This window comes from Magnolia sinica, chromosome 12 (assembly GCF_029962835.1).
Source record: "Magnolia sinica isolate HGM2019 chromosome 12, MsV1, whole genome shotgun sequence".
Lineage (NCBI taxonomy): Eukaryota > Viridiplantae > Streptophyta > Magnoliopsida > Magnoliales > Magnoliaceae > Magnolia > Magnolia sinica.
Genome location: NC_080584.1, coordinates 11,295,388 through 11,583,745, shown reverse-complemented (window position 1 = coordinate 11,583,745; position 288,358 = coordinate 11,295,388). Strand labels below are relative to the sequence as shown.

Genomic DNA, 288,358 nt, shown 5'->3' with positions numbered 1-288,358 from the left:
ATGGATTAAAATTTCCCTTCATCTATATGTTTGGGATTGCAAATTTACATGAATTCCATGTATGAATCTTGACCAGTCATCTTCTGTATCTTCTTTGCCTTGTGAAGATTTTATGCCTATTTGGATACTGCCTCAAATGATTTATTTATTTATTTATTTTTAATTACGATAATAACAAAGTGACCTTTTTAAGTTAAATTAACTTGATAAATATCTTTTTAAAAGTAACTTAACACCTTAAAATTACTTTAATTCATTGGATAGAAAAACTACTTCTTAACTTTATACTTTCTGCTTTGTCTCTCTTTCCATTTCTTTCTCATCTCTCCACATAGTGAATAATCCATATCGAAGGCAGGGCCGATATAATGGATGTCCATATTGAAGGTGGGCTCCACATGATGGTAGTGAGCATCGAAGGTGAACCCCATATAATGGACAATTAACATTGAAGGTGGATCCATATGATGAATGACCCACATCGAGGTGGAACTCAAATAATGGGTGGTCTACCAGCCCTAATGATGAATGGTCCACATCAAAGGCCAGCCCCATATGATGGACGACTCACATTAAAGGTGGGCCCTCACATGATGGACGGTCCACATCAAAGGTGGGCTCCATAGATGGGTAGTGGACATTGAAGTTGGGCCCTACATGATGGATGACCCTCATCAAGGTGTACCCCACATGACAGTCCACATCAAAGGCCGCCTCCTAATGATGAAGGGCCCGCATCCAAGGCAAGCCCCGTATGATGGACACACATTGAAGGTGGGCTCACATGAGAGATGGTCCACATCAAAAGTGGGCTCCACATGATGGGTGGTGGATATTAAAAGTTGGCCCCACATGATGGATGGCCCATATCTAGATGGGCCCCACATGAGGACAATCCATATAGAAGGTCAACCCCGAATGGGCCACTTCCAAGGTGAGCCCAGATGATGGCCAGCCCACATCAAATGTTTAACATGATGGATGGTCCACATCCAATGTCTAACATGGTGGATTGTCCACATACAAGGTGGGCCTTGCATGATAGATAGCTCGTACCAAAAGTAAGCCTCGCATGGTGGATGATCCACATTGTAAGTAGCCCTACATGATGTATGGTTCACATTGAAGACAGGGCCAATGTGAGCCCAACATAATGAATAGTCTACATCAAAGGTTGGCCCCATGTTAGACAATATTTATTAAAGGTTGCCCAAACAAATTTGATGGATAAGTATTCATATAATGTTGTTACTTTTTGACTGATAAATATGTTGTTTATCAAACATACTTATTTGTCAAAGAAAAAGTAGAAACCAGGATAAGTTAGTGGAAGTATAAGTAACTTATGTAAAGTAACTTACCACAAATAGAACAGGAAAATGGTAACTGGTTTTCAAAAAAACTTTTATTTTTCTTTCAAATGTATGAAATGTAAATTTTCCTTGAAAATTAATTTCATTTCAAGGTTTTCCATACCCCCATGGCCCCATACACCAAGTTTCATGTGGTCATTTCCGCTTTATTAGGTTGTGTTTGCTAGGACACCCAAGTTGATACTGGTTAAGTATGCTGAGGAGATCACATCTAACGGAGGTGAAATTTGGGAAAATTAACAGTTTCTGATTGATCAGGAAATGAAACCTCTTCAACTTGTGGAGCTGATTCTTCCCGCCCCTTTCCCAAGGTACTCTAAAACTACTTGTGGTTAGTATTGCACAATTCAAATCAACCGTCCATTCAAGTGCGGTCTCCAAGCTTCTGTTATGGTAATGCAGGGATGCACAAGTGGGTTGGATTGTAAACATCCGGTTGATATACGTGGGTCCAACTGGCATAGGAATTTACAATCAATTAATACTAATATAAATGCAGGGGAGAAAGAAAAAGGGTCCCGGCTAGGGTGGACCCCACCATGGTGTTGGCCCATGATAAAAATAAATAAATAAATATTTCAGCATCATCTTTGATTGAGGTGGACCACACAATTAGAAACAGTATATGTTTTAAAGCTCACCCTCCAAAATATTTCCCCTGGTGCAACCCACATGAATTACTAATGAGCTTGATTTTTAGGCTCCAATACTATATTTTAGTGTGGCATCCAATGGTGAGAGTAGATTCAAGATGATAATCACAGTGGGGCCTGTAAATATATATCAAGGATAGACCTTTCTCTCCCAATTATTGTGGCCTACTTAAATTATAAATTAATATGATTTTTTGTATAAAGGCTTCAAATGAGATTATGCATCTAATGGTCGGTGTGGATCTCACATATACATCACGCTAGACCATGTCAAAATCAAGCAACAACTTGCGTAAAACTTGCTGGAAAAAAAATGAGAATGTATACCGTCTAACTAGCTTGAGTATTGGTTAAGGTCAACTAGAGAAAAACACTCCTCTTTTAGCAGTTGATTGTCCACTTTTAGCATATCACTGGAGCATGGTCTGACTGATGAAATGTTAACCTTCTACAGTTTTTGGGGCGATAGAGAAGACTTCTATGGGCGATAGAGAAGGGACCTCTATGCCCCTTCAGGCCACTTCTGTAAGAAGAGGGGAATGGACAGAGGTCCGATCTAGGAAAACTATTCCCAAACTCTTTACCCTCTTCACAACAAATTTCTCCCTCGATACCTCCCCGGAGGACCTCCACAGGATCTTCAGTCGATATGGAAGAATCAAATGTCTTTAGGGCATGGAATTTCTCTCTGCGTAGACCAAGGGGATTCGCATTCGTCCACTTCAGGTTCGAATAGGAAGCTGCAATAGCTCTGGAAGCCCTCAATGGCAATATGGTGGACAGAAGAACCCTCAGAGTTGAACGAGCCAGAGAGCGCTTGGGTGGAAATGAGACCCCCATTCAGCAGGGACATCTTCATCCTCGCCTGCCAACTACAGAAGCCGCGGACAAAATGCCCTATTTGGAAGCGGTTAGGAACAGGGGTCTCGGGTGCATTCCAACTGTTCGACAAAATGCACTGACGGCTCCATCGGTTGACGGTGCCACCAAACGCCTTCCACATGTTTGTCAATATGCTCCAGCCCACGGACCATCGGTTATGGCCAACGGTAGTCCTCCTCATGCTCGACGAGAGTTAGCAAAGCTCATCAGGATCAGGGCTAACGATAGGGAGGTCTCGGAAAAATCTCAACGGTTGAAGCTCGTGCTGGTGGGGCTGGCTGAATCATCTGATATTCCGCTCATTTGACTGATTCAAGGTATAAACCTTTCCAGGTACGCATTGTCAGCCATCGATATCTCCCGCCTGAACGGGATCATTTCCTGGTTGTTTTTAAATCTAGGATGGAGCTAATTTCCTTCATCTCGGATGCCTCTCTCAAACGAGGGTATCTGGATTCGTCTTTATGGCATCCCAGCCCAAGCCTAGTTGGAATCGGTATTCAAAGCTCTAGGTAATACCTTTGGGAGGGTTATTGAAATTGACAGATGTTCCTTGCTTAGTTTGGTCCAAGTTACGGCAAGAGTCAAGGTTGCTGTCAGGTCGAGATCAAACATTCATAGTGCTAGGCTATTGGAGGTTACCGGGAAGACATTCCAAGTGTGGCCATTTTCGGAGCTAACAAACACATTAAGTAGCACAGACGCAATTCAAGATTCATCCACCCACCCCTACAAAGGTGACACAAGACAGTGGGTAGAGCAGGCATTCTATCATCTGAAACCTCCTCCCAAAATAGCCAAAAGACCCAGGGACCCCTCCCTACTGAGTCTTCCTCATCCCTCAAGGAAGGTGGCCAATCTGCAGCTACTCTACATCACTCTTCCTCGATAGCAATTCAACCTTGATTCTCTTGTTACTCCTCCTCAACTCTATGAAGAACTGCCCATTGTTGTTCCTCATCCTCCTGCTCACACAGCAGACCCTGATTGCAACATTGTCCTATGTAGCCATTTCCATGCTGCAGACAACCAAGGTCATAACCTAGCTACCCTGCCCTTAGTCCCAAATCCTACCAAGCCCAGCAGGTCCACCCCAATTCCCACCCACCCTCTAATCCTCCCCTCAGCATCACCCCTCCAACAACCACCAGCTGATTTGGTCAACTGTACCCCATCAAAACCTGTTGCCTCTCAGCAACTCACCAATAAGCTCAACTTTCCCACCTCCCCAAGGCCCTCCAGGAAGGGCCTCTCGGAAGGCCATAGTCCACTGTGTATCGGGGATTTTTTCGAGGAGGAATCAGACAATTCCCAAGTAGCCACCTAGAACTCCTATGCAAATCCATCAAAGACTAGAAGACAGTTCAGGGAAGGTGGGCATATAGCAATTGATTTATCCCCATACTTCATCCCACCTGCCACTTCTCCTTTTCCTAAGGTACCGGCTTCAACTGAGCCGCGCTTGAAGTTCCGGCAACCTTTGCACCATATCCGACGTTTGCGCGTAATTCTAAGTTGAGACCTGTATGTCGAAGTCAGCTCGAACCGAATCTTGTATCATAGCGATCGCGTCGTCGCCGCGGTTCCAATGCCATGACTTGCGCACCGAACTGATACCCAGACCAGGAGATGTGGACCTGCGTTCATTCCGAAGAAACGCCGTGCGTTGCAAATCTCGAGGGAATCTCTACGATATGTCCCATCAATCAATGTCAAGTACAACCATACCACTTTTACAAATTTTCAACCCAACCCATCACCCATCACACCTCACCCATCCATATCATCTCTCTCTCTCTCTCTCTCTCTCTCTCTCTCTCTCTCTCTCATTTCTCAAATCTCCCAAGCAACTCAAGCCTCACACGTCCAACCCCTCTCTCCCAAACCACAAGTGTGGTCTTCCTCCTCATCTTCCATCTACACCCTCTCATCTCGCATCCACACCATCAATCTCCCATCAACCTCCATCAAAAGGCAAGCTAGGGAGCATTAGAGTCTAAGGGACCAAGAAGAAGGAAGATAAGGTGAGTGATTTACCGTTACTTTCAATTTTAGGGCCCACTTGTTGGTGGGACCCATTTGGATGTATGTGATTTAATCAAGAGGGGCCCATAGTGGCGAGGTCCCTTTATCTCACCGTATATCTCTCTCTCTCTCTCTCTCTCTCTCTCTCTCTCTCTCTCTCTCTCTCTCTCTCTCTTTCTTTGTGATGGTGTGGATCCCACCAACATGTGTTATATCTACCCGTCCATCTACATTAGACGGTGTGGCCCACCCTATTGCAGGTGATGATCCACACCATCCACTGTTTGGATGGGCCCAATACATCATTCCTTCTATATGTTATATTTTATATAATATATATATATATATAATATATAATATAATATGTATTATATATATATATATAATATAAGATATATATTATATGTATATGTATATATGTTGGTGGGCCACGTCCACGTGGGACCCACCGCAATGATGTGTTTATGGAAGTCGTCCAGTGGAAACTGACATGGGAGTGTACTACCAAGCTAGCCAAAGAGAAGGGAGAGGTGGGCCATTCATGCAGGCCCCACCTTGATGTATATATACAATCCAAGTCGACCATCCTCTTCCTCAGGTCATTTTAGGCGTTGAACCGAAAAATGAGGTTGATCTGGTTTCCTGGCGGGCCATGGTATAGGAAAAATGCTCCAGGATCAACAGAAGGAGCTTATGGGCAAATCTTGCTATTCAGGGAGCGGGAACTACCTCCCCGTGGGCAGTCTGTGGTGATTTTAATGATGTCCTATCCCCATCGGAGAGGCTTGGGGCTGCCTCATTCGTTGTTCAAAACTCGTTGGAGTTTGCAGAAGGGCTGAATAATGCGAGGCTGCAGGACGCCCAATTTACGGGAAATCGTTTTACCTAGTGCAAAAGCCAAAGAGGCCAATCTTGGGTTTGGGCGAGACTGGACAGAACCTGCTATAACAATAGGTGGTTCCAGACCTTCCCGGCCTTGCAAGTGAATCACTTTCCAAGAAGAAACACCGATCATGCTCCTTTGAACCATTTAGGTTCCAGAGAATGTGGACTGTGAACGAGTCCTTCAAGGAAATAGTCAGCATCTCTTGGACCTCCAACCTTGCTGGAAACTCGATGCAATCGCTACTTAGTAAGTTGAAAAATGTTAAATACGCGCCGAAAACCTGGAACAGGGAGGTCTTTGGGAACCTTTTCCTAAACCTCAAAAAAGTTGAAGAAGACTTGTGCGTAGCTAAATGTGAAGCTCAAGGAGCTGCAGATCCCTGCCTTACTCAAGCGTTGTAGTTAGCCAGGGAGAAGGTGACGCAGGTCGAGCTCTGTGAAGAGATTTTCTGGAAGCAAAAATTGAGAACCCACTAGCTTAAGGAAGGTAACATAAAATTCTTCTACACCACAACCACTGCCAAAGCCAGGAGATCAGCGATTAGAGAAATCAAGCAGAAAGGGGGTGTGTCCCTGACAAATTGTGGTGAGATAAAAAAACGCAGTAATCGAGTTCTTTCAAAACCTCTTACAGGAGGCTCCAGTAGTCCGAGCTGGGGATCTCCTTAGCTCAATCCCCTAGGCATTACCATGGAAGATAACAAATTCCTGCTGATGCACCCCTCGCTAGACAAGGTCCACGAAGCAATCAAAGCCCTCCCACCGGATGGGGCGCCAAGTCCAGATGGCTTCTCAGGTGCATTCTTCCAAGAGTGCTGGGAAATGTTGGGCCAGGACATCTTAGGGGCAGCAAAATTCTTCTTTGATGGTGGAAGTCTCCCAAGGAGTCTCACCACGACTCTCCTATGCCTTATTCCCAAGATAAGCTCACCCAAAACCTTTTCTGATTTTAGACCAATTAATCTATGCAATTACCTGTATAAAATATTTTCAAAAATCATAGCTATGAGATTGGGAAGGATTCTTCCAAACATTATCCCTCTTGAACAAGGTGCTTTTGTGCAGGACATGTCTGTTGCAGAGAGTTGCAGGCTTGCCCAGGAGATCTTTCGTGACATTGATAGAAAAACGAGAGGAGGAAACTTACCGCTGAAGCTAGATATGGAGAAAGCATATGATAGGCTCAATTGGGATTTCCTGAAGAAGGTTCTCTCTAAATTCGGTTTTGACTCAAATTGGATCGCCCTAGTGGAGAGGTGTTGGTCCAGTTCTTGGTTCTCAATTCTAATCAATGGTGAGTCTGCAGGTTTCTTCAAGTCTTCTAGGGGCCTCCGCCAAGGAGATCTTGGCAGTTGAAGTGCTCAGTAGGGGCTTCACCCATCTCATGGCGAGTGGCTTTTGTCAACCCTTCAAAACTCACAGGAATTGCCTGCTTGTCTCCCATCTCCTCTTTGGAGATGATACGATCCTATTTGCAAATAGCAGCAAAGGATCCTCGAGGAAAATTTATAAATTCCTCAAGGACTATGAGATGGCTTCGGGTAAGAAAATAAACAAGGAGGAGCTTTTTCATCCCCGCCTCGAAGCAGTCTGAGTCTCGTAGTAGAACAGCCACTAATATCCTCGATTTTCGAAAAGTAACGGCGCCATTCACGTACCTAGGTAATCCTATTTTCCAAGGTTGGCCTAAAAGAGTGTATTTCCAGAATTTGATCAACAACATTCAAAATAGGATCGCCAATTGGAAGAGCAGGATTCTCTCCCAGGCAGGCAGATTGACACTGATCAACCATGTCCTATTGAGCGTTCCCATTCACACTCTGGCAGCAGTGCACATCCCAGCAAACGTTCTTTCAGATCTGAAGAGATCCTTTTCTGTTTTCTTCTGGGGGTGGGAAAGTGAAAAAAGAAGATGCCATTGGACTAGTTGGATGAAAATGTGTCTCCCCAAATCAGAAGGTGGGCTAGGGATAAGAAACCTTAAGTCAGTTATGCGGGCTTTTAGGACGCAGCTGGCATGGTCGATCAGATTCAATGGAACAATCAGTGTATGGTGCAACTTCATGAAGGCCAAGTATCCTACCGAAGCCCACTCGACAGATGGATTTAACAACGCTTCTTCGGCTTCTCCTTTCTGGAAACAAATCTGCTCAGTTATTCCAGCTATGACAGAGAGCACCCAGCTACTGGGTAAAGGCGATATCAGCTTCTGGGACAAGAACTAGTCGAGCTTGGGCCCTCTGCAAAGCTGGAGACTAGGCATTCTGCACACAAATATGCATGCTCTTAAGGTCCAGGACATGATCAGTCTGATGGGATGGAAATTTCCTACGGAAGCTAGAAATCTGCTGCCACAACACGTGTTGGACCACGTCTCTGATGAAGGAATTTGCACCTCTTCAAGTAAGGACAAGTGCACATGGCAGGGTTCCCATAGTGGTGATATGTCGGTGGGACTGGCTTGACAATCCATCAGACCAAGGGGGGAAGAAAATTCATGGTCAAATGGGTCTAGCATACTAATCTCCTGCCAAAGGTAGTGTTGCTATCATGGAAGATTTTCCACAAAGCTATCCCTATGGATGGCTGCTTCCAGCCAAAAGGAATCCAACTAGCTTTTAGATGTACCTGTTGCTTCCCTCCTCTCATCCCGAATGTGGAGACCATCGACCACGTCTTCTCCCTCGGTGGTACGGTCAATCAGGTTTGGAATTTCTTCAGCTCAGCTCTCAACATGCGTAGCGCCCCTCCCTCCTCAACCACAAACAGATTTTCTCAATGGTGGGCATACTCGTCGGCTTTCAATTCTATCTCACTGTTTAAAGGTCTCATCCCCCCTTTCATTTTCTGGGAGCTGTGGATGGCGAGGAACAACGCCAAGTTCGAGAATGCCAGCTCGCATGCATAAAGGATCATTTCCCAAGTCAGAAACTGGATCCACTTGTTACACCCCTACCTGTTGCGGGCCAAATCGATAAACCTACCCGTTCTCCTTACGCTCAATCTTCTTGGAATAGAAGCTATCCCTCCTAAGCTTCCTAAGCCTTCTGTTGTGAAATGGGCTAGACCCCATATGGGCGGGATCAAGGTGAATGTCAATGGTTCATCCAGAGGAAACCCGGGCCAATCAGGGTGAGGTGGCATGGGTAGATCATGCAGTGGGGATTTCCTCTTTGCCTTCATCTTTGGGTATGGATTTGGTTTAAGCACGAGGGTAGATATGAGGGCAGTTCTAGATGGTCTAATCCAAGCAGCCCATTTCGATTTTCTGAGAGTGGAGATCACTAGCGACCTAAGCTCAGTTATCGCAGCCCTGTCTAAAAAAACTGCAGATTCTTGGACCTTGTGGTATTGGAGAAAGAGAAATGAATACCTCAGTAGGACGATGGAAATCAGATTCAGCCATATCCCAAGGGAAGCAAACGCTGTGGCGGATGGCCTAGCTCCTCTAGGTAGCTTGAATCAAACTAACTCTATTTTCGACTCCAATCTTGCTCTCCCTTCGCTTTCCAGGGGCCAGCTATTCCTAGACAGAATGGGCTTAGGCTACCTCCGAGAAGACTAACCCTTCCTTTCCTTTGTTTTGTTCGCGTTTTCAGCCGCAAATAAGTGATCGGCTGGTGGACATCCATCCGACGGTTAAAATGAAATGCTAACAAAAAAATTTCTATAACCAAAAAAAAAGAAAGTCAACTATAGATAACTTCTAAACTTTCATATAATCGATTGAACCTATTATTGTCATCACCTTATGCATATTATGTGGCCTATTTGATGTGTAGATAGGCTGAAGATTACACTACGAGATCCTTGTGGTGGGGCCAACTTTCGAAGGGCTGGATGTTACATGCAGGTAATTTGGAAGTTATCATATAGGTGCACATAGCTTGTGGTCCAGCAGGTGGACCAAAAAACTACTCTTTGGTAATAAATAGTTGTTCCCAGAACCCGCATAAGAATGATGTGCAAACTTTGATTTTTGGTCGGGTCCACTGTGATGTCTATGTGATGTCTATGTGAGATTCGTACTGACCATTAGATTTATAATCCCATTTTAAGTCTAAATGCAAAAAAATCTTGTTGACCTACAATTCAAGTGGACCACAACAATGGATATGATTGGGAGAGAGATTTCCACCCTTGATTTTTATACAGGTTGCACTGTAATTATTATATCAAATCCAGTCCAACCATTTTATGACATATTATAAAAGAGTCTTAGAGCCTAAAAATCATCCTCATTAGCAATTTAGGTGGGCTGCACAAAGGGAAATGATTTATAGGTTGACCTTTGACTCTTAAACAATTTTTAATTATGTAGACCATCTCAATCATAGATGAGGTTGATTTTTTACTTCCCGTGTAACAAGGAGTAACATACATGATGGTCATGGAGGATTTCACTAAACACCACCATGGGGTCTAACCAACCCAGGAACTCTTCCATCTCTCCCATTGCATTTATTAAAAGCAGCAATTAACATGAGTTTTTATGCTAGTTGGACCTGAGGTATGGACCAACCAAGTGGACTTGAGTCTCTCTCTCTCTCTCTCTCTCTCTCTCTCTCTCTCTCTCTCTCTATATATATATATATATATATATATATATATATATATATATATATATGGGAAAAGGTACTATAAGCTCGTGCTCGCAAGACCATCCCATGAGGTTGAGCTGTGTGGGCTCCACCGTGATGCGTTTCGAACATCTACCCCATCAGTTAGATGCACCATTCCATCATGGGCCTAGGTCTCAAAATCAAGTCAATCTGTGACTTGTGTGGGCCACACCACATACAGAAGTGGGGAGGGGCCGTGCACCATTAAAACATTCATAATCATTTTTTTGGGCCCACCGAGATGTGGTTTGAAAATCCAGCCCATCCATTATGTGTGTCCCACTTGGATGAGGGTTCATACCAAAATTCAGCAGGTGGACCCCACCAAATGCTTTTATATGTTTTAACGGTGTCTTCACATGATTTTAGATGGTATGGCTCACCTGAGTTCCATATACGGCTGATTTTTGGCATATCCCATAATTTAGAGGGGACCCATCAAATGCACAGTGTTGATGGTTGACACGTATCATGGTGGGGCCCACACATCTCGACCTCATGGGAGCTTATCGTGAGGTCGAGCGCATAGTACCTTTTCCCTGTATATATATATATATATATATATATATATATATATATATATAGAGGAAATGGTATCGGAGTAACGGAGTTCCGTATACATTGATTTTTGGAATATCCTATAATTTAAAGGGAACCCATCAAATGCACGGTGTTGATGGTTGACACACATCATGGTGGAGCCCACACAGCTCGACCTTTGGGGAGCTTATCCTTAGGTCAAGCGCATAGTACCTTTTCATATATATATATATATATATATATATATATATATATATATATATATATATATATATATATATATAGAGGAAAAGGTACTATGAGCTCTAGCTAATGGGAACTTCCCGTAAGGTCGAGCTGTGTGGGCCCATCGTGATGCATGTCGAACATCTACCCCATCAGTCAAATGCACCATTCCATGATGGGCCTTGGGCTTAAAAATCAAGTCAATCCATTACTTGTGTGGACTGCACCACATGCAAAAGTTGAGACGGGTTACCCTCCTATTAAAACATTCAAAATCATTTGTTGGGCCCACCGAGATGTGGTTCACAAATCCAGCCCATCCATTATGTCTGTCCCACTTGGATGAGGGGTCAGACCAAGTTTCAGATGCATCCAAATTTCAGGTAGGCCCCACGAAGTGCTTTTATGTGTTTTAGGCATGTCTTCACATGATTTTAGATGGAATGGTCCACCTGAGTTCCGTATACGGATGATTTTTAGGATATCCCATAATTTAAAGGAGACCCGTCAAATGCACAGATTTGATGTTCGACACAAATTATGGAGGGGCCCACACAGCTTGACCTCATGGGAAGTTCCCATGGGGTCGACCGTCCCATGAGGTCGACGCAAAGAACCATTTCCATATATATATATATATATCACACCATACCTTTTATAAAAATACTTTTCATAAAATTTAATTGCTGGGGCCAATTATTCCAAAACACGACTTTTTTCCCAAATTTCACCTCCCTTCTGGATGGAACCAGAGCTAAGGTTTTCCCTAAACCTAGTTTTATTGTTCCATTCTTTCTCTTCTTGTTTACTTAATGATAGAGTTAGGGATTGAAATTCAACTCGATTGTATATCCGAACAAGCCTAAGGCTATAAGTTCAATACAAATGAGTCAGACAACATACATGTTACGAAGCGTTTCACTTTTTTGGGATGGCAGTGTACCAGATAAGCTGTTGTTTCCAAGAAACCTGAAAATCGCAATGATCAGATACATACATCAAAAAGACTTCTGTAAAGAAAAATGAATTAAGGAAAGGCTGTTTAATTCTTACAGGTCAACAAGGGCACTCATATTGAAGAGAGAATCTGGAATTGGGCCACTTAAATTGTTGAAGCTTAAATCCCTACAAAAGCAAACAACTTAATATGTTAGAATAAAATAAAATTGATATGGAATTACTAAGAAGCCGAGTCAGAGATCGACAGCATGTGACAGGTCCTTTGTATGGCCTACTAGATGAATGGTCCGGATTATACTGTGGGGAGGCATAACACGTCAGCCCAAATGTGAGAAGCAACAAATGTCAAATAGTGCTAGCAAAATTTGTATCTCTCTGATGTTTCAAAAACTGGAAAAGTTGACTCAAATGGGAAAGTCCATTGGGTCAGCTTGAGTCCAAGCCTTGCCCAAAAAGTTGAAAGTAGAAACTAATAACCATTAAAAAAATATATATTATAAAATTCACAAACTAACGAATAATTAGTAAATAAGTTTCTCATTGATTTGACTTTACTCAGAACTCAATCCAGTTGAGTTGACTCAATGAGTTTTTTAATGCTAAATTTGCCTATGTTTAACACCCCCAGTCTGTTTTTTATACCAAGACGTATGCTGAAGTTGATCATGAAAGTTGGCCCGGATGGGTGGCTCGCAGGATCTCATAGTCTGCACAATATAGGACCTTCGTAAAAGTCGAAGATCGAAGATCAACTATGCACGTCCAATGGTCCACCTTACCACTATGGGAGTGGAGAGGTCTTATTACCCCTTTAATTATATGGTCAAAATGACCTTTGAATATGATTAATGATTTGGATCATATAAGGGATGGGCCGGATGGACAAAATCTGTGATATATAATTTCTCCATTTCTATTAAAACTATAGAATACCATTTATGAATGATCTCATCCCTATTTAAAAGGAAAGGCTAAGGACTTTGGATGAGATTAGAAGTTATTCAGTCTCATACAATCTCACTTTTTCCCGATCTCAAATTCAAAGTCAATTTTAAACCTTGGAGTTTGAAATTCAACTTTAAACCATGGAGAGATAAAAAATGATAAAAGGAGGAAAACTTACATGGGACCCACCAACTAGAGGTTGCCCACAAGTGGGCCCCACAAGCCTATGTCCAACATATTTCACTCAATCATGTTGTGGGATGAGCACAATATAGATTATCCATCTTTCTCATCTCATAACAACTAAAATAAAAATCACGGCCAAAGAAATCAGAGGCATAGGATCAAGTGGATCACTATTATTTTCTTATAGGTATCTAAGTGTTAAGTGACCACCTAATTAGCTATCAATAACCCAAGTTTTGCAATGCTTGTCCTACTCCGTATGACCACACATGATAGAGTTGACTCTCAGTTTGGAGTATTCAGCTAACATACATACTTACCCAATTTATCGAGTTATTCTAAAAACATGATTTTTTACAAACATAAATTTAAATTAGTTTAAAATAATACTATATAATATATATACTTCTAAAATAATATTGTTTATAAAAAACTGTCAAAAACTTGATAATGTTGAGGAATAAGTCTTTAAGTGGGCATTAATATTTCTAGAAACTTGGGTGGCATTTAGCATGTTTACAAACAAGAGCTTTTTTTTTTTCTTTAAAAAAAAAAGATTTTAGGCTATTTGGTAAAAGTCTAATTATGGGGTTTATTTGTTTAGAAAGTAATATATAAGCTCCAATTTTATAGTTGAGGAGGGGTTACTTTTTGGAATAGAAGCAAGTAGACATTTTTTGCTAATTTTTGGACAAGTTTGTATTTAAACTTTTTAAGTAATTCCCATCTTGCCCTCTTATCTTCTCTTTATAATCTCTTTGAGTTTGGCCCTACATGATGGATATGGACATTAAATGTGGGACCACATGATAGAAGGTTGACATTAAAGGTGGGCCCACATGATGAATTGTCCACAGCAAAGGTTGGACCTTTAAAAATAATTTTTAAAAAAAATTTTGGAGCATTTCATTCATATATTCACAGAAGAACAAGAGGACATTCGGGCCCCTTTAGGATAAAAGAGTCTGACAGGGACCTATCGTAAAGGACAAAACACAACGATCATGAACAAAAGGACGAACCTCAATAAAGAAAATTGAGGTCCGACTGACATCCGGACTGAGCTAGCTAGTACTAATCCTATCTGGGGCCATCCGAACGGTGCCAAGGCCAACATTGTCGAGGAAAATGCTGCCCCAACCCGACGGGGGAGGAGGGAGAAGTCCCTGATGAAAGAGGACTCCTATAAGTTGCTGTCCAGGCGGGCCATCCCGTCAGCAGGGTCGTTACCCTCAAAGGTTGGACTTATATGATGGATGATGGACATCAAAGGTGGGTCACACATGATGGATGGCTCAGATCGAAATGTTACCTAGCCTGATGGACTATCCACATCAAGTGGGCCCCACATGATAGATGATCCACAATAAAGGCGGGACCCACATGATGGATGCTAGACATCAAAGGTGGGCCCATCATGATGAATGACCCATATTGAAGGTGGAGCCCCACATGAAGTATGGTCTACATCAAGTTGACCCACATAATGAATGGTTCACGTTAAAGGTGGGCCCCACATGTTGGATGCCCTATATCAAAGTGTGGCCTAGCATGATGGAACATCCACATGAAGTGGGCCCCATTGGATAGATGGTACAGATCAAAGGTGGGACCCACATGATGGATGATGATCATTGAAGGTGGACCCACATGATATACAACCCATATTGAAGGTGAGGCCCTGCACAATGAATGGTCCATATCAAGGTGAGCCCACATAATGATGGAGTGGGCTTCACATGATGTATGGCCCACGTTGTTACCTAATGGATGGTATACATCTAAGATCTTACATGATGAATGACCCATATCCAAAGTGGGTCACATGATGGATGATCCACATAGAAGGTGCGCCCCACTTGATGAATGGTGGATATCAAAAGTGGGCCCCATATGATGGACAATCCATTTCAAAGGTAGGGTCCACACTATGGACACATCAAATGTGGACTCCACATGATGGGTGATGGGTAGTGAACATTGAGGGGGCGCATATAAAGGACAATTAGCATTGATGGTGGGGGCCCAAATGATGATGGCCTACATTAAGGTGTGCCCTTAATGATGAATGATCTACATCCAAGACGGGCCTTGTATGATGGAAGACTCACTTTGAATGTTTAGTTCACACGATGGATGGTCCACATCAAAGGTGGGCTCCATGTGATGGATGATCCACATCCGATATCCAAAATAGTGGATGGCTCAAATGTCTTAAAACATGAATATTGTATATAATCATTCAGTCTTTTTCCATTTGGAGCACGGTTCATATATGGTGAGATCCACCAAAACAACCGTTTGGATTGCTCTTATAATAGAGCTTTCATAATCTTCAAAAATGATATCAACTACTCTAAAAAAGCTATTATTTAAATGTTTTACGAAATGTGCTTATTTCAAATAATAGCTTTTCTGGTTTTAAAAGAGTGATTTTAACAAACAAAAAGAGCTTATTAAAGTAGATCTTATTGAAAAAAAAAAAAAAACTCTTATTGAATTAGAGTAGAGATACCAAATGATCCCTTGGTGTAGCTATCATGGGATTTTCCCCATACAGATGTATAATTTAGAATTAATTAAGCCACTTTCGTAACGTAACCAAGTATGACTAATCAAGAGCCCTTTATTATTATATACTAAAGTAGTGACATTCAATCTCATCATCCTAAACACAAAAGGAGAGTGGCTAAGGGCACGAGTCACCTACAGGTCTAGTTACTCACATGTTACAATGATTAGATCGAAATAAAGCAATATGTATATAAAAGGTCCATGCACGTAGCTATAATATATGACATAAAGTCGATAATACTAAGCATATGTTAGGTCTATAATACGTAAGTCATCTTACGTGATATATGACTTATCTTATAACCTCATGATGTGACTGCTATTCAGGCCATAACATTAATCGCATAAAGAGAGTGAATTGATTACATTATTCAACTTAATTAATCTCATCCTTAATATTTTAAGATTGAAGGAATATACAACGCACTCATATCTCCATCCCCTATTCTTCACAATAAAGGGCGGTTCACACTTCAACGTATGAACATCACCCCGATTGCACTTTTCTTGTACATTTAGGATTGGTCAACCCATGAGAGTGGGTGACGACCTATCAACAAAGGTAAAGATCCAATATGAACTAAGGACAAATGTTGATAATTTACACACCTAGTTAATAGAAGTGCTTAATACTAAATAAAAAGAATGTATTATTCATTAATAAAGGATAATGAGTACAAGTTACAATCATATCACACAAGCTATTCTTAATCCCATTAGCCTAATGTAAACCTAGAATAGATCTTAGTTATAGGTTTCATCATAGGATCAGTTAACTTCTCTTTTGTAGGAATATAGCTGAGGGTGACCTTTTTATCTCTCACTTGATCATGGACGTAAGGATATTTAATCTCCATGTGCTTGGATTTCTATTAGTGTTTGGGGTCACTTTCCAAGTCAATGACAGATGTGTTGCCTATCTTCAATGATGTAGGCTCACGAATGGATGGTACAATAGTTAGACCTTGTAAAATTTGCAAACCATATGCACTTTTGAACTGCAACACAACATGTAATGTTTTTAGACTCTATAAATGAAAGGGTAGTGGGTGTTTGTTTCTTACTCGACTAAGATATAGATCTTCCTTAGAGAAAGAAGACATGTCTTGAAGTAGATTTTCGCTCATCGGTGTCATTACCCCAAGTGACATCTGAATAACCATCGAGTTTGAGATTTGTGCCTTCATAATACAGCATTAGATCATTGGTTCCTACAGATAGTAGAATATGTATTTGACAGCTTGCCAAGAGACCGTCCCAAATTAGTCTTCGATGCCATCAAGAAACTAGAATAAAAAGATCATAATCTTCTAAATGGATCTGAATTACCTACTCGATGTCATCGAGGGGATCTTCGATTCCATCAAAGAACTCTCAAACATTGCTCGATGAGATTGAGCACCACTCAAAAAATTATTATTTTAGAATATGGTTTCACAGCAGCTTTGCACATCTTATAACATTACTTATCATATTTGAATTAAGCTTTTAAGGCTAAGGGATGATTAACAAGGTTTACCTATAGGGTTAGGATCATCTAGAGGTTTAAGGTTTATTTTGGATCAAGGGTTAGGGTCACCAAGGTATCTCATATATATGTTCTTTATGACTTGATGCTCATGTCATCTTGTGTCTTCGGTCTTCAATTTCTAAGGGCTCAACCGACTATATGACACATAAAGTCATGTGATTAACAAACAAGGTGCACAAATCAGTGCAATATTAATACTCGAGACTTCTTAAGTGGAGGGGCGGTCCCTCCTAACCATAAGGGATTTTGTGAAGGAATCCGAGGAGATAAGAGAGACATATGCATCGATTGTAAAGGGGGAAGAAGTGGATCCCACAAATATTCTTGAGGAGATGAAACTACCATTATAGGAATTCAATGCAATCATGCATGATGAACTTCCCGATAGGTTATACCCTGTGTGGTATATACAACATCATATTGGCCTTGTCCCAGAAGCAACTCTACCCAACCACCCTCATTATCGAATTATTCCGAAAATTGAGAGATCTTACAAGGGCAAGTCAAGGAACTGATTTGTATGGGTCTAATGAAAGAGGGCATGAGCCCATTTGCTGTCCCAACCCAATTGACGCCGAAAAAGTTACTAGAGTCTAATGCCAAGGAAGTGGTTGATAAACACCGATGCCGAAGGTGTTTGAAGTGGGTGATAATATAGTAGTTCACTTATTCACGGACAGATTTCAGCTAGGACATATAAAAAGTAATAAATAAATAAATAAAAATGAAGATCAGTGCTTATGTTTTTTATCCTCCCAACAGCATGGAGATGTCATGGAATTTCATTATAGCTGACTAATATGTATATCATGAGCCAATTATCTATTGAATAACTCAAGGACAAGTTCTTTCCAAGTGGAGGGGACAAATTTAGGACGTGGCACAGAGACATTCCTAGTATGACCGGATGAAAAGAAGGCCAAATGGAAGCAGAAGTAATCCGTCAAATCTGAGCCCAATTCTACATAGGGTATGATATAACTGGGCCCCAGGCACATCTGGTTTCAAGAAATTCAATCTGAATAGGAAGAAATTTTTGTTTGAAATGTGATCCATAAATCAGCCATAACTTTCGATCCGGGTATTATTATGGGAGGCATGACCTATCAATCTTTATTGTAATAGGCTATTTAGGGTCAACCGACCGCGTCTGTCCATTTCGTGAGAAAACGGACACTTCCAGTTCAAAAATGAATTTTAGGAAAAAATTATTATTTTTAGTATTTTCGAATTTTATCATATTTTATTATTTTTGGAGTTTTAGATTTCTATCTTTTCATAAAAAATTAATTATAATTATGCCAAGAATGCTCTAGTAAAGTTTATTTAGGACCTTTTGTTTTTAGAAGAAATTTTTTTTTTATTTCTAGTAATTTCTATTTTAGCTGAAATAAGACTTTTATTAGGGTTAGAATTTTACTATTTTTGTTAATTATGAATTAGGGTTTTATTTTTCTTTATTAGTGGTGTAATTGAAAGCTAGTAAATAATACACATTATTCAATAAAATATTTGACTTTTCTTTTATTATTTTCTATAAATTTAAGAACTATCTTGTGGATTCAAGGTTTTGATTATTTGAGAAAGACGGTAATCTTTCTCATTACTTCTTCACACCCTTCTCTACTTCGGTGAGGTTGGATGTGGCTAGAAGTTATTCAATCTTATCCAATATTACCTTATTCTAATATCAAATTCAAAGTTAAATTTAAAGCTCGGAGTTTAAAATTCAACTTTAAACTGTTAAGAGAAATTAGAAAAATAATAATAATAATAATAAGAGGAAAACTTGCATGGGACCAACCCACTTGTGGTTACCCACAAGTGGGCCCCATACGCCCATGCCCAACAAATCAAATATCCATGAACTTCATGCCCGTATGGCATGCATCATACACTAGAGCAGGCATCTCATCCGCTCTACTATTGATGGGCCACTAACCCAAAATTTCTATTATTGGTCTTATCCTAACCATCTATAAAATGAACCCTTTTCTCATTAAATGTCAGGAGTTACTTAGGATCATCCAAGCAATGTGTTTTTTGGACTAGGACAATTCACTGCCGAATGAACAGTTTTGATCTCATTCACTTATGCCCCATGTAAACCAGTGACTTGAAGGCACCAGGGTCCACTCATATACACACACACACACACACACACACACACACACACATACTGCAAATGTATGAACTCATTAAACATAAGAAATTATAATTTGAACCAAACATAATTAGAAAAACTCACATATGCTGCAACGATTGATGTTTTCCAATGGTGGACGGGATAGTACCAAAAATCATATTGTTTCTTAGGACTCTGTAGAGAAAGCATAAAAGTAATATGAGTATGTCATTTTAACTTTCTAGGCATGGATGAAAAAAGAAAAATATAATCTAACAGATTAGTATTACTACACATGCTGAGATCATATGGCCTTACAAGATGCGTAAAGATGTCATATTCTCAATAAAATTCAACGAGGAGCTCCCATTAGACACATCACTGATCCTCCTGTACGAGTACACGGTTAGTTGAGGCCATGTTTGGAGAGAAAAAAAAAATAAATCACGATTTTGAAGAGTTTTACTTTAAAAATCAAATGATATTCGCCTGGATACAAAAGAGCTACTTCCTACACAACATAGGAGACCCCATTTTGTGATTTTTGGAAATTTTACTTGGGGTGTGTTTGGTTTCACCAAATATCATGAAATTTCACAATGTTTAGTGCAACCAAACACACCCTTAGTGCACAAATTCCAATATCAGAAATTAGTAATATGAAGGAAGACTATTGAAGATTAAAACAAGTTAATGAACACCAACACTCACAACTCGGTCAGTTTGGTCAGATTAGAAAAACTGGATGGTATGGGACCCTCGAAAGCATTGCCTTGCATTATCCTGCATCAACATTTTCAGTCTTACAAATACTCTTTAAAGAAGTATGCCATGGCATATCAAGAAAATGAGATCTGCTAAGTGCACTCGCTGTGCTACTCGATCACATAGTAGGTCCCACTTGCTGGTTATTAAAAAAAAAAAGGCTAGTGTCCACATTTAACTTACACGTGTGGCCCACTAGATGACCGATCATTGACCGTGGTGGAAATTTCTATCCACATTCAGAACAGGATGTGGCACCAAACCTACTTTGAGTGTGGATAGAATTCCTGTCCACCACCAATGGATGTTGGGAGACTTTGTTATGCAATCCCATGCGTACCAAATGAGAAAGATAGGAGTTATTATCAGTATAGAACTCGTAAGTACTAGCTTACAAATAATTGAGAGCCCGACTCCCATTGAAATCAGGTATTTTTCCTGTGAAGTTGTTATCAGATGCCCACCTGAAATTCAATCATATTTTCCACCGCAAATGCGGATATTATTAAATCAAGGGATAAGAAAAGATAGACATGGCATACAAGTAACAAAAATTGAGCCATCCGAAATCATGGGCCCCACAGTAGATGGGTCATAATCCAAAAATCAGATCAATTGAATGATCCTGAGCTCTAGATAATAGGCATTAGGATCTGTTGTATTCAGACCATTGCGAATTTTTCCATTTTAATGCCCATTGGATTGCACACCATAAGTTGTACAAGTGTTAGTTCAAGAGAAATCTAAGGTGGGGCCTACGATTTTGATGGTTTCCGTGCGGCTTATAATCACGAGCTCTTACAAGGTATTCACGTTAATCAAGTTGGCAAATGTTGAAGGAATCTCGCCGCTTAGCCCACAGCTATCAATGGATCTGTGAAAAGCAAGTATAGATAATGAATCCAGTATTACAATTTCTCCTGCTATTTTCAGTTGGAGGAATGCTCACACCATTTCAACGGACCAAAAGTAGCTGACCACTGAGTTACATTTTTCAAATGGTCAAAGCAGTTAAAATGGCTGAAAGGGTACTTTGAACAGCCATGTAATTAATGTAAACAAAGCGTCCAGGGAAGGGAATTTTACTCATTCCAACAACCACTTAAGGCTAACATTTTGCTGCTACCATACCACCGTAAAGCAGTTTTGTTCAGCTGCATCAATGCTTCCTAACTCCATTTTTTATTATTTTTCTTTTAAAAAAAAATTCATGAGGAAAGTTTAAAAATAAAGAGTCCAACTGGTTACAGTCCACTTAGCAAATAAATTCCAATATTTGATGTGTGTGTGACATCCATCCTTGTCCTATAAGTTGGCCTAATTATTGGGATTACGTTTTGTGAAGATCACCACATCCTCTCATCGAGTGAACCACACTTGTATTTTATTACTTATCAATTGTAAATATTGTTGTTATGGTGTGGTCCACTTAATGAGTGGATGGGTTTGAATTTTGTACAAGGCTATTCTCATGGTGGAGCCAACCTATAACCTATAAGAAGGTTGTATGTAATTCACTGGGTGGACAGTAACTTATGATTCAGCTGGTCCGGCAAAAAGCTTCTCAGAAAGAAAACTTAGAGAAAAGAAAGGCAAAAAAATATTTACATATTAATCTCTATAAATTGGGTGGCAAATTTGAAATTCCAAATGCATCATATGATATTTTTGAAGAAGAATAATTAAATATAATAATAATAAGAAGAAGAAGAAGAAGAAGAGAAGTTACAGTATTTGCAGACTTGTCAAATTCCCCAGCTCAGGTGGGAGCGAACCAGTGAAGTTGTTTGAGGCTATATTCCTGAAAATAAAAATAAATAAATAAAAATAATTAATTAATCATTTCATAACCAAAAGCATCCTGTTTTGGCCTGAAATCACTACAATAACCTACATCAATTTTCTGTCATTTGAGAACTGAACACGCAGATGGAAGTATGCTAACTTGTGGTGCAACCAAACCTTTCCTGCCAACGTGTTGTTTGTGCAGAACAGCCGTACAATGCTAATGTCAGGTCCTATGATGAAGGGGAGCGGTTTAGGTGCGGCCGGGCCCCACCCAAGATGATGAGGTCCTTACCATGGGGCGCACATTGATGTATGTATTCTACATCCATGCCATCCATCAGTTTGCCGGATCATTTCATGGCATGAGCCTAAAAATAAAGTAGATCCAATTCTGATCAGGTGGACAATACTATAGGAAATGGTGATGATTGACCATTAATGGGCAGCATAAGTTTTGGATCAGTAGGTTTATGTTACCTTATCAACAGGTTGGATGGAAAATAAACATTATGGAAACAAACAGTATAGTGGCCCTAGGAAATTACTTAATGGTAGGGCCTTCAATCACCACAGTTTCAAGTATGGTCTGCTTGAGATTTGGATCTTCTTCATTTTTGGGCTCATGACCTAAAATGATCCGGTAATCCGGTAAAACGGATGGATGGTGTGGATATAGATTACACACATCAAGGTGGGCCCTATGGTAAGGGCCGCACTGTCTTGGGTGATGATGATCATCTAGCTCAAACAATCAGATGGGTCCGTCATTAGGTTGGCCATGCCTAAGATGTTGAGTCACCGTCGCTTATCCACTCATTCCAACGGTGCAGCCCACCTGTTGGCAGGTCTGGCCTGATTTCTGTGTGCCAGGTATCTTCATGGTGGAGCCTACCATTTTGAACAGTGTCGATTCCCCACAGAAGTGGCATGTTGGCGGGAAAGATGTGGCTTCATGACAATATGTGCTGCACCACCTGAACGATTCACACCGTTCATCTAGACACTCCCACCGTAGATGGCCCATCTGGAAAAAAAAAAAAAATCTGTCCTCGCCCTTTCATATCAGCAATGATGATCCCCAACCAATGAAATTCTTTTCATACTGAGCTTATACTATGAAAACTTCTAGATGAACGACCTGGATCTTCATGTGCGGAGGAGAAAGGAGGTACAGCTGTGGAGAGAGTTTGAGAGCAATGGCCATGCGCCCAGCTACTCTACAACATAACTTACAGGCAGCTCAATCCAAACCGTCCAAACAGTGGGACCCACCGATGAAGGATACATCCCTCTAAGCAGATTGATTAAACCATCCTGACCTTTGATCAATTTGTATTTTCATTTCAAACTGTTGACTATTTTTCATCTCAATCTCAACCACCTACTAGTGTTCATCAATCAATCAGTCAATGAGAATCATCTGTCCAATGTGGGTTTTCGGTGACCCATATAAAGCAGGCCCATGATGCTTCACGTACATTTATGCCACATGTCCCATAGTGGTGTGTATGCATATGATCATCACGATGCCTGAGGAAGATAGTCAGAAAGTCCTTGTAGTGTCTCAAAGTACAGACGAATGGTTATGAACTTCCAATCACTGATGGTGATCTGGTATATGGCACAGATTCCACATACTATAAATTTAAATAGTTATGTGGACTACTATACTTATTTTCTAGCATGGATAAATGGGAGGAGATTCAGTAAACCCAGAGGATGAAAATTTCATCTCCCGACGAGAGATCATAGTGATGGGATGAATCCTAACCGTTGCCGTATAAGAGTTCTATGCAGTTCTCGGAAGCGGATTGCGTGCAGAGTAAACGACTTATAGCATAGTGAGTAAACTCTGTGCGGCCCACTATGGATGTATGTGTCTTATCCATGCAATTCATCCGTATTTTCAGATCATTTTAAGACATCAATCCAAGCTCGAAGTACATCCAAAGTTCTATTGGACCACACCAGATGAAACGGTGGGGATAATGACTTCCACCGTGGAAACCTTCTTTGGGCCTACAGTGATGTTTATTTTTCATCCAAACTTTTCACGAGGTCACAGAGACACGGATGAAGATAAAAAAAACAAATATCGGCTTGATTTTAAATTTATATGGCTCCCGAGAAGTTTTCAATGGTAGGTGTTCAATTCACACTGTTTGTTGAGGTGTTGGTTCACTTGAGCTATTTTTTTTCTTTTTTTTTTTGGGTTAACTTGTTAGTACATACCCATGTCAGTACACACTTGAGCTTTGGATATGTTTAAATTTTACAATCTTTCCCTGAACTTAGATGATAAAATGGATGGACGGCGTGGATAAGACATATACATAATGGTGGGCCCCACAGAGTTTACTCAGTATACTATCTGCCCCTACGGTTCTCTCTTTAAAGTACACGTATCTAACATGTGGTGATCAGTACTGTTGATCCTATAAGCCAAAATTCAGACTGATTGGATAATGGTTAAACGTGACTGCTAACCACTCCTTTTGTAGGCCACTTATTAGACAGCTAAGACAGTCCACTCCCTCAAATATGGGATGGTCCAATAAGACAATGGTTCCGATCACAACATCTTTGCCACGTGCTACATACTGGCATTCCCCTTTAAAACAATGGTGCACAAAATTTACTAAAATCTGATCAATGATTTGTGCACCACATCCTTACATGGTTAGGATCATCCTATCATTGTAATTTTTCGTCTATGGTAAATTCATGGTGCCTTAAGACGAATGAGTGGTTCAGATCATCACACACTTCATTGTGAAGGATATCATGTGAGGGTTTGGTTGCAAATATAATCTACCATGTGGGCATGATCCTAGTCGTTCATGTGAGAGTCCCATGCTATAGTTTGAGTATCTGAGAGTTGCTATTTAACAAATACAACTATCCAATCATATGATCAAATCGATTGTAGGCCCATAGTGGGACCCACCAAACGAAAGGTTGACTATCCTCATACCTTGCTGGACTTGCCCAACCATAATTTTGAACATGATCCACAGGTGTATAGAGCCATGTCCATCTCTCTATATACAAGCACAGTTTTGAACATGGTACAGGTGCACAGATCCGACCTTTCTATAAGGTGGACCTCACTGATTAGATCTTCTGGATCAAAAATCATGTAGGTTTACTCCTCAAGTGGGCCAGTGTACAAATCAAACTTCTAGCTAAATCAATTTTTATCCAGCCATCCATTTGTTGTGTATCCTCCCCAACTGGAAAAGGCTTGATCAGCGGATGGAAAGCTCCGATCCTACACATATGCCATTGTGGGACATGTGATTGCATATAGACGGATGAGATTTGTATTCTTCATTTGTCGTGCCCTTGAGATCAGTTGTGACAATCCAAATGCTGATCAGATAATCCTAACCGTCCAACTGGAGGCCACCAATGGACGGTTAGATAAAAACTGGTCAGTTTTCCAAGTTCTACGGTTGTAAAATTACCTCTCACCGACTTCAGATGTAATGCTTTATAAGATACAACTAATTGCACCAGATACAAACCACTGTAAGAGTTAACTGCCACATTGGAAGTGGTATGACTCTTTTGCATACCACATGGTACTCACGTGGAGCTATCCAGACCATCCAAATTGTGAGAAAACTGTGGATGGAGTATATAACTAAAATTCAGCTGATAAAGTACTCCTAGTCATCCAAGTGATGGCCATCGGATGAAAGGGTAAAAGCAAATTAACGAGTGCTCCAAATTCAAATGGAAAAGTCAGATGGATCCTATTAAACTCTTGATTTAATTTTCTTTTTCCCTTGTGTACGTGCTTCATCCATGAATGTTTCAGAAATTTGGATGGTCTGGATTCTCCTACAACCATGCCACGTGGACAGTTAACGAGTGATAAGTAATAGCAACAGCAGATGTTTCGTTGTGGGAGAAGTTTCGATACTTACAGGTATAACGCAAGTTCATTAAATTGCCGATAGAAGCTGGCAAGGGACCCTAATTTTGTGACAAATACCTGCAACAGATACAGAAACACTTGGTGAGGTGTGAGTGAAGGTAGGACTTAAGAGGCCTATGGTTAACAAGTTTATCCTGAGTTTGCATGTAATAGACTGAACCCGATGTAAGGTCAGACCTGGCCCCATCACCAGATGTTAACAACAATGAATTTTGACCCCTACTCACCAAATTACTAACTGGGCCTAATCTTTTAAACACGTGCTGAGTCCAAACTCACTTGCACTCTGGCTGTGGATAGATGAATCAGATGAGTTAAATGGGACTTGTCTAAGTTAATTTGGACTCAGTCCGAACCATCCAGTTCAACACCATGAGTCACCCCTGATTGGTGTGAGTCAGGCAGAATCATTACAGACACAGGTGAGTCGTGACTCAACTCGAGAGTAGACAAGTTGGCATGGTGCTCCGGCTCAACTAAAGTGTTTACATGTGGCATGCATCGAGGCTTTGAAGAGCCATTTAAATGTAAACAAAGCATCCAGAAAGGGAATTTTACTCATTCCAACAACCACTTAAGGCTAACATCTTGCTGCTACCATACCACCGTAAAACAGTTTTCGTCAGCTGCATCGAGACTTTCTGACTCTTTTTTTATGAGGAGAGGTTAAAAATAAAGAGTCCAACTAGTTACAGTCCACTTAGCAAATAAATTCCAATCTTTGATGTGTGTGTGACATCCATCCCTGTCCTATAAGTTGGCCTAATTATTGGGATTAGGTTTTGCAAAGATCACCACATCCTTTCATCGAGTGGACCACACTTGTACTTTATTACTTATCGATGAAAAATATTGTTGTAACGGTGCGGGCTACCTAATTTGTGAATGGGGCTGATTTTGTACCTGCAGGTTAGTCGGGTGGTGGAGCCAACCTATAAGAATGTTGGATATAATTCTTTGGTTGGACAGTATACTTACGATTCAACTGGTTCGACTTAAAAGCATCTCGTAAAGAAAACTTAAAGAAAAGAAATGAGTAAATAAATTTTGCATATTAATCGCTACAATTTGAGTGGCAAATTTGAAAATCCGAATGCAATATATGAGATTTCCCGTGAAGAATAATTAAATATAATAATAATAATAATAATAAGAGAAGTTACAGTTTTTGCAAACTTGTCATATTCCCTAGCTTAGGTGGGAGCGAGTTAGAGAAGTTGTTGGAGCTTATATCCATGAAAATATATATATATATATATATATATATATATATATATATATATATATATATATATATATATATATATATATATATATATATATATATATATATATATTAATTAGCTTTGATTTCATAACCAAAAGCATCCTGTTTTGGCCTGAAATCACTACAATAACCTACATCAATTTTCTGTCATTTGAGAACTGAACACGCAGATGGAAGTATGCTAACTTGTGGTGCAACCAAACCTTTCCTGCCAACGTGTGAACTAACTCCACCGTCCGCTTGTGTGTGGCCTACCTGAGTTTTGGATCTGTCTCATTTTTTACCTTATATCCTCTCATGGTTAGGCCGAAATGATGGACGGAGTAGATTTATACCACTGTTAGTGGGACCCACTATATTTAAAATAATAATAATAATAATAATAAATTTATCTTCCGCACGTATCCGTCGCCTAACCCACCTTCTCCATTCTTCCTTCCTTTTCGTATGGTAATGGGCACCAAACCCTCTCATGAAACAAAACTACCTACACTCCCCATTCTTTCGCCTCGTTCCTCACACCATTAAAAAGGAAGGAAAAATATAAACAAAGATTCAATCATATCGAAAAGGGAGAGAGAAAACCCGATAGATCAAGACAGAGAGGGAGAGAGAGAGAGAGAGAGAGATTAAAGTGGAGCCAGATCATCAGACTTTTAAGGTAGGTGATCTTATTTTGAGGTTTATCATTTTCAGTTAATTATTATGTTTATTTAATTCAAAATTTTGATAGGAATATTATTGTCAGTTGATTATTATGTAGGGAATCCTACTTATTTATGAATTTCTATTTTATAATCTTCTGAAAAGATGAATAAAAAATAATTTATATATATATATATATATATATATATATATATATATATATATATAAATAAAATAAAATAAATTTACAGAATAAAATAAATAATTTATCTAAGTTTATATTTTAATTTATTAATTCTTAAATTTTTTTTGTTAAGATTAAAAATTAAATATAAATTATTCCTAAATTTTTAAAAATTAATTGATATGAAATTAAATTATTAAAAATAAATTAAATTCAAATTAATTTATGTATTTATTTAAATTAGTAAATTTGAATTAATTTTTTAAATATTTTTAATTAATGAATATGTTAGTTATTAAATTTAATTGTTGAATTAATCCGAATTTTATATATATATATATATATATATATATATATATATATATATATATTTATATATATATATATATATATATATTCAAGTTAAAAAGTAAAACAAAAATTTTAATTCTAATAATTTATAATACTTAGAATTAATTATAATAATAATAATAAAATAATTTAAAATTTGAATGTAAAAAAATAATAATAATAATAGTATCCAAAGTTCAAATTAATAACTTCTTTTAACTTATTAAATTTAGATACAAAAATAAATAATAATAAAATTTTGAATTTAGATTTAAAATGATTAGATTAAAAATTTTAAGATAGATTAACTTAAATTATTAAATAATAATTTAATTACATTACTACTGTGATATTATAGAAATCAGTGTAATATTTTTGTTTCTGTAAAGATTAAAATTCAAATTTTAATTCTAAAATTTTAAAGAGTTAATTAAATTAAATTAAAATGAACTTAAGTTTAAATTTTTTTAAAAAATTTTGGAATTGAAACTAAAATTTCTTATACATTATTTCACAGAAATTCCTAAATTAAATAATAGTAAAATAATATTTTATTTAAGTATTTGAATTATTAAAGTTTCAACAAAAATTAAATCTAGAATAATTAATTAGAATTATATTGTTGATATTTGATTGTAAAATAATTATTCATCTTACATATATGTCTACCATTCATTGAGCATCAATTTTAATATGTTGGATGGAATGTAAGTAAGTAGGACAATCGTGTCCCTTGGGTGAAAGACCCTAAATTAGCAAGTAGGGCAATCGTGTCCCTTAGGTGAGAGACCCTAAAGCTAGCAAGTAGGGCAATTGTGTCCCTTGGATGAAAGACCCTAGAATCCACTGGATCCTTTGGAATCTCCTTTGTGTACGGCGTATGAGTATAATTGTGTGCGTAGACATACGTCAAAGGTACAACTGGAGCAGTAGTCTGACCAGCTAACATATAAATGGATCTATCACCATGAGATACCAGTGTGTGGGCATTAATGCAACGTGATCATCCACTTGGGTACGGTGTTGTAAGAAATGATATAAATGTTATGAGTATTCATAGAAATATCACATGCATCGCATTTTCACAATTCTGTTGTTAAATTTCATTTTCTGTATTCTATTTCCTTCATTATTATGAAATTGATATTATCTGAACATGTTAAATTTTGGGTAAGAAATGACCCTACTGGTCTGTTATGCTCATCCTACTAAAAAAAATGCATAGGTGCAAAGCTGGAATACTACGAACAGGCAGGCCTCTACTATTAGCTTTATTTTCTAGAAAATTAGGTTTAGTTTTAATTCAATTATATATATATATATATATATATATATATATATATATATATATATATATATATATATATATATATATTTAGTTTATGTTCAAATTTCGATGTAAAAAGGGAAAACTATCAAAAGAGTTGAATTTAATAAACATTTCAGCTGTATTTTCTTTTAGATGATGGTGAATATTTATTGAATTTGATTGAATCAACTGGATTGTAATAAATGTCATTATATTATAACTCACAAACCTTGGGGTTCGAGTCCCGAAGACCTTATTCGGGTACTCGAATTTCGAGGTGTGACAGTTTGGTATCAAAGCCAGGTTAGATTAAAAATTGTGGACTTAGGGTTGTCTTTAGAATTAGTGACCCAAACATAAATCCCTTTGCTTTTATGATAGAAAAAATAGAAATATAAATTTACGAATCATTGCATTATGTTGACATCATATATAATCTTATTTAGACTTGACATTGAACTAATAACCCAAATCTGGACCGTAAAGAATTTTTAGAGTTTTTTTTTTTTTGGCATACAACGGTAAATTGGACAGCAATAGTAAGCAGAAAACACTTAACTTACAAAAGTCATAACTAATTAATTAAAACTCCTTTTAAGTTGATTCAGACTCCCAGTCGTGGATTAACAAGTGTAGTTTCAGTAAAAAATAATTTAAAAATATAAATATAGGTTTATCCTTTACCAATATTAAGTTATGTGTATATTAGTTAGAAATCATTTGTTTCTCGACAGACCTAATTATCCAAATTTTAGAATTTTCTGTAGACTTTTTATTAGGCTGAAATTTTATAGAATTATAGTAGACTCATATATGTATCCTCATAAAAAATTTTAGATCAATCTGACACTCATAAATATTAAAAACATTAGTGAGAATAGTATCCTAAGAATCTGAATTTTTTGCACTACAACCTTGATACATATCATTGTCTGAACTCTCTTAATCTTCAGGTGTTAGTCTTTTAGATCATCAAATTTTTCTTGAAATCTAATAAAATTTTCATGCTCCTAGAGACCTTAAATAGTGTGTACTCTATTAATGATACTTAGAATTCAATTTAGTTACTACAACCCACCTTGGTTGTTATACACTAAGCTTACATATTTAATTAATTGTAGATTATGGCGGATCAAAACATTGATGTCGGAGCCATATCAGGAGCTCCTGGTCTCGATACCACTGAAAACGAGTCACTCATGTATGAAATTATTAGGGTCATAGGTGATCTTACGGCTCTTGTGGACTATCAGATAAGATAAACTCAAGCGTAAGGTCAAACCCAAACTATTCACGTAGCTAACGAAGGGATAAGAACTTTATTGGAAAAGTTCAAAAGACAGAGGCCGCCTGTATTTTAGGGTGGGCCTAACTTATCTGAGGCTGAGGTGTGAAAGAAACAGATTGATAAGATATTCACGGTTATGATGTTGAATGAATACCAAAAAGCAGAATTGGCTATTTACATGCTAGAAGGAGAGACAGATCATTGGTGGGACTCAGTCATTAGGATGAACCCAAGAATTGAAGCCTAGACCTGGGCCCAGTTTTGTGAAAAGTTTGATGATAAATACTTTCTTTTGTATGTGAAAAATCAAAAGGCAGGAGAATTCATGAAATTGGAGTAGGGTGATATGACAGTGTGCCAGTATGATGGTAAGTTCACGGAGCTATCATGATTTGTAACTTTTCTGGTGTCCGATGAAACCCGTAAGGCACAAAATTTTGAGGAAGGTCTGAGAGCCTCTATTCATAGCCGATTAGCCCCTTTCGTATAGAAGATCAATGCTGAAGTGTTGGAGCGTGCCTTAGCTATGGAGAAAGACATCAACGAATATTGGAATAACCGTGATGAAAGGAAGGATGTAGAGAGCAGTACTAGAACTACTACATATATATCTCCAACCCAACAAGATGCAGCTAAGAGACAACAACATCGACATTAATGGCTAGACCGACGACAACACTTCCTGCACCACGATTTTTGAAATTTTGCTAAAATTGTGGACTCGAGGGCCACACTTCTCGTTTTTGTTCCAGACCACAGCACAGTCAATATCCACAAAGGTCAGGACCTTCGCATCAGTCTTTCAGGCCTCCCTAGTATCAAGCGTCGTCCTCTATGTCACAGCAATCTCTACTACATCCTTTCGCCTCACAGCCATCCTCGAGACCACCTCAGCCATATCCACAGAGGTCGTTATAGTCATACCCAAGGCCACCATAGCAAGGACCTTCATCGGTATATCAGAAACCACCTCAGCACCCACCACCATAGGTTAGACCTCAGCAATGCCAGCAGTCGAGGTAGGGAGTTCAGGCACCACGACCACAAGCTCAAGGCCAAGTCTATGCCCTAGTACGGTCAAGAGACGATAGAGTGCAGCCGTACGAGAACTTGGCGCAACAATATGAGGGCTCAATTCAAAGTTATGATGTTCCAACACAATCTGAGGATGAAGTGACCCAAAATTATGATGATGCGACACCCCTATATGAGGATCCAGCATCGTCAACAGATGACATTATTCAGCCTGACATTGAGACTACCAACGATGTAGTCGAAGGTACTATCGTCATTTATTCATCCTTAGCTAGTGCGTTATTTGACTCTGGAGCATCGCATTCATTTATTTCTCACTGCCTCTTATGCTCGCTTAGGTTATTACCTACTTCATTAGATAAAAAGTTAATAGTAGCAAACCCCCTTGGTAATTCAGTTGACCTAAGTCAGATTTGTAAATCCTATCCAATCATGATCGAGAACGTAAATTTACCAGCTAATTTTATAGTTATGCTAATGCGAGAATACGATATTATATTAGGGATAGATTGGTTATCTCTATATCGGGCTAAAATCGATTGTTTTAGGAAGATAGTCATATTGAATGTCGTTGGGCGAGCACCATTACAATTCCATGGAATGCGAAGGAGAGGAGCATCAGTTAGTTTGTCAGCCATCTCGAAAGTTAAACTCTAAGGAGTAGAACAAATTTCGATTGTTAATGAATTTTCAGAAGTATTTCAAGATATCACTGGATTACCTCCAAAGAGAGATGTTGATTTCACAATCAATCTGGTATCTGTGACTGCACCAATCTTTAAAGCACCATACCGTATGACACTTGTTGAATTGAGAGAATTAAGGGAGCAATTTTAGCAGCTCCAAGACCAAGGCTTCATTAGGGCTAGTACATTGCCATGGGATACACCAGTATTATTTGTAAGAAAGAAGGATGCGTCTTTGAAGCTATGCATCGATTAAGGCGACTATCAAGAACAAGTACCCGTTGCCGAGCATATATGATTTATTCAATTAGTTGAAGGGAGGGAAATACTTTTCAAAGATAGTCCTACGGTCTGGATATCATCAGTTGAGGATTAGAGATGAAGATGTATCCAAGACTGCCTTTAGGACTCAGTACGACCATTATGAATTTCTAGTGATGCCCTTTGTCTTAACAAGCGCTCTGCTTGGTATTTATGGACCTCATGAGCGGGGTCTTGAAGCGATTATTTTGGACCGATTCGTGATAGTGTTCATAGATGATATTTTAAGTTACTGCAAGATCACGAGGATGCATCACGGGGCACCTTCGAATAGCTCTTGAGCTACGAGACAATCGGGTTGTATGCAGCTTGAAAATGTGACTTTTGAAGAATGAAGTAAAGTTTTTAGGGCATGTGGTATCGAAAAGGAGTGTCGGTAGACCCATGCGAAAGTGACGATGTTAAATTGGGGCATTGTAATGGCAATGAAAGTGAGTTTATACTGGGCCCAGAGGTTCTTTGTCGCCCTCATACTCTGTATCGTTAATTTTCATCGAGGGTCCACCGCACCTGATCGCGAATGAAGAATCTGTAGATCAATGGAACAGTGGGACATTGATCAGTGCATAGCATATTTGAAGGATCACAGGGATCATCGCCTCATCGGATGATCAATGTTAGATCATGATCTGCAGCGATCTTTTCAATGAAGGTGGAAGATCCAATGCAGAAAATGAAATTATGATCTCGTTAAACTGAAACTTAATATGGTTACGTACCACTACACATGATTTCTAACGTGGACCCAATAATGGGTGGGCCTTAACCCAATAGCACCACCATTTAGATTATCCTAATCATTTGATTAAAAAAAGACACATTGATAAAGATGTCCTCTATTCAAGCAATTAAGATCATCCATCTGCTGTTATTTTGAGGCCAATGACCATATATGGTGAGTAACACGTGATGATCTATATAGTGGGTCCAACCTGATACATGGCTTGGATGCCATACACATGTGCTTGTTTTGCATGACCACGGTAGGACAGGAATCTAAAAATCATGCAGATCCAAAACACGTGGGCCATACCACACAAAACATTGGGGATTGAACGCCTGGGGTTACAGAGGTTTGTATCAGGATGATATTTGTGCCTCTAGTTTATCTCAGTTGTAAAAACCTAATGAACAGTTTGGATGGAAGGTTTCAGCAGTGGACATTTCCGTTCCCACTGTTTCATTTGGTGTGACCCACCTGAGTTTTGAATCTGTCTGATTTTTAAAATCCAGTGCTATTATGATCTTTGAAAACAGATAGAGGGAGTGGATATTTTACAGACATCTCTGTGGGCCCCACACAGCCATGTAACAGGCATATCTCTGTGCCCGGGGGTGACGGCCATTCCGCTTCCAGACCACATGCATCTAATGAAACAATAAGAACAGGAAGCTCCCACATTTTATAGGACAGCCATCTCATGCCGTGAGGGCTACTGTACTGTGTACGTGTGGCAAATGTTGATGAGATCTGAACCGTTTGTTCGGCTGTTGCGGTAGTGAATGGGGGATAGCCCAAACATATCACATTGATTGGATGATATAAAATAACGAACTTCTTGATGAACAAATATGGACAGAAAAAAGAGTCAACAGGATTGTGATCCATCATTCTCAATGAGAAAATTTTCATTGATCAGACAGCCAGATTTCCCAATCAAAGACATTTCTGGTTGATCGTCAATCAATGATAGATGGTGCCTATAACCATACACACATGCGCCATATGTATAGTACAGATAATGGGTGGAGGATAACTCCAATGCACGGCATAGGGCCATTACCCATTTTATTATTATGTATATAGAAAATAAAAATAAAAAAGATTATCTATTCCTAGAAATGGAAAGGATGGCCTACGGTATTGAGAGTTTTGATAGCATGAAGAGCTTCGCTGAAGACAATTCAAGCTCAAATCCCTGAAAGCACAAGAAAAATGCCAGTTAAATAACGGCCATTATATGATGGAACAACGGCCGTTGATTACAGAGGATGCCTAATTTGTTTAACAAAAAAGCCAAAATGCAACATAGATAAAATCAATGTGGGAAAAGGCAATATTCAGGTGGTCGCGTATATAATGTTGTGAACTATATAAATATTGAAGTGAACTAATTCTTTTATTGTCTTGACTCGTTTAAAAAAATGACATTGATAATCACCTGCTGTTAGAACTATCAACTACGAAATTATTAGCCACCAAATTCCTGTACACAAGGAGCACGGTGTCAATATCGTCAATAATTTTGATAATAAGTATTCTTATGATGCACATGTGAAAATGTATGTCCTAATCAGGATCATTGATCCAGTGGGCCATGCACAAAAGTTACATCAATTGGAGAGCTCTAACTATCCAACTGTTCAACATTTTTCCTACCATGTGCCTTGTGAGTGATCATCCCTTTTGAGACCACAATCGGTCGCTTTATCTTTTGGGGGCCCACCAAATCATTAGTCCTGATTGGTGTACACACGTTCCAAACGTACCCTAGAGATGTTTTCAAATATTTCAGACATCAAAACTTTAAAACCATGTCTATATCATGACAAGAAAGAAAGAAGGTTACGACTTCCATCCTAGTCTTGGAAATGTCACGCAGTCTGCATTTAACAGTGTAAAACATGGTTTTTACATGTTCAAAAGTGGTGGTGAAAGGAGGAAGGCTTGTGCTTCCTCATACATACAAGTTTGGGCCTCCGTCCAAAACCCAACGTGGAAAGCTTCCTGATAATTGATTGTATGATAAATCTCTGCAAATTATAAAAAGGAATATCAAAGATTATCCAAACATTGAATGTAAGATATCATTTATGATTTATGAGATAAACAGTCACTAAGCTATAGGATTGTGAATTTTCGGCATACAAAACTTGTTTGATTTTGATTGCAAAAAGTTTTTGATGACACTAGACCTCCCACAACACGCATTGAAACAAAATAAATCTTGTTGATGTTCAAAATTCAAATGGGTTTCTCTATGAAAACATGAAAAATCAAGACATGGATATAAAAAAATAAACTAGAATCCTCAGAATGAAAAATCATGGATTAAAATTTCCCTTCATCGATATGTTTGGGATTGCAGTTTTGCATGAATTCATGTATGAATCTTGACCAGCCATCTTTTGTATCTTCTTTGCCTTGCGAAGATTTTAGGCCTATTTGGATACTACCTCATATGATTTATTTATTTATTTATTTTTAATTACGATAATAACAAAGTTACCTTTTTATGTTAAATTACCTTGGTAAATATCTTTTTAAAAGTAACTTAGGACCTTAAAATTACTTTAATTCATTGGATAGAAATTAAAATTACTTCTTAACTTTATACTTTCTGCTTTGTCTCTCCTTCCTTTTCTTTCTCATCTCTCCACATGGTGAATAATCCATATCGAAGGCAGGGCTGACATAATGGATGTCCATATTAAAGGTGGGCTCCACATGATGGTAGTGGGCATCGAAGGTGAACCCCATATAATGAACAATTAACGTTGAAGGTGGACCCATATGATGAATGACCCACATCGTGGTGGAACTCAAATAATGGGTGGTCTACCAGCCCTAATGATGAATGGTCCACATCAAAGGACAGCCCCATATGATGGATAACTCACATTAAAGGTGGGCCCTCACACGATGGACGGTCCACATCAAAGGTGGGCTCCATAGATGGGTAGTGGACATTGAAGTTGGGCCCTACATGATGGATGACCCTCATCAAGGTGCACCCCACATAATAGACAGTCCACATCAAAGGCCGCCTCCTAATGATGAAGGGCCCGCATCCAGGGCAAGCCCCGTATGATGGACACACATTGAATGTGGGCTCACATGAGGGATGGTCCACATCAAAAGTGGGCTCCACATGATGGGTGGTGGATATTAAAAGTTGGCCCCACATGATGGATGGCCCATACCTAGATGGACCTCACATGAGGACAATCCATATAGAAGGTCAACCCCTAATGATGAATGGGCCACTTCTAAGGCGAGCCCGGATGATGGCCAGCCCACATCCAATGTTTAACATGATGGATGGTCCACATCCAATGTCTAACATGGTGGATTGCCCACATACAAGGTGGGCCTTGAATGTTAGATAGCTCACACCAAAAGTAAGTCTCGCATGGTGGATGATCCACATTGTAAGTAGCCCTACATGATGGATGGTTCACATTGAAGACAAGGCCAATGTGAGCCCAACATAATGAATAGTCTACATCAAAGGATGGCCCCATGTTAGACAATATTTATTAAAGGTTGATCAAACAAATTTGAGTGATAAGTATTCATATAATGTTGTTACTTTTTGGCTGATAAATATGTTGTTTATCAAACATATGTGTCAAAGAAAAAGTAGAAACCAGGATAAGTTAGTGGAAGTATAAGTAACTTATGTAAAGTAACTTACCACAAATAGAACATGAAAATGGTAACTGGTTTTCAAAAAAACTTTTATTTTTCTTTCAAATGTATGAAATGTAAATTTTCCTTGAAAATTAATTTCATTTCAAGGTTTTCCATACCCCCATGGCCCCATACACCAAGTTTCATGTGGTCATTTCCACTGTATTAGGTTGTGTTTGCTAGGACACCCAAGTTGATACTGGTTAAGTATGCTGACGAGATCACATCTAACGGAGGTGAAATTTGGGAAATTTAACAGTTTCTGATTGACCAGGAAATGAAACCTCTTCAACTTGCGGAGGTGATTCTTCCCACCCCTTTACCAAGGTACTCTAAAAGTACTCGTGGTTAGTTTTGCACAATTCCAATCAACAGTCCATTCAAGTGCGGTCTCCAAGCTTCTGTTGTGGTAGGGATGCACAAGTGGGTTGGATCGTAAACATTCTGTTGATATACGTGGGTCCAACTAGCATAGGAATTTACAATCAATTAATACTAACATAAATGCAGGGGAGAAAGAAAAAGGGTCCCGGCTAGGGTGGACCCCACCATGGTGTTGGCCCATGATAAAAAAAATTCAGCATCATCTTTGATTGAGGGGAACCACACAATTAGAAACAGTATATGTTTCAAAGCTCACCCTCCAAAATATTTCCCCTAGTGCAACCCACATGAATTACTAATGAGCTTGATTTTTAGGCTCCAATACTATATTTTAGTGTGGCATCCAATGGTGAGAGTAGATTCAAGATGATAATCACAGTGGGGCCTGTAAATATATATCAAGGATAGACCTTTCTCTCCCAATTATTGTGGCCTACTTAAATTATAAATTAATATGATTTTTTGTATAAAGGCTTCAAATGAGATTATGCATCTAATGGTCGGTGTGGATCTCACATACACATCACGCTAGACCATGTCAAAATCAAGCAACAACTTGCGTAAAACTTGCTGGAAAAAAAATGAGAATGTATACCGTCTAACTAGCTTGAGTATTGGTTAAGGTCAACAAGAGAAAAACACTCCTCTTTTAGCGGTTGATTGTCCTCTTTCAGCATATCACTGGAGTATGGTCTGACTGATGAAATGTTAACCTTCTACGGTTTTGGGGGCGATAGAGAAGGGACCTCTATGCCCCTTCAGGCCACTTCTGGAAGAAGAGGGGAATGGACAGAGGTCCAATCTAGGAAAACTATTCCCAAACTCTTTACCCTCTTCACAACAAATTTCTCCCTCGATACCTCCCCGGAGGACCTCCACAGGATCTTCAGTCGATATGGAAGAATCAAATGTCTTTAGGCCATGGAATTTCTCTCTGCGTAGACCAAGGGGATTCGCATTCGTCCACTTCAGGTTCGAATAGAAAGCTGCAATAGCTCTGGAAGCCCTCAATGGCAATATGGTGGACAGAAGAACCCTCACAGAAGAACCCTCAACAGGGATCATTTCCTAGTTGTTTTTAAATCTGGGATGGAGCTAATTTCCTTCATCTCAGATGCCTCTCTCCACACTAGGATGGGTCTGGCAAGGGTCAAACCTTGGTCTCGACAAGAGTTAGCAAAGCTCATCAGGATCAGGGCTAACGACAGGGAGGTCCCGGAAAAATCTCAACGGTTGAAGCTCGTGCTGGTGGGGCAGGCTGAATCATCTGATATTCCGCTCATTCGACTGATTCAAGGTATAAACCTTTCCAGGTACGCATTGTCAGCCATCGATATCTCCCGCCTGAACGGGATCATTTCCTGGTTGTTTTTAAATCTAGGATGGAGCTAATTTCCTTCATCTCGGATGCCTCTCTCCACACTAGGATGGGTCTGGCAAGGGTCAAACCTTGGTCTCCAAATTTTGGCCTGGCAAACGAGGGTATCTGGATTCATCTTTATGGCATCCCAGCCCACGCCTAGCTAGAATCGATATTCAAAGCTCTAGGTAATACCTTTGGGAGGGTTATTGAAATTGACAAATGTTCCTTGCTTGGTCTGGTCCAAGTAACAGCAAGTGTCAAGGTTGCTATCAGGTCGGGATCAGACATTCATAGTGCTGGGCTATTAGAGGTTACTTGGAAGACATTCCAGGTGTGGCCATTTCCGAAGCTAACAAACACATTAAGTAGCACAGACGCAATTCAAGATTCATCCAACCACCCCTACAAAGGCGACACAAGACAGTGGGTAGAGAAAGCATTCTATCATCCGAAACCTCCTCCCAAGATAGCCAAAAGACCCATGTACCCCTCCCTGCTGAGTCTTCCTCATCCCTCAAGGAAGGTGGCCAATCTGCAGCTACTCTACATCACTCATCCTTGGTAGCGACTCAACTTTAATTCTCCTGTTGCTCCTCCTCAACTCTATGAAGAACTGTCCATTGTTGTTCCTCATCCTCCTGCTCACACAGCAGACCCTGATTACAGCATTGTCCTATGTAGCCATTTCCATGCTGCAGACAACCAAGGTCATAACCCAACTACCTTGCCCTTAGTCCCAAATCCTACCCAGCCTAGCAGCTCCACCCCAAGTCCTACCCACCCTCTAATCCTCCCCTCAGCATCACCCCTCCAACAACCACCAGCTGATCGTGGTCCACGTGGTACTAAATCTATCTTATTTTTTTGATCTCAAGCCTTAAAATGAGCTTTCAAAATGGTTGGACAGTTTAGATGCAACACATGCATAATGGTGGGTCCCACAAACGGTATGGATGAAGCAGGTGGGACCCACAGACTTGGTGACGCCACTACAACAGCTATGTAGCTGGAGTGAGGTACACCAGCTGTCCCACCTCCCACACATGGGGATGGAGTGGTAAAACACTTACATCAGTGGGCCCCATGTGGGGCCCAGCATAACGTTTATCTGCCATCCAATCTATTAATATGGTCATGCAGACACAGATGAAGAGGAAAAATTTCATAATGATCCAAAACTTCTGTGACCCTAGAAGGGTTTCAATGGCAGACGCTCAATCCCCACTGCTTTTTGCTGTGTGGTCCACTTGATAGGCAGATCTGCCTCATTTTGTCTCAAGCCTTAAGGCTAGCTTGCCAACTGGATGGACGCTTTGGATGTAACCCATACATCACGGGTGGGGTCCACTGGCCATCCAGTAGCCCAACAATATGGCTGGACGGCTTAGATAAAACACATACGTCATAGAGGGTCCCACTGTCCAATGGGGTGGACGGTGTGGGTAAAACACATACACTATAGTGGGTCTCACCGTCCAATGGTGTGGATGGTGTGGATAAAACACATACACGGTGGTGGGTCCCAGCACTGGGACCCATGGTCCCTGGCCCCTTTCACGCCCAGCATAGTAGGACGCTGGCGTCCTCTGGACAGCAGCAGCCCTGTTGCACATCTGCCTCATTTTATTTATTTATTTTTATTTCATGGTTTTCTCGAGGATTTTCATAGGTGGGGCCTGCATCTAGAGAATCCACCCCATCCACTGGCTCCTATGGCTCAAGAGAAGCCAAACAAGCCCCACATTCGATGTGTTTTGGTGTATAGAAACATCAGGGTGGATTTTAATAGTAAAAACACCGTTTTCTATGTTATGGCCCGCCAGATAGTCGGATTGGCCTTATTTTTCGGTTCAACTTTTAAAATGAGTTGAGGAATAGGATGGACGGTGTGGAGTTGATCCTTGCATCAAGGTGGGGCTTGTAGGAGTGGCCCACCCAAAAAGCTTAAATTAAATATTTATTTTCTTTTTGTTAGTACATCCACTGTTTGTTCACACTTCACAATGTTGTTATCAAGGTGGGTCCCACATGGACGTGGCCCACTTAGATCAATATGATATTTGTGTTTTTCCCATCTCCTTTAAGGTAGGGCCCACATGACTTGGATGGTGTAGATCCAACACGTCCATCAAGTGCGTCCCACGAAGGTGGACGACAAGGATGAATTGCATACATCAAGGGGCCAAAATCAAGAGAAAAGGGCGAGAGAAAGAGAGAGATCGAGTGATGGAGGGACCCCGGCACTATGGGCTCTCCTTTCCGTACATCACAACATAAATCAAGTGGGTCCCATTACATGTGGGCCCACCGATCAAAATTAATGACGGAGAACCTTTCTCCAGCAAAATGAAAGGTCTAGATGACCTCTTTCAAACTTAGAAAGTAAATAAATAGTATGGTGGGCCCCTGGTCCACGTGACCCTATCAACAGGTTGTATGGAAAATAAACATTACAGTGGGCTCAAGTTGAGTGGAAAATAAACATTACAGTGGGCTCAAGTTGAGTGGAAAATAAACATTTCAATGGGCCCAGGTTGGGCCCTAGGTCTGAGTTACCTTGTTAGTGGGATGGATGGAAAATAAACATTATGGTAGGCCCACTTGGGACCCACTTAAGTATGTATTGTAATCCACACCCTCCATTAGGGTGGGCCTCACCATGATGCATGTGTTTCATCCAAACCGTCCAATCATTTGGAAAATATTTTTATGCCATGTGATAAGGCCCATCTTGGTATGTTTGTGGGCCGTCCATTGAGGCCCACCTTGATACATACAAGGCCCACCTTGATTTGTATAAGGCCCATATTATGAGGCCCATTGTGATGTATGCAAGACCCATGTTGATGCATTTGTGGCCCGTCATTGAGGCCCACCTTGATATATGTATACGAGACCTATGCATGAGGCCCATTTGATGTATTAGAGGCCCAATGGGATGTACATGAGGCCCATACCATGATTTATGTGTTGACTTTTAGAGTCTGCCTTGGAAGCAATGATGGTTTAATGTCCACAGAAGGTTAATGTTGGTTAAATGTCCGCATTACGACGAGTCTCCCCAAGGCTCATTAATGCCCATACCTATAAAGATATAGTCCGAGGCCCATATTCGTTTTGAAGAGGGACCCATTACCACATAACATACTTAAGATAGATTCATGATTCATGATCATACGCATCATATGTATGCCTGAGAGAGAGAGTGAGATCAGAAACCCCGGTAGATCGCTTATGGGCTCCCGGATAGGCGAGATGGAAACTCCACATGAGAGAGAGAGAGAGAGGATTTTCGATTTACTTACTGTTTCGTAGGGTGATTCATGCACTTGCATTTGTATGATCATGATTATTATATGTCCTATCAACATTAGGGTCATAGCCTCCATGGCTGGATTGGATACGAAAATGTTTGGTTCTAGCATGGGCGTCATAGATGTCCTCGGGTGAAAATCCCTAAACCCGATGGTACTAGAGAATGACTCCAACGTCGAGACCGAGTGATATATGAGCGCACGAGGCTAAATACCGAGCCTTAGTCCGCTCTCACCGTGTCGTGGTCAACTCTAATGGTGGAGATGTGGCCTTACTCGGAGGGTATGAAGGGGGCAATACTAAGGAGTTGGACTTGGAGAATGAGTCCGCATCGAGAGATAGGTGTTGGGTGATGGGGAGTGAGGGGAGTTTCTTACGCTCACTTGAGTGATGGGTGGAGAGAGAGAGAGAGAGAGAGAGAGAGAGAGAGAGTTTGGAGTGTATTGAACCCCAATGATTATCCAGAGTGATATGATACGTGGACTAATTGAGGATTGACATGCTTGAATTGCATCTCGATCGCATGGTGTAATGCGCGATGGCATTCATATCTCGATAGCCTGCACGCGATCACATTCATGTACTCATCACCATGACCCGCATTACTCTGATCTTTGAGCACGCTTATATTGCGACACACTTACACCACCCTCTAAGCTTCTATCAGCTTATGCATCGCGCTCAATCGGCGGATACAGTGCGAAGGTTGCCCAAATTTGACCGGAAGGACCGAAGCTATTTTTGCAAAATGGTATCTGCCAGATATATTTTTCTCGCATCTCAAAAGTTTTTTATCATAGTAGATTTTGTGGTGGTGTTCTTGTGGTTATTGTTCGTGGGTTATGCTTTTGGTTATGCTCATTATGAATCAGACTGATGATTATAAATCCTCCTTATAGTATCTCAAGATCGGAACTTGGTGAATGGGTGCCGGGAGCCTAGAATGGGGTTCTAGGGAGGTTGTCGGTGCCGAATTCGGCGATCTAAAATTTTGTGAGCCCAGTTTCTGAGTTCGGGGTGTGACACCACCTGCCACTTCCCCTTTTCCTGAGGTACCGGCTTCAACTGAGCCACGCTTGAAGTCCCCTATGATGCTGCCCCTCTCCCCACAACAACACCAGTCCCCCCACAACCCATCCTAACTCCAAAACCCCTGTCTCAGATCAGAAGAGGAGCCCATTCCTTCCATTCTGAGTGGGGCTCATCTCTCCCCTGATCAAGACACCCCTGCAGAAGTTCTCTCAACCCATGTGCCTATTCAGTTATAGAAAAAAGCCATCTCACCTAAGGAACTTCCATCTTTGGGTGCAGTAGAACCGACTCGGAATCAGTCCCTGCTCAGAAATATTCAGACAGTGAAGCGCAAAGGGTCTCAGAAAAGGGTGAACAGTGCTAACTGGTATGGGAGATTAAGGAGGCTGAAGTGTTGCGGAGAATGGGTAGGCTAATCCTCCCATGGATAGCATTGTCATCTGGAATGTGTGCGGAGTGGGAAATGCTCCCACCATCCGCACTCTCAAGAGCATTATGAGGCAATATCACCCAGTAATCATTGCCATCTTGGAACTGCGAGATGAAAAGCATATCTGTATCAGTCTTAAACTGGGATTTCACACCTCTTGCTCAAACGCGGATCAGGGAAGCAAGATATGGGTTTTCTCGGCCCCTCTGCTTTCTACTGAAGTTCTCGGATCCTCTAACCAGATGTTATCCCTGGCAGCGGGGCTTTAGGGCAATGCAGATAAGGTAGTGCTTACATTCGTCTATGCAAAATGCTCCAGGATCAACAGAAGGAGCTTATGGGCAAATCTTGCTATTCAGGGAGCGGGAACTACCTCCCCGTGGGCAGTCTGCGGTGATTTTAATGATGTCCTATCCCCATCAGAGAGGCTTGGGGCTGCCTCATTCATTGTTCAAAACTCGTTGGAGTTTGCAGAAGGGCTGAATAATGAGAGCTATAGGACACCCAATTTATGGGAAATTGTTTTACCTAGTGCAACAGCCAAAGAGGCCAATCTCAGGCTTGGGTGAGACTGGACAGAACCTGTTGTAACAATAGGTGGTTCCAGACCTTCCCGACCTTCCAAGTGAATCACCTTCCAAGAAGAAACTCCGATCATGCTCCTTTGAACCATTTAGGTTCCAGAGAATGTGGACTATGAACGAGTCCTTCAAGGAAGTAGTCAGCATCTCTTGGAGCTCCAACCTTGCTGGAAACCTGATGCAATCGCTGCTTAGTAAGTTGAAAAATGTTAAATACGCGCTGGAAACCTGGAATAGGGAGGTCTTTGGGAACCTTTTCCTAAACCTCAAAAATGCTAAAGAAGACTTGCGCGTAGCTGAATGTGGAGCTCAAGGAGCTGCAGATCCCTGCCTTACTCAAGCGTTGCAGTTAGCCAGGGAGAAGGTGACATAGCTTGAGCTCTGTGAAGAGATTTTATAGAAGTAAAAATTGAGAACCCACTGGCTTAAGGAAGGTAACACAAAATTCTTCCACGCCACAACTACAGCCAAAGCCAGGAGATCAACGATCAGAGAAATCAAGCAGAAAGGGGGTGTGTCCTTGACAGATTGTGGTGAGATATAAAAAAAACGCAGCAATCGAGTTCTTTCAAAACCTCTTACAGGAGGCTCCGGTAGACCGGGCTGGGGATCTCCTTAGGTCAATCCCCTAGGCAGTTACCATGGAAGATAACTAATTCCTGCTGATGCACCCCTTGCTAGACAAGGTCCACGAAGCGATCAAAGCCCTCCCACTGATGGGGCGCCGGGTCCAAATGGCTTCTCAGGTGCATTCTTCCAAGAGTGCTGGGAAATGTTGGGCCAGGACATCTTAGGGGCAGCAAAATTCTTCTTTGATGGTGGAAGTCTCCTAAGGAGTCTCACCACGACTCTCCTATGCCTTATTCCTAAGATAAGCTCACCCAAAACCTGTTCTGATTTTAGACCAATTAATTTATGCAATTGCCTGTATAAAATATTTTCAAAAATCATAGCTACAAGATTGGGAAGGATTCTTCCAAGCATTATCCCTCTCGAACAAGGTGCTTTTGTGCAGGACATGTCTGTTGTGGAGAGTTGCACGCTTGCCCAGGAGATCTTTCGTGACATTGATAGAAAACGAGAGGAGGAAACTTACTGTTGAAGCTAGATATGGAGAAAGCATATGATAGGCTTAATTAGGATTTCCTGAAGAAGGTTCTCTCCAAATTCGGTTTTGACTCAAATTGGATCGCCCTAGTGGAGAGGTGTTGGTGTAGTTCTTGGTTCTCAATCCTAATCAATGGTGAGTCTGCGGGTTACTTCAAGTCTTCTAGGGGCCTTCGCCAAGGTGATCTTGGCAGCTGAATTGCTCAGTAGGGGCTTCACCCATCTCATGGCAAGTGGCTTTTGTCAGCCCTTCAAAACTCACAGGAATTGCCTGCTTGTCTCCTATCTCCTCTTTGCAGATGATACGATCCTATTTGCAAATAGCAGCAGAGGATCCCTGAGGAAAATTTATAAATTCCTCAAGGACTATGAGATGGCTTCAGGTAAGAAAATAAACAAGGAGAACAGCTTTTTCATCCCCCTTCGAAGTAGTTTGAGTCCCATAGTAGAACAACCACTAATATCCTCGATTTTCGAAAAACAACGGCGCCATTCATGTACCTGGGTAATCCTATTTTCCAAGGTTGGCCTAAAAGAGTGTATTTTTAGAATTTGATCAACAACATTCAAAACAGGATTGCCAATTGGAAGAGCAGGATTCTCTCCCAGGCAGGCAGATTGACATTGATCAACCACGTCCTATTGAGCGTTCCTATTCACACTCTGGCAGCAGTGCACATCCCAGCAAACGTTCTTTCAGATCTGAAGAGATCCTTTTCTGTTTTCTTCTGGTGGTGGGAAGGTGAAAAAAGAAGATGCCATTGGACTAGTTGGATGAAAATGTCTCTCCCCAAATCAGAAGGTGGGCTAGGGATAAGAAACTTTAAGTCAGTTATGCGGGCTTTTAGGACGAAGTTGGCATGGTCGATCAGATTCAACGGAACAATCAGTGTATGGTGCAACTTCATGAAGGCCAAGTATCCTATGGACGTCCACTCGATAGAAGGATTTAACAGCGCTTCTTCGGCTTCTCCTTTCTAGAAACAAATCTGCCCAGTTATTCCAGCTATGACAGAGAACACCCAGCTACTGGGTAAAGGCGATATCAGCTTCTGGGACAGGAACTGGTCGAGCTTGGGCCCTCTGCAAAGCTGGAGACTAGGCACTCTGCACACAAATATGCAAGCTCTTAAGGTCCAAGACATGATCACTCCGATGGGATGGAAATTTCCTATGGAAGCTAGAAATCTGCTGCTTCAACATGCGTTGGACCACGTCTTTGATGAAGGAATCTGCACCTCTTCAGGTGAGGACAAGTGCATATGGCAGGGTTCCCATAGTGGTGATATGTGGATGGGGCTGGCTTAACAATCCAGCAGACCAAGGGGGGAAGAAAAATCGTGGCCAAATGGGTCTAGCATACTAATCTCCTGCCGAAGGTGTCGTTGCTATCATGGAAGATTTTCCACAAAGCTATCCCTGTGGATGGCTGCCTCTAGCCAAAAGGAATCCAACTAGCTTTTAGATGTACCTGTTGCTTCCCTCCTCTCATCCTGAATGTGGAGACCATCAACCACGTCTTCTCCCTCGATGGTACGGCCAATCAGGTCTGGAATTTCTTCAGCTCAGCTCTCAACGTGCGCAGCGCCCCTCCCTCCTCAACCACAAACAGATTTTCTCAATGGTGGGCGTACTCGTCGGCTTTCAATTCTATCTCACTGTTTTAAGGTCTCATCCCCCCTTTCATTTTCTGGGAGCTATGGATGGCGAGGAACAACGCCAAGTTCGAGAATGCCAGCTCGCATGCGTTAAGGATCATTTCCAAAGTCAGAAACTGGATCCACCTGTTACACCCCTACCTGCCACGACCCAAATCGATAAACCTACCTATTCTCCTTACGCTCAATCTTCTTGGAATAGAAGCTATCCCTCCTAAGCTGCCTAAGGCTTCGGTTGTGAAATGGGCTAGACCCCATATGGGCTGGATCAAGGTGAATGTCGATGGTTCGTCCAGAGGAATCCTGGGCCAATCAAGGGGAGGTGGCATGGGTAGATCATGCAGTGGGGATTTCCTCTTCGCCTTCATCTTTGGGTATGGATTTGGTTCAAGCACGAGGGTAGAAATGAGGGCAGTTCTGGATGGTCTAATCCAAGCAGCCCATTTCAGTTTTCTGAGAGTGGAGATCACTAGTGACTCAAGCTCAGTTATCGCAGCCCTGTCCAAAAAAACTGCAGATTCTTGGACCTGCTGGTACTGGAGAAAGAGAATCGAATACCTCAGTAGGATGATGGAAATCAGATTCAGCCATACCCCATGGGAAGCAAACGCTGTGGCGGATGGCCTAGCTCGTCTAGGCAGCCTGAATCAAACTAACTCTATTTTCAACTCCAATTTTTCTCTCCCTTCGCTCTCCAGGGGCCAGCTATTCCTAGACAGAGTGGGCTTAGGCTACCTCCGAGAAGACTAACCCTTCCTTTCCTTTGTTTTGTTCTTTTGTGTTTTCGTATACGATAGGGGGGTTGCCTGTTTTTGTTGTAGGCCCTGCCTGAAATGGCGCTACTGTACAGCTTTGTGCTACTCTGATGATGAATGAAATGCTAACAAAAAAATTTCTATAACCAAAAAAAAAGAAAGTCAACTATAGATAACTTCTAAGCTTTCATATAATCGATTGAACCTATCATTGTCATCAGCTTATGTATATGATGTGGCATATTTGATGTGTAGATAGGCTGAAGATTACACTACGAGATCCTTGTGGTGGGGCCAATTTTCGAAGGGCTAGATGTTACATGCAGGTAATTTGGAAGTTATCATATAGGTGCACATAGCTTGTGGTCCAGCAGGTGGACCAAAAAACTACTCTTTGGTAATAAATAGTTGTTCCTAGAACCCGCATAAGAATGATGCGCAAACTTTGATTTTTGGTCGGGTCCACTGTGATGTCTATGTGAGATTCGTACCGACCATTAGATTTATAATCCCATTTTAAGTCTAAATGCAAAAAAATCTTGTTGACCTACAATTCAAGTGGACCACAACAATGGATATGATTGGGAGAGAGACTTCCACCCTTGATTGTTATACAGGTTGCACTGTAATTATTATATCAAATCCAGTCCAACCATTTTATGACATATTATAAAAGAGTCTTGGAGCCTAAAAATCATCCTCATTAGCAATTTAGGTGGGCTGCACAAAGGGAAATGATTTATAGGTTGACCTTTGACTCTTATACAAATTTTAATTATGTAGACCATCTCAATCATAGATGAGGTTGATTTTTTACTTCCTCTGTAACATGGAGTAACACACATGGCGGTCACGGAGGATTTCACTAAACACCACCATGGGGTCTAACCAACCCAGGAACTCTTCCTTCTCTCCCATTGCATTTATTAAAAGCAGCAATTAACATGAGTTCTCATGCTAGTTGGACCTGAGGTATGGACCAACCAAGTGGACTTGAGTCTCTCTCTCTCTCTCTCTCTCTCTCTCTCTCTCTATATATATATATATATATATATATATATATATATATATATGGGAAAAGGTACTATGCGCTCGACCTCACGAGTCTGTCCCATGAGGTCGGAGCTGTGTGGGCCCCACCGTGATGCATTTCAAACATCTACCCCATCAATCAAATGCACCGTTCCATCGTGGGCCTAGGTCTCAAAAATCAAGTCAATCTGTGACTTGTGTGGGCCACACCACATACAGAAGTGGAGAGGGGCCGTGCACTATTAAAACATTCATAATCATTTTTTGGGCCCACCGAGATGTGTTTGAAAATCTAGCCCATCCATTATGTTTGTCCCACTTGGATGAGGGTTCAGACCAAGTTTCAGCAGCATTCAAAACTCAGGTGGGCCCAACCAAGTGCTTTTATATGTTTTAACGGTGTCTTCACATGATTTTAGATGGTATGGCCCACCTGAGTTCTGTATACGGCTGATTTTTGGGATATCCCATAATTTAAAGGGGACCCATCAAATGCACGGTGTTGATGGTCGACACGCATCACAGTGGGGCCCACACAGCTCAACCTCACGGGAGCTTATCGTGAGGTCGGGCGCGTAGTACCTTTTCCCTATATATATATATATATATGAAATGGTTTTATGCCCTCAACCTCATGGGAACTTCCCATAAGGTCGAGCTGTGTGGGCCCATCGTGATGCATGTCGAACATCTACCCCATCAGTCAGATGCACCATTCCATGATGGGCCTTAGGCTTAAAAATCAAGTCAATCCATTACTTGTGTGGACTACACCACATGCAAAAGTTGAGAGGGGCTACCCTCCTATTAAAACATTCATAATCATTTGTTGGGCCCACCGAGATGTGGTTCACAAATCCAGCCCATCCATTATGTCTGTCCCACTTGGATGAGGGGTCAGACCAAGTTTCAGATGCATCCAAATTTCAGGTAGGCCCCACCAAGTGCTTTTATGTGTTTTAGGCATGTCTTCACATGATTTTAGATGGTATGGCCCACCTGAGTTCCGTATACGGATGATTTTTGGGATATCCCATAATTTAAAGGAGACCCATCAAATGCGCAGATTTGATGTTCGACACAAATTATGGTGGGACCCACACAGCTTGACCTCATGGGAAGTTCCCATGGGGTCGACCGTCCCATAAGGTCGACGCATAGAACCATTTCCATATATATATCACACCATACCTTTTATAAAAACACTTTTCATAAAATTTAATTGCTGGGGCCAATTATTCCAAAACACGACTTTTTTCCCAAATTTCACTTCCCTTCTGGATGGAACCAGAGCTAGGGTTTGCACTAAACCTAGTTTTATTGTTCCATTCTTTCTCTTTTCTTTTGCCTAATAATAGAGTTAGGGATTGAAATTCAACTCGATTGTGTATCCGAACAAGCCTAAGGCTATAAGATCAGTACAAATGAGTCAGACAACATACATGTTACGAAGTGTTTCACTTTTTTGGGATGGCAGTGTACCGGATAAGCTGTTGTTTCCAAGAAACCTGAAAATCGCAATGATCAGATACATACATCAAAAAGACTTCTGTAAAGAAAAATGGATTGAGGAAAGGCTGTTTAATTCTCACAGGACAACAAGGGCACTCATATTGAAGAGAGAATCTGGAATTGGGCCACTTAAATTGTTGAAGCTTAAATCCCTACAAAAGCAAACAACTTAATATGTTAGAATAAAATCAAAATTGATATGGAATTACTAAGAAGCCGAGTCAGAGATCGACAGCATGTGACAGGTCCTTTATATGGCCTACTAGATGAATGGTCCTGATCATACTGTGGGGAGGCATAACACGTCAGCCCAAATGTGAAAAGCAACAAATGTCAAATAGTACTAGCAAAATTTGTATCTCTCTGATGTTTCAAAAACCGGGAAAGTTGACTCAAATGGGAAAGTCCATTGGGTCAGCTTGAGTCGAAGCCTTGCCCAAAAAGTTGAAAGTAGAAACTAATAACCATTAAAAAAAATATATTATAAAATTCACAAACTAACGAAAATAAGGAAACCCATTTGAGTTTTATAATTAGTAAATAAGTTCCTCATTGATTTGACTTTACTCAGAACTCAATCCAGTTGAGTTGACTCAATGAGTTTTTTAATGCTAAATTTGCCTATGTTTAACACCCCCAGTCTGTTTTTTATACCAAGACGTGTGCTGAAGTTGATCAAGAAAGTTGGCCCGGATGGGTGGCACGTAAGATCTCATAGTCTGCACAATATAGGACCTTCGTAAAAGTCGAAGATCAACTATGCACGTCCAATGGTCCACCTAACCACTATGGGAGTAGAGAGGTCTTATTACCCCTTTAATTCTACGGTCAAAATGACCTTTGAATATGATTAATGATTTGGATCATATAAGGGATGGGCCGGATGGACAAAATCTGTGATATATTATTTCTCCATTTCTATTAAAACTATAGAATACCATTTATGAATTATTTAAAAGGAAGGGTTAAGGACTTTGGATGAGATTAGAAGTTATTCAGTCTCATCCAATCTCACTTTATCCCGATCTCAAATTCAAAGTTAATTTTAAACCTTGGAGTTTGAAATTCAACTTTAAACTACAAAGAGATAAAAAATGATAAAAGGAGGAAACTTACATGGGACCCACCAACTAGAGGTTGCCCACAAGTGGGCCCCACGAGCCTATGTCCAACATATTTCACTCAATCACATTGTGGGATGAGCACAATATAGATTATCCATCTATCTCATCTCATAACAACCAAAATAAAAATCACGGCAAAAGAAATCAAAGGCATAAGATCAAGTGGATCACCATTATTTTCTTACAGGTTTCTAAGTATTAAGTGACCACCTAATTAGCTATCAATAACCCAAGCTTTGCAATGCTTGTCTTACTCCGCATGACCACACATGATAGAGTTGACTCCTAGTTTGGAGTACTCAGCCAACATACACACTTACCCAATTTATCGAGTTATTCTAAAAACATGATTTTTTACAAACATAAATTTAAATGAGTTTAAAATAATACTATATAATAGATATACTTCTAAAATAATATTATTTATAAAAAACTGTCAAAAACTTGATAATGTCGAGGAATAAGTCTTTAAGTGGGCATTAATATTTCTAGAAACTTAGGTGGCGTTTAGCATGTTTACAAACAAGAGCTTATCGGTTTTTTTTTTTTTCAATAAGATTTTAGGCTATTTGGTAAAAGTCTAATTATGGGGTTTATTTGTTTAGAAAGTAATATATAAGCTCCAATTTTATAGTTGAGGAGGGGTTACTTTTTGGAATAGAAGCAAGTAGACATTTTTTGCTAATTTTTGGACAAGTTTGTATTTAAACCTTTTAAGTAATTCCCATCTTGCCCTCTTATCTTCTCTTTATAATCGCTTTGAGTTTGGCCCTGCATGATGGATATGGACATTAAATGTGGGACCACATGATAGAAGGTTGACATTAAAGGTGGGCCCACATGATGAATTGTCCACAGCAAAGGTTGGACCTTTAAAAATAATAAAAAAAAAAATTTGGAGCATTTCATTCATATATTCACAGAAGAACAAGAGGACATTCGGGCCCCTTTAGGATAAAAGAGTCTGACAGGGACCTATCGTAAAGGACGAAACACAAGGATCATGAACAAAAGGACGAACCTCAATAAAGAAAATTGAGGTCCGACTGACATCCGGACTGAGCTAGCTAGTACTAATCCTATCTGGGGCCATCCGAACGGTGCCAAGGCCAACATTGTCGAGGAAAATGCTGCCCCAACCCGACGGGGGAGGAGGGAGAAGTCCCTGATGAAAGAGGACTCCTATAAGTTGCTACCCAGGCGGGCCATCCCGTCAGCAGGGTCGTTACCCTCAAAGGTTGGACTTATATGATGGATGATGGACATCAAAGGTGGGTCACACATGATGGATGGCTCAGATCGAAATGTTACCTAGCCTGATGGACTATCCACATCAAGTGGGCCCCACATGATAGATGATCCACAATAAAGGCGGGACCCACATGATGGATGCTAGACATCAAAGGTGGGCCCATCATGATGAACGACCCATATTGAAGGTGGAGCCCCACATGAAGTATGGTCTACATCAAGTTGACCCACATAATGAAGAAATTGTTATTAAAAAAAAAAAAAAGAAGTTGACCCACATAATGAATGGTTCACATTAAAGGTGGGCCCCACATTTTGGATGTCCTATATCAAAGTGTGGCCTAGCATGATGGAACATCCACATGAGGTGGGCCCCATTTGATAGATGGTACAGATCAAAGGTGGGACCCACATGATGGATGATGATCATTGAAGGTGGACCCACATGATGAACAACCCATATTGAAGGTGAGGCCCCGCACAACGAATGGTCCATATCAAGGTGAGCCCACATAATGATGGAGTGGGCTTCACATGATGGATGGCCCACGTTGTTACCTAATGGACGGTATACATCTAAGATCTTGCATGATGAATGACCCATATCCAAAGTGGGTCACATGATCGATGATCCCCATAGAAGGTGCGCCCCACATGATGAATGATGGATATCAAAAGCAGGCCCCATATGATGGATAATCCATTTCAAAGGCAGGGCCCACACTATGGACACATCAAATGTGGACTCTACATGATGGGTGATGGGTAGTGAACATTGAGGGGGCCCATATAAAGGACAATTAGCATTGATGGTGGGGCCCAAATGATGATGGCCTACATCAAGGTGTGCCCTTAATGATGAATGGTCCACATCCAAGACAAGCCTTGTATGATGGAAGACTCGCGTTGAATGTTTAGTTCACACGATGGATGGTCCACATCAAGGGTGGGCTCGATATGATGGATGATCCACATCCGATATCCAACATAGTGGATGGCTCAAATGTCTTAAAACATGAATATTGTATGTAATCATTCAGTCTTTTTCCATTTGGAGCATGGTCCATATATGGTGAGATCCACCAAAACAACTGTCTGGATTGCTCTTATAATAGAGCTTTCATAATCTTAAAAATGATATCAACTACTCTAAAAAAGCTATTATTTAAATGTTTTACCAAACATGCTTATTTCAAATAATAGCTTTTTTGGTTTTAAAAGAGTGATTTTAGCAAACAAAAAGAGCTTATTAAAGTAGCTTTTATTGAAAAAAAAAAAAAAAAAAATCTTATTGAATTAGAGTAGAGATACCAAATGATCCCTTGGTGTAGCTATCATGAGATTTTTCCCATACAGATGTATAATTTAGAATTAATCAAGCCACTTTCATAGCTTAACCAAGTATGACCAATCAAGAGCCCTTTATTATTATATACTAAAGTAGTGACATTCAATCTCATCATCCTAAACACAAAAGGTGAGTGGCTAAGGGCACGAGTCACCTATGGGTCTGTTTACTCACATGTTACAATGATTAGATCGAATTAAAACAATCTGCAGGTAAAAGGTCCATGCACGTTGCTACAATCCATGATGTAAAGTCGACAATACTAAGCATATGTTAGGTCTATAATATGCAAATCATCTTATGTGAGATATGACTTATCTCATAACCTTATGACCCAACTCCTATTCAGGCCATAACATTAACAGCATGAAGAGAACTAAAGCATTTATGTTATTCAACTTGAGTCTTATCTTCAATCTTTTAAGATTGCAGGCGGATACGCCGCACTCATATCTCCATCCCCTATTCTTCACAATAGAGGGCGGTTCATGCTTCAACGTATGACCATCACCCCGATTGCACCTCTCTTGTACATTTAGGATTGATCAACCCATGAGAATGGGTGATGGCCTGTCAACAAAGGTTGAGATCCAATAAGAACTCAAGACAAATGTTGATAATTTACACACCTAGTCAACAAAAGTGTTTAATACTAAATAAAAAGAATGTATTATTCATTAATGAAGGATAATGAGTACAAGTTACAATCATATCACACAAGCTCTTCTTAATCCCATCAGCCTAATGTAAACCTAGAATAGATCTTAGTTATAGGTTTCATCATAGGATCAGTTAACTTCTCCTTTGTAGGAATATAGCTGAGGGTGACCTTTTTATCTCTCACTTGATCATGGACGTAAGAATATTTAATCTCAATATGCTTGAACTTCTATTAGTGTTTGGGGTCATTTTCCAAGTCAATGACAGATGTGTTGCCTATCTTCAATGATGTAGGCTCATGAATGGATGGTACAATAGTTAGACCTTGTAAAATTTGCGAACCATATGCACTTTTGAACTGCAACACAACATGTAATGTTTTTGGACTCTATAAATGAAAGGGTAGTGGGTGTTTGTTTCTTATTCGACTAAGATATAGCTCTCCCTCAGAGAAAGAAGACATATCTTGAAGTAGACTTTCGCTCATCGGTGTCATTACCCCAAGCGACATCTGAATAACCATTGAGTTCGAGATTTGTGCCTTCATAACATAGCATTAGATCATTGGTTCCTCACAGATAGTAGAATATGTATTTGACAGCTTGCCAAGAGACCGTCCCAAGTTAGTCTTCGATGCCATCAAGAAACTAGAATAAAAAGATCATAATCTTCTAAATGGATCTGAGTTACCTACTTGATGTCATCGAGGGGATCTTCAATTCCATCAAAGAACTCTCAAACATTGCTCGATGAGATCGAGCACCACTCAAAAAATTATTGTTTTGGACATATGGTTTCACAGTAGCTTTGCACATCTTATAACATTACTTATCATGTCTCAATTAAGCTTTTAAGGTTAAGGGATGATCAACAAGGTTTACCTATAGGGTTAGGATCATCTAGAGGTTCAAGGTTTATTTTGGGTCAAGGGTTAGGGTCACCAAGGTATCTCATAAACATGTTCTTTGCGACTTGATGCTCATGTCATCTTGTGTCTTCGGTCTTCAACTTCTAAGGGCTCAACTGACTATATGACACATGAACTCATGTGATTAACAAACAAGGTGTACAAATCGGTGCAATAATACTCGAGACTTCTAAAGTGGAGGGGCGGTCCCTCCTAACCATAAGGGATTTTGTTAAGGAATCCGAGGAGATAAGAGAGACATATGCATCGATTGAAAAGGGGAAAGAAGTGGATCCCATGAATATTCTTGAGGAGATGAAACTACCATTACAGGAATTCAATGCAATCATGCATGATGAACTTCCCGATAGGTTATACCCCGTGTGGTATATACAACATCATATTGGCCTTATCCCAAAAGCAACTCTACTCTACCCAATCACCCTCATTATCGAATTATTCCGAAAATTGAGATATCTTACAAGGGCAAGTCGAGGAACTGATTTGTATGGGTCTAATGAAAGAGGGCATGAGCCCATTTGCTGTCCCAACCCAATTGAAGCCTAAAAAGTTACTAGAGTCTAATGCCAAGGAAGTGGTTGATAAACACCGATGCCAAAGGTGTTTGAAGTGGGTGATAATATAGTAGTTCACTTATTCAAGTACAGATTTCAGCTAGGACATATAAAAAGTAATAAATAAATAAATAAAAATGAAGATCAGTGCTTATGTTTTTTATCCTCCCAACAACATGGAGATGTCATGGAATTTCATTATAGCTGACTAATATGTGTATCATGAGCCAATTATCTATTGGATAACTCAAGGACAAGTTCTTTCCAAGTGGAGGGGACTAATTTAGGACGTGACACAGAGACATTCCTAGCATGACTGGATGAAAAGAAGGCCAAATGGAGGCAGAAGTAATCCGTCAAATCTTAGCCCAATTCTACATAGGGCATGATATAACTGGGCCCCAGGCACATCTGGTTTAAAGAAATTCAATCTGAATAGGAAGAAATTTTTGTTTGAAATGTGATCCATAAATCGGCCATAACTTTCGATCCGGGTATTATTATGGGAGGCACGACCTATCAATCTTTATTGTAATAGGCCATTTAGGGTCAACCGACCGCGTCTGTCCATTACGTGAGAAAATGGACACTTCCAGTTCAAAAATGAATTTTAGGAAAAAATTATTATTTTTAGTATTTTCGATTTTTATCGTATTTTATTATTTTTGGAGTTTTAGATTTCTATCTTTTCATAAAAATTTAATTCTAATCATGCCAAGAATGCTCTTCTAAAGTTTATTTAGGACCTTTTGTTTTTAGAAGGAAAAAAAAATATTATTTCTAGTAATTTCTATTTTAGCTGAAATAAGACTTTTATTAGGGTTAGAATTTTACTATTTTTGTTAATTATGAATTAGGGTTTTATTTTTCTTTATTAGTGGTGTAATTGAAAGCTAGTAAATAATACACATTATTCAATAAAATATTTGACTTTTCTTTTATTATTTTCTATAAATTCAAGAACTATCTTATGGATTCAAGGTTTTGATTATTTGAGAAAGACGGTAATCTTTCTCATTACCTCTTCACACCCTTCTCTACTTCGGTGAGGTTGGATGTGGCTAGAAGTTATTCAATCTTATCCAATATTACCTTATTCTAATATCAAATTCAAAGTTAAATTTAAAGCTCGGAGTTTAAAATTCAACTTTAAACTGTTAAGAGAAATTAGAAAATAATAATAATAAGAGGAAAACTTGCATGGGACCCACCCACTTGTGGTTACCCACAAGTGGGCCCCATAGGCCCATGTCCAGCAAATCAAATATCCATGAACTTCATGCCCGTATGGCATGCATCATACACTAGAGCAGGCATCTCATCCGCTCTACTATTGATGGGCCACTAACCCAAAATTTCTATTATTGGTCTTATCCTAACCATCTATAAAATGAACCCTTTTCTCACTAAATGTCAGGAGTTACTTAGGATCATCCAAGCAATGTGTTTTTTGGACTAGGACAATTCACTGCCGAATGAACAGTTTTGATCTCATTCACTTATGCCCCATGTAAACCAGTGACTTGAAGGCACCAGGGTCCACTCATATATATATATATATATATATATATATATATATATATATATATATATATATATATATATATACACTGCAAATGTATAAACTCATTAAACATAAGAAATTATAATTTGAACCAAACATAATTAGAAAAACTCACATATGCTGCAATGATTGATGTTTTCCAATGGTGGACGGGATAGTACCAAAAATCATATTGTTTCTTAGGACTCTGTAGAGAAAGCATAAAAGTAATATGAGTATGTCATTTTAACTTTCTAGGCATGGATGAAAAAAGAAAAATATGATCTAACAGATTAGTATTACTACACATGCTGAGATCATATGGCCTTACAAGATGCGTAAAGATGTCATATTCTCAATAAAATTCAACGAGGAGCTCCCATTAGACACATCACAGATCCTCCTGTACGAGTACACGGTTAGTTGAGGCCATGTTTGGAGGAAAAAAAAAAATTCACGATTTTGAAGAGTTTTACTTTAAAAATCAAATGATATTCGCCTGGATAGAAAAGAGCTAGCTACTTCCTTCCTACACAACATAGGAGACCCCACTTCGTGATTTTTGGAAATTCTACTTGGGGTGTGTTTGGTTTCACCAAATATCATGAAATTTCACAATGTTTAGTGCAACCAAACACACCCTTAGCGCACAAATTCCAATATCAGAAATTAGTAATACGAATGAAGACTATTGAAGATTAAAACAAGTTAATGAACACTGACACTGACAAATAGTTCACTTTAAAAATCAAGATATGCACATACGGATATAAAAGAGCTATGTCCTTTTTTCCTACACAACAGGAGACCCATTTTGCAAATTTTGAAAATTCTACCTGGGCTGTGTTTAGTTGCACCAAATATCATGAAATTATTTCATGATATTTGGTGCAACCAAACACACCCTGGAGCACAAATTCCAATATCGGAAATTAGTAATGTAAAGGGAGAAAAATAAAATATTAAAACAAGTTAATGAACACCAACACTCACAAATATACCATTGAGGTCAAATTAGAAAAACTCGATGGTATGGGACCCTCGAAAGCATTGCCTCGCATACTCCTGCATCAACATTTTCAGCATTACAAATACTCTTTAAAGAAGTATAGCATGGCGCGTATCAAGAAAATGAGATCTGCTAAGTGCACTCACTATGCTACTCACATAGTAGGTCCCACTTGCAGGTAAAAAAAAAGGCCAGTTGTCCACATTTAACGTACACATGTGTCCCACTAGATGACCGATCATTGAACATGGTGCAAATTCCTATCCACATTCAGAACAGCATGTGGCACCAAACCTACATTGAGTGTGGATAGAATTCCTGTCCACCCACCAATGGATGGTGGGAGACTTTGTTACGCAATCCCATGCGTACCAAATGAGAAAGATAGGAGTTATTATCAGTATAGAACTCGTAAGTACTAGCTTACAAATAAGTGAGAGCCCAACTCCCAATGAAATCAGGTATTTTTCCTGTGAAGTTGTTATCAGATGCCCACCTGAAATTCAATCATATTTTCCACCGCAAATGCGGATATTATTAAATCAAGGGATAAGAAAAGATAGACATGGCATACAAGTAACAAAAATTGAGCCATCCGAAATCATGGGCCCCACAGTAGATGGGTCATAATCCAAAAATCAGATCAATCGAATGATCCTGAGCTCTGGATAATAGGCATTAGGATCTGTTGTATTCAGACCATTGCGAATTTTTCCATTTTAATGCCCATCGGATTGCACACCATAAGTTGTACTAGTGTTAGTTCAAGAGAAATCAAAGGTAGGGCCTGCGATTTTGATGGCTTCCATGTGGCTTATAATCACGAGCTCTTACAAGATATTCACGTTAATCAAGTTGGCAAATGTTGAAGGAATCTCGCCGCTTAGCCCACAGCTACCAATGGATCTGTGAAAAGCAAGTATAGATAATGAATCCAGTATTACAATTTCTCCTGCTATTTTCAGTTGGAGGAATGCTCACACCATTTCAACGGACCAAAAGTAGCTGACCACTGAGTTACATTTTTCAAATGGTCAAAGCAGTTAAAATGGCTGAAAGGGTACTTTGAACAGCCATGTAATTAATGTAAACAAAGCGTCCAGGGAAGGGAATTTTACTCATTCCAACAACCACTCAAGGCTAACATTTTGCTGCTACCATACCACCGTAAAACAGTTTTGTTCAGCTGCGTCAATGCTTCCTAACTCTTCTCTTCTCTTTTTTTTTCTTTTTTTTTTTTTTTTTTCTTTTTTTCTTTTTTTTTTGTTAATTTCATGAGGAAAGGTTAAAAATAAAGAGTCCAACTGGTTACAGTCCACTTAGCAAATAAATTCCAATATTTGATGTGTGTGTGACATCCATCCTTGTCCTATAAGTTGGCCTAATTATTGGGATTACGTTTTGTGAAGATCACCACATCCTCTCATCGAGTGAACCACACTTGTATTTTATTACTTATCAATTGTAAATATTGTTGTTATGGTGTGGTCCACTTAATGAGTAGATGGGTTTGAATTTTGTACAAGGCTATTCTCATGGTGGAGCCAACCTATAAGAAGGTTGTATGTAATTCACTGGGTGGACAGTAACTTATGATTCAGCTGGTCCGGCAAAAAGCTTCTCAGAAAGAAAACTTAGAGAAAAGAAAGGCAAAAAAATATTTACATATTAATCTCTATAAATTGGGTGGTAAATTTGAAATTCCAAATGCATCATATGATATTTCTGCAGAAGAATAATTAAATATAATAATAATAATAATAATAATAGGAGAAGTTACAGTGTTAGCAGACTTGTCAAATTCCCCAGCTCAGGTGGGAGCGAACCAGTGAAGTTGTTTTCGGCTATATTCCTGAAAATAAAAATAAATAAATAAAAATAATTAATTAATCATTTCATAACCAAAAGCATCCTGTTTTGGCCTGAAATCACTACAATAACCTACATCAATTTTCTGTCATTTGAGAACTGAACACGCAGATGGAAATATGCTAACTTGTGGTGCAACCAAACCTTTCCTGCCAACGTGTTGTTTGTGCAGAACAGCCGTACAATGCTAATGTCAGGTCCTATGATGAAGGGGAGCGGTTTAGGTGCGGCCGGGCCCCACCCAAGATGATGAAGTCCTTACCATGGGGCCCACATTGATGTATGTATTCTACATCCATGCCATCCATCAGTTTGCCGGATCATTTCATGGCATGAGCCTAAAAATAAAGCAGATCCAATTCTGATCAGGTGGACAATACTATAGGAAATGGTGATGATTGACCATTAATGGGCAGCATAAGTTTTGGATCAGCAGGTTTATGTTACCTTATCAACAGGTTGGATGGAAAATAAACATTATGTAAACAAACAGTATAGTGGCCCTAGGAAATTACTTAATGGTAGGGCCTTCAATCACCACAGTTTCAACTATGGTCCGCTTGAGATTTGGATCTTCTTCATTTTTGGTCTCATGACCTAAAATGATCCAGGAATCTGGTAAAACGGATGGATGGTGTGGATATAGATTACACACATCAAGGTGGGCCCTATGGTAAGGGCCGCACTGTCTTGGGTGATGATGATCATCTAGCTCAAACAATCAGATGGGTCCGTCATTAGGTTGGCCATGCCTAGATGTTGAGTCACCGTCGCTTATCCACTCATTCCAACGGTGCAGCCCACCTGTTGACAGGTCTGGCCTGATTTCTGTGTGCCAGGTATCTTCATGGTGGAGCCTACCATTTTGAACAGTGTCGATTCCCCACAGAAGTGGCATGTTGGCGGGAAAGATATGGCTTCATGACAATATGTGCTGCACCACCTGAACGATTTAGACCGTTCATCTAGACACTCCCACCGTAGATGGCCCATCTAGAAAAAAAAAAAAAAAATCTTTCCTCGCCCTTTCATATCAGCAATGATGATCCCCAACCAATGAAATTCTTTTCATAATGAGCTTATACTATGAAAACTTCTAGATGAACGGCCTGGATCTTCATGTGCTGAGGAGAAAGGAGGTACCGCTGGGGAGAGAATTTGAGAGCAATGGCCATGCGCCCAGCTACTCTACAACATAACTTACGGGCAGCTCAATCCAAACCGTCCAAACAGTGGGACCCACCGATGAAGGATACATCCCTCTAAGTAGATTGATTAAACCATCCTGACCTTTGATCAATTTGTATTTTCATTTCAAACTGTTGACTATTTTTCATCTCAATCTCAACCATCTACTAGTGTTCATCAATCAATCAGCCAATGAGAATCATCTGTCCAATGGGGGTTTTCGGTGACCCATATAAAGCAGGCCCATGATGCTTGACGTACATTTATGCCACATGTCCCATAGTGGTGTGTATGCATATGATCATCACGATGCCTGAGGAAGATAGTCAGAAAGTCCTTGTAGTGTCTCAAGTGCAGACGAATGGTTATGAACTTCCAATCACTGATGGTGATCTGGTATATGGCACAGATTCCACATACTATAAATTTAAATAGTTATGTGGACTACTATACTTATTTTCTAGCATGGATAAATGGGAAGAGATTCAGTAAACCCAGAGGATGAAAACACACAAGGGCGGCACCATCTTGGGTGAGGCCGGGGCCACAACTAATCCACCCCATGATGATGATCATCTAGATCAAACAATCAGATGGGTCTGGCTCAAAAATCTTGTAGGTTTACTCCTCCAGTGGACCAGTGTACAAAACAAACTTCTAGCTAAAGTAACTTCTATCCAGCCATCCATTTGTTGTGTGTCCGCCCCAACCGGAAAAAGCCTGATCAGCGGATGGAAAGCTCTGATCCTATACGTATGCCATTGTGGGACATATGTTTGCATGTGGACGGATGAGATTTGTATTCTTCATTTGTTGTGCCATCGAGATCAGTTGTGACAGTCCAAATGCTGATCAGATAATCCTAACCTTCCAACAGGAGGCCACCAACGGACGGTTAGAAAGAAACTGGTCAGTTTTCCAAGTTCAACGGTTGGAAAATTACCTCTCACCGACTTCAGAGGTCCATAATTAATGGTTGACCAGTTCCTAGCCACCAATTGGAGGCATTGGTTGTACTTTTATTTATAACCGTCTATTCCCATCCCCAAAAGTCCTTTAAATCGGTGGTTATGATCATACAGACTGCTATGGTCTTTTTAGGCAAGGCACATTTCATGCCAGAGCCAACAAATCAACCACTGGATTTATCACCATGTATGAATATGTAAAAGCTTTATAAGATACAACAGATTGCACCGGATACAAACCACTGTAGCAGTTAACCGCCCCTTTGAAAGTGGTGATGACTCCTTAGGATAACATGTCGTACTCATGTGGAGCTATCCAGACCATTCAAAATGTGGGAAAACTATGGATGGAGTATATATCTAAAATCCGGATGATAAAGTAATCCTAGCCACCCAAGTGATGGTCATTGGGTGAACGATTAAAATTAAATTAACGAGTGTTCCAAATTCAAAGGGAAAGTCAGATGGATCTTATCAAACACTTGGTGTAATTTTTTTTTCCCTTGTGTATGCTGCATCCATGAATGTTTCAGATATTTGGATGGTCTGGGTCGCCCTACGACCATGCCATGTGGACGGTTAACAAGTGATAAGCAATAGCAACAGCAGATACTGTGGGAGTGTGCGTGTGTGTGCGTGTTACAACCAAAAAAAAAAAAGAAGAATACTGTGGGAGAAATTTCAATACTTACAGGTAGCTCAGGTGCTTTAAATTGCCGATAGATGCTGGCAAGGGACCCGTCATGTAATTTTCTGAGACATCCCTGCAATATATACGGAAAACACTTGTTAACGGATGGAAAATTAGATCTCACCGACTTCAAGGTGTCAACAATGTTACAGTTAAGTGGTGGTGGCTCATTCACATACCGTGTGGCACTCATGTGCAGCTATCCACACCATCCAAATTGTGAGGAAACTGTGGATGGAGCATATATCTAAAATCCAGCCGATAAAGTAATCCTAACCATCCAATTGACGGTCACCGGATGAACAGTTGAAAGTAAATTAACAAGTGTTCCAAATTTAAAGGAAAAGTCAGATGACTCATATCAAGCTCTTGTGTATGCTACTTCAACGAATGTTTCATAGATTTGGATGGTCTGGATTACCCTACAACCATGCCATGTGGACTGTTAACGAATGATAAATAACAGCAACACGCTGTGGTAAAATTTTAGATACTTACAAGTACAGCATGCTGGTTATGTTGCCGATGAATGCTGGAAAGGGACCCGTTATGGAATTAGTTGACACATTCCTGCAATATATACAGAAAACACTAGGTGGTGACGTGTGACACGTGTACAAGATAAAGCCGCCGCTCATCAGGTGGGGCCCACCACATGAGTTGATCCATTGCATTTCTTAGCCAGGTAACAAAATGTGGCCCAATTGAATGAACGTAGGACTCAGTAGAACTATGGTTAATAAGTTTAGCCTGGGTTTGCATGTAATAGATTCAAGGGTCAGGCCTGGCCCAAACATTGCAAAATCCGGGCTGAAGCCAACTCAAGGCCTGGCCCATTGACAGCCCGGCCTGACCCGGCCAGATATTAAGAACAATACGCTTGACCCTTACCCAGCCCATTTACTAACCAGGCCCAATCTTTCAAACACGTGCTGAGTCCCGACTCACTTGCACACCCGCTACGGATAGATGAATCAAATGAATTAAATGCGACTTGTCTGAGTTATTTGGACTCAGTCCAACCCATCCAGTTCGACACCATGACTCCGCCCGGACTGAGGCGAGTCAGGCTGATTCACTTCCAACTCAGGTGACTCACAACTAAACTCAAAAGCAGATGAGTTGGAATGGTAGCCTGGCCCACTATTGATTTCATACCATTTTTCACATGTACCACATAGGTATCAGAACCCATGATTTAGTGTTGAAACCCCCAGGTCTATCACTAACTCGAATAAACTCGAAACTCGAGCTCAATTCGACTCGAATATATATATATATATATATATATATATATATATATATATATATATATATATATATATATATATATATATATATATAGGGAAAAGGTACTATGCGCTTGAGCTGATGGGAACGTCCCATGAGGTCGAGCTGTGTGGGCCCCACCGTGATGTGTTTCGAACATCTACCCCATCAGTCAGATGCACCATTCCATCGTGGGCTTAGGTCTCAAAAATCAAGTCAATCCGTGACTTGTGTGGGCCACACCACATATAGAAGTGGGGAGGGGCCGTGCACCATTAAAACATTCATAATCATTTTTTGGGCCCACCGAGATGTGGTTTGCAAATCCAGCCCATCCATTATGTGTGTCCCACTTGGATGAGGGTTCAGACCAAGTTTCAGCAACATTCAAAACTCAGGTGGGCCCCACCAAGTGCTTTTATATGTTTTTGGCATGTCTTCACATGATTTTAGATGGTATGGCCCACCTGAGTTCCGTATACGGCTGATTTTTGGGATATCCCATAATTTAAAGAAAACCCATCAAATGCAAGGTGTTGATGGTCGACACGCATCACGGTGGGGCCCACATAGCTTGACCTCAAGGGAGCCTATCGTGAGGTCGAGCGCATAGTACCTTTTCCCATATATATATATATATATATATATATATATATATATATATATATATATATATATATATATATATATATATAACACTCACCTGCGAACCGGTTCGTACGGACTACATACGAACTTTTTTGAGAACTCATCATATCTGATGAGTCTCGAAAATCTGAACGGTCCACATGAAGCAGAACCTCATGAAACCGCCTGGTACCGATTTTTACTTTGAACCAAAACTTCGGTGGGCCATGAAAAATGCAAATAGTTTCTTCCCTTGATTTGAATTTCTCTTTACTATGGCCCACCAGAATCTTAGATCAGGGCAAAAATTTACCCCCTAAGGTTTCATGGGATTCCGCATTATGGATCATTTGGATTAGACACCCATGACATGTGTGCAAAGGTGTGCACATGTGTAGGTGCGTAGGTGAGCATGCCTCATATAGCATAACGCTCACCTGCAAACCAGTTTGTACATACTACATACGAACTTTTTTGAGAACTCATCATATCTGATGAGTCTTGAAAATCTGAATGGTTCACATGAAGCAAAACCTCATTAAACCCCCTGTACCTCATGAAACAGAGCCTCTCTCTCTCTCTCTCTCTCTCTCTCTCTCTCTCTCTCTCTATATATATATATATATATATATATATAAACAGTACTCTTTTCATCACTTTCTTACATTTTTTTTTCTTATCCAACCAACCGTGCCTAAGCTCCTGTCTCTCTCTTTCCGCGGTAATGTACATCTATCTAAATCTAATTTTGGATTTTATTTTTTTAATAATTGTTTGAAAATATAAAAATTATAAATTTCAAAATTGATATTTAAGATTTTGAATATTTGATTTGAGGTTAGGGTTGGAACTGCATTGGGCCGGGTTGGGTCAGGAGCAAGTTTACCTGGACTCGATTTACTAACTCATCTCAAGCTCGCCTCAAAAGGTTTGTCAAACAATACAAACTCTAATAGTAAACTTAAGGGAGAGCTCAAATTCAAAGAGAGTGCGGATGAGTTAAGTCAAGCTTGGCCACCTCAACTCAATCGGTTGATTGTACAACCCTGGCTATGAATAAGGAATATCCATGCTCAGGTACTCAGAGTGAGTACATGTGGCAAGCATTAACTCAAAATAAAAATTGTTTTTGGTCTAGCCCACCTAATGAATCAATGGGAATGATTTTCGTACAAGGCTATCCTCCAGCCAACCTCTTGGTAAGGTTGGATGTTATAAGATCATGATGAGATGAAAATAATTCATTGGGTAGACAAGGGTAGACAATAGCTTATTGTCTAACTGGTAGGACTTAAACCTTCTCAAAAAGAAAAAGAAGAAAATAAAAATTGATGCCTATTAATAACTATGATGTTGGTTGGAAAATTAAAAACGAACCATTGAAGTTATTGTCGCTTATATCCCTGTAAATAAATAATTAATTATGTTTTGTTATTTATCAATGGCTAAAAACTGTCGTTATTTATCAAGTTGGAGCAATCCAGAGTAGTTATTTGGCTTATAGCAAGCCCTAAAAGTTAATAATTATTTTTTTAATCCTAAGAATAATTGGAAACACTTCAATAACCTTCGTCATTTTTCTATCATCTGAGAAGTGAAGGTGCAGCTGGAAATAAGCTTACTTGTGGTGCAGCGAAACCTTTCCTGTCAACATGCCACTTGCGTAGAAAATCCGTACCATGCCAATGTTAGGTCCCATGATGAAGATCATCTAGCGTCGAAAATTATGCAGGTCCGATCATTAAATTGGCCATGCCTGGATGTTGAGTTAGACAGTCCGTTATCTACTCATTCCAACAGTGCGACCCACCTAGTGAAAGGTTTGGCCTGATTTTCGTGCTAGGTGTATCTACGGTGTAGCCTATAAGTTTGAATGGTTTGGATTCCCCACAGAAATGGCATGCCCCACTGATTAGCTTTGAATATGGCATAGGTGCTCAGATCTGAGCTTTCCATAAGGGGGGCCTCACTGATTAGATCTTCTAGTTCAAAGTGAGCCACGGTGTACAAAACAAACTTGTAGCTAAAGCATTTTTTCCAGCCATCCATTTGTTGCGAAACTACTCCAACGGTGAAAAGGCCTGATTTTCAGACTAGAAGATCTTCACAATGTGATCAGCGGACAAAAATGCATGCCCCAATCCTACACGTATGTCACTGTGGGACATGCGATTGCATATAGACGGATGAGATTTGTATTGTTCATTTGACGTACCCTAGAGATCAATCGTGATATTCCAAATGATGCTGATCAGATAATCCTAGCCATCCAACTGGAGGCTACAAATTGACGGTTAGAAAGAAATTGGTCCGATTTCCATATTCAACTGTTGCACAATTAGATATGATTTCCCCCTTGGTGAGTTTTGGTGTATGAGCCATCCAGAAGGGGTCCATGGTTAGGACGGTCTGCAGATGATTTATTTATAAAAGACACGTTGCATTGGGTGAATCCTAGCCACCAATTGAAGGCATTGGTGGACTTTTATTTATTACTGTTCATTACCATCCTCAAAAGTCCTTGAAATCGATGGCTAAGATTATCCTGACAGGTGCAGTACTTTTTGGGGCGGCAAATTCCCTGCCAGGCTCAACAGATCAACCATCGGACTTATCGGACTTATCACCGCGTATGAAAGTGAAAATCTTTATAAGATACAACTGGTTGCACCAGATACAAACTATCCGCCATTAGGAAAGTGGTGGTGGCACTCGTGTGCAGCTATCCAGACCATCCAAATTGTGGGGAAACTTTGAATGGGAGAGCTGATCAAATGGGAGCATATATCTAGAATAGAGCTGATTGGTGGTCCGGATCACCTAACAAAATCAGCAGATATTTTGGTGCCAGAGAAATTGGATACTTACAGGTAGTGCAGGTGCCTAAAATTGCCGATAAATGATGGCAGGGAACCCTCTATGTAATTGTTTGACAGATCCCTGCAATACATGAAAAACACTTGGTGAAGCATGACACGTGTACAAGACGAAAGCCATTCATCAGGTGGGGGGCCAATTTGTAGATTCCCTAGATAAACTAACAGAGCTTTTTTACATGTGTGGGCCACCCCAGGAGTAGATCCATTGAATTTCTGGGCCAATAATATAGTGGGCCTGATTGAGTGAGCTTAGGACCCAGGAAGGCGATGGTTAAGAATTTTAGCCTGGGTTTGCATGTAATAGGCTGGCCTAACCGGAACAGTTAAGAATCCGGGCCTAAGCCAACCCAAGACCCACCCCGTAACAACCTTGGCTCAACCCTTTTAGGTATTAAGAGCAATGAGCTTAACCCTAACTGGTCCAAATACTAACCAGGCCCAATCTTTTAAACGAATCAGATGAGATAATGCGTCTCATCTGAGTTGATTTGGATTCAGTCCGACCCATCCAGCTCCACACCATGACTCACCCCTCAGTGGCTTGAGTCAGGCTTACTCACTCCATACTTGATTGAGTGGCGCGAGTCAGGCCTATTCACTCCATTTTTTGAATGAGTCACGGCTCGACTTGAGACCAGATGGCACAGTAGTCCGGTCCAATACTTTACTCCGCGACATTGTGATCACCCATACTCAGGCACCCAGAATGTGTACATGTGGCATGTAATAACTCAAAGAAAACGCCCTAAAACAAAGACCCAGTGAAGATAACTTATTCTTTAAAGTTGGATTGATTGAATGATCATAACCTTTGATTAATGAATACTTTTCCTTAGAATTCAGGCCATTGAATGACTTTCATTTCAGCTCTGCATCAAATATCCACCAAGCGGCCAGTCAAGAAGCTTAAAAAGCCTAGGTCAGAATCTGGGCGTGATTGACTAAAAGGCTGAGCCCACTATCAGGCCTGCCGGAATAGTTCAGAATCTGGGCCCAAGTCAACCCAAGACCCACCCGTGAACATCCCTGGCTCAACCCTTTCAGATATTAAGAGCAATGTGATTAACCCTACCCAGTCCAATAACCAACCAGGCTCAATCTTTAAATGAATCAGATGAGATAAATGGGTCTCGTTTGATTTGGATTCGGTCCGAACCATCCAGTTCCACACCATGAGTCGCCCTCACTAGCGCGAGTCAGGCCTATTCACTCAATACTTGGGAGAGTCGCGATTGGAGTCGTGGCTGGATGGCACAGTCGTCCAGTCCGATACTTCACCCTCCGACACTGTGACCACCCATACTCAGGCACCTAGAATGTGTATACTTGGAATGTATTAACTCAATGAAAACGGCCCAGAAATAAATACCCAGTTGACGATAATTTCACTTCCAAAATTGGATTAATTGAATGATCATAACCTTTGATTAATGAATACTTTTCTATGAAATTCAGACCATTGAATGGCTTTCATTTCAGCACTACATCAGATATCCACCAAGCGGCCACTCAAGAAGCTAAATAAGCCTAATGTTTTAATCCAAAATGTATTTAAACTGGGTCCCAACATTTGGGCGGTTGATCTTAATTACTCGTACCCCAGTTTTACAAGAATCTTAATGCCTGAGTTTAAACTACAGCGTTCTGCCAAAGCATGAAACCGTTTCTCATACTAGTACTCCAGTAATGACGGCGGGAAAAGAGGTGAGGATCCGTACAATTTTGTCAGCAATGTCAGGTTTGAGAGCTCTTCTGGAATTGCCCCTTGCACCCCCAGATCGTACGCTTTTCTGAAATCAAGAAGGGCAAATATAAGTAGGGGCCCGAGGAATGCCTGAATTGGTAGTCCCTTACCCTTACTGTACACATGGCATATATCCTCAATGATCCAAGCCATTCATCCGGTGGTTCCGTCTATAGATGAACCATCAAATCGATCAGGAAATCCTAAACAAGCAAAGCCCACCATATGATCCACTTGAGTGTGTACGTACATTTCGATTATGTGGCAGGTGCCTCCACCGTTGGATTGGCAATCACATTTGATCCCAAGGTCGCTGATTGTTGATGAATTAACGGCAGTCCCACTACATGGGTCTCCACTTATGTTCCAGTCATCAGAAGTAACAGAAAGACCCCAATGTTGGAAAATGGCATTAAGAGCTCTCGCTATCCATGCACATGAAGAAAAAAAAAAATTTATAATAAGCCCACGGAAGCCATCAAACGGCTTTTGAGAAGATGAAAATTTGGAGGAGTTAGAAACGACCATATGTTCAAAAACTATAGGGCCCACCTGTGATGTGCATGTGGAATAGAGAAAGTGTATCCGGTGCAACTCCTCGTGGGCACTACACCTCCCAAGAATCATCCACAACAAAAACTCAGGTGGGATATGGGAGGGGGAATGCACCATCACCCCTAAAACATACCTATTCACTTGTTGTAGCCCATATAAATTTAAGAATAGGTTGGTGCCCGTATTATCCCTTCATCTTAGTAGGATCCACATGATGACTGGGTTGGATGACATATAAACAGCATCCTCCACCCCACATTCCATTTGGCAGGCATCCCCATCATCCTCCACTTTTCCCCTTTGTTGTCGCTCACCTGAGTCATGGATCAGGGGCTGAATTTTGTGAGTAAGCCTACAGTTGGGGGCTGCATATAATGGACTGGTTGGATGGAACTCGCACATAATAGTGGTCCTACAATCTGGAACTTATGTGGTGACGAATATTCCACAGCATGATATCATTTCCGGAGCACAATTAAATTCTAATCAGGTTCACATGCTCTAATGTGGTTTTTTTTTTGTCCCATCAATGGCGGGCCTTCATATGTACGGTGTGTATATTTTCCCTGCTGGTACGGTTGCTGATGAGCAAGGGAAGCGGATTGCGTTCTGAGTAACTACTGCAAAAACTCTGTGGGGTCCATGTCTGTGCGGGAAACGGATTGGCCACTCCCCTGCCATCAGCCAATGGCTGGTGGGTGGTGTTCCGTGGGCCCCATCATGATGTATGTGTTTCATCCATGTCGTCCATCTATTTTTATAGATCATTTTATCGTATGAGACAAAAAATGAGGTATATCCCAGTCTTAAGTGGACCACCTTACAGGAAATAGCGTTGAATGAACGTCGACCATTAAAAACTTTTTGGGGGCCATAAAAGTTTTGTATCAAGCTGATCTTTGTTTTTTCTCTTCATCTGGGTATCTATGAACTAATCAACAGATTGGATGTCAAATAAACATTACAGTGGGCTTTAAGAGGATTTTAATGGTGGATATCCAATCATTATTGTTTTCCTGTCTTGTGGTCCACCTGAGATTTATATACCTCTCATTTTTTTGGATTAAGCCCTAAAATGATCTATAAAAATAGATGAACGGAATGGAAGAAACACATACTTCATGGTGGGGCCCACAGAGCACCGACCACTAGCCACCTGGCAGATGGCAGGTGGAGTAGCCAATCCATTTCCGTCTGTGTGATATTATGAACAGGTGAGATGACAAATAAACATTACCGTGGGCCCGAGCAAGCTTTCAACGGTCTTAACCATTAATCCCAGTTTTACCCGTGGTGTGGTCTACTTGAGCTTTGGATATGCTTCGATTTTAGGCTCAACCCTAAAATGATATTTTTTTAAAAAAAATACTAATGGACGGCGTCGATAAACCACGTACATGCATGGTGGGCCCAAATGAGTTTACTCAGTATCATAAGATCTTACGTGGCTAACGTGGGGTGTGTGTAATGACATGGGTGTAACAAGCTAACCAAAAAAAAAAAAAAAAAACTCAGTCCGCAGTCCGATTTCATGAGAAAGACCTCATAGTAGCTCCTGCTCAACAGCACGTGCATGATTCTGTAACTGCTGAGCCGTGGTTGGATGATCAAGACGGTCCATCAAGTATCATGAACAGTGGATGGGAGATGTCCTAAAAATCTTTAAAATTGTAAGATCCAAACCCTTCTATTGATTGTCTTCAAGCCAAAATATTTGGAAGTTAAAAAAGCAAGAAAATAAATAATTCAAACCCTCCCCATTAACAAGTGAAATGTACACATACAACTAGGGGTGTACATCGGGCCGAACCAAGTCGAACTGGGCTCAACCCGGCCCGGCCAGATCACCATGCCAACGTGTCCAGCCCGAACCCAGCCCAGTCAGCAATCGGGTGAGTTCGGGCAGTTTCGGACCCACGATTTGGACGACCTTGATTTTTTGAGTCTTATCCATCTACTCCATGGGAAGAGCTTTGGTAGGTAACTTAAACGGCCTTAATTTTTGGGAAGGGCTTTTGTTATAGATTTTTGGGACTTTGCTCCATCTACAAAGGGACCTATGATTGGACGGCCTGGATTGCTGTAAATAGTTAGGATAACTAGGTAAGAATTTATGATACACACACACACACACACACACACACACACACATACGCCGAGTCGGGCCAAGTCGAGTCGGGTTTTGGGCCGAGTTGCCCCAAACTGGAACCTATCCGAACTCGGCCCGAACTCAATTTCGGGCCGAAGAAAATGGCCGGTCCTGATCCGAACTCAGTTCCAGGTCGAGCCGAGTCGAGCTTTTTCGGGCTGAGTCGAGCAAGTTAATCGGGCTAGCCCGGTTCGTGTACAACTGTACATACAACGTTTAACATACATCATTTTTAACGAGGTATGGGAAATCTTTGCTGTGAAAATGGTGGGTCATGCAAAGTAACTGAAGCAAAATCCACTCATCAGGTAGGTCACACTTGTTCATTGGGTCAGACTACTTGCTTTCCACTGATTCCGATGGTGTAGCCTGCATGATGAATGGGCCATCCTTCTTTTAGCCTCTAAAGATTTCACGATGTCTCCCACCATTTGCACGGCTTAGATGTGACAAACAAATGACACATTAGCAGAAAAGGAAGCATTGTATTATAAAGTTTACAACCAATGGTTGTATGCGAAATGTCTCGAGAAACAAAACGCAATGGTTGCTCTCTTAAATGGTAACCTTCTTCGGCCTCTCATTGGGGCAAATTAAGATGGCCCCAACTTATAAAAAATATGGGACATGAATTTCTGTTGTAGGAAGCGGGTGCACCAAAATGCTCCATGGGTCTACTTGGTTGCGTGTGTGGCATCCACTCCATCCATCATTTGTACAGCTCATGTTTGGAAGTCAGCCGAAATAAGACCGATCCAAAACCTAAGTAGGCCACACCACAAGAAAAGGTGGGGATGAAGATGCCTACCACTGAAACCTTTCAAGGCCACCATAAGTCTTTTATCAGGCTGATTTTTAGTTTTTCCCTTCATCCCGGTGGGAATCACATAAGAAATGGATCTAATTGAATATAAACATCAAGCGGGAGGTTTCAATGATCTATTGCTTGAGTTTTGGGTTGGCTTGGCTTTTTAGGCTCATGTCCTAACACGGATAGGCTCATGTCGTGAGCCAATAGGTTATAAGACCAGAGAAAATCGAGTTAGATGGTTTGGCAACGTTCAATAGAGACAAGTGTTCTAACGGTTGGGTCCAGCTTTATGGCTTAGTGGTAGATCATGTGTTTAAATACTGAGATTATGTGATTGAGTGCATGTGGTGTGGGTGTGTGTAAGTGCCCCGGGTGTGGGTATATGTAAAAAAAAAAAAAAAGGTACTACAGAGGTTAAGAGTGAGTTAATTTAAGTTAAAGTTTCTAAAAGAACAAAAGAAAGCCAGCCCAAAAAAACATGAGTTCAAACGGTAAGAAAAGACTTAACGATCTATAATTTAACTGAATATACAATCCTTGATAGAGTGAAATGCTGGAACTCCCTTGAAACAGTTTGAATTGTGTAGATTTTCTCAAAAGATGAGTTGCTCCCGTCATGATCCTACTTTTGAAAGCAACCCGTTTCGGTTTCCCAGAGAAACAAAAGTGCAGAATCTTCGATCACAAAGGTGTTGGGAGAGCTAACCTAGTCATGACTACCATATCTATCATTTTAACTTTTTTTTTAAAATAAACAATTTCTATGAAAATGTAAACATCATTAAACTAATTTTGTAATTACTGATTAATGTTTATACCAAATTTGACTACAGTAGTTGTATTTGGTTCATCAGTGAAGGAAATTAGCGATTGCATGTTTCTTAGCACTTGCATATTCTAGAACGTATTTCTTTTTTAAAGCAACCCATATTTCTTTAACAGAGTCATAAGAAGCATATACATCATATAATTCGTTAGAATAAGAGTTTAAAATATAATTTTTGTAATCATTTTTATCTACTATTTCAGTTTAATTTGCTAGATCTATAGTAAATGATTCGAACAATATGTATGAAATTTAAAGGGTGGTCAATGTGAACATAAGCTTCTGTTTCTACCGTTTAAAGTGTTGTTCAACGAATAATTTGATTTTGACTAATTCAGTGGAAGCATTAACTGTTATGGTATCCATAGTATATTTAATTCAAAAAATTCGATTTCAAAATTGTTGAAATATTTGGTTGAATCAAATAAACTATTTAAAATTGAAAACCAAAAAGAAAATAAAATTATGATAGAAGACTTATAGAGTTGAGTCGAAGCATGACGTGAGTCACTCGGCTTGAAATCAAATTTGCTCCTTTTGGACAACGTCTCAATTGTAACGAGTTTCCAAAGCAATCGACCTCCAAGATATAACGACTATAACCCGGTCCCGATGGTGCAGGCTCAAACCACTTGTAGTTTAACCCTGAAAGTGCTAAGTTAACTTAGTGAGGAACTCAGGAACTAACATTTATAAATTTTATTTATTTATTTTTTTTAAAAGTTCTTACAAGATTAAAGAAATTTTTGTGATTTTGAACACAGAATGGAAGTACTTATATAGACTTCGAAGTGGTGCATTAAGTACCCTTTCAATAAGATTGGTCCGTTGGATTTAAACCCAATAGGTGTGACCAATCGACTGGCCGCATATCTCTGGTTCAAAACGAAAAGATGCAAATACGAGTATATGCTCACACAGATAAAGTTTCGTGAGTACCCACACACACGCATGCACACACCCACAGCGTAACCCGACCCATCACATATGCGTATAATCTTGGACTCTGTTCGGCTCGGCACGCGCGCGTATGTGGTCAATGACATAGATTATAAATATTGGCATAGTCTCCTACAAGACCAAAATTCACATGACCCCTGAATAGGGACCAAGTCCTGAGGCAAAAAGCCTATCTCATATACAAGAAAACTTTTTAAGTAAATATGACGTGGACTAAATTACTCAAAAGCAAGAGAAATTTTAAATATAGTGGGAAACCAAAACATTTGATTTTTTTTTTAATATATATATAAATTTTGAAACAAAATGCAATAGATTTATCCGTGCAAAGTATTTTTTTTTTTTTTTTTTAAATTATAATCTAAACTGTTTAGATAATTGGAACATGACTAAGATTCAAAGCCTATTGTCCCGAGTAATCGTATCCCAATAGTGTGGGTTGTGGTGGAGGTGTGGTGTAGCAGACCTCTTTCCAACTCCACGAGTTTCCTAGGGTCGCCACGCATGTAAAATGCAGTTGAGGTTGATGTGCATGCACTAGCATGTTCCAGTGTAGATTTTAAGATCCAAGCCGTAAATAACGTGGGCCCCATCATGTAATTTCCCTGGTGAAGAAGTTAGGCTGTTTCCTAAAAACTAGGCTTAAGTTTTTTAGCCATATATTTTTTTAGTAAAGTGTAGTCAACTTGAACAACTGAATAGCATGAGATTCGCGCCAGACCGTCCAAATAGTAATCCTATTCCATGGATGGCTAGGATAGCATGTCCACGTGCCACTTTGGCTCATGTGGTTGCGTGTAGGTGAGATTCCTTGAACATGCGCGTGGATCATTGATCCTCTCGTCCCGTTCTTAAAACATCGAGATCAGCTATGGTCATGCAGGTGGGCTACAGTCCAATTGAACAGCTCCATTGCACCAGGTCAGCATTACAGACTCGGAAGATATGCAGTCCACAGCTTTATTTTGGACTCGAGTAGGTCACACGATTTGTTTGATTAAGATAAGAAAGTAAATTTTAAAAGCCGAATCACGCTCAGATACGTGATAATTGACCATTTTTAAGTTTTGGTATCTCATTCACCGTCCGTACAAAGTGTCCATATTCTCCCATCTGGACCATTCAAATCTTGGGTCCTAGTTCAATATAAAATTGATCGAAATTAGAGTTGATTTAACCAACTTTATCATTTTGTTTTTCTAGTTGAATTTGGACCGTTGATGTTTTATTCCCATTCATTCATTTGATTTCCACCAATTGGATCATTGGGACAGTTCAAGTAATTATTGCAATCCAAACCTATGATGCATCCAAACGCAGCCTAAGCATCTTTCCCCGTACCATGGATGTGATCACTTGCAATTTTGTGGACACCTAAACATGCCAAAGGCCTGTACGTTTGTATATACCATATGGACTGGATTTGATATGCAAATCCAATGGCCCCACCATGATGTATGTGTTTTATTCATGTAAAATAAAATCCAAGGTTTTGACCAATTTCAAACAATGGAAACCGATGGTGGAAAAGCAGTCGAGGTGAAAGGTAAAAGTTATAAGGACAGATATCGGTAGAGAATTTACTTCAACTGAATTTAATCAATATTGTAAAGATAAAGGAATCATAAGGCACAACACAATGCTCTACACACCCGAGGAAAACGGTGTGGATGAGTGGATGAATCGGACTCTCTTCGAAAAAGCATGATGCATGATTTCTAATGTTGGGTTGGGCAAGGACCTACGGAATGAGGCTGTTAACACTGCTTGTTACTTGGTGAATTGGTCCCCTTCTACGGCGATTGATTGTAAAATTCCATAAGAAGTATGAGTGGTCAAGAGGAACACTACTCAGGATTGTGTGTATTTGGTTATGAAGCTTACTCTCATGTATTGTCAGTTGAGAGAGATAAACAAGACTAAAGAGCCGACAAGTACATTTTTGTTGGTTATGGTGGTGGTGTGAAAGGCTATAGGCTATATGACCAGGTCAAATAGAAGATCATCAGACATTAAATTCGATAAATGGTCCTTATTCCGTAAGAATGAACAGAATGAATAATAAGAACCAGAAAGTTGGTTATAGACGTTTAGGTTAACATAAATGTTACTCATGGAGAGACATACGCAGGCAAAGCTATAGGAACAGTTGGAGCAGCCACCTGTGAGAAGGAATCCACCGCGAGATTGTAGGTTACCGGCGAGATATATGGATAATTCAAATATCGCATATGCCCTCATTACAGATGAGGGGGACACATCTACTCTTTAGGAGGCTCTTGAAAAGCCTGATGCAGAAAATTAGAAAGCAGCGATAGATGATGAGATAGACTCCCTGTACAAGAATAAAATGTGAGAGCTAGTAGAGCTTAGAGTTGGTCGCAAAGCGATTGGGTTCAGGTGGATCTTCAAGAAGAAACATGATTGATACAAAGCAAGGTTGGTAACTAAAGGTTATGCTTAGAGAGAAGAAATTGACTTCACAGAGATATTTACGCTACTTGTGAAGTAAGTATCTATCAGATTCGTGTTGACGTTAATTACCCAATATGATCTCAAGCTAGAACAAATGGATATAAAGACTGCATTTTTGTACGACAAATTGGAAGATTAGATCTACATGAAGTAACCGGAGGGCTACGAAGTACAAGGGGCAGAGAACAGGGTTTGCATGTTAAAGAGGATGTTGTATGTCCTAAAACAGTTGCCTAAGCATTGGTATAAAAAGTTTGATTCTTTCATGGTGAGTCAGAAGTTTACGATGAGTAAATATGATCACTGTGTCTATTACAAGACACTGAGTGATGGCCAGTTCATCATCCTAATATTGTATGTTGATCGCTAACATATCTGAAATCAATTTACTGAATATTCAGTTATCAAGGACATTTGAGATGAAAGGTCTGGAGGCTGCAAAGAAGATTCTCGGCATTGATACATATAAAGACAGGAAGAGTAGCAGGCTTTGGTTATCTCATGAAGAATACCTTAAAAAGGTATTCACCAAGTATGGGATGTATAAGGCAAAGCCGGTTAACATTCCCCACACGGCTCACTTCAAGCTATCTTCATAGTAATTATTTGTCACTTTTTACTGTGGTTTTTTCCCATAAGGGTTTTTATTCGTTAAAATATGTGTGTTTGCATTGTGCTTGATTGGTTCGATTGGATTAATTCACTTGATTCACTTGTGTTCTTTCGTGGTCCCCCAACAACATCACTATGGGTCTCGCCTAGCTCCAGTCATAGTAGTTCCTGTCTAACACTTTCTTAGGCAATTTGCATCCCACCCTGTTCCATTTCTAAGCCATGTAATATAGTGGGCCCTGTTCAGTGAGCTTAAGACTTAGGAGGGTCATGGTTAATTACTTTAGCCTGGGTTGCTTGTAGTAGACCAAGCTCGACCTAGGGCTATCAGTGGTTTGGGCATAGGCTTTGCAAGCCCAAACAATTCAAAATATGGGACGACACCAACCTAACGCCAAGCACATTAATAGTGCTAGCCCGACCTGACCAGATATTAAGAACAATGAGCTTGACCCCTACCTAGCTCAATTACTTACTAAGGCCAATCTTTTTAACACTTGGGAAGTCTCGACCTGACTTGCACTCTGGCCCATGAATAAATGAATCAGATGAGTTAAACACGACTCATCTGAGTTGATTTGGACTCAGTCTGACCCAATCAGATGAGTCACCCCTGTCTGGGGTGAGGCGAGCCAATTCACTCCTGGCTCTGGTGAGTTGCGACTCAACTCGAGAGTAGATAAGTTAGCATGGTAGTCCAGTGAAATACTTATTGGATGCCTTGCTGTAGTGCGACTTTCCATACTCAAATAGCTAGAACGTGTATACGTGGTATGCATTAACTCAAATTAAACCGTCCAAAACATGAGACTAGCTCATTGTAGATAATTTATCCTTAAAATTTTGATTGATTGAATTATCACAACCTTTGATTAATGGATATTATCCTTTGATTTCAGACCATTGAATGACTTTCATTTAAACTCCAAATATCCACTAAGAGGTAACTAAATAAGTTGAATTAGTGTAGGTTATGATCCACTACATTTGGATATGTTTGATCTTAGTTACTTATACTCCGGTTTTACAATTTTTGGGTGCATGAGTATTAACTATCGTCAGCGTATAAAAGCCTTTCTCATATTGGTACGACAACAACAACGGGAGATGATTGCATGTGTCCCTCTGTGCCTGAGGCTGTGTGGAGCCCATGGAGATGTCCGTGACAAATTCATTCTATCCATTTGTTTTGCAGGACTAAAATAAGACAAGTGCCTAAAACTTGGGTAGATCCTGAACTCGTGTACACTATACTGGTCATAATTAGTGGAAATAACGATTCAATCCTAATCACCATAAACTGTTGGTTATTAGGTGTAAGTGCTAAAATGATTAAAGCACACTTTTAGTTGTCAAATTTCGTATAGTCAAAACAACCTATCAAGCTCAACAAGAATCAAGAGAAAATCAAGCTCAACTAGAATCTAGAAAAGATCAAGCTCAACAAGAATCAAGAAAAGATCAAGCTCAAATTCAAGCTAAAGATCAATTGATATTCCAGTATAAGATTAAGCTCATAAGTCAAGATGAAGTCAGTGATCAAGTTCGAGACAAAGAAGTCAGATATTTCACATATCTTAGGTAGTATAAAACCCTAAAAAAGGCCTTAGGATTAGGTACTTTTAAAAATCATTTAAAATGGGCTTTTACACTTGTATTTACTTGGAATTCCACCAGCCTCAATTCTGGTTTGACTAGTCTGTGTTTTCTCAGCCAATCCTAATTTAAGTTGAAGAAAAATTGATTTTTGGTTGCAAATTCGACCGGTCGAATTTTTGGTTCGACTAGTAGAAAGCTGATCTTCGACCAGCCCAAGCAAATTCGGCTTGAAGTCTAGAGACAACAAATCTTTGGATTTTTCAGATCTTCAACTAGTTGAAGACCATATTAGACTAGTTGAATGGAGCTCTTCGACTAGTAGAACAGGTCCTCGGATGTAACACTCGTACTTTTAATACTCGGGTGTTACCCACTAACTTAACTTATGGAACTGCCATCTTCATTTTAGTTTAAATTTGAAGGTTAGAAATAATCTTCACCCATGGATCAAGTCATCCATTTGTTGATGTTCAAGATGGACCGTCACATCATCAGATCCATTGTCCATCAAGCCCGCAATACTGAACCTGGGAATCAATCGATTGGTGACAACCATCAAACCATCATAATTTGAAAACAATCATTGAAATTCCTTTACATTGAACCAGGAACCTGGGAAACCCTGATGTTTGGGTTCCAATCTGAATATTGAAGTCAAAAATATGTCATTGGATTTAAGATCAGTCATTAGACTAGGACCTCACATCATTCAATGAGGGGTGTAATAATCAAAATCACCCATTAGACTTGTTTAAATACTCCAAAGGATTCATGGACCATTGACAATCCGTTCTAAAACAATCCAGCCATTCAAACGAGCATTCGTTCACCAAATTGAGATGTAGAATCAGGTAGTCATAGAAATAATTATTAAAATTTTCACCAAATGGAGCTACAAACCTTTGCAACCACTTACGGTCATTTTCGAATATAATCGGACCGTCAAATTACTAAAAATCCATGATTAAATACTAAAATTATAGCAATATGGGCCACTTGAGCCTTGGATCTGTTTCATATTTGGCCAGATGTCTCAATAAGGCCAGCAGAAACTGATTAACGATGTGGATCTCACTGATCATCAATGTGGGCCCCATACCCACGGTGTGCGTGCACGACTGTAGTCCAAGTCAACAAGACGTTGAACCAACGAAAATCCGAAAAGAGGATTTTCCTCTTCCTCTCTTTCTTTAGTTTTCCCGCAAACAACAGCATTTGAAAAAATGTCTTTCGGCGTTTCGATTGTGGACCACCATCTAAGATCAAATCTTAGATTTGTACCGTCCATCAAGCGCGACTCTCAGATCCAACCAAAACCCAGCTCCTCCCACACATCGCGCACGTGTACATGTACACGATCACTAGCATAGATTAGTTATGTGCGGTTGTTTTCCAAAAATAGAAAGCTTCGTTTCTTCTTCTTTTTACCAGGTTAGCAATCTGAACGAAGAAAAGTCCTTCAATCTCAGCCCTTCAACTCCTGCAATTCCAGCCATCAAAGGCTTGCTCGCTTTTAGGTTTTCCCTAGTGAAGGAAGAGACGTGTGCGAAGGGAATCTTCCTGTTTTGACGTTGGCACCATCTTGATTGCCCAATAACTTCTAGAAGCTTTCCGAAGTATCCTAGCAGTCCATTCTAGGACAACCGACAAGAGCACCTCACTAGAATTGCAGTTCTCAGGAGAAACTCATGGGTACATGAGTTAACAACCGCGGTTGAGAATCTTGAAACCCACTGGGTTTTTGCCAAGTTCCTCCAAAAAGTGGGTCCCACAATGATAATTGGACTCATCCAAACAATGTGGATCATTGGGTGGGGCCCTAGGATGAAAATCGCCATGGTTGGCTACTTCTTCTTCTCCAACTGGCTGTGGAACCCATCATCTTCTAGTTGCCCCCATCCCCTGATCTGGGTCATTTATCTAATGACTCATCATCTCAAACGTCCATCCTAATAACTAGATCACATCCATGCAAGTTATTTTAATTTGAATCATCAGATTGCTAGTGCCACGTTTAGATTTAAAACTGACTCGACTAACTAATCTAGTGATTAGTTAGCATTCGAAAAGTCTAGAACGAGGTTAGAGATACCTATAAAAGCCAACCCATTTAGGGCAACCTTTTCTAGAGAAGGAAAGCCAAAAAGAGAAAAGGGAAAAGCACCATTTCTACCTCCCATATTAGTTAAGTCAATTCGAGTCTTTGAGAGTCTGACTGAGTTTTGCTAAGTCCATTACTGGATGTCTTCCAGCAGAAAGAAAGGAGAAGGAATGAGAAGTAGAAGAAGAAGAAAGAGAAGATGGGAGACTGAGGAGAGAGAGAGAGAGAGAGAGAGAGAGAGAGAGAGAGAGAGAGAGAGAGAGATCAAGAGAGAAAGTGCGAGGACGCTAGAGATCGGTGTTGAGACTCAAATATTACATAATTTTCCTCATTTATATCTTGGTTTTATGAACATGAATCAGCTTAATATTCTATATTACTCATATAGGTGTGCAATGTGAATTTAAGTGCTTAGATTGAAAAATAATTTTAAAAGCATGGATTTGATGCTCAAGAATCACCAAGGCAAGGGATGGATCTTAGGAGGAATTCACATGCCAATGATCCAAGAAAACTAAGTGAGAAATGAAGAGAATCGAAGATTTAAAGTGAAGAATCCAGAATCGTTCTGAAAAAGTGTATTCTGAAACTTTGAAGTCTATTTTTGGAAACTGCGCAGCATAAAATCTATTTTAAATAAACTGTGCAGTGAGAAGCCTATTTTTTTTGGAAATTGTGTATATTTGAGGTGGTTTCTAGAGTTTTTCAACTTTGTACGAAAATTGAAGTTCCCTACTTATAAATAGGGATTTCTAGGGCATTCCTAAGCATCATTCAAAACATTCAAGAGCATATTCTAAGAATTTTAAAGAGTTTTATAGTTTTAATTTATTTTTCTTTACAAGTTTTTAGATATTTATTCTTTCTTGTTGCTTTTTTTCTTTATTCTAATTATATTTTTCTAAGTTCCTTCTAACCCAAGTTAGAAGGGAAGCACATGGGTTTAATAATTCTTTAAGTTATGATAATTAATTGTTTTAATGATGAAAAGAATAGTGTATGCATGTTATCTATTGTTTAGGTTTTATTTTTTATCCTCTTGTGAGATCCATATGTTTCCATCATATGAGATCCACATTGATGGATAGGCTTACCCTAGATCAATCAGATTTCCTAGATAGAAGAGGTTCTCAACCTGTCATATTCCTTTGATTTTCATTATCTCATTGATGTTGAATTTTTAAAATCACTGGCGCTTGAGAATATATATCAATGGTGCAAATCCATGATTTTCTGATATTTTATATCATTTATTTAAAATATTTAAACTGTTTTATTTTCCGATTAGGATGACCATAGTGCTCAGATCCTAGTTATGTTATCCAAATCATCATGATTTTGAAACATTAACCTATGTGTGGAACTTTGAAGCTTGAGTGTTGTTTTAATTCATTTGAATTACATCCATTCAAAAATCCTAAAATCAAATCATCATATTAGTTTTTATTACTTAGTTTGTTTTACATTTGATTTTCTCCTTCTCGCAATTCATCTCCATGTGGGATCGACCCTGTATTCACAGGATATTACTTACGAACCTCTGCACTTGGAGGCAAGCAATCCGTAGTACGCCATTCTCAGCTCCTAACGTCCATACGCCAGATTCCGATCCTAGGATCCTACAAGGAGGATTATTTATTTATTTTTTTTGTACCTTTATCTCGTAATAAACATAACCACAAGATTACCCAATTCACAAAGGCAACATCATCATCACATATCCACTAATATAATCATTTGAGTACAATGCTGAAAGGGAAATACATAAATCGAAAATCAAGCTTCAGAAGACCGCTGCACGCTCCAAGCTCAACACTGCTGCAACCTAACATTACCTGCACGCATCTATTGTGCATAAGCTTATAGAAAGCTTAGAGGGTGGTGTAAGTGTGTGCACAAGGTAAGTGCCAAGTATTTAACGCAATGACATGATCATACAGTGTCGAAATAGGCACAAGGTCATGAATCATACGTTATCAGAGTAAGCAAAAATACTGATAAGTCCATGAGTCAAACAATATCAGAATACACAATACAGATCAACTATACAAATGAGGAACAATATCAAAATACGCAATACAGATCAACTATATAAATGAGGAACAATATCAGAATATGCAATACATATCAACTATACAAATGAGGAGTCATAAAGAGTCAAATATCAAATGCCGTATCTAAACCATATAAATGTAAAAATATGGGTAACCCAAATGTCATATGCCGCGAATGTAATGTAATATGCGGTGCGAATGGAATCATCATGCTGGAGTGTGAAGTCGGGATGATAGTACGTAATATCGTAGGCTATAGGGTCCATCACAAGGGACTTCTATCCAAACCAATCTCATACCTAAATTTGGATAGTCAGACTCAATGTGGTAAACGACTGATCTCAGGTTAGTCGCACGCCCCAACCGAAATCCAAGCCATTGTGAAGGTATATGTAATAAATAGTTGCGCACCACCAGCCCGATTGGATAGTGAATGAATGAATGAATGAGCATATAACTCCTACTTAATAAGTCCACATATAAGTATTGTTCATCTCTGGGATCATCACCAGGGTTTAGTACACTCCAAATGGCACTGCCCCTCTCCCAGCAGCACAGTCCAAGTGAGTGTAAGAAACCTTACTATCCGCCTGGCCAATAGTCTGTCAATACTTATCCAGCACATCAATAACGGACCCATTTACGAGCTGGTCAAACTCAGCCTAGCTATGCTCCCTACCCTTGGGCGGGTAAGGTCACACCCCCACCAAACCGACCACGACACAGTGGGAGATGCGGCCTCCTGGTATTTGGCACTCGGGCGCTCATGTATCTACTCGGTCTCGACGTTGGGGCATCATCTGGTACCAAGAGGGTTTAAGAATTTTCACCTAGGGTCATCTATGGCAGCCCGATGCTAGAACAAATTTTTGGTGTCCCGTCTAGCCATTCACGATATGCCTGTGGAGGCTGCGACCCTGATGTCGCTAGGGCGTACAATAATCATAATGCAAGATACGTGAGTCATACAATCCAGTCATGCATCAATCCTACGCAGACCGTGCGCTCGTGTGAGATAACCTCCACCTATCAGGGGGTCTCATAACAACATGCTAAATGACATATGCAATGATCAACCACATCTCATAACAAACATGCAGATGATGTGTATGGGCATGTATCATTATGCTATGCTGTCACATACTCATAATCAATATCAATAATTGGCATCGATAATCAACCTTGACAATGTGTACATTTAACCAACACTGCCCCCAAGGAATGACCCACATAGAGCCTAACATATAGTGGACTCATGACCTCACACAAGGATTAAATATACAACACCATGGGCCTCACTCAAGAGCTTAATACATATCACAATGAGCCTCTCTCATGGGCCTAATATACATCATAACGGGCCTCATCGCCTAGCCCTTAAATGCACCACAATGGGCCTCATCACATAGGCCTCATATATATCCCATTGGGTCTTAAACACGGGCTGAATATACATCACAACGGGCCTCAAACACGAGCCGCATATATATCACATTGGGCCTCAAACACGGATCAAAAGCACACCATAATGGGCCTCAAATACGGGCCGCATATACATCACATTGGGCCTCATCAATCGGCCTCGATATCCGGTCCTCGACAATCGTAATCAGCCTCGATAATTGACCTCGACAATCGTCCTCATCAATCGGAATCGGCCTCAATAATCGGAATTAGAATCGAAATCGGCCTCGACAATCGGAATCGGAATCGATCTCAACAATCGGCCTCGACAATCGGAATCGACCTATACAATCGGCCTTGACAAATCAGAATCAGCCTATACAATCGGCCTTGACAAATCGAAATCGGTCTCGATACTGGGCCTCGACAATCGGAATCGGCCTCGATACTCGACCTCGACAATCGGAATCGGCCTATACAATCGGCCTTGACAAATCGAAATCGGTATCGATACTTGGCCTTGACAATCGGAATCAGCCTCGATACTCGGCCTCGACAATCGGAATCAGCCTACACAATTGGCCTCGACAAATCGAAATCGGCCTCGACAATCCGAATCAGACTCGATACTCGACCTTGACAATCGGAATCGAAATTGTCTCAACAATTGGCCTTGATAATCGGAATCGGCCTCGACAATCGGAATCAGCCTCAATACTCAACCTCGACAATCGGCCTATACAACCGGCTTCGACAAATCGAAATCGTCCTTGATACTCGACCTCGATAATCGGAATCGTCCTATACAATCAGCCTCGATAAATCGGAATCGGCATCGACAATCGGAATCGGCTTATACAATCGACCTCGACAAATTGAAATCAGCCTATACAATCGGCCTCGACAAATCGGAATCGGCCTCGATACTTGGCCTCGACAATCGGAATCGACGTTGACAAATCAGAATCGATCTCGACGCAAGATGGGGTCCATAAATGGACGACCGATGATGGATCAAGCAATATAAATGGGGCCCATTCGTTTGGGTTAACCCATTAGAGGATGATGAGAATGGGCCTAACCAGGCCTAAGGAAAGGTCACAATGTGGACATTTAACCATCATTGCCCATCAATGTGGCCATTTAACCAACATTGCTCCCAAACAGTGGCCTATATAGAGTCAAACATATAGTGGGCCCATGGCCTCACACAAGGGCCACATATACATCACATCGGGCCTCGACACATGGGCCAGGTATACATCATATTGGGTAATATATAACTCAATGGGCCATGTCAAAAAGGGCCATAAATACACAACAGGTAGGCCCTGCACATGGGCTTAACATACATAACATGCGAACCTTGCACATGGGCCTCAAATACATAACAGGTGGGTCCTGCACATGGGCCATTAATACATCTCAATGGGCCATGACCCATGGGCCTCGGATATATCCCAATGAGCCTTACTTATGGGCTTCATGTACATCAAAGTGGGTTGCATGACATGGACAACTCGGATCAAACAAGTACATCACGCGGGGGTCACATGAATGTACGGTGGGAGCTTGGATTACATCTAAAATCATTTCAATAGTGGCAGGTGCAACATGTGTATCATTGTACACTATCATAGGGGTACATAGCTCACTACTGTGACCAGCACTGTCCAAACATTGTCCATGTACATCAACATTGTCCGAACATTGTCCAGCACCGTCCAAACATTACCAGCACTGTCCAAACACTCTAGATGGTGTTGATAATAATACACATATCAAGGTGGTCCACCGTCCAAATGCTGGACGCATGAACAAAGCACATACATCATATCAAGGCCCCACCGTCCCTTGCTGGACGGTGGTGGATAGCGCGCACATAATAGGTTCGTCCTGTACCAATGGACAGTGTAGGTATAACACCTACCTCATGTGGAACCCACTGAACTGCTAACATTAAACAACAATTAAGTGGCTGGTGGGGCCACTAATAGATGGTTTTACATGGCCCCATGTCCAAATGGATGGTAGGGATAAGACACGTACATCATGGTGGCTCCCATGCGCTGGGCTGCAGCACGTCAGCAAGAGGGTCCCGCACAGATGGACCACGTGGATATAAAACATACATCATAGTAGTCCCACATGTAGCGTATGGATCTAAAACATACATCAAGGGGGGGTCCCACCATCCAGTAGACTGGACAGTGCGGATCAAACCCACACATCATGGTAGCCCACCCAACACATGTCAGATGGACGGTGTGGATTACACATGCATCTGTTTGTCCCCACCGTGTTGGGTCCCCACTGTTTTGTGTGGTATGGCCGACATGAGTTTGAGATCTACTTGATTTTTAGAATCTTATTCTATTATATCCTTTTCAAAACAGGTGGGCAGAGTGGATTTTATTTCTGTGGCTCACACGGCCCCGGGTCAGACGTAATCTGCTCCCGTGCACATGAGCTGCTCCTGTACACGCGGGTACGTAGCAAAGCTCATGACCTCCACGTGATCCGCGCACATGAACTGCTTCCGTACACGCGTGCACAGGACCTGCTCCCGCACACAGCCCGGGGTCAGACGTAATCTGCTCCCGTACACGCGGTTGCGTAGCAAAGCTCACATCACCTATAGCAAAATAGCTACACGCACCTTCTACCTTGCGTGCGTTCGTAGACGGCCCAATGCACTAAAATTGGATTTTTTTTTTTTTTTAACACACGCACACACGCCCCTACACACTCACGCTAGTGGAATTTTACTACCTATGAGTACTCGAACCCTTGACTGAGAGATGAAACTCCTCGGCTCAAGCAAGAGTAAGGACCCAATGCAGTCAAATGGGATACATCGCGACTTTATCAGTTGAGTTGAATCAGGGTCCTTTTCAAATGTTAGAAACGGTTTATATGATGGACCATAATGCAGATTCAGGTTAACCAAAGGGCAGGCCAGGACTGAAATATTAAAACTGTTTGGTTATTTAAAAGTTAAGTGATGGTCCACGTTTGAAAGGAAAGACCCAATGATCAAAGGACTAATCTATGAGCTTTTGATATTTATGTATCACTCATCCAAGGTGAGATCCATAATATTAACGGCTTTGATTATTAAAAGAGGACCCGGATCCAAATGCTAAAGTCACTGTGTATTCTACAGTAACATATTGTGATGTACTTTAGCAAACCTCAACGTGCATATGCATATCCTAAGACCGTTTTTATGGACCAAATTCATTTACAACAATGGGATCTGCAGGGTACCAATATACATATAGGAAAATCCAATCCATCCATCAGGTGAGATCCATTATTGGAACTGCACGTACTCGGATCGATGGAAAATTGATAATTGCGACACCAATGGAATCAATGTAAAATCAGTCCTAAAACCTATAGTTTCGTGAGGTGTGACTTGTCTGAGAATTCCATCAGCATTACTTCCATACCTCATGATTTAAAATTAATTGACAATTTCGATGAATGATGAAAGATACTCAATATAGTGGCCTCGAACACAATCCTATGGTTGAAATTCCATCCACATTATTCTCCTGAGATGTGGCCCAACTGACATGTGGTTCTCTAGAGACAGTAATTGAGGATAAAATTTGATAGACAGAGTGCATGTTGCATATACAACGAAGTGGGCCTAAGAAGCTTGGGTGTTGTACAAGCTGTGTAAAACGAGTGTGCAGTCTAACAGGTGATTTTGGTTTCCTCGTCATGGCCGTCGACCGGATGGATAGTTTGGTTTCCCGAGCAATTGTGGCAATGACTGTGTCTCGGTTGACATAAATTGACTATACCTGCTAATTTTTCTCCTTACGAGGTGTCCTATACTAGACTGTCGTGTCACAGTCACTTTCTTTTGCTGTCCTGTGTAAGTCATCCAAGCGTGGTTGTACAGTCACACCTCATTACATCAACCACATGGGTCTCGTACAAGCTGTGTTAAACGAGAGAGACTGTCCTGTCTAAGTCATCAAAGCCTGATTTTACTGTCAAAGCCTGATTTTACTGTCACACTTCATTACATCAATCACATGGGTGTTGTACAAGCGGTGTAAAACGAGGTGATTCTGGTCTCATCGTCATTACTATGGACAGAAGAGGAGATCCTCGCACCAGGCCCATGCGATGGGCAAGTACATGTAGAATCCCCAGCATCCACACGATAGACCTACCTGTTGAATGGCTTAGATCTTGTACCCGTCTCAGTTTTCCACACTTGGGAGTCTGATTGGTCAAAAAAATTGCACCGTGTACTGCATACGCACCGTGTACTGCACGCAAAGAAAGTGGCATTTGCTTTATCGCGGTCGACACAAATTGACTAGGCCAGATATTTTTTTCTCGTGGAGGAGGTATCCTATGCTAGACTGTCGTATCTAAGTCATCAAACACTCACCTTCATACACGTGTCATACAGGTGCAAGGTTATTGGGAAAGGAGTATCCACGGAAAATCCAACTGGTCAGATGATCCTAGCTGCCGATCATAGACCCACGTTGCCCCGTCCTAGGACCTCCACTTAGCTGCCCACTTGTAATGCTGAGGTATATTTGTAGGGTTGTCAATTGTACTGGCCAGTGTAATGGACCCAAACCTGCTAAGCAGGTGCAGATCTCCTTTTGGACCCGTTAGCAACTTGGTTCGGGTCTTACATTTTTTATCTGAGTTGAGTTAGGTCAACTTAGTTTTTATAATACTAAAATATGCATTAAATATATATTGACTATTTTAACAATGAAGTAAAAAAGCCTCTTTACATACCATGCATGTGTCAAAGTGGCACCTGTGTGATCTAATCCTTCCACCTAGTCGTATTTACTATATGAATGTTTTTATTTGCCTCAAATCCAACTCACAGCATGGATCCAAAACTTAATAGATATCAATTCTTCAAAAGACATGGTGTTCATGCTCTTCTTTTTTCTTTTTCTTTTTTTACATTCCACTCACATTTCACATATACATCTGCACTCGCACCTTAGTGATTTTCCATGGTAATGGGTACTCAAACTCATGACCTCATGTTCAAATATATATATATAGGCTACCACTGCACATCAGCATGAGTAAAGACCCAAGGCTCATGAGGGCCCAAACTTGGTTAACCCAAGCACATGTGCTACAGACCTTGGCAAGACTTGGGTAGGAGTATTATAGAACCTAACCCGTTGAGAGCCCTAGATATTTTGTTTTAGAGGAGCAAATTACTTGGGGTTTTTTTTTTTTTGGTAAACTCAAGAGCATTAAAATTTAAAATTGTCTTAATGTTTCCTAGTGGAAATAAGGATTTTTGGTGACACATTGAGTTTTGACGGGGAGTAAGAAGAGTTTTAAATTGTGTTGACGAGCACTATGATTTTTCTTGATAAATACCATAATTTGGTGGGTCACAGCATCTCCATCACATATATTGCCTTTAACCGACCATGACTTGACGATCACTGCAAAGACAGCTCCAGCTGTTGGTTAGTGGAAAAATAGGCTATTTTCATTATTCCTATTGGAAAATGTCATCTCATTGATTTGGATTCTCCATGATTATCCCACCTTTGATTGCTCATTTCTGTGGAAAAAACGGAAGCGGATTGGCTGGTGGACCACACACCAGCTATATAGATGGTGTATTGACGTCAGCAAGTTCCGTGGGTCCATCACGAGGTATGTGTTATATCCAAACCGTCCATCTATTTTGCGAGCTGATATAACGCTCAATCGGACCACACTGCAAAAAGCAGTGGAATATTGAACGTCTACCATTGAAACCCTTTCAGGGGTCACAAAAGTTTCAGATCAATATGAAATTTGTTTTTCCTCTTCATTCATGTATTTGTGACCTTATTAACAGATATGATGGAAAATAAACGTTTTGGTGGGCCCTACGAATTTTTTAACAGTGAAAATCATTATCCTCGCTGCTATTTTTGGTGTGGTCCATTGGAGATTTGGATATGATTCATTTTTTATCTAATGCTCTAAAATGATTTCAAAAAATGGATGAAGAGTGTGGATATAATAAATACATCATTGTGGGGCCTTGCACCTTTAATTTCCTTTGAACCGTTCGTACAACTCAGAGCTCGAGGAGCGTCTCGTCTTCGCACGACACTTATCCACACCAGCTCTATAGCCAGCCAATCGGCTCCGGGAAAAAACTACCCTATCCACCTCTAATCAATGTCCTTGAAAATGGACAATCCATATAGCTTACACCAACCGGGACCATCCTGTGGGGCTCATCGACCTCAAAAGTCAAGTCATGGGATGATCCTAACCAATCTATTATCAATCGTTGTGAAAATGAGCAGTCCATATTGATTATACTAAAAACAGATCTAGCCATTGATTCGGATCATTCATGACATTGGTCTTGTTGGAACGTCCAAACCAAATGGACGGTTACATTAAAATTTTTACTTTCCACATGTGGCTGGTGGATTTCCAAACGTTGGAAACTGTTAGAATAAATGTAGTTAACGACGGCATATTAAGTATTTTACATAAGTGGCAGTGACTATGTAAGGAGGTGTTGTGCTCCACGTTCAATATGGAAAAAAACAAAAAGTAAAAACCAAGCTTGAAAGCTTTTTCAATACAGAGAGCTTTTCTGTGTGTTTTTATTCCCGTCTTGTACAAGTGTTTGAATCATCTCTCAAGGCTTCGTAAAGCTAACAGGTCTGCCTTTGATTACCCTTTGCTTGTAAAATCACTCCTGATCTAATGATCCCAACCATCTTACCGATTAATACACAGGAATGGATGTTCCTATTTATTATTGTATAAAAGGTCTGATCAGCAATCTAGACCATAAATCATGTGGGCTACGGCTCTATTGAAAATTCATATCAATTTTTTTTTTTTTTTTTTTTGATAGAGGATATTAGCCATCCTATCAAAAGCTAGAAATTTGGGGACTATTTATTATATAGAATATGGTCCTATTTATCAACCATCATGTTGGTCCATCCTACTTTAAAATTACTTTGGTCAGATGATGCTAACCATCTAACCAATGGCTTGAAAAATGGACGATCCATGTTGGTTTAGACCTTACATTATATAGGATTCACCTTTGATTTCCCTTTTAAAACTCACTCTTATTGCATGATTAAAACCATCTAATCAATGGGAAAATATTAGAGAAAGGGATTCCAAAGGAATAACAAAACACAGTTAATGAGACAAAACTAGAAATGTTTTTCTGTGAGACTTGGGAATTCTAAGCCAAGACAACCTTACCTCATCAACTAAGCAGCCTCAAGGGACTTCCTATCAATGGCTAGGACACTACGTGAAAAATGGAAAAAAATGACGGATTTAGAGACGGTTCTAAACCGTCTCTAAAATTGCTTGGTTTAAAGACGCTTTAGAGACTGCCGTAAACCGCGTCTAAAATTTTAGACGGCCCCTAACCGTCTTTAATATTGTCTTAAAAATTTGAACGTCCACAAATCATTTAAGACGGTCGTTGACCGTCTTATATGGGTCATTTGAGACGGTCATTAGCCGTCCTCATTAGAGACGGTCCTTGACCGTCTTATATGCGGTCATCTGAGATGGTCATTCGCCATCTATATTAGAGACAGTCGTTGGCCGTCTTTTACTGACAATCTGAGACTGTCAAAGACCGTCTCTATTAGAGACGGTCCTTAGCCGTCTTACAACCCTGTCAAAGACTGTCTCTATTAGAGACGGTCAAGGACTGTCTCTATTAGAGACGGCCCTAAGCTGTCTCTATTAGGGACTGTCAAAGACTGTCTCTATTAGAGATGGTCTTAAACCGTCTTATAGCCCTGTCAAAGGCCGTCTCTAATGCTCAAGTCAAAAATGAAAAAGCTCAAAAAAATTATAAATTTCGAAAAAAAAAAAATATTTAAGAAGCTTAGAAAAATAATTAACAATGTTTAAGAAAAATTTAAATTTTGAAAAAAAATTGTAATTTTATAAAAATCTAGATTTTTTTTAAAAAAATTAAGAACTTTGAATAATGTTGATAATTTTGAAAAAAAAAATTTCGATAAAAAAATGATATTTTGAAAAAGAAAATTTAAAAAATTAAACAAAATTGTGAAAAAATTGATAATATGTAAAAAATATATTTTTTAAAAAAGAAAACTAGATTTTGTATTTTGACAACAAAAATTGAAAAGCTATATAACAACAGTGAGATTAAAAAAAATGATATTAGGAAAAGAAAATTAAAAAAATTAAACAAAATTGTGAAAAAATTGACAAAACTAGATTTTGATGATGTAAAAAAATATATTTTTTAAAAAAGAAAACTAAATTTTGTATTTTGACAAGAAAAATTGAAAAGTTAGATAACAAAAGTGAGATTTTGATGATGTGTTGTATATCCTTACCGCCCATACATTTCTCCAACCCATTTTTAGGCCGGGTATAAAAAATTGTGTAGATTTAAATCTTAAGTGGACCACACCATTGAAAACAATGATAATATAGTACCTCGCCATTAAAAATTATAAAGAGCCCATCATAAGGTTTTAGTAATGTTTATTTGCAATCCAACTTGTTGACAATGTAAAGGAGATCTAGGTGAAGGAAAACTACAAAGATTAAATTGATCCAAAACTTTTGTAGCCTTCAAAAGGTTTTTAATGGTTATTTATCATTGTTTTGATTGATATGGCACACCTGAGATTATTGAGTTCTTGTGATTTGAAATCATATCCTAAAATATGATGGAAAAATATATGGACGATGTCAATATACATAAAATATATTAAGGTGGGCCCTACATGGTTAGAGTAACACCCATGAAGGAGTTACCTAAATAGTGAAATAGTACTATAAGGTCACCTCATGGGAACTTCCCATGAGGTTAATCTGTGTGGGCCCCACCATGATGTGTGTAGAACATCAACACCATGCATTTGATGTGTCCCCTTTAAGTCCAAAAATCAGTCATATACGAGACTTGGGTGGGCCATGGCATCTAAAACTATGTGAAGACATCCCTAAAACATATAAAAGTATTTGGTGGGGCCCACATGAGTTTTGGATGTGTATGAAACTTGGTCTGATTCCTCATCCAAGCGGGACACACATAATGAATGGGCTGGATCTATGAACCACATCTAGGTGGGCCTAATAAATGATTATGAATGTTTTAATGGGAGGGTAACTCTCTCAACTATAGTATGTGGTGTGGCCCACCCAAGTCATGGATTGACTTTATTTTTAAGCTTGTGGCCTACCATGGAATGGTGCATCTGATTGACGGGGCATATCCAAAGTTCAAGTGGACCCACCATAGAAAAGATTGGGACAGTGACACCCATTATTGAAACCTTCTTAGGGTCGGCCGCGATGTTTATTTGAGATCCAATCTGTTTATAAGTTAATACAGACATGGATGCGGTTGAAACTTGGTCTGATCCTTCATCCAAGTGGGACACACATAATGAGTGGGTTGGATATGTGAATCACATTTAGGCAGGCTCAATATATGATTATAAATGTTTTAAGGAAACCCTTCTCTACTACATTTGGGTTACTCGTTACCCTTACCAGAGTAAACTCTGTGGAGTCCACTGTTATTTATTTATTCTATCCACTCCATTCATCCATGTTAACAGATAATTTGAGGTCTAAAGAACAAAAAGGAATCATATCCAAAGCTTAAGCGAACCACACCACAAGAAATAGTGTGATTGAACCTCTACCATTTAAAATTTCTTGGAGGCCATAGAAGTTTTGGATCAAGCTGATGTTTGTGTTTTTTATTCATTCATATATTTTTGATATTATGAACAACCTTTAACCATTTTTGGACAATCCGATCAGTCTAGATTGAAGAGTAATAACTTCAGATGTTTAAATCAAAATTCACTCAAATTGTTGATCAATCTTATTTGCCCAATATCTTTCTCATATGTAACATGATTGGGGCGAGTAACTAGTCAATTTAAGGGTAATGATTAGTAAGATAGAGTGAATGGACCAGACATGTAAAATGGGTTAAATATTCTAGACAAATTTGTGACCCAACTTATTGACACCATGAGACTAAGAATTAATGTTAGTAAGTTTTGTGGGGCCTATCATGATGTGTGTCGAACATCAACACCGTGCATTTGATAGAAATTTTGGATAAGCTAATGTTTGTGTTTTTGCTTCATTCATATCTTTTAGATATTATGAACATGTTGGATGGAAAATAAACATTATTGTGGGCCTAAGGAAGGTATCAACGGTGGAAATCATTACTCCACACTGTTTTGTGTGGCATGGTCCACTTGAATTTTGAATTTACCAAAAATTTGGGATCAACACACACCGTTCATCCATTTTTCGAGATCATTTTATAGAATTATCTAAAAAATGAATTATATCCAAAGATTAAATGGACCACACCACAAATAATGGGAATAGATTGGCTACTCCCCCTAGACCATTCAATGGCTGGTGGTTAGTGTTGTGTGGGCCCCACCATAATGTATGGCCCCACAAACCATTTTAAAATTTTTTTTTTTATAGTTTTGAACCAATTAGATTTCAAATAAACATTATGATGGGTCTTAGGATAGTTTCAACGGTGGGAATCACCCTCCCATTGTTTTTTGTGGTGGGGTCTACTACTGATTCTTATCGGTCTCATTCTTTTGCTCCTGACTTAAAATGGTATCTCAAAATGGATGGATGATGTGGATATAACAAATACATTATAGGTTTTTATATTATATATATATATATATATATATATATATATATATATAGAAAATGTTCTATACGTCGAGCTCATGGGAACTCTCCATGAGGTCGAGTTGGGTGGGCCCCACCATGACGTGTGTCAAAAATCAATACCATGCATTTGATGGGTCCCCTTTAAATTATAAGATATCCCATAAATTAGCCGTATACAGAACTTTGATGGGCCATATCATCTAAAATCATGTGAAGACATGCCTAAAATATATAAAAGCACTTGGTGGGGCCCCACCTTAAATTTGGATGGGTCTAAAACTTGGTATGACTCCTCATCCAAGTGGCAACACGTAATGGATGGGCTAGATTTTTAATGGTGGTTGTCCAATTACTATTGTTTTCGCATTGTGTTGTCAACCCAAGTTTTAGTTCATGCTCATTTTTTAGGATCGATGATAAAATTATGTTGAGAAATGGATGGACGGCATGGATGAAACAAATCGATCATGGTGGGGCCACAAAGCCATACTAGATCCAAAGCTTGACCTCACGTTTTCATTTTTTTGTTTTTCTTTGTGAGTTTTGTATTTTATATAAAATAGTGGTGACTTGTTTATAACAACAGTGGCTAAGCTATAGAGTTATCCAGACCATCCAAAAAATCGGTATAGTTGTAAATGGTAAATATTTGTATATTTTTATTATATAATACAATCTTAACCATCCAGAAATTGGTCCCATACATGTACGGCCGTTAATAAACTTTGTGTTATTATCTAGTAGAAAACTCATACGGATTTTAAAATTCTATGTTATTTGGAAGAGGATTTTCATATCTATCCCAAATCGATCGAGCGCCCCTTCTCCCTCCTTTCCTCTTTTCCGTCTTTCATCTTCCATTGAGCGCCCACATTCAAACGGCCCCATCGATCGCTTTTTCCGACACCAGATCGGCATTCTCCGGCACCAGTGCTCAGCTCCCATGTCTGATCTCAAGCCCAAGATCGAGATCTCGTTCGCGGGAACGTTCGCCAGCAATGCTTTCGCCGCCTATGTTGCAGAGGTATCGATCCTTTTCTTTTCCCTATTCTATTTGATTTCGAAGTTAGATTGAGTGGAATTTGGTTGTATTTACTTGATCTTGTTGTTTTGATCTTGATCTTGTATTTTTGGCCTTTTTTTTTCTTTTTTTTTTTTACATTTTTACTGTAAATTTTCGGTGATTCATTTTAGTTTGATTGAACAGATGTTCTTGTTTGATCTGGTTCTTTTGACCTTGAATTTATAAATTTTTATAAAATTTCTTGCATTTTTTGCTCATCTAGTCGAATCTAATCAGTTTGGATTTTCTTTTTTCTTTTTTCCTGTTTTGCTGGATCTTTGGTTGACTTGTAATAGTTTGATATTTTTAATTGTAGAACTTTCGATCTTCATGCTACATTTGCCTAAATTTTCAGCATTTTCGTGTTACATTTGCTGTTTAATTAGCGAATTTTGAAATGCATAAATTTTCTAGTTTTCTTTTTCTATTTCTTTTTGCCTTTGATAGACAGCAGAGAGGGCAATGGCTTGCATTTGATAGACAGTAGAGGGGGCATGGATTTATGGAGGCTTGCATTTAGGAAATCCACGGATTTGACAATCCCTGCAAACGATAAATAGGGGAGATTTGAAATCCATGGATTTCACAAATCCCTGCCAAAAATCCCTCGCCCCAAACAGCCCCCAAGTAATCAAAGTAGAAAAAATAGTGAACACGTTGATTAAGTGATGACACATGGAAAAAAAAGAAAAGAAAAAAGAAAAGAAAAAGAGACTGACATCAAAGAGATCTCAAACCCGAATCAATAATGCTAGTTCAGAAACATCCTCAGTGCATGAGTCACTGAGACTAGACAGCCTTGTCTATCTCCAAATGTACATAGTGGAAAGAAGTAATCAAGAGGTGTTGCAAGAATCCATACTTCCTCTTATATTTTCATAAATCTTCCTGTTTTTAGATACCTTTCAAGACGCCGTCTGGTGTGTATCATCTTTAAGGCCTAGCTGTCCTTTATAATATGGTTTTGAAGGGTGTGCTCTTTGGTGAGCACGGGTGTGACTTGTGAGGATCAACTATGGAAAGGTTGAGTCAGGGGTCCTCCAAACTCTGATTTCTTAGGACGGTTATGGCAAGGATTAGTTACAATTCACAACTATAGCTGTGGAAAATGATTTCCGCAACAAAATTTACATGCATGATTAGCCCAGCTTGTATGTACCTGTATCTTGGTTGCATTCTGAACATTTCACTAGTCAAAAGATTCTTCTCCAGTGTTCTTGAACAGATGCTGACAGAAGGGGAGAGAGATCTTAGTCCAACTTTAGAAGGGCATGGAGCAGAACCCTCATAGAAGCATTGCAGTAATGTTGCTGATCCTTAGCTAAACCTTGATCAACCATGGTTCTGTATTTCATATGATAAATATTTTTTAGAGGTTTTTGCATATACAACCCTTCCTTTTAGCAATAGAAGACAAAGCTCCCTCTAGTTTTCATATTTGTAATAACACCATTCCTTTTTGTCATTTATAAACAAATCCCCAAATTGTGACTGTTTTAAGATGATAGCATAACTAGTGTTAGCTAAGCTACCAAATTAAGTTTTTGCCCCTTCTGATTTGGAAAACGTTAGTTACTCTACTATGTTGTTAAGGTGATATTCATGATGTCAAAAACTGCACAAGTGGCATGGTCACAACTTAAAACTGTTTATATCGCTGATCCTATTTTAGCAGTAACTTAAACTAATAATTACAATAGTTTGATTATTAATCAGCTGATTGATCTTCATTTTTTTGGATGATCAATGAAAGGAAGTGGGTGGTCATGTGCAGTTCCCTCCGTTTCTTTGGGCCATGCTTCTTAAGCTAATAAATATTTCATTCATTATTTCAGAGTATTGCAGTGGCCTTCATGTTTCAGTCCCCTCCGCTTCTTTGGGCCATGCTTCTTAAGTTCCCGTTCGGAAGTGCATATTCAGTTGATGTAAGAGCATTTAATCTTTCCTTTTATTTTACCATGATTTAGAAAGGAATTATAGATAGTGAATGTCATTTGCAGTTCATAAGATGGAAACAAAGGGTAACCATGCCTTGGTTATTTTACTAACATCTTTAAAATTTGACCAAAAAAAGAGTAGTAAATGAATGTGCATGTATCAGCCGTCATCTCTAAATAATTTTTATAGATGCAGAGGCGAATTAAATGTTTTGAGAGAGCAGCTGAAAGGTGTCACACGGATTCACTATCCAGTATAGTTGCATCATGTTCTTGGGGTAAACATGTCGCCGTTGGCACAGGAACACCTTTCCAAATTATGTGGAGCAAGAAAGAAGTTAGTTTTCTTCCCTTTACCATTGTTGTTTGATTGTTAATCCTGTTTGGAGTTCTTTCCCTATTGAGAAGTCTTCAGATGAAGTGCTTTATCCAAGCCTGGATGCCACACATGTATGAAGTGCTTATTAGATGTTGTGAAATATAATGCCAAGAATTAGTATTTCATGTCCCATAATGTGTTTTATTTTGTTCTTTCTATGAAATTGGCTTCTTTTTTCTAAACATGTACCTATTGCATGCATTTTGTTAGTAATTGGCATCCACCCATACATGGTGTCTTTCTTTTTCTTTTTCTTTTTTTTTTTTAATGCTGTTCTATGATTGGACTGGTTCCTTCTTTCCTGGCAGGCATTCTGATATCAATCTGGTCGAGTTGGGAAAGGAAGCAATGAATGAAGATGATAGAGTTATCTTGTTTTCAGCAACAAATCTTACTGGGAAGTTTGACATTATGGGTTTAGAACAAGAAGACATGATTCCATTGTTCATAATTAGTAACAACAAACAGCAAGTCAACAAACCTTATACGTGGTAAGAGTTTCCTGATGCTAATGGATTCTTGCTTGGAAGGCCACATCTCAAATGATGATGGAACTGAGTTGGTGCAATTGGCTTCTTGTTGCTTGCAATATGAACCTCGTGAGAGGCCAAATGCAAAGACGCTTGTGACTGCTCTTACTTCTCTTATCATGCAACACTTTCACGGGTACTTGCTCATATTTACTTCTTTTTTTTTGGGATTTCACTGGTACATGATAGCACAACAACATTACTAGTTTGTGTATGAAGCATTACTTTCCATCTGCTGAATTTTACTTTATTGGCCCCTTGAGTACGAATCTCTCAAGTCTAGGAACTACACCAACCATCTGGTGGAAAGTAATCTTGTTGGAAAGTTGGTTCATCCAAATGAACCTGAAGTTTGACATTGAGGTATACAAATGCAAATACATGCAAATACATGTAGATAGGTAGAAGAGATTGATACAGTCATGTAGATAGCTTCTGTGTGGTTGTATTGAGAACATGACTGACATAAATAAATCGAAGGATGCAATTTGGGGGTGTAAACCAGCCACCATCACCAAATTGTGTTAAAGGCGCGACCATATCAAAACCTTTGTGGGAAATGCTTCTTGTGGGAAAATCCAAACCTGTTGTAGCCTTTTCTAGGGAAAATCGGAACTGTTTAACCAGCAACAACCACATTTTTTAGTTTCTAATATACCCTTGACTTCATTTGAAATTTCTTTCAAAACCCATTGAGTATTGAAAGTTTTCAGCCCTAGGAAGCTAATTGTGGGGACAAAAATGTCCAAAAGCTACTCAAGCTGGGTCACACTTTTTAGAACTTTTAGCTTAAAATTCAAGTGTTTCCTTCCTCAAGTTTTTAGAACTTTTAGCTTAAATCTCTAGTATTCCCATCGTGAAGCAGGAGAAACCATCAATTACAATATCTGCAATGAACAGTATATTGAAACAAAACCATGTTTCTTCTTATAGCCAATGCTATAGTTTTTAGAAGCAATGATTTATCATAACAAATTGTGAAAAGAATAGAAATTTGTGGAAAAGCTCTCCCTTGACTTTTTGTAGCTAAAAATACATGAATTAACTAAAATATATGATGTCTAGTTGCCTATGTATACGATGTGTATATGTAAGCGTCTTTGATGTGCATGTGGATGAATGATGGCATTCTTTTTCTTAGTTAAGAATATGCATTGATTGTGTATTTGAATTTTTTAAAATGCACCAACCAGAAACGATTTGAGACGACGTTCAATGATACTTTGTTAAATATGAAATTTATGACCTTTAGTAACTTGGTTAATTAAAAAGAACTACATAGTGCCTTGATCTCAATTTGACTTTTTGGGTATGTAGGCAGCCGTTTGTAATGTACTAGAATATCGGTGCAGCCGTTTGCATTTTTCTCTGTCATACAGGTTGTGGCTATTAAAGATATAATATCACCTCCTTATAGGGAAATATTTAATGATGTGTACAGGTAAATTCATTTTTTCTTATTCCTTATATTGTTTCCCAGTTATATTTGTGTTGGTTTCAGAGTACAGGTAGCAATAGAAAGTGTTGGTCGATTGTGGCTTATGGACAAAGGGATGAGTAACCAACAATACGAATATGGAAGGCCTTCCCCAGGTATCCAAATGCTTTTAGATATAATTATATTATTTTTAAATGTATTAAATCGAAATTGATGGAACAGACACGGATGTGCGTCGGAGCTATCCGGATGTTGAGCGGGGGTCCCTGGAAGGTGGGAACCGCTGTTATGACCATGATGAAGCTGTCCATTTCCTATGGACAGCATTGGAGTGGCCTGACCATTTGGACAGGCTATGTTTATGTATTAACTCGAAATTGATGGAGCAGATCCGGATGTGTGTCGGAGCTATCCGAAAATGGTCAGGCTATGTTTATGTATTAACTCGAAATTGATGGAGCAGACCCGGATGTGCGTCGGAGCTATCCGGAAGAGCGGGGTTCTCTGGAAAGAGGGAACCGCTATTATGACCATGATGAAGCTGTCCATTTTTTATGGACAGCATTGGAAGGGCCTGGCAATTTACGTCGGATGGCCGTGTTTATATCTGTATTTGCAGGGACCATACCCTTAACCAAAACCAAAACCTATGACCTAAAACCTTAACCTATAACCTAAACCTCAACCTTAACCTAAACCTATAGCCTAAACTCAAATCCCTAAATCTTAACCTATAACCTAACCTATACCTATACTTATAACCTAAAACTATTCCCAAATCCCAAAACCTATAACCTAAACCTAAGCTTTCCCTAAACCTATAAGCTAAACTCAATTCCCTAAAGCTAAACCTACACCAAATCCTAATCTCAATTCCCTAACCTAAACCTAAACATAAACTTGAAAACTCAAACTTAAACCCAATTCCGAACCTGAACCCGATTTCCTAAACCTAAACCATAACCCATTCTCAAATCCAAAAACCTATAACCTAAACCTAAACCAAAAGCAAAACTTATAACCTAAACCCGAACTCATTCTCAAATCCCAAAACCTATAACCTAAACCAAAACCAAAACCTATAACCTAAACTCGAACCCATTCTCAAATCCCAAAACCTATAACCTAAACATAAACTTTAACCTAAACCTATAACTTATAACCAAAACCTATAACCTAAACCCGAACCCATTCTTAAATTCCAAAACCTATAACCTAAACCTAAACCTAAACCTTAACCTAAACCTATAACCTATAACATAAATCAAAACCTAAGCCTAAACCTATAACCTAAACCTATAACCTATAACCTAAATCAAAACCACCTTTCCCTAAACCTTAACCTAAACCTATAACCTATAACCTAAATCAAAACCAAAACCAAACCTAAACCTAAACCTAAACCTAGAACCTATAACCTAAACCTAAACCTAAAACCTAATGTATTCTCAAATCCCTAAACCTAAACCTACACCTAATCCTAATCTAAACTCCTTAACCTAAACCTAAACCTAAACTTGATAACCCAAACCTAAACCCGATCCTGAACCCAAACCCGATTTCCTAAACCTAAACCTTAACCTATTCTCAATTCTCTAAACCTATAGCTTATAACCTAAGACGAAACCAAAACCTATACCTATAACCTATAACCTAAACATAAACTTAAAACCTAAATGTATTCTCAAATCCTTAAACCTAAATCTAAACCTTAACCTAAACCTTAACCTAAACCTATAACCTATAGCCTTAACATAAACCTGTAACCTATAACCTAAACATAAACCGAAAACCTAAAGGTATTCTCAAATCCCTAAACCTAAACCTACACCTAATCCTAATCTCAACTCCCTCACCTAAACCTACACCTAATCCTAATCTCAACTCCCTCACCTAAACCTACACCTAATCCTAATCTCAACTCCCTCACCTAAACCTAAATCTAAACTTGAAAACCAAAACCTAAACCCGATCCCGAACCCGAACCCGATTTCCTAAACCTAAACCTTAATCTATTCTCAATTCCCTAAACCAATTGCTTATAACCTAAACCGAAAGCTAAACTTATACCTTAACCTAAACCTAAACCTATAACCTATAACCTAAATCAAAACCACCTTTCCCTAAACCTTAACATAAACCTAAAACCTATAACCTAAATCAAAACCAAAACCAAACCTAAACCTATAACCTATAACCTAAACCTAAACCTAAAACGTAATGTATTCTCAAATCCCCAAACCTAAACCTACACCTAATCCTAATCTAAACTACCTAACCTAAACCTAAACCTAAACTTGATAACCCAAACCTAAACCCGATCCTGAACCTAAACCCGATTTCCTAAACCTAAACCTTAACCTATTCTCAATTCCCTAAACCTATAGCTTATAACCTAAACTTAAACCTAAACTAAACCTTAACCTAAACCTTAACCTAAACCTATAACCTAAAACCTAAACATAAACATAAAATCTAAATGTATTCTCAAATCTTTAAACCTAAATGTAAACCTTAATCTAAACCTAAACCTTAACCTATAACCTATAGCCTTAACCTAAACCTGTAACCTATAACCTAAACCTAAACCTAAAACCTAAATGTATTCTCAAATCCCTAAACCTAAACCTACACCTAATCCTAATCTCAACTCCCTCACCTAAACCTAAACCTAAACTTGAAAACCAAAACCTAAACCCGATCCCGAACCCGAACCCGAACCCGATTTTCTAAACCTAAACCTTAACCTATTCTCAATTCCCTAAACCAATTGCTTATAACATAAACCGAAAGCTAAACTTATACCTTAACCTAAACCTATAACCTATAACCTAAATCAAAACCACCTTTCCCTAAACCTTAACCTAAACCTATAACCTATTATAACCTAAATCAAAACCAAAACCAAACCTAAACATATAACCTATAACCTAAACCTAAACCTAAAACCTAATGTATTCTCAAATCCCCAAACCTAAACCTACACCTAATCCTAATCTAAACTCCCTAACCTAAACCTAAACCTAAACTTGATAACCCAAACCTAAACCCGATCCTGAACCCAAATCCGATTTCCTAAACCTAAACCTTAACCTATTCTCAATTCTCTAAACCTATAGCTTATAACCTAAGCCGAAACCAAAATCTATACCTTAACCTAAACCTAAACCTAAACCTAAACCTATAACCTATAACCTAAACATTAACCTAAAACCTAAATGTATTCTCAAATCCTTAAACCTAAATCTAAACCTTAACCTAAACCTATAACTTATAGCCTTAACCTAAACCTGTAACCTATAACCTAAACCTAAATCTAAAACCTAAATGTATTCTCAAATCCCTAAACCTAAACCTACACCTAATCCTAATCTCAACTCCCTCACCTAAACCTAAACCTAAACTTGAAAACCAAAACCTAAACCCGATCCCGAACCCGAACCCGATTTCCTAAACCTAAACCTTAACCTATTCTCAATTCCCTAAACCAATTGCTTATAACCTAAACCGAAAGCTAAACTTATACCTTAACCTAAACCTATAACCTATAACCTAAATCAAAACCACCTTTCCCTAAACCTTAACCTAAACCTATAACCTATTATAACCTAAATCAAAACCAAAACCAAACCTAAACCTATAACCTATAACCTAAACCTAAACCTAAAACCTAATGTATTCTCAAATCCCCAAACCTAAACCTACACCTAATCCTAATCTAAACTCCCTAACCTAAACCTAAACCTAAACTTGATAACATAAACCTAAACCCGATCCTGAACCCAAACCCGATTTCCTAAACCTAAACCTTAACCTATTCCCAATTCTCTAAACTTATAGCTTATAACCTAAACCGAAACCAAAATCTATACCTTAACATAAACCTAAACCTAAACCTATAACCTATAACCTAAACATAAACCTAAAACCTAAATGTATTTTCAAATCCTTAAACCTAAATCTAAACCTTAACCTAAACCTATAACCTATAGCCCTAACCTAAACCTGTAACCTATAACCTAAACCTAAACCTAAAACCTAAATGTATTCTCAAATCCCTAAACCTAAACCTACACCTAATCCTAATCTCAACTCCCTCACCTAAACCTAAACCTAAACTTGAAAACCAAAACCTAAACTCGATCCCGAACCCGAACCCGAACCCGATTTCCTAAACCTAAACCTTAACCTATTCTCAATTTTCTAAACCAATTGCTTATAACCTAAACTGAAAGCTAAACTTATACCTTAACCTAAACCTAAACCTATAACCTATAACCTAAATCAAAACCACCTTTCCGTAAATCTTAACCTAAACCTATAACCTATAACCTAAATCAAAACCAAAACCAAACCTAAACCTAAACCTAAACCTAAACCTACAACCTATAACTTAAACCTAAACCTAAAACCTAATGTATTCTCAAATCCCCAAACCTAAACCTACACCTAATCCTAATCTAAACTCCCTAACCTAAACTTAAACCTAAACTTGATAACCTAAACCTAAACCCGATCCTAAACCCAAACCCGATTTCTTAAACCTAAACCTTAACCTATTCTCAATTCCCTAAACCTATAGCTTATAACCTAAACTTAAACCTAAACCTAAACCTTAACCTAAACCTTAACCTAAACTTATAACCTATAGCATAAACCTAAACCTAAACCTAAACCTGTAACCTACAACTTAGACCTAAACCTAAAACCTAAATGTATTCTCAAATCCTTAAACCTAAATCTAAACTAAAACCTATAGCCTATAGCCTTAACCTAAACCTATAACCTATAACCTAAACATAAACCTAAAACCTAAATGTATTCTCAAATCCCTAAACCTAAACGTACACCTAATCCTAATCTCAACTCCCTAACCTAAACCTAAACCTAAACTTGAAAACTCAAACCTAAACTCGATCCCGAACCCGAACCCGAACCCGATTTCCTAAACCTAAACCTTAACCTATTCTCAATTCCCTAAACCTATAGCTTATAACCTAAACCTTAACCTAAACCTTAACATAAACCTATAACCTATAGCATAAACCTAAACCTAAACCTAAACCTAAAACCTAAATGCATTCTCAAATCCTTAAACCTTAACCTAAACATATAACCTATACCCTTAACCTAAACCTATAATATATAACCTAAACATAAACCTAAAGCCTAAATATATTCTCAAATCTCTAAACCTAAACCTACACCTAATCCTAATCGCAACTCCCTAACCTAAACCTAAACCTAAATTGAAAACCAAAACTTAAACCCGATCTTGAATTCGAATCCGATTTCCTAAACCTAAACCTTAACCTATTCTCAATTCCTTAAACCAATTGCTTATAACATAAACCGAAACCTAAACTTATACCTTAACCTAAACCTATAACCTATAACCTAAACATAAACCTAAAACCTAAATGTATTTTCAAATCCCTAAACCTAAACCTACACCTAATCCTAATCTCAACTCCCTAACCTAAACCTAAACCTAAACTTGAAAACTCAAACCTAAACCCGAACCCGAACCCGAACCCGAACCCGATTTCCTAAACCTATAACCATAACCTAAACTTAAACCTAAACCTTAACCTAAACCTATAACCTATAGCATAAGCCTAAACCTAAACCTAAACCTGTAACCTATAACCTAAACCTAAAACCAAAACCTAAATGTATAATCAAATCCTTAAACCTTAACCTAAACCTTAACCCAAAGCTATAACCTATAGCCTTAACCTAAACCTGTAACCTATAACCTAAATGTATTCTCAAATCTTTAAACCTAAACCTACACCTAATCCTAATCTCAACTCCCTAACTTAAACCTAAACCTAAACTTGAAAACTCAAACCTAAACCCGATCCTGAACCCGATTTCCTCAACCTAAACCTTAGCCTATTCTCAATTCCCTAACCCCATTGCTTATAACCTAAACCTATACCTTAACCTAAACCTATAACCTATAACCTAAACATAAACCTAAAACCTAAATGTATTCTCAAATCCCTAAACCTAAACCTACACCTAATCCTAATCTCAACTCCCTAACTTAAACCTAAACCTAAATTTGAAAACTCAAACCTAAACCCGATCCCGAACCCAAACCCGATTTCCTAAACCTAAACCTTAATGTATTTTCAAATCCCTGAACCTAAACATACACCTAATCCTAATCTCAATTCCCTAACCTAAACATAAACCTAAACTTGAAAACCAAAACCTAAACCCGATCCCGAACCCGAACCCGATTTCCTAAACCTAAACCTTAACCTATTCTCAATTTCCTAAACCTAAACCTTAACCTAAACCTAAAACCTAAATGTATTCTCGAATCCCTAAACCTAAACCTACACCTAATCCTAATCTCAACTCCCTAACCTAAACCTAAGCCTAAACTTGAAAACCCAAACCTAAACCCGATTTTCTAAACCTAAACCTTAACCTATTCTCAATTCCTTAGACCTTTATCTTGTAACCTAAACCTAAGTCAAAAGCTATACCTAAACCTGTAACCTATAACTTAAACCTAAACTTAAAACCTATTGCTTATAAGCTAAACCTAAACCTAAACCTAAACCTTAACCTAAACCTACACTTAATCTTAATTTCAACTCCCTAATTCAAACCTAAACCCGATCCCGAACCCGAACCCGATTTCCTAAACCTAAACGTTAACCTATAACCTAACATAAACCTAAGCCTATTACCTGCACTTATAACCTAAACCTATAACCTAAACATAAGCCTAAAACCTAAACCTAAACCAAAAATCGAAATGTATTTTCAAATCCTTGAACCTAAACCTAAACTTAAACCCGATCCCGAACTCGGACCCGATTTCCTAAACCTAAACCTTAACCTTAACCTATTCTCAATTCCCTAAAGCTATAACCTATATACAACCTATAACTAAAACCTAAACCTTAACCTAAACCTATAACCTAAGCCTAAACCTTATCCTAAACCTAAACCAAAACCTATAACCTAAACCTTAACTTATAACCTATAACCTATAACCTAAACCAAAACCTATAACCTAAACCTTAACTTATAACCTATAACCTATAACCTAAACTTATAACCTATAACCTAAAACCTAATCCTAATCCTAAACCTAAACCTAAAACCTAACACCTAAAACCTAAACCTAAACCTATTTTAATGATCAGTTTTATTTTTAAAAAATACTCACTTTTTTGGAAGAAGTTTATGCAATTCTTCATGATTCTGAATTATAATGTTTTGTTGGTTTATTTTTTTTTTCCAGGTAAAAGACAAAAAGAAATTGTTGCTGATTTTTTTTTTTTTTTTTAATTTATAATGTTAAACTTATATGTATTTATGTGTGGATGAATGTAATGTGGATAAGACTGCTTGTGTTTGGATGGATGTAGTTTATGTTTGGATGAATGTAGTTTATGTTGGATTTACGTAGTTTGGGTTTAGATGGATGTAGTTTATATTGGATTTACGTAGTTTAGGTTTAGATGAATGTGAATGTGAATATGATGAAATATATTATATAACAGGTGTATATTAGGAAGAATATGATGATGTAACAGGTATATATTGACCCTCTTATAAGGGACGGTCCATGACAGTCCTTTTTAAGAACGGTCCATGACCGTCCTTTTAAAGGACGGTTTATGGCCGTCCTTTTAAAGGATGGTCTGCGGTCCGACGGCCCATAAGAGATGGACGATGACAGTCCTTTTTAAGGACGGTCATGGACCGTCCTTAAAAAGGACGGTCTATGGCCGTCCTTTAAAGGCTCATCAGAGACGGTCTATGACAGTCCTTTTTAAGGACGGTCCATGACTGTCCTTTTAAAGGACGGTCGATGGCCGTCCTTTAAAGGCTCATAAGAGACTGTCCAAGACCGTCCTTTTTAAGGACGGTTTACAACCGTCCTTTTTTAGGACGGTCTATGACCGTCCTTTTTTTGTAAAAAAAAATGACGGTTTTCGACCGTCCTTTAAGTAATACAACACGTCAAAATTTGACGGCCCTTGCGACGGTCCATGACCGTCCTTTTTGGTCATTTGAGACGGTTTTGGACCGTCTTTTTTTCGCAGTTTTGGCGTAGTGGGAATGCCCAAACAAGTGATTCTTATTTTTCGGGTATGCCATGTCCATAGTAGGCCTAATAGATAAGCGGCTTACTTCTCATAAATGAGTCTCTATGCCTTTATATCACCTTTTGGCCCATCTAAAATACTATTCATCATCTTTCCTTGACTCTTCCATACATCCACATCCAATCTACCACTCATTTATATAGCTTCCCCTCCTCAGGGATGGCAATGGTCCAAGCTAGGACCTGACCGACTTACTTCTCATAGTATTCACACCCACATCCAACCTACTTCTCATTAAGATATTTCCCCCCTTGTCTCCTACCCAGCCCCTATCCCTCGCACCCTATCCTTAATCAAGCTAAAAATGCAAAGTTAGGAAAAAAAATCAAATTAATCTACTTATTGATTTATTTTTTTTGTAAAACACAATGAAACATAAAATGTTTTGAAAAACCTAACTATTAATTTTAACAAGATTTCTATCAAGATTAGTCCATGTTTCTTAAAAGAAGGAAAAAAATTACTTTCTAATCATATTGAAGATTTGTTGATCGTTATTATTGTTGATCTTCTAACACTGAGTTTCTCCCATATCTATCTTAAATAAAGAGATATGAAATCTTCCATCTATATCTTGATAGAAGCTAAATCAGACCAGAACCGTCTATATGACAGACCTTAGATAGGCAATATGGATAATGCAGACTTGAGGGCATGTGGATGTGGCCCACCTTCTCTTCCTTCCTCATCCTTTTTACTCTAGGAAGCAGGGGACGTGTGAATGTCAAGCTCCTTTTTTTGCTTTTTTCTTTTTTGGGTTAGCTTGTTAGTACACACACTCCATGTTAGCCACCCCTGCTAGGGATCGATACCAAGACCTCAAGTGTTGAAACAAGGTATCTCTACTCAGTCTGCCAATTGAGCTATGGATCTGGGTGTATGTCAAGCTCCCTAAAGCCTCCCTTTGAGATCAGTTGATAGGATCTTATACGATAGACTGATCTTATACAATATACTAAGGTTTAAGGAGAAACACACCATATGATACTTCACCACCTACAAACATCTAAGTACCCATGTGAAGGATGTTGAGAATTTTAGCCTGCGGAATCACACAGATATAGATCTAGGATAGCAATTCAATGGCACCAAGCACATACAAGAGAACACACAGATTTAACGTGGAAAACCCTTGCAGGAAAAAACCACGGCACAAAGTGACAGAATTCTACTATGAAAGCATCAATTACAAAGAGAGAGGACTTACCCAATTCGAGCAACCTCGAATCTCACCCTTACTACACCCTTTGATAACCCTAGAACCCTTTAAAATACCTTTAAGAAGCCTTAGAATCACTTTAAATAGCCCTAGGGACCCCTATTTATCGTTTAGGAAACTTCCCTTTCACATCATTGCGAAACCGCATCAGATTTTCACAGTCCGCACAAGATCCGGACTCGAATCTGCGTAACCTCGACTGGTCGAGCAGAGTCCTCGACTGGTCGAGGGACCCCCTCGACCGGTCGAGCCATCCCCTTGACTGGTCGAGCAGCCCGGACACCAAAAAACATGTGCTCACTGGACTTTGAGTCGAGTAGCTCTCTCAACCAGTCAGCCAGTCCCTCGACCGATTGAGCATACAAAAAAAATAGATTTAAGGTATCTATGAACAATCTCCACCATGCCTTCAATCTTTAACCGTGTAGCTCTCTGACCTCTTCTCTTATCTCTGCATCAAATCATAGCTTCTCGTGCACACTATCCTTCTTTTTCGCCATCGCCGAGCCTAGAGAAGTTGCACAGAACTTGAACTTCTCTACAGGAACAACCTTAGTGAGCATGTCTACCGGATATAAATCCACATGCCCAACCACCTTTGATCCTGTCTTCCTAAAAGTAAAGACGTAGTCTTCTTACCATCTCACCACTATCCAATATTGCTTGTCGGGGTACTTGCTCACAACACTGATAGCCTGTGAAATAACCGGTCTAATTCAGACCATGGCATACACTGTCAATTGTATTCGAATAAGGCTCATGAGATATCCGGCTTTTCCTCATCTGTTTTGGAACATGTCCTGAGGAAAACTTGAGGAGAGACGCGTACGGAACGCTCTCCGGCTTTACCTAGCCCATCACATCCATGATCAATACCTACACACAAGGTATTCCTCCTGTGATTACCAAAGCTTACTCCTCCTTTAGTCTCAATGCCGAGAACCATCTATGCAGCCCCCAATCCTTCATCCCGAATGTCCCACTTAACCGAGTCTTCAATACATTGATTTCAGACATGTCATAATTGGCGATCTACATATCATCAATTCTTGACTCACTAATGTAGAGCAGGTCGCGGACAGTTTCATGGCCAAGATGGATCAGAAAAGGCCTGGTCGACGACAGAAGTGATCCGGACCATCGGACCTTAGATCGGGCGTATCTCGCAATCCGGAATGAGTTAGCTGACGTAAAATATATGATTTTGGGGTAGAACGAGCTACTTTAGCCAACCAACCCCGCTATGCCGGGTTGCGCAGCCCGAAATTGTGAAAAACCCCTTGATTGACGGTCGTTTCCCTGTTTTAATTTCGTTTTTACTATAAATAGTAAGTTTTAGTTTGATTATAACTCTTCATCCGTCGGGCTTTAGGAGTTGCGCCCAACGTGAAAAGAGCTTAGAATAATTAGGGGAACGGTTTGGTGAAGCCAAATAGGACACCTCCTATTTTTGGCCGAAAACCTTGCACACTAGTAGACATCACGACCGTCTATAAATAGTAAGTTTACTATTTATAGTAAGTCGCGGATTCTAGGAGTTTGAGTTGTAGTTTGATTATGATTTCTTTCTCATTGCTTGATACCCTTATTTAAAGGGTTGTGAACTCATTTTTAATTATTTATTAATCAATTTTGAATTTATTAGAATTTATTTCTATTTTCTGCTTTCTTTCCTCGTGGATTCGAGAAGTCTCTGTGAGGAGTCCAGAGAAGTTTCGTGGATTCGGAATAGTTACCCTCTTGAGGAAGGCGGTGCTCGACCTCACGTCCTCCCTGCGTCACTCACCATGAAGGAATCAAACCACTGCCTAGGCGACATATCGAACTACGACCTCCTACAAAGTCTTTTCTCAACCCCTTTAACTTCGAACCGCTCTTGTTGCTTCATGTAGATCTGCTCTTCTAATTTCCCTTGTAGAAGTGCAAACTCCACATTCATCCTTCCAATTCAAGATCACATTGGCCAACCAACGCTAATCACGGATCTAATAGACACCTGCTATACCATTGGCGAGAATATTTCTAAGAAGTCAATCCCTTCTCTTTAAGTATAAGCCTTCGCTACCAACCTCGCCTTGTATCTATGTTGTATCCTTCTGAAGATCCACCCGCATCCAGCCGCTCTCTGGCCCACTGGAAGCTCCATCCACTCCCATATGTCGGTCTAGTACAACGAATCCATCACATCGCCCATAGTTACCTCTCACTTCTCAGCACCAGGCTCACTTAGAGCCATCTGAATAGAAGATGAATCCCCTGCGATATTGGAGTCGTCCATGTATCTTGCCGATATCCCGCGATCATGCCGTGTGATTCTTCTCACAGGTGGCTACTCCATCTGCTTTGTATCCCTGTTCACGCGTCTCAGCCTTCCTGCCCTGCCCACTCATGGGGCCATGTCCAACATGCCACACACGCACATAGGTGAAATCCGCTACATCCACTGCAGCTCCACCTTTTGAAGTGCTCCTTATCAACCTGTACAATTTACCAAGTTGTTGCGCTTTCATGATTACCCGTGCCCCTTTAGATACCTTAAGAGCACCATCAATACTTGTGTACTTGCATCATTTTACCTCAAGTACACCAAGAGAAATCAGATTCTGCTTCAAATCAGGAACGCGCATGACATCAGTCAAGGCACGCTCCGCCACATCAAACATCTTGATATACACCGAACCAACAGCCATGACATTACAAGCAATGCCATTGCCCATAAATACATGTCCACCATTGCACTCCCTATATCTGGTGAACCAACTCCGATGAGAAGTCATGTGAAAAGATGCCCCTCCACTCATCCTTACGATCATCGTATGGCCACCTAATCATAGACACCGACAAAACATTACCATCACATCCACTCGATCCATCAGACATGGCAGCATTGGCCTCCCTATATGAAGCCTTAGAATCTTCTCCTTCAATTTAGGATTTTCACAATCCTTCTTCACATGTCTTTCCTTCCCACAGTTCCAGTACTTTACCTTTCCTTTACCCTTGCCCTTGGATTTGGACCTAAAACCTTTACCTTATTCAAAATTCCTACCACTTGTAAGTAGTGCCTTAGAAGATATCCCCATGTCGATGTTAAACTTTCTCATAGCCTTCCCTTGAAGGGTCGAGATAACGGTGTCGACACTCAAGGTTTTATTCGTTGAGCACATTGTGTCCTTGAATAACTCATAAAATGCCGGAAGAGAATTCAACAACATACATACTTGTTCTTCATCTTTCATCACTTCCTCCATATCGAGCAATTTACAAACTAATTTATTAAAGTTGTTGATGTGAGCCTCCAGATCTCCACCCTCTGCCATCTAGAAGTTATACTACTGCCACTTTAAGTGCAGGCGATTTTCAGAGGATTTTTTCGCATAGACATCCTCTAACTTCGCCCATAACTTAGTCGCAGTTTTCTCCCTCATGACGTTGTACAGAACCTCATCTGTGAGACATAAACGGATCGATGATAAGGCCTTCTTATCAAGAGTATTCCAATTATCATCAGTCATAATAGACTTTTGCTCCTCAAGAGCACCATCTTCGCCTTGCTCGATTAAGTAACTCATTACCTTGATTTTCCATAACTCAAAATTATTTTTTCCTGAATACTTCTCAATCTCATACCTGGTGCTTCCCATTATTACTAATCTTGTAAATTCAGATCTGTGCCCCAACGATTGCTCTGATACCAGTACTTGTTGGGAATTTTGGCATGCGGAATCACACAGATCTAGATCTAGGATAGCAATTCAATAACACCAAGCACATACAAGAGAACGCACAAATTTAGTATGAAAAACCTTTGCAGGAAAAAACCACGGCATAAAGCAACAGAATTCCACTATAAAAACATCAATTATAAAGAGAGAGGACTTACCTAATTTGAACAACCTCGAATCTCACCCTTGTTATACCCTTCGATAACCCTAGAACCCTTTATAATACCTTTAGGAAGCCTTATAATAACTTAGAATAGCCCGAGAGACCCCTATTTATAGTTTAGGAAATTTCCATTTCGCACCCTTGTGAAACCGCCTCAGATTTCCACAGTCCACACAAGATTCGGACTCGAATCTGTGTAACCTCAAGTGGTCGAGCCGAGTCCTCGACTGGTCGAGCCATCCCCTCGACTGGTTGAGTGGCCCGGACACCAAAAAATATGTGTTCACTGAACTTTAAGTCGAGCAGTGCTCGACTAGTTGAGCATACAAAAAAAATAGATTTAAGGCATCTATCAACAATGGATATCTATTTACCTTCTTAATCTATGCACCCCAACCGCCAAATCCCTCCACTATCTGTAATCACCATCCCTAAGCAATTTCCATGCCACCCAATGTATAAATCGAATTATATCTTGACTATTAAATGTCCAAGCATGATTTGAAATATATCAACAGTTAAAAATAAATGTTAACTATTGGCGAACCACAACTAGCTAAATAGAAACCTCATGTTAAAATTGTAACACCAAAATCACTATGGGTTTACTCACTTTTTATTATCCCATATGACCCATGTTTCACATTCTAACAAGGCCCAAGTGTCAGTGGACCCTTGGATGGGTATTTTTGACATTTTTTTCTTTTAAAAGAGTGTCTTTTAGAGTAACTTATGTTAGGTTAAGAGAGAGTTACAATTTTTTATTATTTTTTGGTGTTTTAAGAGCCTCCAAGGAGAGAGCTAGGATTTTTTTATGTAAGTTCTCTCCATCCTTATAATATTCTCTGAACAGTAGATTGATCATCTCTTTGTTCCATGGTTTTTTTTTCCGCAAGGGTTTTCCACGTAAAAATAGTGTGTTCTCCTTATGGTTTCTTGGATTTTTTTTTTTTTTCATTTTCTCTTATTTATTTCAATCTGGATTAAGATGCTTCCATAGGGCCAGTTCACAAACAAGTGGTATTGGAGTGAGGTTGGTTTGTTAGTTTGGATTTGAGATACAACATCAAGGGGATCAAATGTGAAGTTTAGACCGAGAAATTCATGGGTAAAAGAAAAACTTTAAACTATGGAGATTGAAAATGAAAGCACTCCTATATTAGCAAGGGATGCAATATGCACTCATTCGAAAAGCGCATCGTCTTGAATCTATGAAAGGAGAAGATTGGGATGAACTGGATCAAAAGGAAATTAGTACAATTTAATTGTGTTTGGCCAATGAAATCATTTACGATGTCATAGATGAGACGACTACTAAAGGTTTATAGGCAAAGTTGGAGAGTATTTACATGAAGAAATCTTTCACCAATCGTCTATTTCTAAAGAGATAGTTTTATACTCTAAAAATGGCGAAAGGTTTGGATCTATCTAAACATATTAACAAGTTTAACAAAAATGATTTGAAAGTTGACAAGCATTGAGGTGAAGATCGAGGAAGAAGATAAACTCCTATTTTTGTTGACATCTCTTCCCAAGTCATTCGAGTATCTGGTTAATATTCTTTACCGTAGTAAGAATACTTTAGGCATCGAGGCCATTACTGAAGCTCTTCAATCAAAGCAGTTGCAACGACAAAGTGGCGGTGAAGGTACCTCTATGGATGAGTTATTTGCTCAAGGAAGGTTATTTGAGTGAGATAAGGGGAAACCATGATCTACATCCAACTCAAGAGGCAAAACAAAGTTGAAATGTTGGAATTATCAAGGGATGGGACATTTAAAAAAGGATTGTCAGTGCCTGAACGATTAGAAGTCAAATGATTCACCTAAGGAAGATAATTCAATTGAATCCGATGGAGGCTCAGATGGTTGTCATGTATCGTCAATAACCAAGATCGAGAATTTCTATCAAGAATGGATCTTGGATACTAGGGAATTGTACCATATGTGTCCTCATCAGAGTTGGTTTACCCCATATAGCAAGTATAATGGTGTGCTAGTTCTTATAGGTAATGATCATGCCTAGAAGATTATTGAAATTAGTTTGGTTCGCATCAGAATATTTGATGAGGTGGAGCATACTCTAGCCGATGTGAGGCACGTTCCAGACTTGAAGAAGAATATGATCTCTTTAGGAAATCTAGATACAATTGGTTGCAAGTTCATCGGTTATGATGATGTCTTGAAGATTTCAAATGGAGCTCTTACAATAATAAAGGCACAGTAGAGCGGTAATCTTTACCAGTTGATCAAAAATACTAGATGTAGTGGAGTTATAGTGTCCGTAGTAGATTTCACATTAGCATAGTTATGGCATGTGTGCATTGGCCACATGAACGAGCGAGATATGAAGGTACTTCTCGATCGTAAGTTAATTCATATTTTTAAAAGTTTTGATTTCGATATATGTGAGCATTACATATATGGAAAATAGTCGAGGCTACATTTTAGAATCGAGAAACATGTCAGTAAATGGTAGCTTAATTACATGTATTCTGATATGTGGGGCTATCGCCCGTTATTTCTGGAGGTAGATCATGTTACTTTGTCATATTTATAAATAACTTCTCTAGGAAGGTTTGGATTTATATTTTAAAACATAAATCTAATATGTTTGCCACTTTCAATATATAGAAAGTGATGATTGAAAAACATATAGGGCGGAAAGTGAAAGTTTTTAAGATAAATAACAGTGAAAAATTTACTTCAAGAGAATTTGATCAGTATTACGAGAATAAGAGAATAATTAGGCACAACACAGTGAGTCATACACGAGATCAGAGTAGTTTGGTAGAACATATGAACCAGACTCTGCTGGAAAGGGCTCAGATTATGTTGAGAAATTATGCATTAAGTAAAGAGCTTTTCACTGAGGTTGTTTTTACAGCTTGCTATTTGGTGAATAAGTTTCCCTCTACAACTATTGATTATAAAATTTATTAAGAAGTATGGAGTAGTCAAATAATTGATTACTTGGGTTTGAGGATTTTTTATTGTAATGTCTATCTTCATGTATTGTCTATTGAGAGAGATAAGCTACACCAAAGAAAAAAAAATTACACCTTTATTGGCTATGGTGATAGGGTGAAATGTTACAAATTATTATATTGTGCTTGATAGAAGATCATTATTAGTCGAGACATCAAATTTTATGAGGGTTCTTTGTTTCAGAAAGATGAGCGAAAGGAAATAAAAAATTCAGTTATTTTTAAAAATGAACATCTTGCAGGCTCAGTTATCCAGGATGTTTGAAATAAAAGATTTAGGGGCCGCAAAGAGGATTCTTAGTATTAATATACACATGGATAGGTAGAGGAACATGCTATGGTTGTCTCAGGAGGAGTATCTTGAGAAGGTTCTAGTCAAGTTTGGACTGAAAAAGGCAAAATTGGTTCTCGCTCCACATGCTACTCACTTTTGATTTTCTTTATAATTATGTCCTACATCAGATAAAGAAAAGCGGTATATGTCTCGTGTACCCTATTCGAGTGCAATTGGCGGTCTTATATATGTCATGGTCTATACGAGACTGGATATTTCACATGCAGTTGATGTTATGAGTAAATTCATTTCGAACCTCGGCAAGCAATATTGGAAAGTGATGAAATTGTTATTTCGGTATATATGTATAACATCTTGAATTTTTACAGCCAGAATTTATACTCGTGCCCGAGAAAAACTGAGTGTTAATAATTGAATGAATTAGATGCTTTAAAAAATCACACTATATTTTTTTCATTTAGATCACATCCAATTACATTCATAATTCACAAGAAGAAAATCGAATGTATTTATTATTTCATCAGAGTAAAAGAATTCAACAACTTATCAAATGCCCTCTCAATGGGAGCTTATTACATTATCGAGTTTGTAATAGAATATAAAACTAAATCATAAAACTTTCTTATTCTTTCAGTATAATCTTCCATAGGGAGATGGTCCTCTAGGTCTTCGATTTGTGCATCACCTGCATCATCTGTATGGTTGGAGAGGGTCAACGCTCTACTCATAGTAATGGTTGTCTTTTAAGATTAACAATAATTCAAGAGATTCATAAAAGTAATGTAAAGGTTCTGATACGTCCCGTACTCCACCACTACGATTGGTATCAGTATGCACAACAATTATATATATGAATGCATGTCTAGAAAAGTGTGCGGCTTATCATACATAGTGATCATCACAATGTGATATACAATTTATAGAAAACCTAATTCACCCTGCATCCTATTAGTACGGAGATTTGTCGGTGTGTCTAATGCTACCGTGGATTTACATGAACACCTCAAGGCGGCACAACATATGAGTCAGATGAATTACATGACACGATTTGTTCATGGAGTGAATATTTACAACATCCAATCCCAGAAGTGATGTAACACGCATCGTGAATTACTTACATCGATTGGTGCACCACTACCCAAACCTATGGAATTACGTGTCGACCAAGAGGGTCATTACCCTGTGTAATTGAGTATGTTTTGAATATTACGATGAGATCTAGAATTAAATTTTTAAAAATTTAGAACTTGATTGGCTAAGGAAAACATTGGATAAGTTCTATTAATGAATTGATTGGTAGAAAGTTTGAATATCAATTGAGTCTGGCTTACAAATTACACTTAACTCATTTTCTGTGAAGAGAACTTGAATTCTTAATTTTAGCATGTGTATTACTAAAAAGTGTTAGGAACCAAGTCTAGAGATCCTAATCTACCTTAAAAACAATGAAAAGAAGAAGATACCCACCTAAAAACAGTGAGATCGACAAAAAAAAGTTATATAACAAGTGTTTCAATGAAAAGACTGGAAAGATGTGAAAGTCGTCAATATAAAATCGAAAATATGAAAAATAAGTGAAAATGAAATAAGTCCGGAATCAGTACTTGTGTTAACCTGTTTGCTTTGAAGTAATAAACATGGCTAACATTATGAACCAAAAGTTATCTTCTATGAAAACATGAGTTGAGATCCACTGAACACACTAGGAACTTGATGTTTGAATCTATTCTATTGATTAGTTGATATAGGATGAAATAGTTCATTTGTTCACTCGTAAGATTAAGCTTTGGGTTGTCAAATTTTCATTCTTTCATCTTTGAATTTTATTCATTCAAACATGATTGCACAGAAGATTGTTTTTTGAAAAAGGTTTGAAATTTAAAAGTTTGAAAGATTGCTTCACGAATGTTTTTCGCGGGACTAGCAAAATGTTAGTTGGGGGTTGTGTTGAGTGAGAAATAATGTATAAATTCTCCCTGTTGTAACTTGGTTTTATGAGAATTAATATTCTTAATTGAACCTATTACGTGTATTCTCTATTGCAAAGTGATTTCAAGAGCTTAAGGTGAAACAAATGCTAAAAGCATGGATTTGATGCTTAAGAATTACCAAAGAAAAGAATGGATCTTTGGTGGCTAAGATTGAAGATTTCAAGAGTCCAAGATCCAAGAAAATCAAATGAAGAAGGAAGAAAATCGAGATTGTAAAGTGCGAAAATCAGGAACTGCTGAAATTGATAGTTTGATGACATTAAACACAACTTCGATGCCATTGAAGTAAGTATTCAATGCCATCAAATGAGGCTCGATCACATCAGAATTTCAGAGAAAAATCAGGTTTAGTTGCTGGACCATTGAGTGATCTCAATTCCATCGAAGCTCAATTAATTATCAGGAAATATGGGAGAAACTCGCTAGATTGTTTTGGATGATTTTCGATTCCAGCAAACACATGTTCAATGACATCGAAGGTCGAAAAATTTCATTAAAGGACTTGTGCAAGCGGTTATTGTCAGTTTTCGAATCCGAATTGAACTTAAAGGCAGAGCTTCGATGACATTGAAGTCTCATCGATGGTGCCATTAAAGCTACGTAATTTGAAGTCCGTTTTTGTAAAGCTTATAAATAGTGGTTCTTTAAGTTCTTTTAAGCACAAATTAGGCTAGGAAGAGTAAAGCAAATAGTGGTGCTTCTTACAAGGAATTCTTCTTTCTTTTCTAGTTAGTTTTTCATGTTTTTCTTTCAGTGTTTTAGCTTGATCATGTCTTTCATTGGCTAATCTCTTAGCTAGACCTAAGAGGTGAAGCTTGTAGTATATTTTAACGTCTTTCTTATTTTGATTCAAGTTTTATGATCGTTATGTTAGATATTTCATAGTTTATGGTTTGAATAAAACAGTATTTTTGGATTACTTTGATATATCGTCGACTTCGGGCATGGTGGATGCTTGGGAACTTTATGAATGTTTTCTCTTCTATTATATGATTATTTGATCTGTAGAATTCTCTAATCTACCATTGACTACAGGTGCGGTAAATGCTTTGAACTCTCTACAATCAATTCAATAAGACAATTATATGAAAAATTGTTGCTATGAATGTCTAGAATTAGTTTTAAACCTGTTGATGATGCTTTAACCGCTCTATCATCCAACTAGATATATTGGGACTTCGATTCCAATTGAATTATTGATTGAATTAAGTAAGGTTGCATTAAGATGACTACAAGTGGATCCTTTGTGCTCTAGTTTTCATTATTTTGATAGTTTCAATTCACAACAACTTCTCTTTCAATTTACAGAATTAGTTTAGTTTCTGACTCTAAATCTAAAATAACTCAGGAAATCACACGCATTCAGTCCCTGTGGGTTCGACCTTGGTCTCACCGAGATTATTACTACTTTGCAACCCTGCACTTGGCGTACAAGCAAACAATGTCTAAGCTTTAGTCTCTTGTTGCACTTTCCACTACTAAAGTTGAACACATGAGAGTAACAGATGCATTCAAGGAAGCTGTTTGGTTAAAAGGGATGATAAATGAGTTAGGGGTTCAATAGGAAGTTGTGCCTAGGCATTGTGACAGCAAGAGCATAATTAATTTAGCAAAAAACTCGGTATATCACTCCCTGACTAAACACGTTAATGTTAGTCATCACTTTATCCGGCAGATGCTAGAAGAATGAGATATTACTCTAGAGAAGATTCACACTAATGAGAATTCAACGGATTGCTAACGAATGTCATTCCTATAAAAAAGTTCAAGTTTTTCTCGACTTCTTTGGGCTTGGCAAGAAAGGAATAGAGATGGAGTGTGCACAAAGCGATGGTGGTGATTCTTAAAAGAATATTGGCAAGGCAAGGAAGTCATTTTGCTATCAAGGTGGAGATTGTTAAAATTGTGATACCAAAATTACTATGAGTTTATTCACTTTTATAAGCCCATATGACCCATGTTTCATATGCTAACAAGGCTCAAGTGTTAGTGGATCCTTGGAGGGATATTTTTGACATTTTTCTCTTAAAATGGTGTCTTTTTAGGTAAGTTATGTTAAGGTTAAGATAGAGTTATGATTTTTTATTTCTATTTTTTGTTATTTTTTAGTGTTTTGAGAGCCTCTAAAGAGAGAGTGCTAGGGTTTTTTGTTGTAAGTTATCTCCATCCCTATAATCTTCTCTGAATAGTAGATTAATCATCGCTTCGTGCCATGATTTTTTTCCTGCAAGGGTTTTCTAAGTAAAAATAGTGTGTTCCCTGTATGGCTACTTATTTTATTTTATTTTTTTTCATTTTCTCTTGTTCGTTTTGATACAGATTAAGGTGCTTACATATGGTTGGTTCTCCAACACCTTAGAAGTGTTGACTAACCTTTAAATACTTGATCGATAGTACAAACCTTATAAGATCAATCACATATTCATGTCCTACATCGACTAAATCAATTGCATGTTGGATTGTATGTATTGCAATGACCCTAACGAAGACACCCGACTACACCCACTTTCAGTAGTGACAATCTAATAGTCTTATAAGGAAAGTCAAAACATGATCAATCAGATCTCTCCATCCACAGATCCTCAAGTCATATGAGGATTTGATGAAGCTTGTGCAACCAAAGCCTATTTAAGTTTGAGCATGATAAGTTTCTCAACCTTGATATTTACAAGTGATCTTTGCCAGTGCAAGTTACAAAAGCCCTATCCAAAGAACCATCCATGGCAGACTTACTCACGTGGGGATAGGAAAGAATGCAAACTAACACTAAGTTAGCCTTGATGTGTTAGTTTGAAGTTAGATCAGTTTGGGATATTCTAAGGCCGACGGGAACCAAGAATTCATGGGCCAGATGGGTTGGGACCCCTTGATCCCACTGAAAATCTCTCTTTTTCTTGGAAGATTATCCTTAGAGTGGTCCCGGTGGATGATAGAACCCAAGCTAAAGGTGTTCAGCTAGCATCCAGATGCGTCTGCTGCCCCCTCCCCTTCAGCCCAACTCTGAATCTATAGATCATCTCTTCTCGCCTGACTTTGCAAGTAGGAAGGTTTGGTGCCATTTCTAGTCGTTCTTTAGGGTCATCGGCGTTGCTCAACTCTCAACAATGGAAAGGACCACCTTGTGGTGGGCCTCCCACTCCTCTTTCGACCGCCTCCGTATCATGCGTGTCTTCCTCTCCTCTTTCATCTTCTGAGAGATCTGGCTGGAAAGTGTAAGTGCTATAGTTTATATCCCTGCCTGTTGTCAAATTTATGGTGACAAAATCACTGTTATGTTATATATAACTTGCATAAGTGAAGCTCTCTCAAGGATCAACATTCATGAAGAAGCAAAGCTCACAAGACAAGACTCAAGCTGAAGAGTACAAGGCAGTTGGTAAAGAACTCAAGACCCTTTCAAGAGCTACATCAAGATTTCAAGATTGATCTACATCAAGACTTCAAGGCTCATTCTTCAAGGTCACTAGTTCCGAATGTTTCAATGTCCTTTAGGTTGACCTTAGAAGTAGGTCATTTCGAATACATAAACCGAATGTTTATTTTATAAGAGTTTGGTCTGTTCTTCGACTAGTCCTAGGCCTTCTTCGACTAGTCCTAGAGTTGCTTCGACCAGTCTAAGAAATTCCTCAATCAGTCGTGAGTTTGTTACAAATTCCGGATGAAATCTGTTAGGCTTCAACTAGTCTAGGAATCTGTTCGACCAGTCGTAGGAACAGTGTCGACTGCATCTACGACCAGTCGAAAATCTTCGACTCGAAATCCAGCGAAGCTTTTCAGGACCTACGACCAGTCAAAGGAGACCTACGACCAGTCGTAGGAGACCTTCGACCAGTCGTAGAACGGTCAAAGCATATCCCGCTGGATTTTTCAAATATCTGTTATTGCTTCGACTAGTCGAAGAGCTCTCTAGACCAGTCGAAGACCCGATCTTCTCACTTATAAATAGTGCACGAATCTCAGAAGAAATCATCGAATTAATTAATCCTTTCAAGCCAATCTTCATCGAACTTCTGAGAGATAATTCTGTGCTCCATCTAAGCTAAGTGTGCTTATTTAATATTCTCTTTCCTTAGCTTTATTTAATTGATTTTGTTTCTGCTATTCCAATCTGATTTGATAAGAGGAATTGTTATTCCCTTTCTTTGGAATCAAGATCAATTAAGGCAAGCCCTATTTGGTTTAATTTAAAATCTATTAGAACTAGAACCATTGTAATTGAGTACTGGACATTGAACTTGGACATTCAATCATCTACTCTGATTTGGTTCTACCAGACTGCTATAACGAAGGAGATAATCAAGTATTTTACATTTAATTATAAATTCCTTTCTGTTTTTGTAAGACCCGTATTCTAGCCCGTACCGTCCCGTAGGCTTCCGTGGTCCTCCCGGTAGAATTTCGGGGACTCGCAATCTTTTATTGGCAGTTGCGCGCGACCCTGAGTGGTATCCCGTATTCCAAAGTCAGCTTGACCCGAGACCTATACCCTTACAACTGCGCAGTCGCTGCGATTCCGACGCCGCGTCTCGCTCGCCGAGGTGATACTCAGGCCAGGAAATGTGGGCCCGCGTTCGGTTCGAGAAAACACTGCGCGTCGTAATTTCTAAGAGAATCTCTAGCCTAAATGTCACATCAATCATTAATCAAGTCTAAGTACACAACCTTACTTAGCCCTTTTCACCAACAAGGCGTGGCACCCATTTCTTTTTCACCCAAAAGTCAACATGCACCATCCCTCTCTCCCATCACCCATCTCTTTCTCACTCCTCTCTCTCTCATTCTCTCTCTCATTTTCCCAAGCATGGAACCATCCATGGCATTCCATGGGAGAGAAACTAGTGTGGCCCCCTTCCTACCACTCAATCCAACCCTTGGATCATCATCTCAACTGTCGAAATTGTTCCCTTGGGGTTCTAGATTGCATAGGCAGAAGAAGGAATAGAGAAGATCAAAGGTGGGTGCTCATTTCTTTCTCCTTCTCATTTTTTTGTGATGTGTGGCCCACTTGGATGAACCCCACCTTGAGGTATGTTTTATCCAAACCGTACAAGTCATGTGGACTTTATCTTATAGTGGTGGAAACACATAAATATCAAGTTGATTTAATTATGGTGGGCCACATTCATGTGGGACCCACCCTGGTGACACGTGGGCCACCTACACGTGGGACCCACATGATGATTGTGTTATATTCAGACTGTCCAACGTCCAGGGGACGCTGGACAGGGAGTGCTAACGTGGTGTGCGTGTACTGACATGGTGGTGTACTAACAAGCAAAGAGAGGAAGAAGAATAGTGTTTTAAGGTGGGCCGCTCATGCAGGCCCCACCTTGATGTATGTATAAAATCCATGCCGTCCATTTCACTTCTCAGCCCATTTTAGGCGTTGAGCCAAAACATGAGGCTGATCTGACAATCAAGCGGGCCATATCATAGGAAATAGTGGTATTACCATTGAAACTCACTTTGACCCTCCTATTCGCCAAAACACATTGCATATTGGTATCATTTGGTCGATCATGGGCCGTACAATACAATGGATGGGTCGAATCGATCTAAAGTGGGCCCTACCCCAGAAATCTATAAAATTCCTTATTTAAAAAAAAAATTAGGCAGCAGCTGCTGCTGCCGCCCACGCACCAGCGTCCTGCGCTGGCGGGCGTACAAACGGACTGGGCCTCATGGCCCAGCTGTGGGCCCCACCGTGACGTGTTTCGAACATCAACACCGTGCATTGGGTGGGCCCTTGTGGCAGTGACACCCCTGTCAAAAATCAACCGTATACGGAACTCAGGTGGGCCATACCATCTAAAATCATGTGATAACATGCCTAAAAATATAAAATCATCTGGTGGGGGCCTTCTTGAGTTTTGGATGTGATTGAAACTTAGTTTGGACCCCTAATTATATGGGACACCTATAATGGACGGAGTGGATCTGATTAATGTGGGTCCCACCTAGTATAAAAAAAGAAAAAAAAATAATAACAATAAATATGCTTTGACGTCCAGAGGAGTCTGGACGTCCAGCGTGAAATAGGGAGGGCCCCCTTGGCCCTAATTGTGGATCCTACCATGATGTATGTTCTACATCCATGCCGTTCATTTAATAGGTCCCCTTTTATGATGCGTTGGTTCCAAAAATTGGTCATAAAAAGTTCTCGGATGGCCCACACCATCACCTTTCATGCAGTGGTGTACCAAGCCACATGGAATCAACTGCTGGGGTCCACATGCAGCTTGGATCCACCTGAAACTCGGTTTGGACCCTTAAATTGGTGGGACACACACAATGAGTGGGTTGGATTTGTGAACTACATCACGGTGGACCCCAAGGACCACATAACCATACCAAAAAAATTTGGTGGACAAATAAATATTACAGTGGGCCAAAGGCCCACGTGACCTTATAAACTGGTTGTATGGTAAGTAAACATTGCAGTGGGCCCCTGGCCCATGCGACTTTATCAACAGATTGGATGCAAGTAAACATTCCAGTGGGTCCCATAATCGTGTGACCCTATCATCAGGTTGGGAGAAAAATAAATGCTGTAGTGGGCCCCATGTCTGTATGACCTTATCAACAAGCTGGATGCAAATAAATATTACAGTGGGCCCTAGGCCCATGTGACCCTATGACTAGTTTGGATAATAATAATAATAATAATAATAATAATAATAAACATCATGTTGGCCCCAGTTTGGATGGACAGTATGTTGGGCCCTAGGTTGGGTGGAAAGTAAACATTTTGGTGGGTCTTGCTTAAGACCCATTTATGTATGTGTTGTGTCCACAATTGTGGACCTCCATCATGGAATATGTGACTTATCTATACCTTCCATCCCTATGGGACCCACCATGATGCATGTGTTTCATCCAACCATCCAACCATTTTTGGAAAATGATTTTTAGGTTTGGGACGAAAATAAGACAGATTTATTTATCAAGTAGACCATAGTGCACGGTGAGGATTGAACTACTATCTTTGAAATCTTTGAGATCTTATGATTAGATTGAATGAGAAATAAATGTCATGGCGGGCCTTGGAAATTTTAGTAGTGGAAATCATTATCACCATTTATATTTGAGTGTGGCTCATTTGATATACACGTGGCCATGTGGTGTGGCCCACTTACCATATTTATGGCCCATTATTAAGGCCCACCTTGTTATATACGAGGTCCCTGTGATGCGGCCCATTAGATGTATTTGGGGCTCATGGGTTGAGGCCCAATATGATGTATATAAGGACCTTTTCAATGTGTGATTCCGCCATGATAAATGCATTGTATACCCGCACCGTCTACCCGTCTTGATGGTGCAGGGCCCGCTTGCTGCATGTGCTGGGCCTGCCTACACTGTACAGGTCCACCATGCTGTGTGTACTTCACCCACACCATCCACTTGTGCGGCCTACCTAGATGTTTGTATTTTGTATCCACCCTGTCCATAATGTTGGGATAGTACTGGACAATGTTTGGTTGGCGCCGATTTACATGGATATGTTTGTACCAGTGCTAATCATCATACGTGGGCCATGGGTGTAGTGATACACATATTATACCTACAACTATTGAAATAATTTTTGGTGCGGCCCATATAAAGAGGCCCACCTTGATGTATTAGTGCGGCCCATTGCGACATATTTCTGGCCGTATGTCGTGGCCTATTGTGATATGTTTCCGACCCATTTATTGAGGCCCGACTAGAATTGCATGAGGCCCATTGTGCGGCCCAATGATGCGACCCACCATGATGTGTATATTAGGCCCAATGGTAAGGCCCAATGTATCAACCCACCGTGATGTGTAGGCCCACGTGCTATATGTGCAAGGCCCACCTGTGATGACTGTTTGAGGCCCACTTGTTGGATATTTGGGCCCACCTTATGTTTGACTCTATGTGGACCACTCCTTGGGAGCAATGTTGGTTAAATGTCCACATTGCTGGGCAGTGATGGTTAGATGTCCACATTGTGACCCTTCCTTAGGCCTTATCAGGCCCATTCTCATCATTCTCTTAGTGGGTTAACCCAAATAAGTGGGCCCCATTTACCATGGACGGATGGCTCCATGCTACCAGATTTGATATAACCATGGCCGAGGGCTGATCTTTATATTATGATTGATCAAATGTTCATCTATGGACCCAGTCTTGTCTAGGTGACCGGTCGTCAGTGTTGATTATCGATGCTGATTGTCGGTGCTAATTATCAATGTAGATTATCGGTGTCGATTTGTCGAGGTCGATTGTATTGGCCGGTTCCGATTGTCAAGGCCGATTCTGAGTATCGAATTCGATTGCCAAGGCCGATTGTCGAGACCTACATGATGTATATGTGACCCGTAGTTGAGGGCCATTGTGATATGTATTAAGCCTATGATGCATGGTCTATTTAATGTATTCAAGACCCATGTGTAGGGCCCACATATCCTGTGTTTGAGGCCCATGGGCAAGGCCCATTGTGATGTATTCATGGCCCATGGGCAAGGCCCATTGTGATATGTATTAGACCCATGAGCAGGGTCCACCTGTTGTGTATATGTGGCCCTTGAGTAAGACCCATTGTGTTGTATATTAGGCCCTTGTGTGAGGCCGTGGGCCCATTATATGTTTGACTCTATGTAGGCCATTCCTTGGGGGCAATGTTGGTTAAATATCCACATGGTCGAGGTCGATTATCGATGCTGGTTGTGGATACCGGTTATGAGTATGTGTCAGCATAGCATCATGATACATGCCCATGCGCATCATCTGCATGCTTGTTATGAGAGGTGGTTGATCATTACATATGTCATTGAGCATGTTGTTATGAGACTCCCTGATAGGTGGAGGTTATTTCACATGAGCGCACGGTATGTGCAGGATTGATGCATGACTAGATTGTATGACTGATGCATCTTGCATTATAATTATTGTATGCCCTAACAACATCAGTGCCATAGCCTCCACAGGCATATCGTGGATGGCCAGATGGGACACCAAAAATTTGTTCTAGCATATGGGCGCTATAGATATTCCTAGGTAAAAATTCATAAACCTTCGTGACCAGGAAACGCTCCAACGTCTAAACCGAGTGGATTACATGAGCACTCGAGTGCCGAATACCAGGAGGCCACGTCTCCCACTGTGTCGTGGTCGGTTGGGAAGGGGTGTGGCCTTACTCGCCCGAGGGTAGGGGGCAATACTAGGTTGAGTTTGACCAGCTCGTGAATGGGTCCGCTATCGACATGCCGGATAGGTATTGGCAGACTATTGGCAAGGCGGATAGTGAGGTTTCTTATGCTCACTTGGACTGTGCGGCTGGGAGAGCGGCAGTGCCATTTGGAGTGTACAAAACCCCGGTAATGATGCTAGAGATGAACTGTACTGATATGTGGATTTAGTGAGTAGGAGTTGCATACTCATTCATGCATTCATTCATTCACTATCCACTCGGGTTGGTGGTGCGCAACTATTTGTTCGAGTGCTTTCGCAATGGCCAGGATTTCGGTTGGGGCGCGTGACTAACCTGAGATCAGGAGTTTATCACATTGAGTCTAACTATCCAAATTTAGGTATGGGACTGGTTTGGATAGAAGTCCCTCGTGATGGACCCCATAGTCTGCGATACTACGTACCATCATCCCGACTTCACACTCCAGTATGGTCATTCCATTCGCACCGCATATTGCAGAACATTCGCGGCATATGGCATTTTGGACTATTGTGTCTCTGCATTTATATGGTTTAGGTACGGCTGATGCTATTTGTGTTACTCATTAGGAATGTATATTGTATTGTATCCTCTGCATCTGATATTTAGCTATCTATGATTCCTCATTTGCATAGTAGTTCTATATTGCATATTTTGTCATTGATTGACTAATGGACTTGTCCGTATTTTTGCTTACTCTGTTATCGTATGATCTTGTCAATATTCCTGCTTACTCTGATAATTCATGATCTTATCAACATTTCTGCTTATTCCGATATTGTATGATTTATGGATTACCGGTATTTCTGGTCTTATATGATGATGTCATTATGTTGAATACTTGGCACTTACCTTGTACGCACTTACACCACTCTCTAAGCTTTCTATAAGCTTATGCACGATAGATGCGTGTAGGTGATGTTAGGTTGTAGCAATGTTGAGCTTGGAGCGTGCGGCGGCCTTCCGGAGCTTGGTTTTTAATTATGTATTTCCTTTCAGTACTGTACCCAAATGATTATATTAGTGGATATGTGATGATGATGTTGCCTTTGTGAATTGGGTAATCTTGTGGTTATGCTTATTACGGGTTAAATGTATATACAAAAAAAAAAAATCCTCCTTGTAGGCCCCAGGATCGGAAGCTGACGTATGAACGCTAGGAGCCGAGAATGGAGTACTACGGAGGCTGTCAGCACCGGATTCGGCAATCGGAATTCCTGTGAATCCGATTTTAGGGTTTGGGGCGTGACAGTTTTGGTTTCTTTCAAGATTTGCCAGAAAAATCTTGTTGTATTGGTTTTCTGAGGAGAGCCAGAAAAACTCAGAAGTGGGGTTTTTTAATTGTGTAAGCCAACAGACAAAGACACAATTGTAAAGGTTTTGGGTGAACCTGGGAAAACCTATTTTGTTAGTGAATGCTAATATCCCCTGTGTGAGGATATTAGGAGTGGAGTAGCATTTTGTGAGGCTGTTGTTTAACAGTTGGTGAACACACAGGTGAACCACTATAAACCCTTGTGTTGTGGTTAATTGATTTATTCTTCTGATCTTTAATTATTCTTTTGTGGGATGTATGTATGGTGGTGAATGTTGTAATCATTTAATTCAAGCATTATGAGAATTTTGTAATAGTTTTGAATTTATTTTCAGCTATTCCTTTATCAGCTTGATTTTCAATTTCATTTGAAAGTTGTTCCAGCAAGGTTGCCCTGCCATTTTTATGGTGTATGGCTGTCCCTAGAAAAATACATTTTTTATTACAATTTATTTCAATTCAGTTTGTATTTATTTTTGTATTCCTCTTCGGTTTGAGATTTGATACAAAGATCTTTCTAGAAATAAGGTTGTCCTACCATAAACCCTGGTTTTTGGTGTAAGGTTGTCCTTAAAACAACGTTTGTATCAACCTCTGAAGATCTGAATTTTGAGGATATTTTACTTTCCTGCACTGTGATTTACTTTGGCTATCATATTCTTTTTAATTCCGCTGTTATAAGTTTTATTTGGCATTGTCCTATTCACCCCCCTTCTAGGACATATAGCTTGGCTTTTTCAATGTGGGACCCACCATTTAGATGGACGGTGTTCTTGGATTTAATTCCTGAGCTAACGATTTAAGCTATTTAAGATGTCAAATTTTGATAGCCTTTCAGTCACTAGGCCTCCACCTTTTGATGGCTCCAACTATGCCCATTGGAAAGCCAGAATGAGGATCTTCCTCAAATCAATGGATGAAAATGTGTGGCAAGCTATAGTGACTGAATGGAATCCTCCTATCATGGAAGTTACTGGGGTTGATGGTTCAAAATCAATAAAAGTCACACAATATTACCAATAGACCACTCTTCAGAAAAATGAGAGTAGTGCAAATGCTAAAGCACTAAATGCAATTACTTACGCACTATCACCGGATGAGTTCAAAAGAATCATTTCCTGTGATACTGCAAAGCAAGCTTGTGATATATTAGAAATGACTCATGAGGGTACTACAATTGTCAAAAAATCTAAAGTCCAACTCCTCACAACCAGATTTGAAGAAATTCATATGGAGGAAAATGAAATGTTTATGGACTTTTACACTAGATTGAATGACATTGTAAACTCAATGTGGGGTCTTGGCGATAAAATCCCAGAAAGTAAAGTGTGTGCAAAAATATTACGCTCACTTCCTGAACGGTTCAATTCTAAAGTAACCGCGATCCAGGAACTTCGTGATACGGATAATATGAGGGTAGAAGAACTAGTTGGTTCACTACAAACCTACGAGTTAAACTTTAAAGCTCCTAAAGGTAAATCTATCGTACTAAAATCTTCTAAATGTAATTCAGAAGAAAATTCTGATTCAAAAGATGATATGACTCTTTTAGGTAAGAAATTTTACAAGATTTTCAAAAGCAAGAAAATGGTTGATTTTCAAAAATTAATGATAAAAAGAAGTTTAGACCCAAATTTCGAAAATCTTTGAAAGATAGTCAATGTTACAACTGTCAAGATTATGGGCACTTAGCAAATAAATGTCCTAAAAGGGACAAACCCAAGAAGAAGGGTATGTTGGCTACATAGGATGAATCATCTGATTCTGAAGGTTCTTCTGAATCAGAAGATTCTGAAACTGAGTCGGGCAATGAGGTTAAAGCTCTTATGATTCTAGCCAAATTCACATTTTCAGATAATGACTCAACAAGTGAAGAAAATCTGAGTAGTGAATGTGAAAATGAAGATGATCTTCAAGACGCTTACAATGCCCTATATAAGGAAAGTTGTAAAATTGCTGTCAAACTTAAACTTCAAAAAGAAAAGTTTTCTAAACTCAAAAATTGTTTTGAATCACTTGTCTTAGAAAAATCACAAATTTCAGATTGTTTTGAAAAATCAAAATGCGATTTGGAATTCAAAAACTCCCTAATTATTGATTTAAAATCTGAAATTGAGAAACTTAAAACTGAAGTATCTTCTCTTCTGAGTCTAAAGGACACATGGAAATATGCCTAAGGTGATCCAAAGTTAGAGAAACTTTTATCCGGATCAAGAAAATGTGGTGATCGATCCGGGTTGGGCTATGATAAAAATTTACCTCCTAAACAAAAGTATACTCCTCCTATGTTTGTTAAAGGAGAGTCCTCAAACTCAAAAGGGAAAAGTACTTATCAAGATTTTTTTAGAAATTCGAAAACTTTTCAAAAACCTAGAAGCAGCCATGTCAACTTTAATCAGAAACGAAATCCACTAGCTGAAAAGATAGTTGATTTACTCAAGGAGCTCTTAAAATCTAATTCTATAGGTCATTCCTACAAATATACACAAAAGAAGACCAACTATGTTCCTAAACCCAAAACAGTTATGAAATGGGTTCCTAAAGTTACCTGCTTGGTTGCTCACACTGCTTTCAAAGCAACAAGTCATTCAGAGTGGTACCTAGACAGTGGATGCTCCAGGCATATGACAGGTGACAAAGCTTTATTCACGGATCTGAAAGATATGACTGATGGTTCAGTCACATTTGGTGATGGTAGCAACTACAAGATTATAGGCCAAGGTACGGTTCAACTTTTTAATCTTCCTGTGTTTAAAAATGTTTTATATGTTGAATGTTTAAAACATAACTTGCTTAGTATATCTCAAATATGTGATAATAACCATAGTGTTCGGTTTTCTAATCAAAGCTGTGAGATACTAAACAATAAGGGTTTTGTAATATTAACTGGACGTAGAACGTCTGAAAATTGCTATATTATTAGTGAATCCAGCTCATCTAATTAAACATGTTACATGGTCCATACAGACGAGACTGATTTATGGCACAAACGTCTTGGACATGTACATTATCAAAATTTATATAGATTGAACAAACGAGAACTTGTAAGAGGTTTATCCAAACTTCAGAAATTAAATAAAATATGTGGTGAGTGCCAGATAGGCAAACAAATAAGGAACTCGCACAAAAAGGTGAATTCAAATACCACATCAAGACCACTCGAACTTTTCCATATGGATCTGATAGGACCTACCAGAACGGAAAGTCGTGGTGGTAAAAAGTATATCCTGGTAATAGTTGATGACTTTACCAGATTCACTTGGGTAGTCTTCTTAAGGGATAAATCTGAAACCCTTGAAGAAGTAAGAAAGTTTTTAAAAGGATTCAAACTGAAAAATCTTCTCAAATCAGTAAAATTCGTAGTGATCATGGATCTGAATTTGACAATAGCAATTTTGAGAAGTTCTGTACCGACCAAGGAATATTACATGAATTCTCTGCTCCCAAAACTCCACAACAAAATGGAATTGTAGAAAGAAAGAATAGGGTGCTTCAAGAAATAGCTAATGTCATGTTGAATAGTAAGAAGCTCTCTAAAAATCTTTGGGCTGAAGCAGTCAACATAGCTTGCTATATTATTAACCGAGTCTACACTAGCAAAGATAATAATAAAACGGCTTACGAATTGTGGTTCAATAAAAAACCTACTGTTAAATACTTTCGAGTTTTTGGCAGCAAGTGCTATATTTTACGTGATCGTGAAAATTTGGAAAAATTCGATACGAAGAGTGATGAAGGGATTTTTCTAGGATATTCCTTAAACAGTCGAGCTTATAGGGTCCTGAACAAAAGGATTGGTGTGATTCAAGAATCCATTAATGTTATCATTAATGATCATTTAAACACACCAATTTCTAATTCAGATAATGATGGACTAATCATTGATAAACCCGATACTTCATCGAATCAGACTGATTCTGAGTTGAGGACTGTTAAAGATCATCCAACCACACAAATTCTTGGAAACTATCTCACCGGTGTTCGCACCCGTAGACAACTCGAGGATATATGTAATTATGTATGTTTTACATCCCAAATTGAACCATCTAACGTAAAAGAAGCTCTGGCTGATGAGAACTGGATTGTTGCGATGCAAGATGAACTCAACCAATTCGTAAGAAATGATGTTTGGTATCTCGTACCAAGACCTAAAGATAAACACATCATTGGAACAAAATGGATTTTCGAAAATAAGTCTGACGAATGTGGAAATATAATTAGAAACAAGGCTAGACTGGTGGTACAAGGTTATACTCAAATTGAAGGGATTGATTTCGATGAAACCTTTGCACCAGTAGCACGTCTTGAATCTATCAGACTATTTATATCCATTGCATGTTTTAAAAAGATAAAGATCTATCAAATGGATGTGAAAAGTGCTTTTCTAAATGACGATTTACATGAAGAAGTCTATGTTGAACAGCCAATGGGTTTTGAAGATTCTAAAAATATTGATTATGTATATCTGCTTAAAAAAGCACTTTATGGATTAAAACAAGCACCTAGGGTATGGTATGAAAAATTAACAAAATTTCTTTTAAGTCATAATTTTCAAATGGGATCTGATAATAAAACTCTGTTTGTTAAAAAACATAATGATCATATCTTAATGGTACAGATTTATGTTGATGATATCATTTATGGATCAACTTGTACTGACTTGACTACTGAGTTTGCAGATTTGATGAAATCACAGTTCGAAATGAGCATGGTTGGGGAATTGACTTATTTTCTTGGATTGCAAGTAAAGCAACAACCTGAAGGAATATTCATTTCTCAATCTAAGTATGCCTTGAATCTAATCAAGAGATTTGGATTTGAGAATGGCAAGAATTTCGATACTCCTATGAGTACTACTCTGAAACTATCAAAAGACTCTAATGGTAAAAATGTTGACTCAAAACTTTATCGGAGTATGATTGGTAGTTTGTTATATTTAACTGCTAGTAGACCTGATATTTCTCTAAGTGTTCGTATTTGCGTAAGATATCAATCTGATCCAAAAGAATCTCACTTGATTGCTATCAAGCGAATTATTAGATATGTCGCAAGTACTGTAAATCTCGGTCTTTGGTATCCTCATAAAACCAATGTCCAATTAGCTGGGTACTCGGATGCTGACTGGGCTGGTAATCTAGATGATAGAAAATCAACCAGTGGTGGTTGTTTTTTCATTGGAAATTGTCTGGTTTCCTGGTTTAGTAAGAAACAAAATTCTATATCACGCTGAGTATATCGCAGCCGGTAATGCATGTACACAGCTTGTTTGGATGCAAGGAATGCTAAGTGATTATGGAATTAAACAGGATTCTATGTTATTACATTGTGATAATTTCAGTGCGATAAATATTTCAAAAAATCCTATTCAGCATTCTCGTACTAAGCATATTGACATTAGATTTCATTATATAAGGGAATTAGTAGAAGAAAAAGTTATATCTCTAGAATATATTCCTACTGAAGATCAACGAGCTGATATTTTCACAAAACCTCTTGATAAAAGCAAGTTCAAAAAGATGAAATTTGATCTTGGCATGTGCATTTTAAGATGATTATTTATGCCTACTTGTATTATAGTGTATATATTTGCTAGATTGAATTTCAATTTTTGTTTAAATTGCAAGAAATATGAATTTTTTTGGGGCTTTCTTCGACCTGTCGTGAGTGTACTCGACCCGTCGACCTACGACCGGTCGTAGATACCCACGACCAGTCGTAGAACTCGGGTTTCACTTAAATTGGGGATTTTTTACTTTCTTCCTCATTTCATCTTTCTTCTCCTTGGAGCTGAGCTTCGACTTGTCGAACCCATTCTTCAAGTTCTTCAAGGTTAGTGTTCCAAATCCCGTTTTTCTTGCAGATTTGTGTCTAGATTGTTTCCTTTTCTCTCTTGAAGCTTTCTATTTTGAAAATCATTGAGATTTGGGGTTTGGATTTTAAAAAATCTGTTTTGAATAAACTCACTTCTCAATCCTTTGCAACTTCTTAATTTCTTGAAATCCTTGTTGCAAATGGCTTCTAGAGGTAGAAAAACTACTTCCTGTGGTCCTTCTTCCTCCAGATTATCCGCTATCTCTAAACGTCATCTTCTTGTTCCCAATGATGATCCATCATATGTTAGGGACATTCGATTACGTAATGTTATTGTTGAACATCCTGTTGATGTTAATCATATTGCACCTTTTGACATCCTTCCTATGCTTGAAGCTGTAGGTTGGGTTAACTTATTGTATTGGGGTGGGCCTGCATACCGGTCTATTGCCCAATCAATGTTTACATGTATTAGTGCTTTCTCATAGGATAATTTAACTTTTTAAATTTCTACTAGAGAAGGGCCTTTTGACGTTGATCGTCATTTAATTTCAGCCCTTATGGAAATTCCTGTGAATGATGAGGGTATTCCTATCCATAACTTAACTGATAAACCCTCAATGTCTGAAAAACGCATGCTCACTAGAGACTTGTGCAATATGGATGTTCAATGGACTCAAAAAGGGAATGCGCTTCCCGCAAGGTATTTGTCACCCAAATACAGAATTCTCCACAGAATCTTTGTGTCTAATCTATATCCTCGTTCGGGTAATAAATCTGACTTGACTTCGTTTATGGTTCATGTTATCCATGCTATTTCCAATGGTACTCAGATTTGTTTATCATCCTTAATCTGTCATTTCATTCTTCAGTTTCGACTCCATCCTGGTCATAGTGACATTCCTTTTGCCTATTTAATGACTGTATTGGCTACTCATATGTTAGTCGATATGCCTGCTGATGAGGTACCAATCCATCATCTGATTTTCAACAATACTAATATTAATAAGATGAAGTTGAATCTGCTTCCTGAACAAGGTGGTGGTGGTGGTGGTGGTCATGAAGAAGCTGGTGATAACATTAATATGGATGACATTTTTGAGGAACTGGATTCTGACTCAGTAAATGATCCAGATTTTGAACCATCTAATGTTGATGCTCGTCTGAAAGCATTAGAGGGTAAAGTTGAGAATATAAATGTAAAGTTGGAAAACATGTCTGTTGCTTATGATTTACAATTCAAGTACATGCACAAATATCTTAGGCGCTTGAACAAAGGCATGCACCAACTTGATCCCTCTATTCCTGCTCCGTCATTAAGTTCTAGTTCTGAGTAGTTTTTATAAGACTTCTAGTCTGTAATAACTTTATAACTTAGCACTTGGTTGATTTTGAGTTGGATTCTATTTATGTTCTATGCTGGATATTTATTCTATGTGATGCTATGCTGAGTATCTCTATCACTCTTTTGCTATACTCTCTTACCTCCTCATGTTTACTCTTATGAATTCCTTTATTTAGTTCTCATTTGTCATATTGTGACAAAAAGGGGGAGAATAGTTTGTTCTTAATGTGATTGTGAGAGGAGTAGCATTGGTTATGTTACTTAGGGGGAGTCCAGGGGAGTATATGTTTGATCTTGTTGAATGAAACTGGTTGAATGTTGAATATTGAATATTGAATATTGATTTGCAGGTATTAACCAGTTGTTTTACTTTTGTTTATCTTAGTTATGTGTTTTGTCACTAATTTGACAAAGGGGGAGATTGTAAGTGTTATAGTTTATATCCCTGCCTGTTGTCAAATTTGTGGTGACAAAATCACTGTTATGTTATATATAACTTGCATAAGTGAAGCTCTCTCAAGGATCAATATTCATGAACAAGCAAAGCTCACAAGACAAGACTCAAGCTGAAGAGTACAAGGCAGTTGGTAAAGAACTCAAGACCCTTTTAAGAGCTACATCAAGATTTCAAGATTGATCTACATCAAGACTTCAAGGCTCATTCTTCAAGGTCACTAGTTCCGAATGTTTCAATGTCCTTTACTTCATGGTTGAGGTTTGACTGACCATAGGTTGACCTTAGAAGTAGGTCATTTCGGATACATAAACCGAATGTTTATTTTACATGAGTTTGGTCTGTTCTTCGACTAGTCCTGCCTTCTTCGACTAGTCCTAGAGTTGCTTCGACCAGTCTAAGAAATTCCTCGATCAGTCGTGAGTTTGTTACAAATTCTGGATGAAATCTGTTAGGCTTCGACTAGTCCAGGAATCTATTCGACCAGTCGTAGGAACAGTGTTGATTGCATTTACGACCAGTCGAAAATCTTCGACTCGAAATCCAGCAAAGCTTTTCAGGACCTACGACCAGTCGAAGGAGACCTACGACCAGTCGTAGGTGACCTACGACCAGTCGTAGGAGACCTTCGACCAGTCGTAGAACGGTCAAAGCATATCCCGCCGAATTTTTCAAATATCTGTTATTGCTTCGACTAGTCGAAGAGCTCTCTAGACCAGTCGAAGACCCGATCTTCTCACTTATAAATAGTGCACGAATCTCAGAAGAAATCATCGAATTAATTAATCCTTTCAAGCCAATCTTCGTCGAACTTCTGAGAGATAATTCTGTGCTCCATCTAAGCTAAGTGTGCTTATTTAATATTCTCTTTCCTTAGCTTTATTTAATTGATTTTGTTTCTGCTATTCCAATCTGATTTGATAAGAGGAATTGTTATTCCCTTTCTTTGGAATCAAGATCAATTAAGGCAAGCCCTATTTGGTTTAATTTAAAATCTATTAGAACTAGAACCATTGAAATTGAATACTGGACATTGAACTTGGACATTCAATCATCTACTCTGATTTGGTTCTGTCGGGCTGCTACAACGAAGGAGATAATCAGGTATTTTACATTTAATTGTAAATTCCTTTCTGTTTTAGTTTCTTTCAAGATTTGCCAGAAAAATCTTGTTGTATTGGTTTTTTGAGGAGAGCCAGGAAAACTCAGAAGTGGGGTTTTTTAATTGTGTAAGCCCACAGACAAAGACACAATTGTAAAGGTTTTGGGTGAACCTAGGAAAACCTATTTTGTTAGTGAACGCTAATATCCCCTGTGTGAGGATATTAGGAGTGGAGTAGTATTTTGTGTGGCTGTTGTTTAACAGTTGGTGAACACACAGGCGAACCAATATAAACCCTTGTGTTGTGGTTGATTGATTTATTCTTCTGATCTTTAATTATTCTTTTGTGGGATGTATGTATGGTGGTGAATGTTGTAATCATTTAATTCAAGCATTATGAGAATTTTGTAATAGTTTTGAATTTATTTTCAGCTATTCCTTTATCAGCTTGATTTTCAATTTCATTTGAAAGTTGTTCCAGCAAGGTTGCCCTGCCATTTTTATGGTGTATGGCTGTCCCTAGAAAAATACATTTTTTATTACAATTTATTTCAATTCAGTTTGTATTTATTTTTGTATTCCTCTTCCGTTTGAGATTTGATACAAAGATCTTTCTAGAAATAAGGTTGTCCTACCATAAACCCTGGTTTTTGGTGTAAGGTTGTCCTTAGAACAACGTTTGTATCAACCTCTCAAGATCTGATTTGAGGATATTTTACTTTCCTGCATTAAGATTTGTGGTGGGCCTCCCACTCCTCTTCCGACCGCCTCCGTATCATGCGTGTCCTCCTCTCCTCTTTCATCTTCTGAGAGATCTGGCTGGAAAGGAATAGAGTGCTCTTTGACAACTCCTTGTTTTGTGCATCAAGGGTTATTGCCCAGGTTCACCGCTGGATTCGTCCCTACGCCTCCTAAAAGTCCTCAATAGGCGTTCGATTTCCTTTCTCTCGTAGCTTCGCATTGTCAGCCCGGTGACAACTCCTAAAAACCTTTCGTGTAGTGAAATGGATTAGGCCCAAGAGGGGTTGGATTAATATCAACGTTGATAGATCCGCTCTAGGGAACCCAGGGCCATCGGGGGGGGGGTGTTGGGAGATGTTGTGGGTAATTTTTTTTTTTTTGGTTTTTCCTCAGGCTACGACATAGGCGGGATTGGCAGGATTAGGAAAATCGTCAATGTGAACTATCTTCATGTTCTCAAGGAAGGTAATGGCCTGGAGAATGGGATGGCCCGCATGGGGTCGGAGCTCTAAGGTTCCATTTTCGCCAGAAAAGTTGCTGATCTGCCTCCTACGGTTAGGGGTCTTTTGTTCCTTGACAGGGTTGGACTAGGCATTATTAGGCAGGCCCACTCGAGTAGTCCAGTGGGGCTGGATGGGGGTATACATGTACATAGCTTACAACAGGCTTTCCAGGGTTTTTCTACCTGATCTAGCCCGAAAGGAGGGTGTGTTGTACAGGTCTTTTTGATTAATATATCACTCTTAAAAATAAATAATAAAAAAAAAAGGCTACAGCATAGGCTCAAACTCTCGGGGAGAGTTTCGTGTTATCTGGGAGGGTCTAGCGAAGTATGCTGATTTGGGTTATTCCAAGGTGGAGGTAGCGAGCGACTCCAATTCCATTGTGGGGATCCTCTCGAAGAACTCAAATCTTGCGTGTTCCATGTGTTGCTGGTATGCGAGGGTTAGGGCGATGCGGGATGTGTTAGACATTTCCTTCGCCCATACCCCCAGGGAAGCGAATGCAGTAGCAGACGATCTGGCTATGAGAGGTAGCGCAACCCAAGCAAGTTCCTTTTTCAATACTCAGGCCTCTCTCCCTAGTATTACTAGGGGCCTTCTGTTTTTGGATAGGGTAGGCTTGGGTTACTTGAGGGAGGCTTAGTTTTTCCTTCTCTGGTATATGATAGCCATGGCATCAACCTTTTTGTGATGCCCTGCCCGACGGCGTTGCAAATCCCAATTTTTGAGTTATATATAGTGCTTCTTTAAAAATAAAAAAATAATAATAATAATTTTTTTTAAAAAAAGAAGCTAGCCCTGATGTGCAAAGATTGTCTATCCTAACACCAAGCCAGTCCCCTCACATGAAATAACAATCTAATCATATGATATGTATGTTCAAAAATCCATATAGTCATGGCTAAGACAATGAGATTCATTGACTATAACTCTCCCTTGGCTACTAAGCCGTTGCACCCAATCTCAAGTACCCAAGATCATATCCTCTTAAACCCACGTACACATGTTCAATAAGAATTAACTTAGAAAATTTATCATGTCATTAATAATGTCTAATAACATTGACTTCCCAAAACATAACCCCAACACTCATTAAGTGGGCCATGAACCTACACTAACTCAAACCATCAGTTGTCCATTGAAAACAACAGGGTAGCTTAAAATAAAATATTTTTTTTTAAAAAAAAGACCTTTACAATCTTAGCTACATGGTTTTATGTTGTGACCCACATTTTACATGGCTATAATTTTGCTCGAATGGACAAACTACTTTTTGAGTCAATGGTCTGGGCCAGCCCTTAAGTGAGTTTAGTGGTCCAGGTTCCAGCTTACAAGGCCAACCCCTGGAGTACTCAAAAACACCTACTACAGTTATTCGTGGAGTACTCAAAAACCTTAGAATAGACTCAGTCTAGCTTTCCAAGTCAACTCAGCCCAATTGCACTTTTATGCAACTTAGACGCCTCTTGATGAAGCAGGTTTTTCAATTCAATTAGATCCTCCACAGTTGAGTCAAGTCCACTCCGCTGAGTTCGATTAACTTTCAAAAATCACTATCCAAATAGTCATTTAATTTGGATAGAGTATCATTTGCTCATGTAACACTATTTTTATCTTCATTATTTTCTGCGTTGTAATCCATCTACATTGGGTAGAAAGTTTGTATGGTATGCTTCTGGCTTTTTGTTGATACAAGTGGGCCCATAGACCGGTCATTCGAACCGTTGATTTGACAAAGCCCACCATGGTCTGCCAATGCAATTAAAAGGCTAAGCATTCCATGGCTCAGATCTTTCAATCTGGGCTATGCTTTGGTACATGGGCCATCCACAGTGAAACCCATCATACCAACAGTCCGGATCATCCTTGAAGTCCAACCTGACCCGTTTCCAGCCCTGTATTCATGTATTTTTATGCATGGAGAGCTTGGAAAACAATCATCACTGCCCTTTGTTGACGATCTCACTAAGCATTGGATGAATGGAAGGCAGCGTGGGGACTGCAGGAAGTACCGTGCTCGCACAGGATGACTTGCGTCCTGTTTAAAGTAGAAATGAAACGTGAATGGAAAATGGCCCATGTTGCACGAATTCTCTAGAAGCACAAAGAGCACATGTTGGATTTGTTCAGATTAAAACATGAATACACAATCCTTATAGATTTTTAGTTCACTTGCATTTTTCCACTATATATATATATATATATATATATATATATATATATATATATATATATATATATATATATATATATATATATAATAAAATCCCACCTTTGAACTGCAATGTTTTGTGGAGATTATAACTGAGTAATGATTTGATGGGCCAAGTATAAGGGAAACTTTCCATGCGCAAAATTTTGTTTGGACACGTGGCATCCAGATCACCTATCTGGACCGTCCATTAGGTCTAGGTTGCGATCAGATGATCCAAACCATCCAGTTAATAGCATACAGAATGGATGTCCAAGATTGTTCATAAAAGATAGGCCTAGTCACGGATGTATAGAGCCATCTGATTGCTGTCATTTTTTCACAGTACACAATAAGAGAGGACTGGACCTAATGGTCGGTTCAAGTAGGTAATGTGAATGCCAAAAAGTCCACCGCAACTATTCCTTTGAGAAGTTTACATGCACTTAGCCCACTAAATCATAACAGGAGATTTAAATATCTATATTGATGCAAGTATCACACCCTTCATATAGGGAAACACGTAGACCTTTTTGCATGAGAAATATCACACGTATCACTATTTAAGAGAAGAACAGGGAAAATGATGGAATTTTTCAATAAAACTTGGGGATATATTGAAAGAGGCATGAGTACACACTCCAAAGATCACCGAACAAGTATACATTTCCTTTATATCAATGTGATGCAATTATATCGAAAATGAATTCATATAACTCGTAAGTCATACACCACAAGTATGAAAACAGGATCCTCTTAACAAATTTGGGAGAAAATAGATTTTGTGGGGAATTTTACATTTTTTTTAAAAAAAATTCTGGAAGGTGAATGTATCACAAGGCATTGCCTGTACATATCACAATGTATTGCAATGTATCACATGTATCAACAATAGAGGGGAATTTTTTAGAGGGTTTTTGGCATACATTGCAATATTTTGTGTGACTCGGAGGAGTTTTATAATTGTGTTGTATAACATATCAGCCAGAAGATAACGATCTTACCGGCTGAAATTGACTAACCATATCTCTATAACATTATGTATAAGACTCTCAATTACCCTTGTTTAAGCCAATAGAACCAAATATTGTGTGAAAAAAGTATCAATTTTCCAAAACTCATTGACCATACTGCGGAAACCGTGAATCCTAGATCGATGGGATAGTTGTGTCCATGTGGTTTTTAGACTGGAAAAGAGTCCATCTTTTAACTGTGATTCGATTCAGACCAGATGGCCATATCCATTTTTGTTTCACATGAGTGATGGTGAGTCTTTTAGGGCCCATTTGGATACTAAATAAGTATTATTTTTAGCTTACGTAAGTTAATAAATTATTATTCTTAAATATATTATTTTAATTATTAAACTTAAATAAGTAGATTTTTAGAAGAAAAAAAAGACTTATTTTTGTAAGCTATTTGTTATTGTTTTTCAACAACTTCAAAAGTAATTTATTTCCTTCATCTTCATTGGTGACCCAGTAACTTTAGAAATTATTTAAGGGAATATGTTTTTTGCGGCCATGAAACCCTTCCAAGTTATCAGTGACCCAATTACTTTAGAAATCATCCAATGTAGATGATCTAGTGGGCTCCACTTAATGATGGTACATATAGGTGGCCCCATATGATAGACAATCCATATCAACGGTCTGCCACTAATGATGAATGGCTCACATTCAAGGCGAGCCTCGTATGATTGGTAACCCACATTATGGAAACCCACATTAAAGGTAGGCTCCACATGATAGGCAATTAATAATTGTGGGCCCCACATGATGGATGATCTACATCAAGGCAGGCCCCACGTGATGGACAGTCCACATCAAAGGTCAGCCTAATGAGTGGCCCATATCCAAGGAGCGTCCCGCATGATGGACGATCCACATCGGAGGTGGGTGCACATGATAGATGGTGCACATCAAAACTAAGCTCCACATGATGGGTAGTGGATATTGAAGATGGACCCCACATGATGGACGATAACATTGATGGTGGGCCCCACATGATAGATGACTAACATTAAAGGTAAGGCCTACCTAATGAACTGTGCACATTAAAGGTCGGCCCTAATGATGAATAGCCCACATCAAAGGTAGGGCCCACACAATGAACAATTCACATCAAAGGTTGGCCTCACATGATGGAAGGTTGATGTGAGAGGGTCCAAACAGACTTTCAGGATAATTACTTATGACGTTGGAAACCAAATATACTTTTCTACTTTTTGGATGATAAGTATGTTGTCTACCAAACATATTTATCAGCTGATTAAGTAAAAACCAAAATAAACTACTTACGTCATAAGTAGCTTATTTAAAGTAACTTACGATTCAAACACCCCCTCATGTCATTCAAATCAGATATGGCGACCGTATTAAATTCTTATTCAATAGGAGACAAAACAAAACAAGATTATAAACATTGGCCTTACAAGGATCAAGGCATCTCTTCCCAGCGATGTTTTCAAAGTAGCCCTCAAATTGTAGTTAAGTTCTTTGAAGCCCAACTTGAAAATAACAGAGTCACAATTTGGAGTCCGGCCTTCAAGATGACTGCCACGGCCCTGTTTGGTAAATGCCTAAAAATGAATTCATCTCATTTCAGTTGACCCCCATCAAGTTAACCGTAATTATGATTTCTGATGCATAATTGTGGTATCTAAAATGAGACGAATTCATTTTTATAGGCATCTACCAAACAGTGCCCAAGGAAATCAAATTTGGTTATTCGCACTTTTAGTGCTAATGATTCAAATTCAATTCGGTAGTGCATCCAAATGCACCCTAAAAATCTCGTATGAAAAAGTGCTTGATGAACGATCTGGTTGTCTAGATACTTGTAAACCAAATGTTGCTCATCTCCCTCAATGCAGCATTAAAATACCCTCATGCCCAATGAATAAACTGGCGTGTCATGTATTCTTAAAACAAATCACAATAACCCCATGTTTGGATGCACGAGTGAATCCAATTGCAAAGAGTCAGTTTAACCAAGAGGAATTGGCAAAAATTAGTTATCATTCCTAGGATCCAAACAGAGAAAGTGAGCAATTATATGATACCCAAGATGAGGATATACAGTGTCTTTAAGACTTGAGTTTGAGCAAAGTGCAACCCATGGCTTAGTAATCTCCACCATGGATATGTGACTCACAAAAATCGCTGAGAGAATGGGCAGTAGAGAAGAAATACAGCAGCAGTCCACATTAAAATGACATGAGGCAAAAGATTGAATGCTACAATCTTCCCGACGGAAATTATTGGGGAATCACTCGTCCAAATTGGAGCCCATGAGATCAACACTCTTGATCACTGTCACACGGGTCCCACTGTACAAACGGCTCAAGGATACTGTCCTTGGCTTCCTCTGAGGAAGTCCCTGAAATTGCAGTTGCGTTTCTCAGCGTGCAAACTAGAAACCAACATACTGTATTTTGGAGCCCAGCCCTCAATGTGAATGCTACGAAAACTACAATCTGGCTAATTGCACTTTATTAGACTAATAATTGTAATTCAATTTGGTAGTCATCCAAACATCCCAAGTGATTTTGGCATGTCTGAGTTAAACCCTTTGCTAATCTTCGTCCTTGCCCAACCTTCTTTCTTTTTTTCTTTTTTTAAAAGATGACGCACTTTTATTAGGGCTATAGGCCAATAGAAGAAAAGGAAAAAGGCCAAAGCAAACAAACAACGGAAAGGAAAAAAAAAAAAAAAAAAACCAACCATCCAGAAAACCCAGCGCCAGGAAAACAAGTAACTCCTGGCGCCCAGTCACTAATATACATAAAAACCTAATTAAGAACCCCAACTGCTGAACCGCTCTGATTCTGGAAGCAACTCCAACCTTTTCCTTCTTCGTATTAAAATATAGACGGCGAAAATGGTTACAAGGATCATTACTCCAACAGCAACTAATATCCCAACAAGCAATCCAGTCCTGTTCTTTGTTGAAGTGCCTGTTGGTGGAAGATTACTAACTCTCGGTATAAAATCTGAAGAAAAAAATAAATAAAACAAAGAAAAACAAACAAACAATCAAAGAAACAGAAGTCAGTGTCAAACTATTTTGGGAACTTCAAAGGTTCCCTTGGATGCTCAGTTGAGCTAAAGTAGCAATACCTCGACTGAACATAGAAGAATTAACAAAAATGGAGGCGCCGACATTTTAATTCATAATTACAATCAAACCCCAATTGCAATTCCACGTGTTTGAAGTTGGACACGAAATGATCAGAATCGGTTTTTATGGGCTAGCCCCACTCTGATAATTTCCACTTCATGGAATTCAAATGTGTTGAAATGAAGACTAAAAGATAATTGTAAACATTCAGTAGAACTTCATTCACCTGGAGTAACACTAACGCCCGAAATGGATGGTCCATAGGAACCACTATTAGGAGGAATGCAGCATGTTCCCTTTCCAGCCCAAAAGAGATGAACTTCGAGATAGTTCTCAGATACATGAACCTCGAAATCTCTCTGAACAGCACGAAAGGCTAACCCACCTGCATCCTTTTTTATATTGAAGTCTGTGTGTACAAGATTTACCTGGAGAGCTAATGAACAGTGCTTAAAAACCAATGGAGATTAAAGGCACCATTAATTCATATAGTCATATAACCATTTTGGATTTTGCATTTAGACAGTAGGGGCATTTGTCGCTCAATACCTAACTTGTGGCAGATGCAACAGAGGATCTGTAAATATCAATCTAGTAAGTCCTGTCAATGGATAACCTGCTGTTGACAATCTATCCAGAAAGAAAATGGATTCAATGGCAAAAACGGGTGGGTGGGATCACCTATTCGATGAGTTATTAAACCAAGGTTCTTAACTCGATAGTTAGATTGCTCGGATCCAACTCCGTACCTGCCATATGTCAGGTAATAGGCAATGGAACCCAGATTGTGCTTACAAATGCTGTGAAAACATCACAACGTTTGAAATTTGAACGCTTCCAAGGTGTATGGAACCCCTTCGTAATTTTGTAGATGACTAATATCATGATTTTTCTATCCAAATTCACAACATCATTGATTTTTATCGCCACATGTCAGCTACTATGCAGTGGACACCCCTTCCAAATCCAGCATAACAATCAGGCTGCCCTTACAATTTCTGTGAAAATATCACAATGCCAGAAATTTGAATGTTTTCAAGGTGAAAGGATATCCAATGTGGAGAGAGAGAGAGAGAGAGAGAGAGAGAGAGAGAGAGAGTAAACGGGTGGAGGACGATTAAGCACTCTAATCCTCTTTTCCTCTCTCTCATCTCTCTTACCATGAATCTCATCAATAACTAAAGTTCAATCTTTCAACATGATGTTTGTTAGCCGCGTACTTATATTAGTCCACTTTGTGATCTCACATCGGTTCTTTTAGAATATATGCTTTATAGACTTTCAATTTACTCAAATACTATTAATTGTGACATAGAACCATCAGTAATCAATCAAAAGTGCTGATTACCTATTTAAAATTGCAAGAATACAAAGAGAAAGGATAGTTCTGTGATTTTTGTTTAATAACCTGTGTATTATAGGTAGGCTATGGTCAACCATCCAGCCCTTAAGGGTACATATATGATCGTTTTCTTTCTTTAACTCTGTTTTATAGCTTGTAACTAGGGGTGTACCTAGCTCGGTTAGCTCACTCGACTCGACTAAAAAAAGCTCGATTCGACTCGGTTCGAAGCTGAGTTCGAGCCGAGTCAAGCTGATTTTTTGAGCTCGAAAATGAGTTCGAGCCGAGTTCGAGTAGGCCCCAGCTCAACTCGACTCGGATCGAATCCAGCTTATTTATTGGATTTCCACTCGAGGCTTGTTGTCCACTTGATAGGGCCGAGTCTTTCCTGGCAGGTTAGGATGCAAACCCCGTCCCTTGAATCAAAGATGTTGTGGGGTGGGCCCTACGGTGAATGTTTCTCATACCAAAAACTGGCAGCATGTTTATTAGGTGGGCCATGCCTGACAAAGGCATGCACTATGGGGAGTTATTTGGGATGCGGTTTGGCTAGGTAGTGGTCGGTTCTATTCTTAAAATAATTTCAAGAAATCTCTAACTAGGCACTTTTTTTTCTTCCTCTTCTTCTTCTTCTTTTTTTTTTTTTTTTCATTTTGAAGTTCCAAAATCAAGGCTATTCAGTGGGCTTTTGAAGTTGCACTTTAGGTGTTTGTGTAAATGCCTCAATGGCGAACTCGGCTCGAACTCAGCCCGGCTGCTGACCAAACCGAGCCAAGCTGGCTAGTCAAGCTCGAGGATCGAGCCGAGCCGAGCCAAGCTGGCTAGTCAAGCTCGAGGATCGAGTCGAGCCGAGCCGAGTTCGAGCTGAGGTCAGCCAGTGTTCGAGCCGAGTCGAGCTAAGGCTAACTCGACTCGGTTTGACTTGATGTACACCCCAACTTGTAACTTGTTTCCTTTTGAGATAAAAAAATCATTAAGATTCTTCTCGGTTTTCATGGTATCAGATCCTCTTCAATAGAGTTGTACATGAGTCGAGTCGAGCCGAGCCAAGTATCGCCCTACTCGGCTCGCAATGCCTGGGTCCTACTTGTACTCGGCTCTGCTTGGCCATCAAACATGGATTCCCTGCTCGTGCTCTATTTATCCGAGTACGAGTAGAAATCGAGTCGAGTTGAGTCTAAGTTTTCAAGGCGAGTTCGAGTCCGAGTCTTGAAGAGAGAGGGAAGAAGAGGGACGGGTGCTAGGAGAGGGAGGAGAGAGAGAGAGAGAGAGAGAGAGAGAGAGAGAGAGAGAGAGAGAGATTTTTTCGAACGGGCGCTAGGAGGGAAGAAGGAAAGGGGGTTTCGGTGGGCTGCTTGAAAACGACTGAAAAACGACTGACGAGTAGGGTTTTCTTTTTTTGGACGGGTTATATATACGGGCACACAAGTCGAGTACACGAGTCGAGTACCGCCCAGCTCGTACTCTACTCGAAATCAAAACGAGTCTTTAAAAACCACTCGTACTCGGCTCAAACTCATGACGAGTCGAGTCAAGTAGAGTAATTCCGAGTCGAGTCGAGCGAGTAACCGAGCATACTCTGCTCATGTACAGCTCTACTCTTTAATCTATGGTTCCTCTTTCAAATTGAAGGTCAAATGGATCTGAGCAATTGTAGGATTTTCTTTTTCCATTTCTGCTTGTCATCTTTTTCTTTTGGCATATTATTGGCAAACTCTCGATGCTTTATGTTAAGAGATCGAACAAGCCATACTTTATGTTAAGAGGGAACAAGCCATACGTTTAAGCACGGTATTCAATAATGGTAATGGTGCCCATAACGACCATAAGCTGTACCAGCCAACCTTATGGCTGTTACGATACGGACCATAATGGCCATTACAGCCCTAAAAAGGTCAAAATTCTTTTTACAGGAAGGAAATGTATGGGCCTGTTACAGGACCGTAACAACCATTACAGGCCACTTGTGGGCCTTTTTTCCCTGAACGTGTTACGACCCCATATTGCATGATGAGTCACACCGTTACCGTTACCATTACATAATGGCCATAATGACCATTACATAACTGTTTTTTAATACCATATGTTCAAGCAAAACCCTATATTGGTGCTTTCAAATTTTGGGTGCAATGGCCAATCAGCAGTTTTCAAGAAAATGGCAAAGAAGAAGGTAAGAAAAAACTTCATGAACTTTGGAATACATGAAAATTTCAACAGAATACCTGGACATAAATATCGAAAACTCACCTTCCAATGCTATGCCAAACACGTCCGTTGGGGAACTCTCTCGCTGCAAATTGCAAGTGTACAGTGTAGTTCCCGTTCTCGAGCCCCAAACCATAGTATCTTAGTGATCCTGGTGATACCCTTGCTGACTGGAGCAGCTCTGTGTCTGAAGTACTTGTGATCGGGGTTAATGTGTTTCTAGTATATTCTATGTTGTTGCCTTCAATAAATCTTCCGACGTTGCTCACAGCCCATCTGTTCGTGTCAACCACGTAATAGGATGCTGTGGTGAGAGTTTCATTCTCCCTTTCGAACTTGGTGCCACTGGAAGTTGTTGTTTCTGGACCGCCGCAGTTTATTGCAAAGGAAGAATCTGTATAGCATGTAAATTTGTTAAGAAGAGAAGAACTTAGAGAAGAAAATGTCGAGAGAGAAGACGTATTTCTACTTCATTGATTTCAATGAGGAAAAATTACAAAAAGAGTGCTACTTTTATAAGTATATTCAGGAAAGGGACTGAAATCCCATCTATTAATATAAATTAATACCTTTTGGCAAATATTTCATAAAGGTCCCAAATTCGGATGCTAGTGAAAATTCTGTTTGAAGTAGAGAAAACTTACCTCAACCTAACCCATTAGCCACTTCTACTTGCAGCAGCACTGCAAGCAGCCCCCTTCAGGTTATCTGGAGTACAGTTGGTCTGTACATTTTAGCAGCTAGACAAGTATCATCTTTTGGCTTTCCCTGCAATACAGATAAGCCATAGCCACTGCTTTTGCTATTTGCTAGGTAAGTAGCCTCTTCGGTGCTTCTCTAGAATACAACTAGCCGCTAATTTTTTGTTAGAATTTTTTTTAATGCATTGGAATTCAAAAGTTCTTCAAAAGCTCAAATCATGATATTAAACCTATGGATCCCTGTTTTGATTATCTCAAGTTTCTATAATGACAAAACACAAACTAGAAATGAAATATCTACATGCAGAAACTATAGGGCAGGCCAAACACAAGATGAAGAGGAGGATAACCACAGATCAGTCCCGGAGTAGGGTCGGGCCAAACACAAGAGCTATGCACAGGGTGGCTCCCACACGTGCCACATATGTGATGCGAAGGAGGAAGGGAGATATATTCTCTCTCTCACCTTTCTTTTTTTCTCTCTCAAGGTTGCACCCTTAGTGATGGGGACATCACACGCACACGCGCACGCACAACGCCCCCTACGCACGTACGCCGGAAGGACCCCACCATCGATCTAGATCGACGACGACGTCCAGGGAGGGCCTCCTAGTTAAGAGACGAAGTTTTGATTCAAAAGAGTGGGCCCGACAATCAAGAAAAGCCCACCATGGGATCTCATGATCGTAGCCCACTAGTCAGATTGATTTTATATTTTAGGTTTTGCTTATTAATATTATTTAGAACATCATGGACGCTTTGATTTCTTTGATTAGTTTTCGTTTTAGTTTACTTCATCACCAAATTATACGTTACACATATAGCGTGAGTTTTGAGATATAGGGTTTTCTTATAAATAGGCACCCCTTGTAGCTTTTTTTGATTCATTGAAGATTAATAAAAATTCTACGTTTTCTTACTCTCTAAGTTGTGAAGCCTAATTGGGAGCGAAGCCCTCCCTTCATCAAAGAGGTTAACTACCGTGGTGTGAAGCCACATCTATCCCGATTCGCCCCCATCCATCATCATTTCTACTACCCATCTTCTACCATCCCTTCTTCTCATCTCACCCCATTATCTACACTTTGAATCAATCGTCTATTGCAGCAATTCTCTTCCCTACAACAAAATTTCAGAATCTGGCCTTATAGGAGGGCTGAAACTTCGGCGGAACACTACGCACAAACCGTACATCGGATCGAGCTAAGATTTGGGAGTTTTGGAGTCCATCCCTGGCCGACCAGGGCCAAGGTCGCTTTTTTCTGAATAGTGGGACCCACACACGTGCTGCCAAGATCACACGCACGTGCGTCTGGGCCATTGTTGTTGTCCACGTGTGCGGTACTTCTCCAGTTCGTCTCTCTCCTCTCTTTCACTCCGCTTTCACCCAAAATCCCTAAACCTAACCCTAAATTACTCAAATCTCTACTTTTATGCCCCTTTTCTTACCCTAGGGTTCCCCGAATTGGAATTTTTGAATCCCTTGGATTATGGACTGATTACTATGCATGTGTGGATGATTATTTCTTATCTTTGAGTATCGTTTGGTTCATAATTTTTATTGATCCAGCCCTATCATGTGTAGGCCTGGACCCGCATAGATTCCCCTTAATTGAATGTTTGGACTTTCATATGAGATATGAAATTTGTATAATTGTTTCTGAACTAACATGATCTTAAGCATGAACTCTCGCATATCATATTCAATTTTCATGTCCTGCATTACTTAGGGGGCTTGGGCGTCCAAAGGCCCTTTCTTCTATATTTGCTCTCACTCCGAGACAGGATCTATTTATAAAAAACTAGCTATTAGGAAAAACAACGGTTATGATACTCCACCACCTTACAAACTTCAGTAATGACCTAATTCATCAAAAGTTCATGATCTTGTCCTAACCAGGCACTCCAACCGACCAAATCCCTTAACTTACCGTGGACACCATCCTCAGCCAATATCCCATGTCGGCCTAAAGTATAGATCATCAGATCTTAACAATTGGATGTTCACCAAGCTTAGTTTAAAACAAATCAACAGTCAAAACTAAAACTTAACGGTTGAAAATCTCCAATTAACCAATAGAAAACTTTTAATGTGCTAGTAAGCCTTTAAAACACTTGAGGAATAATCCAAACCATAAGATCAGCACATAAGTAATGTCCCAGGTAACCAAGCTGATCCTTTGTTGATTTGTGCAAGCTTCAATGGACCTTGATGTATGCCCCCAACTATCCCCACTTTTAATGGCAATGAGATGACTTCGTTAAGTGAGCCAAAGCACATGTAATCAAGACCTCTCAGCCCACACCTCCTCAGGTCTAAGGATTAATTGAAGCTTCGTGCATCCGCAAGTCGATCTAATCTAAGAATAATGTGTCTCCAGATCTACAGACTTGTCATTAGCCCTGCCAATGTAAGTACTTAATATGTCCAAACCAGGAGCCTGTACCCATGGCACACTCACACCCCTATGTGGGGTCAAGCCAAGGCACACCGACTCGTTGTCGTGCCCAATAGTGGAGACCTTCCATCCTGACTCATTGTTAATCCCCTCACACAGGATGAATAAGATAAGAATACCACATTTTGTCTAACGGCCTGCTAATTGGTCATGGTTAAATAGGATATTGAGTTCCATGGCCAACAACTCTCCCCCAATCTCAGGTTCCCATGGATGACTAAAGGAATCCCTCGCTTTAACCCATTCATGTAATATGATTTCTATGTTCCACACACATTAATGAGGCTAATAAATGAATGCATCACATAATAAACCGAGGTATAAAGAGTATAACACTAGTTTTTCGAGGCATAACCCTAACAGTGTTTTCTGCAGTAAGGAGTCAGATATTTCATTTATAACCTGATGGGGACATCATGTGCACACACGCCGCCCCCTACGCATGTACGCCAGAAGGAGGACCCCACCGTCGATCTGGATAGATGACGACGTCCGGGGAGGGCCTCCTAGTTAGGAGACGAAGTTTTGATTCCAAAGAGTGGGCCCGACAATCAAGAAAAGCCCACCATAGGATCTCATGATCGTAGCCCACTAGTCAGATTGATTTCTAGTTTTGCTTATTAATGTTATTTAGAACATCATGGACGCTTTAGATTTTTTAATTAGTTTTTGTTTTAGTTTACTTCATCGCCAAGTAATAGGTTGCACACATGGCGTGAGTTTTGGAGTATAGGATTTTCTTATAAATAGGCACCCCTTGTGGCTTTTTTTTATTCATTGAAGATTAATAAAAATTCTGCATTTTTTCACTCTTTGAATTGTAAAGCCTAATTGGGTGCGAAGTCCTCCCTTCATCAAAGAGTTAACTACCGTGGTGCGAAGCCACATCTATCTCGATTTGCCCCCATCCATCGCCATCTCTACTACTCATCTTCAATCATCCCTTCTTCTCATCTCACCCCATCATCTACACTTCGAATCAATTGTCGATTGCAGCAATTCTCTTCCACACAGCAGAATTTCAGAATCTGGCCCTACAGGAGGGCTAAAACTTCGGCGAAGCACCACGCACAAACCGTACATTGAATCGAGCTGAAATTTAGGAATTTTGGATTCCATCCCTGGCCGACCAGGGCCAAGGTCGCCTTTTTCTGAATAGTGGATCCCACACACGTGCGGCTGGGATTACACGCACGTGCGTCTAGGCCATTGTTGTTGTCCACGCGTGTCGTACTTCTCTGGTTCATCTCTCTCCTCTCTTTCACTCTTCTTTCATCCAAAATCTCTAAACCTAACCCTAAATTACTCAAATCTCCAATTTTATGCCCCTTTTCTTACCCTAGGGTTCCCTAAATTGAAATTTCTAAATCCCTTGGATTAGGGACTAATTACTATGTATGTGTGGATGATTATTTCTTATCTTTCAGTATCGTTTGGTTTATAATTTTTATTGATCCAGCCCTATCATGTGTAGGCCTAGACCCGCATAGATTCCCCTTAATTGAATGTTTGGACTTTCATGTGGGATATGGAATTTGTGTAATTGTTTCTGAACTAACGTGATCTTAAGCTTGAAATCTCACATATCATATTTAATTTTCATGTCTTGCATCATAACCCCTTACAAGTCATAATGGGTTAGAGTAAGGGCATTTTTATCCACTTCAAACAGAGCTTCCACTGGTGTCCAAATTCGAGGCCTTCATGAAATTATTTTTGAATAGTATAATCTTATAATCCCTACTATATATAACATCAGTAGCTAGGGACAATTTTAGCAAGAAATCAGTCTATGGGGAGTCATGAAGTTGGGTTTCAGTAGGACATTGGAAGGGATTTCTAACATTGGAAAAGGGTATTTGGGTAATTTGGATGTCTCTTTATCTTCAATGGGATTTCCAACATAGGAATGTGTATTTACTATTTAGATAATTTGGATGTCTCCGCGAATTCAGCCAGGGGTATTTCTACCACTTTAATTGAGTTCATAAGATGATGATGATGATGATGATGATGGATGTGTGAAGCCGAAATGTGGATGTTGAGATGGGCGAGTGGTCAAACAACTAGAATTAGAAATGAATGCATCTAAGGGAATTTATGAATAGCATCAATATGTGATAAGATGAGGGGAAGTAAACTTTTAGATGGTTTGGTCATGCGCAACAAAGACCAAGAACTATGCCGATTAGAAATAATGAGTTGGTACAAGTTAAAGGCTCTAAAAGGGCAAGGGGGAGGCCTAAAAGGGCGTGGGTGGAGTTAGTGAAAACAGATTGGTCTAACTGAAGTTACGGCCCCTAATAGAGTGGAATGGCGGAAAAGAATTCATGTAGCCAACCCCAATTAGTTGGGATAAGGTTTAGATGATGACAATGACGATGATGTTACCCTTGTGTGTGTGTGTGTGGCCTGCTGTTGAGGGTCAAATATTGCATATTAGACCCCAGTTATTACTTGGATCTACAAACATAATACTGTTTAATGGCTGATTTAATCGTGTTTGTAATGCAGAGTGTGTTTAAGAACCTGGACTGAAAAAGGGTGGTAAATGCATGGATTTGACGCTCCAGAAGCACCAAGGCAAGGAACGGACTCTAGAAGACCAAGAGCGACGAAATTATACACTAAGGGTCCGCGAAAATCGAGAAACTGAAGCTTAAGTGGCCCAAAAGACGTCCAAAATGCAAGATGATATGGTAGGGCAATATCTAGAGGTCTTCATGGCTCGAGGACCAAAAACTAACCGTACACGTCAAATTTCAGCCATTGGATCCTCGTGAAAGTAGCTGAACTAACAGATCAGTCCATAAAATCCTGATTTGGGGCCCACCCGCTGTCCAGATACGCTTTAACTTTGGCCCCCATGGTTCAAATGAAATGGAGAACAAGATGAATGGTGTGGATTTCTCATAATCATTATATAGTATATATACTACACTTTTTGCACTAAGAGTACATGACAACACAGGGAAGTGAACTCTGTTTACGTTGAACTCCGTTTCTGTCATGAAACAGAGACTGAGGATGATCTCAGTGGGCCATCATCATGGTCCAAATGCTCAATCCGAGCCGTCCATCATGCAGAGGGGCTCGATTTAGCCAAACCCATGTTGACTTTATGCACTCATGCATGCACACTTGTTGGTTTCAATGGTCACAAATGGACTGCCCTACAACTATTGCAGCTGATTTCTTCCGTGGGTCACGCCAAATCTGATCCAAAATCCATCCCTCGTACCAAAATTTTGTCACGAATCTAATGGACGGTTTGGATTTCTCAAGCGACAAGGTAAGTGGGCCCCACTAGTAGCTCAGCGCAAGTCCTGCGCAGGCAGAGAGTCCAAACAGCGCCCGGACGCTGCCGCTCTCCGTGGCCCCTTGTGTGATGTCAATCACGACCGGATCAATGATCCAGACCGTTCAAATGATAGAGTAGGAGATCCTGAACCACACCAAGAAGTCCGATTCCGATTTTGGACGATCAGTCGTCCAAAATCTCAAGCTAAACGGAAGTACTTTTCTGCGAAATTCTCGGCTGCGTCAGCTGTGTCTGCGTAAACGAATTTGTTTCCGTTTCGAATACAACAACCTCGCTCCTCCGTCCCTAGCAAGGGATAAAAGGAAGAAAAGAGAGAGCTTTGAGGGGACGTGAGCAAGAGTTTGGCAGGGAAGCTTGAAAACAAGGCGGGCGCATGTGAAGAAAGGAAAGAAGAAACGTGAGAAACGAGAAGGAAGAAAAAAAAGGAAAAAGGGAGAGCTCAGTTGAAAGGTGCTCGGTTTTTTTCTGCTGCTGCTGTAACCAGGGAACGTGGAGTGCACGGCTGGGAAGAGTTTTGGGTTTTGTTTTCTTGAGGAAAGGAGCTGGACGGGGGAGCTGATCCGATTTTTTTTTTTCTTCTTCTTCTTCTTCTTCTTTCTTTTAATTAGAATTTAGCCCATATCCTGTGTGGCTAAACCTCTTAGCTAGGGCTAAGAGGTGAAGCCTGTAGCGAGATGGGAGAGTCTATTCTATGCAAGTAGATTAAATTTCTGAACTTAATTTGATTTAGTTGGTTATTATAAGGAATATTTTTATTAGTCTTTAATGGTCTGTTGTGACAGAAATTACAATGGGTTTGCAATGGCTTTGAATATTTCTTTCCTCTTTTTATATTTATGAAGTCAGGAAGCCCTGTTGTTCATCATTGTCCCATGGGCATGGTAGGATGACAGTACCTTCCTGATCTTCATACATTGTTGATTGGTTGGAAATTAGTTTAATTCTATTGTTTACTTTGTCTCCTGGGCATGGTTTAGTGATGGAATCCATTCTAATTCATACACCTTTCATCTCTTGAAAACCAAATCAAGTAAGTTCAGTTTGAATTCCATAATCCTTGATGCAGGCATAAGATCTCCCTGATCTCTACAAGTGGATCCTCTGAATCCCTAGTTCCCTTCCTCTGAATTCCTTAAACTTTTAGATAATTATTCCACAATTATTTCTTAAATCCTATTTGGTTTAGATCACATCTTAGTCTAGTACTAGTTCTACTTGGTTTCAGATAACGTACAGGTATCAGTCCCTGTGGATTCGACCTCGGTCTTACCGAGTTTATTACTACATTACAACCCTATACTTGGGGAGTGAACAAGTTTTTGGCGCCGTTGGTTACGTTTTTTTGAAATTAATTAGTTTTAGAATTGGGTTAGGATTAGGATTTTACTAACTTTAGGTTAAAGGTTTTTATTTTATTTTATTTTATTTTTAGAACCTAACCTATTTTCCTGATTTTGTAGGATCCTTACATAAGTTCTAAATTGGTAATTCCTTCCTAATCTCTCTACTCTTTCTACCTTTTAGAATTAGGGTTTAAATTTTGAAATTTTTTTAATTCTAGTATTTTTTCTATTTTTAGGAAGCAGTTTATTTTTAGAAACTAGGGTAGTTATTTCCCTTTCTAGAAAAATCCTCTAATTTTCGAAACTTTTCTCTTTTGTTTTTCACTTTCTATTTTTAACTCTTTTTAAATCTAATTTATTTTTTCATTTATTTTTAGGATTTTTGTTTAGAAACTAAGCTTCTTATTTTGTAGGCCTTTAAGATAGAAATTTCTAATTTGGTAAGCTCTTTCCCTACTTCCTATCTTTCAGTTCTCTTTTAATAATCTACTTTCTAGTTTAGATCGTTCCTAATTTATTTTAGAAATCTCCACTTTCTTTTAAGAATTCCTTCTTTTAGAAACTAATTTACTGCTATTTTTCTTTTTAGAATCTAACTTATTTTTGTTTTATTTTGCAGGTCCTTAACTTAAGTAATTCCTTTCCAACTCTCCCTCTCTTTCTTTCTAGATTTTCTTTTCTTAGGATTAGGTTTTTAATTGAGGGCTGCGAGTGTTTTCATGCCCAAGTGGGCCCGTGACAACACTCGACGTCTCTTGACTGAAGGAGGATTGGTTGAGGGGTTGACTATCCATCGCAGGACTAGACACCGCTCGAAATCCCCTGAGTTAAGTGAAGTTATGGCTAAAGACCAACCTCCTCTACTTCCACCAAGGGTGGAGGATACCCAAGATGAAAATGAGGTGCAACAGGCACCCCCGCCTCGTACTCTACGAGATTATCTACAACCGGCGGGAGTGAGTACGCCCTCATGCATGATTTTTCCTGAAAACACAGGACAAATGGACATCAAGCCAGGAGTTATCCAACTCCTTCCCAAATTCCATGGACTTGAATCTGAAAGTCCATATTTACATTTGAAAGAGTTCAATGAGATAATAGCTACATTATGTTTTCCTAATGTATCCGAGGATCAGACTGAAACTCTTTCCTTTTTCCTTAAAAGAGAAAGCTAAGACGTGGTTACATTCACTGCGTCGTAGATCCATTGGCACATGGAACGACATGCAGAGGGAATTCATAAAAAAGTTCTTCCCACATCATAAAACGATTACCCTCAGAAAAGCAATCATGAACTTTGCCCAAAAGGAAGATGAAACATTCTTCCAATGTTGGGAAAGGTTCAAAGATTTGGTCAGTTCATGCCCACAACACGGATTTGAAACGTGGCGCATTACAAATTTTTTCTATGATGGACTGACATCTTCCATGCGCCAAATGGTCGAGACAATGTGTAATGGAGAGTTCATTAATAAAGATGTCGACGAGGTATGGGACTACCTCAACAGTTTGGCTGAAAAAACACAATCTTGGGACTATTACCCAAAGTCGAACACTACGTCTAGGCCGACTCAATTAAAGGAGAAAGGTGGATTATATCTCTTGAAAGAAGAGGATGATCTCAAGTGTAAAGTGACTACGCTCATAAGGAAAGTTGAGGCCATGGAAGGAAAGAAGGATAAGGTCAATGAAATTGTGTGCGGCATCTGTGATTGCAACATTCACACAACTGAAAACTGTCCTACAATACCTGCCTTTCGAGGAGTGTTGAATGAACAAGCCAATGCCGTAAATAACTATCAAAGACCTTTTACTGGACCTAACTCCAACACATACAATCCTGGCTGGAAAAATCATCCAAACTTTAGTTGGAGGAATGGACAAACGGCGACTCCTCCAGGTTTCTTCAATCAAAATCCAAATCAAGTGAAACCTCAAGAGGAACCGGTTCAAAATCCCATACAAGAGCTGGCTCAGGCAATGCGGGGAATCACAGATTTTATGCAAAAGATAGATTCTCGTATGACGGTTATAGAAAAGGGGATGCTTCCTACACAACCTCTCCCCAATCCTAAACCGCAGTACAAGAATAATGATCCCAGCTCTTCAAATCAGATGGGGCATGCTAAATCCATCACCACTCTTAGGAGTGGGAAAATCATTGATAAAACTCTTCCGGTTAGGCCCGAAAAGCCTCAAGAACCAGAAAAGGACAACAATGATGGATCCAGTGATGCCCCATAAAAAGTAGAACCGGAACTTCTAGAGAAGCCAGTTGCTCCATTCCCTCAACGGTTGGTTTCACCAAAACCTCTTTCAACTCTCAGGATATCCTAGAGGTGTTGAAACAGCTGAAAGTCAACATTCCTCTACTTGATGTCGTTAAACAGATACCTTCATATGCCAAATTCCTGAAAGACTTATGCACGACCAAAAGACGGAAAATTATTCAAAAGAAAATCTTCTTGACTGAGAAAGTGAGTGCCATACTAAAGCAAGACGTGCCACAGAAATTCAAGGATCCCGGTAGCCCAACCATATCATGTGTAATCGGGAACCATCGAATTGATCACGCACTTCTTGACTTAGGAGCGAGCGTCAATCTGATTCCCTACTCGGTATACAAACAGTTAGGTTTGGGTGAATTAAAACCCACCATAACCACACTACAACTTGCTATCGCTCTGTTCGTGTACCAAGAGGGATAATTGAGGATGTGTTAGTCCAGGTCGATAGATTTTACTACCCTGTAGATTTTATCATCCTGGACACCGAACCCATCAATAACATGAGCACTCAGATTCCCATCATTCTTGGTCGCCCATTCCTCGCCACGTCAAATGCAATTATCAATTGTGGGAATGGTATCATGACTATGTCTTTTGGAAATTTGACATTGGAGTCAAACATTTTTTTCAATAACGGCAGCAACTCAGAGGATGATGATGATTTCCACGACATTAACATGATTGACTCTTTCGTGGAAGATACGACACCGCTGACCTTATCCTCCGACCATCTGGAGACGTGCCTGGCCCACTCCCATGATTTTGATGATGACATGATTAGGGAGACGTGCGCCTTGCTTGATACTGCACCGGTACTTGAAGTTAACCGGTGGAGGCCACAATTTGAAGAATTACCACGAACCGATGTAGTGCCTCTACCGGCTAACCTCAAGCCGCCGAAGCTTGACCTAAAACCTTTGCCCTCTGATTTGAAATATGCCTATTTAGGTCAAGATGAGACATACCCGGTGGTGATCTCTGCCCACCTAGAGAAAGAACAGGAGAGTATGCTTATATCTACTCTCATTGAGCATAAAGGAGCCCTGGGATGGACGATAGCGGACCTCAAAGGAATCGATCCCTCGATTTGTACTCACCACATATATCTTGAGGATAATGCAAAAACTGCTCGGCAACCACAACGTAGACTAAATCTAAACATGAAGGAAGTGGTTAAGGCCGAGGTTCTTAAACTATTGGATGTGGGTATTATATACCCTATATCTGATAGTCAATGGGTGAGTCCAACTCAAGTGGTTCCTAAGAAGTCCGGAATCACCATCGTAGCCAATGCTAATAATGAACTCGTGCCAACTAGAGTCACTACTGGTTGGAGAATGTGCATTGACTACAGGAAGTTGAATACCGTCACGAGGAAAGACCACTTTCCTTTACCATTCATTGATCAGATCCTGGAAAGGTTAGCTGGTCATTCCTATTACAGTTTCCTTGACGGGTATTCGGGCTACAACCAGATAGAGATAGCCCCTGAAGACCAGAAAAAGACCACATTCACATGTTCCTATGGCACCTTTGCCTATCGAAGGATGCCATTCGGACTATGTAATGCCCCTGCCACCTTTCAGCGATGTATGCTTAGTATCTTTTCTGATATGGTGGGGCAATATCTAGAGGTCTTCATGGACAATTTCTCCGTTTACGGTCCATCTTTCAGCAAGTGCTTGGAAAGTCTTAAATGTGTGCTGAAAAGATGTGAAGAAAAGAACTTGGTACTTAATTGGGAGAAGTGCTATTTCATGGTTCAGAAGGGAATTGTCCTTGGGCATATCATCTCGTCCAAGGGAATCGAGGTAGATAAGGCAAAAATCAATCATATCTCTAACCTACCTCCACCCAAGAACATCAGAGACGTGCGATCCTTCTTAGGACACGCAGGATTTTACAGGCGATTCATAAAGGACTTTAGTCTTCTTTCTCGTCCTTTATGTAATCTTCTTCAAAAGGATGTTCCGTACGAGTGGACTGAGCAGTGCCAGGAAGCTTTCACCAAGCTTAAGGGCACGTTAACCACTGCACCTATCATGCAGCCACCCGACTGGAGCCTTCCTTTTGAGCTTATGTGCGACGCTTCTGATTATGCTCTTGGGGCGGTCCTAGGCCAGAGAAAAGATAAGAAGCCCTACGTCATTCATTACGCGAGTAGGACTCTAAATCCTGCCCAGGTGAACTACTCGACTACGGAAAAGGAACTCTTAGCTGTAGTGTTCGCCTTGGACAAATTTAGGTCCTACTTGATCGGATCCAAGATCATTATCTATACAGATCATGCGGCACTGAAGTATCTTCTCTCTAAGAATGATTCTAAGCCCCGCTTGATACGATGGATCCTTCTACTCCAAGAATTTGATTTGGAAATTAAAGATAAAAAGGAGTAGAGAACGTAGTGGCCGATCACCTTTCTCGCCTTAATACCTCTGATTCCCTTGAGGCGACCCATATCAATGATATGTTCCCGGACGAAACTGTTTCGAGTCTCCCATTCACCTTGGTTCGATATTGCTAATTATCTTGCTACAGTTTTACACCGACACAGTGGACCGCGCAAGATAAGAAGAAATTTTTCACCGAGGTGCGCAACTTTTCTGGGATGATCCTTACTTATTTAAATATTACCTGGACCAAATTCTAAGGAGATGTGTACGGCGAAATATTGCCCCATCTCCTTCTGTCACTCAGAGGCCTGTGGTGGTCACTTTTCTGCTAAAAAGACCACGGCCAAGATCCTGCAGTGTGGCTTTTATTGGCCCACTATGTTTAGGGACACTCATGAGTTTTGCAAAGCTTGTGAGCGTTGTTAGAAATTGGGAGCATGGTCCCGTCGAAATATGATGCCTTTGAATCCCATTCTTATCATTGAAGCATTTGATTGCTGGGGCATCGATTTCATAGGACCATTCCCCCAATCGTTTGGAAATCTGTATATTTTGCTCGCCGTGGATTATGTCACTAAATGGGTCGAAGCGATTCCGTGTCGAAAGAATGACCATCGCACGGTCATTAAATTCCTAAAAGAAAACATTCTTTCTCGATTCGGAACGCCTCGAGCCATCATTAGTGATGGGGGCTCACACTTTTGTAATAGACCATTCGAGAGCTTAATGAAGAAATACGGTATCTCCCATAAGGTGAGCACCCCATACCATCCACAAACAAGTGGACAAGCTGAGATTTCAAATAGGGAGATCAAACACATTTTGGAGCAAACGGTTAACCCAGATCATAAGGATTGGTCAATCCGATTGACCGATGCCTTATGGGCATACCGTACTGCCTTTAAAACCTCTATTGGAATGTCTCCCTTTAAACTTGTCTATGGGAAAGCTTGTCACTTGCCTGTGGAGTTGGAACATAAAGCGTACTGGGCGATCAAAAATCTTAATTTCAATCTGGACAACGCTAGCTCACTACGCAATCTTCAATTGAATGAACTTGAAGAAATCCGGAAAGATTTGTACGATAATTCGAGGATTTACAAGGACAAGATGAAAGCATTTCATGACCAACACATTTTGCGAAAATCATTCACGCCTGGTCAGAAGGTCCTTTTGTACAATTCTCGATTACATCTCTTTCCGGGTAAGCTTCGATCTCGTTGGATCGGTCCTTATATTGTTGTCACTGTTTTTCCGCATGGGGCCGTTGAGATAAGAGATCCCGACAATGGCAAGGAGTTTAAAGTCAATGGACATCGATTGAAACCATTTGTCGAGAAATTTGATTCAGAGGACATGTCCATGCCTCTGACTGATCCTGTTTACCAGGATTAATCTCCTAGTCTGATGGAGGTATAGGTAAGTTTCCTGTTTTCTTAGGACTAGGATTCATGGTCCATTCTTGTCTAGTTGAAGACGTTAAACTTAGCGCTCCTAGGACGCAACCCAAATTTTCATTCCATTTCACTTTTCTCATTCATTAGTTCAATGTTTGTGGGTAGCATTGCCGCAAACCCTCACGAGACTACAACTCGTCCACTAGGGGTAACCTAGGGGTTTAAAGGCTTGTTGCATGCGCTAAATGCAATCGAGAGCACCTGCGAAAGTGGTATAGGTAGGATTTTATTTTTGTTAGTTTTGTGTTACTTTCTCTCTCGTGCTGACCGGATTCCATGCTGCGATCTCTTGGAAAGTCTCTCACGATTCATCATCCAGGTACTATCTTCCCTTCACTTTTTCTTTACTTTTGTTGTCCTATGCGCATTCCATATTCATATCCTTTACATTGAGGACAATGTAGCTTTTAGGTTGGGGGTGGGAGATTAGGTTACTTAATCAGTATTTTCTTGAGCAAAAATTGTGAAAATTTTTTAAAATTTTTCTGGACTTTCTGGTGAATTCAAAGTGATTTGACGACCATCTTTGATTTAGAATTACAGGATATGAAATGTTGGTGATTTACTGCTCTTGGATTCAGTTGCTTGTTAGATTTCACAGTTAAGTTTAATTATTAATCCATGATTAGAAGTTGTAAACATTGATTGAGTCATGATTTCACATGTCACATCTCGCTTACACATTAAGATTTCAGTTTGAAACTGAAGGGTTAATTTGGTGATCAGTAAGCATAGAAGGAACCAACTTGAACAATTGCCCGTCATGATCAATTAAAAGGAAAAGATACCGTTGAAAAAGGTTAGGCAAAGAATCTTCACTATAGGTTTGCTCCCTATAAGTGAGGACTTAATCCCCTTCTTGGTTTTTTAGTCTTAAAAAAAAAAAAAAAAAAGAGCTGAAAGAATGAAAAGATGATCTTTGAGGCAAGCTTTGGTTATTATGAATTCTCTTATTGGTTACCAACGATATCCTGAAATAAAGAATTGAATATTAATGTTGAAAGTTAGGATTACACTTTACACCTGTGGAACTCAATGTTTAGGATTATTCTAATTAAGGGACTAATACTTTGAATTTGGTTTATCGTGAGCTTGATTTCAGGAGAAAGTAATGCCAACATTCATGAATCTTAGTATTTTTTAATTCGAGTATCTGAATTGTGTTTCATAAATCTCTTGGGTTTGTAGAAATTGTCCTGTAATTCTCAATTTATTTTTTCGCATACCTTGCTCGGGACTAGCAAGATGCTGGTTGGGGGTTGTGTTGAGGGTTAAATATTGCATATTAGACCCCAGTTATTACTTGGATTTACAAACATAATACCGTTTAATGGCTGATTTAATCGTGTTTGTAATGCAGAGTGTGTTTAAGAACCTGGACTGAAAAAGGGTGGTAAATGTATGGATTTGACGCTCCAGAAGCACCAAGGCAAGGAACGGACTCTAGAAGACCAAGAGCGATGGAATTATATACTAAGGGTCCGCGAAAATCGAGAAACTGAAGCTTAAGTGGCCCAAAAGACGTCCAAAATGCAAGATCACGGGGTTCTCGCCATCCGATCAGCTCAAAACTTTATACATGGCTCGAGGACCAAAAACTAACCGTACACGTCAAATTTCAGCTATTGGATCCTCGTGAAAGTAGCTGAACTAACAGATCAGTCCATAAAATCCTGATTTGGGGCCCACCCGCTGTCCAGATACGCTTTAACTTTGGCCCCCACGGTTCAAATGAAATGGAGAACAAGATGAATGGTGTGGATTTCTCATAATCATTATACAGTGTATATACTACACTTTTTGCACTAAGAGTGCATGGCAACACAGGGAAGTGAACTCTGTTTACGTGAACTCCCTTTCTATCATGAAACAGAGACTGAGGATGATCTCAGTGGGCCATCATCATGGTCCAAATGCTCAATCCGAGCCGTCCATCATGTAGAGGGGCTCGATTTAGCCAAACCCATGTTGACTTTATGTACTCATGTATGTACACTTGTTGGTTTCAATGGTCACAAATGGACTGCCCTACAACTATTGCAGCTGATTTCTTTCGTGGGTCACGCCGAATCTGATCCAAAATCCATCCCTCTTACCAAAATTTTGTCACGAATCTAATGGATGGTTTGGATTTCTCAAGCGACAAGGTAAGTGGGCCCCACTAGTAGCTCAGCGCAAGTCCTGCGCAGGCAGAGAGTCCAAACAGCGCCCGGACGCTGCCGCTCTCCGTGGCCCCTTTTGTGATGTCAATCACGACCGGATCAATGATCCAGACCGTTCAAATGATAGAGTAGGAGATCCTGAACCCCACCAAGAAGTCCGATTCCGATTTTGGACGATCAGTCGTCCAAAATCTCAAGCTAAACGGAAGTACTTTTCTGCGAAATTCTCGGCTGCGTCAGCTGTGTCTGCGTAAACGAATTTGTTTCCGTTTCGAATACAACAACCTCGCTCCTCCGTCCCTAGCAAGGGATAAAAGGAAGAAAAGAGAGAGCTTTGAGGGGACAGTGGGGCAGGGACGTGAGCAAGAGTTTGGCAGGGAAGCTTGAAAACAAGGCGGGCGCATGTGAAGAAAGGAAAGAAGAAACGTGAGAAACGAGAAGGAAGAAAAAGAAGGAAAAAGGGAGAGCTCGGTTGAAAGGTGCTCGGTTTTTTTCTGCTGCTGCTGTAACCAGGGAACGTGGAGTGCACGGCTGGGAAGAGTTTTGGGTTTTGTTTTCTTGAGGAAAGGAGCTGGACGTGGGAGCTGATCCGATTTTTTATTTTATTTTTTCTTCTTCTTCTTCTTCTTTCTTTTAATTAGAATTTAGCCCATATCATGTGTGGCTAAACCTCTTAGCTAGGGCTAAGAGGTGAAGCCTGTAGCGAGATGGGAGAGTCTATTCTATGCAAGTAGATTAAATTTCTGAACTTAATTTGATTTAGTTGGTTATTATAAGGAATATTTTTATTAGTCTTTAATGATCTGTTGTGACAGAAATTACAATGGGTTTGCAATGGCTTTGAATATTTCTTTCCTCTTTTTATATTTATGAAGTCAGGAAGCCCTGTTGTTCATCATTGTCCCATAGGCATGGTAGGATGACAGTACCTTCCTGATCTTCATACATTGTTAATTGGTTGGAAATTAGTTTAATTCTATTGTTTACTATGTCTCCTGGGCATGGTTTAGTGATGGAATCCATTCTAATTCATACACCTTTCATCTCTTGAAAACCAAATCAAGTAAGTTCAGTTTGAATTCCATAATCCTTGATGCAGGCATAAGATCTCCCTTATCTCTACAAGTGGATCCTCTGAATCCCTAGTTCCCTTCCTCTGAATTCCTTAAACTTTTAGATAATTATTCCACAATTATTTCTTAAATCCTATTTGGTTTAGATCATATCTTAGTCTTATACTAGTTCTACTTGGTTTCAGATAACGTACAGGTATCAGTCCCTGTGGATTCGACCTCGGTCTTACCGAGTTTATTACTACATCACAACCCTATACTTGGGGAGTGAACACCTGCACCCTTGCTCTTGGAACTCTCTCTCCTATCTATCTCTCCACGTGCGTTGCATCTGCCATACCCGCTAGTTTCATTATGCACAGATTTTCCGATCCCTTTGTTTTATTTTATTTTTTGATGAATAAAAGATTCTTTACTGGAAAGCAAAAACAAAAGTACAATTACAACAACATTGGCAGCCAACACCGACATTTTTGGTACCATCTGTGGCTTATAAGGTTGTATTTGGTTGGTTGCACCAAATTTCATGATATTTGGTGCAATCCAAATGCACCCTCAGAGAAGCACATTTTTGTAATTTTCCATTTCAATGAGACAGAATGCATGAATTTACATTAGGACTAAAAAGCAACCATACAACGGCAACCAAAAGAATAAGAAAAGGCAGAACAGTACACAAGCCAAAAGAACAACATCGCTAGTCTAACAAGCTGAACAATGATTCTTCAGATCATGATCACATGGTGCAGCCAACCAAGAACATACTAAAAAAAAAGGTACCTCTGGTAGGTGGTCGTCATCACAATCTGATCATACATATTCATCTATAAAAAGATAAGGAGAAGAACAAAGATGGCTTACAGCGCGGAGAACCCCGATTACATGGGAAATTTCGCTGAAGACAATTCAACCCTCGAGGCAAAATACTGAATGCAAAAAAATCATGCATTGAGAAGCCGTTAACAAATAAGGAATTCTATTATGATGTTGGTAGTATAAAAACAGTAGGAAGTTCCCTCTTACACATTGCAAATGTGTACTCTGATAGGGAATGCTGATCTAGTGGGCGGACGGACCATAGGCATACGTGCTAGTGATTAGATGGCTCTCATTTAGGTGGACCATTTCTCTGTTTTAGGCAAACCATTCCCTTTTAATGCCATTGCATAGATGCCTATCACAGTCCAATCCCCCTTTTGGGATATGGGCCATCCGCATGGTATCCCACAATTTTTTTATTTTTTATTTTTATGACGTCGGGGCATACCCGCCCCATTTTAAGGCGAGACTATTCCTTACGGATGCACGCAATCACCAGCAAACCACGTGCATTGAGTAATCCCAAGGAGGGGAATCGAACTCTCATTTGTGGGGAGCACATCCATGACACTTGCCAATCGTCCATCCGCATGGTGTCCCACAAAATAAATATCCTGAAACATACACTAGTGTCATCATACTCATATCATGATGTCCACATGATCTATCAGTAGTCATCTCAACAAATAGAATAATGATGATCTCAAGTGTGCCCCATGGAAGACACCACAATATAGATCCAACCGATGCACGTGAAGCAGGTATCTATGTGCAGTTATAGTTTCGCAAAGGCTTTTATAAGATAAAGAGGCTGGCCCTGATCTGTCATGTTGGAGGATCTTTTCTTTGGCAAATTCATTACGGGCATACGTAACCCCTTGGACAGATGATACGAACCGTTCACCTGATAGGCATTGCCGCAGATGGACTTCGGGTAAATAACATATTAGTTGGACAGTCCTATACATCTGATTAATGCCTCCATATAAGGAGATAAAAACAAAATTGTCCTATGGTCCATAATCAGCAAGGAAAACTCATGCAGCCAGTAGCTGTCCCATCACTCTCTTGTGCATGGCCCACTAGATGGATGGTTTAGATTATTTGACTCTATCCAGGCATCATAGACACCCCATGTAAACCAAGGCAATGGAACCTCAAGTGCAACAAAACAATAACTCCTCAAAGATTAGAAAGAAAAAATTTAAGGAATTCTGTAAAACCTGCTGTTAGAATCATCAATGACAAAGTTGTTGGCCACCAAGTTCCTGCACAGAACAGACCAGACCAGGAGCCCCTAATCAGTACCACTATTACAGGCAGTTAGGTACCCAAATCTTTGTTAAGCCTCACACATGCCTCTCCACACACGCATAAACACCGAAATCTGACCCGTGCATCAGGCAGGCCGGATCATGTTGATCATCGCATGGTACAAATATCAGGCCAAATCATCAGATGGGCCAAACATGTACAGCACTGGTGGACAGCTTTAAAATAATTGTGGGTCCCCTTTCAATGTACATGTATGGCTCAGCTGATGACTGTATCAGTCTGATTGTAGGGCTTGGTCATCCACTTGGTGGAGCTTGGATCAGACATGGCTTGTATCTCCTGATCATACGAACATGTATACAGTTGCCTATGGGCTCAGTGGAATACTGGGTACCCAATAAAGTGATAAGGCATCCACACAATTATTATGAAACAGATGGTCAAATTTATAGGCAGTTTGGTTGAACTGCTGGCAAAGGACCAAAAGTCATTAATTGAATGTTTTGTGCTAGCAATAAAAAGTTTGAATACAATCCCAGCCATGTTTATATATTGCCACGATGGATTAGGAAGACACAGTTATCACACAATACCAAGCATGAGGGGAGGAGGATCTATACTGTCCATCTAGTTGGGTCCTTTCCATAGATGCCCACTATTAAACCACTATGAACAAACAATCCTAGACATTGGTTTCTCCAATTGAATCCACTTTTGTTTTAATCATCTACTCAAAGACCACCATTTTTATTGGATTGGCTAGTCCTTTTCAATGTAATTTTCAACCAAGGGCTACCAGTATGGATAGGACCCACCACCCCCACGTGACATGTATTGTGCAATGATGATCCCTCTTGACCAAATGTGCCGAAGGCAAAACATCTCTACAATCTAAGAAGAAAGAAAAGAGTACGATGCTAAATTAGTCCTTGTAGATGAAAATGGATTGCAATGAAACTAGAGAAATGAAGATTAGAAGGATGAGACGTACAGTTGTAAACCTTGTTGGCTAGCCCAAGAGGGAAAGCTTCCTGATAATTCGTTGTATGATAAATCTCTGCAGCCACAATGGATTAGAGGGTGTAGAGAAGGATGGAGTGGATAGCAAATGGTATCCTTGTTGTTAGAGAAGAAAATAAATTAATGCACTTATGAAGAATGAATGAAATCTAAGAAGAGAGGAATTTTATGATCCTACACAAAGAATACTTGCATTTTCAGTTTGTAGAAGTATGGCGATGTTTCAACAATAAAGATTCCAGAGAAGTGGTCTATCGGGCACCACCATCGATCGACCATTTCATAAAAGTATCCTGAATCGAAACCAGAACATTTCAATTTGTGTCCTGCAAATAGACTGCTACAAAGACAAATACAACAGTTTTACACATTCAACTCAAATAAGGGAAAAGATTGGGTGCTAGGATCTTCCAATCTGGGTCAATCCATGATGGGCCCAATGGAAAAAATGGGCTGGATCACTGAAAAATGGACCCCCAACATACAAACTGAAAAACGGAGTATAATGTGCAAATCTTGGATTGAGGTTCCTACAATTCCTCATATACTGAAACTGAATAAAATTGCTGTCAAGTTAATAAACATAATCAAGACCCAAAGCAATTTCCTAAAAGAGTAAAAATAATCAAGTCCGTCAAGTTAATAAAATGAATCAGAGAAACATGAGACATCAGGCGGGCCACACATGTAAAATTCTTGACCCACTTCTTCACCAGACCGGCCGGATTTTTTTATCTGCGAGACATACATGGTGAGGCCCACCTGCCATCTGTGGGAGGACAATAGTAGCTGCACCAGGGCCCACCAGCTGGATCATACATACATATTAAGGAGTGCTGAACTTTTCTGAGCAGGCAGTGTATCAGATAACCTGTTGTTTCCAAGAAATCTTCCCATTGAGAAGACAACAAACAATAGATTATATCAAATAAAATTAAGGACTATATGTTAGGGCCAAATGATCCAGTGCTGTAAATATCTGTAAGTTATAGTGGTCCTAGATGCATCAGGCCACTTGATAAGTCCAACAAATCACTTCGAACTGTCCATTAGATCTGGCACACATGTTATGGACGACCATGCAAATATTGCACCGATCGGATAATTCTATGCATATGATCAATAGCATATAAAAAGAACAGTCAACATTGTTTATGTCAAAATAGATCCAACCAACAATTTGGGACATCCATTAGTTGGGGACCATCACGGATCACTTACTTTTCTTTCTAAAGCATCATTTTTGTCAGGCAATCCTAAAGAGTAGGTCAACTTATGGATGGATTGAACCATCTGATTGGTGTGATTTTTTTCACGGTAGCTTATGAAAATTGGGTTCCCAACCCAATGAATACTCCGGATTTATTGACAGACTGCCCAAATGTCCCAATGCAACTAGGAGCACTATAACTTGTCGTGCTTTGAGAGCATCGGATCATTTCTCTATTTTAGGATCTTCAATAGTCAATGCACGTTTGTTCTTACAAGTGAGAGAACTCAAAGTGAAGAGAGAGGCTGGAATTTCGCCACTCAAATTGTTGAAGCTCAAATCTCTACCAGTATACAAAAAATAAGAATGGTGAAAATAACAAAGGTGAGATGTGATATGTGAAGCATCAATATATAATCCTCAGGCCACGACTGTATGAATGGGGCCAATGTTTGAACTTTCAACGGTCCAGAATGCTGATCTGATGGGTTCAACTCCAAATGGTGGATGTGTTAAAGAACTCTTAAATTGAAATATCATAGCCATATAATCTGTCCCTTTCCGCCTACTTTGCAGTATTTCGTTCAAAAATAAAAATAAAAATTTGCATTTGTTGGCAGCTGATTAAGGGATTATCATTGTCTGATCCGGGAGAATTTTGATTGAAGCATTGGCCCCACCTACAGAAGAGGATCTTATAACTCCTCAGTCAACAAATGGAATATAATAGTGTCGCCACAAAATACACGTAATAGGAATGACTTACAGCTGCATCAATGCTTGGTACTCTCCAATGTTGGATGGAATAATACCGGAAATCATATTATTTCTCAAGATTCGGTAGAAAACATGAAAAACGCTTGTGCAACATCATTCCAACTCTCATAAAAAATGAAGAGAATAATAAATTATTATTTTAAAAAAAAAAAAAACAAGTATTGATACATTTATCAGGACCATGTGATCTTACAAGATGCTTAAATCCTTCATATCCTTAATAAAAGCTAATGAAGAGCCCCCATTGGAAACTTCACTTATTCGCCTGTATGATTATACTGTAAAGTCAGCAAAATAACAGAGGTAATGGCCCAAAAACATTTTAAGAATTAGAATCACCAAGGAGTATAAACGCTCACAAATCTTGCATTGAGGTCAAATTAGATAAACTAGAAGGTATTGGACCCTCAAAAGAGTTCCCCCAAAGCCACCTGCATGAAGAACTAACTGCAGAGTTAGAAGTGTTAGAAAGAAATAAATGTTGTATATTTTACTTTCAGTGCTTCCTCAGGGCACCATACTGTTTTCTTAATAAAATAGTTACGGATGTTATTAGCTCCCTAACTATCAACTTTCCCCAAATTCCCTTCTCATGCTCTTCTCCAATAACATGGCATCAAAGCCAGGATTTCTCTAACCCTAGTTTTGCTACCTTCCTTCCTCCATCATGAACATTTATTGAACATTATCATCTTATTTGGTTCATCATCTTATATGATTGGCTGCCCACCAGACATCAGCCTTTCTCTTTCAACGGTCTCTTGAAACCAGAGATGGTAGAGGCTCACATTTACATGACTAACACGCTAGCATGAATCCACCCAGTGTTCACCCCAGTCCAACTATTACACGCTTGCCTCAATGAGCAACGTAGCAAGGTAGGGTCATGGAAGGGTAGTTGTCAAGCAAACCTCAAAGCATGAAGGCATACAATTATTCCGCCTTCAGACCAAAAGAGTTGCTTGCAAAAAACAATAGGAGCTCACCAATACATGTTTACCAAACACCACTCACATGTCAACACACGCACGCACAACACTTCACTTTAGCCTAATTATTGTGCGTCATCTAAGAAGTGAAATTTTCAAAAAGTTCAAGATCTCTAGCGTGCAATGCCAGACGAGCTTGCCAGGCACGATTCAAATGTTAATAATATGACAAAAATCTAGCATGCAATGCCAGATGAGCTTGCTAGGTGTGATTCAAATGTTAATAATATGACCCAAAAAAAAAATTCAAGATAATGGGTATGAATTCTTGATATAAAGAGTTGACTAACTAACACCCTCTTTTGCTGCAATAACAGAAACATCACTGGCCTCTCCACCTACATGGACCAACGTAATGTTTATCCTAAAAGAGATGTCCTGAATTCATTAAAGAAAAATGATAGTTTCCTAGGTTTGGATCCATTAAAGGATGTCCTTAAAAAATGATTACATGGCATATCAAGGAACATATCATATTTTAATTGTCACAGCCATTCGCTGATAACAAAGATAAGTTTTGGGGAATTCCTTAGTGTTTTTTCTTCTCTACATTGCTTTACCTTAATAAGGTTTATATAGAGATGTACAATGATATACATGGAAAGTAAATCAAATTAGAGGAAGAGATTTGATTCTCTTCTCTGTTGTTAGAAACTACAGCTATCTACAACTATCATTCGCTCCACAAAGAATACAAACACGGCATTTTATTTTATTTTACTGGAGCTTTACTCATACTCCTTTGTATCAGTCATTATTATGTTATCATCATGGAGGTTTAGTTCCAGATTAGTAATCTGTTGATAGTGACCAAAGACTCCTATCTATGTAAAGGTGTTTAGGTCCTCTAGCTAAAAATGTTAGTCGGTCAACATGTAGCATCTTATGCACCTGGGAGCTCTACTTTCATGGTGTGATGTAGGCCTTCTTCAATAAAAGCACAAAAAGTGGTGAAGATAAAAGAAAATCTCATAATCCTATCTTACAAACTTGTAAGCTTTGTCAATTTCCCAATGAAGTGAGGTATCTTGCCCGTGAACTGATTGTTGGATGCCCGCCTGAAACCCAAGAACTTCCATGTAAATTCTGGTGTAATATACTTTTATGAATGGAAAGAATGGTATAATCACAATTGCTTACCAGATCTCCAAGTTTTGTAGGTTGGCAAACGTGGAAGGAATTTCAACGCTCACTCCAGAACTATTGATGTAACTGTAAAAGTGAAAACAGATCATAGATTCGACTGTAAGATTTCTCCCAGAGATTTCTCTTCATTCTTTTTGAAAACTTTGAAAACTATATATGGGCCATCTAGTGCCAACACTTAGTGTGTTGGAAAAAGATTGCAATGTTCAATTGGTGCCCAAAAGATCGTGTACCACAGAATTGGAAGGAATGAATAAGTTGAGGGAGAATTAGTGTGGTGGTTCGTGTCCTCCCTCCCTTTATTTAGTTACATGGATAAGATCTAAGAGAGACGAGGGACATTAAAAAGAGATCACAAACAATAAAAGATAAACACTAAATACAGTACACTACAGGAGCACCAAACTGTTTGGTGCCACAGAATAGCTGCAGGAGTGACATATACAGGTACACTTCTAACACTTTTTTTTTACATACACTTCTAACACTCACCCTCAAGCTGATGTATATCTAAGACGCTTGCCCGGCTAGCCCAGCTAACTCAAATATCCCTAGAACCCTTCATGAAGACATTGACTAATTGATCTTCTGATTGGATGAACAGCATGGTTAATAATTTCCCCATCACTTTTTCCCTAACTAAGTGATTATCAGGTTCTGTTTGTTTAGCCCGTTCATGAAAGACAGGGTTTTTGGCAAGGCATATGGCAACTTGTATGTCATAGTGGAGAGGAATGGGTATGCTAGACTCCAATCCCATTTCTTGAAGAAGAGATTGGAGTCATGTGATCCACTGCTCTATACTCAACTTCAGTAAATCGCCTAGCAACCACTCTGCTTCTTGCTTTTCAATGTCACAGGTTTCCTCTATAAAGGAGCAGTATCCACTAGCCAACCTCCTGTCATTGGACGAAATTACCCAATCAACATCGCAATGGTCACTAACATTCAAATTGCCATGGTTGGAATCAATGTTTTTCGTATCGTTATCACGTGTAATGTATCGCACGCTTGGGATATGGATACATATTGATTATCACACGTGATATATCAGTTGTATCACGTAATGTATCGTTGTTGTTGAGAAACATGGGGAAACATTGGAAAATTGGTCGAATTGATGAAACTACAAAGATTGTTAAAAAAAACATCAATACACACTTTGACATCAAAACATCATAAAAAACAAGTGCACATAATAGGTTTCCTATATGGGGTCCTAATATATGTGCTATTTGATTGAACTGATGCAAGTATATTCAAAGTCTATTCATATAATTTACAAAGGTAAGAATACATGTATAGAAACACAAGCAATACATTCTAAATAATGCATGTGGTTGTGGCTCAGACCCATATAGAGCTACATGGTGGCTCAAAATCATCATCTCCATCTCGACGAAGATGGGCATAGTATTGTTACTCACAAACCAACAATACTATGTCCAGGTCATAGTATAATGATACTAGTGAAGATACCTTCTAACATAACGCAACTACTCATTCTCTTCGGTTTGAGAAATTTCAGAAAATTTTTTAATTTTCCCCAATTTTTTTTGCAAATCGGCCCATCTTTCCCAAAAATCCCAAAATTAGAGTGTACGTGGTAGATGATTTCATCAAACGCTCCTAAATACTCTCAAACGCACTACGTGAAAAATGAAAAAAAAGGACGGATTTAGAGACGGTTCTGGACCGTCTCTAAAATTGCTTGGTTTAAAGACGCTTTAGAGACGGCTGTAAACCGTCTCTAAAATTTTAGACAGCCCCTGACCGTCCCTAATTTTGTCCTAAAAATTTGAACGTCAACAAATCATTTGAGACGGTCGTTGACTGTCTTATATGGGTCATCTGAGACGGTCATTGGCCGTCCGCATTAGAGACGGTTTTTGACCGTCTTATATGCAATCATACGAGACGGTCATTAACCGTCTCCATTAGAGACGGTCATTAGCTGTCTTTTACTTCCAATCTAGGACTGTCAAAGACCGTCTCTATTAGAGACGGTCCTTAGCCGTCTTATAGCCCTGGCAAAGGCCATCTCTATTAGAGACGGTTAAGGACCGTCTCTATTAGAGACGGCCATAGACCATCTCTATTAGAGACTGTCAAGGACCGTCTCTAATACTCAATTATGCTACTCAATATAACCATGAATTTCGAAAAACAAAAAGTTAAGAAGCTTAGAAAAATAATTAACAATGTTTAAAAAAATTTTAAATTTTTAAAAAAAAAAAAAAACCTGTTGATAATTTTGAAAAAAAAAAAGATTTCGATAAAAAAATGATATTTTAAAAAAGAAAATTTAAAAAATTAAACAAAATTGTGAAAATTTTAACAAATTGATAAAAAATATATTTTTTTTAAAAAAGAAAAATAAATTGTATTTTGACAAGAAAAATTGAAAAGTTATATAATAAAAGTGAGATTAAAAAAATGATATTTTAAAAAAGAAAATTTAAGAAATTAAACAAAATTGTGAAAAAATTGACAAATTGTAAAAAAAATATATTTTTTTAAAAAAAAGAAAACTAGATTTTGTATTTTGACAAGAAAAATTGAAAAGTTAGATAACCAAAGTGAGATTTCAATAAAAAAAATGATATTTTGAAAAAGAAAATTTAAAAAAATAAACAAAATTGTGAAAAAATTGTCAAATTGTAAAAAAATATATTTTTAAAAAAAGAAAACTAGATTTTGTATTTTGACAAGAAAAATTGAAAAGTTATAAAACAAAAGTGAGATTTTGATGATGTGTTGTATATCCTTACCGCCCATACGTTTCTCCAACCCATTTTTTGGCCCGGTATAAAAAATTGTGTAGATTTAAATCTTAAGTGAACCACACCATTGGAAAGAATGATAATATAATACCTCGCCATTAAAAATTATAAAGAGCCCATTGTAAGGTTTTAGTAATGTTTATTTGCAATCCAACTTATTGATAATGTAAAGAAGATCTAAATGAAGGTAAACCACAAAGATTAAATTGATCCAAAATTTTTGTGGCCTTTAAAAGGTTTTTAATGGTTATTCATCATATTATTTTGAGTAGTATGGTCCACCTAAGATTATTTAGTTCTTATGATTTAAACTCACATCCTAAAATATGATGGAAAAATATATGGATGGTGTCGATATACAGAAAATATATCAAGGTGGGCCCTACACAGTTAGAGTAACACCCATGAAGGGGTTACCTAAAATAGTGAATTGGTACTATAAGGTCGCCTCATGGGGACTTCCCATGAGGTTAATCTGTGTGCGCCCCACCATGATGTGTGTAGAACATCAACACCATGCATTTGATATGTCCCCTTTAAGTCCAAAAATCAGTCATATACGAAACTCAGGTGGGCCATAGCATCTAAAACTATGTGAAGACATCCCTAAAATATATATAAAGCATTTGGTGGGGCCCACATGAGTTTTGGATGTGTATGAAACTTGGTCTGACTCCTCATCAAGTGGGACACACATAATGAATGGGTTGGATCTGTGAACCACATCTAGGTGGGCCCAATAAATGATTATGAATGTTTTAAAGGGAGGGTAACCCTCTCAACTATAGTATGTGGTGTGGCCCACCCAAGTCATGGATTGACTTTATTTTTAAGCTCGTGGCCTACCATGGAATGGTGCATCTGATTGATGGGATAGATCCAAAGTTCAAGTGGAGTCACCATAGAAAAGAGTGGGATAGTGACACCCACTATTGAAACCTTCTTAGGGCCCACCGCGATGTTTATTTGAGATCCAATCTGTTTATAAGTTAATACAAACATAGACGCGGTTGAAACTTGGTCTGATATCCCTCATCCAAGAGGGACACACATAATGAGTGGGTTGGATATGTGAATCACATTCAAGCAGGCCCAATATATGATTATAAATGTTTTAAGGAAACCCTTCTCTACTACATTTAGGTGAGTTACTTATTACTTTTACTAGAGTAAACTTTGTGGGGTCCACTGTTATTTATTTATTTTATCCACTCCATTCATCCATGTTAACAGATAATTTAAGGTCTAAAAAACAAAAAGGAAGCATATCCAAAACTCAAGTGGACCACACCACAGGAAATAACTAGTGTGATTGAACCTCTACCATTTAAAATTTCTTGGAGGCCATAGAAGTTTTGGATCAAGCTGATGTTTGTGTTTTCTATTCATTCATATATTTATGATATTATGAACAAACTTTAACCATTTTTGGACAATCTGATCAGTCCAGATTGAAAAGTAAATAACTTCAGATGTTTAAATCAAAATTCACTCCAATTGTTGATCAATCTTGTTTGCCCAATATCTCTCTCATATGTAGCATGATCGGGGCAAGTAACTATTCAATTTGATGGTTATCAGTAAAATAGAGTGAATGGACCAGACATGTAAAATGGGTCAAATATTCTGGTCAAAATTGTGACCCAACTTATTGACCTCGTGAGAACCTGTTATTTATTTATTTTATCCACTCTGTTAATCTATGTTAACGGATAATTTTAGGGAGTGATCCGAAAAATGAAGAAAATTAAAATCTCAAGTGGACCACAACACAGGAAACAGTTTGATTGAACATCTACCATTGAAAATTTTTTGGAGGCCAAAGAAGTTTTGGATCAAGCTGATGTTTGTGCTTTCTCTTCATCCATGTATTTGTGATCATATTAACTGGTTGGATGACAAATAAAAATTACTTTAGACCCTAGGAAGGTTTCAACAATGGAAATCACTATTCCATATTGTTTCCTATGTAATGGTCCAATTGAGCTTTGGATCTACTTCAATTTTGGGATCAACCCTAAAATAAGCATTAAAAAGGTAATATTTTATATATAATTAAAAGGTAATATTTAAATGATTTAAAATATTATATGAAAAAGAATATTGAAAAATTTAGAAATTTTTGTTTGAGAAAAATTTTTAGAACAAAATGATGCTTTCGAAGAAAAAAATCAAAAATTTTGAAATTTTTAAGAAAAATTAAAATATGAGAATTTTTTTGAGATTTTGAAAATAAAAATTCAAAATTTGTATTTTAATTTTTTTTTGAAATATTTTATAATAAAAATGATATTTTGTTAAAAGAGTAAAAAAATATACATTTTGAACTTTTTTTTATTTTTAAATGGAAATTAAAATTTATCCGTGAAAAATAAAATTACTAAATTATTAGGGACATCTACTAATTGAACTTTTAATCAACTCTTTTTGGACAATTTAATTAGTTCAGATTGAAGAGTAAATAACTTTAGATCCAATCCATTCATTATGTGTGTCCCACTTGTATGAGGGGTTAGACTAAGTTTCAGCCGCATCCAAAACTCATTTGGGCCCCACCAAGTGTTTTTATATTTTTTAGAATATCTTCACATAGTTTTAGATGATATGGCCCACATGATTTTCGTTTACGGATGATGGGGTCCACTCGAACTTTGAATCTACCTTATACTTCGGCTCAATCACAAGAAGTTTTTAATGTTGGATATTCAATCACCATTGTTCTCATGCAGTGTGGACCACCTGAGATTTATATCCCTTTAATTTTTGAAATGCTCCAAGCACTAGTGTTTTCTCATCATGTGATCCATCCAAGATTTATTTCAGGATTATTTTTTGGGATTGATGACAAAATGATGTATAGAAATGGATGGACGGTGTGGATGTATCAAATCGATCATGGTGGGGCCCATAGAGCTATACAAAGTCCAAAGCTGTATTTAACGTTTTTGGTTTCTGGTTTTCACTATGAGTTCTGTATTTAATTTAAAATAGTGGTGACTTGTTTAAAATAATATTGGCTAAGATATAAAGTTATCCAGACCATCTAAATAATCAGTCTAGTTGTAAATGGTAAATATTTATACATTTTATTATATAATACAATTTAACCATCTAGAAACCGGTCCCATGCATGTACGACCGTTAATAGATTTTGTGATATTATTTAGTGGAAAACTCACACCATACGGATTTGAAAATATTATCTTATTTGAAAGAGGATTCCCAAATCCATCGGGCGCCTCTTTTCCCTCTATTCCTCTTTTCCCTGGTTCATCTTCCATCGGCAAATCCTCCATTGAGCGTCATTCAAACGGCCCCTTAGATTTCCTCTCTCGAAATCAATCGGGCGCCTCTTTTCCCTCTATTTCTCTTTTCCCTACTTCATCTTCCATCAACAAATCCTCTATTGAGCGTCATTCAAATGGCCGCTTAGATTTCCTCTCTCTCTCTCTCTCTCTCTCTCTCTCTCTCTCTCTCTCTCTCTCTCTCTCTCTCTCCGGCATCACTAGGTCAATCATCCCTGGCTGCCCTCAGTCCTTCCAATCCTTCCACCAATCAGAGCAACGTGAAGGAGGGCCTGATCTTCGGGCTCTAGCACACGAATGGTCGGGCGCACCTGATGAATGGTCTGGCTTTACTCTAATTATCTTTATTAATTTTTCCATTTTTCCTGTTATTCGTTAATTTCTTTTTATTTTTTAATTTTCTGATGATGATTTAGAACTACTGTTTGAACATTGATGATTTAGAACTACTGTCTGAGCTTCCATCTTCGTTTAGAGCGAAGTTGTGTTAATTTGTTGTTTTTAATGGAAATGGGTAATGCAAGCCACCAAGGTTAGATGTATGCAGGTATATGTATGCGGGTATTTGCCTCTTATCTTGCTGATAGCTGTATTCTCATCCTCAATCATCTATCTGCTGGCCACCAGTTGAAGGCTCAAGTTATCCTTATGTGGAGGATTTTTGGTTCATGGGCCACCATCCATATAGTGTTGTCATTTGTATCATTGAACCAAGGGCCCAACTCAACAACCCAAAAAACTAAGAAAATTGTATTTCTCTTGGGATAAGGTGTGACTTGACCAAACATGCCATGTGTCAGATTGGTTTTATGTTTGCATTGTGCTGCTCATTCATGTTGAGGTCCAGTTTAGTACACGTGTGCAAGATCTTGACCATTTGTGGGGATATCCCCTCCGATCGTGTTTCATGGCCTGAAAATCAAGATGGTCCAATCTTTAGGTGAGTTGAAAAGGTGTGATTAATGCTCTTTTGACAATTATCAATTAGTCTTGCCAACATCTCCAAAGTAGCATACACAGAGATTCCTTGCCTAAACGCACCTTTACAGACATATATTTGATTTTGCTTTGCTGGAATATTTAATCAGTGCATAACATGGAGAGAGGAAGTAGTTATGTTTGATTAATTGTTCAATTTTCCCTTTCCCAGGCTCTTGTAAAGTTAGGCTATTGCCTTGTTTTTGGATGCCATGTTATATACTTTATATTTTAACCATGATCTATATATCACGTTACTATTTTCTCAAGATTTTCCAAATCCCTTCTCCACCACATTACTCTGCTTGAAGATGTCTTCCTTGAAAAGCACAAGATTCCAAGTTCACAACAAGTTCTCAATAGATCAAAACATCTGATTTTTTTTTTTCTATAAATGCAAATGAACTTTCTTGTACCAAATTATGCTTTCAGCTATGTTGGTTGGCTGGGTCCTTACTCATGCCTCAGTGGTAGACTCACAAGAGTCTCAACATGAGGTCGTGGGTTCGAGTACCCACTGTGGTGAAATCCCACTGTGGTGTAAGCACGTGGGTGTGTGTGGGGTGTGTGCATGTGTAAAAATAAGGAAAAAAAAAAAAAGAAGAAGCTATTTTGGTTAGCTTTACCAAGCATCATTCAAACTATAAATTATCTGTTACCTACTCGATGCCATGCTTCAGTCTTTTGCTTACTGCATATGGATATTCTAGGCACGGATTCGGGTTTTGGCCCTTATTGCAAAGCTCTTCTCAATTTCTAGCTTTGTGGCATCAGCAATTTATCACTCTAATCTCCGTGGGTTGTTGGAAGCAGAATTTAACGACACAATGATATGCTTATGACTTTGAGTGCTTTAGAGCTCTTGTATGAGGTAATGAGTTAAAGATTCGGTTTGTTTACTTCTTTTTTTCCAGCACATACTATTGACATGATTGTCTACTAAACTCATTTTGTTACCATTACTGGTTATTATGGACAACAAATTGACAATACTATTATTGTCATTTATTATTAATATAGATATTGCAACTCCTGCTATCTTTATTATTGAGCTAAGACGATGATTTACATGTCCTCTTTTTTTTTGTCTATTTGTCAATGCTATGCAGCTTGATTGCTGATGATTTCAAAATCAGTAGAGATGTATCTTATGCTTTATATTTGACCAACTTCCCCTTAGGTTCAAATTCATGTGCATGATTGTAGTTATGGTCTTAGGTGTTGACCATTGACTTAGAAATTGTTTTATTTGCAGTCTTGAAAAAGTTCTGTTTCTGGAGTAGGTTTCTTTCTCAACATTTTAACTCATCTCCTCCAATTTGGGAGGACGTTCTGTTTCTGGTGTTGCTCTCCAGTTCACATGTATATTTCTTTGTGGAAAGGATGGAAGCATCCTTATCCTGAAGAATTCTTGCTGTTTTGGTTGTTGTTGTCTTTTGTCATATTTCTAATATCTATAACTTAATAATCTTTGATTGTATAGTAGGACATCTTGTTGGTGGAGTGTTTTTATAATTGTGCTTGTTATTGATAGAGTTGAAAATGGTTCCTTTTATTGTCTGATTCTGTCGTTTTCATGATAATCATTTGTCTAGATATATGATCATTTATGTAGATATAAATTGATCGTTTGTGTTTGAAGTTCTTGACAAATGGTACCTGGTGACAGCCTTTGTTGATGGATGGCTGAAAATGTTCTTGTCCCTTGAGCTTGATCTTGACAGATTTGCATTCATTAAAAGGATTCGAGTTACGTAACTTGAATTTATTTCTAAGGATTCTCTTGGCTGCAGACGTTCCGATAAGTTGAAATAAGCAGATCTACTGTCTTAAGCTTTTCTTTTTAACGATTATGGTGTGACCCTCTGGTTTGCTTGTCTTTATTATTCATTTGAATGTAGATATGGTGTCATTCTAAAAAAACAGACAGGCATTCCTACTATATGTATGTTTCCTGTCTCCATTTTCTAAAATTAGTCTCAAAAGGAATCGTACCAGACATGATTCCTACAACCTGTTATGGGATTCCTATTGTATGTATGATTCCTATAAGATGGAATGTTGCTTGTGTGAAATTTTTAAAAGAATCATAGTATATGTATGATTCATATGTTCTCTTTGCTAATGTAAACAGAGAATTACAGTCCATGGCTGTTGTGGAGACCTTAATTTTGATATAGATATATATATATATATATATATATATATATATATATATATATATATATATATATATATATAGGTCTGAAAAGGGGAATTACATGGAATGTCTTGCTTATTTTAAAAGAATCTAATTATATGTATGATTCTACATTTCGTAAAACTAGTCGTAAGATCGTTCTCTTTGCTATGTAAACAGAGGATTATAGAGATTGTTGGCATTGTTCTTTCATTTGACCCGAAGCCTATCCAGGTAAATTTATTTTTGGATGCCACCTATCTTCTTCCTTTTTTTTTTCATTGTTTTACAACATCTTGTGGTTCTCTTTGTATTTTGATTACAATACTTTCTTATGGGTATTCCTTCCACTTCATTCAATCCAAGACATGTTCTAAATACCAATGTCTGGAAAACGCATATTCATTTTTCATTTTGCTTATTGTGATTTGTGTAGGGAGTTGCTAACCGTGGTGCTTCCATTCGAGTCGGTCGAGACACAGAAAAAGCTGGCAAAGGTGAGGGTTCTTTTAAGCTTTAATCATCATCTCCTTTGCTGTTTTCCAAATTCCGCAATTTGGGTATGTTTTCCAAATTCCGCCATTTTGGATGATTGATTAGTTTCTCTTGAACTGTTTTTTCTATTTCTTAATTGGATAATCTTTACCATCCCATATCAGCTGTTGGATGGCTGATCAGTTTCTCTTGAACACTAAAAGTATGTGAGATATCAAAGCCTTTTTATAACTCAATACAATACACATTATCATCGACTTTTTTCAACACCTAACAAAGGCCAACTTTCTTTGGGTTCAACTTATTACAAGTGCCGGTTGAAAATCATTTTTCACGCAAGTCCACCATAACCAAATCACTTTTAGCAAACACCGTGGAACACCTATGTATGTTGGCATCCTCTTTATATTTTTTATATCATTTTAGTACTCAGCTTGTTATAGACATTGTTAATTTCTTCTTCCATTGCACCCGATTGGACATCAGATGAATGCTTCTAACCATGCATATTTGAGCATTTTACTACCATTGCAATAGCTCACATTGCAGAACTCGACATTTCAAATAGAAATAAGTCAGTACTTTATGACTTGTCATTACTCATCAAAGTTACCAGTTATACATTTTGTATCATAAACAAGTGCATCACATTACATCTTCATCTTATTTTCTGTAGTATAGACTGAAAGATTTGTGTAAAGTTTTTCTAGCCAAGTAGCTGACTTATTTTATTCGAACCTGCAATATCTTCTCAAGGAGCCAAGTGTATGGACTGATGTGCTCCAAGAAGCTGAAAAGAATGTGGTCGAATTGACAAAAGCTATGGTATGGCTAGACGCTTGCGTTTATGGCTAATGAAGATAAATGGTGTAATTTATTTTATATTTTCAGTTTCTTTACTAATTCTATTCAATCATGACTCGGATGTGCGTCGGAGCTATTCGGATGTTGAGAGGGGGTCCCTGGAAGGTGGGAACCGCTGTTATGACCATGATGAAGCTTTCCATTTCCTATGGACAGCATTGGAGGGGCTTTTCGATCAAATACATGCCGTGTTTATGTATTTGATCGAAATTAATAGAGCAGACCCGGATGTGCGTCGGAGCTATTCGGAAGAGCGGGGTTCCCTGGAAAGAGGGAACCGCTATTATGACCATGATGAAGCTGTCCATTTTTTATGAACAGCATTGGAAGGGCCCGGATGGCCGTGTTTATATTTGTATTTGCAGGGACCATACCCTTAACCTAAACCAAAACCTATGACCTAAAACCTTAACCTATAACCTAAACCTCAACCTTAACCTAAACCTAAACCTAAAACTTAAAACCTAAACCTAAACCTAAAACCTAAATGTATTCTCAAATCCTTAAACCTAAACCTACACTTAATTCTAATCTTAATTCCCTAAACTAAACCTATACCTAAACTTGAAAACCCAAACATAAACCCAATCCCGAACTCGAACCTAAACCTAAACCTTAACTTATTCTCAATTCCCTAAACTTATATCTTATAACCTAAACCTAAACCTAAACCTAAACCTTAACCTATACCTATAAGCTAAACCTAAACCTAAACCTAAACCTTAACTTAAACCTATAACCTAAACCTATAACCTAAACCTAAATCAAAACATATAACTAAAACCAAAACCTATATCTTAAACCCAAATGCATTCTCAAATCCTATAACCCATAATTTAAACCTAAACCTAAACCTAAACCTATAACCTATAACCTCAACTAAAGCCAAAACCTATAGCCTAAACCCGAATCCATTCTCAAATCCAAAAAACTAAAACCTAAACCGTTAACTTATAATCTAAATCAAAAGCTATAACCTAAACCTAGCCTTTCCCTAAACCTATAACCTAAACTCAATTCCCTAAACCTAAACCTAGACCTAAAACTATACCTATAGCCTAAACTCATATCCCTAAACCTTAACCTATAACCTAACCTAAACCTATACTTATAACCTAAAACTATTCCCAAATCCCAACACCTATAACCTAAACCTAAGCTTTCCCTAAACCTATAAGCTAAACTCAATTCCCTAAAGCTAAACCTACACCTAATCCTAATCTCAACTCCCTAACCTAAACCTAAATATAAACTTGAAAACTCAAACTTAAACCCAATCCCGAACCTGAACCCGATTTCCTAAACCTAAACCATAACCCATTCTCAAATCCAAAAACCTATAACCTAAACCTAAACCAAAACCTGAACTTATAACCTAAACCCGAACCCATTCTCAAATCCCAAAACCTATAACCTAAACCCGAACCCATTCTCAAATTCCAAAACCTATAAACTAAACATAAACCTTAACCTAAACCTATAACCTATAACATAAATCAAAACCTAAACCTAAACCTAAAACTTAAACCTATAACCTATAACCTAAATCAAAACCTATTACCTTAACCTAAACCTATAACCTATAACCTAAACCTAAAACCTAATGTATTCTCAAATCCCTAAAACTAAACCTACACCTAATCCTAATCTAAACTCCCTAACCTAAACCTAAACCTAAACTTGATAACCCAAACTTAAACCCGATTCTGAACCTGAACCTGTAACCTATAGCCTTAACCTAAACCTAAAACCTAAATGTATTCTCAAATCCCTAAACCTAAACCTACACCTAATCCTAATCTCAACTCCCTAACCTAAACCTAAACCTAAACTTGAAAACCAAAACCTAAACCCGATCCCGAACCCGAACCCGATTTCCTAAACCTAAACCTTAACCTATTCTCAATTCCCTAAACCTATAGCTTATAACCTAAACTTAAACATTAACCTAAACCTTAACCTAAACCTATAGCCTATAGCATAAACCTAAACCTAAATCTAAACCTGTAACCTATAACCTAAACCTAAACCTAAAACCTAAATGTATTCTCAAATCCTTAAACCTAAACCTAAACCTTAACCTAAACCTATAACCTATAGCCTTAACCTAAACATGTAACCTATAACCTAAACCTAAGCCTAAAACCTAAATGTATTCTCAAATCCCTAAACCTAAACCTATACTTAATCCTAATATCAACTCCCTAACCTAAACCTAAACCTAAACTTGAAAATCCAAACCTAAACCCGATCCCGAACCCGAACCCGATTTCCTAAACCTAAACCTTAACCTATTCTCAATTCCCTAAACCTATATAACCTAAACCGAAACCTAAACCTATACCTAAACCTACACCTATGACCTATAACCTAAACATAAACCTAAAACCTAAATGTATTCTCAAATCCCTAAACCTAAACCTACACCTAATCCTAATCTAAACTTTCTAACCTAAACCTAAACCTAAACTTGATAACCCAAACCTAAATCCGATCCCGAACCTGAACCCGATTTTCTAAACCTAAACCTTAACCTATTATCAATTCCCTAAGCCTATTGCTTATAACCTAAACCGAAACCTAAACCTATACCTTAACCTAAACCTAAACCTATAACCTATAACCTAAACATAAACCTAAAACCTAAATGTATTCTCAAATCCCTAAACCTAAACCTAAACCTAAACCTACACCTAATCCTAATCTCAACTCCCTAACCTAAACTTGAAAACCAAAACCTAAACCCGATCCCGAACCTGAACCCGAACCCGAACCCGATTTCCTAAACCTAAACCTTAACCTATTCTCAATTCCTTAAACCTATTGCTTATAACCTAAACCTATAACCTATAACCTAAACATAAACCTAAAACCTAAATGTATTCTCAAATCTCTAAACCTAAACCTACACCTAATCCTAATCTCAACTCCCTAACCTAAACCTAAACCTAAACTTGAAAACTCGAACCTAAACTCGATCCCGAACTCGAACCCGATTTCCTCAACCTAAACCTTAACCTATTCTCAATTTCCTAAACCTATTGCTTATAACCTAAACCGAAACTTAAACCTATACCTTAACCTAAACCTATAACCTATAACCTAAACATAAACCTATAACCTAAATGTTTTTCCAAATCCCAAAACCTAAACCTACACTTAATCCTAATCTCAACTCTCTAACCTAAACCTAAACCTAAACTTGAAAACTCAAACCTAAACCCAAACCCGAACCCGAACCCGAACCCGATTTCCTAAACCTAAACCTTAACCTATTCTCAATTCCCTAAACCTATAGCTTATAACCTAAACCTTAACCTAAACCTTAACCTAAATCTATAACCTATAACATAAACCTAAACCTAAACCTAAACCCGTAACCTATAACCTAAACCTAAACCCAAAACTTAAATATATTCTCAAATCCTTAAACCTAAATCTAAACCTTAACCTAAACCTTAACCTAAACCTATAACCTATAGCCTTAACCTAAACCTGTAACCTATAACTTAAACATAAACCTAAAACCTAAATGTATTCTCAAATCCCTAAACCTAAACTTACACCTAATCCTAATCTCAACTCCTTAACCAAAACCTAAACTTGAAAACCAAAACCTAAACCCGATCCTGAATCCGAACCCGATTTCTTAAACCTATACCTTAACCTATTCTCAATTCCCTAAACCTATAGCTTATAACCTAAACTTGAACCTAAACCTATAGCCTATAGTATAAACCTAAATCTAAACCTAAACCTAAACCTAAACCTAAAACCTAAATGTATTCTCAAATCCTTAAACCTAAACCTAAACCTTAACCTAAACCTATAACCTATAGCCTTAACTTAAACATGTAACCTATACCCTAAACCTAAGCCTAAAACCTAAATGTATTCTCAAATTCCTAAACATAAACCTATACCTAATCCTAATATCAACTCCCTAACCTAAACCTAAACCTAAACTTGAAAATCCAAACCTAAATCCGATCCCGAACCCGAACCCGCTTTCCTAAACCTAAACCTTAACCTATTCTCAATTCCCTAAACCTATACCTAAACCTAAACCTAAACCTAAACCTATAACCTATAACCTAAACATAAACCTAAAACCTAAATGTATTCTCAAATCCCTAAACCTAAACCTACACCTAATCCTAATCTAAACTTTCTAACCTAAACCTAAATCTAAACTTGATAACCCAAACCTAAACCCGATCCCGAACCCGAACCCGATTTCCTAAACCTAAACCGTAACCTATTCTCAATTCCCTAAACCTATTGCTTATAACCTAAACCGAAACCTAAACCTATACCTAAACCTAAACCTATAACCTATAACCTAAACATAAACCTATAACCTAAATGTATTCTCAAATCCCTAAACCCAAACCTACACCTAATCCTAATCTCAACTCCCTAACCTAAACCTAAACCTAAACTTGAAAACTCAAACCTAAACCCGATCCCGAACCCAAACCCGATTTTCTAAACCTAAACATTAATGTATTCTCAAATCCCTAAACTTAAACCTACACCTAATCCTAATCTCAACTCCCTAACCTAAACCTAAACTTGAACTTCAAAATTCAAACCTAAATCCGATCCCGAACCCGAACCCGATTTCCTAAACCTAAACCTTAACCTATTCTCAATTCCCTAAACTTATTGCTTATAACCTAAACCGAAACCTAAACCTATACCTTAACCTAAACCTAAACTTATAACCTATAACCTATAACCTTAACTTAAACCTAAAACCTAAATGTATTCTCAAATCCCTAAACCTAAACCTAAACCTACACCTAATCCTAATCTCAACTCCCTAGCCTAAATCTAAACCTAAACTTAAAAACTCAAACCTAAACCCGATCCCGAACCCGAACCCGATTTCCTAAACCTAAACCTTAACCTATTCTCAATTCCCTAAACCTGTAGCTTATAACCTAAACCTATACCTTAACTTAAACTTAAACCTATAACCTATAACCTATAACCTAAACCTAAACCTAAACCTAAACCTATAACCTAAATGTATTCTCAAATTCCCTAAACCTAAACCTAAACCTACACTTAATCCTAATCTCAACTCGCTAACCTAAATCTAAACCTAAACTTGAAAACCAAAACCTAAACCCGATCCCGAACCCGAACCCGAACCCGACTTCCTAAACCTAAACCTTAACCTATTCTCAATTCCTTAAACCTATTGCTTATAACCTAAACCTATACCTTAACCTATAACCTATAACCTAAACATAAACCTAAAACCTAAATGTATTCTCAAATCCCTAAACCTAAACCTACACCTAATCCTAATCGCAGCTCCCTAACCTAAACCTAAACCTAAACTTGAAAACTCAAACCTAAACCCGATCCCGATCCCGAACCCGAACCCGATTTCCTAAACCTAAACCTTACCCTATTCTCAAATCCCTAAACCTAAACCTACTCATAATTCTAATCTCAACTCCCTTACCTAAACCTAAACTTAAACTTGAAAACCAAAACCTAAACCCGATCCTGAACCCGAACCCGATTTCCTAAACCTAAACCTTAACCTATTCTCAATTTCCTAAACCTATAGCTTATAACCTAAACCTAAACCTAAACCTAAACCTAAATCTAAAACCTAAATGTATTCTCAAATCCCTAAACCTAAACCTACACCTAATCCTAATCTCAACTCCCTAACCTAAACCTAAACCTAAACTTGAAAACTCAAACCTAAACCCGATCTCGAACCCAATTTTTTAAGCCTAAACCTTAACCTATTCTCAATTTCCTAAACCTTTATCTTGTAACCTAAACCTAAGCCTAAAGCTATAGCTAAACCTGTAACCTATAACTTAAACCTAAACCTAAAACTTATTGCTTATAAGCTAAACCTAAACCTAAACCTAAACCTAGACCTTAACCTAAACCTATACTTAATCCTAATCTCAACTCCCCATTGCAAACCTAAACCCGATCCCGAACCCGATTTCCTAAACCTAAACGTTAACCTATAACCTAACATAAACCTAAACCTATTACCTGCACTTATAACCTAAACCTAAATCTAAAATCGAAATGTATTTTCAAATCCTTGAACCTAAACCTACACCTAATCCTAATCTCAACTCCCTAACCTAAACTTGATAACCCAAACCTAAACCCGATTCCGAACTCGGACCCGATTTCCTAAACCTAAACCTTTAACCTTAATCTATTCTCAATTCCCTAAAGCTATAACCTATATGCTATAACCTATAACTAAAACTTAAACCTTAACATAAACCTATAACCTAAGCCTAAACCTTAACCTAAACCAAAACCAAAACCTATAACCTAAACCTTAACCTATGACCTATACCTATAACCTAAACTTATAACCTATAACCTAAAACCTAATCCTAAACCTAAACCTAAAACCTAACACCTAAAACCTAAACCTAAACCTATTTTAATGATCGGTTTTATTTTTAAACAGTGCTCACTTTTTTGGAAGAAGTTTATGCAATTCTTCATGATTCTGAATTATAATGTTTTGTTGTTTTTTTTTTTTTTTTTTAAGGTGAAAGACAAAAAGAAAATTGTTGCTGATTTTTTTTTCTTTTTTTTTTTTTATGATGTTAAACTTATATGTATTTATGTGTGGATGAATATAATGTGGATAAGATTGCTTATGTTTGGATGGATGTAGTTTATGTTGGATTTACGTAGTTTGGGTTTAGATGGATGTAGTTTATGTTTGGATGAATGTAGTTTATGTTGGATTTACGTAGTTCAGGTTTAGATGGATGTGAATGTGAATATGATGAAATATATTATATAACAGGTGTATATCAGGAACAATATGATGATGTAACAGGTGTATAATGACCCTCTTATAAGGGACGGCTCATGATAGTCCTTTTTAAGGACGGTTCATGACCGTCCTTTTAAAGGACGGTCTGTGGCCGTCCTTTGAAGGCCCATAAGAGACGGACCATGACAGTCCTTAAAAAGGACGGTCTATGGCCGTCCTTTAAAGGCTCATCAGAGACGGTCTACGACAGTCTTTTTTAAGGACGGTCCATGACCATCCTTTTAAAGGACGGTCGATGGCCGTCCTTTTTTTCGTCAATAAAAGTGACGATTTTTGACCGTCCTTTAAGTAATACGACACGTCAAAATTTGACGGCCCTTGCGACGGTCCATGACCGTCCTTTTTGGTCGTTTGAGACGGTTTTGGACCGTCCTTTTTTTGCAATTTTGGCGTAGTGACGAGGGCCAATTGACCATTGATTGAAGTGTAATTTAGAATGGAAAAAAAAAGTACATTATTATTATTTATTTATTTTGAAAAATCTCCAAATTACCTAGAATCACTAGGTCAGGATACATACATGTTTGATTTTGTATTTGGACATAGATTACAACCAATTTACTAAGGATCAGAAAATTTAGATTTTTTTCCCTCCTTTTGCAACTCAGCCCATCTTGTCCAAATCTCAACATTGAAATTCCAAATCCATGATTGTCCATGCAAAACATGAAGAATCATGAATTTGTAACCATTTGATATTGATTTAACATGATTTACAAAAAAAAAAATGATCACTGGATCGAATAGGTGGGATATATGGGCACTACCTATGCATTTTATATCGCATAAGGGGCCATTTAGATGGGAGTAAATGAAGGTGAATAGGGGGAATTGTGAGTAAATGGAGGTAAATGGTATTTGAGGTGTGTTTGGATGGAAGTAAATGCATGGAAATGAAATGGAATGGAAGTAAATGGGAATGTAACTGAAATCCTCTCTACAAGAGAAGATTTGGAAGTAAATGGGGTGAAATGCCTTTTTTTAGCTCCCTTGTAAGGTCACACAAGTAAACAAAGGTGGCATTAAGCACATGTCCGCTATACACATGGCATGCAAATGATACTCCGAAACAATTCAATTACCGGCCACATCACCAAAATCACACTAATAGAATGATCCAAACCATCCAAAGGTTGACCATCTAAATGGATGGTTAAAAAGCGTTAGCAAGTTGCTTGTTTGTGATCCTTATATTTATGGCCCACTTGAAGCTCAATTTTTTTTCCATTTTTGGCTAAATTATATATTTTAATGGGCTTATTACAATCATTCTATTAACCATCACATATGTACACTAATTTGAAATATTAAAGCTGATTTGGGATATCATATATGTTCCTGTGAATATATTGAAAAATATTTACGCATTCCAATTCCTCTCATTTACTTCATGCAAACAAAATATTTGGATTTCAAATGCATTTAACTTACTGGCATCCAAACAAAATTAAGTAAGCCATTTACTCTCAATTCATTTACCTCTAATTCCATTTCCTATTTACCTCTATTTACAAGCTCCCAATCAAGCCCTAAGTGGGGTGCAAGATATATCATGGGATATATCAGCTGTTATCGTTGATACTAAAAACATTGGTTGGAATATAAAAACACTTTCCTATAATAATAATTGGGATATCGAAGAATGGAATACGCTACTTCAAAATGATGACTACAAAGAGCATGCATGATCTAACTCACCATACTAATTACATACACAATCTCTAGTCAAGTTATTATTAACTAAATGAGTTTCTGACATGTCATTGAGAGATACCTAGATCTCCAAGCATTTATGATTTTTCCTCATAAAGTTGGTGATTGACTTGAATAGGAGAAACTACAGGCTTTGCTCCTAGCATACCCAAATTAGTAAGAAGATCAAGAAATACTTCCTTTGAGAGATAAATATGTCATGATCTAGCAACTTCAATCCCAAGGAAGTATCTCAGAGGGCAAGATCTTTTATATCAAACACCTCTTTCAAATATAATTTGACCATTAGAATTATCCTTCTTTCAAATACTATTGTCCCCCATAAGAACAATGTCATTCTTGATCCCAACCAATTGGGATAAGCCTTAGATGATGATGATGATGATGATGAACAATGTCTTCCACATATACTACTGTGATGGTAGTAGCACTGTAACACCTTTTAACAAAGACAAAGTGGTCTATGAAACGTCACTAAAATATTGTTGCATTATTGAAGTTTTCAAACCATGCCCTAAAGGACTATTTTAATATATAATGAACTTTTTTAGGTGGCAAACTTTGCCCCTCTCCCCTTCAAGATACAAACTCAAACAAATAGCCATATAAACCTCTTCTGGAAGCTTACATGGATGAATGTATTCTTTATATCAAGTTCATGAAGAGGCCACTTTTGGTTGTTGTAACCAGTGTTTGAGTTATCTATATTGCTACTACAAGTTTCGCTAGCTGGAGATAAAGATATAATATCATTCTCACCAATAATATCTTTGATAACCAAAAATGCGGAGAAAAAGGAGGAAACATGTAGAAAATGGTGAATTTTTTCAATGAAACTTCACAACATGCCTAAATACACATATTTCCATATTTAGAAAGTTTTGGATGAAGCTGATATTTATATTTTCCCTTCATCCAGACTCATATTTATGATAGATTGGACTTATCTTTGAGACGAGGTTGTTGGATCCCTTCCTCATACAAGTGGCTTGGATCATGCAATTGTTGTTAGGTAAGATGGGCCACTACCAAGAAAAAGGGAAAAAGAAAGGATGCGGGATTGGGTACTACCCCCACAGGACTTAGCTAGAGATGAATGGTCCTGGTAGGGGTTTGTGAGGCCCACCTTGATGTATGTGTTTTATCCACATCGTCTATCCATCTTGGCAGATCAAAAGGCATGAGCCCCAAAAAGAAGGCAAATCGAAGGCTCAAGTGGACCACACCATAAGAAACAGTGGGGATTGAACGCCTACCAACCTCTTGGGGGCCACAGAAGTTTTGGATCAAGCTCATATTTATGTTTTCCCTTCATCCAGGTCTATGTGACCTTATGAACAAGTTGGATAGCAAATAAACATCACGGTGGTGTAAACTCAAAGAATCTGAAGAATGTTTTTCTGTATTTCTTCAACCCAGGGGTGGGTTTAAATAACCACTCTACAAGACTATACTAGGAAACTTATTTAGAGCTTCTCTATACATAGTATATTACAACTAATAATTCATATACTCAATATTCTCACACCCATATACATAATATTCTCCCACCCCCTCAAACTGATGTGGAATAATGAACCAACATCAGTTTGCCACGAAGAAACCTATGACAGGCTGAGGTCATAGTTTTGGTAAATAAATCAACAAGTAGTAGATCTGATGTCACATGAGGAAAAGAAATTATTCTAGCTATGTATTTTTCTCTCACAAAGTGGCAATCAACTTCAATATGTTTACTGCACTCCTGAAATACTGGATTGAAAGCCAACTGAATCATACTGAGATTGTCAGCATATAATGGAGCTGGCAAAGACAAATGAATCACAAGATTTGTCAACAATCCCCGGAACCAAGTAATTTCACTACGTGCTTCTGCCATTGCACCGTATTCGGCTTCTGTGCTGGATCTAGATATCGTGCTTTGCTTCTTACACTTCCAGCTAACCAATGATTATCCCAAGAAAACACAATAGTCAGTGGTGGATCGTCGTGAAATGAGACAACCTGCCCAGTCTGCATCAGAATAAGCAGATAATTGTAAAGCGTGCGATGATGGAAAGAGAAGCGCCTGATTGAGGGTACCTCGAAGGTATCGAATAATGCGATGAACTGCCGTCATATGCAATATGCAAGGTGCCTCGACAAACTAGCTAACAACATGAACTGCATATGGGATATCAGGACGAGACATATTGAGATACACTAATCTCCCCACCATTTGCCTATAAGATGTAACATCTGAGAGAAAGTCTCCGTCATCTTTCCCATACTTGATATTTAATTCTAGAGGAGTCTCATGGGTCTTGTTATCTGTAAGGTTTGCTACCTTAATCAAATCACAAGTATACTTCCTTTGACTCATGAGATAACCTTAAGTATTATGAGAAATTTCAAAACCCAAAAAATATGTTAATGGCCTCATATCCTTCATATGAAATGAGGAGTGAAGTAAGGATTTGAGATCGGCAATTCCTTGAGCATCAGTTCCTATGATGAGAATATCATCAACATAGACCAATAAAGCAACAAGACCTTAATCAAACTTGAGAATAAATAGTGATGAATCATATTGGCTTTGAGAATAGTCTGTCGTGGTTAACACCATATGGAATTTTTCAAACCATGCTCTCGGTGCTTGCTTGAATCCATATAAAGCTTTAGATAGCTTACAAACTAACTGTGGATCCTTGGACTTATAACCGGGAGGTTGCTTTAAGTAAACTTCTTCTTTGAGATTCCCATGGAGGAAAGTATTCTTGACATCGAGTTGACTAAGTTGCCAACCTTTAGAAGAACTTATAGCGATCAAGGAACAAACTATTTTCATTTTTCCCACCAGAGCAAATGTCTCATCATAATCAACTCCATCGGTGAGAAAGCGGACCTTACAGCGCCCTTAAACAGAAAAGATCAAACTCCTTGATCCTAACATCGGAAACAACCCATTCTACTATCATGCGTTTAGAATTGAAAATGGTACTGAGCACAGGATTAGAGATATTGTTAAAACATTTGTTGTTTCTCTCGATCTAGACAGCCCACCAAATTGCTAAAATCGACATTCTCCACGGCCTCTTCATGGACTTGCCCAAACTGACACCGTACCACGCAACAGCAGGCGATCCACCGAACACGAACACGATGTCTAAACACACGAACACGGTGAGCACATGGATCATAACAACGATACCCTATCTGATGCTCCCCATATCCAAGAAATATACATTTAGCTACCCTGGGACTAATTTATCCCGTTCTCATTCTGGAAGATGAACAAAAGCAATGCATCCAAGCTCTCTTAACCGACTATAATCTGGATCTTTATCGTGAAGGAAGAACGTGGGAGTTTTCTGGTTGGCCAAAACACTGGAAGGTAATCGATTGATCAAATACATAGCCATTGATTTTACTTCAACACAGAGAAATTTTGGAACATGTGCATATTCCATCATGGTAGTTATGACCTCAGTAATGTGCCGATTCTTTCGTTCTGCTACTCCATTCTGCTCCGGTGTGTGAGGACACGTTCGCTGATGTATAGTACCATTTGAACTTAGAAAAGTCTTAAACTCGAAAGACATTCTCCCTCAGCGTCAGACCATAGAATTTTAATTTTCTTTGCAAATTGGGTATCCACATATGAGGAAAATTGTCTGTAGCATGAGAATGCTTCAGACTTGTACTTCATGAAATAAATCCAAGTGTGCCTTGAAAAGTCATCCACAAAGATGATGTAATACAACGAACCACCAGGAGCCATGATGGGAGATGGACCCCAAACATCAATATAAACGAGATCAAACAAATTCTGAGCACGAGAGTTACTCAATGAAAATGGCAATGCAGAGATTTACATACTTTGCAAATAACACAATTCATATCAATGGAAATTGGACTAATATTGATTTCATCATTTAAAAGACCAGATCTAAAAAAGAAAATATGTTTTTAGAATTTGGATGCCCCAAACGACTATGCCAAAGTTTCTAGCATTTATTAGCAAAAGAAATATCATGCGGAGATGGAAAAAAGAAACAACGCGATGAGACAACTCCAGGATCGAACTCCAAAGTAAACAGCCTTCCTCTCTTATGGCCCTTCCTAATTGGCTTCTCTATTTCCAGATCTTGTATGAAACAACCAGACCGAGAAAACAAAACCAAACAGTTATTTTCCACCAGTTAAGCAACTGAAACCAAGTTAGCAGATAATTTAGGAACATAAAACACTTTGCGAAGGAAGAAATTGCGAGATAATGAAGGGGAGACTTTCAAGGACCTAATATGAGAGATAGGTAAATGGTTCTCATCCGTAGTGTAGATGGAACTCATTCCTCAATAAGAGACAATCAGTTAGACAAGAAGGGTTCCCAGTCATCTGTTTAGATGCCCCTGAGTCAATATACCAAGGATTTATACAATCAATATTACCTATCGAACCTAAAGAACCCATCGCTTGAAGGATTTGCTGAATTTGTTCTACGGAAAGTAGATTAGGCTGTACTGATAGGGCCATAGATGATGAGTCAGGCTTCTCAGCAGAGGGAGCCAGAAATGTACGTCCACGTCGTTAGTAGCGAGGAGGTAGGAGAGGGCGAGTCAGGCAATTGACTATATCATATCCTTTTTGTTTGCAATATCAACAAAATAAAGTATTGAGTCCAGAAGATTTCAGATTTGCTTTCTTGTTGGGACAACAAATAGCCACATGACCAAAACCATTACCCTCAAAACATTTAACTTTTGACATGTCTTGTGACTTTCCTGAAAAATTGCGAGTAATGAAGGCAGCATCAGAAACAACCTCTGTCATAGAAGCAAGGGTTTTCAAACGTCTCTTCTGCCATCAAATCAGATAGAGCCACCTCAAGGGATGGAAGTTGAGGCCGGTTCATCAGAGCGGCTCGGGTTGGTTCAAACTCCAGACGGAGTTTATGTAAAAATTGCATCAATTTACTTATGTCGTGAAGTATCTTTATTGTCTCTACCGCCGCAGGGGGAATAACTGGATCCATAAGTTGAATCTCATGCCAAAGGGAGGTAAGTTTATAATAGAAATCTTATATACTCGGAGCTCCTTGTTCTAATTTTGACATCTCATACTCTACTTGATAGCGACGAGCATGATTTGATTGTTGATAACACATATTCGAGTAAGCCCATATTTCGGATGCAGTCTTGAATAATGTGAGGTTAATTGCAATGTTGCTCTCAACACTATTAAGGATCCATGTGATCACCTTTGAATTATTTGTGGTCTACGATAGGAGTTCCTTTTTCATATTTTGGTTTGCCCATAGAACCATCTACATAGCCGTAGAGGCTCTTTCCTGCTAAAAAATGCTTGAATTGAAACTGTCATAGGGAAAAAAAATGTCCCATCCAACCTAACATGGATAGTTTCGATCTTACCAGAGGGATTCATGGATGCCATAAGAAAGAAAAACCACAAAGAAGAAATGTAACACTGATTTCTAGGCGAGCAGGACTGAATCTGAAGAGCAGAGGTAGAGCCACTGTCATTAATGGACTGAATCCGACGAATAATCAACTTGATAGGTTCAACAGATCTCAGATCAATGGATCTAGAGGTGGTGAGCCAGAGATGGGTTTCAATGAAGATATTCGTCAAATCGGGCCGAATCTGGAGGTGTGGCCGGATCTAGAGGTATGGCCGGATCTGAATGTGTCATCGAATTTGGAGGTGTGGCTGATCTAGAGGTGTTCGCCAGATCTGGAAGTGTGGCCAATCGTGCGGTACGTCGTGCGGCAAGCATAGGTTAACCAGAATCAATGGAGGAGTGGAGCTATGACGACGATGTTGCCTGGAATGGCAGAGATCTGCGGCGGGTGGATGATGTCTCTGATACCATGTAAACTCAAGAATTTGGAGAATGTTTCTCTATATTTCTTCAACCCAAAGGTGGGTTTAAATAACCACTCTACAAGACTGTACTAGGAAGCTTATTTAGAGCTTCTCTTACATAGTATATTACAACTAATAATTCATATACACAAAATTCTCACACCCATATACATAATATTCTCATAGGTGGGCCCTAGAAAAGTTTCAACGGTAGGGTCATTATCACAACTGCTTCCTGTGGTGTGGGCCATTTGAGACTTCAATCTTCTTCCTTTTTGGGATCATGACCTAAAATAATCTTTCAATGTGGATAGACGGTTTGGGAAAAAAAAAACACACATATCACGATGGCCCCACATAGCCTTGACAGGACTGTTCGTCTCTAGCTAGGTCTGGTGGGGGTGGTACCCAATCCTCTACCAATCCTTGCTCTAAAATCGAGGGCAAATTGCGCTCCAAAGAAGGCCCTACCATGAAGCTAGGTGGGGCCCACCATGATGATAGTGATAAATCGATCCCGCTCATCCGTTTTTCCAAATCATGTAAGGAAATGGATCTAAAAATGACATAGATCCAATGCTCAAGTGGGCCACACGATAGGAAGCAGTGGGTAGGGAAATGCTTAGCGTTGAAACCTCCCTAGGGTCCACTGTGATGTTTATACGCCATTCATACCATTCATAAGGTCATTTCTAGTGGGATAAACTGAAATCACAAGAAAAAGACAAAAATAATAATAATAATAATAATTATAATAATAATTATTATTATTATGGCCCCACGAATCTTTCAACGGTGGAGGTTCAATTTGCAATGTTTCTTGTTCATCTAGCCACTTGAGTTTTGGATCTACCTCATTTTTGGGCCCATGTCCTAAGTCCTAACATGATCGAGAAAAACGGATGGACGGGGTGGATTTCTCGAAAATATCACGATGGGCCCCACCTACCTTCCATAGCAGACCCTTCTTTAAAGGCTCTCGCAGGCAACCGGCGTCCCTCAAAATAGGAAGCGGATTGTGTATGGAGTAAACTTGATGTAGGACCGATGCATGAACTTAATATAATGTGGGATCAATAAGCAAAATTAACTTAATTAATAAATTTATATATAAAAAAATTTAATATCATCATCACAAATACCAAAATCCCAAGAGAAGATCATGCATAATTCTAGCCTAAGTTACCAAACATCATCCTACAAGACCATTAAATAAGGAGAATTAGATCTAATGGATGTAGGGACATCTAAATAGTATAGGGTAAAGCCTATTTCAAAGGAGAAGATCTAATACTACCTAGAGTGAAATTAGGGTTTGGGGAAATTGGGGAAAACATGGAATTAGTATTAATGGGGTAAATTGGGTAGAGGGGTTAAAGTATTTAGGTACTAGGATAAGGGAATTAGGGTTTTGGATGGAGGGAATGTAAGGATTTGAGTTTAATTGAAGAATGTGAAGAACTAGGGTTTGTTAATTTGGGGAAATAGGAAAATTGGATTTATAGGTTTAAGGTTAGGGTTTGGAAAAGAGAGTAGGGTTTTGATGCAGGGTATCGAAAAGCCAAAGGGACAAGAGTGTGGCCATATGGCCAACCTGATGGGTTCACACGTATGGTCGTACGGTCACACATATGGGCTAGGTTTGTGAGGTTTTGGGTCTATAGGGTTTGGCTTGTTTATATATGTATAAGGGATAAGGATCAAAAGAATAGTGATGACTTAGGATGGAGAAGATTGAAGAACTTGAAGAATACCTCAATGGTTGACAAAGGGATGAGAATGTGGATGATAGATGGAGGCCTTGCACCTCCACTGATGAAGACTAGTTTCGCACTAATCTTTCTTCCAATTGATATGAAGTCACCTTAAAATCACATGAAGATGGGCTCTCTCTCTCTCAAAAACCAAGTGAAGAGCAAGGTTGACGCAGGGATGAACGTGATGAGGATAACTACTCCGAATCCACGGAGCTTCTCTGGACTCCTCACAGAGACTTCTCGAATTCACGAGGAAAGAAAGCAGAAAATAGATATAAATTCTAATAAATTCGAAATTGATTAATTCATCAATAAAAACGAGTTCACAACCCTTTAAATAGGGGTACCAAACAATGGGAAAGAAATTAGAATCAAACTACAACTCAAACTCTTAGAATCCACGACTTACTATAAATAGTAAACTTACTATTTATAGACGGTCGTGATGTCTACTAGTGCGCAAGGTTTTCGGCCAAAAATAGTAAGTGTCCTATTTGGCTTCACTAAACCGTTCTCCTAATTATTCTAAGCTCTTTTCACGTTGGGCGCAACTCCTAAAGCCCGACGGATGAAGAGTTATAATCAAACTAAAACTTACTATTTATAGTAAAAACGAAATTAAAACGGGGAAACGACCATCGATCCAGGGGTTTTTCGCAATTTTGGGCTGCGCAACCCGGCATAGCGGGGTTGGTTGGCTTCAGTAGCTCGTTCTACCCCAAAATCATATATTTTATGTCAGATAACTCATTCCGGATTGCAAGATACGCCCTATCATCAACCGGGCCTTTTCTGATCCATCTTGGCCATGAACTGTCCGCGACCCGCTTTACATCAAAGGTGTTCCATATCCATTATAATATACCCGTAAAGGCCGATATGTATACGTAACGGCCATGACCGTTATGCGATATGGGGGTGAAAAGAGGCAGTTAGTTTTTTGAGACCGTCGTTACAGGGCATAACGACCGTTACTCCAGTAACGGTCGAAAAATGATTACTTTTTTTTTTTTCTTCTATTTAAATTCATTTTTCTCCTCTTTTTCACTTTTCTCATTCCAAAACTCTCCTATATCATTTTACGACAGATTTCGACCACTCTTACTATAGCTTTTAAGATTAAAACAACGGATTGAAGTGATTTGAGCGAATAGAATCTACGAGGGCCTTTTTTCAAAAAATTGAAAAAACTATTTATGCCTTTTTCTGATTTTTAGTTCTAATGCTTGATTGTGATGTGTAAACATTAGAGACATAATCATATTAAACAATTCACAAGACAGCTAGATACAACACTCTCACCAAAGAGCGGACCGTTACACTACCATAAACATGTTCAAAACAAAAAATGAATACATATTTCAAATATTTACATTATTCTTGATTTTCTAGACAGCTAGATGCAACACTCTCAACCGTTACGTCCCCGTATCGGTAATGGTGGTGACCGTTACGGCCACCGTTACTGATACGGAATACCTTGGTGAAGAGAGCATCTTCCTAATGTGGGGTCTTCCAGATGCTCACACATGCACATAAGGTCTTCAACATGATCATGAGTACTCAACTAGTCACAGAGAAATCGGTGTGGCCTGCCCTCCTCCTCTGATACGTACACAAAGGTATACGTGAAGTGATGTCATCATCAAAACTCTAGGTACTGAGTAAACTCTGTTGGGTCCACCATGCTTTATGTATTTTATCCACTCTATCCATCCATTTTACTAGATAATTTTAAGGCTTTAGCACAAAAATGAAGCATATCCAAAGCTTAAGTGGACCACACCATAGGAAATAGTGTGAATTGAATGTATACCATTCAAGCATTCTTGAGGGCCACAGAAGTTTTGGATGAAGCCGATATTTGTATTTTCCCTTCATCGATGTCTTTGTGATCTTATGAATAGGTTGGATGACAAATAAACATCATTGTGGGCCCTAGCAAGGTTTCAACGGTGGAAATCATTATTCACACTATTTCCTATGGTGTAGTCCAATTGAGCTTTGGATATACTTCAATTTTGGCTTCAACCCCTAAAATGAGCTGGAAAAACAAATGGACTACGTGGATAAACCATATACATTCACGGTGGGCCCAATAGAGTTTACCTAGTACGATAGGAGAATATCAGTAACTTAGTAGGAAATCGGATTTCCTCACAATCTGCCATTGGGTGGGACCCTGACCATGGGGCTACATCAATGATATGAGATGTATATCTACACCATCCATTCATTTTGGCAGATTATTTTAGGATAGGTCAAAAAACGACTTAGATCCAATTCTGGGGTGGACCACACCAAAGCAAATAATGGTCATTGAATGGCCACCATTAAAAACTTCTTAGGCCCCAAAAAAGTTTCGATCAACCTGATATTTGTGTTTTCCTTTCATCCAGGTCTGTGTAGACCTAATGAAGTGGTTGGATGGCAAATAAATAGTATAGCGGGGCTTAAGAATTTTTTAATGGTAAGCATTCAATCACCACTGTTTCTTGTGGTGTGGTCCACATAAAATGAGGATCTAACTCATTTTCTCGACACATTCTACAAAGCAATCATCCAAAATAGATGGAATGTGCAGATAAAAAAATTACATCGTAGTAGGGCCCACAGAACACCGAAAGTAGCCATGAGTCACTAGTCGGGACTCGCACACTACACCATGTTTTTTCTACTTCCTTTAAAAAAATTAAATTAAATTAAATTAAAAATAATAATAATAAAGGGTCTCTCAATGCCATTTCAAGAGGGGGAATAAGGTTTCTGTCTCAAACCAAAATTCTTAAGGGGAAATCATAGATTATTCACCGGTATCCCCGTTGATTCTAAAAAATTTCCTCTATTCGAAGAAAAAAACGAAAATGGGAGGTTTTTTCGTACCTGCGGAAGACTGGTGCAAAACTGTTGTTGATCGATTGATTAGCCCACTGAATTCTTCTTCCGATCAGGCGTACCTCTTCTACAAGTACCGAAATCACTTATAAGTTTTTTCTTTTTTTCTTTTTTTTCTCTAAATTTTTTTTGTATTTACTGTAGCTTGTGACCCAGTTAGGTACCTTGTGGCGAATTTATCGCTCGACAACTCTATTTATTGAAAAACTCTAAAAATCTTTAACAATTTGTCAATAACTAGCAGAGAAATGAAAAAAGAGGGTTTCGGTGTCGCAATGCTAGCGACACTGATATTATCATCGATATTATTGACTTTTCGTCAATAACTTAAACACTAGTTGTAACTAACAAAAGAACTCGTATCAAATTATGTCATGCCACTCAATCCAGCACCCAGGTTGGCCAGACCCTCTGTAACAATCCGATCTTTTCAATACCCGAGTATTGAAAGTCCTCGAGTGTTATCAAGAAGTTTAACTTGATACGTACATGTGTACGACACTAACTTAGCTATCCTAACCCTACATCCATTCCCCAACAAAAATTGAACCATTTGGAATGATCTTCTTTCATAGATCAAGCTATTTGACCGTAGACTTTAAGGTAAGACTCTCTGTCATGAGATCTAATGTATGAGACTTTCCTTAAAGGAATTGACAAATAACTTTCTATCCATAACAATTTAGATATACGTTCTTTTGTAAGAATTGCTTAGTAACGTACTTAGGACTATGTGGAGCCATTGGATTTCACAAAACTCTTAGATCAGCAATAATTACGAAAATGCCATCAACCTATACCCTGAATTCCAACTCACAAGGTTCTCATGATCCGTTTCGTGTGAAACTTTATACCAGGCCTAATTATCATAAATTAACCGTATACATCAAATTTCAGCCCTTAGATCACATTAATTTAGCTACTTGATCCCTACATCCGTCCATACACTTATCAGACCAAGATTCTGATCCGTCCATCTTATTCACACCATATGAATATGCTTAACCTACCATTGGAATCAAAATCTGAGAAACTTTCATGTATAAGAAAGTCACGTTATATAAGTCTTACCCCTAATCACTCTGGAAACCCACTTTGTACTTACCTATTCACAAAACTGACCATACATCCACCCATATGCATGGTTAGAGTGCTAACCATAAAGCTTCCTTATTTTTAACAAGTCACCTAACCGTCCATCAGATCTGAATCCGCCAAATGGACCATCCGAATATCAGGATGAATCGGTCATTGTGAAGATCTTCGGGTTTAAGTCCCAACTACCTGGTAACTTGTCAATTGGAGGTGTATAAATGTTATTTTAAATTATGGAGTATGCAAGCCATTAAAGGATCATCTTGGACATCTTTGGGAGATCGGGGTCCGGACTGGACCAAGAGAAAGAGCACAAAAAATGAACAATATTCACCAAAATTTAAGAAATTCGGGCGGCGCACTTCGACGTAATGGACGTCGGAAGCTGATTGAGAAATGAATGACAATATCGTAAATATTCATGAATGTCGTTACATAATACCGTTGAAGCTAAAAACATATCGTACGGCCCACCCGATCAACAGATCTGCCCCATTTTTGGACCACAATCCTAGCAGAGTATGTTAAACACAATGAACAGAGCGGATCGTACAACTACAAGTAGTAAAGTAGACTTCTCACAAAATATCTCAACTCATTCAAAATTCATACGTGCATGTGATTTGACGGTAAATACCATTTAAAGATGGTGGGGGCCCACCTGAAGTGTGGATCTATTTCAAATTTTGGACCATGGGTTAGCACGATGTGCCAAAGATGGTGGACGGAGTGGATTTCTTAACAAGCATCACTGTGGGCCCCACTTGATTTTTTCCCTAGCCCTGCATGCAAGTCCAGATTTTTCACGTAAATGAATTACTGGTTCAACGTGAACACAGTCCCACGGTGATTAAAGGGTGGCCCACCTGAGTTACAGATCGACCCCTATAACACACCCGAACACACCTTAGGATCATTAGAATCCTTTTGACCATCGATGTTTAATTTCGAGGTGATCCAACCATCAAACTAACTGGAATCTTCAATTAGAGTTAAAAACAAATGAAAATTTGGTGTATAGCCCACCTAGACCTTATATCAGTCTGATCAACGGCCAAGGTCCGTTAGTGGAGCTTCTAGAACTCAATGGATGAAGTAGATTTGGCAAGGAGTTGGTGGACCCTACCTCTAGATTTAGAGTGTGCACACAGAACGTGTGCACCAGCAGCACACCGAATGGCATGCGTGGTCAGACCGGACTCTGACCCGCCATTTCCCGAAAATGGGAATTCTCCCGCTGCGCTGCCGTTTAAAACACGGCTTGTTGTGTTTTTCCCTCCCCCGTTTGATTAAGAAATGGCCCACCATGAGGGGCCCTATCAATGATCCAAACCGTCCATTTGATCAAGGAGGTAGGTCTGACCAAAACCCAACTAACAGAACTGAATTTTAGGCATGTGTGGGCACACGAGAACCAGCGAAAAACAGCCCAAAAACACAAAAATACCGAAAATGGAACTGTCCACTCCAGCTGGCACGATCCGCGTGCGCTCCACCCTCAATCTCGGACGTTCAATCCCAAGCAATCCCAGCCATTGAAAGTCCCTCTCCCTGCCTATAAATGGGGAGGTCCAGCACTCTCAAATCTCACACAGATAGAGAGGTGAGGAAGGAAGGAAATAGAGAGAACAGAGAGAGAAAAAGCAGGAAGAAGAAGGTGAGCCTAGCACTCACTGTCCCGACTCAGTCCGTGCGAAATGGACCGAGCCGAGTCAGTGTGAGCCCACGGCCACACCACTTGAGTGAGGGAGAAGAAAGAAAAGTGGGGAAAAAGGCAAAGAGATGGGTGTGTGCGTGACAGCCCAAGCTTGGGTCAGACCCAATTGAAGCAGGTAGGGCCTTCCCTCCACCCTTCTGGAACCCTAAAATGAGCTCAAAACAAAGCTCCATCACACCTTGCTCATGCCACGAACAGCCCTCTAAAATGGGCTCTGTTTGTGGCTAAAAACGCAACATGATAACAGCTATTTTCTGGCATGAAAACAGGCTGAAACACAGTCCAGAAATGGCATAAAAACGAGCTCCGTTTGAGCTGCAACACGCCCCAAAATCTAGCTAAAAACGGCCCGGAAAACAGTCCGGAAATAAGCTCTGTTCGGGCCGTTCTTTGGTCGAGAAAATGGCAGCCATTGTGCCAATGGTTGAGATCTGAAATGGGTCAAAAAAAAATGGCCCCGGGATGAACCACATTTAGGCAGCCACCATGCCTCCATTAAACACTAAAATGTGTTGAAAAATGGCCTGGGAGAGTGCCGTATTTGAGCCAAAATCGGGGCCGGAAAGTGGCCTCCAAACCAGCCGCAATGGAGGCTGTTTCACGTCAGCCAGGCCCGTTGCTAATGCAGGTGGGCTGCATGTGGACTTCACCTAGACACTGGTGGGCCCTGCACAAATGCAGGTGGGCCTCAACCAAAACCAGACGGCTGCCCTAAGCCTTGGGCCCTGCAGGTGTGTAGGTGGGCTGCACCCTGCGTCAGCAGGTGGGCCTCACCCTACCACAATCAGCAGGCCACGTAAGTGGACCCCACCTTGATGATGTAGGACGTCCAGGCCGTCCATCCGATCCTTAGGCCCTTTACGTTTAAAAATAATAATAATAAAAAAAATATATATATACATATGATATGATAAGATATACACACATGCACCTGTACGTGGGTTATAAAATATTATAATATATAAAGTACCTCTGATATGTGCAGCACGGTGCACGTATCCAGACCGTCCATCCATTTCAACTTCAGCTGGGGGGCCGCAGCATCAAGCCATGGCGGGCCACACCAAAAATCAAATCGTCCATCTATGGACGGTGTAGGCAGACCGTCCACCCATTCCATCATACCCTACACACTTTAAGAAAAGAAAAAAAAAAAAAAAAAAAGAAAAAAAAAAAAAAGAATTAGAAAAGGAGTATATATGTGTATACATAACAAATGCACTTAAAAATTTATGATAATAAATGATATTATACCACTATAAATGGTGGGTCCTTATGGTGTGGATGGCTGGAGTACTCTCCAGCAAGTATAGTATATATAGTAATATATATTAAATGGGCCCCACATCCACGTGGGACCCATCTGTTCTATGAACGGCTGGAACACCCTCCAGTACAAGTTAATATATAATAAAATGCCATATGGGCCCCACATGCACTTGGGATCCGCCAGGTATAAATGTGCTTATATAAACACATGATATATATGTGTGCCACATCACGTGGGAAAGCATCAGTGGTGGGCATGCTCCATCCCAGCCGTCTGTCCATTTGATGAGCTCGTCCAGATAGCGGTGGGCCACGAAGAGACCTCACCCTGATACATATAATTCATCCAAGCCATCCATCAACACAGTAGGTGCCACCATGGTAAAGTGCTTCATCTGCGCCGGTTGTACTGTATATCCCAGCCTAATGTAAGTATTCACGCCACTCATATGATGGTTAGGCCTACCATTAACCCAAGTACCCTACCTTCATCCACACCGTCCAATAGGTGTTGGACAATGTGTAGAACAGTGCCTAACTGCATTTGAGCAGCACTGAACTACCTGCACTGCCATTGGGCGGTGCCAATTAAAATAAACAACATTCGAACAACACTGGTTTACATGTGACAAGGCTAATCATCATTATTAAGCCATGTGCCCCAAAAGAGTGGTAGAGCAAAGTGACACACATGGAAACCTCTCTTCGTGTAAACCAACCCTCACCTGAACCCAACCATGGGACCCACCTGATACCTGTCCAACCCCTGGCAAAGATAAGCTTGGGTCCTGTTGGACCACCTCGCGTGTACATATTTCATGGTGGGCCTAACACAAGCCTAAAAGGGTCTTGTTGTTACAACCCTTTGAACTTTCTGTTAGATGTACCAAGCAGTAGAGATACCTGACGAACTTAAACTGTAATATTTAGGAGATTCTTTGAGTGACCCCGGCCTCAAGAAGAACTCAAGCCGAATTCAAGAACACTACCATACAGGTGATGATTCTTCCCCTTGAGCTTTCCATCTTCTCATTAGTTTAAGTTATAGTTTTCATTTAAATTTATATTTGATATCTCTCTCTTATAATCACATGTGTTAGTTGGTGGAAGTTGAATTGCTATATTGTCTGCTTAATGATCATCTTATACATTTGTTCATGAATTATTTGTGAATTGCTTATGGAACTTGAATTGGTACACCAGTGGGAAACCCCCACCTATATGTGTACACCCATACTTGGGATGTAACCCGACTGGTTGTGATAGTAATGGACCTTTGGCTTAGTGGTTATTGACCGGTGGTTTAAATTAACCAGTGATGTGGGCCTACCATCCAGGGTTGTTGTGTCCAACGGTTTTTAAGGATGGTCTTTTATTGCATGATTTTGATACTCGCCCTATGTGGCTTATTTTGATATTTGTCTTGCTTTGATATCACCGTATGTGTCCTTGTCCTGGTATTTTCCCTATATGGGCTCGATGTTTTTATACTGTGCAACCATGCGATGGCAAGCCCCATATGTTGTAATATGATTGACCACTAGTCGATGAGTTTCCATTAAACATCCTAAGATGGTAGTCTCATGAGCCGGGAATGGTGGTAATGGGACACTATGCCCGAGCTGTCGGCCTACGCTGGGCCATGTGCTCCCCATAGTGACCGTGATCGTATTTAAATTGGCTGATTGTAACTGGTCTAATAACGGTTTGGCTAATCATGCATCCATAGCATGTTGGCGATGACGGGTGGCTAATTCTGGATGCTGTAGCACGTGCCCTTAGGATCTTTGGGTTATCGTTTCGCTAGCTCCCAGACCACCGACTATCGACCCCTGTTCGACTGGATGATTTTCCCAGGTCGATGATTTGCATGGGTGACGAGCCCAAGTCCGGCTGGATGTGCATCCCCAGGCCGATGTGCATTCATGCATCCATGCATTTAAAAAGATTGCATCATGTATTTTTTGATTGCCTTATTATTTTATAACTATGCTTACCTAATGCGGCGGTGTGTAATCTTGAGGGGAATTCACACTGAGCTGGCCACTCATCCATCAAATATACAACCGTACAGGTAGTGCAGGTGGCCCTGTATATTGGTGAGGAGCAGGCTATATGGTTGACAAGGGTGCATGATTCTATTTGCTAAGGGTTGCTACATGATTTTACAGTTTAAGATTGTTGCAGTTTACCTTGTTTCACATGTAATATTATGTTAATTTTGTATTTGTAAGAATAGGGACATTGGTTTGTATAAGTCATTATGGGCAACCACTTGTATATTCTAAATGAAAATTTAAACTTCCCTTTTAGCTTACTTGTCCATTCTACGCTCATCTGCTTACTCTGATAAAGAAAAAAAAAACGTGAATTTGACCATCCTTTAAGATTAACACTCGTATCAAATTATGTCATGCCACTCAATCCAGCACCCAGGTTGGCCAGACCCTCCCGCTTCCAGGGGCATGAATTAAATACAATATAAATATAAACTATAAACTACGATCCACCATGTAATATCATTCTACAACATGTACACTTTCATAAAATCAATCCATTAAATAAAATATCCACAAATCAAAATATCAAACCACTACTACTATAATACAAAGTCTCATCTACTCTTCTACTATAAATTCTTTACAATCAATCCCGAAACATCTAAAAAAGGAAACTAAAACTAGGTATATAGAAGATAGATGCCCAAAAGTCTACTCTCCTTCCCTACTAGACCATCTTCCTGAAATTTAATATTCATAATAACGGATAAGCTCGATAGCCCAATGAGTAAATCTCACACAAGTTTGGCTTTGTTCGTTGCCATGCCAATCATTCCCTCTTTATGTGTTATCGTTCAACGGGCACCATGGTTCTCATTGTGTATGTGGATGATATTATTCTGTCTGGCAGTGATTTGGTTAGAATGGAGGATGTCAAAGAATTTCTGAAGACCAAGTTTGAGATCAATAATCTTGGTCCTCCTCGCTACTTCCTAATGAAGTTGGTCGCTCATCATCCGGGGTGGTCTTGTCACAATGAAAATATGTACTCGATCTTCTCATGGAGAACGGCATGTTAAGATGCAAACCTGATACTACCCGCATGGATACTTTGCAAAAGCTTCAGCTAGATGATAGTGTTCTCCTTTTTTATCCCGGGATGCATCGACACCCTGTAGGCCAGCTCATTTAATTGATTATTACTCGCCCAGATCTCTCCTTTGCGGTGAGCGTTGTTAGTCAATTCATGCAAGCTCCCCATTCTTCGCATCTCGCAATTGTATATCGCATACTTCGATATCTAAATCAGCCCCAGGCCTTGGCCTCCACTTTCAGTCGCATGGTTATCTTCTTCTTTATAGCTATTCCGATGTCAATTGTGCAAGTAGTACCTATGATTGCCGCTCTACGTCTAACTTTTATACCTTCCTAGGTGACAATATTGTCACATGGAAGAGCAAGAAGTAACCGGTTGTTACTCGATCCTTAGTTGAAGCATAATATCATGTTATGGCTCATGTGACATACGAGCTCATGTGGCTTCGCACCCTTCTTTAAGAACTTGGCTATTCTCCTTCGGCTCCTATTCCTCTTCATTGCGACAACCAAGCGGCTATCTATATTACTCGTAATCCGGTTTTCCATGAGTACACTAAGAACATTGAGGTTGATTGTCACTTTATTTGGGAGAAAGTTGCCTCTAACAAAATCATCACCTCTTTTGTTCGATCCGATGTCAACTTGTTGATGTTCTTACAAAGTCTTCAAGTCGAGATGTTCTTCATCGTGTTCATGACAAGTTGGGCATGATCAACATCTATGCTCCAACTTAAGGAGGAGTCTAGAGAGTATTAGTGTATGGTGTGTGTGTTTAGTGTAGGGTTGTATATCGAGCTGAGTTGAGTTGAGATAGGCCAAGCGTGGCTAAACTCATTCGTGCTCTCCTTGAGCTTGAGGACGAGCTCGAGCTTGGCTTCAAGCTTACCATTAGAGCTTGGCTTGTTTGCCAAACCTTTCGAGTCAAGCTCGAGGCGAGCTGGTGGATCGAGTCGAGGCAAGCTTACCTCGAGTCGAGTCGAGCTTGCTCCCAACCAGACTCAACCCAGCAACCCGACCCAACCCACACCCAATTCAACACAGCCACTTAACCCAACTGACTAACCCAACTCCCAATTAATATTCAATTAATAATATATATATATATATAAAATATTAGATAAAGCCATATAGATACCTTGTTGTTGGTGCTAAGGGAGAGCTCGAGAGAGTGACCGAGTGCAGGCCGTATGGCTGAGACAAGTCAGGCAAACGCTGAGTCGAGCGGCTGAGTGGGGAGAGAGAGAGAGAGAGAGAGAGAGAGAGAGAGAGAGAGAGAGAGAGAGAGAGAGACTGTGGAGCTCACAACGAGTTGGGTTAAGGGAAGATGTAAGAAACGGACAAACAAGTAGTGTTTAAGTTTTAATTTATTTTTTTAATTTTTAAATTATATATATATATATATATATATATATATATAATGAATAATTTATTCGAGTTGAGCTGAGTTTGAGCTTCGAACCGAGTTCAAGTCAAGTCGAGTCATGATCCACTATGATCGAACTTAGCTTGTTTTCAAAACGAGTTGGGTCATATGAAGCTTGGCTTGCCTCAAATCTTTGTTCAAGCTGAGTCAAGTTGAGATGAGCGAGCTTTTTGAGCTAGCTTGGCTTGTGTACAGCCCTAGGTTAGTGACTCTTTTAATGTAAGTGCATGTGCACGCTTTCTCCTCCTCCTGCAGTGTATTATATGTTCTATTCTAATAAAACATTGTGTGTTAGAGCATGTTGGCAAATACACAACATTTTCCCAAACTCTCTTCATTTCTCTTCTTCTCTCTCACTCCTCTTTTCTCCACTCCCTAATCATCAAATCATCTTCTACTCAAATAGTCTAGCACATACCATAATAGAGACAAGCAACTCAGACATTATTTTAGGAACAAAAAAGGCTCTCCAACAGTTAAAAAATGAGACCATGTTCTGGCTTTTCTTGGTTTCAGTGATTAAAAAAAAAAATACTAGAAAAACCTTAGACAGGTTAGTCTAGTCCCAAACAGTCAGGGGCTGAACTTTTGCTTCTACCAAACAGCCCCTTAATATATGTAGCAACCCATGAGCCTACTTGTGTACCACATTTTGGAAGGTGTAACATACTGAATAACCATTCATGTACCATGTACATGAGAAACATGCAGTCCACGTAACCTTGTTTTAGATACTGCATTTTAGAATAGCATACATTTGTGTGGCTACCGGTTGCCTACATAACTCCGCTGCATCTACGCAATGTCCGCTTGAGAAAGTTTATTAGAAAAAGAAAGTCTGCTCATGCTTTCTCATCATTGAGAAGAAGATACTAAGTACTACTCTCCACATATCCTTGACAAGAATGTCACAACAAAAGAAGTCTAGAAGAGAATTTCTATAAGTAATATTACCACATATATGCATTCCGTGATTGGAAAACTGAAATCTGCAACGGATTTGATGGCGTTTGTTCGAGAGGATGAAACATGCATTTGGATACTCAGTAGAAATGAATCTTGATAACCCAAGCTGACATAGAGGAAATGACCAACGTGGGGCTAACCCCGCTCCATTCATAATATGGGACTAGTCTCTCCAAATCACCACACCATTACAATCATTTCAAATCCAACTTGAAATGCATCGAAACATGATTAGGAGTTTGGTCATCATTATGAAACAAAATGATGCCGCACCTTTGGTTGTTTCCACTTTATTGAATTAATTTACAATAGCGCATCCAAATGCACACATGGTGAAAGGACTTAGAAAAATAAACATGAACTTACAGTTGTTCTAGTTTGACCAAATTCCCTAGCTCATGAAGGAGCGAACCGGAGAAGTTATTACTACCCAAACCCCTGAACACGAACCAAAAAAAAAAAAAAAAGGATCAGTAAACTTGTAAATGGAAAGACGATTTAGTCCAACATTAGGAACGTGTAAAATGTTGGAGATTGCCAACACGTTGCATCTAACACCCAATCACAGTTGCATTAAGTATGAAGCGAAGAAGCAATAAATTCAGGTACAAGAGTGGGGAAGCATCCATTTCAAAATGTATGTAAGAGTGTGAGTCCGAAGCGCAATTTGGAGCTGAAGCATCACTTGGTTAGAAGGATTATGCAGCAAAGCTCCCAATGAATATATAGAAGTCATTGATAGGAGGTTTTGGGTATGATATATCAAATAAGCTGAGTCGTACATCCATTTTGGCAACGCCATACTGAGTTATACTATCCCTGTTAAGCTTCTCTGAAAGCAAAGAAATAGTGGATTTTCAGACAAATATTGCATAGATGAGTGGTCTAGGTCAATCGCGCAAGCTCCAAAAAGTAATTAGAATTTTTATTTTATTGTTTTGAAATGCGGAAGTGCAAAATAAAACAGAATTCAACCTGCTCTAATACTATCAGAAAGAAGACAAACTGTTTAAGAGAACTGTGACGATGTTTCAAGGGCATATTTATAACCTTATAAAATGATCCTATTAGTTGTTGTATAATCATATGGATCAAAGGTCTATTCTAAAAGAGAATTGCGCATTCTGTCCCGCAACCCATGAGATCCAGATAAAGATCATTGATGCTTGTTGTCCTCCGGTGCTTGTGGGATGAAAGGAATGAGCATTGCTTTCGGAATAAGAGCTGTTCATTCCTTGGTGTTATTAGTAGGGCTAATCATTGTATTAGAGGATGAGCACCTTAAGCGGCTGTTTGTATTTTCACTCTTCTTTTGTTGTGTTGTGTTTCCTTTTCTCTTTTCTTTTTTTGTTTTCTTCTTTAGGCCTTTTGGCCTTTAATAATCAGTATCTCTCCTAAAAAACAAACCAACGTTTTGCATAGTTTTCCGGTGGGTTTGCATTTCTGAAAAGCAGGGCCCATCTTTCAATAATCTAGACCCCTGGTTTGTTGTGTCCCGCCATGTACAGACCATGCGCCAAGAATGTCTTCAACAGGGCAATCATAGACATTCAATTTGTGGCCTACAAATTAATTGACTGTTAAGAAGAGAAATGCCACAATGGTCCACATTCAAAATGCAGAAATTCCCAAGACTGCTGGCTAGGGTTTTCCAATCTGGGAGATTTTTTAAGCATGGTCATCCACAGTGGAATGCAACAGATCAATGGTTGAATTACCAAACCATGCATCAGCCCCACTTGTTAGAATCGTAAGCCTGCATATACCTTGCAAATCCATTGGGTCACACGTCTTATCATTCCTCTTATCGTGTAACAGTAACAATGACATATGAGAAATGCTACTATGCAGCATGCAGCATGGAAGGTCTACAGAGCACGCCCCTCATGGTACATGGTAAGCAAATGGGGTGTTTAGGATTATTGATGTAGCAGGCCACCACGTTGATAGGCCATATACCAAAGCCAAGGGATGGGACAGTGGTTGCATCTAATGAATATCCTACGAAAGGAGAAGTTGAGAAAAGCTCCATATCTATACTATACATAATGCAAGAAGCGTTTGGCCACTTTTACCCCTATAATTAGTCATGGAAAGGGCCGAAAGTTTTGGTTTTTTCATCTTTGTAGCCCTTCAACCCACGGGTATTTGTGTCTTTTTTAACTCCTTCTTGGAAGTAGCTCACACCAGTGTTCGAAATATCAATACTATCAGCCAATATTATCGTTATCGGCCACCGACACGAAATCCCTTAGAGATACCAAAATTTCCAGAATTCTTTGAACATGCGATATAGCGCATAATATCGCACGATATTTTGCGATATCGCCGATATTAACGTCTTTCTCGTGTTTTATTGGGGGATTTTATCATTTTTCAATGCGTAATTAGCTGAAAAAATCGAAAAAATAAAATAAAAAAGGAGAAAAGCTTTCAATCCACATAAGAGATGGGATATCGGTACCTGTAGAAGCGGATTGCGTGATCCGAAGTAGAATTTGGTGGGCCATGATTGACAGCGGTGCGCCATGAGAAAAAATATCGAATTCCCCATTTTTTTTCTTTGAATAAATGATATCTTGAAATACTTCCACAGACGATTTTGGCAACAAAATCTCCAAAAATCTAGAGATACGGAGTTTGGGTGAGAGATTTTAGGGTTTCGAAACCCTAGTTGTTTAAAAAAATGGTTTCGGAAGCCCTTTTAGAAAAATTTGGGATTGTAGACTCCATCTTTTATCCAGCTGTTTTTTGTGAGACAATACAAACTTAGTTTAGGAACTTAGACCTTCTCGTACGGACAACGAATTTGAGGACAAAACTACCCCTCCTCCCACGGAAAAGGATCGGGTACTCCCCCGCCACCAGCCAATTACGGTGGTCGGTGTTCCGTGGGCCTCACCATGATGTATGCTTTGCATCCATGTCGTCCATATATTTTCCACATCATTTTATGATATGAGACGAAAAATGAGGTATATCCAAATCTCAATTGCACCACATTACAGGAACAGTGTTGAATGAGCGTCAACCAGTAGAAACCTTTAGGGGGCCCACTGTGATGTTTGTGAGAAATCCTCTCTGTCTAAGTTCATTCATAGGGTCACAAAGACTTGGATGAAGAGGAAAAACAAATTGCATAATGATCCAAAACTTCTGTAACCCCTAAAAGGGTTTCAATGGTAGACGTTCAATTCCCCACTGCCTTTTACAGTGTGGTCCACTTGATGGTTAGATCTACCTTATTTTTCGTCTCAAGCCTTAATATGAGCTTGCCAAATATATAGACGGTTTAGATATAACATAGACCTCATGATGGGACCCACAAAAGCAACACAAAAAAAAAAAACACAGACTGCCGCGGCACTGTCGCTGGGCAATCTGCTGCTGCTATCACTACGGTTATAATCCGTAGCAATAGTGTATCGAAAATTCCAGGATTTTATAGGCAATCTTGCTATACAGTTCTAGACTTTTCGATAATGTCGAAAGACTTTCGATATATCGAAGCTACGGTTATGGCTACAGTTATAATCCGTAGCTATAGGGTCCCACTGACCCTAACTCAATAGCTTTTGTTTTTTTCGTTGTAATCCCCACGGCATTTTGTGGGTCCCATTATGAGGTATGTGTTATATACAAACCGTCCATCTATTTGACGAGCTCGTATTAAGGCTTGAGACGAAAAATAAGACAGATCTAGCTATCAAGTGGACCACACTGTAAAAGGCAGTGGAGGATCGAACGTCTACTATTGAAACCCTTTTAGGGGTCATATAAGTTTTGGATCATTATGAAATTTGTTTTTCCTCTTCATCGAAGTCTTTGTGACCTTATGAATGGATTAGATGGAAAATATATGTTTTAGTGGGCCCTACAAAATTTTTAACGGTGAAAATCAATTTTCCCGCTGCTCTTTGTGGTGTAGTCCAGTTAATCTTTGGATATGATACTTTTTTTATATATATAATGCACCCAAATATCTCAAAATATGGATGAACGTTGTGGATATAATAAATACATAACTGTGGGGCCCATGTAACTTTGATCTCCTTTGAGCGGGACGAACATGAAAATTGAACAGGGCAAATTAGAAACTCAGCGAGGCAAACATGAAATTGAGTGAGGCAAACTAGAAATTCAGCGGGGCAAACTGAAGATCAAGTGGGGTAAACTAGAAATTGAGCGGGGCAAACATGAAATTGAGCGGGGCAAAATGAAAATTGAGCGGGACAAACATGAAATTAAGCGGGGCAAATTAGAAATTGAGCAGGGCAAATATAAAATTGAACGGGGCCAAAGAAAAATTGAGCGGGGCAAACTAGAAATTCAATGGGGCAAACCTAAAATTTAGCGGGGCAAACATGTACATTAAACAAATACCTTTTCTCTCTCTCTCTCTCTCTCTTTTTTTTTTTTTACTTATAAGGTGTTTGATAAAACACCTATAAAACCATTGTCTTTGTTTATAAAATAGTGGGTTTTTGAAGTTCCAGATCAGGTGTTTGTAAAAATGCCTCATGGTAAGGGCTGCATCACTCTAGGTGAGGATGGGGTGCACCTAATATACTCTTGAAAATTGGGTGGCTTTTCACTTACAGGACAAGACGCAGCAAATCATTTGCATTCTCTCTGCTTGTGCAATCGTTTGCATTCAATGGGGCAAACTGCTATTTTAGCAAGGAATGGATGTTTAATTAACCTATAAGTGAGGGAATAGAAACTTTATAAACATCAATTTCTAATAGTCAATTGAAGAACCAATTTTATGAACTAAACATCTCTCTTATGTTGAAAAGTTATCAGATGTGAGAAACACAAATTGTTTCCTTTTAGTGTTCAAATTGAAGGGAAAAAGTGAAATAGCATGGAGCTATAAGAAATCAAAGCAATAATAAAGAAACCTGAATTAACAAAGAGGAGAGGGAGACCCTCAGGGCCATCTGTAAGGTCTCGACCTCGGCACAGGTTGTCACAACGACTTTCGGCTCCGCAGCTTGGGCATGGATCTACTTCATTTTTTGAAGCATGCCTTAAAATGAGCCACTAATTTCATTTTAGCGGGGCAAACATGAGCCATCAATTTAAAGCATGCCCCACTCAATTTCTAGTTTGCCCCGCTCAATTTCATGTTTGTCCTGCTCAATTTTCAGTTTGCCCTGCTTAATTTCTAGTTTGCCCCACTCAATTTCTAGTTTACCTTGCTAAATAGCTATTGCTATGGTTCTAGTCCGTAGCACGTCCATAGCAATTGGTGGTGTAAAAAATCGTAGTAAAGGTCAAAACATATGGCTACAGATTAAATCCGTAGCAATAGGTATTAATAGCTATGGATAGAAGCCGTAGCTAGACTTTCTGTAGCGACATATACCTACAGCTATGGATAATATCTGTAGTGGAAAGTGAAAAGAAATCCGTAGCAATATGCTAAGTTAGCAATAGCTTCGGTTTTTGGAAAAGAAGCTACGGCTAAAATCCGTAGCTATTTTAAAATTTTAAAAAAATTATAATAATGGTGCTTGTTACCATTTCAAGAACCTATAGTGATTGATCAACTCATCTAAGCTAATACAATTAATGCTGAGAGGAATAGTACATAAAATGCAATCAGGAAAAAAAAAACGATGTGTTTGTTACAAATAATAATCAAATCATACAATGTATCCTACATTCTCATTTCTAAATAAACAATACTTCACTTTGCTCAAGCCTCTCCTAAAACTTTCCAATCTAGCATGTTTAACTTCTTTGATAAGAAGTTTAATATCCGCTTTTGATTTCATTTCCAGCTCTTCTTGATGTTTCTGCAAGTTATTAAGTTGTTCTTTTGCAACATCCAATTCCTGTACCAATAGCTCCTCATGAATGGCAGACACTTTTACCAACTCCGAATGAATCCTTTCATCCTAAAATAGATAATCATATTCATGGGATAATAACGAATAGAAAGGATTTAAGAGATCATTTCATGAAGAAATAGAAGGTAAAAAGGAACCTGTCAAAAGAATTACAAAAAAGGAACCTGTTCGAACTTGAGCTTCGACTCCATCTCCAAATACTTCCTACGAAGTTCTTCCATATCCCACTGCATTTGAGTAACTCTTTCCCTTTCAATTAAGATGGCTTGTTGCAGGTTTTGTTTACTTTTTTGCTTAGTACTTTCAAGTTCCACATCCAAATCTTTCACCTGGGTAGGCATGTTACCATTTACGAGAGTTATAAACACAGTAATAACCATGTAAAAGGGTTTGAATGACATGGCAAGGAGTCCTGGAATCCAATGGATAGCATATGTAAAGGTTTAATTAATTACAAGGCCTAGATTCTGGAGTAATATATGTCAAAGAAGCCCGATTTACAAGAAACTTTGAAGCTAATTAACCCAGGAGCTTGTAATCAGGAAAGAAAATGCAACTCACCCTTGTTCTAGAATTCGTCATACGTTTCAGTTGTCCAAATGTTGATGAAAAGGACATCTTCAAATTCTCAGGTCCAACCTCCAATGTCTCATTTTGTGAAGTATCTGTAACTGACATGTGCCCACTACTTGCTCCTGTATTGTTTAAAGGAGAATTACAATATGTGATATTGTTATTGCTCATGGTGCTTTTGTTCCATGAAATGGATTTCTTTTGAATGCAGTATGTAATAAATGACTAGAAAAGCCAAAAAGTATTTAATGAGAAGAATATTGAAAATCCACCTTGTCCCCTAGCTTTAAAAATAAACTAGGTGCTCCATCCAAGTAGTGGCATAGATACTTGAAATAAGAGCCAATATTTTGGGATTTCTTTGGCTGACACTCCTAGGTAGGCCTTAGTGTAAAAGTTTCTTAAGTTAATAGTAGCATTATCCATCTCCACATACTGTGCCTCAATGGTATTGCTGCTAGAATCTCTTATAACATGATGGTCATCATTAACCTGACAGAAATTGATTAAAGAAAATGAAAATAATTGATCAAATAGAATGAGGCCCTTTCAGATAGGCATGTTGTAAGGAACTAACATGTTGGGAAATGCTTTATTTAAAATGTTAAATTTAGGGCTGAACAAGAACTAGAATTTGACATCTTATATGAACAAGCATGCTATGCAAAAGTCATATGCGTTAGATATTAATTATGATGCAAATGATCAGTTATAATTTTGCACTCAGGGATCATGTAAATATGGACATTTTGCACTCAGTGATCATGTATCTGGATATGGAGCCAGAGAAAGCTTCCAACACCATTCTATGGGAAGTTTCAACAGCATTACCAAAACTGCAACAGACAACCCGAATGTGAGTGGCTATTGTGATGATGATTGGGTTTAAAACAGATTATTACTGTTGGTTGTTACGTTTAATAGAAATTTTTAGGTGATTCATTCATGAACTAGTTAAAAAATAAAAAGAAGCTTGTGGGAGTTTGGGCTGTTCATTAGGCTGGAACAAGGGTTGATGATGTAAACATTGTATATGCAAAAAGAGCTACAAGTAGCTTCTTAAAAGATCATTCATTATTACAATTCAACCAAGATACCTACTTGCTTTTACAGTTAGAACATTCCCTGTTCTCTGGCAATTTAAGAAGTCCTTCCAATATCTGCAAATGATGCACCAAATGAAGGAAAAAAAAAAAATCAATCCCAAATTATAACAAAGAGAAACTAGTACATCTCTATAGAACTGAATAAGAAGAGGAAACCAAGTAGAGGAGGTTAAGATGCTTATAAAACCCCATGAACAAGATATGATGATATAGTTCCTCCGTCCCATTCAGAAACAAGAATGCAAACAAATGGAGTATGAAAAATCAGGCCAAAATGTGAATATGATATTGAAAAAAAAAAAAAAAAAAAACTGAGAAGCCCTTTTCTCCATAGTTGCCAGGCCACAATTAAGTCTAATTCACCAGGTGCTCATGGATTTGGTTTATCAAATAGTTGATGAAGACTATTTGTACAAGCCATCACTATGTTATGTGTAAAGCAATGTATTACATAGCACTAGATGATAAAAAATTCAGTAGTCATGAAAAAAATTCAGCATCATGATAAAAATTTTTGAACAACCAAATGTCCTCCACAACCTACCAGAAATAGTTCATTCACATGATCAGGTTACCTCCACTTGAGTTTATGGAATTTCTGAACAACCAATTCCAACGAACCAGCAGTTAAATCATTTATAGTTGACAATCCGGTGGAAAGTTGGTTCAAGATTGTACCAAAAATGAACCAGAAACAACTAAGGAACAATGACAATCACATATCCCAACTGATAAATAAAAGCTATTACTTACTAGAATGACAGAGTAGAAACCATTGGGAATCCGTCCAGAAAATGATCCAGTGGCCCACAGAGTTTGTGATGCTGTCTGGCATGACAATTCTTCTTGCTCAGGGTTTCATACAGAGTCTCTCAAAGTCTCTTCCTGAGAAACTAGAGAAACGGTTTGTAGTTTTTCCATACAACCTGAGGGTCACCAACTAGCATTAGAAGGCCCTGACTCCAATGGCCCCACATCTTCTGGTGACTCCTCTATATCCTACAAGCTTTAAGATATAAAACCATTTCGCTCCACCTCTCACCCCATAAAGGACATCTTGAATCTAGATGAAATACGTCGATTACAGATAAGAGGTCTGCAATAGAGAAAAATTCTTAGCTTAGTTCCCTACTAAACATGCACATGTATTACTTTTATGGGAAACCTTCCCCCAAATATTTCCAAAAGTCACATGACAACAATGCAAGATGCTTAATAGAACATCACGAAGCAAAAGGCCAGAAGTAGAATCCTGGAAACATGAATGCTTGGAAAAACTATTATCATTACAACTTGGGTAAGAAATCCATGGCATTATAAACCCATTCAGATGCACTAGGACACCTGACTTGAATGGTTGGGGTAATTTTCTCTCTGAAAAATGAGCTAGTTCCAGAAACATAATGCCAGCCTATAAAGCAGACAATACAGAAACAAACTAATTAGGAACTTACAACAATAAAAGGTACCAGGTATTTGGTCCAGGGGTGATCCACAGTAAAATGTACCATTTACCATGAACTAAAATCATGTATTATCCATACCTTAATTGGACTCACTACAAGGGTAATCTTTCAATGATGGCCCACTGCTTCTGATAATTACTACAAGAGTAAGAAAATTACAAAAAGTAAGACTCATGAGATTAACATATGTACAAATAGTGACAAAACTAGTTGGTAATGATAGGAGGCTAAGACATCAAATTATTTATGAAGAACAGGATAAAACAAAGATAAAATAAATAGTTAAAAACTTTACCATTTCAATATTGAACCTTGCAGTGACAACATTGATCTGTGGGACTAAAAATACATCAGCCTGGATATAAAAATCTCAAGTTAGTTGGGCCTTTGAGGTCCTTAGATGAGAGTAGAAGAAGCCATTACTAATATGTTTTATAGGAAAACTCTTGAAATTAACCATCAAGCATTTTAAAAATGTCTCTTAGAAAATGAATGAAAAATACACAACTCACCTTGATGCTCATTCTCCCTCCTCCTTTACCCGGGCTTGGGACCGGCAATGCAAGGAGTTGCATTGGCGGAGTTAAAAAGGGGCTTAAGCTCCATTTGGTTTGTGATGACCAAATGAAGTCTAATATGTTTAAGGATAGAGTACAAAATTCATTCAAAATTACAAAAACCAAACCAAATAACATATAGAGTAACTAGAAAAAACATGCAAACCATCAATATGTTGAACTATAAAGTACCAAATTAGTTCAAAATTAAGGAAAAAACAAGCGAAACATCATATAAAGTAACTAAAAAAATCATCCATACCAAGTTCAATTATAAAGTACTAAATTTGTTCAAATTTAATTCTCAAAGATCCCCCGTTGCACAAATGATCCCAGACCGGCCTCTCCAAGTGTAGATGCAAACCCATCTTCTTTCCATAAATGAGTGTCAGTATGTATAATCTTAGTCAGGATAATAACAAAAGCTCCCTCCTCCAACGGTCCGTAATGGAGAACTGCATTTGGATTAACTTCGTGTACTTGACCACGAGCAACTACATCATGATTTCCCCAACCAAGCAAGTTGCATCTCTTACCGATATATATAACATCCGGCTACATGTACACATATAAAATGACATTGGAATGAATTCATCATGAGGTGGTCCATGATTCCATGTGCTGATGGTTTGAATTTCAGAATCAATGGACCCCACATCAAGATCTGTGGACCAGACGGTCTCTCTGTCTAGACAGTTTTATAGCAGCGGAAGAATAACATTGGGTTTGTTGTTGTCCTACCACATGTAGCCCATTTGAGTTTAGATCTGCCTCATTTTGTTGTTGCCTTAAAATGAGCTAGTGCAACAGACATATGGAGTGAATTTCATGATGGGCCCTACACAACTTTTGTTACACATGCTTTTGAGTGATGTGGGCAACTAAAATCACTCAAATCTTAGATCTGCCTTTTTTTTTTCTACAGAATGCTACTCATGTTGTGCATAACGTAGATGGTGAGGCACACACTTGTTGATCCATCCAGACCGACCAATCACTGGGCCATCTCATTGCCGAGAGAAAATGCCCAAATATTTCAAGAAATTGATGTTTCTAGTCATTTTATAGTCTCTTATGGTTGAATTCACCCTTTAGGCCATTTGATGTTTGGGCTTGAGAAAATATACACGTTTGGTTTCAATACAAAGCCAATCTGGAGCCTATATCTAGGACCATTTAATCTGGCATGTACCTAAATTTCAAACCAAGATTAAACTAGTGGGCTCAGGCTAACCTTAGCCCAGACTAGCATGAGCCCCATCGAATTGATACTCCTATTTATAACCGTCCAAAATGCGTTACTGATTAGAATTCACGGCTCATAATATTCTGTGATGTTCAATGCAGGATTTAGTCCGACAGTGTTTTATCGCCATTAACTGCATCTTGAGCTAATGGCAACTCCACAGAGAGAGAAAGTCGAGGAAGTGAGGGTATTTCCACCGGCCCCACAGGGAGGGGGCTCACAGTCTGACACCAGCCAACAGCAGATAAACCACACACACTCAGGTGGGGCCTCAAACTGAGAACTATGAGGCTTAAGCATGGGGCTGGTATGAGCAAGAGGAACATGTTCATTCCAAATGAATGCCCAATGTGCCTGAGGAATGTGGAATTGGTTGACCATTTATTCTTGTAATATTCTTTTTTCCAAGATAATTGGTGGAGGTTTCTGCACTTATTTGAGGAGTATTGGGTTATGTTGCAATCCATGGTGGATTCTAAGGGCTTGGCATGGTGGAGGAAATTGTAGTAAAAGCAAGATGTTTTTGTGGAGAGTTTCAGTTCCTACTGTGTCATGGACAATGTAGCTGGGAAAAAATTGTCTTTACTAGTGAGGAGAAGAGAGTGAAAGTGAGAGATCGTTACTAGGCTTCGATCCCACCACCCCACGTGCCGAATCATACTTCTCATATTGCTATTCCGGCGATTCCAATTCCATTCTTGGGTAAGAAATTCTAAATCTAATCTGTTTTAGGGATCCAAATAGAGTAAATGGTGAAATAGCTAACCTATTTCATGCTATAGGTTGCCGTGTGTCATAGACGAAAACATAGTGTTCGAACTGAGTTCAATACGAGTCTATCGACAAAAGGTGTGAACTATAAACATTTATATTATGGTTTTCAAGGCTTTCATTGTCAATTAATGATTTATAACTGACTTGTTTGCTATTACATATGCTTAGATACAATGTTTCCGTGTATTACACATACATATGAACTATGTTGAAAATAATACATTCCATGTGTTTGTTTAAATGTTTGTATGAATATGGAATTATGATTCGGGCTTGCCATGATTGTTGTTTGGGAACACATGATTGTTGTACATGTGACAACTCATATGTGAAAGGATTTGCTATAATATGTGTTTTAACTAATTTATTACATATATGTGATATGTGTAGTCTAAGTGTTTGATAAAATGCCTGAATGAGAAAATACTTGTTGTAATGTATTTAATGAGGGTGTTGAGATAGGATTCTTAATTCCCTTATCTATAGTTATAGTTTCGTTTATGTAACCTATCTTACTGCTATGTGATTTATAGATGAAATGCCCATGTATGCTAACATGTGTACTATTTATTTGTTGAAATGCTCAAATGAGAATTGCATTTAGCTTGGTTGTCACATGCTATCTTTGACTATCACATGTGAATACTATTGTTTGGAGTGTGATTGAGGCTACGAAGTAGTCCAGGCAATTGGTAATGGTTTACAAGCGGTGGCCGAACTGTTTTAGCCACGTCCGATATGTTCGATGAATCTGAGTCGTACAGTGATTATCGACAGTGGTTAGGCCACGAGGAGTGTGTATGTTCTCCATGTCAATCAATTCAATGTACGCTCGTACCAGTTGAGCTTGTCAAGCAACCCGATTGGCCTAATGTATGTTCACCATGTATGGACGCTACTGCTTGAATCTAAGGTACCAACTTACCAGTGCAAAGCTCGTTTAACCTTGGTACCTCAATCCGCTAAGACTCATGAGCCGGGCATGGTGGCATGGGATACTATGCTCGAGCTGTCGGCCTATGCTGGGGTGACGAGCCTCCCCGTAGTGTCCAGTAATCAAACCAAACTCGTGAGCCGAATATGGTGGTATGAGACACTGTATTCGAGCTATCGACCTAAGATCAGGTGATGAGCCTCTCATAGTGACCTCGAGTATATACTAGAACTACACTAAGGTGACGAGCCTTTCCGTTGTGACTTCGAGTATAAACTAGGCATGCGATGAGGTGACGAGCCTCTCCGTAGCGACCTAGAACTGCTATCGTATGAGATTAACTAGGATTGATGACCCTAGATGGATCATTATTTGGGTAAATGATATAAATGGAGGTGCATTAGCTTCCCAACCTCCTATATGAATAAACCTAAATACAAAATCAGCTAACACGAGCATGCACCGCATTGCATGTGCTTTAGCGAGGAAGCGCACATTTACCGGGAGTGTTGCATGCGCGATCGTGAGATGATGTCATTATAGGAGTACAGGTGAGGGTATACATCATTGTCGCATACCATTCTTGCATTAACAAGATTACTTAGGACATGATTGTTGTACTGCTTTATCATTACTACTTAACTGAATTGATAACATGTTAACCTTTGCCTTATAGCTCCACTGAGTTGATCACTCACTCCCACATTGGAATGCTGTTTTAAAACACCAACCAGACTCTATTGTAGTTTTAGGTGATATCGAGGCCTACGAGGCGGAGCCTGACTTCTACAACAACGAGGAGTTCTCCTATTTATAACTCTCTAGCGGATCTAAGTAGACCTAGGGTTGCGTCACCGGGGCTACAGGGATATGGATTAGAGGACATTACACTTTATTATTTTGTATATTTTGGAACCAAATATGTAATTATTTAACCTGGTATCATGTTTATACTCTGAGGACTTACAACCACTTATATGTTTTATATACTTATCACAGTCTTTCGCTTGCATAATTTAACTGTCTATGGAGTATGATATGTTGTTTTAGTATAATCCCATTAATGTTTAATGTACTAATACAAACAACATTTAATCATCATTATCTATGTTGCATAAGTGATGCGTTGGAATTGGGGAGTTCGGCTCCTGCTCGACCCCCGATTTTTAGGGCGTTACAAGTTGGTATCAGAGTATGATTTGGATTAAACTAGGTCTGGGTTATGGACACATGATGCACACTGATGTATTTTGACTTAGGAGGGAGCGAGAAAATATAGAAACGATCATAGGATTCCCAGTTTCGTCGACAGGTGAAATTGACCGTTGAATTCGACTCGTGGGCATCTGCGATTATATGAGATGGCCCCGATCTTTTTCAAGACCTTCAATCAATGGGTTTAGACTATAATTCAGCCTATTCCACACTCAAACAACCCGAAATACGTAAATATACGGGAGATGGATACCGAAAATAGCTCAAACGGACCCCGGGGGCTAAACGGTAAAAATCGGGGGGAACTAAAGTGGACCCCGCACATATACGACACCTGCGGGGGTGGATAACATTGCCCCTGGGGTGAGCCCTCACCCTGGTGTATAGCGACCGGTGATGGCATCGCCCAATCGGCGAGGCCTCGCTGCCCGAACGATCCGGGCCTGTCGGCCCAATGCACGTATACACTTGTGGGGCCCATGAAAATGTGTGAGGACACCCTTTTCCTCCCCATTTTCTCCCTTTACTTCATTTTAACCCCTCCAAGCTTTCCAAACTTTGAAAATTTTCATTTTTCTCTCTCAAATCACCCCTCCAATCTCATCTTCTTCCTTCTTCTTACACCACCTCCACCACTCTCTTAAACCCATCTTCTACAACTACCTATCTCCATTAATCCCTCTCATTTGAGTACAAAAACATTTCTTTGTGCCTAAAAAAAACCTCCAAGTTCAACAACCCCTTTTATCCCTCCATCTTGTTTCGCCCAAATGGCCCTTTTCGAGCTCGTAACGGTGATTTTCTCCATTTCTAAACTTCTTTCTCTTATGGGGAAGAAGAGGGCTTCCATGGATGAGGCCGGGCCTACCCGCCCTACTCGTTCATGGAGGCAGAAAGGCGCCGAGGCTAGCACAAGCGTCGATCAGGACATAAGGACAAAGCGGGATCTTGATCCCCAAGCTCCCCTTGAACGTGCTCTACTGGCAGATATGTCACAAGGAAGATTTCAAGGCCATATGGTGCTTTTTGAAGTACATGTGAACGAGAAGCTATTTGGGCTATATCTGGTGATGGACCTCCTGGCGGACGTTGTTGGGGTCCCATATTTGAGAGCAAGTCTCATGCGAATGAGGGCACTGTCCGAGCCTTCTACGCCCACATACACGATCCATTGCTGGAGCCTCTACAGTTTTTCATCCCCGTGGGAAGCGGGAAGCTGTTATCAATGTGGACTTGATAGCCTGAGTCATGGGGATGCTGCGTGGGGAGGTTCATGCTAGTGAGAAGAGTCTCAAGAGTGCGTGTGAAAAAAGATCACCGCACGTGATTTCTTTGTGGCTAACTGGTCCACTGAAATCCAGGAAATTACCTCCTGGCGTCCAAGATGACTCCTGACTTCCACCTGCTCCACCACATCTTCACCCATAGAGCAATCGTAGTGAGTGCACGCGTCTGATGGTAGATTTCTTATACTGAGCTGGGCAGGGAGACAAGTTGTGCTTGCCTACTTTCGTCCTACGTCAGATAGTCCTGGCCGCCAGTTCTGCAAGGACGGCTAATTCACTCTCATTCGGCCGACTCATATGCAAGCTTGCTCGTGAATTCGGCTACAGACTTGGCGTAGAAATTCCTACGCTGATCCATTTCATTAACGACACTACTCTCAACAACATGAATATTGGGCCACGACAACGTCAAGCCCGACTTGATGAGAGTGATGATGAGACGGAAAGTGAGGAGGAAGAGAGCGATGAAGAAGGTGGAGATGAGATAGAGGAAGAAGGCAAGGAAGAGGAAGAAAATGAGGCCTAAGACACTGATGAGGGCTCTCCTCCTGCTACACAGGAGCGTGACAGTGATTGGGCTGCTATAGAAGCTAACTTGGCTCAGATCGAGGAGGGCCAAGTTGCCTTACGACAAGAGGTCAAAGAGACCCGAGCCAAGCTTAAAGAGAATCTGGCCTTCGTAAAGCAAAAGTTTAGTAAAGTGTCTCGCACCTTGAGGGCTATCCTGTGCTGTATGCAAGACAGGGGTGCACTGCCACCATCGCCAGATTCTGACGACTAGTCTTATGTTGTAGTCGTCCTTGAGTTTTCTTTACTTTCCTGTTTCCTATGTTATAGCCTTAATAGGCTTAGTAGTAGGGTAGGTTGATGGTGTGTTTGTTGCTTAAGGCTTTGATTAGATTAGTTCATATGTGTTTCCTATCATGATTCATGTAAAGCTATATCTCATGTATTGTGAAAAATTTTGTTAAAAGGAATGCATGCAGCTCCTTTTGTTATGAAATGTGTAGAATGCTTGAAGAATTGAGTATTATATGCTAAATCTCACTCGGGTTGCACCCTATATTGTATATAGGGAATGCCACCTAAGGCCACAAAGAGTACGGCATGTCTCACACTTGATGACTTGATTGACGGGGCACCTCCCTTAAGCGATAGCCATACAGACCCCAGTTTGGGCCTGATTCATGAGACTGTCAGATTCTCAGCCGGTCACTAGCTCCACTAATGGGCCAACTCATTCTACACCACCAGTTCTAAAGCAGAACCGCGTGTCTACCTCGACACCACATGTGCCTCAATCAGCTCCTCCTCCTAATAGGTTGGAGCAGATGATGCTCTTGATGTAGCAGTAACAACAGCAGTAGTAGCAATTTTTAGCCACCATTGCGGGGGCCATTGTTTAGAACATACACGCGGTCCCACTTACACCACCAGTGCAGCCTACTAGGAATATGAGTACCAGCGGCTTATTCGAGTGATTCCAGCGCTTCTGACCTCCTACTTTTATGGGTACTCATAGACCTGAGGAGGCCGAGTATTGGCATGACCGTATCTCTAAGATGCTGAAGCCGCTGCACAGCACTGAGGTAGAGCAGGTTGAGCTGGTCACATACATGTTCGAGAAGGAAGCCAGTCTCTAGTGGGACAGTGTCCTTCGGACCGTGGCTGCTAGCTATGTATGGACATTAGAAGCTTTTGAGAACGCTTTCACGAGAAGTACTTTCTCCTCACGTATCTTAATGAGAAGGAGAGTGAATTTCTTCACCTCCATCAGGGAAGGATGACAGTGGCAGAGTATGAGAACAGGTTCACGGAGCTGGCCAGATATGCTCCCCTGATATTAGAAGACCAGCCGATACAAATGAGGCAGTTTTCTGAGGGTTTGCGACCCGAGATACGCTCGAAGATGTGTTGCGCTAACATATCCAATTATACTGAGCTAGTGGGCATGTCCCTGCGAGCTGAGCAGGATGGGGACAGGATGTCTCGTACACGTGTGCCTATGGTTCCTAAGCCTCAACCGGATTTGCCGAGCAGGTCGTTCCTCGGCAAGAGGCCACGGGCAGATTCTCCTTCTTGGCTTGCGGCTCCATTGACACAGCCGAGAAGACCTGACGTATGGTGCACCTACTGCAAGAGGTCGGGCCATGTTGACACCTACTGCTTCACCTAGATGAGGGACAATGACTTTATGCCTCCTCAGAGGATCAACCGTCAGATGCCACCAGCGATCTCAGCTCCACCTCTACGTTAAGTACTACTTGCACAGCCTTCCTACAGGCCACCTGCACCTTGATTTAGGCCACCTCAATGACCTATGGCACCACAGCCAAACCGTTCTCAATAGGCTCGTGTGCACTCACTTTCAGATGAGGGATCTGAGACGGTAATTATAGCACCATTAGATTTCGAAGTCACCGCACATGTTCAAGGTACACCAGTCTTCTTATTGGTGGACACCGGGTCTACTATCTCTATTGTATCATTCGCAACAGTCAAGCGGCTACGGTTGGAAACTAGTCGTATGGTTGGGTTGAGACTCCTTACCACCACAGGGACCTTCTCAGACTCTACCAAGATGTGTAAGGGTTGTTCGATAGACCTAAGGAGCAGAATAGTGCTTGTTGACCTGATGGTCGCCTTATTATGTCACTATGACATCATTCTCGGTATGGATTGGCTCACGGAGATGAAGGCAGGGATCGATTGTGATACTAGGGTGGTGACAGCCCATGGACTTGAGGGCACTACCTTTACATTACCAGTGCAGGTCAGTTGGTACTACCGCATCAATTGTTACGCTACCTTGTTAGAGCATGTTGATGGTCTGACTTTAGGGAACACGCCAGTAGTTCAGGATTTTGAGGACGAGTTCAGGACGATACCTGGATTACCTCCCTAGTGCGAGATCAATTTTACTATCAACCTTGTGCCTGGTGCGACACCCATTTCATTACCCACGTATCGCATGCCTTCATGTGAAATGGAGGAATTGAGGAGACAGATTGATGACTTGTTGGACTCAGGTTTCATACGACTGAGTGTATCTCCTTGAGGAGCACCCGTGTTGTTTGTGAAGAAGAAGGATAAATCGCTACGATTGTGTATTGATTATCACAGATTGAAGCAAGCGTCGGTGAAGAATAAGTATCATTTGCCCAGGATAGGTCTGTTCGATCAGTTGTAAGGGGCGCAGTATTTCTCGAAAATCGACTTACAGTCAGGGTATCACCAGTTGCGCATCAGGGAGGAGAACGTGCAGAAGACAGCTTTCAGGACCAGTTTTGGGCACCACGAGTTCCTTGTGATGTCGTTTGGACTCACAAACGTATCGGCCGTGTTCATGGACTTGATGAACCGGGTGTTTCGGCCGTGTCTATTCCAATTCGTCATCGTATTTATAGATGATATATTGGTATCCTCTAAGAGTCAGGCAGATCACAAGGAGCACTTACGAGCAGTCTTATATACTATCAGGAAGAACCAATTGTTTGTACAGTACAAGAAGTGTGACTTCTAGAAAGAAAAGTCAAGTTCCAGAGACATATGGTGTCTAAGGAAGGGATAGCGGTGGACCTTATTAAGGTGATCACAGTTCAGGACTGGGAGCAGCCTGGTTCGATTATAGAAGTGAGGAGTTTTCTGGGACTCGCTAGCACTACTGGCACTACCGTCGATTCATTAGAGACTTTTCCAAGATAGCCAGGCCATTGTCACAGCTGACTAGGAAGGATCTTAAGTTTTCCTGGAATGAGAAGGCAGAGGAAGCTTTTCAGGAACTGAAGGACAAATTGACGTTCGCCCATATGCCAGTATTGCTGAGCAAGGGGTCAAGTATACGATATACATCGACCCGTCTCATGTTGGTTTGGGTTGTGTTCTGATGCAGAAGGACAGGGTGATTGCCTATGCATTGCGATAGTTGAGGAAATATGAGAAAAACTACCCTACGCACAACCTGGAGTTGGCAGCCGTCATCTTTGTATTGAAGTTCTGGAGACATTACCTCTATGAAGAGGAGTTTAAGTTCTTTTGCGACCACAAGAGCCTCAGGTACATATTCACGCAGAGGGACTTGAATATGAGGCAACGACCGTGGATGGAGACCTTGAAGGACTTCAAGTTCAAGGTCTCCTACCATCTTAGTAAGGCTAACCTTGTGGTAGACGCATTGAGCCGCAAGAAGACTATAGCATTTGTAGATCCACTGATGATAGCAGAATGAGATATGGTAGAGTTTGTGCGAGACTTTGAGCAGAAACTTACGGTAGAGGATCCATTCGAGAGCATTGCACATATTCATATTTAGTCACTTATCGATGACCAAATCATTGCAGCTCAGAAGGAAGAAGAAGAGTTGGCAGAGTTGAGAAAGTGAGTTAGTGATGGTGAAGACTCGAAATGGAGAGTTGGTAAGGATGGGGGTTTACGTTATCGTGGCCGCCTATGTGTCCCAAATCTTCATGACTTAAGAAAGGAAGTTCTCGAAGGTACTCACAATTTGAAGATGACAATGCATCCCGGTAGTATGAAGATGTATCGAGACATGAAGAGGTCATACTAGTGGGAGAACATGAAGGCCTACATAGCAGATTATGTGTCTCGCTGTCTCACATGCCAATAAGTCTATGCAGAGCATCGTCGACCTCCTAGACTGCTTCAACCCATGCCCATAGTTGAATGGAAATGGGATTTCATCTTTATGGATTTTATCTTAGGGCTACTGAAGATGAGGAAGGGACACGACTCCATATGGGTGATTGTAGACCAGTTGACGAAATCGGCTCATTTTCTCCCTATTAGAGTTTCGAACTCAATAGACGATTTAGCCAAGCTGTGCATCAAAGAGATAGTACGTCTGCATGGAGTTCTTATGGAGATCCTATTAGACCAAGACACGTGATTCACGTCTATCTTCTGGACTCGTATCCAGGAAGCAATAGGTGTGAAACTAAAATTCAGTACCACGTTCCACCCACAGACTGACGGGCAGATAGAACGGGTGAATTAGGTGTTGGAAGACATGTTGTGAGCATGTGTTCTAGATTTCAAGGACAGTTGGGATAACTGTCTTCCTTATGCTGAGTTCGCCTATAATAATAGCTTTTAGGCAAGAATTGGCATGGCCTCCTATGAGGCAATATATGGGCGTCCGTGTAGAGCACCGCATTGCTGAGCAAAGGTTGGCGAGAAGAGTCTGATTGGCCTAAAGTTAGTGTAAGCGACCTCAGAGAAGATCGACATTATCAGGCGTCGACTTCTTACAGTACAGAGCAAATAGAAGAGTTACGCCGATACGAGGTGGCGACCGCTAGAGTTCGAGGTTGGGGACTATGTGTTCCTGAAAGTTTCCCCCATGAAGGGAGTCCTTCGGTTTAGAAAGAAAGGGAAGCTCACGCCATGATTTATTGGTTCGTTCCAGATACTAGACCGAGTGGGTGTGGTTGCGTACCACCTTGCTTTGCCCACACCACTCGCCGGCGTATACAACGTATTTCGCGTATCTATGCTGAAGAAATACGTTCCTGACCCTTCTCACATTATCAGATGGGAGCAGGTACAGTTGAGTGAGGATGCTACTTATATACTGCAATAGCCACATATCCTAGATAGGAAGGAACATGTGCTGCATAGTAAAGTTATCCTGCTTATGATGGTATTGTGGATGCACCACACTGAGAAAGAGGTTACTTGGGAAACAGAAGCCGAGGTCCGAAAGAACTACCCTCAGATTCTCAAGGAGTACGAAAAGTTACTAATTTCGAGGATAAAATTTTTCTTTAAGGGGGATAGATTATAACGTCTCAGAAAAATCCGTACAAAGACCTGAGTACCACCTCAAGCAGAAATCATTATGGACCGAATTCTTTAGAAATTAGACGAAAATTAATTAAGTACTAAACTGAATTAATCGGTGAATTAGCTCGAATCACTTTCTATACAAACTACAAGACTTAAAACTAATAGAATCGCTAATGCTACATTACCTAAAAACCTAGGATCAATCTTAAAACCCAGTTGCTCTCGAAAGTGCATTGAAACTCTGTATCAGACCTACACCGCGCGTCGAAAGTCCGATTACCGTGAAACTATATGATTAGGACCGCCTTACTGGGCTTGACAACCATCTCAAAAATCAAGTCCTAATAGTATCTAGAAATGTACAACTTGTGATCAGAGTGAAGTGTGTGAGAAACGTGAATACCTTTAGAAAATGAACTCAAGCTTAAGTGAATTGAGTCATTCGCTTGCAGGCTAAATTTAAGGTTTCAGATCGTCAAATTTTGACCCAATTATACCCTCGGATCAGGAAAAAATTTCAACACATGTCAGTACACTTGTGGCCCTGATCAAGTACCGCTGACCACTGAACTAAAACTAGTCCTCTATGGTCGATCCGTAAATCCAATCGGACCGAAAACTTAACCTGACATAAATCTCATGTCGGGAAACTTTCCCCAGACAATAAGCAGGAAATAGGCCTCCAGATGAGCTCCGTTGACCCGAAACAGCCGACTTTTGGCTATAACCTAAGTATACCATGGCCATGGGGCCATTGTGATCAGTTCTAGGCCTATATAAGACCCTTTACCCACCCCTCTCTTATTCCATACGAATTTCTAAACCCTAGGAGAGAGAAGAGAGAAAAAGGAGAAGGAAAGAGTGAGGAGAAGAGAGAGAAAGTGAGAGATTGTTGCTGGGCTTCAATCTCACCACCCCACGTGCCGAATCATCCTTCCCGTATCGCTATTTCGGCGATTCCGATTCCGTTCTTGGGTAAGAAATCCTAATCCTAATCTATTTTAGGGATCCAAATAGAGTAAATGGTGAAATAGCTAACCTATTTCATGCTATAGGTTGCCGTGTGTTGTAAACGAAGAAGCAGTGTTCGAACTGAGTTCGATACGAGTCTATCGACAAAAGGTGGGGACTATAAATGTTTAGGTTATAGTTTTCAAGACTTTTAATGTCAGTTAATGATTTATGATAGACTTGTTTGCTATTACATATGCTTAGATATGATGTTTCCGCGTATTACACATACATATGAACTATGTTGAAAATAATGCATTCCATGTGTTTGTTTAAATGTTTGTATGAATATGGAATTGTGATTTGGGCTTGCCATGATTGTTGTTTAGGAACACATGATTGTTGTACGTGTGACAACTCCTATGTGAAAGGATTTGCTATAATGTGTTTTAACTAATTTATTACATATATGTGATATGTGTAGTCTAAGTGTTTGATAAAATGCCTGAATGAGAAAATGCTTGTTGTAATGTATTTAATGAGACTGTTGAGATAGGATTCTCAATTCCCTTATCTATAGTTACAGTTTCCTTTATGTAACCTATCTTGCTGCTATGTGATTTATGGATGAAATGCCCATGTATGTTAACATGTGTACTATTTATTTGTTGAAATGCTCAAATGAGAATTGCATTTAGCTTGGTTGTCACATGTTGTCTTTGACTATCACATGTGAATACTATTGTTTGGAGTGTGATTGGGGCTACGAAGTAGTCTAAGCAATCGGTAATGGTTTATGAGCGGTGGCCGAAGTGTTTTAGCCATGTTCGATATGTTCAATGAATCCAAGTCGTACGGTGATTATTGATGGTGGATAGGCTACAAGGAGTGCGGATGCGCTCCATGTCGATCAATTCAATGTACACTCATACCAGTCGAGCTTGTCAAGTAACCCGATTGGCCTAATGTATGTTCACCATGTATGGACGCTACTGCTTGAATGTAAGGTACCAACTTACCAGTGCAAAGCCCGTTTAACCTTGATACATCGATCCGCTAAGACTCATGAGCCGGGCATGGTGGTATGGGACACCGTAGTCGAGCTGTCGGCCTACACTGGGGTGACGAGCCTCCCCGTAGTGTCCAGTGAGCAAACCAAACTCGTGAGCTGAATACGGTGGTATGGGACACTGTATTTGAGCTGTCGGCCTACGATCAGGTGACAAGCCTCTCGTAGTGACCTGGAGTATACACTAGGACTACGCTAAGGTGATGAGCCTTTCCGTAGTGACTTCGAGTATAAGCTAGGCATGCGCTGAGGTGATGAGCCTCTCCATAGCGACCTAGAACTGCTATCGTATGAGATTAACTGGGATTGATGACCCTAGATGGATCATTATTTGGGTAAATGATATAAAGGGAGGTGTCTTAGCTTCCCAACCTGCTGTATAAATAAACCTAAATAAGAACTCGGCTAACACGTGCATGTACCGCATTGCATGTGCTTTGGCGAGGAAGCGCACGTTTACCGGGAGTGTTGCATGCGCGATCGTGAGATGATGTCGTTGAGGGAGTGCAGGCGAGGGCATACATCATTGTCACATACCATTCTTACATTAATAAGAGTACTTATGACATGATTGTTGTATTGCTTTATCATTACTGCTTGATTGAATTGATAATATGTTAACCTTTGCCTTATAGCTCCACTGAGTTGATCACTCACTCTCACGCTGGGACGGTGTTTTAAAATACTAACCAGACTCTATTGTAGTTTCAGGTGATGTTGAGGCTTACGAAGTGGAGCCTGACTTCTACGACGACGAGGAGGAGTTCTTCTATTTGCAACTCTCTGGCGGGTCTATGTAGACCTGGAGTTGCATCACCGGGGCTACAGGGATATAGATTAGAGGACATTACACTTTATCATTTTGTATATTTTGGAACCAAACATGTAATTATTTAACCTGGTATCATGTTCATACTCTGAGGACTTACAACCACTTGTATGTTTTATATACTTATCACAGTCTTCCGCTTAATTTAACTATCTCTGGAGTATGATATGCCATTTTAGTGTAATCTCATTTATGTTTAATGTACTAATACAAACAACATTTAATCATCATTATCTATGTTGCATAAGTGATGCGTTGGAACTCGGGAGTTGGGCTCCTGCTTGACCCCCGATTTTCAGGGCGTTACACCCATCGATCTCAAAAGTCAAGTTATGGGATGATCCTAACCAATCTATTATCAATGGTTATGAAAATGGCAGTCCATATTGATTATACTAAAAACAGGTCTAGCCATTGATTTAGATCATTCGTGATGTTGGTCTACCTTTGATTATCCTTCACTTGTAAAATCACTCTTGATCTAATGATCCCAACCATCTTATCAATACACAGGAATGGATGGTCCTATTTATTATTGTATAAAAGGTCTGATCAGCAATCCGGACCATAAATCATGTGGGCCACATCTCTATTGAAGATTCATACCAAAATGTTGTTTTGATAGAGGATCTTAGCCATCCAATCAACAGCTTAAAATGGGGGACAATATTTATTATATAGAATATGGTCATATTTATTAACCATCACGTTGGTCCATCCTACTTAAAAATTACTTTAGTCAAATTATGCTAACCATCTGAGCAATGGCTTGAAAAATGGACAATCGATGTTGATTTGGACCTTACATTATGTAGGATCCACCTTTGATTTCCCTTTTAAAACTCACTTTTATTGCATGATTATAACCATCTAATCAATGGGTTAAAAACTGACACTTTTTGCAATGGTTAGGTAATCATTCCCCAATATTTTCGAGAGAATCATTTCTAAATAACAGCTAAGGCGTGGATTTTGGAAATATGTTAGAGAATAGGATTCCAAATGAATAACATAACACGGTTAATAAGACAAAAAAAAATATGTTTTTCAGTGAGACTTAGGAATTCAAAGCCAAGAAAACCTTACCTCACCAATCAAACAGCCTTAAGAGACTTCGTATTAATGGTTAGGAATGCCTAATCAAGTGATTCTTGTTATTTGGGTAAGCCCTATCCATGGTAGGGCCCAATAGATAAGTGGCTTAGATCTCATAAATGAGACATTTTGTTGTCTCTATGCCTTTATACCACCTTTACGCCCATCTAAAATACTATTCATCATCCATTTCCCCTTCCTTGACTCTTCCATACACCCATTGTCTCTTGATTTCACAAGTGGCTCAATTCAAGCCGAACGTCTATGGCCTCAAGCGCTAAGATAGGCAAATATGTCAAAATCAACTGTATTTGACTGAGATCGAATAAAATCAGTCGCCTATTCAAGCACTTGCACCATGTTTAAAATTATCAAGTGATTATCAAATGGTACGGTTCATCCTCTGAAGATGGGTTGCACCTTTGCCTTCCGTATGAAAGGATTTTTCAATACAGATAAAATATAACAAAAATTCTTACAGTTGGTCGCGAGAACTGCAAAACGCCTTTCTGAGTAGAGAGCTTGCTTGATACTTAAATTGAATCCAACATATAAGCATAGACCCAAATTACAACTAAAGTTAACAACTACTTGATTATTGATACTTGTTATTACGACCGATTATACTAAGGAATGTAAACGACTGATAATGATAATGATAATGCTAATTAAGGAGCACAAAATAATTGAAAAATAAATTTGATTTGGTTTGGTTGGTATGAGACAACTTCTTCTACTGACTTATTTCATTATTTATAGCATTAAATCGATCATGCATCTAGATGCTTCCTACGTTGTAACGCCCCGTGCTTTCAGGACCCTAGTATATGACTCGTTTCCCAAAAACCCGAGTGTTAACCTATAGAGAACCAAATTCCATATATATATATATATATATATATATATATATATATATATCTTTTATTAGAGTTAGCAGTTTAGAGTAGAATGGGCAAATCAATATAAAAGAAGATTTACAATTATGTTTAGCATATACAAGAAGCTACCCATAATGACTTATACCAACCAATGTCCTAATACTTGTAATTACAAAATGAAATAACCTCGTATGTTAAACAAAGTAAATCATAACAAATCTTGAATTGTAAAAGCACGTAGTAACTCTTAGCAACACAATCAGGCATCTTTGACAATGGTACCCTGCTCCTCATCAACATGAACATGAATATCATCTAGGCCACCTGCTCTACCTGTACGGTTAAATATTTGATGGATGAGTGACCAACTCAGTGTGAATTTCCCTCAAGATTATACACCATAGCCTTAGCTAAGTATAGTTAAAAACGACAAAACATTCAAACAAAACAGAATGCGGCCTTATTTAAATGCATGGATGCATGAATACACATCGACTTGGGGATGCTCATCCAGTCGGACTTGGGCTCGTCACCCATGCAAAAGACTGGTCACCAGCTAGCACATCTCGTACAGCATGGTGCCAAGTCATCGTACATATCTCGTACGTAGGTCACTAGCGTAGCATAACTCGTACAACATAGTGACCAAGTGTCGATAGTCGGTGATCTGGGAGCTAGCGAAACGATACCCCACTAAGCCTAAGGGCACGTGCTATAGCATTCAGAATTAGCCACCCATCATCGTCAATATGTTATGGATGTATGATTAGCCAAACTATTATTATTCCAATTACAATCAGCCGGTTTGAGTAAATCAATGGTCACTACGAGGGGCTCGTCACTCAGCATAGGTTGACAGCTCATGCACAATGTCCCATAGCCACCATCCCTAGGTCATGAGATTTTTTCCATCTTAGGATGCTTAATGGATGTCCATCTACCAGTGGCTAATTAAATTCAATAATTAGGGATTGGCATCGCATGGTTATAGGCCATCGAAGCCACGCAAGACAACCATCAAAACATGGGACAGATATTAAATCACAATGGTAAAAGATTGTCGAAACATTAAATTGAGATAGCAAAGGGGTCAAGTAAAGTTAAATCAGAGCGGTTAAAGCGGTCATTCTAAGTGACTCATGCTGTATGACCTATGGATGGTAAATCCAACATTAATGTTCCATGCTCCACATAACCTCCAATTGAGGGCCCATTTCTTACCATACTCCAGCTTGATACATCTTAAGTATGGGTTCACATACACAAGTGGGATTACCCACAAGAAAGTGTAGTGAATAAAGATCCATAAGTGACTCACAACAATCCATGAGAAAGCATATAGTTATGGCATGTCAAGCATAAGTTGATTTATAACAATCGCGATAAGTCATGATAAGAACTATCGATTGGAATTCAAATGAAAACCATCATGTAAGAAGTTATTGTATGAAATCATGGTTCACAACTGTCAATATAATCCAAGTATAAGCCATGCATTAAGAATTGATAGAAGATCGGCATGCTATGAGATAACATCTGTGAATCAATTAAAGACTATTACTTAAACTAATTTGGAAATGGAAAGCTTAAGGAGAAAAGTCATCACCTGATGAACCGAATCACCTTCTAGTGTCTCTAAGTGCTTGCGCCCTTAGAATTGGATCATACCACAAATCATGAACTTGTACAATTAGATCCAAGTTATACTCACTACATAGGTTTAAGATCATAGCCTAGGGCTTGAATTACTTATCTTAGGGTTTTGATGTAGAATTAGGATTTCATCTTAGAGTTTAGTTAGATGCTTAGATTCTAGGATTTGATCTATGATATATGTGTAGCTTAAATATAATATAATAATATAGTTAGTTATGAATTTAGTAAATTATTAGTCCCCAACTAATAGTTGCTTGACCATATTAATAATTAATGCTACTGATTATAATAAAATGATATAATCTTATTATTAAAGATAATATTTTCAAGTGATGGATACCATATTTATATCATTAATGGTAGTTTCATTTTATGATAACTAATATTAGCATGCTCACGTTAATGTGTGTTGTGGTGATAGTGTGCAGTCTATACTATCACCCAAGAGTATGAAAACAATATCTTAGGCATAATGATGGAGTGGGCTTCACATGATGGATGGCCCATGTTGTTACCTAATGGACGGTCTACATCTAAGATCTTGCATGATGAATGACCCATATCCAAAATGGGTCACATGATGGATGATCCACATAGAAGGTGCACCCCACATGATGAATGGTGGATATCAAAAGCGGGCCCCATATGATGGACAATCCATTTCAAAGGTAGGGCCCACACTATGGACACATCAAATGTGGACTCCACATGATGGGTGATGGGTAGTGAACATTGAGGGGGCCCATATAAAGGGCAATTAGCATTGATGGTGGGGCCCAAATGATGATAGCCTACATCAAGGTGTGCCCTTAATGATGAATGGTCCACATCCAAGACGGGCCTTGTATGATGGAAGACTCACTTTGAATGTTTAGTTTACAAGATAGATGGTCTACATCAAAGGTGGGCTCCATATGACGGATGATCCACATCCAATATCCAACATAGTGGATGGCTCAAATGTCTTAAAACATGAATATTGTATGTAGTCATTTAGTCTTTTTCCATTTGGAGCATGGTCCATATATGGTGAGTTCCACCAAAACAACCGTCTGGATCACTCTTATAATAGAGCTTTCAAAATCTTCAAAAATGATATCAACTACTCTAAAAAAGCTATTATTTAAATGTTTAACCAAACGTGCTTATTTCAAATAATAGCTTTTCTGGTTTTAAAAGAGTGATTTTAACAAACAAAAAGAGCTTATTAAAGTAGCTCTTATTGAATTAGAGTAGAGATACCAAATGATCCCTTAGTGTAGCTATCATGGGATTTTTCCCATACAGATGTATAATTTAGAATTAATCAAGCCACTTTCGTAGCGTAACCAAGTATGACCAATCAAGAGCCCTTTATTATTATATATTAAAGTAGTGACATTCAATCTCATCATATATCCTAAATACAAAAGGAGAGTGGCTAAGGGCACGAGTCAACTACGGGTCTGGTTACTCACATGTTCCAATGATTAGATCGAATTAAAGCAATCTGCAGATAAAAGGTTCATGCACGTTGCTACAATCTATGATGTAAAGTCGACAATACTAATCATATGTTAGGTCTATAATACGCAAATCATCTTATGTGAGATATGACTTATCTCATAACCTCATGACCCAACTCCTATTCAGGCCATAACATTAATCGCATGAAGAGAACTGAAGCATTTATGTTATTCAACTTGAGTAGTCTCATCTTCAATCTTTTAAGATTAAAGGTGGATACGACGCACTCATATCTCCATCCCCTATTCTTCACAATAGAGAGCGCGGTTCATACTTCAACATATGACCATCACCCCGATTCCACCTCTCTTGTACATTTAGGATTGATCAACCCATGAGAATGGGTGATGGCTTGTCAACAAAGGTTGAGATCCAATAAGAACTCAAGACAAATGTTGATAATTTACACACCTAGTCAACAAAAGTGTTTAATACTAAATAAAAAGAATGTATTATTCATTAATGAAGGATAATGAGTACAAATTACAATCATATCACACAAGCTCTTCTTAATCCCATCAGCCTAATGTAAACCTAGAATAGATCTTAGTTATAGGTTTTATCATAGGATCAATTAACTTCTCCTTTGTAGGAATTTAGCTGAGGGTGACCTTTTTATCTCTCACTTGATCATGGACATAAGGATATTTAATCTCAATGTGCTTGGACTTCTATTAGTGTTTGGGGTCATTTTCCAAGTCAATGACAGATGTGTTGCCTATCTTCAATGATGTAAGCTCACGAATGGATGGTACAATAGTTAGACCTTGTAAAATTTGCGAACCATATACACTTTTGAACTGCAACACAACATGTAATGTTTTTGGACTCTATAAATGAAAGGATAGTGTGTGTTTGTTTCTTACTCGACCAAGATATAGCTCTTCCTCATAGAAAGAAGACATATCTTGAAGTAGACTTTCGCTCATCGGTGTCATTACCCCAAGCGACATCCGAATAACCATTGAGTTCGAGATTTGTGCCTTCATACACAGCATTAGATCATTGGTTCCTCACAGATAGTAGAATATGTATTTGACAGCTTGCCAAGAGACCGTCCCAAGTTAGTCTTTGATGCCATCAAGAAACTAGAATAACAAGATCATAATCTTCTAAATGGATCTGAGTTACCTACTCGATGTCATCGAGGGGATCTACGATTCCATCAAAGAACTCTCAAACATTGCTCGATGAGATCGTGCACCACTTAAAAAATTATTGTTTTGGATATATGGTTTCACAATAGCTTTGCACATCTTATAACATTACTTATCAAGTTTCAATTAAGCTTTTTAGGCTAAGGGATGATCAACAAGGTTTACCTATAGGGTTAGGATCATCTAGAGGTTCAAGGTTTATTTTGGGTCAAGGGTTAGGGTCACCAAGGCATCTCATATACATGTTCTTTGCGACTTGATGCTCAAGTCATCTTGTGTCTTCGGTCTTCAACTTCTAAGGGCTCAATCGACTATATGACACATGAACTCATGTGATTAACAAACAAGGTGCACAAATCAGTGCAATAATACTCAAGACTTCTAAAGTGGAGGGGTGGTCCCTCCTAACCATAAGGAATTTTGTGAAGGAATCCGAGGAGATAAGAGAGATATATGCACCGATTGTAAAGGGGGAAGAAGTGGATCCCACAAATATTCTTGAGGAGATGAAACTAGTATTACAGGAATTCAATGCAATCATGCATGATGAACTTCCCGATAGGTTATACCCCGTGTGGTATATACAGCATTATATTGGCCTTGTCCCAGAAGCAACTCTACCCAATCACCCTCATTATCGAATTATTCTGAAAAATTGAGAGATCTTACAAGGGCAAGTCGAGGAACTGATTTGTATGGGTCTAATGAAAGAGGGCATGAGCCCATTTGCTGTCTCAGCCCAATTGACGCCTAAAAAGTTACTAGAGTCTAATGCCAAGTAAGTGGTTGATAAACACCGATGCCAAAGGTGTTTGAAGTGGGTGATAATATAGTAGTTCACTTGTTCAAGGACGGATTTCAGCTAGGACATACAAAAAGTAATAAATAAATTTTAAAAAAATGAAGATCAGTGCTTATGTTTTTTATCCTCCCAACGGCATGGAGATGTCATGGAATTTCATTATAGTTGACTAATATGTGTATCATGAGCCAATTATCTATTGAATAACTTAAGGACAAGTTCTTTCCAAGTGGAGGGGACTAATTTAGAATGTGGCACAGAGACATTCCTAACATGACTGGATGAAAAGAAGGCCAAATGGAAGCAGAAGTAATCCGTCAGATCCGAGCCCAATCCTACATAGGGCATGATATAATTGGGCCCCAGACACATCTGATTTAAAGAAATTCAATTTGAATAAGAAGAAATTTTTGTTTGAAATGTGGTCCATAAATCGCCCATAACTTTCGATCCGGGTATTATTATGGGAGGCACGACCTATCAATCTTTATTGTAATAGGCCATTCAGGGTCAACCGACCGCGTCTGTCCATTTCGTGAGAAAACGGACACTTCCAGTTCAAAATTGAATTTTAGGAAAAAATTATTATTTTTAGTATTTTTTATTTTTATCGTATTTTATTAGTTTTGGAGTTTTAGATTTCTATATTTTCATAAAAAATTAATTATAATCATGCCAAGAATGCTCTAGTAAAGTTTATTTAGGACCTTTTGTTTTTAGAAGAAAAAAAATATTATTTCTAGTAATTTCTATTTTAGCTGAAATAAGACTTTTATTAGGGTTAGAATTTTACTATTTTTGTTAATTATGAATTAGGGTTTTATTTTTCTTTATTAGTGGTGTAATTGAAAGCTAGTAAATAATACACATTATTCAATAAAATATTTGAGTTTTCTTTTATTATTTTCTATAAATTCAAGAACTATCTTATGGATTCAAGGTTTTGATTATTTGAGAAAGACGGTGATCTTTCTCATTACCTCCTCACACCCTTCTCTACTTCGGCGAGGTTGGATGTGGCTAGAAGTTATTCAGTCTTATCCAATATTACCTTATTCTAATATCAAATTCAAAGTTAAATTTAAAGCTCGAAGTTTAAATTCAACTTTAAACTGTTAAGAGAAATTAGAAAAAATAATAATAATAATAATAATAAGAGAAAAACTTGCATGGGACCCACCCACTTGTGGTTACCCACAAGTGGGCCCCATAGGCCCATGTCCAACAAATCAAATATCTATGAACTTCATGCCCGTATGGCATGCACCATACACTAGAGCAGGCATCTCATCAGCTCTACAATTGATGGGCCACTAAACCAAAATTTCTATTATTGGTCTTATCCTAACCATCTATAAAATGAACCCTTTTCTCACTAAATGTCAGGAGTTACTTAGGATCATCCAAGCAATGTGTTTTTTGGACTAGGACAATTCACTGCCGAATGAACAGTTTTGATCTCATTCACTTATGCCCCACGTAAACCAATGACTTGAAGGCACCAGGGTCCACTCATACACACACACACACACACACACACACACACACACACACGGAAACGCTCACCTGCGAACCAGTTCGTACGTACTACCTAGGAACTTTTTTGAGAACGCATCATATGTGATGTGGATCCGAAATCTGAACCGTTCATGTAAAGCAGCACCTCATGAAACCCCCCAGGCCCAAGTTTTACTTTGATCTAAAACTTTGATGGGCCATGGAAAATGAAAACAGTTTCCTCCCTTGATTTGCATTTCTCTTTTCTATGGCCCACCATAATTTTAGATCGGGGTGAAAATTTGTCACAAGAGGTTTCATGGGATTCCGCATCACATGGACCGTTCAGATTAGGCACCCATGGCACGTGTGCAAAGGTGCGCACATGCGTAGGTGCGCAAGGGAGCATGACTCTATACACACACACACACTGCAAATGTATGAACTCATTAAGCATAAGAAATTATAATTTGAGCCAAACATAACTAGAAAAACTCACATGATCTTCAATGATTGATGGTTTTCAATAAAGAATGGTATAGTACCAGAAAGCATATTGTTTCTTAGGACTCTGTGGAGAAAGCACACAACCTATATGAGTATGTCATTTTAACTTTTTGAGACATGGATGAAAAATAAATAAATAAAATCAATCAGATCAGTAATTTAGTATTACTCCATGTGCTGTGATCATATAGCCTTACAAGGTAGATAAAGATGTCATATTCTCAATAAAATTCAACGAGGAGCTCCCATTAGACACATCACAGATCAACCTGTATGAGTACACGGTTAGTTGAGGCCATCTTTTGGGGGAAAAAATTCACAATTTTCAAGAGTTTTACTTTAAAAATCAAATGATATTCTCCTGGATAAAAAAGCTACTTCCTTCCTGCACAACATAGGAGACCCCATTTTGTGATTTTTGGAAATTTTACTTCGGGTGTGTTTGGTTTCACCAAATATCATGAAATTTCACAATGTTTAGGGCAACCAAACACACCCTTAGTGCACAAATTCCAATATCAGAAATTAGTAATATGAAGGAAGACTATTGAAGATTAAAACTCACAAATATTCCATTTTGGTCAATTTAGAAAAACTGGATGGTATGGGACCCTCGAAGGCATTGCCTTGCATCCTCCTGCATCAACATTTTCAGCGTTACAAATACTCTTTAAAGAAGTATACCATGGCATATCAAGAAAATGAGATCTGCTAAGTGCACTCACTATGCTACTCACATAGTAGGGTCCCACTTGCAGGTAAAAAAGGACCTGTTGTCCACATTTAAAGTACACATGTGGCCCACTAGATGACCGATCATTGAACGTGGTGGAAATTTCTATCCACATTCCGAACAGGATGTGGCACCAAACCTACCTTGAGTGTGGATAGAATTCCTGTCCACCACCAATGGATGGTGGGAGACTTTGTTGTGATGGTGGGAGACTTTGTTATGCAATCCCATGCGTACCAAATGAGAAAGATACGAGTTATTATCAGTGTAGAACTCGTGAGTACTAGCTTACAAATCAGTGAGAGCCCAACTCCCAATGAAATCAGGTATCTTTCCTGTGAAGTTGTTATCAGATGCCCACCTGAAATCCAATCATATTTTCCATCCAAACGCAGATATTAATAAATTAAGGGATCAGAAATGATAGACATGGCATACAAGTAACCAAAATTGAACCATCCGAAATCATGAGGCCCACAGTAGATGGGTCATAACCCAAAAATCAGATCAATCGAATGATCCTGAGCTCTGGATAATAGGCATTAGTCTGTTGAATTCAGACAATTGTGAATTTTTCCATTTTAATGACCATTGGATTGCACACCATAAGTTGTACTAGTGTTAGTTCAAGAGAAATCTAAGGTGGGGCCTACGATTTTGATGGTTTCCATGCGGCTTATAATCACGAGCTCTTACAAGGTATTCACGTTTCTCAAGCGGGCAAATGTTGAAGGAATCTGGCCGCTTAGCCCGCAGCTATCAATGTATCCGTGAAAATCAAGCATAGATAATGAATCCAGTTGTACAATTTCTTAATGCTATTAGCAGTTAAGAGGAATGCACACACCATTTCAATGGACCGAAAGTAGCTGACCATTGAGTTACATTTTTCAAATGGTCAAAGCAGTTAAAATGGCTGAAAGGGTACTTTGAAGAGCCATGTAAATGTAAACAAAGCGTCCAGGGAAGGGAATTTTACTCATTCCAACAACCACTCAAGGCTAACATTTTGCTGCTACCATACCACCGTAAAACAGTTTTGTTCAGCTGCATCAATGCTTCCTAACTCCATTTTTTATTATTTTAAAAAAAAAAAAAAAAAAATTCATGAGGAAAGGTTAAAAATAAAGAGTCCAACTGGTTACAGTCCACTTAGCAAATAAATTCCAATATTTGATGTGTGTGTGACATCCATCCTTGTCCTATAAGTTGGCCTAATTATTGGGATTACGTTTGTGAAGATCACCACATCCTCTCATCGAGTGAACCACACTTGTATTTTATTACTTATCAATTGTAAATATTGTTGTTATGGTGTGGTCCACTTAATGAGTGGATGGGTTTGAATTTTGTACAAGGCTATTCTCATGGTGGAGCCAACCTTCTATGTAATTCACTGGGTGGACAGTAACTTATGATTCAGCTGGTCCGACTTAAAAGCTTCTCAGAAAGAAAACTTAGAGAAAAGAAAGGCAAAAAAATATTTGCATATTAATCTCTATAAATTGGGTCGCAAATTTGAAATTCCAAATGCACCATATGATATTTCTGAAGAAGAAGAATTAAATATAATAAGAATAAATAATAATAATAATAATAATAATAATAATAATAATAATAAGAGAAGTTACAGGTTTTCCAGACTTGTCAAATTCCCCAGCTCAGGTGGGAGTGAATCAGAGAAGTTGTTTGAGCTTATATCCCTGAAAAAAAAAAAATTTAATTAATTAATTAATCATTTCATAACCAAAAGCATCCTGTTTTGACCTGAAATCACTACAATAACCTACATCAATTTTCTGTCATTTGAGAACTGACCACGCAGATGGAAGTATGCTAACTTGTGGTGCAACCAAACCTTTCCTGCCAACGTGTTGTTTGTGCAGAACAGCCGTACCATACTAATGTCAGGTCCTATGATGAAGGGGAGCGGTTTAGGTGCTGCCGGGCCCACCCAAGATGATGAGGTCCTTACCATGGGGCCCACATTGATGTATGTGTTCTACATCCATGCCATCCATCAGTTTGCCAGATCATATCATGGCATGAGCCTAAAAATAAAGCAGATCCAATTCTGAGGTGGACCATACTATAGGAAATGGTGATGATTGACCATTAATGGGCAGCATAAGTTTTGGATCAGCAGGTTTATGTTACCTTATCAACAGGTTGGATGGAAAATAAACATTATAGAAACAAACAGTATAGTGGCCCAAGGAAGTTCTTAATGGTAGGGCCTTCAATCACCACAGTTTCAACTATGGTCCGCTTGAGATTTGGATCTTCTTCATTTTTGGGCTCATGACCTAAAATGATCGGGTAATCCGGTAAAACGGATGGATGGTGTGGATATAGATTACACACATCAAGGTGGGCCCTATGGTAAGGGTTGCACTGTCTTGGGTGAGGCCGGGGCCACATCTAATCTACCCCATGATGATGATCATCTAGCACAAACAATCAGATGGGTCCGTCATTAGGTTGGCCATGCCTAGATGTTGAGTCACTGTCACTTATCCACTCATTCTAACGGTGCAGCCCACCTATTGACAGGTCTGGCCTGATTTCTATATGCCAGGTATCTTCATGGTGGAGCCTACCTGACGTAGGGATGAACGTGATGAGGATAACTACTCCGAATCTACGGAGCTTCTCTGAACTCCTCATAGAGACTTCTCGAATCCACGAGGAAAGAAAGCAGAAAATAGAAAAAAATTCTAATAAATTCGAAATTGATTAATTGATCCATAAAAATGAGTTCACATCCTTTAAATAGGGGTACCAAGTAATGGGAAAGAAATCAGAATCAAACTACAACTACAACTCCTAGAATCCGCGACTTACTATTTATAGACGGTCACGATGTCTACTAGTGCACAAGGTTTTCAGCCAAAAATAGTAAGTGTCCTATTTGGCTTCACCAAACCGTTCTCCTAATTATTTTAAGCTCTTTTCACGTTGGGCGCAACTCCTAAAGCCCGACGGATGAAGAGTTATAATCAAACTAAAACTTACTATTTATAGTAAAAACGAAATTAAAATAGGGAAATGACCTTCGATCCCGGGGTTTTTCGCAATTCTGGGTGGTGTAACCCGGTGTAGCAGGGTTGGTTGGCTAAAGTAGCTCGTTCTACCCCAAAATCATATATTTTACGTCAAATAACTCATTCCGGATTGCGAGATATGCCCAATCTAAGGTCCAACGGTCCGGATCACTTCTGTCATCGACCGGGCCTTTTTTGATCCATCTTGGCCATGAAACTGTCCGCGCTCGAATCTACATTAGTCCCCTCCACTTCAAAAGAACCCGTCCTCGAGTTCTCATCCTGATCTGGTTCATGATACTCAGTTAGGTCCGCGACGTTGAAAGTCTGTGAGATCGCCATGTCATCTAGAAGATCAACAACATAAGCGTTGTCATTGATCTTTCGAATGATTAGGACGGGTCCAATCTTCTTATTTTTCAACTTGTTGTATGTCCCGGTTGGAAATCTCTCTTTGCGCGGATGGACCATAACGCAATCGCCCACCTCGAACACTTTTTGTCGCCAGTGCTTGTCCGCTTATTCTTTGTACTTCTCGTTCGAGGTATGCAGCTTGCTTTGCACTTCTACATGGATGCTCATGATCTTGTCTGCCATATGTTCTGCTGCAATGATCGTGCCTGGGTGCTTGGGCAGAGGGACCAAGTCAAGTGTGTGGCGAGACACTCGTTCGTAGATAATCTGAAACGGTGATTTTCCTGTCGAGCGGTTCACCATGTTGTTGAATGCAAACTCTGCTTAAGACAAGGTCAAATCTCACTGCTTCGGTTTTTCTCCTGAAATACAGCGAATGAGGTTTCCCAACGTGCGGTTCACAACTACGGTCTGCCCATCAATCTGTGAGTGGTAAGCACTACTGAATTGAAGTCGTGTATCGAGTCAAGTCCATAAAGTTCGCCAAAAGTAGTTAATGAACTTCCTGTCACGATCAGAAGTAATGGTCTTGGGGACCCTGTGTAGCCGTATGACTTCCCTGAAAAATAGATTCGTCACGTGTGTTGAATCGAGGGTCTTCTTGCATGGGATAAATTGCGTCATCTTAGAGAAATGATCTACCACCATGAACACCGAATTCATACCGCGTTGTATTCATGGGAGACCAAGCACGAAGTCCATTGATAAATCTAGGGTGTAGAGGCCCGTATTCTGAGATTGCCCCTTGGAGGTCTGACAAATATGACAATGTTGTATGGCTTTTTCCCACATCACGTACTAATTGTGGCCAGTAATACCGCTCTTCCACAAGAGCTCGCGTCTTGTCTCGCCCAAGGTGTCCACTGAGGCTACCTCCATGTAGCTCTTGAATAATCTGCTCCCTCAGAGAGCTTTATGGGATGCACAATCGATTCCCTTTGAAGAGAAAATTGTCCTGTATATGAAGGTCACTGGCGTACCCTTCTTGGCACTTCATCGAATAATCTTTGAAGTCCTCATCCTCAGCATATAGGTCCTTAAGACAGTTGAAGCCGACCATCTCATTGCTCATCGTAATAAGTAGTGATGCACGACGGCTAAGTGCATCAGCCACCTTGTTTTGCTACCCTGACTTGTGCTTTAGAACGAACGTGAATTCCTGTAAAAAACGCAACCCATCTAGCATGCACACAATTCACATTAGTCTGACTATTAATAAACTTTAATGCTTGATGGTCAGTGTAGAGAACAAACTCTCTTTGAATCAGATAATGCCAACAATGTTGCAGCGCCTGAACAACTGCGTACAACTCAAGCTCATAAGTCGACCACTTCTTTCGAGCTTCGCTGAGCTTCTCGCTATAGAAGGCTACCGGCCTGCCTTCTTGTGATAACACTCCCCCAATTCCGACGTATGAAGCGTAACACTCAACCTCAAACAATTTGTCGAAATTAGGAAGCACCAAGACCGGTGTTGTAGACAAACGATACTTGATCTTATGAAAGTTTTCGTCAGCTTTATCGGTCCACTGGAATGGTCCTTTTTTCATACAAGCTGTTATAGGCGCGACTATGGTGCTAAAATCTCGCACAAATCGATGATAAAAAGTCGCTAACCCGTGAAAACTCCTCACCTTATGAATGTTTGTCGGGATCGGCCATTCCTTAATAGCTCGTACATTTTCATCGTCCACACGAATGCCTGTGGATATTACAACAAATCCTAAAAATAACATGCTGTCAGTTAAAAAACTATATTTCTTAAGTTGAGGTACAACTTGTTAATTTGTATGACTTGCAGCACCTGCCTGAGATGTTTCCTGTGCTCCACCTCATCCTAGCTATATATCAATATGTCATTAAAATATACTAACACAAATCAGCCAGTGAACAGTTTTAGAACTTAATTTATTAAACGCATAAAAGTACTTGGTGCATTGGATAGGCCGAATAGCATGACCAGTCACTCATACAACCCTTCATTGGTCTTGAATGTTGTTTTCCACTCATCACCGGGTCGGATACGAATCTAATGGTACCCGCTCCTTAGATCTAGTTTAGAGAACACCTTGGCCCCTTCTAGCATATCGAGCATGTCATCCAACCGTGATATTGGGAACCGATACTTGATGGTAATTTTGTTGATTGTCCGGCTGTCGACACACATGCGCCAGCTTCCATCTTTTTTTTAACGTTAATAATGCTGGTACGGCACATGGGCTCATACTCTCTCTCAAGAGACCCTTACGGATCAATTCCTCTACTTGCCCGTGAGTTTCTCACACTCCTTTCGGACTCATCCGATAATGAGGGCGATTGGGCAGGTTAGCCCCAGTGACGAGGTCTATATGATGTTGGAACTCCCTTGCATCAGCAAGACAGTTAAGGGTTGCCTGCAGCCCTTGTATGGTCAACTGACTCTCCCGGTGGAAAGCTTCCATTCTTTCCGAAAGATAACCGACCCCTGGATCACCATCAATAGGATTTTGATTCATATCTTCATTGTTTGACATCGGCCCAAGGGGAATCCTCGTTCTGATATCAATTGACGCAGGGATGAAGGTGATGATGATAACTACTCCGAATCCACGGAGCTTCTCTGGACTCCTCACAGAGACTTCTCGAATCCACGAGGAAAGAAATTGATTAATTGATGCATAAAAACGAGTTCACATCCCTTTAAATAGGGGTACCAAGCAATGGGAAAGAAATCAGAATCAAACTACAACTACAACTCCTAGAATCCGCGACTTACTATAAATAGTAAACTTACTATTTATAGACGGTCGTGATGTCTACTAGTGCGCAAGGTTTTCGGCCAAAAATAGTAAGTGTCCTATTTGGCTTCACCAAACCGTTCTCCTAATTATTCTAAGCTCTTTTCACTTTGGGCGCAAATCCTAAAGCCCGAAGGATGAAGAGTTATAATCAAACTAAAACTTATTATTTATAGTAAAAACGAAATTAAAACAGGGAAATGACTGTCAATCCAGGGGTATTTTGCAATTCCGGGTGGTGCAACCTAGCATAGCAGGGTTGGTTGGCTAAAGCAACTCGTTCTACCCCATAATCATATATTTTACGTCAGATAACTCATTCCGTATTGCGAGATACGCCCGATCTAAGCTCCGACGGTCCGGGTCACTTCTGTCGTCGACCGGGCCTTTTCTAATCCATCTTGGCCATGAAACAGTCCACGACCCGCTCTACATCACTACCATTTTGAACAGTGTCGATTCCCCACAGAAGTGGCATGTTGGCGGGAAAGATGTGGCTTCATGATAATATGTGCTGCACCACCTGAACGATTCACACCGTTCATTTAGACGCTCCAACCGTAGATGGCCCATCTGGAAAAAAAAAAAAAAAAAAATCTGTCCTCGCCCCTTTCATATCAGCAATGGTGATCCCCAACCAATGAAATTCTTTTCATAATGAGCTTATACTATGAAAACTTCTAGATGAACGGCCTGGATCTTCATGTGCTGAGGAGAAAGTAGGTACATCTGGGGAGAGAGTTTGAGAGCAATACCCATGCGCCCAGCTACTCTACAACATAACTTACAGGCAGCTCAATCCAAACCGTCCAAACAGTGGGACCCACTGATGAAGGATACATCCCTCTAAGCAGATTGATTAAACCATCCTGACCTTTGGTCAATTTGTATTTTCATTTCAAACTGTTGACTATTTTTCATCTCAATCTCAACCATCTACTAGTGTTCATCAATCAATCAGCCAATGAGAATCATCTGTCCAATGTGGGTTTTCGGTGACCCATATAAAGCAGGCCCATGATGCTTGACGAACATTTATGCCACATGTCCCATAGTGGTGTGTATGCATATGATCATCACGATGCCTGAGGAAGATAGTCAGAAAGTCCTTGAAGTGTCTCAAGTACAGACGAATGGTTATGAACTTCCAATCACTGATGGTGATCTGGTATATGGCACAGATTCCACATACTGTAAATTTAAATAGTTATGTGGACTAGTATACTTATTTTTCTAGCATGGATAAATGGGAAGAGATTCAGTAAACCCAGAGGATGAAAATTTCATCTCGGACGAGAGATCATAGTGATGGGATGAATCCTAACCGTTGCCACTGTATAAGAGTTCTATAAATGCAGTTCTCGGAAGCGGATTGCGTGCAGAGTAAACGACTAATAGCATAGTGAGTAAACTCTGTGTGGCCCACTATGGATGTATGTGTCTTATCCATGCAATTCATCCATGTTTTCAGATCATTTTAGGACATCAGCACAAAATTGAAGTACATCCAAAGTTCTATTGGACCACACGAGATGAAACGGTGGGGATAATCATTTTCACTGGTGAAACCTTCTTAGGGCCCACAGTAATGTTTATTTTTCATCCAAACTTTTCAGGTGGTCACATAGACATGGATGAAGGTAAAAAACAAATATTGGCTTGATTTAAAATTTATATGGCTCCCTAGAAGTTTTCAATGGTAGGCGTTCAATTCACACTGTTTACTGTGGTGTTGGTCCACTTGAGCTTTGGATATGTTTAAATTTTTCAATCTTTGCCTGAACTTAGATGATAAAATGGATGGACTGGGTGGATAAGACATATACATAATGGTGGGCCCCACAGAGTTTACTCAGTATACTATCTGCCCCTACGGTTCTCTCTTTAAACTACACGTGTCTAACATGTGGTGATCAGTACTGTTGATCCTGTAAGCTACCGTGGGGATGAGCTATAAGCCAAAATTCAGAGTGATTGGATAATGGTTAAACGTGACTCGTAACCACTCCTTTTGAAGGCCACTTAGACAGCTAAGACAGTCCACTTCCCCATCTATGGGATGGCCCAATAAGACAATGGTTCCAATCACAACATCTTTGCCACGTGCTACATACCGGCATTTCCCTTTTAAAAAATAGTGCACAAAATTTACTAAAACCTGATCAATGATTTCTGCACTACATCCTTAGATGGTCAGGATCATATTATCATTGTAATTTTTCATCTATAGTCCGTTACCGGAGCCTTAAGACGAATGAGTGGTTCAAATCATCACACACTTCACTATGAATGATATCTTACACGTGGGTTAGATTCTGAAGGTTTCCCAGCTCTTTGGGGATGCTCTCTGATATGGCATTCATGCTAACGTCCCTGTGAGAGAGAGAGAGAGAGGGAGAGAGAGAGAGAGAGAATAAAAAATAAAAAATGAAAATTCAAAGCAAATGTTAGATTCATAGTAAATTACACCATAAATCAGGCATATTCAACGTACACCTTTCACACACATAGACAGTCCAAAGTGTGCCCCATCAGGCTATATGCAATTTTGATGGTGCAGATTAAGGTACATATATGCCATGTTTAGGATGAATTTGGTAGCAAATATAATCTATCCATGTGATGTAGATTATCATACTAGGGTGATTGCACCAACAAAATGGTGTGGGCATGATCCTAGTCGTTCGTGTGAGGGTCCTACGCTATAGTTTCAGAGTATCTGAGAGTTGCTATTTAACAAATACAACTATCCAATCATATGATCAAATCGATTGTCGGTCCATAGTGGGACCCACCAAACGAAAGGTTGACTATCCCCATGCCTTGCTGGACTTGCCCAACCATAATTTTGAACATGATCCACAGGTGTATAAAGCCATGTCCATCTCTATACAAGCACAGTTTTGAACATGGCACAGGTGCATGCGCAGATCCGACCTTTCTATACGGTGGTCCTCACTGATTAGATCTTCTAGATCAAAAATCATGTAGGTTTACTCCTCAAGTGGGCCAGTGTACAAATCAAACTTCTAGCTAAATCAATTTTTATCCAGCCATCCATTTGTTGTGTGTCCACCCAAACTGGAAAAGGCCTGATCAGTGGGGCATTTTTAGTTTGATCGAAAACACTAGTGGACCATGGCAGAAGGAAATAATTTCCTCCCTTGATTTGCCTCTCTTTTGCCATGGCCCATCAAAATTTTGAATAAGGGTAAAAGCTGGGCCTTGAGTGTTTCATAAAGTCACTTAGGGAGTACAAATTTTGAGCTCATGTCACTGGAAATGAGTTCTTAAAAAGTTTTTACCCGAACTCATGAGAATTAGTACTTAGCTTAGCATATATATATAAAGGTCAACCTCACGGGAACTCCCCATGGGCCCCACCGTGATGTGTGTCAAACATCAACACTGTACATTTAATGGGTCCCCTTTAGGTTATCGGATATCTAAAAATTAGCCATATATGGGACTCAGGTGGGCCATACCATCTAAAACCATGTGAAGACATTACTATAATATAAAAAAGAACTTGGTGGGGCCACCTGAGTTTTGGATGTAGATGAAACTTGGTCTGACCCCTCATCCAAGTGGGACACACATAATGGATGGGCTGGATTTGTGAACAACATGTTGGTGGGCCCGATAAATGATTATGAATGTTTTAATGGGAGGATAACCGATCCCAACTTTTGTATGTGGTGTGGCCAACTCAAGTCAAGGATTAACTTTATTTTTAAGCCCATGGCCCACCATGAAATGATGCATCTGACTGATGGGGTAGATGTCAAATACACATCACGGTGGGGCCTACAGAGCTCAATCTCATGGAAAGTTCCCATGAGGCCACCTCATAGTACCATTTCGTGTGTGTGTGTGTATTAGCGAACTAGAAAGGTGGCCCTAGGAATTTCTTAATGGTAGGGCTTTCAATCATTCCAATTGTATGTCCGCCCGAGATTTGGATCTTCTTCATTTTTGGGCTCATGCACTAAAATGACCCACTAAACTAGATGGACGGTGTGGATATCTATTACATGCATCAATGTGGGTCCTGTGGCAAGGGCCTCACCATCTTGGGTGACGATGATGATCATCTAGCTCAAAAGATCAGATGGGCCCGTCATTAAGTTGGCCACTTCAGGACGTTGAGTCCGACCATCGCTTATCCACTCATTCGGACGGTACAGCACACCTGTTGACTGGTCCGGGGCCTACCATTTTGAACAGTGTCGATTACCCACAGAAGTGGTATCTTGGCGGGAAAGATGTGGCTTCATGACAATATGTGCTGCACCACCTGAACGATTCACACCGTTCATCTAGACACTCCCACCGTAGATGGCCCATCTGGAAAAATAAATAAATCTGCGGTCGCCCTTTCATATCAGCAATGATGATCCCCAACCAATGAAATTCTTTTCTTAATGAGCATATATTATGAAAGCTTTTAGATGAACGGATCTTCATGTGCTGAGGAGAAAGGAGGTACAGCTGGGGAGAGAGTTTGAGAGCAATGGGCATGCGCCCAACTACTCTACAACTAAACTTACAGGTAGCTCAATCCAAACCGTCCAAACAGTGTGACCCACTGATGAAGGATACATCCCTCTAAGCAGATTGATTAAACCATCTACTGGTGTTCATCAATCAATCAGCCAGTGAGAATCATCTGTCTAATGGGGTTTTCGGTGACCCATATAAAGCAGGCCCATGATGCTTGACGTACATTTATGCCACATGTCCCATGGTGGTGTGTATGCATATGATCATCACAATGCCCGAGGAAGATGGTCAGAAAGTCCTTGTAGTGTCTCAAGTACAGACGAATGGTCATGTGTACTATACGGGAACGGACTGGCTACTCCCCCTGACACCAGCCATTGGCGGGTGGTCGGTGCTCTGTGGGGCCCACCATGATGTATGGGTGTCATCCATACCGTCCATCTATTTTTATATATCATTTTTATGATATAATTAAAAAAAAAAGAAGTATATATCAATCTCAAGTGGACCACATTGCAGGAAACAGTGTTGAATGAATTTTGACCATTAAAAATATTTTGGGGGCCATAAAAGTTTTGGATCAAGCTGATATTTATTTTTTCCCTTCATCTGGGTCTTTGTGACCAAATCAACAGATTGGATATCAAATAAACAGTACAGTAGGCCTTAGGAGGATTTTAATTGTGAATATCCATTCATTATTTTTGTCCTGTGGTGTGGCCCACTTAAGATTTATATCCCTGTCATTTTTTGTATTAAGCCATAAAATGGTCTTTAAAAATGGATTAACGGAATGGATGAAACACGTACATTATGGTGGGGCCCACATAGCACCGACCACCAGCCACCCGGCTGGTGTCAGGGGGAGTAGCCAATCCGTTCCCGGACTATACTTATTTTTCTAGCATCGATAAAGAAAAATTGACCACTGTTTCTTTGCCGAAGAGTCCAGAACTTACCTCCCCCGTTCGACGTACCGACGAGCATTTGAGGACCAAAAATACTCCTACCTTCCCTTTACAAGTAGATGGGCGGGTGTGCGAAAACGAGCGCTGACGCTTGGACGCAGAGGAAACGGATGGGCTACTCCCCTACACCCGCCAATGGCTGGTGGTCGGTGCTATATATGCCCCACCACGATGTATGTATTTCATCCATGCTGTCCATCTATTTTTACATATCATTTTACCTCATGATTTCAAAAATGAGATATAACTAAATCTCAAGTGGACCACATTACAGGAAACAGTGTTGAATGAGGGTCGACCATTAAAAACATTTTGGGGGCTATAAAAGCTTTGGATCAAGCTTATCTTTGTTTCTTCTCTTCATCTGGGCCTGTATGACCTAATGAACATGTTGGATGTCAAATAAACAATATAGTAGGCCTTGGGAGGAATTTCATGGTGGATATCCAATCACCACTGTTTTCATGTGGTGTGGTTCACTTGAGATTTATATCCTCTCATTCTTGGGATTAAGCCATAAAATGATCTGTAAAAATGAATGAACGGAGTGGATGAAACACATATATCATAGTGGGGCTCATAGAGCACCGACCACCAGCCACGGAGCTGGAGCTGGTGGCAGGAGCAGTAGCCGGATTATATACTGACAGGTTGAGCAGCGAGTCGGCTACTGAAGTGACGTAACCAAGTTGTGTGGGTACCACTATGATATATATATGTTATATCTACACCGTCCATCCATTTTTAGATATCATTTTAGACTATGAAACAAAGAATGAGGTAAATATAAATCTGTAGTGGACCCCACCAAAGAAAACAGTGGAGAGAGTGATTCCCACCGTTGGAACTATCCTAAGGTCCATCATAATTTTTTTTTGAAATCCAACCTGTTCAAAAGTTAAAAAAGACATGAAATAAGGGAAAACACAAATATCAGCTTGATCTAAAACTTTGTGGCCTTTAGAAGTTTTTAATGGTGGGCATCACTGTCCCACTGTTTTCTGTGCTAGCGTCCACTGGATATTTGGATTTAACTGGTTCTTTGGATATTGCCCTAAAATGATCTCTCCAAGTGGATGAAAGGTGTGGATACAAAACATACATCATGGTGGGGCCACGAGCGTCAGCGCTCGGCTTCGCACACCCGCCAATCCGCTTCTGAAAGGAAGGCAGGGGTATTTTGGTCCTCAAATACTCGTCCACACGTCCAACGTAAAAGTTTGGGAAGGTAGGTTTTGAACTCTCCAGAAAAAGAAACAGTATAAAAAGTTGCGTTGCAGTGGTCAATTTCTTATGGATAAATGCAAAGAGATTCAATAAACCTGCGGGGATGAAAATTTCATCTCCGACGAGAGATCACAGTGATGGTATGAATCCCAACCGTTGCTTTATAAGAGTTCTATGCAGTTCTCCGAAGTGGATTGCGTGCAGAGTAAACGCCTTATGGCATAGTGAGTAAACTCTGTGTGGCCCACTATGGATGTATGTGTCTTATCCATGCAATTCATCCATGTTTTCAGATCATTTTAGGACATCAACGCAAAATCGAAGTACATCCAAAGTTCTATTGGACCACACCGGATGAAAGGGTGGGGATAATCATTTCCACTGTTGAAACCTTCTTAGAGCCTACAGTGATGTTTATTTTTCATTAAAACTTCTCACGAGGTCACGTAAACATGGATGAAGGTAAAATATATATATATATATATATATATATATATATATATATATATATATATATATATATGGGCTTGATTTAAAATTTATATGGTGCCCGAGAAGTTTTCAATGGTAGGTGTTCAATTCACACAGTTTATTGTGGTGTTGGTCTACTTGAGCTTTGGATATGTTTTAAATTTTACAGTCTTTCTCTGAACTCAGATGATAAAATGAATGTACCGTGTGGATAAGACATATACATAATGGTGGGCCCCACAGAGTTTACTCAGTATACTATCTGCCCCTACGGTTCTCTCTTTAAAGTACACGTGACTAACATGTGGTGGTCAGTACTGTTGATCCTGTACGCTACCGTGGGGATGAGCTATAAGCCAAAATTCAGAGTGATTGAATAATGGTTAAACGTGACTGGTAACCACTACTTTTGTAGGCCACTTATCAGACGGCTAAGACAGTCCACTCCCCCATCTATGGGATGGCCCAATAAGACAATGGTTCCGATCACAACATCTTTGCCACGTGCTACATACTGGTGCACAAATTAATTTACTAAAACCTGATCAATGAATTCTGCACCACATCCTTGAATGGTTAGGATCATACTATCATTGTAATTTTTCGTCTATGGTCTGTTTCCGGAGCCTTAGATCATCACACACTTCACTATGACGGCTATCTTACAAGGACGTTAGATTCCGAAGGTTTCCTAGCTCTTTGGGGATGCTCCCTGATATGGCATTCATGCTAACGGAGCTGAAGGAGAGGCAAAAAAATAAAAATAAAAATCAAAGCATATGTTAGAGTCACAATAAGTTGCACCATAAATCAGGCACATTCAAATTACAGCCTGCAAAAACATATACCTCAATCCGGACAGTCCAAAGTGTGCCCCATTAGGCTATATGCAATTTTGATGGTGCAGATTAAGGTACATATATGCCATGTTTAGGATGAATTTGGTTGCAAATATAATATACCATGTGATGTAGATTATCATACTAGGGTGATTGCACCAACAAAATGGTGTGGGCGGTGGGCATGATCCTTGTCGTTAATGTCAGGGTCGCACGCTATAGTTTCAGACTATCTAAGAGTCGCTATATATTTAACGAATACAACTATCCAATCATATGATCAAATCGATTGTCGGCCCATTGTGGGACCCACCAAACGAAAGGTTGACTATCCTCATACCTTGCTGGACTTGCCCAACCATAATTTTGAACATGATCCACAGGTGTATAGAGCCATGTCCATCTCTCTATATACAAGCACAGTTTTGAACATGGTACAGGTGCACAGATCCGACCTTTTTATAAGGTGGACCTCACTGATTAGATCTTCTGGATCAAAAATCATGTAGGTTTACTCCTCAAGTGGGCCAGTGTACAAATCAAACTTCTAGCTAAATCAATTTTTATCCAGCCATCCATTTGTTGTGTGTCCTCCCCAACTGGAAAAGGCTTGATCAGCGGATGGAAAGCTCCGATCCTACACATATGCCATTGTGGGACATGTGATTGCATATAGACGGATGAGATTTGTATTCTTCATTTGTCGTGCCCTTGAGATCAGTTGTGACAATCCAAATGCTGATCAGATAATCCTAACCATCCAACTGGAAGCCACCAATGGACGGTTAGATAAAAACTGCAGGTCAGTTTTCCAAGTTCAACGGTTGTAAAATTACCTCTCGCCGACTTCAGATGTAATGCTTTATAAGATACAACTAATTGCACCAGATACAAACCACTGTAAGAGTTAACTGCCACATTGGAAGTGGTGATGACTCTTCTGCATACCACATGGTACTCACATGGAGCTATCCAGACCATCCAAATTGTGAGAAAACTGTGGATGGAGTATATTACTAAAATTCAGCTGATAAAGTACTCCCAGTCATCCAAGTGATGGCCATCGGATGAAAGGGTAAAAGTAAATTTACGAGTGTTCCAAATTCAAATCGAAAAGTCAGATGGATCCTATTAAACTCTTGGTTTAATTTTCTTTTTCCTTTGTGTACGTGCTTCATCCATGAATGTTTCAGAAATTTGGATGGTCTGGACAGTTAATGAGTGATAAGTAATAGCAACAGTAGATATTTCGCTGTGGGAGAAGTTTCGATACTTACAGGTCACGCAAGTTCTTTAAATTGCCGATAGAAGCTGGCAAGGGACCCGTTATGTAATTTTGTGACAAATCCCTGCAACAGATACAGAAAACACTTGGTGAGGTGTGAGTGAAGGTAGGACTTAAGAGGCCTATGGTTAACAAGTTTATCCTGAGTTTGCATGTAATAGACTGAGCCGGATGTAGGGTCAGACCTGGCCCCATCAGTGCAAAATCTCATCTGTTGACAGCCTTAGCCTGACCCGACCAGATGTTAACAACAATGAATTTTGACCCCTACCAGCCAAATTACTAGCGGGGCCCAATTTTTTTAAACACGTACTGAGTCCAGACTCACTTGCACTCTGGCTGTGGATAGACTAATCATATGAGTTAAATGCGACTTGTCCAAGTTAATTTGGACTCAGTCCGACCCATCCAGTTCAACACCATGAGTCACCCCTGAATGGTGTGAGTCAGGCTGAATTACTACTGACTCAGGTGAGCCGTGACTCAACTCGAGAGTAGACAAGTTGGCATGGTGCTCCTGCTCAACTAAAGTTTTTACATGTGGCATTCATGGAGGCTTTGAAGAGCCATTAAAATGTAGATGGCCCATGTAGAAAAAAAATATTTCCTCGGCCCTTCATATCAGCTATGTGACCCCCAACCAGTGATATTCCTTTCATAATGAGCTTGTACTATGAAAGCTTCTAGATGAACCGTCTGGATCATCATGTGCTAAGGAGAAAGATGGTACAGCTGGAGAGAGAGTATGAGAGAAATGGGCATGCGCCCAGCTACTCTACAACAAAACTTACAGGTAGCTCAATCCAAACCGTCCAAACAGTGGGACCCACTGATGAAGGATACATCCCTCTAAGTAGATTAATTAAACCATCCTGACCTTTGATCAATTTGTATTTTCATTTCAAACTGTTGAATATTTTTCATCTCAATCTCATCCATCTACTAGTGTTCATCAATCAATCAGCCAGTGAGAATCATCTGTACAATGTGGATTTTCGGTGACCCATATAAAGCAGGCCCATGATGCTTGACGTACATTTATGTCCCATGGTGGTGTGTATGCATATGATCATCACAATGCCTGAGGGAGATAGAGAGTCCTTCGATCGCCCTTGTAGTGTCTCAAGTACGGACGAATGGTTATGAACTTCCGATCACTGATGGTGATCTGGTATATGGCACAGATTCCACGTACTATAATTTTAAATAGCCGTGTGGACTAATATACTTATTAGTAGGTCCGGCTCAAAAATCATGTAGGTTTACTCCTCAAGTGGGCCAGTGTACAAAACAAACTTCTAGCTAAATCAATTTTTATCCAGCCATCCATTTGTTGTGTGTCCGCCCCAACTGGAAAAGGCCTGATCAGCGGATGGAAAGCTCCGATCCTACAAATATGCCATTGTGGGACATGTGATTGCATATAGAGGGATGAGTTTTGTATTCTTCATTTATTGTGCCCTTGAGATCAGTTGTGATGGTCCCAATGCTGATCAGATAATCCTAACCATCCAACTGGAGGCCACCAATCTGCCGGTTAGAAAGAAACTGGTCAGTTTTTCAAGTTCAACGGTTGGAAAATTACCTAAAACCGACTTCAGGAATCCATATTTAAGACGGTCTGCAGATGGTTGACCAGTTACTAGTCACCAATTGGAGGCATTGGTTGTACTTTTATTTATAATAGTCAATTAATCTATCCTCAAAAGTCCTTGAAATCGGTGGTTATGATCATACAGACTACTACATATGGTCTTTTTTGGCAAGGCACATTTCATGCCAGAGCCAATAGATCAACCACTGGATTTGTGACCGTGTATGAAGATGTAATGCTTTATAAGATACAACTAATTGCACCAGGTACAAACCACTGTAACAGTTAACTGCCACATTGGAAGTGGTGATGATTCCTTTGCATACCACATGGTACTCACGTGGAGCTATCCGGACCATCCAAATGTGAGAAAACTGTGGATGGAGTATATAACTAAAATTCAGCTGATAAAGTAATCCTCGTCATCCAAGTGATGGCCATCGGATGAAAGGGTAAAAGTAAATTAACGAGTGTTCCAAATTCAAAGGGAAAAGTCAGATGGATCCCATCAAACTCTTGGTTTAATTATTTTGTTTTCCCTTGTCTAGATGCTTCATCCATGAATGTTTCAGAAATTTGGATGGTCTGGACAGTTAACGAGTGATAAGTAATAGCAACAGTAGATATTTCGCTGTGGGAGAAGTTTCAATACTTACAGGGAATTCAAGTTCATTAAATTGCCGATAGAAGCTGGCAAGGGACCCGTTATGTAATTTTGTGACAAATCCCTGCAACAGACACAGAAAACACTTGGTGAGGTGTGAGTGAAGGTAGGACTTAAAGAGGCCTATGGTTAACAAGTTTATCCTGAGTTTGCATGTAATAGACTGAACCCGATGTAGGGTGAGACCTGGCCCCATCAGTGCAAAATCTCGTCCGTTGACAGCCCTAGCCTGAGCCGACACAATGAATTTTGACCCCTACCAGCCCAATTACTAACTGGGCCCAATCTTGTAAACACATGCTGAGTCCAGACTCACTTGCACTCTGGCTGTGGATAGACGAATCATATGAGTTAAATGCGACTAGTCCAAGTTAATTTGGAATCAGTCCGACCCATGCATCCAGTTCAACACCATGAGTCACCCCTGACTGGTGTGAGTCAGGCTGAATCACTACTGACTCAGGTGAGTCGTGGCTCAACTCGAGAGTAGACAAGTTGGCATGCTGGTCCGGCTCAACTAAAGTGTTTACATGTGGCATTCATCGAGGCTTTGAAGAGCCATTTAAATGTAAACAAAGCATCCAGAAAGGGAATTTTACACATTCCGACAACCACTTAAGGCTAACATCTTGCTGCTACCATACCACCGTAAAACAGTTTTGTTCAGCTATATCGTGTCTTTCTAGCTCTTGTTTTATGAGGAAAGGTTAAAAATAAAGAGTCTAATTAGTTACAATCCACTTAGCAAATAAATTCCAATATTTGACGTGTGTGACATCCATCCTTGTCCTATAAGTTGGACTAATTATTCGTATTACGTTTGCAACACATCACCACATCCTCTCATTGAGTGGACCACACTTTGTATTTTATTACTCATCAACTGTAAATACTGTTGTTATGGTGTGGGTCCACTTAATGAGTGGATGGGTTTGAATTTTGTACCAGGTTAGTCTGGTGGTGGAGCCAACCTATAAGAATGTTGGATATGATTCATTGGGTGGACAGTAACTTATGATTCAACTGGTTCCACTTACAAGTTTCTCATAAAGAAAACTTAAAGAAAGGAAATAAATAAATAAATAAAAATTTGCATATTAATCTCTACAATTTGAGTGGCAAATTTGAAAATCCGATTGCAATATATGAGATTTCCCGTGAAGAATAATTAAATATAATAATCATAATCATAGTAATAATAATAACAAGAGAAGTTACAGTTTTTCCAGACTCGTCAAATTCCCCAGCTCAGGTGGGAGTGAATCAGAGAAGTTGTTTGAGCTTATATCCCTGAAAAAAAAAAAAAAAAAAAATTAATTAATTAATCATTTCATAACCAAAAGCATCCTGTTTTGGCCTGAAATCAGTACAATAACATGGAAGTATGCTAACTTGTGGTGCAGCCAAACCTTTTCTGCAATATGTTGTTTGTGCAGAACATCGTTTCCATGCTAATGTCAGGTCCTATGATGAAGAGGAGAAGATTAGGTATGGCCCGGCCCCACCCAAGATGACAAGGTCCTTAACATGGGGCCCACATTGATGTATGCATGTATTCTACATTCATGCATCCATCCATTTGCCAGCTCGTTTTATGGCATGAGCCTAAAAATGAAGCAGATCCAATTCTGAGGTGCACCATACTATAGGAAATGGTGGTGATTGACCGTTAATGGGCCACATAAGTTTTGGATCAAGCAGGTTTATGTGACTTTATCAACAGGTTGGATGGAAAATAAACACTACGGAGACAGCATAGTGGCCCAAGGAAGTTCTCAATGGTAGGGCCTTCGGTCACCACATTTTCCTAAAGTATGGTCCGCTTGAGATTTGGATCCCATGACCGGAGATGATCCGGTAATCCCGTGAAACAGATGGATGGTGTGGATGTGGTTTACACACATCAAGCTGGGCTCTATGGTAAGGGCGGCACCGTCTTGGGTGAGGCCGGGGCCACACCTAATCCACCCCATGATGATGATCATGTAGATCAAACAATCAGATGGATCCGGCTCAAAAATCATGTAGATTTACTCCTCCAGTGGACCAGTGTACAAAACAAACTTCCAGCGAAAGCAACTTCTATCCAAACATCCATTTGTTGTGTGTCCGCCGCAACCGGAAAAGGCCTGATCAGCAGATGGAAAGCTCTGATCCTATACGTATGCCATTGTGGGACATATGTTTGCATGTGGACGGATGAGATTTGTATTCTTCATTTGTTGCGCCATCGAGATCAGTTGTGACAGTCCAAATGCTGATCAGATAATCCTAACCATCCAACAGGAGGCCACCAACGGACGGTTAGAAAAAAACTGCTCAGTTTTCCAAGTTCAACGGTTGGAAAATTACCTCTCACCGACTTCAGAGGTCCATAATTAAGACAGTCTGCAGATGGTTGACCAGTTCCTAGCCACCGATTGGAGGCATTGGTTGTAATTTTATTTATAACCGGCTATTCCCATCCTCAAAAGTCCTTGAAATCGTTGGTTATGATCATACAGATTTCTATGGTCTGTTTTTGGCAAGGCACATTTCATGCCAGGGCCAACAGATCAACCATAGGATAAATCATGTATGAAAATGTAAAGCTTTATAAGATACAACTGATTGCACCGGATATAAACCACTGTAGCAGTTAACCGCCCCTTTGAAAGTGGTGATGACTCCTTAGGATAACATGTCGTACTCATGTGGAGCTATCCAGACCATTCAAAATGTGGGAAAACTATGGATGGAGTATATATCTAAAATCCGGATGATAAAGTAATCCTAGCCATCCAAGTGATGGTCATTGGGTGAACGATTAAAATTAAATTAGCGAGTGTTCCAAATTCAAAGGGAAAAGTCAGATGGATCTTATCAAACACTTGGTGTAATTTTTTCCCCTTGTGTATGCTGCATCCATGAATGTTTCAGATATTTGGATGGTCTGGATCGCCCTACGACCATGCCATGTGGACGGTTAACAAGTGATAAGTAATAGCAACAGCAGATACTGTGGGAGTGCGGAGGCGTGTGTGCGTGTGTTACCAAAAAAAAAGGATACTGTGGGAGAAATTTCAATACTCACAGGAAGCTCAAGTTCTTTAAATTGCCGATAGATGCTGGCAAGGGACCCGTCATGTTATTTTCTGAGACATCCCTGCAATATATACAGAAAACACTTGTTAACGGTTGGAAAATTAGATCTCACCGACTTGAAGGGGTCCACACTGTTACAGTTAAGTGGTGGTGGCTCATTCACATAACATGTGGCACTCATGTGCAGCTATCCAGGCCATACAAATTGTGAGGAAACTGTGGATGGAGCATATATCTAAAATCCAGCTGATAAAGTAATCCTAACCATCCAATTGATGGTCACCGGATGAACGGTTAAAAGTAAATTAACAAGTGTTCCAAATTTAAAGGAAAAGTCAGATGACTCCTATCAAGCTCTTGGTATAATTTCTTTTTCCTTGTGTATGCTGCTTCAACGAATGTTTCAGAGATTTGGATGGTCTGGATTACCCTACAACCATGCCATGTGGACTGTTAACGAATGATAAATAACAGCAACACGCTGTGGTAAAATTTTAGATACTTACAAGGTGAGCATGCTGGTTATGTTGCCGATGAATGCTGGAAAGGGACCCGTTATGGAATTATTTGACACATCCCTGCAATATATATAGAAAACACTAGGTGACGTGTGACACATGTACAAGATAAAGCCACTCATCAGGTGGGGGCCCACCACATGAGTTGATCCATTGGATTTCTGAGCCAGGTAACAAAATGTGGCCCAATTGAGTGAACCTAGGACTCAGTAGGACTATGGTTAATAAGTTTAGCCTGGGTTTGCATGTAATAGACTCAAGGGTCAGGCCTGGCCCAAACATTGAAAATCCGGGCTGAAGCCAAATCTAGGCCTGGCCCGTTGACAGCCTAATAAGCCTGAACCTGGCCAGATAGTAAGAAGAATAGGCTTGACCCCTACCCAGCCCATTTACTAATCAGGCCCAATCTTTCAAATACATGCTGAGTCCCAACCCACTTGCACTCTGGCCATGGATAGATGAATCAGATGAGTTAAATACGGCTTGTCTGAGTTATTTGGACTCAGTCCAACCCATCCAGTTCAGCACCATGAGTCACTCCGGACTGAGGTGAGTCAGGCTGATTCACTTCCAAGTTCCAACCCAGGTGAGTTACGAATCAACTCAAAATCAGATGAGTTGGAATGGTAGTCCAGCCCAGTATTTCATACCATTTTTCAGATATACCACATGGGTATCCGAACCCATGACTTAGTGTTGAAACCTACGAGTCCATCACTGATTCGACTCAACTCGACTTTATATATATATATATATATATATATATATATCGATATCGGAAAAGGTACTATGCGCTCCACCTCACGATAAGCTCCCATGAGGTCGAGTTGTGTGCGCCCCACCATGATGCGTGTCGACCATCAACACCGTGCATTTGATGGGTCCCCTTTAAATTATGGGATACCCCAAAATCAGCCATATACGGAACTCAGGTGGGCCATACCATCTAAAATCATGTGAAGACACCGTTAAAACGTATAAATGCACTTGGTGGGGCCCACCTGAGTTTTGAATGCTGTTGAAACTTGGTCTGAACCCTCATCCAAGTGGGACACACATAATGGATGGGCTGGATTTGCAAAACACATCTTGGTGGGCCCGAAAATGATTATGAATGTTTTAATGGTGCATGGTCCCTCCCCACTTCTGTATGTGGTGTGGCCCACACAAGTCACAGATTGACTTGATTTTTGAGACCTAGACCCACGATGGAATGGTGCATCTAACTGATGGGGTAGATGTTTGAAACGCATCACGGTGGGGCCCACACAGCCAACCTCATGGGACACCTTTTCCCTGTATATGTGTGTGTGGGAAAAGGTTCTATGCGGTCTAGCTCATGGGAACTTCCCATGAGGTCGAGTTGTGTGGACCCCACCATGATGCGTGTTGACCATCTACCCCATTAGTCAAGTGCACCATTCCATGGTGAGCCTGGAGCTTAAAAATCAAGTCAATCCATGACTTTTGTGGGCCATACCACATACAAAAGTTGAGAGTGGTTACCCTCCATTAAAACATTCATAATCATTTGTTGGGTCCAGCGAGATGTGGTTCACAAATCCAGCCCATCTATTATGTGTGTCCCACTTGGAAGAGGGGTCAGACCAAGTTTAAGATGCATCAAAATTTCAAGTGCGCCCCACCAAGTGCTTTTATATGTTTTAGGCATGCCTTCACATGATTTTAGATGGTATGGCCCATCTGAGTTCTGTATATGACTGATTTTCAGGATATCACATAATTTGAAGGGGACCCATCAAATGCACGGTATTGATGGTCGACACGCATCACGGTGGGGCCCACATAGCTCGACCTCATGGGAAGTTCGCATGAGCGGCATAGAACCTTTATATATATATATATATATATATATATATATATATATATATATATATATATATATATATATACACACACACACACACTACTCTCTCTTTCTTTCAACGATAATGTACTTCAATCTAAATCTATTCTTTGATTATTTTTTTTTTTATAATTATTTGAAAATATAAAATTCTCAAATTTCAAAATTGAGATATTCCAGATTTTGAATATTTGATTTGAGGGTCGGATCGGGTCGGGCCGGGCTAGGAGCAAGTTCACCTCAACTCAATTTACTAGCTCGTCTCGAGCTTGCTTTGAAAAGTTTGTTAAACAAGACGAGATCTAATGGTAAACTTGAGGGTGAGCTCAAATTCGAAGAGAACACGGATGAGTCAAGCCAAGCTCGGCCCACTCAATCGGTTCAATGGGCAACCCTGGCTAGGAATAAGGAATATCTACACTCATGGTACTTAGAATGTGTACATGTGGCATGCATTAACTCGAAGTAAACCGTCCAAAACATTTAACTCACTTTATTCCATGGTATGTCAAGTAAAAAGAGGTATGCCAAGTGCACCTGCCAAGCTGCTCATATATATGATAGGTCCCACTTGTAGCTAAAAAAATGACCAGTTATCCACGCTAACAGGAAGCGGATTGCATACTGAGTAACTGAGTAGGCTACTGAGTAAACTCTACGGGGCTACCATGTGACTTAGTATTTCATCCACTTTGTTCATCCATTTTATCAGATCATTTTAGGCCTTGAGCCCAAAAATGATGTATATCAAAAGCTTAATTGGACCACTCCACCAGAAACAGTTTGAATTGAACATACACCTTTGAAAAATTCCTGAAGGCCATAGAAGTTTTGGATCAAACTGATATGTGTGTTTTCCCTTCATTGATGTCCGTGTGATCTTATGAATAGGTTGGATGACAAATAAACATCACTGGAGGCCCTAAGAAGGTTTCAACAGTGGAGATCATTACTCTACTGTTTCTTCTAGTGTGGTCCACTTGAGCATTGGATATGCTTCAATTTTGGGGTTTGCCCTTAAAATGAGCTGAAGATATGGATGAACAGCATCGATAAAGCACATAAATTGACGATAGGCCCAATGGAGTTTACTTAGTATGATTAATCGAACCAAGTAACTCAGTATCCAATCCGATTTCCATTCGATGTACATATGTGGTCCACTGGATGGCCAAGTTTTGAACACGGCGGGAATCCTACTTTGAACGTGGATAGAATTCAAGTCCGACTCGTAAGTATAACTTACAAATCCGTAAGAGACCAATTCCCAATGAAATTAGGTATCTTTGTCAACTGGCTACCAGATGCCCACCTGAAATCCAATCAGATTTTCCACCATAAATATTAATAAATTAAGGGATCAAAAATGATAAACATGCCGTATAAGTAACTAAAATTGAACTGTCCGAAATTATGGGGCCCACAGTGAATTAGTCATAAACCCAAAATCTGATGGATCCAACAATCCTAAGCTCTGGATAATGGGCATTAGTGATATGTTGAATTGAGACAATTATGATTTATTTTTATTTTTATTTTTACATTTTAATGCCTATTAAGAGCAATCTAAGTTGAGGCCTATGCCGCTTGGTATAATCATAAACTCTTACAAGATCTTCATGTTTCTCAAGTTAGCAAATGTTGAAGGAATCTCGCTGCCTATCCCGCTTATACTCATGTATCTGTTAAAAAACAGGCATAGGTCATCAATCCAATTGTAGATATTTCTTGTGTGATTAACAGCTAAAGGAATGCTCAAACCATGTCAAAAGAAGTTGAGTCTGACATATACATACATCGTAATTTGTGTAACACTTGCTTATACAAAACCAAATAAAAATGAAGATTATTATTATTATTATTATTATTATTATTTACAAAAACTAGAGACCACCTTATGGTCCAACCGGCTGGACTTGAAATCTTCTCAAAAAGAAAATGAAAAAGTAAAATAAAACCTATTGCATATTAATCATTATAAATTGGGTGGAAAATTAAAAATTACAAGCACATCATATGACAATTTTGAACAAGAATAATTAAAAATTAAAATAATAATAATAATAATAATTAGAACTGATGGCTGTTGTAGGCCTGTCAAATTCCCAAGCTTCGTGTCAGATAAAACTAAAGTAAATGTTGTCCCTTATATCCCTGAAAATAAATAAATAATTAAAATTTGATATTTATCAATGGTTAAAACTTGTTGCTATGATCTAGCCCACCTAATGAGATGGGACTTGTTTTCGTACAAGGCTATACACTTGGTGGAGCCAACCTATTGGAAGGGTCAGATGTTGTATATGAACATAATAGGTTGGAAATAAGTCATTGGCCTGACGGTAACTAATGATCCAACTGGTTGGATTAGTAACTTAGAATGAAAAAGAAGAAAATAAGATTATCACATAATAATTACTATCAAGTTGGGTGGAAAATTTGAAATTCTAAAAACATCATATGGCATTTCTAAAAAAGAATAATTAAATACAATTAGAAAAACAAAGTCAAAACTTACAATTCTTGCAGACTTGACAAATTCCCCAGCTCAGGTGGGAGCAAACCGTTGAAGCCATTGGAGCTTATATCCCTGAAAATAAATAAATAATTATTTTTTGTCATTTATCAGTGGCTAAAAATTGTTTTTATGGTCTGGCACATCTAATGAGTGGATGGAAATTATTTTAGTACAAGGCTATCCTCAAGGTGCAACCAACCGATTAAAATGGTTGGATGTCACACTGACATGATAGGCAGGAACTTAATTCAGTAGGTGGACAGTAACTTAAAGTCCAGTTGATTGGACTCAAAAACTTCTCGGAAAGATAAAGAAGAAGATAAAAATGCCTCATATTAGTTACAACTAAGTTGGTTGGCAAATTCAAAATTCTAAACATATCATCGACATTTCCGGAGAAGAATAATTAAATACAATTAAATAGAAACAACATAATTACAGTTGTTGCAGCCTTGACATATTCCCCAGCTCAAGTGGGAGCAAACCTTTGAAGCCAGCTCTCCATATATTCTGGTAAAAAATTAATTAATTAATTATATTTTGTTATTTTTCAATTGTTAAAATTTATTGTTACAGTATGGCCCACCTAGTGAGTGGATGATAATGATTTTCATGCAAGGCAATCCTCACCTATTAGGAGGATTGGATGTCATTAGGACATGATAGTAACTTATGGTCCAACTAGGTGAACTTGAAACCTACTTGAAAAGAAAAGGAAAAAAATAAACTACTTAATAATAACCACTACTAAGTTGGTTGGCAAATTCAAAATTCCTAAAACATCATATGGCATTTCTAAAGAAAAATAATTGAATGGAACTAACCCAGAAAAAAAAAAAAAAAAAAAAGAAGCCAACACTAACTGTTATTAGTAACCTCTGAACATATTGTAGCTTATAATATTTTTTGAAAATAAATAACTAATTAGATTTTGTTATTACCAATGCTAAAAATTGTTTTTGGTCTAGCCCACCTAATGAATCAGTGGGAATGATTTTCGTACAAGGCTATCCTTCAGCCAACCTTCTTAGTAAGGTTGGAAGTTATAAGGACATGATGAGATGGAAATAATTCATTGGGTAGACAATAGCTTATTGTCTAACTGGTAGGACGTAAACCTTGTCAAAAAGAAAAAGAAAAAAATAAAAAATGATGCTTATTAATAACTATGAAGTTGGTTGGAAACTTAAAAATTCCAAAACATATCCATGACACTTCGAAAGATGAATAAATAAATAAATAACAGAACTTACAAGTGCTCCAGACTTGGCAAAGTCCCTATCTCAGGTGGGAGCGAACCATTGAAGTTATTGCCGCTTATATCCCTGTAAATGAATAATTAATTATGTTTTGTTATTTATCAATGGCTAAAAATTGTGGTTATTTATCAAGTTGGAACAAACCAGAGTAGTTATTTGGCTTATAGCCCTAAAAGTTAATAATTATTTATTTAATCCTAAGAATAATTGGAAACCCTGCAATAACCTTACGTTATTTTTCTATCATCTAAGAAGTGAAGGTGCAGCTGGAAATAAGCTTACTTGTGGTGCAGTTTCCTGTCAACATGCCACTTGTGTAGAAAATCTGTACCATGCCAATGTTAGGTCCCATGATGACGACCATGCAGCTTCAAAAGTCATGCCTGGATGTTGAGTTAGACCTTCGGTTATCTACTTATTCCAACAGTGCGACCCAGCTAGTGAAAGATTTGGCTGATTTTCGTGCTAGCTAGGTGTATCTACAGGTAGGGCCTACAAGTTTGGATGGTTTGGATTCCCCACAGAAGTGGCATCTTTGCAGGAAAGATGTGGCTTCATGACAAGATGTGTCCCACTACCCGAATGATTCAGACCGTTCATGTTGAAGTTTCCACAGTGGTATCTCCGGTTCGGATGAATGGTTATGAACTTCGGCACAGATTCCACAGACTATAATTTAATCACGTGAACTACTAAATGGTTGTGAAAGGATGACCAGCCTCATCCATTGCAGAGATGCCCAACCATGGTTTTGATCATCCACACATGTATTGAGCCTTGTCCAACTCTACACAACCGCACCTCTGAATATGACACATGTGCTCAGATCTGAGCTTTTCATAAGGTGGGCCTCACTGATTAGATCTTCTAGATCAAAGTAGGCCACGGTGTACAAAACAAACTTATAGCTAAAGCATTTTTTTTTTCCAGCCATCCATTTGTTGCGTAACTACCCCAACGGTGAAAAGGCCTGATTGTTAGAGTTGAAGATCTACACAACGTCATCAGCGGACCAAATGCCCCAATATTACGCATATGCCACTGTGGGACATACTATTGCATATAGACGGATGAGATTTGTATTCTTCATTTGACGTCCCATAGAGATCAATTGTGATATACCAAATGATGCTGATCAGATAATCTTAACCATCCAAATGGAGGCTACAAATTGACGGTTAAAAAGAAACTGGTCCGATTTCCATATTCAACGGTTGGAAAATTAGATATGATTTTCCCCTCAAGTGAGTTTTGGTGTATGAGCCATCTAGAAGGGGTCCATGATTAGGACGGTCTGCAGATGGTTTATATATAAAAGATATTTCATTGGGTGCATCCTAGCCACCAATTGAAGGCAGTGGTGGACTTTTATTTATAACCGTCAATTACCATCCTCAAAAGTCTTTGAAATCGGTGGCTAGGATCATCCTGACTGGTGCAGTACGCCCAACAGATCAACCATTGGACTTATCACCGTGTACGAAGGTGTAAATCTTTATAAGATACAACTGGTTGCACCATATACAAATTACTGTAATAGTTAGCCACCATTAGGAAAGTGGTGGTGACTTATCCACCTACTATGTGGCACTCGTGTGCAGCTATCCAGACCATCGAAATTGTGGGAAAACTTTGAATGGGAGCATATATCTAAAATAGAGCTGATCAAGTTATTCTAACAGTGCGATTGATGCTTTATCAGATGAACGGTTACAAGTAAATTAACGTGAGTTTGAAATTTGAAGGGAAAAATTAGACGGCTCCGGACCATCCAAAAATCAGATGATCCATGAATGTTTCAGAGGTTTGGGTGAAATTAATTAGTGATCCAGATTGCGTAACAGCAACAGCAGATATTTTGCTGGGAGAGAAATTCGATACTTACAGGTAGCGCAGGTGCCTAAAATTACCGATAAATGATGGCAGGGAGCCCTCCATGCCCATATCTGATAGAGTCCTGCGATACGTAGAAAACACTCGGTGACACATGACACGTGTACAATACCAAAACCATTTCGTAGATTCCACACATTAAACTAACAAAGCTTGGCCACACATGTGCGTTGAATGTTTACCGATCCCTGGCCATCCGATTCTTTTTTACGTGTGTAAACCACTCTATGATTAGATCCATTGAACTCCTGGGCCAATAACATGGTAGGCCTGAGCTTAGGACTTAGGAGGACGATGATTAAGCCATTTAGCCTGGTTGCATGTAAATAGGCTGAGCCCACTGTCAGGCGTGACCGGAACAGTTTGGAATCCGGGCCTAAGCCAACGCAAGATCCGCCGGTGAGCATCCCTGGCTCAACCTTTTCCGATATCAAGACCAATGAGCTTAACCCTACCCAGTCCAATAACTAACCGGGGTCAATCTTTTAAATGAATCGGATGAGATAAATGCGTCCCGTCTGAGTTGATTTGGATTCGGTCAGACCCATCCAAATCCACACCATGAGTCACCCCTCCCTGCCGCGAGTCAGGCAAATTCACTCCACTCTAGGGTGAGTCGCGACTCGACTCGAGACCAGATGGCACAGTAGTCCGGTCTGGTACTCTACGACATTGTGACCACCCATACTCAGGCAACTAGAATGTGTACAGGTGGCATGTATTAACTCAAAGAAAATGCCCCAAAAACACAGACCCAGCGGAGATAATTTCTTCTTTAAAGTTGGATTGATTGAATGATCATAACCTTTGATTAATGAATACTTTTCCTTAGAATTCAGACCATTGAATGGCTTTCATTTCAGCACTACATCAAATATCCACCAAGCGGCCACTCAAGAAGCTAAAAAAGCCTAGTTTTTTATCCAAATCCATTTAAACTGGGTCCCAATATTTGAACGGTTAATCTTAGTTACTCATACTCCAATTTTACAAAATCTTAATGCCTGAGTTTAAACTAAAGCACTCTGCCAGAGCATCAAACCGTTTCTCACACAAGTACCCCAGTAATAACAACCGAAGAAAGGAAGGAAGATCCGTACAGATTTGTAAGGAATGTCAGGTTCCGGAGCTCTTCCGGAATAACCCGTCTCTCTATCGAGTACAGCCGCACACTCCTGAAAGTGAGAAGGGCAAATATAAGTATGGGCCGAAGGACTACCTGAATTGGTAGTCCGCTAACCCTTTAAGCACACGTGGCATATATCCTCAATGATCCAAGCCATTCATCTGGTGGTTCCCTCCATGGATGAGCCATCAAATTGATCAGGAAATCCTAAACAGGCAAGACCCACCAGATGGTCCACTTGATTAATAATATTTTCGTACCAAGTTGGCATATCTAAGAGTGTGTACGTACATTTCGGTTATGTGGCAGGTGCCTCCACCGTTGGATGGGCAATCACATTTGATCCCAGGGTTGCTGATTATTGATGAATCAACGGCAGTCCCACTACATGGGTCTCCACTTATGTTCCAGTCATAAGAAGTAACAGGAAGACCCCAATGATGGAAAATGGCATTAAGAGCTCTTGCTGTCCATACACATGCACCAAAAAAAATTTAAATTAAATTAAAATTTAAAAAAAATGTCATAATAAGCCCATGGGCCATCAAACGACTGTTGAGAAGAGGAAATTTTGGAAAAAGAGTTAGAAACAACCATATGTTCTAACTGTAGGGCCCACCTGTGATGTGCATGTGGAATAGAGAAAGTGTATCTGGTGTAACTCCTCGTGGGCACTGCACGTCCCAAGAATCATCCACAACAAAAACTCAGGTGGGGTATGAGAGGGGGAATGCACAATCACCCCTCAAACATACGTATTATCCCTTGTTGTAGCCCATCTATATTTAAGAATAGGTTATTTATTTATTTATTTATTTATTTTTTATTTTTTACACGCACACACACCCCACACACTCACGCTAGTGGAATTTCACCACCTATATTTACGAATAGGTTGGCATATGTATTATCCCTTAATCTTAGTAGGATTCACATGATGACCGGGTTGGATGACATATAAACAACATCCTCCACCCCCACATCCTCTTTGGCAGGCATTCCCATCGTCTCCCCCTTTCCCTTTGTTGTGGCTCACCTGAGTCATAGATCAGGCCGAATTTTGTAAGTAAGCGTACAGTTGGGGGCTGCATATAAGGGAATGGTTGGATGGAACTCGCACATAATAGTAGGTTCCACAATCTCGAACTTATGGTTACAATGTTCCACAGCATGGTATCATTTTCGGTAGGTGAAACCAACCAAAGGTTGGGTGATATTAAATGTTGATGGCTCGGCTCGTGGCAATCCTGCCCTCTCTGGAGGAGGTGAGGTTTGTAACAGAGATGATGACAGTTTGGTGTTCGCTTTCTCAGCAGGTTATGGATAGGGGACGAATAACAGGGCAGAAGTGACGGCTATCCATGATGGCCTCATCCTATGTCTGGTGCGATGGTATCGTAGAGTTGAAATTGAATTGGATTCAACGGTGGCGGTGGGCCCTCTCTCTGGGAATTCCAATATCCCTTGGCAATGGAGGCCTTGGGTTACCAAAATCAATCGGATGAGGCAGTTGGCTACTTTCATTATTTCAGCTATTTGCAGGGAAGGGAACAGCCCGATGGATGGGATGGCAGCAAAAATCAGAAACTTACACTTTTTTAACACATTAGAGTCCTTTCTCATCACGTTCGTGGGCTTCTTTTCTTGGATATGGTCAGGCTTGGAACTATAAGATCTGCACGTGTAGTTGTATAGTGCTTATTGTGGCTTTGTTTGGCATCGGGAGGCCGAGTGTGGTCATTCTCAGGATTGGTTTCCCTGTTTTGTTCCAACGCTCGAATCTGTTTTTTTGTGATGTAAAGGTTTATCTATCAATGCAAATATTATTTTGAAAATAAAAATAAAAATTAATAAAATGGTATCATTTCCGGAACGCAATTAAATACTAATCAGGCTCACATGTTCTAATGTGCTGTTTTTTGTCCCATCAATGGCCGGGCCCTCATATGTACCTGTGGGCCTGATGAAGGTTTCAACGGTCAAAATCATTATTCCCAGTGTTACCTGTGGTGTGGTCCACTTGAGCTTTGGATATGCTTCAATTTTAGGCTCAACCCCTAAAATGATATGAAAAAAGCTGATTGACGGCGTGGATAAACCACATACATGCATAGTGGGCTCAAATGAGTTAGTACCATATGATCTTACTGAGTAACTCAATCCGCAGTCCGATTTCATGAGAAAGACCCTGGAACCTCCTGCTCATCAGCACGTGCATGATTCTATATAAATGCGGAGCCAGGGTTGGATGATCAAGACCATCCATCAAGTATCATGAACAGTGGATGGGAGATGTCGTAAAAATCTCTAAGATTGTAAGATCCAAACCCTTCTATTGATTGTCTTCAAATGTACGAGTTAAGTAGACCCTCATATTCAAGCCAAAATATTTGGAAGTTAAAAAAAGAAAACAAAACAAATAATTAATTCAAACCCTCCCCATTAACAAGTAAAATGTACGCATACAACGTTTAACATATATAGTTTTTAACGACGTAAGGGAAATCTTAGCCCTGAAAATGGTGGGTCATGCAAGGTAACTGAAGCAAAATCCCACTCATCAGGTAGGTCACACTTGTTCATTGGGTCAGACTACTTGCTTTCACGATGTCTCCCACCATTTGCACGGCTCAGATGTAGTAAACAAGTGATACATCAGCGGAAAAGGAAGCATTATATTATAAAGTTTGCATCCAGTGGTTGTATGCGAAATGTCTCAGGAAACAAAACGCAATGGTTGTGCTCTCTTAAATGGCAACCTTCGTCGGCTTTTCATTGGGGGCAGAGATGGCCCCAACCTATAAAACATATGAGACGTGAATTTCTGTTGTAGGGGAGCGGGTGCACCAAAATGCTCCATGGTTCTACTCAGTTGCGTGTGTGACATCCACTCCATCCATCATTTGTACAGCTCATGTTTGGATCAGTCAGCCCAAAATAAGGCTGATCCAAAACCCAAGTAGGCCACACTACAAGAAAAGGTAGGGATGAAGATGCCTACCACTGAAACCTTTCAGGGCCCACTATAAGTCTCGTATCAGGCTGATTTTTAGTTTTTCCCTTCATCCCCGTGAGAATCACATTACAAATGGATCTAATTGAATATAAACATCAAGCTGAGCCCCGGGAGGATTCAATGATCCCTTGCTTGAGTTTTTGGTTGGCTTGGCTTTTTAGGCTCACGTACTAGCTAGGATAGGCTCATGTTTCAAGTTCTCGGTTGGATTGGGCTGTTGGGCTCATGTCCTAACATGGATAGGCTCATGGCGTGAACCAATAGGTTATAAGACGGGAGAAAATCGAGTTAGATGGTTTGGCAATGTTCAATAGAGACAAGTACTGTGGTGGTTGGGTCCGGCTCTTCACTTTTTAGGAAGTTTGATTTCGAAACTTCTTCCTAAGTTTGATATCAGAATTAAAGTATTGTAAATTTATTTCTATCATCAACCAATATATTTTCAAATTTATTAGAATTTATTTCTAATTTCCTAATTTGAAGAATCTCTACTAGGAGCCGAGAGAAGCTCCATGGGTTCAGAGTAATTAACCCTATGAGGAAGGCATTGATCGACCTCATCACGTCCATCCCTGTGTCAACAACTAAGATTGTTGATTGGACCTACTTTTATTTAAATGATCTTGATCATCTATTTGATAGGCTATTGATCGGATGGCTAAAATGGTATGATTTGTGTTCCCTCCACTTATAGTGCCCAGGATGGCTAAAATGGTATGATTTGTGTTCCCTCCACTTATAGTGCCCAGGATCCATATGGTCAGCAAATCAGCATCATTTTTGGATCCAAGAAAGTATGGAAAAGAACACTTTAGGTTCCATCACTATGCATGTGGTGTATGGAAGATACAGACCATCCATCTAGTGGCCTACATGGATGGGCCTCAACCGAAGAAATTGCAACCCCCCGATCCACAAACAAGTGGTCACAGACAAAATAAAATAAAATAAAAACCAATGATGAAAAGTGATCTGCCAGGCCACTGGGTAAAAGTCCAACCCCCGGATGCTCATAGTTGTCCAATTGACAGAACTTTTGGTCCATGGCCCATTCATGGTACAGAACAGAAGATGGATGGTCAAAACTGAAGTTTTCTTTTTCTTTTTTTTCTTTTTTTCTTTTTTTCAAAAAAAAAGCTCCAACTTTTACTTCTTCACCTTCATGTTGAATGAACTTTATTCTAATTATTTGGGGTCAGCTACATGAATCCTATTCCACGGAGGATTCATAAGGAAAGCTCCCACTGACAGAGTAGTTTTTTTTTTTTTTTTAATAATTTAATTTAGGAAACTGGGGAACATCCCTCGAATATATTGCTGAAGAAAAAAAATAATAACCAGCTGTAATTCGGGGGACCTCCCAAAAGGTGGGGCCCGCCTATCATATGAGGACTGTGAGCAGTACACCGCACCGCACCCAACCTATACAAGAGAAAAACATGAAGGAGAAAAGAAAGGCCGCCGATCAGCCCGGAAACCACCTTGCACCACCGGGGTTACCCCTTGGCCTCGACTCGGATGGCACCCAACCCCACTTTATCAAGGAAAAGAAGCCCCCTGGTCTCCCTAGGAAGGGCTGCCGAGCGGGAGAAGATAACGTGGGCCCAAACATGAATTCCTCTGGGGAAGAAACTGGGCTGTTTTCTACTCAAGGTGGGCCACAATTTTATTAGAAAACTTGGGCAAGTTTTTAACCATACATCTTTAAAGTAAGTTGTGGTCAAATTGATCAACTGAATGGCATGAGATTTGTGCCAGACCGTTAGAAATAATAAAATGGATTTGATGGATGGCTAGGATAGGTTGCGTGTAGGTGAGATGCCTAACACATGCGCGTGGACCATACATTCTTTAAAACATCGATATCAGACATGGTCATGTGGGTGGGCCACACCTAGAACATATGCAGTCCACAGCTTTATTTTGACTAAGTCAATGGAAAGGAAATCCAATTGCCTACTGGGTACTTAGTACGATCTTATTGTACTGAGTAAACTCTGTTGAGCCCATTGTGCATGTATCTCGTCCATACATGCCATATATCTGTCTTTCCATCTTATTTTAGGGGTTGAGACCAAAATTTAAGCATACCCAAAGACCAAGCGGACCATACTATTGGAAACAGTTGAAATAATGACTTTCACCGTTGAAACCTTTCTAGGGCCCATAGTGATGTTTATTTCTCATCCAACTTGTTCATAAGATCACACAGACATGGATGAAGGGAAGACACAAATACAAGCTTGATACAAAACTTCTGTGACCCCCAAGAAATTTTCAACGGTAGATTTTCCATTCACACTATTTCCTATGGTGTGTTCCACTTGAGATTTGGATATATTTCATTTTTAGGTTGAAGTCCTAAAATTATCTATTAAATTGGATGGACGGGGTGGATAAAATACACAAATCATTGTGGACCCCACAAAATTTACCCAGTATGCTAAACTGAGTTACTCAGTACGCAATCCGCTTCCGATGGAAAGTAAAATTGAAAAAGCTGAATCATTCTCAGCCACGCGATAATAGACCACTTTAAAGTTTTGGTATATAATTCACCATAAATCTCGACCATTAAATTCTCGAGTCCCATTGTCGATTGAAAATTGGTTGAAATTAGAACTGATCTAACCATCCTCTCATCCTATTTTTGCAGTTGAATTTGGACCGTTGATGTTTTTTATTTCCATTCTTCCAATTGATATCCACCAATTGGATAATTATTGCAAAATCCAATCCTATGATGCATCCAAATGCATCCTAAGCATCTTTCCCTGTTCACGGATGCAGTCGGTTGGGATTTGGTGGACACCCAAACATGCCAAAGACACCTAAATGCTTTTATCTCTCAGTATAGGACTGGATTGGATATGAAAATCCAATGACCGGTAGATCTTAGCTTAAATAAATTAAAAACTTTGACGCTGCATCAGGACAATTGGACGGTCCAATTGTTTTACTCAGACCGTCCATTAGGTCCAGTGCACATTTCACGGACATGGGATGGTCAAGATTGCATGATAAAATTAATTCTCATATGATGGGCCCAAACAAAGAGATGACTCAGATTGTTGATTGAACCTGCTTTTGTTTAAATGATCTTGTTCATCCATTTGATAGGCTATTGATCGGATGGCTAGAATGGTCTAATATGTGATCTTCGCACTTATAGTACTGCTATGTATCATTTCCTTAGGCCATATGGTAAGCAACTCAGCACCATTTTCGGATCCAAGAAAACATGAAATAAAAATGAAAATAAACATTTTCAGCTCCACCCCTATACGTGTGGTGTATGGAATATATAAACCATCCATCTGGTGGTCCACAACATGGATGGGTCTCAGCCCAAGAAATTGCACACCACTCACTTGATCCACAAAACTCTGGTGGCCCACAGCACGGATGTTTGCGATTGCAGTTGGGTTTCAATCAAAAGATTCAAAACAAGAGAAAATAGATTTTTTGTTCAGGTGAAACTCTAAATATTCATGTGAGAGAGAGAGAGAGAGAGAGAGAGAGAGAGAGAGAGAGATTCTAATGATGCATACCTTCAGATGGGTCTGTCGTAGCATTACTTATAGCTTGAGCTTTGCATCTCTCCACCAAACAGAAGAGATTTATGCACCAGAAGCAAAAGGCAAGCAGTTTATGAGATTGAGATCTAGGCATGGACCTTTTCATCATTCCATGCATAGGAGGTGTACTGTAGCCAGGCCTTCTCATCTCATGAAGCTATGGAACTTAAAATCCCAAAATCCTATAAATGGATGAATTTCACTTTTCATTACATGAGTCGTCTCAAAGTCAATGCATGACTTGGTAGATACAGACGTGAGAATGACGATATGTTTTACTCCGCCTAATGCAGGAAAGGCTAAGCACTCCTGGTTCTTCCATTTCGGGTGAAGAAAGGTAAAACGCTGCAGGTGATTTACTTTTTTTAAGGTTAATTAGTTAGAAAAAAATGAGCTATGCTTAGGTAAAGGTATCAATATCTAATGGCTTTAGTCGTGTTGGCGGGGCTGCTCCCTCCTGCTATTTATTTAGTAGCTGGCAGTAGTATATATCATCTTCTTGCCTGAGCTTCTTAACTTTATTTACTCCTTAGTGGGTTTATTAATGTGGCTGTCTTACTAGCCAATCCCAGATTGCCTGCTACAGAAAGTTAAGTGGGGCCCACCATGATGTTTGTGAGAAATCCACCCTATCCATGTGCTTTGCCCGATCATGTTAGGACTTGGGCCCAAAAATGAGGCAAATCCAAAACTTAAACGGGCCACACAATAGGAAAAAGTGGGTATGGAAATGACTACCGTTGAAACCTCGCTAGGTCTACAGTGATGTTTATATGCCATCCAAACCGTTCATAAGCCACTCCTGCTAAGATGAGCTGAGAACACGAAAGATGTTACCCTGATCCAAATATTTTGTGGCCCCATGAATGTTTCAATGGTAGACATTTAATCCTCACTATTTCCTATCATGCGGCCCACTTGAGTATTGGATTGCTTCATTTTTGGCCCCATATACTAGCATGATCTGCAAAAATGGATAGACAAAGTTGATTTCTCACAATCATCATGGTGGGCCCCAAGGGACTCATATTTAATAATGACTCAAGTATAGGGCTTGGCATGGCTGGTGTAGGAAAGGGCTGTGGGCCCCACCATGATATATGTGCGTTATCTATCTATTAATGTTGTAAGCTTAAGATCCAAGCTTGAAAATGAGGCAGATCCAAGTTCAAGAAGACCACACCATTAGAGCCAGTGGGGGTGGTGACACCCACCGTTGAAACTTTCCCAGCGCTCACAGCATGTTTAATTGCCATCCAATCTGTTTCATTAAGTCACGTGAATTTGAACGAAGTAAAAACATATAAATCAGCTTGATCCAAAACTCATGCGTCTCACAATAAGTTTTAATTTCAACGGTAGGCAGACATCAATCTTTATTGTTTCCTATGGCGTGGTCCACTTGATCTTTGGATCTGCCTCATTTTTGGAATGATGCCCGAAAATGAATGGCATCGATAAAACACATATATCATGGTGGGCCACGGCGCTTTAGGACGGCCACCGATCGGTTCGAGGCTCAGTATTAGAGAGGTCAATGTGGAAAGCACCTCCTTACCAACCAGGAAATGACCATGCAAGAGGAATAAAGTAAACATGACTTTCTTTTATAAAGGCACCTCTCCTTTCTTTCTTTTCTCACGGGGCATCTAATTAAATGGAGATGAATGGCTGATGAGGCAGCGGATTACTTGTTGTTCCTACCTGTGTTGACTTCAGTAAGTTCTGTGAGCCTTACCATAATGTATTTATTATATCCACACCATTCATCCATTTGGCGAGATCATTATAATGTTTGAGTCGGAAAATGAATCATATCTAAAGCTCAAGTGGACCACCTCACAAAAAGCAGTGAGGACAATGATTCGTGCCATTGAAGCATTACTAAGTGCCCGCCATGATGTTTATTTGCCATCAAAATTATTCATAAGGTCTGAAAATCCTGTATGGAATGGAAAAAAATAAAATAAAATTAGATTGATCCTAAGAAAGTTTCAATTGTAAACGTTCAATCCTCATTGCTTCATGCAGCGTGGTCTAATTGAGCTTTGGATCTGTCTTGGGCTCAAGCCTTAAAATGTTCACCTGAAATCCACGGACGAATATAACATATACATCACCGTTGGGGCCCATGGAACTTGGTTAGGTCAACACATGGAGATCAGCAGCGTGTGGCACACCATGCAATCCGTTTCAGTTGGTACATGATTAGGTGAGACCCGCATGAAACTCGCGAACTGCAGTACGGTCCTTGGCGTAGGACCAACCATGATGCATGTATTCTATATTCATGCCGTTCATCTGCTTTTGCTTTTCAAAATTATTTCAAGTTATTATTAAAAAAACGAAGCAGATCCAGTACCCAGGTGGACCATAGGGAAGCGTGATAATTGACCGTTAATAAGCTACAAAAGTTTTGTATGAAGTTGATATTTATTATTATTATTTTTTTCTTCTTTTACTTTCATCATGTGTATGTTATCTTATCAACGGATTAGAAGGAAAATAAATACTATGGAAACATGGAAACATTAAAGTGGGCCCTGAGAACTTTTGAATGGTTGTTCGTTCAATCACCACTGTTTCCTATGGTATGGTCCACCTGATAATTGAATCTACTTCATTTTCATGATACTTCACTAAAATGAGCTGTAAAAACGGATGGACGGCGTGGATGCAGAATACACATATCAAGGTGGGCCCGTGGTAAAAGAGGCACCATCTCGGGTGAGGCCGGGGTCTCACCTAATCCGCTCCCCTGCTGTACAGGGTTCCGGTCCTTTTGTAATGGCTGTAAATTGGAAAGACGATCCTCGCACAGCCGCCAATGCGATCACCAGCTATGACACCATGGAATCTCCACCATTCGTATAATGGGATCCACCTGATGATTGGCTTAGATTTTACACACGTCTCAGGTTGCCATACTTGAGAGGCGGATTGGCCAAAATAAGGTGCACGGTGTTGGACGCGGATTGCGTCCTACCCCCACCCGGACGTAATCCGTCCGGGCAAGGCTCTGTGGGGCCCATCGTGATGTAAGTGTTTTATCCACTCCGTTAATCATTTTTCTTAGATCATTTTACAGTATAAGGAAAAAAATGAGGCAGGTCCAGGGCTTAATTGGACCACAAAGTGAGAATTAAACGTCCACCATTTAAAACTTCTTGGGAGCTGGAGAAGGATCGGATCAAGCTGATATTTTTGTTTTCACTTCATCCACGTATGCATGACATCATGAATAGATTATATGGTAAAAAAAAAAAACATCACGTAGCCCTTAAAAAGGTTTCAACAGTGGATGTCATAATCACGACAGCTTACTTTGATGTGGTCCCCTGGAATTTTTTATATTCTTCATTCGTTTTTTCTTCATGACTTTAAATAATCTGAGAAAAGTGAGTCGTGGATAAAACACTTACATCATAGTGGGCCCCACAGAGCCCGGCCCGGACGGATTAACGTCCGGGCGGGGGTAGGACGCAATCCGCGTCCCATGGTGTTGGTGCACGAAAATAATAATAAAATAAATAAATAAATGTGACATTTACTTTTGCCTGTGTCTCCGGCGAAGCGGATTGCGTACCGAGAAACACACTCCGCTAAGCGTAGTGAGTAAACTCTACGGACCCCACTGTCATTCATGCATTGTATCTACTACGTTCATCTCTTTTATCACATAATTTTAGGACTATATCTCAAAATGGAGCATATCAAAACCTCAAGTGGACCTCACCATT

At 39.5% G+C, this 288,358-nt stretch overlaps 6 protein-coding genes, 2 long non-coding RNA genes and 1 other non-coding gene across 19 annotated transcripts in view; 1 reads left to right on the top strand and 8 right to left on the bottom strand.

Moving 5' to 3' along the window:
• LOC131220918 (probable LRR receptor-like serine/threonine-protein kinase At1g56140) overlaps window positions 1-64,389 on the bottom strand; it is a 78,937-nt gene extending 14,548 nt beyond the window's left edge. For 3 of the 11 annotated variants that reach the window (XM_058215850.1, XM_058215851.1, XM_058215860.1), the window contains exons 1-10: window positions 64,302-64,389; window positions 63,805-63,876; window positions 22,021-22,092; window positions 21,094-21,165; window positions 20,687-20,755; window positions 20,238-20,309; window positions 19,845-19,916; window positions 19,650-19,721; window positions 12,259-12,330; window positions 12,109-12,174 (exon numbers count right to left, since the gene is read on the bottom strand). In XM_058215850.1, the coding sequence (XP_058071833.1) occupies window positions 12,109-12,174; window positions 12,259-12,330; window positions 19,650-19,721; window positions 19,845-19,916; window positions 20,238-20,309; window positions 20,687-20,755; window positions 21,094-21,165; window positions 22,021-22,092; window positions 63,805-63,876; window positions 64,302-64,312 (650 nt within the window). In that variant the 5' untranslated portion in view covers window positions 64,313-64,389. Of the gene's footprint in view, window positions 1-12,108; window positions 12,175-12,258; window positions 12,331-19,649; window positions 19,722-19,844; window positions 19,917-19,992; window positions 20,010-20,237; window positions 20,310-20,686; window positions 20,756-21,093; window positions 21,166-22,020; window positions 22,093-59,071; window positions 59,144-59,514; window positions 59,584-59,921; window positions 60,000-60,867; window positions 60,940-63,804; window positions 63,877-64,301 lie in introns of those variants that run through there. The other 8 variants (XM_058215853.1, XM_058215852.1, XM_058215855.1 and 5 more) reach the window with 8 other exon arrangements.
• LOC131220924 (uncharacterized) lies at window positions 33,586-35,717 on the bottom strand. The gene is made up of 4 exons (XR_009158887.1): window positions 35,468-35,717; window positions 35,250-35,294; window positions 34,948-35,006; window positions 33,586-33,616 (listed from the first exon to the last, which is right to left on the bottom strand). It is a non-coding gene; the product is annotated as an uncharacterized LOC131220924 (long non-coding RNA).
• A 5,582-nt stretch (window positions 64,390-69,971) lies between the features above and the next one.
• On the bottom strand, window positions 69,972-71,272 carry LOC131220923 (probable LRR receptor-like serine/threonine-protein kinase At1g56130). Its single transcript, XM_058215875.1, has 3 exons — window positions 70,875-71,272; window positions 70,573-70,747; window positions 69,972-70,368 (listed from the first exon to the last, which is right to left on the bottom strand). Exons 1-3 carry the CDS (start codon window positions 70,885-70,887, stop codon window positions 70,251-70,253), a joined length of 306 nt encoding a protein of 101 aa, XP_058071858.1. The 5' UTR covers window positions 70,888-71,272; the 3' UTR covers window positions 69,972-70,250.
• Window positions 71,273-73,268: 1,996 nt separating this feature from the next.
• On the top strand, window positions 73,269-99,967 carry LOC131219929 (uncharacterized). The gene is made up of 5 exons (XM_058214914.1): window positions 73,269-73,334; window positions 78,500-78,619; window positions 97,378-97,617; window positions 99,492-99,581; window positions 99,790-99,967. Exons 1-5 carry the CDS (start codon window positions 73,269-73,271, stop codon window positions 99,961-99,963), a joined length of 690 nt encoding a protein of 229 aa, XP_058070897.1. The 3' UTR covers window positions 99,964-99,967.
• Window positions 99,968-153,219: 53,252 nt separating this feature from the next.
• LOC131220917 (uncharacterized) lies at window positions 153,220-168,487 on the bottom strand. The gene is made up of 3 exons (XR_009158886.1): window positions 168,261-168,487; window positions 155,566-156,359; window positions 153,220-154,349 (listed from the first exon to the last, which is right to left on the bottom strand). It is a non-coding gene; the product is annotated as an uncharacterized LOC131220917 (long non-coding RNA).
• On the bottom strand, window positions 159,885-159,991 carry LOC131222236 (small nucleolar RNA R71). The gene has a single exon (XR_009159943.1). It is a non-coding gene; the product is annotated as a small nucleolar RNA R71 (small nucleolar RNA).
• Window positions 168,488-171,598: 3,111 nt separating the features above from the next.
• On the bottom strand, window positions 171,599-219,416 carry LOC131219927 (probable LRR receptor-like serine/threonine-protein kinase At1g56140). Its single transcript, XM_058214913.1, has 10 exons — window positions 219,378-219,416; window positions 216,938-217,098; window positions 214,840-214,911; window positions 175,216-175,287; window positions 175,062-175,133; window positions 173,446-173,517; window positions 173,280-173,351; window positions 173,076-173,147; window positions 172,585-172,652; window positions 171,599-171,988 (listed from the first exon to the last, which is right to left on the bottom strand). The coding sequence occupies exons 1-10, from the start codon at window positions 219,414-219,416 to the stop codon at window positions 171,831-171,833; spliced, it is 858 nt and encodes a 285-aa protein (XP_058070896.1). The 3' UTR covers window positions 171,599-171,830.
• Window positions 219,417-220,094: 678 nt separating this feature from the next.
• Window positions 220,095-221,023, bottom strand: LOC131220916 (PX domain-containing protein EREL1-like). The gene is made up of 3 exons (XM_058215849.1): window positions 220,893-221,023; window positions 220,496-220,660; window positions 220,095-220,379 (listed from the first exon to the last, which is right to left on the bottom strand). The coding sequence occupies exons 1-3, from the start codon at window positions 221,007-221,009 to the stop codon at window positions 220,125-220,127; spliced, it is 537 nt and encodes a 178-aa protein (XP_058071832.1). The 5' UTR covers window positions 221,010-221,023; the 3' UTR covers window positions 220,095-220,124.
• A 26,205-nt stretch (window positions 221,024-247,228) lies between these two features.
• Window positions 247,229-278,778, bottom strand: LOC131219926 (probable LRR receptor-like serine/threonine-protein kinase At1g56130). The gene is made up of 19 exons (XM_058214912.1): window positions 278,644-278,778; window positions 278,316-278,490; window positions 277,999-278,073; window positions 276,891-276,962; window positions 275,000-275,071; window positions 273,747-273,818; window positions 272,839-272,910; window positions 272,475-272,540; window positions 269,350-269,421; window positions 268,833-268,904; window positions 266,978-267,049; window positions 265,752-265,823; window positions 263,494-263,565; window positions 262,044-262,115; window positions 249,605-249,676; window positions 248,266-248,334; window positions 247,806-247,877; window positions 247,438-247,509; window positions 247,229-247,304 (listed from the first exon to the last, which is right to left on the bottom strand). Exons 1-19 carry the CDS (start codon window positions 278,654-278,656, stop codon window positions 247,229-247,231), a joined length of 1,410 nt encoding a protein of 469 aa, XP_058070895.1. The 5' UTR covers window positions 278,657-278,778.
• Between the last annotated feature and the right edge of the window lie 9,580 nt (window positions 278,779-288,358).

Bases quoted from the DNA above. Each gene is read 5' to 3' on its own strand.
- LOC131220923 (XM_058215875.1), bottom strand. The intron at 70,369-70,572 runs GTACGTACACAC...TCTTGATTTCAG, and splicing joins ACCTGCCACATAATCGAAAT to AAAAGCGTACGATCTGGGGG.
- LOC131219927 (XM_058214913.1), bottom strand. From the start codon at position 219,416: ATGGCCCTGAGGGTCTCCCTCTCCTCTTTGTTAATTCAG. The intron at 214,912-216,937 runs GTACCGATATCC...GTTCGTGTTCAG, and splicing joins CACGCAATCCGCTTCTACAG to GGGTTTGGGTAGTAATAACT. The intron at 173,352-173,445 runs GTGAGCGTTTAT...ATAATCATACAG, and splicing joins TTGACCTCAATGCAAGATTT to GCGAATAAGTGAAGTTTCCA.
- LOC131220916 (XM_058215849.1), bottom strand. From the start codon at position 221,009: ATGTCAGTTACAGATACTTCACAAAATGAGACATTGGAGGTTGGACCT. The intron at 220,661-220,892 runs GTGAGTTGCATT...ATGCCTACCCAG, and splicing joins TGACGAATTCTAGAACAAGG to GTGAAAGATTTGGATGTGGA. The intron at 220,380-220,495 runs GTTCCTTTTTTG...TATCTATTTTAG, and splicing joins CGAAGCTCAAGTTCGAACAG to GATGAAAGGATTCATTCGGA.
- LOC131219926 (XM_058214912.1), bottom strand. The intron at 267,050-268,832 runs GTGAGTATTGAA...TTTTTTTTTCAG, and splicing joins TTAAAGAACTTGAGCTTCCT to GGATATAAGCTCAAACAACT. The intron at 248,335-249,604 runs GTAACTTCTCTT...ATTGGATTTCAG, and splicing joins TTGACAAGTCTGGAAAACCT to GTGGGCATCTGATAACAACT.
- LOC131219929 (XM_058214914.1), top strand. From the start codon at position 73,269: ATGGGAAATCTTTGCTGTGAAAATGGTGGGTCATGCAAAGTAACTGAA. The intron at 78,620-97,377 runs GTATTCACCAAG...GTTATTTGGAAG, and splicing joins ATGAAGAATACCTTAAAAAG to AGGATTTTCATATCTATCCC. The intron at 99,582-99,789 runs GTAAGAGCATTT...TTATAGATGCAG, and splicing joins GAAGTGCATATTCAGTTGAT to AGGCGAATTAAATGTTTTGA.